This window comes from Drosophila grimshawi, unplaced genomic scaffold (assembly GCF_018153295.1).
Source record: "Drosophila grimshawi isolate 15287-2541.00 unplaced genomic scaffold, ASM1815329v1 contig_44, whole genome shotgun sequence".
NCBI classification, from domain to species: Eukaryota; Metazoa; Arthropoda; class Insecta; order Diptera; family Drosophilidae; genus Drosophila; species Drosophila grimshawi.
In genome coordinates this window covers 18,181,038-18,451,141 of record NW_025063240.1, presented here as the reverse complement: position 1 = coordinate 18,451,141, position 270,104 = coordinate 18,181,038, and the positions used below count along the sequence as shown (strand labels likewise).

Below are 270,104 nucleotides of genomic sequence, written 5' to 3'. Positions count from 1 at the left end.
CAAGCTTACATGAATTATAAACATATAAAGTATAAAGTACGTCTTGTATACTGCCTAAATGTCCTGCAGCTATATTTATTGCTTAGCTGTAAACTATTATTACTTATTCGGACTTGGCTTATTTAATTACCAATTACCATTGTCTTTGGCATTAAATAAATGGGCCAGGACATAAATCACGCCCACAAAATTTGCAGACAATAGCAATGTATTTATTAGCTTTTTAACTAAATGTCACTAATTACCACAAGTGGCTTTAACCGGCCGACTTTTGGCCAAGTATTGCCTACATTTTTATATGGTTCATAAAATATTTATGACCGGCCAAGCTAATAAGGCACACTTGCCCAAACACCGAAACAGTCGCCCAAAACTCGTAAAACCTCAATCCCAATGTCCACTGGGTGTTTGAGAGGGTGGGCGTGGTCAATCATGGTTTCTAATTGTTGTTGCTGTGGCTACCGTTGCTGTTGTTACTTTGTATGCGACACGTTGTCGCCGTTTTGTTTACAATAAATGTTTAAATTCAACATAACTTCTTAATAATTAAGCAAGGCTCATAAATCAGGCAAGCAGGGACAACCACAACCGAAAGAGCACCAGGGCAGCGGCATTTCCATTAATTAAATCACAGCATTATTTAATATAATCAAGGCTCTTTTGGTTATTATAATACATTTCGGTACATTTGTTAACTTATTTATGGGTACGCCTACTCTGAAGTGCTTATCAAAATGGTTTGCGGTAGCCATAATCTGCACATACATCATATATATATATATATATATAGTATATATGTAAATTTGTTTCATTAATAGGTGCCAACAGCTGTGAGCGTGGTTCAGACACCACATTGTCCTTGCCACACTTTCAGATTTGAATATTCCGATTGGCATGTGCGAGGGATCCTTTGACAAGCCGCCAAAACCGCCAGAATGTTTGTCTTACACGTCCCCACTTCGTGTTAAACAGAACAGAAACACAAACACAACAAATTGTTTAAATAAAGCCTCAAGTTCAGCTGCAATAGCAATAAGCACAACTCACCAATGAGCAACATAAACAACAACAAGTAAACAAGCAGCATGAACATGTTTTAAATGTTCCCTTCGTTCTTTCACCTTGCAAAAGGCCCTCAGTCCTTGCCAGCCACGTTCAAAAGTGCTTGTGGCTTGTTGTTTTGTCAGCTGACGAATGAGTTTCTTAACCCTTTCAACTGTACTTATTTATGCTGGCATGCAGAAATGCCCGTAATTTTTCGATTATGTAGCATACTGTTAAGCGCAGGATAGACAGAACTGTGGTTCCAACACAATTTAAATGTTTCTAAGAAAAATATTAAATTTCTGTTTCCTAATTAATAATCGCTATTGCTATTTGTCAGAGCTTTAACGATTCGTTTCAGTTTATTCTTACACTCATAACTCTAAAGTTTTCAACCTGCCTTCATACGGATATTTACATAAAATCGCTCGTTTCTCTTGAGATATTCACACGTATTTATATGCATATTAGTAGCTTATTAGAATTTTTCTGTTTCCTTGCTCTTAAAGTTCGATGCTTGAACCCAAGATCCTTGAACCTTTGGCGCAAAATAAAATCCCAGACACACACCCACGTTCTCAGAAGTTCGACAATTTGTCGAGCATGCAGACGAAATTGATTTTAATATAATATATAGTATGCACAAATAGTACCATGGCCTTCTTTGCTTTCTATCCATTTCCTTTATATTGTTCAACTTTTCCCAGGATGTGTGCTTTTTGTCTGTTGTTGTTTAGCTTGTCAGATTGTGTACAAATAAAGGAGCGTCAATTGCAATAAATGTTCACTATTTACTCACGCACACACACACACCCACACAAGCACATTAAGTATGCCCTGGAAATCGCTGGCTCTAATGGATGCCCAGGGGCAGAAACCTCCGCCTTTGCTGTCCGAAAAGTATTTTATTAGTGTGTTTATTTTCTTGATACAGCAGCGTATTTTGATTTAACACCTTTGCAGGTGATTTGGCCAGTCCCATCATATTAACATCAACCTTCCTAAGCTGGAAATGTCGAGAGGGAGCCTTGTTCAGCTATCTTGATTTCTAATTTTAATGATGTTTGGGACACGTAAAGAGAGGTCCTTAACCTCTAATGAAGCAACCAAACAAAGCACTGAAAGATAATATGCGAGAAGACCTCCATTGAATTCACTTAGTACGGAATCCTGTTGGTGCTGACAAGTGACAGTTTGTGGTTCCGTTGTGAGCTAAAGATAGAACATCCATAAGTATCATAAGCTAAGCCAAGCAAAGCTTAAGCTTGTCAAAATGATGATGGATTCTATCGAACATTTTTTACCGAGAATATTTGTAATTGAGACAAACGGTACACATACTTGATATATGTGTAATTTTGTTTGGTTTAGTCTTGGCTGTGGAAGTGGAAATGATTCAAAAGCACACTTGAATTTATTTATCTGTTCGATTTATTTTGAAAACATCATTAATTTTTTCTTTTCATGGCCATCTTCTTTGATATCAGTTTGTTCAGAGACGGCAAAGAGAAATTTAAGTGGTTCTCAATTGATTTATTTGCTCTTCTGTTACACGACTTTGCCAGTGGGCCTTTTTAAATCATTTGCTTTAAGTCTCGACGCACAAGAAGTTTATCAGAGCAGAGTCATCTGCCACATTCAAACGACAAACTTATTTATTGATTCGATAGGCTTAGAGGTAAAGCTTCTGTTCGACTTACACTGCAAAATGAAAAAAACATGCTTATTGCAAACCCGTTGAGGGTTCTTTGTCCAAGCGAAATTTTACAACTATTGTCTTACAAAAGCCGCTTACGACAGCAGATTCGCTACTTGTGCCGTCAACGAGCACATCTAACACATGTCCTTCTTTGACTCTTGATTCGACACTTGCGCTCATCTGGGCTCACCTGGGCAAAAGGCAACTGAAGTCCACTTCTGAATGGGTGTGGATTTTGATAGCTTAGGCATGGGAGTCAAACAGGTGGATATTCAAACTGGTTGTTGTATGTGTTGCCTTTTGATTCCATTTCAAAGAAACAAGTTTTAAGCGCATTAAAATCAACTCCTGGCAGTACTTGTGTGGGTATTTTAGTAAAATATGGTTTAGATGGGTTTGATATAATCAGTATTAGTGGTCTGATTTATATTAAATCGCAATGCTAACTGACAAACTGACTGACTGATTGGAGATTCATGAGAAAAGTCAGACCTAATCGCTTGTAGGCATGCATGCCATAACTTTGGCAAAAATAAACCTATTAAAAAAAAAACAAAGGCTTTTTATTATATTTTTACCACGTTGAAAGTTTAAAACGATTTGCTAACTCGACTTACATGCTAAATTTTACCGTCAAAACTGAGCAGATTACTCTATATTTAAAGTTTGAATTCCGATTTAAAATACACTTCATATTTCCTCCACTAAACTATCTTCTAATTTTAAAACTAATCCCATTTTCACAATTTTGCTTAACGATTAATACTCCATGTACATTTTATTAACACTACTTACTATAATAACTAATAAGTGTTTTCTATGAATATTTTATATTAATTGTTGCGCTCAGCTATGTAAATTTAAATGGCCTGGAGGAAACCTGAGCTCTTCTTAGTCATTGCGTAAATGTGTGAATATGTCCTGCACTTTATATTAGTTGCTGTCTATATACCGATCAAATTTTATAAGCACTTGGCTGGCGTTGCCATTCTCTTAATTTTATGCCAGTTCCCCTTTCGTCAGCTGTTGCTTTTGTTTGGCTCGGCGCCAAAAATCCCGATGGTCGCTTTGGCACACAATTTTCGCCACATTGGGCAGCACGTGATCCGTGCAGGAGCATAGAGAAAGATGCCATGGTAAGCCAGGAACAAAAGCCATATAAAAGGTCGCAAAGTGCCAGGCATATGCACGTTGCCACCTAACGACGCGTAAGTTGGCCAAAATGGTTGCGTTGCTTGGCCGAATACTAAAAGAAAACAGAAAGAACACTGGCATGATAGAAGAAAGGCGCCATTTGAGCAGAAAATCAATAAGCTGCGAGCCAGTGTTGGCCGATAAAGATGCACAGATAGCTACTCAATAATTGAGCATTGAAATGTCCCAGCACCAGACAACAGACAGCAGGCTGAAACAACGGCAACACCTAGCCTGGCTAAGTTGTGGGGTCATGCGCTTTTGCTGTCACAGCTAATTCTTTATTCATTTGGCCTTTCATTGAATTTTGCCTACAAGGGCGTACTGTTAGCCACAACAGAGAAAGAGAGAGGATGAGCAAGTGGCCATTTTGTGAGCTCGTGTTTGGCTTTCATGCTTAGTTCAAGCGCTCAGATTTGTGTAACTATGGCACGCATTCAATTATGTATGACACCCAGCACACTCCACCTGTGTGCCACAATAGAAATGAGGAGAGTAATATGAGCAGGGCACACACCCAGCCTACAAAATACGAGAGCACATGCCAGCCAAGCATGTGCCACGAAGTGGCAGCTCCTTCACGCTTAGCCTTAATTAATACACATGGCTTTGGGTGGAGGTGGGTCTATTAATGCTCTCTAATTGCTTGTCCAGCTGGAAAGGGGAAGGGTATTTTGTTGGTGCCACAAAGAGACACGGCCATCATTATAGCGCGTGATATAATTGTTATTTATTATTAAGCCATAAACTGATTAAGTTTGTTGCGCCATTAAGTGTCAAAAGGGTTTCCACGCTTGACTGACAAGTGGCCAATTATTATAACAAGTAATCCATTTTATTTGTTTTGTTGTGGTTCTGTTCGTGCAAGGGCTTTTGATTGACGTCTTTACCTGGCTGCTGTTGTCGCCTTAACACGCCGCTGCAGTTCCTGGAAAACTGATATGCAAACATACAAGTACTTAATAGCAAAAAATGCTCAATACAATTTTTCTGAGAAGGCACTTTACTATTGTTGCCAAGTTTGTTCGCTGTTGGCATGACTTCAAGTGCTTTGTATTGACGGGAAATATATCCCAGAAATGTCGAAACAAACGAAAACAAGCGAAAAAACACAAAGCACGCCAAAAAGAAAAATCGAAACACATGTCTGAAACTTAGCTGTTGTTCAGTTATCGGCGTGCTTCGAGTTTCTCCTGTTATTGGCAGGTAAACAGGCTTTTATCAATGCCTCAGGTAGGTGGGGGTGGTATTGGGCGTGTGTCTAATGCACGCAGAGTTACGCATTTCATGCTAAATATTTGCTTTCGATTCAGTATAAGGCAGCTTGATCGCATTTTAAACACAAGGCGTATGATTAATGTGATGTATTGTAGAAATGAATGATGACAATGAATGATGACAATCCTTATGGCGCCATTGTTTGGCGCTGTCAAGGCAATGTGTTAATTTACAACCATGTATATTCGTTAGTTATAATTAATTTGCAGGACTCGCTGCAGGATTCGAAGTATTACGAAATTGACAAATTGATCCACTTTCCATCAAGGTAACATGCTTGAAAATCAATTTTGACAACTTTGGTGTGACAGTAAGTGAAATACATATCTTGATTGTTGTTGTTTTCTGTGAAGAACCCTTTTGTTCTGAGGCGACATTTTCGAAAAAGGTCAACAACGCGAAGCAAGGCTCAGACTGCAAATAAGAATACGAATTGTCAATTTAGTCGACATGATGTCGCATTAGCTAGACTACTAACTGATTTGGGTAAGTCTGACACATTAATGGGGTTGATTGGCCAACTCGCCGAAAGCCATAGAAATAAAAGGTATTCTATATAGTATTACCATTCCATTGTGGCAGAATTGTGGCAGAAACTCATTTACTCTAGCATTTCCATTTAATATGTGTGAGTGACAGAAAATTTTTATTAGCTAACGTTTGTGACGGTTTTTTTATAGCACTTTAATTAGCCCATTTCAAGTTATTTTGGGCATGTTTTTATGAGCATGCATTTCTTTTTGTAGAATATCGAGTAAGTGTTCAAATCAAATTAAATTAAATTCAAGCCAAAATACCTAAGGCAGAACAATAACAAAGAAATAAGGTTAAGCTGAGAACAGGATCTATCTTTGGCGAACACTTTCTGGCAGAGCATGTTTTCAGTTGTGTGAAAGAGTCGTCGGCGGTTGAAGTCCTTTCATTTAATTATACGTATTGCATTGTGTTATTAAAAGTTTAATTACATTGTAAAAACGCGGTAAGGTGACAATCAAGCATTTCGCCTCTGTAATTTATATATATTTATATAAATATGTATAACTAAATTAACCAAGATTCACCTAAAAGCGAAGGATGCTGATAAGTCAGCATATAAAAATTAATCTTCATCAATTAACTAAAATACTTTGTCAAACGAGACAACTTGACCTCGTCTGGACATAAACTGCGTTTTGTAATTGGGAGTCTGCTTAATGTGGCCTTAATTGCATTCCATTTTTTAAATTGAAGTCTTCATCACTAACAACACATGAAGGTCAACGTACTAAAAATCTGTCTACTTCTTGTGGTGTTTACTTGAATATTTTCGTCTTATGTTATAACCAAATTTTAAACACAAAACTAGTGAAAACTTAAATACACATATCCCAAAAATGTCTGAACATCAAAACAAACCAAATTGTTTAAAAATGATTAAATTTCTATTTAAGTTAATACATACGGAATACGTGACCTTTATACGGGCAATAGTGCCAATTTATTGGACAGATAGCTGACATACGTAGACTGAACAGCACGATGAGTTCTCCTTTTGGACCTTGAAAGCTCCCAGTTGTTTTAGTCGTTTAAATAAAGTAGTTTGAAGGACAGAAGTAAAATATATATAGAACAGGGCCGAGCCAATAAAAACAAAGTAAACCCACGCCTGGGTAATGTAAAAATATGTTCAAATACTTATGAAAATGAGCATCGTCCAGGGTAGGAATGTCTGACGGCTGGGGGGAAGGGAGACAGTTCAAACGGAAGGCAAAACCCACAATGAAAAAAAAAAATTAAAATCATTGCGAACTCTGTGTGCCTTCAGAACCAGCGATACGGATGGTTACAGCCTAACTAACTTACGGCCGGACGTACAACATTCAGCACGATGAAATCAATTTGTCGGGGTACAAAATTGTGTTTGGTGTTTTGAGGTGGGTTTGAGTTTTTCGGTTTTTATAACGTGTGCCAATTTAGATTTGGGTTACTTGCCTCATGATCTGTATTATTTATAAGTACCAAGTTAGTCGGAAGCAGCACGTGGCAATAGCGTTATGGGAATAATTTCTGTGGGTCAGAAGTGGTCATAAGTAATCAGCAAAACTTGGGCATTAATATTTTAAATCTGATAGCGGACAAAAACCACCACTCACTGCTCGGCATTGGACCATTTTTGTCATCATATATGTGCATGCATAAATATATGTACACACATAAATCTATTTTGCATGAACACTCAATAGATTACGCAGCACTGACAACTTTTTTTTGCCATACATCCCATTTACCATGCGGCTGTTTTCCCTGCCGGCATAAAGCAATAATCCGAGGGCAAGTCTAAGTCAAGAGCTGTGTCAACTTTGTCAGAAAAAGAAATAAATCACCCGAAAAATTGGATGCTGCCTAGGCGCAGGAGTTTTTACAGTCACCCAATCCCGTGCCACAATTTTATATTCCAAATTATGCATTTGTCCACGACACAGATATATACACACATGACAAACACACACAGATTTTTGGGCCGCTGCTTTAAACTGAAACTTAGAAAATGGCATGCGGATGTGGGTGTGGATGCGAATCCACATCCGGGATAAGGCCGATGTACGGAAACTAAAGGGAACGCGAGCCAGTGTTCATATATTTTCACATTTTCATGCAAATTAAATTTCACATAGACCACAGAATAGTTTCGGTTACGGTAACGTGGGGCAACGGGAATGCCGTCATGAAAGCACAGGGATCTTAGAAGACAAGACATACAAAGGATTAGTGGGGCACCTTCCGACGAAGGCTGTCAGCTCACTATCAAAATAGCACGGCTGTGCCTGACACAGCTCTGCCCAAATAGCAACAGCTTTCAACGATAATGATGCCGGTGGCTCACACAAATGTCCAAGCATTTTGCTTTCACCTTCCCACTCTCCCAGTTCACCCAGTTCTCCCATCATTTGTCAACTTCTCTTGTCACATGGAAACAAATTTACTGTTACGAACAGGAAACTATAGAAGTGGACATCTGGCAGGTGTAGGAATTAGAGTACTGTAACATAACGAAAAGTAAATATCTGACATTGGAATCTTAATAGGAAAATAATTTTCATCGTTGTTAAGAATGCATTGCTCTTTGTGATAAATCTATTAAGTTAATAATTCTGAGAACTATAAATTAATAATTTTTATCTTTAATGACTTTAGCTGACAAATTATAATCAAAAAGTAGGTTTAGCTTCAGCTTCAGAAATTCTTAAAATAGGAATAATGGTGAAAGAAGTCAATCTTATTCAAGTGGCACGTGCCGAACTCTCTCGATGAGTTTTCCATCAGCAGGTGAAATGAAAATATTGAAACTTGTTTAAACTTTACAGAATTACGCCTGTGGTTGTTATGGCAGAATGTGATTTAGTTAATTAATTTGGATTCGCGTTCGCATGGTAAACAGAAAATTGTCTGCACGACGCTTTAATTAGCTAACGAGAATATGGTCGACCAAAAAAGCAAACACGTCGCTTGGCAAATACTCGTTAAACAGTGAAATAGTTTGTTTGCTATTGACAGCCGCTTGCTGCTTAAGTCTTGTATGATATACATAAAGGGAGGCATTGTCACCTACCACGTACTGGTGCTTATAGACAGTTTGAAATGGAGGGCCACGTACTATAATTTTTGTCTCGCAGGAAGTTCGTTATTGATACTGAGGGCTTACGTTGCGTATGAGTTATGTCTATCGAGCATTGCCCTTCGGCAGCAAAGATTTTGTGTTCGCGCCAAAACAACGAAGCAGACTTCAAACATGTTGCGTGTCAGATGCGTTGCTCCTGCTGCTGTAGCTGAGATTTTATGAATGAAACTGTTTGCGACTTGTACGAATGCAAGCAAGTTCGAATGTCAAACGAGTCTCGCTCGAAGTGCGAACAGTTCGCCGCGAACAACTGAAGTGAACGGAACAAAACGTCAGTCGGTTGCCAGTACTCAATGGGACATAGCGGTTGCCGGTTGTTGGCTCAGTGATATGCAGCAGTAAGCAGCGCGACGAGTTCATGCCACTCAAATTTGGCAACAGAAACGAGCAAAGTGATAAGATAAGATTTAATACAGTGCCAATAAAGAAGCAGTGAAGGTCATCAATAAGAAAGTTGTGCGCGAAGGAGTTCTCTTTTCGATTCTTAAGTGTGGCAATTGTTCCACGAAACAGTTGTTGAATATTAAAAGTTAGTTTATAACTCTTAAAGACTTATAATAATCCTCCCGATATTGTAAAAGTTTTGTGATTACATAAAGTGAAATATGAAATTAATTGGAAAAGGATAATCCGTTTTCCGTTCGAGTTTGATGAATATTAAAAGTGCATTAACTCAATTAGTTAAAACCGTAAATATCACAATATTCAGTTTAGAGTGACCTGAAGAAATATATTTAAAGGCAAGTTGCTTAAAAGTTTTACTATATTCCATAGTTGAAATACAAAACAGTTGTGTGTGTCTGTGTTAAGCGTGTGTGCTTTGCGGTTGCAATTGTTTGCAGTAATTGGCAAATTCTGAAAGAATTAAATGCTCAAAATGGATTCGCATTTGAAACGCAAAACGAAATTTGCCAAAACAAATTGTGCAAATATTTCAAAAACACAGAGAACTGAACAATGTTGATACTCATAGAACAAAAATTCTACAACGGATAAATGCTCACTGTCAAAAGATAAATATATTGTGACATGCTAATATTTAAATTGAAAACACACGTTGTTTATGGCTTCCAACTTGATCTAACATCGGTAATATTTTCAAACTCGTGTATATGGTCTCTGTATGTGTGTAGTATTTGTGTAAGTGTGTGAGCGATTCTTTTTGTTTGGAAAGTGTGTGCGAAGCGGGACAACTGTGTAAATATCCCAAAGCTCTGACTTAGTTAGACAAAGTCAAAATGCGATGTACAACAGAACTTATCATCCAAGAGCTACAGCAAATAAATGGACAGCTTTTGTGTTCAAAATGAAAATGAAAAGAAGAAGAAATTGAGTCTTTCATAATTTTTTTTAGTGTGTCTATTCGTTGGAGTTTGAATAGCGGAACAAAAACAAGTCATCAGTTTTGCCTGTCCTAGATGCTTTGAACTTTTACGAACTCTTGTTCCAATTAGAAAAGGAACCCCACTAACATTAAGAACAAAGACTATTACAAATTAATTCAATCTCAGTTAATGCGAAAAGTTTTTTTTTCCCACCTAAATAAGAACAGTTCAGAAAATCCTAGGCGAAGCGTTGTGGACTGTACTCACAAGTACATTCGTATATATAAATGTATGTAGATACATAAATATATATGTGCATATAATGTATATCATGTATATCATATATATATATATATATAATTATTATATATGTACTCCCTGGTCACTGTCGCCTCTGTCTGCTGAATCAATTAATTATCTAATTAATCCTATATATATTAATTTTCTTTCGCTTTGATATATATATATATATATAAACTGAATATATCTGCAGCCGATTTTTTTTATAATTAACAGCGTTGTTATGGAACAGAGTGAACAAAGATTCTTCAAATTTATAGATAATCACAACTATAGTGTATATAATATAATATAAGTGTATCTAATATAATAATAGTTGCTTACTCTGCGATACAAAATAGTTAACTCGGCAAATTTACTTTAATTTTGTTGCCTTCCGATGCAATCTTCATCTGTCAGTTATCTACAATAGTTTCCCAACTTTTGCGTTATACTGGCGAAAATAAATTAGCTGACAATGCTGGAAATATTTCTGTTTGAAACAAAACTTTGGTGAAGCTTTGATTAAAGGACAAACAGTGTTAGAATGGACCGCAAGTATCATTTCAAATGTCCTGAGGCTCAACCATTACCATTGGCAATGACAATTTCAACAGGCAACGGCGCAATCTGCAAAAACTTTCACAATTGGCCTCTTTCACATTGAAGTGGTTTAGTCTTGGCTCGTGCAAGCAACAAAGCAAACCCTCGCTTTAATTATAACCAAACCATTGGACATCAATAAGTTGCGCATACGCACTGTGTGTCAGCGTCATTCCAAAGGACTTGCTGACTCACGTGACTTTTTTGTGACAACTGATGTGCTTTCTTCCTAATTAATGATGCTTGTGACATCCTTGACTATGTGGATAAAGGGTATACAAACAATGCCTCAAGGTATATACATTTCTGTTCAGCATCTTTCTCTAGCTAGGTACGTTGAAACAGCTAACAGGGTATCTATAAGTCGATTTTTCTTTTTATTTCTTTTAATGATTTAAGTTCTTTTAGTGTTCAGTACCCTGGCAATAAATCGGCTTACAGACTCAAACGCGTTCAAGGCGAAGAATGCCAGTCTAGACTGGAAACATAAGAATAAGTTTCTCAACAGTTTCTGTTATGCACGCTTTAAATTATTGACACGATATATGGAAATCAATCCACAGCAGGCATTTTGTTGACGCTTTATTCTGTGATGCATATGGGACTCAACCTTTTATAAGATGCCCCTTGGCACGCAAGACTGTTTCATTTTGGAAGTGGTCACATGTTGCCCCAACTGTTTCCATCAATCAAATATGCATTTGTATATTAATCATGATGATTAAGCACCCACAAGGAATTTGAAACTTTTCCCATACGGAAACGTGCTCACAGTGATAATCAAGGCAATGTTTTGCATAATGTGTGTGTGTGTGTGTGTGTGTGTGTGTGTGTGTGTGTGTGTGTGTTAGCATATAGTTATCAAAATGTATGTAAGATAGTTAGCGTCAACTGCGATTAAATGTCAATTAAGCAATTCAGCAATGCATCAATACAACCATTATTATCTTGTAATTAACGGTTAACCGAGTTCAACCAATTACAAAGAAATAACAGATTAAGAACGTTAGCAAAAATATCATAAGCTGATCAAATTGACTTGAGTTGATTTAACTTTGATTACATTTCAACGATAAAATTGCTCAATGCACTTTGGGTGCACAGGTGACGTATATTTTATTCTTCAAACAGACAAATGAAAATTTAAGTAATTGAGTATTGACTTTGCTGCTATTTTGTGTGTCGGCGTGTTTTCTTTTTCGTTGGCAGGCCACTGTTGAAACAACAAGCTTGGCCAAGCATTCGAATTAATTTATGTTCATAAATTAATTTGGAAAATGAAATGTTACGGAAATTTACTTTGAACTTGCACTGCAAATCGACTCGTCGCAAATGAGCGCAAAGTTGCAAAGCTGTCCAGTGTCTTCTCTGTCGCCGTCGCTGCTGTTGTATGTATAATCTATAAAAGCTAATTTGTGCGCTTTACGTTGTATTTCCCGGTGGCTGTCAGTTAATCACTACTGGCCAGCATTTGGCAGTGGCTGTAACTTGCCAGCACTTTTACTAAATTAACAGCTTTGTAATTAAGCTTGTGTAATTGTGTGATAAAGGTCAATGTCGAAAGCATCGATGCTGCAATACTGCATACTTATATTCAATGCATTGGCATTAAATTGCTTGGAAAGTGGGCCTGTATTATAATGTGCAAATTGATGCTATGATCATGGTGTGGGGCATAATTTGCATTTACCTTTGAAGTATTAAAGGCGGGCAGCTTTTATGCCAGTTATTCGACAAGCTGATGGAAAACCGTTGTACATTTAATTTATTTGAAAAAAAAGAATAAGTAAAATGAGAAAACAGGTTCTCTTAATGCAGATAAATGAACTGATGAATGCAATATGAAAATCATCACATCTACTCATTTCACACAATATTTAAGCCATTGCACTAACACACAAAAGTGAAATACCTAAATTCAAATTAAAATCAAATGAAATTCCTTGAATTCTAATGAAAGGCTTATTTGAGAGTGCAAATTTAAATACATTGCATTCTGAGTAGTGGTAAAAACCCTTGGTTTTATTTTGGGCAAATACCATTTCCGTTTTTGTGTTAAGTGTACTAAAATATTTACAGATGTAGTAACCATTTCATTTGCAATTATAATTGAAACATTCAGTAAACTAAAACTTTTGAATTTACAGTGCAAAGCGGATTTGTTGGCAACAAAAACTAAAATGGCTACTCAGTAACACAACTGCAATAAACTCTAATTACCATAGCTCGAAACTACTCGAATTAAGATATTAAAAACGGAACCAACATGCAAACTGGTTAACGTGGATACCAGAGCCATTTCTCCTAAGCCAATCAAAATATTCTATAGAAAACACAAATTTGTTTAAAACAGACAATGGAAGACTTTGAGGATACTGCACATGGCCGGTTTCCTGTTGGCAACGCTTCTGTTTTGCTAGACAACGCCAGCAATGACACGGAAACCAACTGGTCAACAATGGCAAATTTTACCCGGCTCTTTGTCGCAGCTGCTGCGGAAGTGGCCCCCAACATTGCCAACTATACGCTCAACATACTGGATGCAGGTTTTGCAATGGCCACAGAAGCCACCAACACGAACACAGTGTCTACACCCAGAGGTCATGAGGCAGCCTATGCCATTATGACAGACTCACGCCTGAATAGCTCAACGCTTGGTCACATCAACACCCTGCATGATTCATCGCCAGTGGCCGAACAAGTGCCCGAGCATGTCATGGACCATGCACCTCAGTTGTCCCGCTCTGGATTGCTGAAGGTTTATGTGCTTGCTGTGATGGCGCTGTTCTCGTTGCTGGGTAATCTGCTGACCATCTGGAATATATACAAGACACGTATTACGCGACGCAATTCCCGACACACCTGGAGCGCCATTTACTCTCTGATGTTTCACTTGTCTATCGCCGATGTTCTGGTTACCGGCTTCTGCCTAATTGGCGAGGCTGCCTGGTGCTATACGGTCCAGTGGCTCGCTAATGAGCTCACTTGCAAGCTGGTGAAGCTCTTCCAAATGTTCAGCCTCTATCTATCTACTTACGTGCTGGTTCTTATCGGCGTCGACCGTTGGATTGCAGTCAAATATCCTATGAAGTCGCTCAATATGGCCAAGAGGTGCCATCGATTGCTTGGTGGCACCTACATACTCTCGCTGGTGCTCAGCCTGCCCCAGGTAAGTTACGCCCATTTTGGCATTTGGCTTTGGTAGCTCGTCCCTGAGTGCCAAGTTTAAATCCGCATCCCAATCAATTCAAATTGAATTTGTATACATTGTGCATACACTCAGCAAAAATGTAACATTACAATGTTATCGATTGCATATCAAAGTTATGGAAGATTTGTAGTGATGCAAAAGTATCAGAAAAATACACAAAGTTGAAATATAACTCATAACCGTTACTGTTCCTGCCAATGTACAAAATGTAAACTTGGGGCAATTTTTATTATTGTATTCAATAATTTTGCTGAGTGTGTTTTATTTTGCTGTTCAGGCCACCGCTTCCAATATTATTATGCAGCAATTTGTCGCCCCGCCATTAAGTCAAGCGCAAGAAAACAGCAGGTCTCTCAGCCCGTAGGCTGAAGCTTTTGCTGTTGCGTGCCACAGTTGAAGTAATATGGTATGTTTGCTTTATGGCACTCATACGCCCTCGAGCCCACGCGTAAATAGTCTTAAAGAAGGCGTCATTGCGTGCGCTGGCATTAAAAGTGATTGCCTGCTGCATAAAGAGTTCGCTAAACGTTGCGCTGGGTATCCTTTCTCCTACTGCTGCCGTGGCACACTCAGCACACACGTGTGCACAGTCCACATGCTGAGAGCTTAACTGCACGGCTTTTCTGATCATGTGTGTCGGCTTTAAGGGTTGAGAAAAGTAATGTCCGGGATCTGACTGGAAAGCTGTAAAGGACAAAAATGAAATATTTATTTTACTGACAGCCTTCAGACAGCGAAAACGTTCTCTGGCTGCTTATCCACGTGAATCCCTTTGCCTTCCCTCATCCTTAATGACATAAACACAGGAAAAGAACAAGCTAAACAAATACAATCGAATTTTTTTTTACATTTTTTGTAGGGTTTGTTTTTGCAATCCTTTATTTTCACACTTTTATTGCATTATTTATGTGGCATGCCTTTGTGTCGCTCGATGGCATATCTAATTGAGTTGCCCATCTGATTTATGACACAACTGGCATTTTAATAGTCTTTGATTCTGCAAAATTTATTGCGATCCACGGATTAGTTAGTATTCATTTGAGCCATGCAAGTTGTTTGTTTAGTATATACATATATACCATAATGAATTCCGAATAATAAATTAGGAAAAGCACAATCTAATATGAAATTCATAGGCTCATTGGCTATCTGATGTTCATTGTTAATATTTCATGAATACATTTACCTAATGGATAAGGAAACTAAAAATATTCAATTGAAACGCTATCAGCGTTCTTCCTCCCTCGATCACACCCATCCCCAATGGAAATAAAAGAAAATTAAATCGTTCAAATTGTGTTGCATTTTAACGAACTCGTTACCTGATTACAGATAGTTCTTCTATGTTCTTCTATGTCCTCTGTGTCATATATTGGGAAATATTCCATTGAATGTCATTTCGCGAATTACTCAAAAAGATGGACCTGTTTGCACATTGATAGTTCATGCTGTTTACTTAAGCAATTAGCATATCCATGATAAATCGCATGAAGCAAAGTTCAACACAGCTGCAGCGCTGAAAAATATGCTATTATTTTTTTTGTATACATTAACAAATTTAATTATCTTGTCTGAAATTTGTCGAGGTGCACACACTATATTATTCTGTGTATATATTATATCGCCGAGAGTAGCCGGATAATGTTTGCATATAATTAGACACTGTTTGTAGACGTAAATTATTAAATGTGACAAGGAACATTAGGAATAATTAAATTTTGTATATTTCTGGCTCACAGATTATGTTGATGCTAGCTGACTATACACGCCTTTATACGTATATACATAATAATATATTTAACAGAAGTGAGACCGTTTTTAAAAGGTGGCAACAGCAACTTAAGTACTGTGGTACTTAATACTGTAACACTAACATACCTTAATTACCACTCGCACTCACTCAACACACACACACCCAATTAAACGCACTCAGCAATTATGACAGTTTTTTTAATGACACTTTTACTTGGTGTTAGTCAGCGCAATGTTGCTAGCAATTTAATGTTAGCTGTTTGGGTGGCCACAAGAGGATACTTTTTTCATTTCGGTCTTATCGAATATGACACATAAAACTCATGCGGCATTATAACGTGACACTTGACACTGCGTCTCTCTGCATAACTTGAACAGTTCATGCCACAATGTTTGCCAGCACCACATACGGATTCACTACCACGTTTGCCCCGTTACTGAAAAGAGAACTCACGTCAGTAATCAATAGGCATCATATCAAATTCAATATGTGGATACTTCTCCATTTTCACGCGTCTCAAATAATAAAACAAAATGAAAATTTACTTCGGCAGGCAATAAACAACAAATGTTGATCCCCGCCCTGCAGACAGCTGTGCAATAATAAGTCTGCATGTGTGTGCTACTTTTTCACTTTATTGTTCATGGGTATTTCGTCTTTTATTACACTATGCAGCAGTATTTCTTCTTCGTTCTTCCTTTGGAGTTGAGGCTTTTTCTTTTGTTTGAATCTTAAAGAGACACTCTACAGTATTTTATTTTATACCGGCAATATATATTTATACATTCCTTTGTATTTGAGCGGATATTTGTAAAGCGCGTGAAGTTCTTTTACCTCAATGGTTTGGAGAAAAGACACAAACAAAAATTCCTAAACAGACCAAAAAAAAAAAGAAGACTTTTAGCCGCTTACAGTTAATATATACTTATACAATTCAAGAAACCAATCGATATGGCTGTACACTGTAGTTTATTTTGTTAGATAGGATAGTATTTTATGTGTCTTGTTCCTGTCAACATTATTCTTATTTGAGAAAAATCGTGTCGTTCAATTGTTTGGAAGTTATTAATGTGTGAAATTAATAAAAATCAGCCTTAATACCGATTTCCACCCATGGTCGGCTTAGTGTTTTAGTTTTACTACTTTGGCAGTTTAGGCGACCTTCCCACTCGCGACAGCTGTCGAAATGGCCATCAGTTCAGGGCAAGTCAAGCTCTCGGAAACCATAAAATGTGCAAATGAAAAGACTCTTAATGCATTAGTTATAATCACAAATGTTTCCGGGAGGGAGCCTGGCAGCCTTGTAGCCTTGTCGCCTTGGCCGGAACTTCAGCTAGATTTATCGACGCATTGGGAATTTTATTACGTCTGAGATTGAAATTAACCTAGTGTAGCTTGAGACGTTGACAACAAGCACTGCTTGAACACAAATTTTGTACATAAAGAGGAGTGTCAAGCTGCAACGCTGCGATAAGCTCAGTTTCCATATTAAAAAAATACATTTATGATATTAAATTGGAAATTAAAATTTAAAAAAAATATTTATATATAAAATAAAATAAAGAAATAAGTAATAAAAAAATAACAAATATTAAACGTCCATTAGAATTCTCAGAATCAATAAACCTCTCTCCCGATTAAATCATCATATAATACGTATATGGCAAATGCTTCCAGTTACGTTTAGAAGGTGAATGAATAATTGCCGACAGGCTACAAAATGATGATCCATCAAAACTGTGGTCAACAACATGCGAAATTGTAGAAGGCCTAGAAGGAGCCCAAATTGAAGGATGCTTAAATTTCTTGCTCGCATCAATTTTAGGCGAAAAGAACATCTTACAGACAGCAATCACACAGCAAACACACATTTAACACCCCACACAGCAAACACCCCATTATGTCCCTCATTTTATGGCGCATTCAGAGATGCTGATAAAAGTATTCAATCAAAATCTTTCATGGATGTTTGTACTTTTGGACGAGCGTATTTTAATCAAACGCTTGTGTCATCTTTTTCACGATTTCTTTCACTGCCTTCCGCGTGGATGTCAAATGGAAATCGAAAAATGGCAACCCGCAGTTCTTCATTTTCCATGTGGCACGCGGTCCCTTTGTCGAGGAGTTCTATCAGTGTGTGACTCACGGATTCTATACGGCTGACTGGCAGGAGCAGATGTATGCCACATTTACACTCGTCTTTACCTTTTTGCTGCCGCTATGTATTCTATTCGGTAAATATATATTTGCATACATTAATTAACAGTGTCCATCTAGATGCTAATGTCACGTAACAAATTTAAATATTTTCCAGGCACCTACATGTCAACATTCCGAACAATTTCAAGTAAGTGGATGTCCACAATTGGACACACATGAGCCTTGCTCATAAGTATCGAGATAACTATGTTAAATTTGCTTGGTATTTTCTTATTTTTTTTTTTTATGTTCTTTATCTTTGTCCTTCTTTGCAGGCAGTGAAAAAATGTTTCAGGGTTCAAAATTAGCCAACTACTCGACGAAGCATCTACCAACACAGACGAACCGTCAACGTTTAATACACAAGGCCAAAATGAAATCATTGCGCATATCAGTTGTGATCATTATCGCCTTCCTCATTTGCTGGACACCATACTATGTAATGATGATTATCTTCATGTTCTGGAATCCAGATAAAAGGGCAAGTATGCGCATCTGTGGAATGGGTTTGCTGGGTCACTCCTCTGGAACAATGTTGACCATTTGAAAGGATTGTTATTCTTGTAGCTTTTTGGCAGTGCTTCCTGTTCCGTCTGTTTTTGTAAAGCAAAAAGAAAAGCAAAACCAAAAACTCTTATGCAAAATCAACATAAAGTATAAGCAGAAAAATGTAATTTGCTAAATTAATGAATTCTGTGGTATGGCATTTGGCATTCTTCGAATAATTTGTAGTTAGTAAGTATACCTTATTTCCACATATATTATGTACAGCTAATGCGAGATGTACCCTGCACAAATTATTTGTCTATAACAAATGGTGTTGAAGCAATTCAGTCATTTGGAAGGGCCATCAATCAGCAGTCGATTTCTCAGAGGCGTGGGGAAGGAGCGAAAGAGTTGAAGGGATCTTTTTGTGCTTTCGTTTGACATGTTTTATATTACAGCTTGTGGCAGCTGAAAGCAAAATGAGCATTTACTGCAGAATACACAAAAAAAAGGGACTGATGCCTCAGAATTGATTCACTCGACAGCTGTTCCTTAAAATCTCTTTTATTGCACACTGTTTTTTACACACTTTTTCGTGTGACCCGTTTTGTGTGTGGCAGAATTATTTTTTATGGCCAACTTTTAATTAATGGCCAGCCGGATTGTTGACTTGGTTATGTTAGCCCGGAAATGCGTGTTGCGTCTTGGATTACGACTGTGACTAAATAATGAAAGTCAAAAAAGGTGGACAAGCAACCGCATGCTTCAACACTCTACGGACTACGGTTGAAATATATTGAAACGCCGGAAATTAATTTGAGCCTAACTGTTTTTTGCTTGCAGCTGGGCGATGACTTACAGGATGCCATCTTTTTCTTTGGAATGTCTAACAGCTTGGTTAATCCGCTCATCTACGGCGCTTTTCATCTTTGTCCTGGTAAGGGCAACAAATCGGGAACCGGTGGTGGCAACAACAACGCATACAGCCTGAACAGGTAAGTAGTAGCGTTGCTACTTCCTTTACCCGTTATCCCTTATCCATTATTTCTGGCTACCCACAGAGGTGATTCACAGCGGACACCTTCGATGTTGACGGCCGTTACGCAAGTGGATGCAGCTGGTGGCAATTCTCGGCAAATGCGCACTTTCCGCCAGCAGAGCTACTATCGCAGCTCGAGCAATGGTGCTGCCGGGGGACCCTTCAAGGAGCAGGTGGGCTTGCTGCAGGCGGGCAACTCCGTAAGCACCGCTCCCACCCCGCATTTAATACGGAAGAGCTCCTCGGTGCGCAGTCCACATCCCAATCACAATTCGGTAGTATCTGTTCGGCAGCCAGGCTGCCTGCGGGAGCAGGAGGAGCAGCTGCTGCTGCAGTCGACGCCATCGACCCTGGTGCTCAACTACGATAGCCAGCGGGGCGTGGCCAATGGGCATAAGCTAATGAAGGGCGTGGCCCTGCTGGCTGACAACAATGATCGGGTGTCGAGTGTGTGAGCAGAGCTGGCGGCGATGGTGACGGTCGAGGCAGAGGTGGGTGAAACAATGCGTGCGGCGGAGGAGGAAGATGCTTGCTCTTGCTGCCGTTGCCTAAGCCAGGAGCTGGTGCGGCGCCAACAGGGACTCCTAGAGTCACCCTAAAGAAACACCCTAATTGAAAGTTAAACTCAAAGTTACTGTGCAACAGTCCAACTCTTCCAGTAATCGTTACGTTGTTCACAGAGGGGTGGAGCTGGGACGGGGCGGGTCGTGGGGCGCTGCCGATGATCAGATCATTGAGATGGCGCTTGCATCGGATTTGTGCAACTAATTGAGAATTAAGTCTTTGAACACTGTTCGTGTGCTAAGTTTGTAATTGTAGGCTTTATTTTGAAGTATGCGTATGGCTAAGTATGTTAGCCAAGTATCTACACTTGGCATAAGATTACGTTGACAATTAATTGGCAAAAGCTGCTCATAACTATACATGTAAACTATATTTAAGTAAACATAATGATATTTCATTTGCCACAAAAACTAGAGTTCGTTTAGGATGCGGGAAAAAGAAACACTTTTAATGCGATGGCTTATGAGTAATTTATAATTACTCAACGACATCGTGCAGTAGAGTAAATACTAAGCTGGAGCTGGACATCGAAGAATACTTCAACGTACTCAATGTAATTAGCTTGGAAACACGTACAGGATAGTTAGATGCAATGTTATTGCGAATCTCTGCTACAAGGATTATGAGAAAGAAAAAAACTGTAATCTACACAGGTTAATTGCCAACGAGCAAATCCCCTATAATACTTAAGAAACTTGTACTTAACTTTGCTCTATATATATATATATATATATTACTGTGTGTGTGTATACAAACAGAAATGTGTATATGTACTGTCGAGCTTATGGATAAAATTGGAGGGCAGCAAGTACAACAACAGCGACAACAACGACAACAACAACAACAACTATAACGTTTGGAACATAAAAATAAGCCTCGGGGGATTTTTGTATATTCGACGGCAGCTTCCAGAATATGTACATAAGTAATGCTCATATAACATATGTGTATAGTTCTAAGTGTATATATATATGTACGAATCATACATTTCAATGTGTGTATTTGTACATGTAAGATAATCTCTGTAAAATTTGTATATTCCATTTTTTAATAAAATCCAAATGAGTGAATTGCAAAACAAAAAATAAAATATAAAAAGTTTACGAGCCAAGTTTAACGTCGTACGCACAACTCAACACGTTGATGAACTAGCGTTCGGAATCTGGCCAAAATGCCTATGCCTATAACATAGCGTTGCCTCGTAAATCCGGTTAAAGCTCACACCCATCAGTGCATCCCATCAGGCATATTAAACTTTTTTTTGTACAGCACAGCTTGCTTTTTGTTGGACAAGGTAGGGCAGGGTAGATCTACCCCTCGTTGGTGACTGAAAGCGACATCTTCCCCTAAAGTGCTCCTGCTCCTGGACGCATATTTTTTATAACTTCAAAGTTCGTGTTCGAATGCAAAACAAAATGCTGGAAAAACGGCACTAGGAATCAACTTCAATGCGTTAAAATATGTGCTACGAATTTTTTGTTGAGCTGCTTGTGAAAAAAAAGAATAATAAAAAAATAGGAACCAATTTATCAAAATAATGGAAAACGTGGACGTTTAGCGGGTTTGGAGGGTCGTGGGGTTTTTATTGGTTGACCAAAGTTTGTTTTTATTCGCACTCTTCAGGAGGTCGACTGGGCGCACAATTATGCACAGGCTGACGACGACCAGGCTGACCAAGCAAAACTGAGTGACACGTCCATCATTTGATGGCACAATATTTCAGCAAGTAATTCCCAAAATAGGCATCGCTTGGTATTTATGTAAATACAGCGCTGACAATTCACTGCTCGTGAATTTAAATTCGAATGTCATAAAGCGCTGCATGAATTGTGCACACAAAAAAAAAAACGAAATCCATTTCGCACTTAACGACCACTGCCCTTCGCACAGACAGTACTTGGACAATGGCTATCAGAAATTAAACGCATGTTGATTACTCAACCTGTTTTAACGAGGGGTCAAAAACATAATAAGCCACACTTCAGAAGGGCTTTGTCCTTGTGGTCGATACTCATGCCAACAAAATTGACATCAAGATGAGGCATGATGTGGAACGCATCGAATTATTTGCTTGCTCATGTTACGTTATTTGTTATATGTTATATGACTGAGTTAGATCCTTTTTCACGTCGACTATGCGCGCCTAAAAGTATACCGCAATTTCTTAGCTTAATTTTAGTTTAGCCAATACCGCAACCCAGTGTAGGTAAATGGTGTGTGTACATGCCATCCCAAACAGCAACCTGCAACGAAAAATAGGTACCATATTCCCCACCTAGAAAAAAGGTACACTTAAACGTTTTTGGTACACGATGTATGTGTTTATTTGTGACTATTCAAGTATATCGAAAACAAACAATAAATTCTGCCCCCTCACCAAGTCCTTGTTAGAGACAACCTTTGACTTTGACCTAAAAAGCATTTCGCTGTCCTCTCCCTCTTCAGTTGAGCTTTTGTAATCCAATCCGCAGCGATTAATGTCATTCATGCGTAGACCAATAATGATTTCGTAGCTCATCAAAACAAAACCATAAAACATACGCATAAATGTAAGGCGAACCCCAAGTGACTCATCAAAAATTTATGAGCCGTATATAAACTAGGAGGATTGCATATGTATAACAATGACAGATGTGCTAAAGGACCATTCGTTGAAAGCCTACTGAATCAGAATAAACATTTAAACTTCGTATTTTCAATCAAATTTGTTTGGCTTTAACAGAATTTCACTTAGATATAGGTCAAAAAGTGAGGAGTTTCGTACAAGTGGGAATTCAGCTTATAAATAGAATGTGTAGCAGATACTGCGACACCTATCTCGTGCTCACCACAGCCTCCTTGCGTGCCGCATCCTGCAGCAGCTGTGTGTCCACCTCATCCCCGGGCAATTGCACATAGCGCACAACGGAGCCGCGGATGAAGCAGTTTTTCACGCTCAGCATGTGCGGATATTTGTCCGGGTCTGTCACGCTGATGTCTGTCAGCTTGATGTTGAGATACTGATCCACGGAGTGCAAAGTGCCGCAAATGCTACAAGAATTTTCCTTGATTTTAGTTAATATTTCTTGTATTTTATATTAACACGCGCCAAAAAAAAGGCAACCGGTTCTCACCTCAGGTCATTTTTCAACTCGACCACGACTTCTTTGCCCACCAGCGATTTGAAGAACGAATAGAAGAGCTGTAAGTAGAATGAATGTACTTGTTTATTATTATTATTGATGTTTATTTCACGCCTACCATCGCAAATTTAATTGTTTTATATTGTTTATCAACGCTACTGGCTCTTCTTCTTGCCCAGTTGTTTTGGCGAGTTTATCAACACTGATTGATACAGCTGTGGGCACCCAAAATCCATTAACTTCGATAAAATGTTATTTACAGTGCGCAGAAATTGTAATTGCAATGCCATGTTTTTGTGCAACATAAATCGGCATAAGATTAAAAAAAATATTACGACGACTTATCCATCAAGTTACTGTGCACATCACTTATCGACCGACCACCACAATGTAGTGCAGAACATTGATGCGCCATCTATTGGCAGCTAGACTTGGCTGAGAGTAACTAAAAAACTACGCTCGGCAAGAGATGGCGCCAGTGAATTGGGATTTAAATTGAGCGCGACAATTCAAACAATAATGGATTTTGTGGAAATTAATAAATTCCCCATTTTTTAGAAGTTGCCGGTTGACGAAATTATAAATGTATGAAGTCTCTGATAGCTCTGTAGGATTCCTTGGTATATATTAATAACAAGAAGGTTTAATTGCACTTGCTAATACATAATTTATTGACGTTTTAATTTAAATTACATTTTTATAACAATTTTTGGTACTAAGACTATTTACAAACATAGGCTCACATTGATTTCATCTTTTGGCTTCTACTACTTATGTACTTATCTTCGAACTAACAATAATTTATGCATTACGTCTCGTTTATATCGCTGTAATGCAATTTGTTCTTAAAACTTCGTTTAGCTTAAAAATCACAATTGATAACTTTTCATTTTTTATTACTTTTTATTTTTGGTTTTCCTTAAAATCTCAACTTTGCCAAAAAGCCGATTGGCTGGTAATGGTAATTACTTAGTTGCAAAGCCCAAGGAGTTACAGTGCCTAGCAGCAGTTGCGCTCCCAACTAAAGCCAGCAACTCTAACGCTAATAAATTCGTATGACTACGACTCTCTCTCCCTCTCTCACTCCCAACTTCTCTCTCTCTCTTTCTCTCTCTAGTGATCGGAGCTGAAGTAGGAGTTCTGCATGAGATACAGCTTGTCGATGGGATTGATAAGGCTCGTATTCAGATTGGCCAGCATATCGTGCGGATTCGAGTGCTGATTGTGATGTCCCGACGAACTGGTCGACTGCAGCTCCAGATTATTCAGCGACAGGGAATCGGCATCGTCATCCAGCTGATCGAAATTACTGCCATCCAGCGAGAGATCGGAACTGCAGAAACTGTCATTCGAATTGGCCGGATAATCTGCTGGGCGAAAAAAATTGAGATTGGTTGGATTGAATAAGAATGTAAGTAAAGTGGTCGTTCAGAGTTGATTTCAAGCGATCACTGTTACAGAATAATTTTATTGGGATATACGCACCATCCGGAGAAAAGGGCAAGTTTGGATTAAGTGGCTGACTGGCAAAGGCGCTATCCATGCCACTCAGGAAGTTCACATTGTCGACGCCATGCTCCTGTTTGACGCACTTCTCCTCTTTCTCACTCGAGTCCTTGTCATCGGAGGCGTTTGCATTGCTGTTGCCACGCCCATTGCCAGTTCCACCCGTACCGCCTCCATTCTGTTTCGCCTTGCGCTGTATCTTCTTCATCTTGGCCCGTTGGTTCTGGAACCAAACTTGCACCACACGCACCGACAGCCCAGTGTCCTTGGCCAGTGCCTCGCGCACCTTGCGACACGGTTTGGGTGACTGGTCAAAGGAGGCCTTGAACTGCTTGCGCTGCTGCGAGGTGAGAATTGTGCGTGGTCGTTTGGGTCCACGTCTGCCATCCCTTGGCCGCAGCAGATCCTCCTCATCGAGGCCAACAAATCCGCAATGCTGGGCAGCAGCCGCCGCCAGAAACATCTCCTTTTCCAAATCATGGCGATAGCAGAAGAGTTGTCCGTCGCGCAGCATAAACTGCTCCCCCTTCTGGAGGGGCAGCCGGCAGGCATAGCAAACGAAGCAGGGCAGATGGAATACATAGTTGGATATGGGACGCATCACCAGCTCCTGCGGCAGGATCGCATGACAGCAGGCGGCGCACTTGACACCAAAGAGGCGATCGTAGTCCTGCTTACAGTAGAGCTTCGAGTTGCGCACATAGCAGGTGTGATGCAACTGCAATCCACAGTAGCAGCAGGCCAAACACTGCTCGTGCCAATTGGCATCGCCCACATTCATCAGATAACGATCGTGGATTTTCTGGCCGCATCCTTCGCACAGCTCGTAGTTCTTCTCGCACTTGATGTGACCGACTTCTGCAAGCAGTCAAAATAGCAATGACAAAAATTAACCATCAAATCGACTTAAAATCCCACTGTAAACAAAAAAAAAAATAAAAAATACAGAAGGAATACGAGAAGAAAAAAAACTGATCCCCTTACGTGCTGGCAGCTGGCATATGTTGCTAGAGGACATCAGGCATGGGGCAGGAGAAGGAGCAGTTGCACACGCAGGACACGCAGACGAGTACGTTGTCAAATCGTGTGAAAATGTTTCTTGCAACCTCCCCCCCTCGCCATCCCCACACTGTGTTTTTTTTTGTGCTTATGCTCATTGTTTCGCACTTCTGGCAGTCAAAAGTGTTTCGAAACAAAGGCAAAAAAAATTATCTGTCTCCGTCGGCGGCTGTAACAGCTTGTATTGATAGCTCCTTGATGCGTAATTGAAACGTAAAGTTGGCTACACTGTTTCCCACTCGGATATTGATGAGCCAAAATACGGCAATCGATGCACACTTTCAATCCAAAATATCCACTGAGAGCCCCTCTTCCACATCTCCCAAGATATAAGTAGTTGAATAAACCATGATAATAAATACAGTCTGCATTTGTTAAGATAATTAAAGCTTCGAGTAAATGAAGCACATTTCAAGTGTAGGATTAAGTACAGATATCCTTAACTTTTCTTTAAATACACGCATAGAGAACTAGTGAAATATATACATTTTTTGAATTTGAGTGACTCGACTAATCTGTTCCCATGCACGCACACACTTCAAACCGTAAACCAGTCATAAAAAGTGGTACCTAAAAAAGAAACACAGCAGAAAAAGCTGAAAAAACACAACGAAAGCTGCAGTAAACATAAAAAATATATACGTGTATGACGAGCGCCATGAGAATTGGTTGGAAGCTAAACTGAAAAATGAACGGAAGGACGAGGCAACTCTCATATTATATGACTCACTGGCAGAAAAATGTGCATGATTTATGGTTGGCACAATGGCAGAGCACCCTGCTCCACCCGCCCACCCACCTTCCCAGCTCTTGATCTATGTAGATGTATGTGTATTTATGTGCGGGAGCTAAGTGAGCAGCGAACACAGCATAAACCCCATGCAGAAATGTGGCAGTGTTGGACTTACCCCCAAGGATTGGGGGCTGCTCCATGTTTTGTGCGCTAAGCCAGCGTACTGTAAAGTTGACAACAGGAGCTGGAAAGCAGATATAGCAATGACGATGGATGAGAGAAATTGCTGTTCACATTTCGTTTGCTACAAGCGAGCAGGGGCCCCAAAAAGTATGCTACAAAAACAGCTGCAATGCAAGCTGCCTGCCTGTGTACGTGTGTATGTGTGTGTGTGTGTCTGTGTGTGTGTGCGTGTGTGTCTCTCTCTGTGTGTGTGTGCATATCCAATCACATTCGTGATAACGCGAAAAATATTGCTTTGTGGCAGTTTTAGGCAGGTTTGGGGTTTGGCAAAAGGATCATTTGATAAGTCCTGCTTTGAATTGGCAACACTCCGCTATTTCAGTGTGCACAGTGTGAATGCGATATTGTGGTAGCTTTCTTTTCTTTCTTTATGTTTTTTTTTGTGCGCCTGCTATCCATTGACATTGGGCTTTGTGTAATCTAATCGAAATTTATGGCCTTTTGTTGCAGTTTTATGAAGAAATGTTCAGAGTTTTTTTTCTGCTCTGCTGCAGCTAAAGGATATTTTGACGCATTAGCGAAATGTGATAGACAAATGTATTTGATACATTTGATATGTGTTATGTAGTTGCGTTGTTCGCATTCAATTGGAAGCGCAACAGAAGCCTGGCGGTTGGCTGCTGATTGATTACGAGTCGCCTTGATCAGAAAACTTGTCGGAAAGCGAACAGCAAAAAATACAAACACAAACATAGCTAAAACAAGTGCGGCACACTCATGTCAAATTGTGGCGATTAAACAGCAGATAATTCCAAAATCAACAACGTTGATAAACGCACATAGTACTATAAAAATAAAATACAAACAGTTAATAGACAACAGCACCCAATGTGCGTTATCGTTATCAGCGCTTATCGGCACACGGCGTCTCTGATTAGGGGCAGCTCTAACCCAACCCAACCCATTCCAATCCAACCCCCATCCCACGCTTTATGGCGCACTTATTGACACATTGACAGGCAAGCGCAGGTCTATGATGATAAATTGACAGGCAGCCAAAAGTTGTGGCATTTATTTTGGGCTCAAGTCTCATACAAATAAACTTAGTCCGCGTGGCACGGAGATTTTTTTGCGCCAGACAGCCTGTGTGACAGCTCCTTGATACGATGGCTTTAATTACTCTGGCGAACGCAATTTAAAGCACTCAGCCACCCACTGAAGCGAGAGTGACAAATGCTATGCAAGTGTCACATATGTACAGGATACGTATGTGTATGTGTGCACATAGTTTTAGCTGTCACTGTCACTGTACACAGTGTTCGCTGGCAAACGAGGACCGAATTTACCAAAAGTGGAAATCTCTTTATCAAGTTGAAGAATTGTTTCCGATCTATATTTAACCTTAAATCATCTACCACAAGGACCTTTATATGACCTTCATATTGATGCCGTTTGGTTTTCCTTTTCGATCGATGTATAAGATCGTCTACACAAAATTCTATTGAAATTAAGCTTTTAGAGGTGAATTTTATTTATATAGAACTAACAAACAACGAGGTATTCTACCACAAACCCCTCTAAGCTCATCATTCTCATTTAAGAGTAATCACTGTACTAGCTAAACATTTTCTACTACTCCTCCTACTGCAGAAGGAGAGCAAACCGTAGGTACCACAAAAACCAGATATGCTGACACACGGCGCATATCTGACACGGAGTCTGTGTGGGATTAGGGGGATGAGGGGCTTTAAGAGCTATTGGGGTGTTGAGTGTGTTCATTTCCGAGGTCGGGTCGCCAAACTGCAGGTCTGTGTGCTGAGCCAGCCACAAATGCCTTGAAATTCCTCTTCCCAATTGCAGCTGCTGTTGCAGTTGGTTTTGGCTTTTGAGTTTTGGGTTTTGGGTTTTTGGTTTTGGTTGTTGGCGTCAAATTCAAATTCAAATCCATAGATGAGCAATGCTCTCAAGTCTGCTGGCAGTAAAGTGATTGGAAAACGGAAACTATTTGCTGCCATTTTAGCAATGGCAATGGCTGCAGCCCAAGAATTAATAGACATTTCATATGTAAATAAGAGCATAAAGCACAAATGTTGGGTTCTCTCCAATGTGTGTGTGTGTGTTTCGAAATATTTGCGTGCTTGAGAGAGTTTCGCCCAGTTTGGGGTCCGGGTTCGCATATGCATCACACACATTGTTTGCACACTTTGCATTTTGCCCAGAATTTCGTAAAGTTTGCCAGCAACACTTTCGTTGTTGCAAGCTGCTAAAAAGTGCTGCCTACTTTCGGGCGGGCATGTGGGTGTGTGTGCGTGTGTGTGTGTTGTGCGTGAGAGTCTGTTGCATGCCTTAATCGCCTTTTATTGGTTGCACATATATACATACATTGAGCTTCAGTCAGCTTCATTGTCAAAATTATTTTGTGGTCAACTTGTGTTCATTCTTTTGGCAATACTTCTGCCGTCGGACAGCCCCCTGAAAATTAAATTTTCATTGCTCTATGATTTATTATACGACTATTCGCTTTGCATATCAATTAAATGCTATTATTCCATTTTCTGGCACCAAGTTTGACTTGTGCAATCGCTTCGATGCGAATTTAATTGTTGATGCATGTACATTAACTTATTAACCTACAAATTATTATCTACACGAACAAATATCCGAACAAATATTGGTTTAACAACTTAAATAAAGAATATTATATAAGGCACAGTTGATGCTTAGAATGTGGCTCAGATATTTTCAGACACATAGCTTCTACTCTCTGACGACTCGCATAAGTCTTTCGATTTAGTATCCATAAATAAGATCATTTTTTTTGTTGCTTTCTTACAAATAAAAGAAAATAATATGGATTCACATTTTAAATAAAATAGTACATATAAGTGTCCTTTAGTTAAATAATTATATTAATTGGAAACCCCATTTGCGAGCCACACTTTTAATAAGACTGATAAAAAGGTTGTATTTTTTATATTTGTAATTTTTGAATATTCTTGAAAAACATGAACTTCTATAAAAAATACCACTTTTAAGAGATTAATCAAATATAACAGAACGTTACAAAAAGTCCAATCAATCCAAAATCAGAAATCATTTGATGAACTTAACAGTCGCTTCGAAAATGAATTAAAGCTACAAGCTGCTTGCCACATCAGCGGCAGCAAATGTAAAGACCGGCCCCAAAACCTAGAATATCACACGCAAATTGCGAAAATAATTTGGGCCAACTTTGAGGGGGCAATGGCAACAGCAGCGATGCAAACTAGCCGTCAGTAAAACACGGACGCATATCAGCCCCCTCCGCCCCACACACCAATCTCCACCCAACCAGCGAAGTGCTGGCAGAGAGACCCACACGCCAGACGCACACACAACTATGCCAAAAACGAAAAACGGGGAAGCCCCCAGGAAAACGGAAGCGGAACGAGCCCGGTAAATGCCTCAACTGCCGGTGCAAAATACTTTTGGAACATACCTGTGCGTCCACTGCAATCAGCAGACAATTTCGATGCTGATGCCAGCGTCAACGTCGACGCCGTCACTGCCGCTGCCGTGGCTGCTGCTGTTGCTGCTGCTGCTGCTGATGCTGCTGCTGCTGCTGATGTTGTTGTTGTGCCGGCTCCAGTTGCTGTTGTTGCGGTAGCAGCAGCAGAAGCAGCTGTTAATGTGTTGCAGGCGGAGTTTTGGCTCTTGTTATTATTATTGTTGTTGTTGTTGTTGCTGTTGTTGTTGCTGCTGCTGCTGTTGCTGCTGCTGGGACTGTGACCTGTGGGCGTTGGGCAGCTGTTAATTGGTGTTGGAGAGACAGCGTGTTGGTGTTGCTGTTGTTGTTGTTGATGCTGAGAGGAAATTACGGTTGCCGTTAATGAAGCTGTTGCTGTTGAATGCTGGCTGCTGCTGCTGCTGCCGGAAATGCTTGCTGCCAAATTGTTGTTGCTGTTGTTATGTACATTATTGTTGTTGCTGTTGCTGGTGTTGTTGTTGTTGTTGTTGGCCAAACAGGCAGTTGTCATGTTGCTGTTTACACTCGGACTGTCCAGGAATCGTGCACCGCCATGATTCTGCTGCAGCGAATACAAACTGCCACCGACCTGATTCAGATTCGTGGGCATTGGATAAAACTCCAACATTGTATTGACACAAATAAAAAACGCGGGCACAGTTTTCCTTTTTGTTTTTCTTCTGTATTTGGTTCTTTTTTTTTAAATTGTTACCAATTGTCGTTTAAGTTTTGCTGCGTTCTTTAAAAACACACACGTATAAAACCAAAATGTTGTGAACTACGAAAACTTGCACGAGTTGTTGACTGAATGTTTCAAATGTTTTGTTATATTTTCGATTTGCCAAGCGCGCTGACAACCAGCTGAGTCCGCTGTCAGTTTGCGTGTGATCGAACAATCAGCGAAATCAAAGCATTTCACTTTGCCTGCTGCTCGTTGCCGACTGTCGCCTGCCCAAAAAGTCCCAAGATTAAATGTACCCACGCACACACACACACACACACACAGCGTTTGATTTGTGCGCAGTGCGCCTGCGCATGTTTACAAAAGCAACGGCAACAACAACTCGGAGAATTTCCCGTTGCAGGCAGCAGGCATAGCGTAGAGGGTTGCATGCAACAAAACGGCAACAGCCAATGTCCAACCCCCAAACCCTGTGTGCCCCTTTTGCTCGACGCTTAACGGCGCATGTCTCAAGTGATTATTAGCAGCGTAAAGGGAAATTTACTCATGCGCAAATTTCCCTCCGCTCACAGAGGCCACACCTCAGCGACGCTCTGATTGGTCGATCGCTTCCCCGGCAACCATTTTTTGCGTGATGCGCATGCCGCAAAAAGCCCTTTCGCAGGGGAATCGGACTTGACTTGAATTTTTCATTGTTTTCTGTTTATTTTTTTTTTAGTTAACGTCTTGGCATAAATTTGAAGCAAAGTTCGGGTGGTTTGGTGGTGCACACAAAGACATACTGAGTGTCGTGGCAAGTTTTTTGTATTTGTTGCATGGTGCAGTGGCCATTTCTTATGGGCTTTTTTTTGCGGTCGTTGCTGGCTTTGAGTGGACCAAAAATACATGCTGCTAACGGTGGCCTTGTCGTTTTTTGCATTTTGCTTACAACTATTTTTTTTATTCGGTAGCCGCACAAGTTGGACAACAGCAGCAGCTACAGCTGCCACAGGGTGTTGCACTTGCCGAAAAGGCCAGCCACAGCGCAGTGACATTGGGCAGTGACACCCTGTATATTGTAAAAATGCAACCAAGTCGAACCGTCAACCAGACCCGTACTGTCGCACTTGCTCACCCACTTAAACACACACAAACACAAAAACGCACACACACACACACACACACCTAAACATACAGCTTACGTGAGGCGTGCAACATAAAAGGGGAAGACGGAAGCTGGCAAGACAAACCAAACATGGCGCTGTGCATAAAAGTTTGGCGCTACTTCAGTTCCTTTTGCTGCTGCTGCTGCTGCCTCAGCTGCTGTTTCAGCTTCAGCTTCAGCATCTGCCTTTGCCTTTGCCTTGGCTTTGGCTTTGGCTTTCGCTGAATGCTGTTTCTGGCTTTCTTCTTTTGTCTTGTGCTTTTGGCAACTTCTAGTTGGCTATTGGCTTAATACTGGGGCTTAAGCTTCACGGCGATTTTGCACAAAACTTAACTTGTGTTGTTCTTGTCGCTGTTGTTGCTTTTGTCGCTGTTGCTGTTGTTGTTGTTGTTGTAACTGCTGTGTGTGTGCCAAGAAACTGTTGATGCCAATGATTCCGGCTGCCGTTTACGGCTAAACATGGTTTATATCAGTTATCCCATTGTGTAAGGAATTCGCACAGTTTGATGGCGTACTCGAAAAGACCGAGTGCTTGGCAAAGTTGTACAAGGGTTTTCCACATCATGAAAAACAGATTCATTTAATGTGGCTTGTTTTAAATCAAAGTAAGATATCTTAAAAATATAAACTTTTGTCCTTGAGCAAATACGCATCGGTCATTGGATTTGGATTTTTCGTACAGCTTTATTCGCCTCATATCTATTTATATATATATACACATAAGTCTTATATAGTCATTTGCTCAAAGTCCATCACAAAATGTGAAGTTTTATAGCCCATAATCACTACTATTTCGGGGGCGGGTGTATAATTAAGCCAACTCGAACCAAGTGGGACCCAGGGACTAAACCCACCAGTTTACCGTGGCCGTAACAAAAGCTGCAAATTATTATTTACGAGCCACCATAAAGATTAGGCGACTACAATTCATATGCATACATATAAATATATATATATATATGTATATATGTATACATTTTGATGTCCCATATCTGAAAGAGATACGAATCAGCGACAATTCAATTAGCCTTGGTAACAGTCGACTGATATCCAGGCTGAATACATTTGCTGACTCCCTACGTCAACCACTTATTAATAGGTAAAAAGTAATGACAACATCAACAGCAACAGCAACAGCAACAACAGCAACTGCGACAGAAGTAATGAAATCATGTTAACAATGCGCATAGAGTGGAAAATGTCACCGAACTGGACCGGAACAGGATTGCCTGTGCCTAAGCAAAATGTTTGTGTACTAGAAACAAATTTAATAAAATATCTAAAAACAAAAAACGGAAAGGGTAGCAGTGGCTTCACTGCACGCATTGTTTGTATTTATGTGTATGTCTGTGCGAAAGGTTGCATTGTGAGCTGAGTAATATTGAATAACCACAACAGCAACAACAACAGAGCAACCAGAGTAGTACGCTCGACAGCCCGAGGATAAATAGTTTTTGTGTGGCACTTCAATTATCATTTGAGCATGATAAGCGCTAAAGAGGCATAAAGAACAAGTAAACAGCCCAGCCAATCCAGAAGTTGGAAAGTGAAAAGTGGTAAAAAAATAAAATAAAACCAAAACCATTGGCAAGCCACACAAGACTGCTTCACAATGTCTCGAGTTTAAAGTATACACGCAGAGAAAATAAGTTGGATCAGAACAAATAAAATAAGATTAAAATGTGCCAACAATTTTCTTTTTTTTTTTAGATATTAGAAGGTCTCTTACTTATTTTAATAAATTCATCTTATGTGAATTTAGAAAACATTTAAAAAAACAACTATTTCTCTGAGTGTTAAAGGGACCACCTTGTGGCGTTTTGTGTGTGAAATCAAGCAGCACACACAGAGCAGAGCCATAGACTCATCGATAAAGGGATAGGGATAGGGATAGGGGTCATTAGGAGTGAGCAATGTACCAACGACCTGGGCAACAATTCATTCCCGTTTCACATTCGCATTTGCCCATTGATGAGCACTCAAGTAGAAGAAGAGAGCGTTGTGGCCTCGATGGTTTGGGTGGGTGTCATTTGCTTTGTTTGTTTTGCCAAGACGCATGACCCACTCCGCAGGCGTAGGCCAAGTTATTTTTATATTTATATATAGCCAGCCAGCGTCTTGGCAACAATAACAACAACCGCAACAACAACTACAACTACAACAGCTACAACAATGCAGCTGCAAAGAAGTAGAGATATATCGAGTGGGAGCAGGGGTGGAGGAGTACAACGCGTGCTGAGAGTTGGGCAGGCAAAAATGAGAAGATGAAAAAAAGGACACTGCCAGGCAATGTGAAGTGTGTAAACAACAAAGGCTGAGGCTGAGGAAATAAGGAGCTATTGCTGGAGTTGCACCCGCTATGAGCACGCTGCATGCCACAGCCTGAAGTGGGCTAATTTGACGAGCCCCTGCATGGCAACGTTGCAACAACCCCCAAGTCCAGCAGCCTCCGAACTGTAAAAACAAAAGTGTTAAAGGATTTATGCGCGTAATTTTGCAGATGTTTAGATTTCAGTTTCAGACTCTCTCACTCGACTTCGGCCAAATTAGTTCCTGCCCGGTGTGTGTGTGTGTGTGTGTGCGGACTTGTGTCAACAGCAGCAGCGAATACTGTTCCCTAAACCCAGTTCCCAATTGCAATTGATAGACACGCTGTCTGCTCGACAGACGACCAGCGGACTGAGCTCTTGTCTTTGTGCAGCATGGAGTGCCACAGCGTGTGCACAATTCAATATTGGGCATCATTCGTTCTTCTCTCTCATTGAATACGTTTTCAATAATATGTTCTGTTTGTTTAATGTCAACTTTGGTGCATCCTCTCACCCCCAAAACCTCTAACTCCTCAACCACACAGCCCCACTGCTCGATGATGATTGCTCATCTTGCAGATATTACAGTGGTCTCTCGGATATGAATTATTTATTTCATATTTTATATATATTTTGTATTTTAGTCTAGCTCTTGTTAATCTACAATTATGAAAGGATTCTAGAAAATATAGAATTGGATTTGTTTGACAAAAATGTTGATATTTTCATGTGGGAAAGTTGAGCTTCTAGTAATTAGAATTAAAAGCATTTTAATTAGCGAGCGACTACTGTAACTTTATTACCGTTCACAGCATTGTGTTGGCTTCGAGCTCCGAAGTGCTTTGTGTCCCAAAATGTTTTGGAGCAGTGCACGCTGAGCTGCATTGTCTTTGCTGTTGGCTGTTTATTATTGCTGCACTCGCGTATATGGTTTATTTGTCTTTCGGAATAACATTTAAGCTTTTGTTTATGATTAGCTTTCTGAAATGACTTGTCTGCCGGCCCGCCAAAATGTTTATACATCGCTGAGCAGCAAGAAATATAAACATTTTTAATGGTGTGAACTTTTTAGTCAACAGCGTTGTTATCCACTGCGTGTATCCCGATATCTCTAAATTGTATTGCTGGTACGAGTGTCAAATTGAAAACGATACTTTGAGTTTCGCTTTCTTGTTGGCAACGACGGCATCAAATACAAACACAAATGCGAAATACAAATATTGGCAATACGCTGGAGACCAAAATCAAATAGTTGGCGGCGAAATCCGCCCCGCTTTTTGGTTTGGTCCAATATTCATTTGGCGTGCGACGAAGCGGCAATAAATTGCTTGTGGGCGCCACAAAAACCCCGCTTACATTTTGTTGGGGGTCGTATGGCAGGGTCTGGGATATTTGGGATCGTTATTCATACGCGCGTTTTGGTCTTTGGGCTTGGGCTGGGCTTTGAGGCCCCACATAAACCATAAACGCATAAAAATTATTTTTCAAACGGTCGCCGGTATCGATGGACGCTCAAATTGTTTGTGCTGCTGCTGCTGCTTGACTATTTTTCATTTTACTAGCCATTTTGGGACCATCATCCGTCTCTGCACCGACTGCTCATATTTTCTTTTCGCTTGCCAGCACAATTTCCAATTTCATTTGCGCGCTTTGCGAACGCGGAATGTTCCGCTTTGGGAGCCGGGACGCATTCATCATTGACGGCGCCAAGCGTGGGCCATCTAGGCGGAGTCATCATCATCGTCATTGCCATTCCCATCATTTGGGGGAGGGGGGGAGGTAGGAGTGGGAACAGGCGTTTGGCCGTTTGAAAAAGCAACATTTCAGCCATATTTTTTCTTGCTTTCAATTTGGCGCTGCGAGCTTTGGTCATTTTTCATGGAGCTTTTGATGCGTAACCCGCCAATTCTCGTGGCAGATCCCGCCCCATCATACCACTACTTTTTTTTTGTCTCAAACGCATTGCCTTTGACCGATTTGAAGTCAAGTGTAAAAACCGTTTTTGGCTAACAAAAAAGCTATATGCGCCGCTTAGCCAAAAGCCAAGTGTTTTTAAGTTTAATTTGAAAAATATTTGAATTTTGCTCATTTCTTGGTTCACTGGACCTTCTACGACTCCAACTCCAACTCTAACTTCAACTCAGGCTTCCGTCCCCTGCCCAGCAATTGGTGCGAACTCAGCAATGACAGCCATCAATGGGAAAATCTATTTCAAGTCAACTCAGATACTATTTATTTGTGAAAACAACTAGCTGGATAGCCCACAAGTTGCAAGGGCAAACGACTCTCAGATCAGATCAGACAGATACGAAAGCAAACAACCCTCCCGCTCAGTTCCCAGCTCTCTCAGCTCCAATCAGCCACACAATCTTTGATTTTGTGATGCTGATGCCGATTTGTTTGCCCTGCCCCTGCCAAAAGTTTCAATATTTACACAAATTGCTCGTGGACCGAACACAAATCGCAATTTCGACCGTACTTCAATGGCACAATCTGCGACCCCCCCTAAAAATTGTCATTACGAAGCATTTGATGTGTGCTCAAGCCCTTGGGAACAATTTTGAGGTATGTTCAATGTGATTTCGGGGCAGGGTAGTTCAAGTTTGTTAATCGCGCTGTCAACTTGAGAAATTGCAACTAAGTACGGTTGTATCCTTAAATGTATTCAACATTACGATATTATAAATAGTGAGTATTTTAAATAAAGTTTTTATACTTAGTTTATCTATTTTATTCTAGGTTTAGTTTACCATACTGTGGAATTTAAATAATCTATTGGAGACAACTTCAATGAGATGTTTTATGTTGACCAAGCTATATAAATATGGTCTTATATATTCATATACATACACATGAATTATTGAGGACAGTCAATGGTCAGTGCGGCGCCATAAAAGCCAAAAACCCATCTAAAAACACAGCAGCATCTAAATACTGGCCAAGAGTGAATAAAAAAAAAAATAGAAAAAAAAAATACCAAAGCAAACACGTATTTTTTGGCAGTAGTTTTTGGTTGCGTATCTTTTATGTTTTTGTTGTACTCGCAGTTGTTTTTATTGCCTACTATAGCCTGGCGACAAAGCAACAAACACAGCAAATGCTCCAATATACAAACACACAGATGCACATATATCCACAGAGAGAGAAAGATATACAGAGATGAGGAGGAGAGAAAAGAGAGAGAGAGAGAGAGAGAGAGAGAGAGAGAGAGCGAGGTTATCTCATACATATTCCGTTTACGTAGCCCGTTCGTTTAACTGTTGTTTTTATGCGCTGCAGACAAATATTTGCTTTCCGACAATAGTCATAAATACCAAAAGCTACATGCTCGGCATACTTAGAAATACACACACTCACGTACACACTGGCGGTGCCAGCGACCAGCGCAAATAGAAATCGGGCAAAAGCAAATAGCGCACAGGATATGGTTTTTGGCAGCAGCAACAGCAGCAGCAACAGCAGCAACAGCAGCAGCAGCAGCATCAGCAGCAGAAGCCAAGGATAGCTGGGACAGTCAGAGGATAGTGCCAAAAAAAAAAGAAAAAAAAAACAGAGGGAAAGCGAGACAAAAGAAAGGCGAAGCCAGCGAAAAATGCGATTGCTACTGGCCCGTTCAATTGGGTCCCAGACCGGACCAGAGGGCCAACAAAATGGTTGCGCAAAAAGCGTCAGCAGTCGCCAAAAATATTAGAAAAAATGTTCCAGCTAGAAATGGTACCAATGCACACACACAAACATACACTGCTTAATATATATATATCGAGTAATGGTCGCAGGGACATGCCAAAACGTTTAACGAAATGGCGACCAACAATTGTGGCCAACAGCCACACACATACACACATCTACACTTGTTTCTGTGTGTGTGTGTGAAGTGAAGTAGCCAACGCGCTACTGGCAACAATGGCAACTTCAAAGCCTTGCAAAGTTTTGATTCGCGAGTTGGGAAAACCGCCCAGCGCGAAGTTGCCAAGTCGAAAAGCTTATCCATGTGAAAAATCTATGGCGCGTGTCCGCTGCATGCGCTGCTTCCCATTGAACCCCCTTAGTCCCTTAGTACCGTTGTCCCGTAGTTGCCCTTAACGCATTACACCTTCGTAGAGCAACGAGAACGAGCCAATAGGCAAACAAACAAATAAACAGTGCTCACGTGCCAGCATCGAGGATTATCCGCGCATCACAATCAAAACAACAGCAACAAACAAACTACCCGGCGTGTATGTGGCTCCGGTACGGCAACGGATGCTTGTCCGGTCCAACGACCTGTTTGATTTGCACCACACCCTGAGAAACCCGGCAATTGACGGCGTCGCTTTTTGCGATGCTAATCTACGCGAAATGTTACAAAATGTTTAACAATTAAGTAGCAACACGCGCTGCCACGCTTCGAGTGTGCATGTGTACATGTGTGTGTGTGTGTGTATCGTATGCAGTCCTCTGTCCTTTTTTTATTGACAGATATCGCTTACAGATACGCGCCACTTGAACACAATTGAACACTGAAAGGCTGGAAGAGGACCGACCACTTGATCACATCAATGATATATGTATGCTGTTGACAAGAAGCTAATTTCAGGCTCAAGTTATCCGAGGACAAGTGCTGTTGAGGATGTATGAATGTAAATGCAGCTCATTTAGAAGCGATCTTGGAATTGTATGTAGTCCATGATAAGTATGTGCTTAAGGACTCAACTACTTTGTATGCGGAAAGGAGAAGAGATTTTGAAAATATGCCAACATCACAAGATTCATTTAAAAGAAAATTCAATACAGACTACAATTTTGTTAGTCGATTTAAACTATTTTCAATTACTATTTATTAAAAATTTCAAGTTAATCAAAGACCAATATTTGAATATATTCTTTACGTATTTTCACGGATATAGTGAAATGATTTCTTGGGAGGATGTCGATCTTATACATTGATTCTACGCTGCACAGATGTATGTATTTGTGTTTAGTATTAAGTTTGTATTTGTACAATGCTGTCTTATAGTTTCAGTTTAAAGCGCATGGAGTATGTATGTATATTGTATGTGTAATATTCCAGCAACCGCACGGAAATGCTGGCATCGGAAACAAGAAAAATATCATGTCGCCGATGGGTAGAACAACATGGCGTATGCCGAATGTACGAGCCACTTATTAAAAATGGAAAGAAAAAAAAGTTGGCTGAAAACAAGCAAGCAAACTAGTACGAGTACAACAGCAGCAGATGCAGCAACAACTAACAAAGTGACTGCCAGAACCTGGCGACCAACAAATGGACAGGGATGGGAATAGTTTGGGCAGGCGGACAAGGAAGCGATGAAAAAAGCAAAACAGGCAATGGCAACGATAGAAACGACACAGCAACGACAAAGTGCGGGAAGTTTGCACAAGGACATTGCAGCATTCACCACATGCATGCACACAAGGATATGAAAGTACACACATTGCTACAGAGCCACATAGAAACATACAAACACACACACACTCAAACACGTATGCACTCAGGCAACCACACAGCACACAGCAGGCAGAACAACAAAAAAAGGAGTGAAACAAAGTGTTGCCGAGAAAAAAATCAACATGACAGCCAGTGCAAAACAGTTAAATGGGCTCTTACACACACATACACATATTTTAAAATATGTATGTATAAGTGTGTATGTGTGTGTGTTTGTGCCACAGTACGACCAATTGAAGTCCACATCTCCAAACCACTTGCCATTCACGCAGCAACATGCAAAAAAACATTGAACTGAAGCACTGAAGCCTGCGTGTGTCCAATGTCAATGAGCCTGGCCACTTTTTGGCGCCCCAACGCCTTGCCCCAGCTACCACATCAGGCAGTCACTGCACCACACCGCACTCCAGCCCCACACTCCTCACACTTTGAGTGTGCGCTTCACTGCATCCAATGACAAACCAAATATGTTTGGTGGTTTTTACGCAAAACCCGTACCCAGGCGGCATCCTTCTGGACAACGCCCATACACACATGTACATACATGCACTCGAAATCAATCAGCATCAGCAGCAGCAGCATCACTGTCCACAACTCCAGTAGACTGCTTCCGGGGAATCATTCAGTCAATGTAAATGTAAATTTGCGCCTCGTTGCATGCTTTTCGTCCTTTGGCTCGTTGAGTTTCTGTCAATTCTGTGTCTGTGTCTGTGTCTGTGTCGTGACTTTTGTAATGAAGTTGAAGTGCATGTTGCATGCATGTCATGTGTTCTTTTGATACCGTGTGTGAGACTTTTGTTGACGTATTACCGCTGCTGCAAGCAGACTGGAACACATTTACGAGATATTCCTCAAAGAGCCTCCTTCATGCATGCATGCAACTGCAGCGTGTAGCACCAACTGCTGTAAAGTCAATTATTAACTCGTATGCAGCTGCAGGGCGCCCAAATGTGACAACTTATGAGGCAATGTAATAACCAGCTTAAGTTTTGCTGCCGCCGACTTAAAGTCGAAGTTACCCATTAATAACATTTATAACAAAGTCTATTAAATTCGGTTTTAAAATCAATGAGATTGAATAAGATCCAAAAGTCGTCAGAGCCTTTAAGACAAGCGCAATATGAAATGTTATAAGGCTCATTAAAATTCATGAGAAGTCGCTTGTAGACGTGCACGGCAAAGGAAAACTCAGTCGACACAGACTTACTTTGTACGAATAAGCCAATTAATGCACAGCCGTTAGGCTGCTCGCTCAGTCCTTTGAGGCAGCCAGGAATGAGGAGACAACATAAACAAAGTAAATGTCTTGGCTCGACGCAAAATAAACATAAATAAAAGCCAACTGGCAAACACTGAGAAACTGTGTAGCTGCTACACAAGAACAAGCAACTGCAAAAGGTGCAAAAGGATGAAAAGCATTTTGGGATCAAAGGTTTGGTGCGCACACCACGACATCCTAATGATGATGTCATGAATAAATTAGTTGACTTTCGACTGTGACTCCGGCTGCCAGAAGAGCTGAAAACTATACGCGCCCAGAGCCAAAACTTAATGCCAATGCCAAAGCTGCTGCGTTGGTTTATGGGCGTTGTCATGAGGGGAGGCGTGGTGTGTTTTTTGTGGCAACGCCTACTTCCATGCTTCCGGAAGTTTTTAGCGGTGCGCTGCTTAATGACAAAAATGAAGTGAACCGCAAAATGTGGAAGTGCGGTTATTGAGCCAAAATCAAGAGCCACAAAGCTCAAAAAATGTCGCACACGTGTGCAACGATGAAATTATTTAAATTAACTTGCAAATTATGCAAATGGAAGAGAACTAGGCTCTGGTGTGGTAGCCTGGTGGCCTTGTGGCAGGCAACGCACGTGCGTCTGCCCGTTGCAGGTGGCCGGTCGGACAGCCACGCCCACTTCAACGCCCAGTTTGTCACAGACGTAATTTAATTAGTTGCGCCTATTTTTGCGATCAATCATTCAATTTTCTGCGCCATAAAATCAGTCAAGGATTGGAAAAAAAAAAGCAAAAAAGTGAAAAGGGAAACAAGGCGGACACTTGTTCTGCAACCTTGTTGCAGTAGCACGAACCGCCCCCTCGGCTTTTGAAACAGTGCCAAACAGGCTTGTCATTTATGTCCTGCTCGCTTTTGCTACGCTTTTTACCGACCACCCCTCAGTTGGCCAGAGGGGGTTGGGACAATCTGTCACACGTTCATGTACTCGTGTGTAAGATTATGTAGCGCTCCGGGTGCGGGTCAGGTTCGGGATCGGCGTCGGCATCGGTACTGGGGTTGGTTTTTGGGCTAAAGTTTTTTTGGCCGCAAATTGTTTTATATGAAATAATCTCAAATATTTGTGCCCGCAATGAAATTAGCCAAATTAACACCTTGGTCCGCAAAGGCTTAGCCAAAAATAATTGAAATATTTTTTGTTTTATTAAAAGGAACCAGACTTTGCTGTAGACTAAGGAAAGGCGAAGTCCAGCCAGAGGTCAGGCGGTAAATATAAATAAATATATATATATACAACAAAAAAAAAAAATAAAAAGCAGCTTGCATGGATTTTGGTCAGTGTCCTTTTTTGTTTCGTTTTGTGTTTCCCCAACTCACTCAATTAGGCTGACTTTTAGCCAGCCACGCAGACAGGCAGTCCATTTGGGCAAATGCTTTAAGCCATTTTAACAATTTCCATTAACAAATATGCACAAATTGCCTTTTGGCGGTTTTTGCAAATAAATGGTACAAAAAATATTTTGACAAAAATACTTACACAAACACGCAATACATATACAAATACGTATGAGCGAGAGTAATATAAAAAGTAGGCGAAACAAAATGCGTGCTTCAACCATTTTTTTGTTTTTGTTCGACCGAAAATGCATGAAATATTTTTGTAAATTATTTTTATGCACTTCATTAAATATTTAAACAATTTGGGAGCCCGGCAAACTGACCCGTTAGCCCCGCCCGGAGCCACAGAAACACAGCACACAGCGTACTTTAATCAACCGTAAAATGTTGACCTTTTTTTTGTTGAGGAGAGTGGGTCGAGATACGGAGTAGGGTTTTGTAGATTGCTTGCAACATACTGTTGAAGTTTCTCCAGAGTGTGGTGGGCCTAATGGGCCAAAGCCCAAAACCAAACTGTGTGCACAGTGTACACTATCCGGCTATACAGCTACCATTTCTGGTATTGGTATTGAGCTTAAGATTGAGCAGGAACAGAGAGGGGCGTTGGGTGGTTTGGTTTGCATTTACATAATTTATGCCGGTGGCTGGCGTCGGGATGAATGGACTGCTGTGGTATGCCACCATCACTTGGACTTGCAGCCAATTTCATTTGTGCTTTCCACATTTCATTTTATGACATCGTGTGACATTGTCGACTGCTGCTGTTCATAATTTCCACGTGGCAGGCAGGCGAGTGACATTGAGGTTTTTATGTCGTTGACGATGACGCTGGCAACAACTATAAGTATAAATGTATTTTAAATGAAAGCCATTACAAAAGCATACTTATATTGTTAAGCTATATATATACACTGAGAGATGCAATATTTTTTTAGTGAGTCAAAAAATATCCAACACAAAATCTAGCTTCACACTTGTCCCACTTTCAGCTTATAAGTTTTATATACATTATTAATTAAAATCATTTAATGATGGAATTGAAATTCAGTTGCTTTTTCATTTTCCCAGTGTATATTGTTGTATATATGAATTTATATGTATGCATTTAACATTTATTTATTATGCGCATACAAATGCATAAATTATTTCATATTCAATGTCCATTCACACACTCTTGCTTTATTTATGCATTTATGCACAACCAAATTCATACACACATTTGTTGTGCAAATTTCCACGAAGACCTTTCTCACGCCTCCTTGCCTGAACGCTTCTGACTTGCACTCCTCCACTCCTCCTCCCCAGCAGCAAGCACTGCTTTTGCACCCGCTGCTACCTTGTAGTTTCTGGCCATTGCCAATAAATTCACATCAAAGGTCTTTATTTGTGTTTGCTTAGCAGCGAAAGCCAAAAAGGATGCGCATAGCGTACACAGCGGCTGTCAATTGTCCCCATCCCCTAAACACACACACATACACACATACACACCCCCTTCTCCAGCTCTGTCACCGTCTGAATCTATGCCTCTGCCAGCGGCTAGGCCTGTGCAAATATCATTTTCATTTCAATTGAGCAGCTCGGGCTTTGAGCATTACTTGGTCCTGGGCGCTAACCTACGACACGCGTGTCATCAGCTAATCCCGATGCTGCCGCTAAATGATTTTCTAGTTGCCAAGGCAGCCCACACACAGCAAGGACACACAAAGTACTGGGCACGTGTCTGTTGTTTGGGCCCCCGAAGCGGATATGTGGTTGGGGTGGGATTGGGATTGTTGTCCGGCGTACGTCTTGCATTGCAATGAACTCAACACTTGAGCCGGTGACGGTGACTGACAAAGTAACTCCCTGGCATTAGCCAAGTGACCGCCAATGGATTTTTAAATACTCGGCACACGCTCCTCCATCCGAGCGAGCGAAGCTGCTCAAATTAAACGCCTCACCAGGCTGACTGGGCTGCTTCTTCTGCGCCATTGCCAAATAAATAACTCAATTGTTTTGTTGACATTTTATTTGACACGTGACTTCGGCTGGTTAAACACCAGGACTAAGACCAATCCTACCAACCCCCAACCCAACAATCCAAGTCCTGCTTTAATGCTTTGTTCTTTTTGCGGTTCATGTGGCGGCCAACGCTGCCAGCGCCGACGGCAATTAATCTGAAAGGTGTCCATTAAAGGCGGACACGCGCCTCGCAGCCCATAAAAGATATAGTTGTCGCTGAGGTGGGCGGGGAATGGGCGTCTGAATCCATGTAATAGTGTCAATTTCGTATTTATGGCCTGCCAAGCCAGTGATTTGTGCTGCTCCTAAAACGAGGCTTTTGCACTCGACTCCCTTAACTTATTTACACCTTATAAGTTTTACAAATTTATTCATGGAGCAGCATCCCTTCGCTTAGTCCCGTGAGCCCCAAGTGAATTGCTCGCGAGGCTCTAATGCAAATTTCCTCAGGAAACTTGTAAATGACAAGAGCGTGACACGAACAGGCAGCTTTTCACACGAATGCGAATTGTATTTGAGCACATTCGTGGATAAGTCTGTCTCTGTTTGTGCTAGATATGTGTGCTGCGCTTTGCCGGAAACGGATGTGTAAAGTATATACACTATACCATATAATAGACATATGATGACGATAAGCATATAAAATACCCTCCTTAGACCGCGCTAATTCTTATAAATTAATTTACATTTCATTCAAATTAGTAGGCGTAAATGATTGTCATGAAGAATGGAATTCTTGGATTCTACATTCGATAGACTTTGTTGTTGAACGTTAGAAGACTGATAAAACACTCAATAAATTAATGAAAAAGAAAACGAATATTATACTCAATGCAGAGAAAGTTACGATACTAATTATTGGACGAACTCATTTCTGTAGAGCTCTGAAGTTTAATATCTGGCGCTATTGACTGGAAATGAATTAAACAACTATTATGGGTTTATATCTTTATCCGTCTGCAATTCGTATGCATATACCCGTTGTGTGTGTGTGGCATCTAGGGAATTGAAATGTGCATGACTTGTTTAGTTTGAACAACTTTTGTCCCAACCGACCGAGCAGCGCCCGGTTGCCTATTTCAGAGCCACAGAGCCCACTGTTTGTTTGCCTGGTGTGGAAGACTTTTGACTTTCTTTTAAAACAATTTGGCTTTGTGTACCGGCTGCATATGTGTTAGTTAGTGTGTGTGTGCTCATGTGTGTGCGTACGTTCGTGTGGTTGCTGACACAAACCAAAATTTAAACAAAAGAAAAGCTCAAGCAGCTCAGTTCGAGTGCTCAGCATGAGACAAACCTACTAAGACTGTTGGCTAACGGAAACCGCACTCACACACTCCCACGCATACCAATACTAACCCACACACACACATATACATATACATATATATATATATACATGTATATATATGTACATATACGAGCTGCTAAGTGACTCTTGGCTTTTGTTATTCTGGCTCTGCCTGCCTTTGAAGCGGTGGCAGCAACGGCAGAAAAACTGAAGTATATTGTTAACAGGATATATAATACACAAAATAAAGTTTTCAGCCAAAGTTACACAAAAGTATTTCGCAAGTTGTGCGCCCCAACCCAACCCCATCCCCTCCTTTGCTCAACTGCCGCCTTGAATCCGCCCCATTTTGGCGTAACCTGCATCACCTTTCACTTGCTTTGTGTGTTTGATTTTAGGTATTGTTTTACTTTTATTGAAATAGAAATTAAATACAAAGGAAATGGCAGCCTGTGTATTTAGCTGTGTCGTTGAAAACATGTTCTCGCTTACTAAAATACCTTGAGACTGTGCTCTTAAAGCTTGAACAATTTTGTCTGATTTGAAAATATAGAAATCCGGTTTAGTTTAAAATTCAATCATCAATGAGCGAAAACAGTGACTAACATTTCTAAATTGCTTGCTTTTTTTATTATAGAAATGTACAGAGTTGGGAAAGAACGCAAGCCAATATCAGAATAAAATCGCAGTTTGAAAATGGGGCACTCGTACTGAATCCAATTGAGTGCAGTGTTGTCTGCTAATATATAGTGCCAGAAGCTTATTGTCGAATAAGTGAAGACTGAGACGCTGCCCTCATTTATCTTGAATGCTCCAACATCAAGACAATAACCAGCAATAGAAACCAAACTGCGGAGGCCCCAAGAAAAAAGTACTCGTAAACTGGCTCAAAGGAGCTGTCAGTGTGTGCGACGAATGTACGAGAAATGTAACCTTATATAGAAGGGCAAAAATAAATGTTTTCAAATGTTTGACGCGTACTGACAACAAATAAGCACACACACACACACACACAGTTGAGGATGCTTGACAAGCGTACAATACACTGAAAGATATGTGCATACACAGACACACACACACACACACGCTGACGCTCACGCATTTGTCTTGCTGTGTGTGCGTGCATTTAATGTCTGTAATTTACCGTTAAGTAGACAAGTATTAATGGTGAAATACCAACGGAATGCGTAGCGCTGCGCAACTTAACAAACATACAAAACGGCCACAGCCGGAGACAAGACAGAGACAAGACAGAGACGAGGCAGAAATACGCTCAAACAAAGGCGGCCAAAAGCAGCAGCCATGAAAAAAGAGGCAGGCTAAAAACAAAATGGCGACGACGACGACGACAACATCAGTTTGACTTGACGTTGAAGTTACATGTTAACTGTGGCAGTGCCACCCCCACGTACAAGCAACCACCCACACACTCACACACACACATACACACACACACACACCCACACCCGTAGACACAAATAAGCAATTGTCAATGTGGCGCGCGCATGTTGCCTCCCCAGCAGAGATGTCAAAAAACAACAAAAAAAAGAAATCGAGAAAAAAATATAAAAACGAAAAAAAGAAAACGCCAACAAATTCCAAAGAAAACTCAACTTTGGATTGTTGGCATTTTTGCTGTGTGCTTTGAATGCTGAAAGCGGAACAGAAGATGTGCGGAACGGGACGAAATTTCACCGGGGCTTACACAGAACGAGTAGAAAGCAAGTCAGCATTGACTAGTTGCAGTTGCCCCTCCAACAGATACCCTGGCAACAGAATTCTCTACATAAAGATCATATTCAGCAATTTAAAGTACATTTGTAGGTCTGAATAAGTTCACCAATTCATTTTTATAAATGTTGAGTATAGAAATTGTAGGGTGACAATTATCTAGAATTAATGCAAAAACCTTACGAACTTAATTCGCGTAACTATTTTCAGATAACTCTGTCCTTTATATACTTTTGCACAAGCGTGTTATACCCTTTTCTACGAATTTTATGGACTACGGGGTATAAAAAAATATTTGCGCGTTAAAATAGTAGATAAGGAGAAATGGTAAGAAAGCTGGAATGACAAAACAAACGCGCCATTTTCTTGACGTTCACCAATTTGACATTTTACGTGATTTTGGAGTAGCGGGGGTGGCATGGTCGTGACTCACAGACCAGGACAGCGACCCTCCGGTGGGGGCACCGCTGGCAATGTGACTGACTTGCCATTTGCTGAAAATTACAAACTGCCAAACTGTGTGTACGCTGCGCTTATGTAATTGAGTTCGAAAGCGGCCAGTCCAAAAGTCACCAGAGGCACCATTGCCACCAGAGCCACCAGAGCCACCGAACCACGTACCATCGACCCCAAAACGGGCTCAAGCACATTTTTCACAATTCATTTCATTTAGCAGCTCGCGCGTTTGCTGCAAGGCAACATTATTACAAAGAATATTCTACGAAATAGAAGAAATGAAAAAATGGCAGCATAACTTAAGGCGCTTTTCCCATGAGCACAACCCACACACAAAAGAAAAGAAGCAGAAAATTGGAAGCGCCTTAAACAAAAAGATGCGAACAAATGCTGCACAATAATTTGGTTTTTTTCTTTTTTTTTTTTGTTTACATTTCTGCTCTCTTCTGGGTAAAATTTCAATGTCCTAGTCGTTGGCAAGAAGCAGTCCTCGCTGACTAGACTAAGATGGATTAAGATTAAGACCAAGTAGCCCGCGAACAGCAGACAGTTGCTGCTACATTTTCCAGCTGCACTAAACAATTTTTCTTGATTTTGTTCACATTCTGGTTTGCGCTACTCTTGTGCAGTTTTCAACCATTTTGCCTGCTTAACTGCCGCTCGTCAGCTTTGTATGTCTGCGAGCATTAGAAAATAATATTTTATTCGCTTCACTTACAATTTTTCTTGTAGTCCTTGCGCTTGACTGCGCCACCCATCCCATACCCATTTCTCGTTGCAAGAGCAAAGGTTATAGAATTCTGTCTGTGTCTGTGGGTGTGTGTGTGTGGTATGGTATGGTGTGGAGTGGTGTAACGCCGCCATATTGTTGGAGTTGTTGATGTTGAAAAATGTTACATGCCAGAAATTGCTGGTTACCCACATGGAAATTACGTTGCATGTTTCATTCGAGGTCCCCGCCCGACTGAGCAATCGTCTTCGACTTCTGCTCTCTACCATTGGCTTTCCTGTCGGCAGTCTGACATGGCGAAACTCAAGTCATGGGATAAGTTGAACTAGCTGGAGAGCTTCGAAACGATTTATTTGCTTCAGCATTGTTTGTTATTATTCTATACGTAATAACCAAATTGAAAAAAAAATAAAGAAAAATCCACTAGACATGTATTTTCGCACAATAGACGTCGGTTTTTCGACCACGAAAAAGATTTAAATATAGCATTAAATATTAGTATTAAATATGGTATTGTTAAAATTATGGTAGTGCTAAAATTTTTCATCTATTCATAAAAGTAATTTATTATTGCAGAAATGGTTACATCTCTTCAAATTGTAATACTATATAAATCTAGATGTCTGAGCACTCTTAAAGAGGTATTGCTTTCGAAACCCGGTAAAGTTTTTGACGAAGTTATGACAGTGAAAAATTGAAAACTTAGGTGGCGTACTTGGGATACAATATTAAAATAAATTCCAACCTAAAATCCCACTTTAAAATTTAGTTGCAGCGTTAACAAATTTTATAATTTATACATGCTTCATACTTTAATCAACAAAACTATAGGAATTATATTCGGGATGTACTGGAATTTAGAACAGCACTTCACTTACCAGTGTGGATGCTACCACTGATGAGCATACTCATTTTTGGCATTTTTAAAAATCAGCCATGTTCAGTTGAAGTGTAATCAGACATGACTGTTCACTCTAAAGCCCTATTGATGAGTTAACTGGGCAAAAATCAATTTTATTTGAATTTTACAATTTAACCATAAAACCACAGAAAGCATTTTAAAAGCATTTTTAATAGACTCAAATATGTGTTTTATAAAAGGCGCATCTGCATCCGCATCCCAGCATCGTATCAAAGCCTACAGACCGCTGCCAGCCATGTTTGTCAGTCTGTATGTATTTATTGCCTGTACGCATGCATCAATGTATCAATATATATTTATATGTATATTGTTTGTTACAAAATTTGCGCATTTACAAAAGCCATTGAATGCAGCGGGCAAAAAACGCGCTAAAATTATCGTTGGCTTTTGCCAGGAAGCTCCGTTGTTGTTCTCTGGCATTTTATTTTGCCTGATGGAAAATTAGTTTTTGCATGTTCTATAGATTTATCTACCATGTGAATGTGTGTGTGGCTGTATCTGTGTTGGATGTTTGCAAATAGTCTACATACTTTCAGCGCTTATACAAAGTCGTGTGCCTTTTTTTTTTTTGGTTGTTGACTTACGTTGCTAGCAAATAGCAAATAACAAACATCAAATATTTGGAAAGCCGGCGAATAAATTGTTTACGAGCATAGGGAATTTACGCGAAACGATCAGGTTAAAATGTATACTTATAAGCACTGAAACCAGAAGCAAGAAGCAGATCCAAATTTGTTGCAACTTTCAAAATTACAGATCAACATGCTTTGCTTAAGGGCAGACATATGAAATTGTCTCATCCTCTGGTCGTGGAACGTGTCCCCGACATTGTCATCGAGCACACATGTCGCTGGCTCTGTCGACCGAAAACCATAACGGCAACTGACCATGAAATGGAAGTGCATAAAATACATCAATGGCGCTGTAGCTGTTGCCAATTGCACGTTGTGTGGTCAAATAGAAGAATGTTGTTAAAAGTGCCATTCGCACTGCTGTCGACGGACATCGATGTGGCCACTGTTCACCCCAAATACTCAAACAAGGCTTCGTTTGTTGGGTCGGTAGCCAGGACAACGCTGTATTGTTGGCCACATAGGGTTAGAGGAATGAGAGCATCGTCTCCATGGCTTGGAACCAACACACAGTCCATTTAATGGACACTACCTACTCACCTTGTGACACCAGCATCCCTTGTGTGTCTGGACAAGTATGTTCAAGGTCTCTGTAGCACGCAGGATCTAATTCCTTGAAAATAGCGTCGGCCCCTCTATTGAACATTTTCACGAGCTTTGACATTCTGCACATAAACTCTGGCAATTTAAGCTTATAACAACTGTTCCGACGCATATTCTTTTTTTCATTTTTTGACTTGCTCTTGCGCAACAGCTGCTGCCATGCCGGAGTTCGATGAAAACATATTGAAGGGACGCATCCGTAGTTCCTGCCTAGGTTGGGAGTATTGCCAGCACCCCACTGAAAATATTGTAACGAGCATTGGCTGCTTAGTTTTTATTTTCCTTTCCATTCAATTGTTTGAAACTTGGAGGTACTGGTTCTGGTTCTGTTGCCAGGCGGTGGAGTCTCTTCCTACTTTCAGAAAACATCCACCAGCAATATGTACAACAATAAGTATTTGTAAAATTTGAAATCCAAATCCAGTTCCAATAGAAAGGAAAGAAGAATAATTCATTCTTATATCTCTTATAAAACAATTTGACTAAAATTAGAAGCACAAATTGTCAAGAAATTAGTAAACTAAAAACATGAAAACACAAAATACAAAACATGAATCCAATTTGAATAAAATTTGTAAAGCAAGTACATACTTACTTATTTACTTAGACCAAAAAGCAAGTGCCCCCAAAAGCAATACCCAAAAATAATTACGAATAAAAAAACTAGAGTAAAACAAGGATTTATTACTTGGCCGCAATCCATAATATAGTATTCGAGATTAGATGTGAATTACGTGCAGAATAATCAAACGAATTGAATTGTTAAAGCCTTTCCTGCTTAAATGGCACCTTGTATAGCGAGCCTCAAGTGCGAGCAGCCTGTGTATGTGTACAAATATGTAATGTATGTATGTATGTGCATTTAGTCCTTGCAAATCCGTTTACAGGCACAATCTAGGTAAATGCTACTAGCTTACACACTGACACTTTGACTGGCGCCACCAACGGACATTTGCTCCATTTCCATTTCCATCACCCACTCTCCATTCACTGTTCACTGTTCATCGTTCACCGTTCTCCGTTCTCCATCGTCATTTCTATTTTCTACGTGCCCCGACCAACTGCTGGGATGCCAGCAGGTGCAGGTACTCGGCTTGCTTAGTTGTGTGTTCGTGTGCGTCCGTTTTCCTTGGCCAGTGCAAGGACCATGGCATAAGGACGCAGTTGAGATTGGGTCTCTGGACCTTACTGTGGCAAATTCAGAGTCGGAGGAGTCACGGCGACTGGCGTCACGTGGTCACAACATAAAAACGTGATGAAATTTCACAAAAATAAAACTGCTCACCCCAAAAGGCACAAGACCCTGAACCCCAATCGTCCTAGCCTGGCCTGGCACCCAGTGACAACGGCCGGCATTTGGTGTCGGTGTCGGTGTCGATGTCGATGTCGAACTGTGGGTGGATGGTTTTTGGGGGCGCGGTACTCTGTTCTGCTTTTACGATCACGGCCATGCGATTGCTTGACATGGCTAAATGTGCCTTAGCAGCGTAAATAAGTAGTAAAAAATTTATAGGATTTGCGCACAACAGTTGCAAAGGTTTTTGGTGTGAAACAAAAACGCGCACAATTAATAAAAAAATATATATATATTTATATATATATATACTCATAGGGGTTGATGGAGAGAGGTTGATGTGGTGGCGGGGATTGTATTCTGTTTAAAGCATGCACAATCCAGGCCGCGCAGCATGATAAACAATTACAAATGTCACATCTTTACCCAAGTCCAGCCGCTGACTATCATCTGAGCTAAACTGCAATAAAGTCGAGGCACCCATAAGCGCACAGCTCATAAAAGCAAAAAGGCAACAAACAGCAACAACAGCCAAATGGAGCCAAATGGAGCCAAATGAAGCTGCGGGCAGAGCGGGCAAAAAGAGTTCACCATCGTCTTGTTGCCTTTGCCTTTGGCTTTGCTTTTGCTTTTGGCTCTGCCTTGTTGCTGCTCTGGCTCGTCCATTTTTATAATCGCATTTTTATGATTAAGACGCATTTTATGGGATTTTAACTGCTATTATTTTCGCTTTTAACTGTCACAATAAAGTCAAAGTTAAAGACAGCAAAAGCTCCACAGCACAGCTCTCTTCTTTGTTTATATCGTCCAAAGCGTTTCATGTAGCCTAAATGGTCGTCCACAGACCGTTGGAAATATGTAGGAAAGTGAGGGATATGGCAGACCATTCATTCTTGATTGTGTAAAGTTTGCTATGCAGATTTCAAACAAATGATTTATCTTGTGAATATGCTATGGAATAATCGCAATCATTTTTTAAGACGAAGAAAAGGATTTTCAAAATGATTTCAGCTTTTCTTTATTTTACGAGTTCAGATCAACATTGACAGCTTGTTCATACGAAAGTTAATTAAATAATAATATTAGTATTATAGCAAAAAATAGTCATCGATTTAATCATAAGTTCAACTAACTGCCTGATGCCATTATCAGCAGCTTATCGCAACAATTTTAAGTTATCTCTCGTCAGGAGAGGATCAGACCCTAATCCTATCATTTGAGCTGGGTTTTATAGCCCTGTCCTTTGGCCATAAATCGATTAAGTTCGACCACATTTACGATTTAAGGGCAAAGTCAACGCCTGGCCATTACTGGGTTAAATTTAATACTCCCATTACAGCAATGGCTCAACTCAAATATACAAATAAATATTGTTGTAAAAATTGATAAGCCCATCAAATTGGAATGGCTGAATGGAACAAGGAACGGCATTAGCAGCGATTTTATTGAGCAGGCGGAGAGAGAGGGAGTGAGAGGACCGACAGAATAAAAGCAAAAATAAGTACAACAGTCAAACAGGCAACTCAGTCAAACTGTTCGGATATGAACTCTTTTTTAATGAGGTGCTAAAAATGCCGTTATTGTTATGACAGTCGGGCGGGCATTAACGGTTACTGGCGAATGCCTTCTCCTTCTCCATCTCCTTCGCCTCCGCACTGGCCCCTGTCTGTATCCTTGAGGGATACATCCACTAAATGCCGACACGCACAGCTTTGTGTGCTTTTCGGCAGGACATTAACGTTAAAGCCAAAGTTTTAATGCAGATGCGGTAACTTGGCTCAACGGACCGTTCAAGCGCCGTTTAAACATCGATTTGTAAATTGTTAAATGATTGCTGGCTAAATGCGCGTGGCTAATGCCCCGTTCCGCCCCGTTGGCAAGGGTTGCTCGCTGCCATCAGCTAACGGGACACAGGGTGCGGAATATGCTCAAAATTATCCCAAGGGTATAGGTTGTATGTACGTCTGGCTCGGCAGGACCCTCATACCTCATGCATGCAGGCATCGTCGAATTCTTCGCATACTCGAGCAATGCGCATACATTTTTTCCTTATATGCGTTGGCCCAGCAGCCGACGCAGGCAGCGACAGCAGCGAGGCAGTCAGCAGCCCTTACTTGATTTGAATACCCTGCAGTACAAATGCAGATTGTTTTGTTATGATTTTTTTATCAGAGTTTTATGGTAGACGAATTAGATATGACTTAAAAAATGAATAAGCCACAATTAAAAGAATTCATCTGGTATTTATAACCTTCATTGCGTTAGTTATAAGTACACGGGCTTAAAGTACAAATATAAAAGCTACCAAAATTCTGCACATCTTTTTAAATATTTCATATCGTTAAGTAACGTGACAACAATTTAAAATTGTAACTATTGAGGAGCTGCTGATTCTATGGCTGTCCCCCATCAACACTCTTCCTTATTAAAACACTTCACTTACCCATGAAGCGTTTTGACTGCTCCAAAGTGGGACTTGAGTCGAATTGCGGAAATAGCCATTGAATATTCAAGCAGCCAACACTTGTGTGTCGCTGTGGTTGGGGCAACACTGTAGTTGTGGCATTTTTCTTGGGGGACTGTTTCATTGGCGATTTTTATGAAACTTTGGCAGCCATTTAGAAAAATGTTGGCCTTTTTTGACACAAACATAACACTTTGGCAGCCGCGTCCGCCAGCAGTTGGCAAACAAATTTGAATTTATATTAATTTATTAGCATAGCAAAAGCGCAGCGCAGTCAAAACGGACACTGGGCTCGAACTGTAACTGTTAGCCAAAGAACAGGACGAAAGTGTTTTTTTTTTTGGGGCTTGTAGCGCTGGCAAATCTAATGAAAATGAAAAGTAATTCCACAATTTTGAGCAATGAAGTCGCTAATTTGAAATGTAAATTGCCGTGCTAAGCAGTCGCAAATAAAAAATACCAAATGACTGCTAGTGGGATATGCGGGGTGGTGCTGAGTGGTGGAGCTCATCTACATCCACACATTTATTAATACGGGCATTTTTCATGCCAGGACTGAAGCTGGCAACAGAAGTGACTTCATTTTGAGTTTTAAGTGTCGCCCTACAAAAAATATGCGACCGACTCAAAGTGGCTGCTGCTATGCAAAATTATGCTAATGCCACACCCACAGCCAGGGGAGCAGGTGGGCGTTGCAGGGCCACCTGCGTTTTATGCAACGAAATTTGCCAAATGTCAAAACCCCAGTTTGCGCTTAGGGTCTTGGGTGGGTTGAGTTCGGGGTCATCATAGTTGCTCTCTGTTGACTTTTGGGTCGCATGCAGCTGACAGGTCGACAGTTGGCAGTGCCAAAAAAGCCAAGAGGAAAACCAAACAAGTGCACAGCAACTTTAACAAGCGTTTTTGTGCACTTTAAAGTCAGCGTGGTCGTTCTGGCAGCAAACGACATCCAGGCGAGCTTAGCGTTTTACCTACACACTCATAAAATGCGCATTAAAGCATACAGCGCCTGGGCGGGTAAAATCCGAAAGGATTTAGTTGCGCCACAGGCGGTGGTTACTTCACGTCTATTGCGCCATCTTTGCATACACACACACACACACACACACACACACAGACCAGCATACACACATTGAGCGACAGGCAACCTCTGCGCCCCAGCTGGTAACATGAATGGCTTTTTCATCCATCAAACATGGCGTCAAACGTCACAAGGCACAAAAAGGCAAGCCAGAAAAGGACCCCAACCCCAAAGCTCTATTGTCGTCTAATACCACAGCACCCCAACTCCGTCCACCAACCAACCAACCAACCCTCCCACCTCCCCCGTAACCGACGTAACCCCCATTCAGAGGCCATGCATCACTTCCGTAGCCGCTGTGTTTGGTGGCTTGGTGGACTTTGCCACCGCCGTGGGCTACATAATCTTTCGAGCTTTATGTGCTGATGACTTGCTGAGCCTGAGCCAGAGCCAAGCGATGCCATTTCTCTTGTTATTGTTGTTGTTCTTGTTGTTGTCGTTGTTGTCGTTGCTGTGTGGGCTGATGTTGGGGTTTACTGCGTGTTTGGTTGTACCGAAATGTGCTGAGTCGGTTTTTGTGCTTGGTCGGATTTTCTACACTTTTGTTGGCAGCACCCAGTGCTGATGTTGTTGCCATTATTGTTGTTGTTGTTGTTGGCTCAGCATGTTGCTGGCTTCTAAATACATGGACACACACACACACACTCCAACACACACACTAACATAAGCATAGACATTCATATAATGCTTGTAATATTTGCGCTTAGCCTTTACAGCGTGGCAAGAGAGCGGAGGTGGAAGAAACAGGCGCTGCCCGTCAGGATAACAGCAGTCAGACGACAGGCGGCGCCCCAAGGACACTTGGGGCGTTCGCTTTCGCATTCGCAGTCGAGTTCAAAATGTTTATTTTGTTGTCCTTAGGTTAGTTGCTTGCTCATTTTGTGTTCCTAACGCTTGTTTGCTGAATCTTGCCTGAGTGTATGTGCATATATGTATATCTTCTTATATATGTATATACATATATATATATGTATACATATACATACATGTGTGTGCGTATGTTTGAGCATTGCTTTTTTACAGCGTTTTTGTGTGTTTTATTTGATTTGAACTGTTTGCATTCTGTGCTGTTTACTTATCTCAGGAGTATCTAGCCAGTGCCTCCGGTAAATATCCTTGATCCATTTGCAAACAGCATTGTTGCTTCTAAAGCTTTAAAATGCGGGACTTAAAAGTAAAAATAAATCAAACAGACTTTTTCAAAACTTACAATATTTTAAATTGCGTTTATTCACTTAAATAAATTTTGGTTAAAAACAGTTTCGCTTGTATAAAGATTGAAAAGATTCGGAAAAGCATTTATCCAACAAAACTGAACTACTATGCGAAAAAAAAACTTGTTAAAAGAAAAGAGTTTAAGCCGTAAAAGATAATGGAATGGATCGGTGCTGTGTTACGAGGATTATGTAAAATCTTTTAGGAGAGGATTTGGAATAATCACCATCGAGAATGGGGAGGATTTAAAGGACTATGTTGGCAGAATTCGCTGAGCTAAACAACAAATCGGCTTCAGACCAAATCCGTGCTGGCCTTAAAATCTTGTAAATTGAAGGCAGACGCAGATCCTCAGAAGTCACACGCTGAGCGACAGGCGAAGGAAGACATGAGGCGGTGCTGATATGTCTATTCGATTCCCGGTTTCCCACCCCGTCAAAATCTGCCCATAAAATGGGAACAGTGCCAAAAGGAAGTGTTGTATTTGTTGTGTAGTACAAAACTATTTGTTTTTGCCCGCTGTGCGAAGCTGTGCGCAAATTTTCGCAACTCCGTAATGGTTATTGGAAACGCAGCCAGCCAAATGGCAGCAAATATTTACGTTAGCTCTACTATATCCGAAATGGCAAATCCTTTAATAGCGTTAAACGTTCGCATACTGAGAGTTCCGCCCTCTGCTGTCCTATTGTTTTTCCAGACCACACGAGACTCCCACGCAGTGGCGGCCTCCTTATGCACATATATTGTCAACCATAAACTTTTATTACGCCTTAAGGTGAATGATTTTGTTTATTTTTTAAGGCCGAGCAATAACAACAAGGACGCTGCTAGCGTCCAGAGGACCAGGGTCCTTGCGCTGGTCAGCAGCGCATAATTTTGCGTTATTTTTTGTCGACACACCCGTGGCGCGCTTGAAATCCCTTTTGGGATGCGGATATGCGTGGATACGAAAAAAATCGCAACAATTTGTAATGCCAAGTATTTTATTTATTTGGCGATTTCAGTGCGTTTTTCTGTCAACACAAATAAATGAAATACATGCGAATAGAGCTTGAGTATTTATTTTGTTGATTTCTGGCCCGATTAGCTCAACAGGTTCCCGGCTGGCAAACTTGCTGTTGGTCGTTGCTGTTCGGCCCATAAATCAAATTACCATCACATATGCGCACACTTTTGGGGGCTAACTGTTGCATTTGCAGCTTCATAAATGCATCAGCGCTAACAATTGCAACTTAATAATGAACCGACGCGGCTGCGTAATTTGTCTATTATGTTTGGGGCATTGTTTAGCGGCCCCAACTCGCAGCTGCTGGAGCCTATTCACACTTGCGGGAGTGTGCCCCACAAGGGTGTATCCGGGGGTCACAGTTAGAGTTACAGTTGCAGTCGCAGTCGCTGCCACAGTTGCTGCACAAATGCATACAATGCCACACATGTCGCGCTTAATTAACCCCAAACAATTTCAGCTCTTCGGCTGCCTGACACCAACACCAACACCAACAACACCCACACACACTTGCACCTACACACACACACATACTGTACGACGCTTATGCAATGAAGTTCATGATTTACTCTTGAAAAAACTAATTCATGATATATGCAACTGTAAAATCTGTATCATATTCTAGATAATTTCTGTAGTCCGACACTCTTCAAATGTAAAAAGCACATACAAACAGACAAAATACTAAATTCTCAATATCTGATTAAAAGTTAGTAAATAATTTAAACTCAGCATACAATTTTGACCCACGTTTCAACGGTTTCAGTGACTAATGGAAGGTGATATGAGTATGCGTGCAAGCAGAGAGCACACTGACCCAAATTAATCTTAGTTATTAGCGGCAGCAAGTGTATGTCTGCTGAAGTCGCCTGACAGACACAACAGGCCCAGAAACCTTGACTTGTCTACGGGCATGCTATGCGCCGTCGAAAGTGGCATAAATTTAGTTGGCATATTGTGTAGGAGAGGGAGCAGACTGATGACAGCCACTGTCGTCGTCTCTTCACAATGCGAGGCGTGAAAAATTAAACGAAATTCTGTTCACTTTGACAAACGATGTGTACACAAACAACTTCATAATTTTTGGGTAAAATACAAATAATAAACCACTAAAAATACACGTGAAAGATGGAAGAAGTCATCATCTATATTGGGAATATCCATACCTGAATAGCAGAAGATGCCCATTCAAGCCTCTCTGTATTTGGAGATTAAAAAAGAAAAAACCAATATTTTCTACAGTTTATAATACTATAAGTAATGAATTAAAGCAGCTCTTTTAAAAAATAATCCTATATTTTTGTTAATCAATTTATCAATTTATGTACAGCAAAAAACCACAGGTTTTTTGATTTGTTGCTTAAAATTAATTCTCCACATCTGTGAACTTGAAGCGGAACTTAATGGCTGGCTCCATAAGGAATGTCGTCTTAAAAGGCTTGGATGCGTCGTGATTGAACTCCACATGGAAATTGCGTATGATTTTTGCCAGCGAGGTTTCTATTTCCAGATCCACAATACGCTTTCCAATGCACTGGCGTGGCCCAAATCCGAAAGGCAGAAAAGTGAAAGGAGTGATCTGCATCTTCTTGTTCGTCTCGGCATCACGCAGCCAACGCTCGGGCAGGAACTTATCGGCTTGTGGATAGTATTCATTGTCCGTCATCAGTGCATTAGAAGCCACCAAAATATCTGTTCCTTGGGGTATATTGTAGCCCGAAAGGGTAACGTCCTGTTTGCACTTGCGCGTGGTGCCAAGTCCATTGGGATAATAGCGCAATGCCTCCTTGATAACTGCTCGCAAATATGGCATGTCCTTCATTGACGCCTCATTGAGTAGTGACTCCTTTGTTGGCATCACTCGCATCAATTCTTCGCGCAGTTTGTGCTGCTTGTCCTGATTCTTGCTGAGGCACAAAAGCAACGCAGACAATAACATCAGAGTTCCATCGACACCGGCAAAAAGGATATCCCATCCCATGATTACCGCTATTTTGGGATCAATGTCCAACATTCGATCCATCATGCTGCTGTTGGCGGTCTGCTCTCCGGCCGCACGGCGCCGCTCCAGATCCAAGCGAGCCTCCTCGACTAAACGCTGAGAAACATTTAGACTCTCGTTTTGGATGCGCATCATTTTGCGATAGGTCGGTGTGGATATATACTTCCAAATTGAGGGCTGTACATCCAGCAGATAGATCAACCGAAATATATCTCGACTTGATTTGAATAGCGTCAGAGCATCGGGATTGTTACGATGCTTGCGTATGAGGCCCATTTCGCAATTGAAGGCAATCAAAGAAATTGACTCGAAAATCATGCGTGCCATTTCCTCCTCAAAGTCACCGGGAACCTCCAGGGTCTTCGGATCACGTATTTCTTTGATGCTATTTGAGAGAGAAATATCAATTTAATTGCCAATTTTTAAATTTTCTTCGATTGAAATGAACCATCATTTTGGGAAACATACCGCTCAATAAACTCATTGTTGATATTCGACAATGGTTTATAGTACATCTTCAGGCCTTTGGGTTGCATAAAAACAGGATTCAAAGCCGAACGAAGTTTGCCCCACTCCTCGCCTTGCCTACAAATATTACTCCATATAGATGTTATATTATTTAATGTGAACTGATAACTACTCACGTGGCTACCAGTCCCTTCGTCGATTCAAACACTTCGGGCCTGATGTGCTCGCGAAAATAAGCCACTGATTCGAATAGACCTCGGTCTGGCCAAATTCCCTCATTGCGAAATACCATCTCGATATCCTTGGTACTGAATGTGACTACCAAATCCGTGCGTCCAAAAAAACCTGGTATTACAAAGACATCGCCATACCGCTTCCTCAAGGTCAACGCAAAATCCGTTATGGAAAGATTACGAAACTCCCCACCCGGCAGAAAAGCGCGCAAGAATTGCAGTTTTCCTGGTCGGGGCACTTCGCTAAATGCACGGGCCCGTGCATTACTTACATTCTCAGTCGGCTATCATTAGATTCATATCAGCAATTCATTCAACAAATATTATCAGTTACAGCTTACATTCAACGCAGCTGAAACGTGTGTTGATCTGGCGCCAATCAGCGCAAGTTGTCGCGCTGCTAGTGGTACTTTTGTTGTGGCCATTATTGTAGTGGTGATTAGCTATCAACCGATCGACTGTTCTCAACCAGTACGTAGCTCAAACTGAATTATTTTGTGAGCTCTCCACTCGTTTATATACAGTCAACTGAGCTATGATAGTGGACGTTCGGAACAAAATGAAAACAAACCGATTCTAACACGAGCTGTTATCTATTGACTGAAGAGGAATGAATGAATTTGCCGACAATTAAATGGTCTTGCTAAATATGCCAGGTTTCAATTAATATATTTCTCACAAATACAAAATAATTTGTAGAATTAAACTATATAAACTCGGCTTAATTTCCCGATCAGTTTGATCATATATATACTGAAACGGCGCAGTCTCCATCAACGATCAAAAAATATAATACCCTCGACAAGAGTATACTAAAAGAATAACAAGTTTTAATGGATATGTAAATATAATATCTACCTCCTTATCTTTCCTACCTTAGGCAAATATGCATATTAATAAATAATTGTAAGCGCATTAACGCGTCGACTAATTCTAATGTAAAAGCAAACACAATTATATCAAATCATTTTTCAAATACGCAAGTCACAATGAGATACCTAACAAAATGCTTTGTGAATGTGAGTCAGCTCAATTCTTAGCTATGTTTGAATATATTTCTCTCCCACAAACTTGCAAGTGATAATGAAAGCTTACTGCACTGAAAATATTCTTAAGAAACATTTATTTTTTATTTTAAATTTGAAAATCCAAGTATTTTAAAGGTACCTAAATATATATAGAAATATAAAATAATATTGACTAGAGTCATAAAAGTTATTTTCCGCCTTGCAGCCACCCGAGTAGCAAAAGATCTAAAGTTTGTAAATTTTTTTTATTAGGTTCCTTAGTTAGTACCTAAGTAAGAAACCAGCAAACCACACTAATGAGCAGGGAATAAACTGAGCTGCCAAACATCATATGCCGCGCCAATGATAATGAATCATAAAAAAGTAGCCAACACATAATTATGGTGATTATCCACCCGGAAGGCAGCCAGAGGGGGCAAACGCGACTAAGAATCTGGTTCGCGACTAAGTGGCTCCGAGCACGCCTGCACTAATTGTGAGTAACACGTTCACGTTTATAACTTTAAGAGAATTTCCCCTTGGAAAACAAGGGCACGGCATACAGGCAGTCAAGCAGTCAAGCAGTCAACTCAGGCAGGCATCCAGTCGACTGGCTAGACCCAGCCAGACGAGACAGCCATTTCAGCTTAGACATTAAAGTTTGGCCAGCCAGCCAGTCCACCAGCCATCCAGCCAAGCTCGTTTAATAGACCAAATTCATCTGGCCAAAGTTTAAAGTGTCGGCAGCGTGCCCCGACATTTATCAGTCATTAACACGGCCAACTACACCAAATTGCCAACAAGGATGTTGGCGTTCGTCAGGCGTACAATTAAAGCTGAGACTTTAATTTGCTCTCTGGCATTAAAAATCAATAAATTTAAAACATTGTATGACAATAGAAAGAAGAAAAAAAAAACATAAAAAAGGAAAGAACTCATGGCCCTCGCCATAGATTCTCGATGGCTAGAGAAAATTCTCTTTGGGGATGTTGTTCGTGTGGTTGTTGTTTGCAGCACAGAATCGCCGAGCCAAACATCCTTTGTCAATACAAAAATACGTACAACAAATCAAATAAAAGCACACGACAACAACAACAACAATAAGAACACAACACAGAGAATGGCAACAAAGACAAAAGTCAAAAGTGCAAAAACAAAAGCAAAAAACATAACAGGCGCCCCCCCCCCCCCCCCCTTAAAACTGCAAGCCAAGAACGAAGAACGAGGACGAGGACGAGGACGAGGACGATAACGAGTAGGATGAGAGCGAGAATGAATCCTGGATCAGCGCATGCGCCTAAACTGGCGAATCTCACGAAGCGGGGAAGCTCTGCCTGAGCATATAAATGGTTTTGGAGTTGGGTTTAAATGGGCGCAAAGGAAATGTTCTGACAAGTGCCGGATAAAATGGCGTTGTCTCGATTTGGGGGCGCACCCGCACACACACACACACAAACACGCACTTTCACAGACACGACACGGTCACTTCTCCTCCATTTTGAGAAAATTTCCTAGCCTCAGCAGCGGTTGAATGCCATGTCTGGCCGAACTGAGCAAATGATTTTTAACAAATTTCATTAACATCAGAGGTCCGTAATCATTCAAGCATCGCGTTTCGTAACTGGCCTCACGACAAATCTTTCACGCTGGCCACTCAATTCCAATTCAAACTGTCGACTGTCGTTGCATATTTGCACCTGCAACAATTACCTATCGCGTCTTTAAGAAATAATCCCGTGTGAATAGTGTCGACAAATATTCACTTAAAATCGTGTTACTTCCATAAGTTTGTAATTTAAATAGCAATTTTAAGTTGGATCGTTGCTGGACCTGCTGACTTTTTGTGCATGTGAATGTATTGCAATTGCAACTAATCCCTAAAATGATCGACGAACACCATCCAATGCAAATTGGTCTGTGTAAGTATTTGGTGTTTACTCTGTGTTTCGGAATTGTTAGGGATTGTGCGAAAAGCCGTCGGACTTTTTTTCTTCCAAACATTCCACTTTGCCGACGGTATTTTTTAAAGTGCTTAATATCATCCTTAATTTGTTAGCCTGCTTTTTTTTAAGAGTTTAATTTAAGTAGTAGTACAATTCGATAGAGAGCGAGACTTTCATTTGATAAACCTAAAATATTTGTTAAACCATTAGAAACTATGTATATTTAACTAATGCAGAATAATCTTCACTAGAATTTATTTATATTTTAATTGATATGAATTAAACATATTTGAATGTGCGAAATAAATTTGTATTCAAATTAATATAGTTTATTCATTTCTGAGAAGTCTTGAATTCAATTTTATAGGTTCTCCAAAATGTAGTATAGTATATCATACGGTAAGTTGACAAAGTTCATTAAGGTTATTGTATTTTCCCATCCACTCACCACGAAATACAAAAGAAATTTTAAGGATATTTGTTTTAGGATTAAATTGTGTATATCTGTGGTAATTTATTAATATATAAACAAACCTTCACTAATCCGACATTCCATACGTATTCAAAGAATTACAATCCAGGAAAATTAAAGTTCAATCATAAAAAGAAAACATTTACCCTCACAAATACCTATATTTAGAACATATTTATAAATATATCAGAATTCTTGGAAAAGTCTATACATGCATATAACTTATTTGCCAAAATAATTGTTGTTGTCTGAGTACAAACTGACAGATACACTAAGAACCACTTGCAGCCCTTGGCACTTGAGGGAAGTGTGCTTAAGTCAAACTGGCAGAGAGCCAACACAAAATCTGGACACATTTTATAGTGGGCAAAACAAATGCTGACTTCTGTCAAAGATTAGGCAAAAACAAAGCATTTATGTTATGTGTATTGCTAGCAAAACACAGCAACAACAACAGAACGGGATGCCATAATTTCTTTGTCTGCCCAAATCCGATTAAATTAAACGCCAGTCGACGGCAACAACTCTCTGGAGCGACTGACAAACAGCAGCAACGGCGGCAGCGGCTGCACACAGCATCCTGGCAAGGGTTTCCTGCCGACTGCCGAAGACTGCCAACATATGCCGCCAGCAGCCGTAACCGACGTAATGAATCCCCTGCCTCAACTCCCACCACCCCAGGCGCTAAGCTAGCGCATATTTTAAGCACGAGCTATGCAAGGGGTGAGAAATGAATGAGGGTAGGGGTTGAAGCCCCTTTTGGTTTTTGATTCATTCAAATATGCCCCGGTTTGGCGTGCACACGCACTACTCGTAAATTCTATTATAATTTAGTTATAAGCAGCGCAAAAGTCGCGTTCGAGGGTGGTTCTGATTCCTCCCCCCTGATTTTGCTGCTGCACATTAGAATGTAATTAGTGCGGCGAAAGCGCAGCAGCATCTCGCTATCAATGTCGGGATTTGCACTTGTCCTCACAAATCCGCAGCTCCTAAGCGCTGACATGTCCAGCCAGCATGTTGGCATCCTTTCGGCCAACTCAAAGACGGAAAAAGTGTAACAGGTGCGCCAGCTGAGCGGATTAGTAAGTTGCTGGCATTGTTGTCGAGGTGTCCAAAGTTAAATGTATCAGCCAGCGAGTAGCGATGATATGATAAGCATATGGCATATGATAGAATGCAGCAGCAGTTGCTCTTGACAATTAATGCGATCAGTCACCCAAAATAAGTAGCATATAGTTATAAATAAATCTGTTCACTACATACAATAAGAGCTCAAATGCTTGGTTATAGTTATGGGTGATATCTCAGCACATAGGCCAGACTGGCTCTGACAGTTGTATAACTAAGTCAGATTGATTGTTATTCTAGAAGGCTTGGAGCGTCTTCCCTCTCAGTCTATATACGAAGCCCAATTAAAGACTACAATCTCAGAACGAGATGAGATAGTCATAAATAAAATAATCTGAGTTACGCACAACATATTATCGCAATAATCAATTAAAGGCACTTCTCAATAAAATACCGAATATTTGCTAATATTTTATATAAAATATATAAAAAGTAAATACTCAACAATATGATAAAAGTTACAAGGTGCAAAATTATTTAGATTGTAATGGAAATTGTCATTTCTGTGTCGGCTTTTCAATCTGCACACAACTGGCAAATGGCATTTCTTACACGTAAAACCACAAAACTAATTGTTAACGTAAATTACTTTAAAATGCTGCACATATTTCCGGCATAAATTTTGCATTCCAAAGAAAATTTTTGTGAAAATTAAATGAAATTACGCACATGTTAAATCATTTAAATACAAAATGACAAACGCAGAATGTGAAGTACTACACACACACACACACACACGCATAAGTCAGGGAGTATGTATGAAAAAGAGAAAACCTGCGGATAAGGGCAAAACAAAAACCAACTGAAAAAGCGCGTAGCGAAACAAGATAAACGACACACACACACACACACACACAACAAATTACCGTACAATTTCAACAATTTGCCATAAATTGAGACAACAAGCAACAAAAAGGCGGGCAGGCATCCAGCCAACAGCAACAACAAATGCCGCAAATGTACAGTCATTTTTTGCCACCAACAACTCGAACAACCGCATTCGCACAAAATACAACACACAATACGTATACGCAGCGTTTGCCCATACAAAAAGCAAGTGCGTGGAATTTCCACTACACACAGCAAAGAAAGGGAGAGAAATAGTGAGAAAGAGAGAGAGAGAGCGAGAGAGAGGAAGGGATTGGCATACGGTCACGCACATATTTCGCAACAAAAGTCATTTCAATAATTGCAAAACCACAAATTTACTACAACTCGAAATGGTTGGTTTGCCAAATGGTCACACTCCCAGCTACAGTTACAGTTTCAGTTACTGTCAGAGTTACAGTTACATATACAATATACAGTTACAGTTACAGTATGGGGTCAGCAGCAGCTAAAAATGCAGATAGGTTTAACCGCAAATGCAAAATCCCGTTTGGGACATAGTTTTTGCCCAGTTGTAAATTGTGAGGTGGCCGCAATTTGCATGCCAAAAGTGAAAATAAAAATAACTGAAATGTTTCGTCCATGTTTTCCATGTTCTTGGTACCACGACACAACCGCAAAATCCAAAATAGTTCCAATGGACATCAAATGTCAACAGCAGCATCAGCATCAGCATCAGCCCCATCACCAGCAACATCAGCAGCAACAGCAACAGCAGCATGTATCTGGCACAGGAGCCGGACATACAGGACCCATTGCAATGGGGCACAATCAACTGATGTTGCACGGAAATGAGCGCATGTTAACAACACCAACAACAGCAGCAACAAACACTACGAGTTGTCAACCGACCGCCAGCAAGACAGCAGCAGGAGCTGGAGTTGGAGTAGGCGGTGCTGGCGCAGGGGCAAGCACAGGAGCCAGCTCCCACAATGACAAAATGGCGTCAGCAAGCCGAAATGTCAACGGAAGTTGTATCAACCACAGCAACACCAACAGCAGCAGCAGCAGCAACAACAGCAGCAGCATGGTCAATGCACAACAGCAACAACAGCAACAGCAGCAACAACAAACGTTGACAATGACAATGACAAGAACGGGAGAAGGAGTGGGTGTGGGTTCAGGTCCTGGCCCTGGTCCACCAATGCAGCTGAACAGCCACCGCGTCACCTTAGGCGAATGCAGTCTCAATGAGCTGGATGGCTTTCCATCGTCAGCAGTAGCACCACCACCGCCATCAGCACCAACGCACACACCACAAGCGCCTCAAATGCTGCAGCAGCACAATCTAATGGGCATAGGAGGAATGGGCGACACAATGGCTTTAAGTATGAGCAATCATTGTGCCTATTGCTGCCAGCCAATTTGTGATCGTTATATTATGCGAGTTGTGGACAGCTCGTTTCACGAGGGCTGCTTGAAGTGTACTGCATGTGCCCAGCATTTGGTGCACTCTTGTTATGCGCGAGATGGGAAACTCTATTGTCGCTTGGACTACGAGAGGTAGGTGGATGGGTTATGGGCTGTAACTATCTACCCAGAGTCACAGAACAGGTAGTAAAGTATTTCCTAATCAACAGACTCTACTTGCGTAATCGTTGCCTTGGCTGTGGACACAAAATTGCTGGCGATGAGCTCGTGATGCGCTCCCAGGAAAATATCTTCCATCTCAAGTGCTTTGCCTGCGTTGTCTGTGGAGCCCTGCTAAAGAAGGGCGAGCAGTATGTGGTCAAGCAGGGACAGCTCTTCTGTCGCTTCGACTATGAAAAAGAGGTCGAAATGCTGCAGGGCTATGGTGAGTTAAGAGTCAAAACTATGTATATATCCCTTATTTAAGTCTGATATGCATTTTTGTAGACTTTTATGGTGATGACCTGTTTCCACCTAAAATGGATGGTCGTCGTGGACCGAAGCGACCACGCACCATTCTCAACACCCAGCAACGGCGTGCCTTCAAAGCATCCTTTGAGGTCTCACCCAAGCCCTGTCGCAAAGTGAGAGAAAATCTAGCAAAGGATACGGGACTGAGTCTAAGGATTGTACAAGTATAAATAATTTACTGAATATATCTAATTTATATTAAACTGTTATCGATCTCTCCTCTAGGTCTGGTTTCAAAACCAACGCGCCAAAGTCAAGAAAATACAGAAGAAAGCCAAACAGGAGCCACCCGCCAAAAGTGTTAGCGACACACACTCTCAAGATTCGCAGGAGTCCCAGGATAGCAGCTTGACGACCAAAATCAAGGACGAAGCGCAGAGTGACAGCGAATCGCAACAGGAATCGCCATTCTCTGCAACCTCCGACGGACTGACAAGATTGCGCTGCAACATCAAGGATGAACAGGAACAGGGCACTTTAAGCTGCATGGAAACCAACAAGGGTAAGAAGATAAAAATAGAAAAAATAATCGTACAAAATATCTGTAAATAAATTGCACACCCTAGAAAACTGCAACAAGAACAGCGAGCCCATTCTGAACACCATACTGGGTTTGAGCTATGCGACCTTTCAGCAGCTAATGGGTCCCTTCACGCAGACACCAATGATCAATCCGATCGATCGGCTCTACAGCATGCAGAGCTCCTACTTCCGGCCCGAGGAGCTGGGCGCCTATGGCGAATGTGGCGGCAAGGAGTCCATGGATCACTAGTTCCCGCCAGCAGCTAAACACAATTTTAAGCCAAAATCAAAATTAGAACTTGTAAAATAAACAAAAAATGTTAATGTGCTAGAAACTCGATTAACGTAGTGGTGCAGCAGCACGTGCAGAAAGTACGCAACCGCCACCCAATCCCAAGTGCAACCACCCAGCGCAAGGTTGCGAGACTTTTGGTTGTGTCCTGCAGGTGCAGCGCCCAAATTCGTTCCACTCGGTTGACAAGAACAAAGCGTTTAACACAGCAGCAGAAGCAGCAGCATCAGGAGCAGCAGCAGCAGTAGCCACAACCAACCCCGAAATGGGCAGATTTCCCAAAATGGGCGTAAAATACCGATTCGTCATGCATTGTTCGTTCAATGTGTGCTCTTCGGAGCGACCCTGTTGACAGCCCCGAGCTGTCATTGTGGCGCAAGTCGAGCGACCCCATTTCAGCTTAAATCGGTGACGACTGAGATATCTGAGGCATGCAGGGGCCGCACATAGCATTGGCATGCTTGCAGCGCTTTTGGGGGCGGGGCTTGAACTACTACATAGAACTGAACTCTTCTTGAAAGATTATTCACTCTAGAAAAATATTTTATTCATGTTTTATATTTAGAAAATTTCTTATGCGCATCGTTTTTAGATAATCTTGAAGTTGATTTTCAATTTATCCTACCAAATGAAATAGTTATATATTTTTATATGATTTTAAAGCTCTAATATAATTAAATTGATGCAATTTCTTAAAAAAAAAAAACAGAAATTAACTTAAATTAATAACTTAAGATAACATATTAATGAATAAAAATAACTTGGAAGCAGAACGGATCTTTTATACCAAAACAACTGTTGTAAGTAACATTTAATGGAGTTTATTGTAAAATTTGTATTTGTTTGTGTAAATACATATCCATATATACATGAAATAGTACTTTCCTTCTGGGTAACCAAGTTAGAAAACAGAAAATTAACTGCACTGTTTGTTTATTCGTTATATGTTTTGAATAGGATACTGTTGGTATAGGTTAGATACATGTAAGGATATATATAGAGATATAGGGATAGACTTGTTGAAAGATTTCAATTCCTGCATAGCTAATAGGCCTGCTTGGATTGAAAGAAACCTGCTACCCTTTATTGAATTTGGAAGAGAGCACTGCACGTGCTTGCTTCCTGAGCCTTCCTCCAACCCTCGCTCAGCAGCCTCATGCAATTTGTCACAATATGTGTCACATTAGCCACAGCAATTGTGCTTAAATGTTGTCGTCGTCGTCGTTTCCCTCAGCGCTCGTCATCATCATTTGTGCCGCTAACCAGATTATACCCCAATTGCGACACCCAAAGCTGAGTAGTAAAAGTAGTTAAACAAAGGGACATGCCACACAACCACCACTCACAGTTCATGGACCAAGGATTAACCACTGTTGAATCTTCCGAGCTGGACATATAAGTGTTTTCTTTTACACACTTTTAAAATGCGCATCAGCGGGAACTGAAACTCGAATCGTTCCGGAGGCCAACATCATTAATCAAATGCTGGAAAGACCATAAAACAAGTGCATGGCAAAGAGCCCAATGCAAATGGCTGGCAAAAGTGTCTTGACTTACAGTCCTTTTACCATATTTCTCACTACTTCTACTGCATTCGTGTTTTTACTGGACACTCGCTTGTGGTATAATCGAGTGGCATTTTCGCATGCTGCGACGGAGTCACATTTGCGAGTCGCGCTTTTAAATGGACAAATTACGTAATTAATTGTCGCATTATCGGAGAGCAATGAATGCATTTTAATGGGCATTAAAACCTTCGGTCTGGCAAACTGATGGCAAACGTTAATGTGTCTGCACTATATGCAAAAAATAAGTAAATAATAAGTTTACATTAAAAGATCTCTTATTTGGACATAATTTTATCACAATTAAACCGATTTTCTTCTAGATGAATACTATACTTAAAGTTGGCATCGCAATTCTGGATCAAAATTCAGTTTCTTTAGTGTTTTCATGTACACATCAGTTTGCTTTTAAAAACGATTGATTACGAGATCCAAAATAGCACTGTTTTCCAATTGAACAGGCTCGGTTTTTTCCATAAGCAGCAATGAACCATTTGCTCAGTCGGTTATCGGAACATTATGCAAATTTAACGGCCATTTAGTATCCTCAAAATCTACTGCAGATTGCCGTTTGAGTTTTATGAACAAGTCAACAAAGTAGAGGCGCTCAAAAGCCAATCAGCATTGTGAATGGTTAACAAAAATTCATTTTTCAATACTTTTTCACAGTCGTAATATCTTTGTTCGATTCAGTCACACGCCGTTATGGCAACAATAAAAATCAAAAGTCAATTGAATTTTCCCAATAAATACAGCTCAGTAAAAGCAATGCACATAAAAGTGAGGGGAAAATGTGTATTTGCAGTAAAAACAAAGCAGAGCAACGTCTGTCAATATTTTATTATTTTATCACGGTCTGAAAGATGACAATACTTGTGACTGTGTGCAATAATATTGTTTTAATTATATTGGATGCTGGGAAATATGCTGAAGCGAAATGAATATGCGTTGATGTAGGACTTAAGTGGTCTTATCTATATAAATGCATATGTATTGTATGCTAGATAAAATATTTTTATTTGACGAATGATTGGCATGTAGATCCCAAGATAAAAAATCCGCATCCAGAGGCTTTTTAAAGATCTCTATTAAAATTAATTTGTACAAAAATAGAAAATTAAAAGAATAGGCCCGAGCAAAGCCGAAAATTTACCTCCAACCAAGTGTTCAACAGTATTTATTTACATACTTGCCTCTCTCTATGTGTATATATGTATGTACAAACGCGATGTTGATTTTAGTTCAATACGATAACAGAGCACCATCAAGTTACCAGCGCCGAGAACTCTGTGCCGACGATCAGTTGCCTATCTGCACTCAAAGCGATTGCACGCAGCAGCACACAAAGAGAGTGGGACGCCAAAGAGATTTGAGAATCAACAGAGAACTAAACCTACAAAACGTGATCTCAATTAACATCAGCAAAATGGCGAGAATTCAAACTGGTGAGTTAGAACCGGCCACTGAACTGATATTGATAGAGAGATAGACAGAGAACGAGATACAGAGAGAGAGAGAAAGAGAATGAGTAGAAAGTGCCGCATATCTCGCTTTCATTCAATATATATGTAAATAAAAATTTGCCTTACAAAATCCAAACAATCGACTAAGCCAATCTTCTACAGTTCTTGGAAGCATTACGCCCAATCTGCTGGGCCGTACTCTCACCCACGAGCATGTGGCTATGGACTTTGAGCACTTTTACAAGCCGCCACCGGCAGATTTTCAGAGTGAACTGGAGCAAAAGATTAGCATGGCAACGCTCGGCTATGTGCGTCTATATCCATATTCGAGTAAGGAGAACGTGCGCTTCTACGATGAGGAAGCACTGGAAGCATCCAGAAAGGATGTGCTGCTCTATAAGAAACATGGTGGAGGTGCCATTGTGGAGAACAGTAGCTATGGCCTCAAACGCAATTTGGAATTCATTGTGGATCTGGCGAAGACAACCGGTGTGCACTTCATAGCAGGCACAGGACATTATATACATGCCACACAGGATGCCTCGCACAAGAATCTCACTGTCGAACAGATGACGGATCTCTACTCAAAGGACATCCTCACAGGCATCGAAGTCAATGGTCGCATGGTGAAGAGTGGTTTCATTGGTGAGGTGGCCAGCGTTTATCCCGTTCAAGGTGAGCACAAGATAATAATACATGTTTTTTCTCTAAGTGTATCTCTTGATCTTGTAGAGTTCGAAAGACATTCACTACTTGCCGCTGGTGAAATTCAGGAGGTACTCGGCTGTGGCGTCTCGCTGCATCCACATCGTGTGTCCAAGGCGCCATTTGAAATCCTGCGTCTCTATCTGGAGGCCGGTGGGCGGGCCAACAAGTGTGTCATGTCGCATTTAGATCGTAAGCAATCTATCATTGCCAAATTGAACTTCTGGTAGAGTAGAGTATTCCTGTTGCAGGCACTTTATTTGACATGGATGAGCTACTCGAGTTTGCCAAGATGGGTTGCTATCTGCAATACGATCTCTTTGGCACGGAGTGCTCCTACTATCAACTCAATTCAGCTGTGGACATGATCTCCGATGGCCAGCGCATTGATAATATCATCAAGCTGATCAATGAAGGACTCGTGGACAGGCTGCTTATGTCGCACGACATACACACAAAACATCGATTGGTATTTCTTAATTTGTATATTGTTGTGAATTTAGGTAAATTTGAATTTTTTATACAGACATCCTATGGTGGACATGGTTATCATCACATCCATATGAATATACTGCCAAGAATGTTCCAGCGCGGTGTAACTCTTGACCAGGTCGAGCAAATGACGGTCACCAATCCGGCCAACTGGCTCAGCTTTAGTGCCTAATGAGAAATCGGTTATCGCAGTTGGATTAAAGTGCTCTACTTTATAATTATTATGATTATTTGTTTACATCATGTTTAGTGCGTTGTTGTGTTCATCTGATGATTAGATAAGCTAATCGTAATTGCCAATTATAAAAATTATTGGGTGCATCTTATTTTTATATGGTTATTTGGACAACAGTTCTTATCTTCGAAAGTTTGCTGCAGAATTTTTCGAGATAAAATGCATAAATAAATGTTTAACAAAGAAAAAGAGAGAGAGAGGGAATTTTAAATTTGTTGTTAAATTAGTTGACCTGTTCCATGACGGCGAAACATGTTGCATGATCTGCTGCTTGTGTCAAAGTTACCTCAATGACAAAGTTGAACCTTAACGCTCATAATTATGTTAGGCTCAGGCCCATTACATGAACTCCGTCCGGTTGTTTAGGCTTACAACTTGTCAGGCAACAATCATAAGGCACAGATGTCACTCACTGTCGTGGACATCGGACAGGTCTCAGGCAACACTAAGTTTTGCTGTCGCAATCTAAATGCAAATGGGTTGGCCCAAAAAGAGCCACAAAACCCATAACCAAGAATCTTGCGCATAATGCAGCCAACAGTTGGGGCGGTAAATGAGTGGGCCCAACTCATTTGACGTGTAGATATAGAAGTAGAAGTAGATGTAGTGTGTGTGTGTGTGTGTGTGTGTGTGTTAAAGTGTACTCGCTTTTGTATTTGTGGTGCTATATAAGTAAGTACAAAGGAGCATTGAGCTCGGCGACGTCTGTTTCAGTTACATTTCGGCATTTGGCACAAAATTCATAAATGCTAATTTCAACACATTGTGCATACGTTACAAATATGAATATTTACCATAACTAGGCACGCACACAAATAGCTACTCACATATATATAAATATATATATACAGGCCTGCACACACTTCGATTGTGTGTGAGCTGACAGCTGCCTCGATGCTGGTAACAGCCGCAGTGGCAGCCACAAACGCAGCCGTTACGAGAAGACCCCCCCAACCCTGGTACGCCCTTCTGGACGGTGCACGAAGAGAATGACTTTGAATCAAATATTCGAAATTCTAGTAAGCTATACTTGATCTAAGCACGAATCGAAAATCTTAAAATAAGTAATAGTGGAATTTTAGAATTGCTAAATACTTTAAAAGATTTGAAGTCGCGTTTTCAAGTCTAACGCTTGAAATAAATCTTGTTATCGTATTCTGACTCACTTGAAGTATTTAGTAATTTTAATGGCATATACGATTAGTTTTGAGTACGTTAATTTGTGAGATTTTTCTCTCTGTGTAGTCATCTTTATCGGCAAAAGGTTTTGCTATGGCTTTAGCTTTTAGCTGGTGCTGGGGCTTGACTTTGTTTCTGGTTTAATAAAAGTCGTTTTGCAAAATGAAGCAATTGTGTGTGCGTGTGTGTGAATATATATGTGTGTGTGTGTGTGTGTATGTGTGTGCGTGTTTTCTAGTTTTGAAAGCACAGCCTGCCTCAAAGCCTCAAAACGTATCTCGCAGTTACATTCGTAGCCCAGACGAGTCGATCTGTGTGCCCATTTGTATGTATGCCTGTGTATGTTTGGCAAATATGCGTCAAATCACACAGACGCACAGTTTTTGAATACCAAATGGAGACTAGAACTCCAGACACACACACACACGCACACTCACAAACACACTCGAAAGTGTAGTCAATGCATAGCTAGGCATATAGTCCATATTTGTCTACTTGATGCCATAGATTGAGATTGGTTTTGCCGCCTGGTCGTCGTAATTGGTTGCATGCTCGCCACTTGGCTACCAAACATGAATTGAAATTTTTCAATTGAGTATGAGGCCTTAGAGCCACATTATTAGTTTAAAGTTGTTCGTAAGAGAAGCCAACTAATGAGTTTCCAATAGGCCTAAAAGTGGCCAGTAAGTGGCGCCACCCTCGAAACGTAATGAGAAAAACGGATTGTAAGCAGCGCCAGATGCTGCAACACCCCTCAACTAGTTACAATTTGCCAGCTGCTGACCTCAAACCCCACAACCCAGCCATACCCCGCCCGCTCCCCAGCGACTGCAGGTAATTTGAATTGCAAAATCTTTTCCAAATCTAACTTACACTTATGGTTCAAAGCGTATCCTTTGCGTATCGAAACCAGTTAAACATGACAGGACATCAAAGGGGCGTAGTTCACGAAAATGAAAGTATCCCCGATTGACTTTTGTGGCCGGCAACAAAACTTGAAATGTAAATATGCAAATGAGCAACATGATGTTTTATGCAAATTGCGTTTATAAATATTTAAAGCGCATTTCGCAACGGACCAAATTCTGGAGCATGCACGAAATGCATTACATATTTCTAACTATACATATACATATATATATATGGAATGTTTTTCATTAAAGCAACAACAATAACAAGAGCAGAAAAGAACGCTTACATCAAATGGATAACAGCTGTATATATATTTGCAAGTGAATTCAAAGTCGTGTGCATGTATTAAAAAATATCTTGTAGATACTTTTGAACCAAGAGCAACTGGCCTCCCCACGCCTCCCCTCTCATCGACTAGAACTTGGTACTAGAAGTGGTCTTTAGTATGACGACGGCATAAAAAATAAGACGTTGGCTATCCAACTGCCAACGTTGTCGTCCTTGTAGCCGTTGCTGCTGCTGCTGCTGCTTGGCAAAAAATGTTTTTATTACATTTCGCGCTCGCGTATTTTGCGCTACTCACGAAATACTTGATGCCAACACAGCCGCAACAACAAAGGCACCAAGCACTGTAAGCCAACTCAGAATAAATATCAAACGGGGCAAAAAAGAAGCGAGCCAGCTCAGCCATCTTCCCCTACCTATCCCCACTCCCCGCATCTTACACCCCTGGCAGTTACACTCGCACTCAAAGCCGCGCGCATCAAAGCGTATTCACAAGTGGTCCTTTGCGCTTTACTGATTTCGCAAAGGCTAAAGGATATTTAGCAAGAAGTCCTTCTGCGATTTTTTCTGCGTCCTTTCTGCAGAAGGCACTCTGATGATACTGCGCCACTAAAGGAGTTGTCTTGGAAACTTTTCTGCGAGCTACTCAAGTCGCTGCTCAAGTTATTGTTGTGCCCAGGCAGGGTGCTCTGCCAAAAAAAAAAGTGAGAAAAGAACACCATCAAAAAACGCTACGCGGAAAAATTAAAAAAAAAAAGTAAGAAATGAAAATTGGAAAAAGGGAGGTTGTATTTAAGGAAATCAGATACTTGGCAATGCTTGGTTATCTTGAGTAGTTGATTATAATAAAACCGATTTACAAAACCCAAAAAAAAAAAAAACAGAAATGACGAGTTAGCAAATGCGTGCTAATTTAAAGAAGTAATATTTTGTAGGCCGATAAATATGCTTATCAATGAAGTCTTAGTAGTCAAGATGTGATAACAATTCAAATTTAGATAAAGTGGGTGTTTAGGGTGTTATCAGTCATGGCAAGTTTGCCAATGCAATCTTTTATATTTGTTGAGATTGAAGCACTGAGTTGGATAAATGAATTACGCACTATCGTTATAGTTATCATTATCCATAATTTCAATAAAAGATTTTTTATTATACACTTGAATTTCACTTTAAATGCTTTCTTCACTGAAGATCATTTCAGTTGAATTTTCTGTTATCAGCATGGAAAATGCTCGAAACTTTTCCGATTACTCAATGCACTCTTATCACCTTATCATATCATCCAAAAAAGTTGTTAGGAGATTGCAATTTGAGACTCAAGTGGAAAGGAAAAGTCGCTGTGCATTTTACACAATCTCTCAAAAACAAATCCCGTCAGCATTTAATAAAAATGTTCCCCAACCCTTGTGCCGGCTCCTGATACCTTGATACGACTTGTTGGCGGCCTCAGTATGACTTTCTGTGTTTTTTATGCATGCAGATTATGTTTTCATTAAATTATGGTAGCTATGGTTACTTTTATACAATCCAAAGCTACTTCAAACGCGAAAGCGTGCGACCAGCTCCGACCCCCGACCCCCGACAGCCCTCAGCCCTCAGCCCCAACCCAAATCCTATGGGGACCCACACCATAAAACATCGCCGAGCAGAAGAGAGAACAAAATCGCAAAGGAAAAGAATGCGCATAATAGAAAGTAATGTGTAGCTGGCTTCTGAGATGCGGATGGGGATGGGGATGGGGACGCGGATTGAGGAATGCGTGGGTGGTTTGTCTGCATTACAATTGCAAGAAGTAGTCGTAGAAAATTGTAGTTTATTTTTATTGCATTTATTGCTCCGCTCATCCCGCCCACCCCAATTTGACATACATGCGTGCATTTGCATGCAGTGTGGCATGTGCGAGCCAGTGACTAAAAGCGGAAACGGAAACGCCATCTTTTTCGACTCTAAATTTACACGTATGCGTTAGTGTGAGTTCGTGTGTAGTTTCCACTGATGCTGCTGCTGTTTTTGTTGTGTGCTTTCAGTGCGGCACGTACATTTATTACTTTTTACACATACACACACATATTGAGGAGATGTCGGCACATGCATGCAAAACGGTTTTCATTTTTTATTGCGAGAATGTAACGTGCCGCATGCGAATTACTTGCTACGCGTCCCCTCCCCAGCTCCCTACCGAAGCCATGGCCCTGCCACTGGCTGTGCCACCAATTCTGCTTCAGATGCTGGCTTTTCGGCCTTTCGCCACGTTTAATGTTAACTTTTTTTTTTTGTGCCGCTGCTGCGCAGAAAATATGAAAAATATTCGTAATAGAGTTGTTTGAAATGTACAATAAGCTTTTCAAGTGGCTTCGGCAACTACCCAAGCTGGCAGCGTGGGGCTCCATTTACAAAGCACATATAGAGAAATGGGTACGAAAGCAGCATAAAGTGCTGCTTAACTGCTGGCAACCTTATTGTTAACGATCTGTGCCAACAGCAATGGGCAATATTTGAAAGATGGCCACTAAAAATCAATGCTACTCAATGCATAAGTCGAGCAATATGATATGGTTTAACAATATATATAATATCTTTGCACCTAAGAGGGCATAAAATAAAACAATTATTATGAAAATCAGGAAGTGTACAAAGCAGTGTATTAAATATTTTAATTTCAACTATATGAAATATATATTTGATGTAATTTAACTCGCTCTTAGTCGTGTTAAGTCAAAGACACCCACTTTCTTTCTTCGTGTTGTGAATTTTTATAGCAAGTAATCAAGTACTAAATATATATGAAATTAATCTTGAATCTTGAATCTTTTATTCACTTCGAGTCGAGTCGTGCTTTTTGTTCCACAGTTAACGTGTTAGTCAGTCAGTCAGCCTGCCATAATGCACATCCTTATCCTTATCCATAGTCTTGCCCTACGCGCAGCTATATATGAAGAATTTTCGCTATTTATACATATATATATATATATATATGCATTACATGCAGGGGAGAGCAGCGAAACGAATGGAAAATTTTAATAATTTCTGCATCTTTCAACACTTTGAATAAAAATTGTTGCTTTGATGGTGGCAAGCAGCAGCAGCAGCAGCAGAACAGAACAGAACGTAACTAACAATAAAACTTTTTAGTGGGAAGCGCCAAAAGAGACGACAAAAAATATGGACACATATGAAGTCATAAAGTCATATTAACACGTACGAGTGCGCACAGGATATTAATGTGCAACACTCACACACACACACACAGATAGACACACACATCCCTCAAAGGATGTAGGGGCATAGTTTTTATGCGCCAAGTTGCATGACTTCAATGTTAATATAATTTCAAATATTGTGGTTAATTTTTTTGGTACGTGCAACGCAGAACGGAAATGAGTTCCACATTTTTTGGCCAGTTTTGCCACATTTATTTTTATATATGCGAGTTGCATTTGCAAATACAAAAACTAATTTCAGTCGCGGTTCCATTCCCCAAAACCCACTATTAAAAGTAGGCACAAACTTTACGAATTTCGCCAGTGGCAACGGAAAACTGAAAGCTGGCAGCTGACCACAACGCTGAAATTGCAATAAACAAAACGGATGCGAAATTGTTGTTCGCTTTTTATTTTTATTTTTTTTTTGTTTTTATTTATTTTATATTATTTTTTTTCTGTGTTTGCAGAGACAAGCGCAGACACATTGGCCAATACACAAGAGCCCACTTGACCAATCCCCCGAATGCAGCCAGCCAGTAGTCAGTGGTGCTGGCAGCCCTTCAATGATTTTTGGTCAATTGGATGACACTGCGAGCGGGGCAGCTGACAAAAGTCAGGAGTCCAGTCCCGGCAAAAGTAGGGTGTACATGTGTGTGCTGCTCTCATAACCACAATCGAGCTCATTCGCGAGGCCACTTATTGGTAGGCAGTGAGGGGTTGTCCTTACCGATGCCCGAAGCCAAAATCGCCATGGCAATAAATTGCTGTACTGCGTCCGGAGCACCGCCTGCCAGCGGCATTCAACTCGAGTTGAAATTGGTCAAAAGTTTAACATATTTGCGTGTGTGCGGTGAGGGCTTTTCGGCTGCAACTGGAGAGTGAAGGATTTTTGGGGGTCACATCCTACTCCTACTGCTCTTACACCCACTGCTGCTGTTGGCCATTTTGGCGCATTTTTGGGTAAATAACCGAACTGCTGCCACCACTGCATAGTCGAGTGCTGCCCGCGGGCACGTCATGGCCATCATGGCTTGGCACTCTTGTGACGGTGACGCTGACCGTTTATGAGTTTCGTCTGTCCATTTGTCCCATTTGAAATTAGATTTGTTAATGGCAAATACATGCATAACGCAATCAAAAAGCAAGTCGTGTTTTAAATGATAAGAAAATAATAGATTTCAATATTAACAAAAATTTGACAGCATTTAAAAGTAGTTTAACAAGCGTAAAATAATAAATAATCAAATAAATTCATAGCTATAACAATTAACAACTGCATTTGCTCAACATTTTGTTCGCACAATACTTTCAAATATATATATATATATATATATATATATATATATATATATATATATATATGGTATATGTATATTTATGTTTGTATATATATATGTGTATATATACTGTTATTTTACATTCAAGTTTTGACTTCATTTGCACTAAGTTATTAACTATTAGATTCAACTAATTTAAACACTATAAGATTTCATTTCTGTCTTGACTGCGCCTCTAATTCGTAAGGAACGTTTAATTATTTAAGGCCTCAAGGCAAAAAGGCAGCGCCTAACATTTAAACCTATTCGAGCTTTGGTATTTGTTGTTGTATTTGACATCAGCTAAGAGATTAACTAACAGACTAACTAGCTAACTACATACATGCTACAAAGGCCACACACAACCGTGTTAAAGCATTTGGGACTTGAGAAACTTTGCAAGCCGCTGCTTTGGTATATTGTTCAACATGACTAACTTTTCATAGAGACAGTGTTGTACCCATCAATGGTGACTGATAGATTTCAATATACATATATATATATATAGATTAGAATTAGTTTTAGGCTAGACAGCTACGCGTAGCTCGCGTTTTTACTATAACTACAGTTGTGGATATTATCCATTGCACTGCACATGTTTGGTTTTTACTGTATGGCACACACAGCGGAGGCGCCAGTATATTGATTATTTAGACGACGTCGCATGCCCTCCAAGTAAATGTCTCGACTGAATAAGCCAGCGGCAAGGGGTATGCTACAAAATGAAGAGTTGTTTAAAATGGCATTGCTCTGCTCCTCCATTTAAGATTCACTTACGCATCGCTGCCCGCTCTTATTAGTGTGCGAAACAGTGCCCAGACTGGCTTGTGATCGGACGTCGTTATGGATGGCACTGAATCATAGAGTAGGCACTGTATATATGGCTGTGTGGGCGTCGATATGCCCGGCACAGTGCTCTGTCGTCGGATGACCAGACCCTGCACCTGGCGATATTTATAGAGGATGCGATCCGTATACGCCGGCGCACGCTGCTTAGAGGACGTATCAAAGTTTTGACTGCCGGGATCGTACTGGAAATAAGTGATAAAAATTAATTTATAATATATAAAATAATATATAATATATAATTATACTTTGTAAGTGGGAGGAAACGTTATGTTTGCCTCCATGAAGCCACGAAAGGCGGCGCCATCGGCCAGCACCGAGGAGAGCTGATCCGTGTGCATGTAACCATGTGGCAAATGCGAGGGTAGCGGAAATTTTGTATTCTGTATCCAATCGAGCAGTTTCTCGCGCGGCTCACCCAGCCGGAAATTGAGATCACCACACCAAAAGACATTGTCGAAATTCTGCGTAACATCCTTATTCTTGTGCCGCAAGTTGGGCAGATTCTTGGGCAAATCCAGAGCATTGATGATGCGTTTGACGTCCGAGACGCGTTCCTTGACCTTCTGCTGATGCGCTGTCAAGTGGGAAGTCACAAACAGCATGGATGTGCCAAAGAGACAAAACGATATAGCCACAGCGCCCTTGGTGCGAAAGGCGGAACCCGTGCGCACAGACATCGAAGCATCCTCGGGCGCCGAACAATACCAAATGAGATCACGACGCATGTAGACGGCCAGATGAAGGGTTCCCAGTGTTGTCGAGTGGAAAAGCACATGCGACGGTCCCAGCGTCTCCTGCAGCGTCACCTCCCAGTCGAAACGATCCGGACTGGACTCCTGGGTGCCCATGACAACCAAGTCGGGCACATGTTCCACATTCGGTGGCAACACAAAATCATTCATTTGTCTATGGAAAGAAATCAAATGAAGTGAGCTAGCTTTTATTGGTAAGAAGACGTTACTCACTTGGGCGGACTGTGACCGTTCATGTTCCAGGTGCCCACGAAGATGGTGACCTCTTTCTGGGGCAGCACGCGACTCAGCTCACTCGGCCCCAGCAGCGAAGAGGAACCCAGACGCCCGTCTAGATAGCTCCGCTCGCGAGCCTTGTCCGCAGGTATGAGGTTCAAAGCCTGTGCAGCCATCAAGGCCTGTCGGGCCAAATTGGAACCGGAACCCTGACGATGCAGCGTCATGTTCTCGTGCGACATGAAACGCATTCCGGGCAGCTCTGGGATACCCGCATCTAATTGATCCGGTAGCATGGCAATGTTTGGCGAAGACATATGCTGTGGCGTTGTGGCACGCTTTAAATTATCCGCACTCTCATCCGCTGTCAGCGGCGGCTGCTCTTGTCCCGGCGGAAACAGTTTGAGGCGCAGTCGCGATCGGCAAGCGGAGACAGCAATCGGTCGGATTGGTGCCCGCTGCAGCGTTTCGCTACGGTTGGACGAATTCGAGGGAGAGTAGTGCGACTGGTGAATGGAGGCACCAGAGGCACTGGCGCCGCACTGCGCGAAAAACGTTTTGTTAGCCACTGGAGATTCGGGTGCACTGGCGCATTCGCTGGACGGACGCGGACGCTGTGGCTCCGGCAATTGATTGGATGCGGCGCCCTCGCTTGAGTGCGAGTGCAGCGAACCCGAATTGTCCATCATGCTCATGCTGAGCGAGAGATTATCGCGTCGCAACACATTCCCAGCTTCAATCACGGCATCTGGTATTGAATTGTAGCGCACAGAAATTGGTGGCGTCAGCGGTTTCTTCTCGGCCTTGCAGCACAGACTGAACTGATGGCTAAGTCGATTGTGGTTTGGCGAACGTTTCTTCGGTGACTTCCGGCGCATTATCACATCCGCACCGCCATCACTCTGCGATCCGGCATCGCTGCTATGACGATGTGTATGCCCTTTGCTCTTCGAAGTGGGATTGCCACGTCTGTGAAAGCTGATTAGGCCACTATGCGACTTATCCAGCTGCTGAGTGGGCGCATTGGAATTGTTGGGCAACGTTTGACTTTTGTGTGTGCTCGCTTCCGCCGAGCATTTGGCGAAACTGACATCGTATTGGCCGCATGCCGATGTGGGTCGTCGCTGCTGCACCACTGGCGATTCGGGAGTCACCGGATGCGGCTCCACTTTGCTTGGCCGTTTGCTGAGCAGCCCGAAGAGCGTTGTGCCCGATTTTTGTGTGGAACGCGGACTGTTTGTGATGCGCTCCTCGCTGCCCGCACTCCGTTGCATGTTGGAGAGTTTAATTAACTAGATATAATTAATCTATATATTTGTTTTATAGTTATCCAGGATTTGTTTGAGCAGTTTCAATACATTTGCAGTCGCTCAATGAAATACTTAGTTATTATCACATGTTTCTCCATTTGTGCTTCTGTTTTGTGGACTTTGATGAGCATTTTAGCTTCTTGTGGGACTTCTCTTTACCTCTTTAAAGAAAACTTTAAAGAAATCGATTTTTGTATGTTTCGTTTTGAATTAGATTCATGATTCGTTCCATTTTGCGAGTGTTTACTGTAGTTGCAGCAATTCTGAATGGTTAAAATTACTGTCGAAATGTTTGTCTGATGACGTTACACATATCTATGTATATATATGTGATATATATGTATGAAATCCTTCCACTGATATGCTCAGCCCATGATGAGCTTTTAACAGTTATTTGCTGTTTGGTGCTGCAAAGGTAAAATACTTTAATCAAATGGGGCTTTTAATGGGCACTAAACTCATTTCACTCACCTGCTGCCGCTTCTTGTGCGTGGGTTTAACTAAAATGTCCAGGAATCAGCGAGCGCTGGAAAAAAAATCAATATGAATCGTAATAAAAAAATAAAAAAAAATGAGGCAGCAGCAGTAACTTTGAAATCAACCCTCCCCCGCACGTTGCCCTGAGCAATTGTGGGACGCCAACAGCAGGAATAATAAAAAGAAATAAAGAGAGAAATAAAAGAAACGGCAACAACAACAACGAAGACGTAACGACATTGGCATCTAGCTGCCGATGCGGCGGCTGTGACGTCCGCCCACGCACAAAAAAAAAAATTAAAAAAAAAATAAATAGAAATAAATAAGAGGCAAAGCAATCGTTGGCGACATCAGTTGATTTGTGCGCCGGTGCGCTTCTATGCTGGGATTTATAATTAGCAGCCCATTGTTGCCGCCAAACGTTAGTGTTTTTCTTTATTCTCTGGTTGCCTTGAGTGTCTGTGAGACATCTGGCGAAGTCTCGAGCACACTGAAACACCAACAATTGCAACAATGACAGCAGCAGCAGCATGCCACGCACAAACTAAATTCAAGTTCAGGTTCAGGCACAGTGCAACAAAAACAATATTTACACTTTTTTAGCGACCTCGTACCTCGATCTAGCATATTTTATGCTTCCTCGCGTGTGTCATGGCCCGCGAACACAAACTGAATATTGTTTATTTGGCCAAGTTAATCGATACACAACTCGATTGAGCGATAATTCGTCGTGCTATTCGTGCTATCGTACATATCATAGAGCATTCGGCAACAGACTCACAATTGCGTTAACGTATGCTGTTAATTAGTGAGCTTATGTTACAAAAATCAGAAAAGCTAAACACTTTGAATTTATTGTCAGTGATTAACAGCTAAGAAGCGTGCTTTATTATTGATATTTCACACAATCATACGACAAGCAGCTTGCACATTTTTATTGATGTTTTCAACCTTTAAATCGAATGCTTACAACAGCTGACTGCAGTGTGACCGTAAGTTATTTGCATACACTGTTAACCGCCCGTTTCGATAGAAAATACACACTGTGACGATAAAATCATATCGAATTGTAGTAAATACCTGCATTCGTATTTTGCACATTCGGCGGGCTGAACGCAGACATGGCTGCCCAGACAATACTCTTCGATTTCACACTGGATGCTGGCAAAACGGCAACGGCGATGCAACGCCAGGAAGTCGCTAGGATTGCCCGCAACGAGCTGGAGCATGTGTTCTCCCAATTGGAACTCGCCTACTCGCTGGAGTCCATGGACAATGGCTATTTTTCGGTGCTGCACGAGAATAAGGAGACGATAATCACCTGCCGCATATTTCCGCAGGGTTTGCTAACCATCAATGTGGAATATTATTTGGCTGCCGGCAAGGAGCCTATCATGTCATTTGATGTATGTATGTATAAAGCTCACATTACACATTTCTCTTCATTTTTTTTTATATTTTTTGTTTTACAAATACACACATATATATTCTATGGTACCCATACACGTGCCACACACAGACAGTCAGTCGGCTTGATGGTGTGTGTGGGAGCCCCCACAAAAAGGGTTTTGATTTCCATTGTAGCCGCAAACGTCACGGCGAAATTGATTTTTCGCCCGCCCTCTGTACGTGTGTGTGGGTGTGGGAGTGTGTATATGCCCTTGGCCCTCCTGCGCGTGTGTGTGTGCCAACATACAGTTTACCATTAATTTTTTTTTATTCCATTAGCGTTGCTTGCATTGTTTTTGCATTTTATTGAAAGCGTGTTGCCTACTTAATCAAGCATCACGAGCTGGCCAAGACCCTAAGAACTGTTATCTGTGTGTGTGTGTGTCTATTATATCATAGTGCGGCTGTTTTACACACTATCCGAAAAGTCTTACTGTTTGTTCAGCATAAAAACTTACTATGTTATTAGGCTCAACTTTATTACCAGCCGATAAAAACTTTGCACAAATGAAAATCTTTAAAAATCTCAAATTTTAGAGCGACCCACTTGCAATACTCTTGCACTGATTTATGGGAAAGGGTATGCGTAGTTTCACACGTCGGCGTAACACGCTCCTCGCTCTCTCTCTTTTTGTCTCGCTCGTGGTGGATGGAAAGCACGTGGGTGCAATTTTCGAGCATTTGTTGTATTGATTCCTAGAATAATTGCTGCATTCGCTCGCATCTCTCTTCTCTCTGAAACAGCTGCGCTTCTCAGTAAAGTTTTGCCTTTGTTTATGTTTTTTCTAAAATAAATAAATACATTTGTGTATTTATTTGCACCGGCAACTTTCGCTTGTTGATTAAATGTTTGTTTTTTTTAACCGCTGCTTTAGCTAGAATTTATACCGCATCCGATTAGAAGCTGAAACAGAAGCAGACGACACTTGTGAAATACTTTCAATTTTCGTTCGAATCTACAATCGCAAACTATAAATAGTTGTATGGCGGGGTCTGGCTATATTTGTTGTCAGAAAAACATGAGAATAGTTTGAATAGTTTACGCTTGTGGACATTTTTTTGTTTGAGACTTTGAATTTATTTTGCTTTATTTTGCATTTATTTTCTTTTATCACACAACAGCATTTGCAATTTCATTAGGATAACAATAAAATACTTAGGTTAAATTGCCTAAGCAATCTTGTATAAACTAGCAAATTACAATTGCAGACAATGCGAACAATGGAGCTTATACTACGACAAAAATTAGATTCCGATCGATCCAAGTATTTACCGCCGATAAAACGTGGTGGATATATAGACATATACATGACTAGCTCAGGTTGGTCAAAATACCTATTAATTTACACAACAAAATCAAAAACAAAAAATCCAAAATAAGTTTAGTTTTTTTTGCTAGTTTTTCGTGTATGCAACATACAAATGCAGTATATATCAAGAGTTATGCAATCCTTATATTCGTACTATATATCTTCCTATGCCGAACTCTCTCTCTCTTTATATATATTCTAAAACTATTGCCAAAACTTGTACCTCAAGCTGTGCAACAAAAAAAAAATGAATCATTCACAAACTATAATTATCGATTTGGCATATTTTCATATATTCATTAACTATTTGGTTGCACGGGCCGTTAGCCAACCTATATATGGCTCTATAAATTTGCAAAGCGGCTTCTTACAAAAATACAAATAAAAATAAAAATAAACCACCAAAGAGCATTCCTTTCAATGGCATTCTTTAATACCATCGTAGTCTTTCACATATCCCATTGTACTATATAAACTCGGTTTACCCTATAGAAATTGCCTTCATAATTGCGGCAGTTGTTGCATGCTTGTTTCGTCGTGCTAGATTCGCTTTAATTAGCGCATTATTTTGTTTTACTTTTAAGAATTTCTTATGATTTTTAATTTATGTTCAAAAACTATCTTTTATTTTTTATTTATTTTTTCTTATTTTCATATCACCATGAATACACAAACCGAAAAAAAACAAACCCACACGATGTCTATGGTCGTCTGTCTATCATCATTATCGTCATTGTGATCATCGCCATCAAACAACAACATGAACAAAATTTCCTCAAAAAAACCAACAAATATATATGTAAACCAAATTAAATTGTACGTACACCCTACTATGCACATGTCTCACCGTCATCCGCGACCCCCGCTCGTTCGCTCTATCTCTGTCTCCCTCTGTCATGATACCAACAACAATGTACAACATCGACAACAACAACAACAACTATAACAACCACCACAGACTGGCAGACGTATGGAAAATGCCATAGCCAAAAATTTGAATGCCCTTTCGGGCCAAAAGATACCAACATTGAAGCGGGGCGATGTCGCTAGGTATTATCCATCCGCAGGTAACGTAATCAATAATCAATAATCATAACTTAAACTATATCATAATATTCATATAAGTAGCTGAGCAACTTGAAGCACTACGTCCAATTTGATATACATAATGAGAGCACAGAGCATGTTTGCATACATTACTTGTCATTCAAAAAATTCGATATATTTTTACTTCAGTTTGAATATCTTTATTAATTTACTTGGAATATGTATATATATATATATATACATATATAATTCTCTGCATGCATGTAGGTTTATATATATATAATAGCCTCTCAAAGTAGTCAGTCTGTAAATAGCGACGCTCACATTTCAAATATTAAAAGTAATTGTAGTAATTTCTCGCCATATTGTTTCACAGATGAGCGCATTATTGAATATGATATTGATACTCTGGTGTATGAGACACGTTCGCCGTTTCAGAAGATACAAATCATGCACTCCAAGACCTTGGGCAATATGCTAATTTTAGACGAGTTGCAGAGTAAGTAAATGCGACCAGCACACGTGAATTTGCAACCCTTAATGAAGGCGCTTGTAAGGAGTAAATTAAGGTCAAGGCCGATAGTCCAAAAACAGACGAGGGTTGCACATCACGTTTCGAAATAAATCAATTGTAAACGAAACTAACTCTTTACTTTTATCCAGATATTGCCGAATCCGATTTGATCTACACAGAGACCCTTATGGGTCGTGGCATTGAAAACTACGAGGGCAAAGAGATCTGTATACTCGGCGGAGGTGATGGAGCTCTACTCTACGAGCTGCTCAAGGAGAATCCGAAGCATGTCGTCATGCTGGAGATCGATGAGCTTGTGATGCAGGCCTGCAACAAGTACTTGAACACCATTTGTGGCGATGTTCTCGAGAAGCGCAAGACCGAACAGTATGAGATAATTGTGGGTGATTGTGTGGACTACATGAAGAAGTTCATTGCCGAGGGGCGCAAATTTGATTATGTGTTTGGCGATCTAACTGATATACCCATATCGGAGAAACCAATTGGTGAATGCTGGGATTTCATACGCACCATATTCGAGCATTCGTTCCAATTGCTCAAGCCAGATGGCAAATACTTGACCCATGGCAATGGCACCAGTTGCGTGGAATCGCTGCAGTTGTTCGAGGATCAGTTGCGTTTGCTCAAACCCAAAGTGAAGTTCACCACAACGAAGGCATTTGTGCCATCCTTCATGGAAGAATGGCTCTTCTATCAAGTGACTTTCGCTTGACCAGCTCAAGTGGACACAGATGCGCGACGACTACAAGCACCACACTTAAACTTAGCGAGTAGTACGAACTTAATAACAACAACAACAACAACATCAACAGCAACATTAACAATCCCCTCGTGTATAACCAGCACACAAAATGTTCTTACACCCGCAACACAAGACGACACCAAGGAGCCGCTGATACTGCTGCACAGCTACACAGTGATATTGCATGCTGCTAAACAAGAGCAGAAGCCACAGAATCTACAGAGCCTTAAGCCACGGCGCCAGAAGCGTTCCCAGAAACGTGTGCATTATCATCATGCTCTGGTTTCCTAGTGGAGGCTAATATTTTAATCATAATTGTGACCAAATTAGACAGTGGAACTACATTGCATCACCACCAACAACAACACAACACAGCAAAACATCCAAAAAATGAACACACACACTTCCAAGGGCTGTAACTAGCATCTGATAACCAAACCAAATATTTAAAAGTCCAATTGATATAATTTAAGTTAGGATATTTAGTTGTGTTTTACGTTCATTGATTTTAGAAAAGAAAATGAAAAACCAAAAACAAAAAGCAAAACTAAAACTAAGTCTGGATCGAGCAAAATGCAAATGTTATGTACTTATTCGTGCTTATTTAAATTATATTTAACGTTTAGTATATGCATATACACATACATTATGTACTAACGTACTCATATTCTTATATAAAATATATACACTTAGAACTCATTATTTAATTTTCAATTAGTCGCTCGACAAACGGAGAAAGAGAGAGCGTGTGTATGCGAAATTGAGAGTGTTAGGAGTGTAACTTATAGCTGATGTCACTTGAAATGTTTGAAAATTATTAATAAAATGTCGTACGCAGAACAAACAATTGCTATAAATGCATTTTTCAATCGCTGAAGGATAAACAATCGCATTTAATCCATCCATTTACATGCTCAAGTGAATAAAAAAAACAATAATTTTTGAAATTCAATTTGAATTTGCCGCTCAAAACAAGTCGATGTTTTGCGGCAAACAAAAATCGAAATCGATAAAAACAGACTGTAGTCGTATATCGATACACCGATTGGCGATTTACAACCGAATTAATAGAAAGCTAAAATTTCATTCGCGAAACGAGTGCCGGAGGCAGCGGAAGAAGAAAAGTAGTGAAAGAAAAATGGATCGAAAATTGCACAGTGGCATACATCACCCAACGCTGCGTCTGCTGCAGGAATCAGGCTGTGAAATACTGCCCCACAATCTGATGTACCCGGTGTTCATCATCAGCAACGACGACGATGAGCAGCCAATTGCGAGCATGCCGGGAATCTCACGTTACGGCGTGAATCGATTACGCGAGCACTTAGAGCCACTGGTGGCGAAGGGACTGGCATCTGTGCTGCTCTTCGGTGTCGTGGACTGTGGATTGAAGGATGAGTTTGCCACTCATGCGGACTCCAAACAGAATCCTGTCGTCCTGGCGTTGCCCAAGCTGCGCGAATGGTTTCCGACCCTGCTCATCGCATGCGATGTGTGCATCTGTCCCTATGCCTCTCACGGGCATTGCGGCCTGCTTGGTGATGCGGGTCTGGAGAATGCAGCGAGCATCGAGCGCATTGCGGGCATAGCAGTGGCATATGGCAGAGCTGGTGCCCACGTGGTCGCCCCCTCGGACATGATGGACAACCGGGTGCGGGCGATCAAACAGGCGCTGATCGATGCCAAGCTGAACAATGTTTCGCTCCTGGCCTACTCAGCAAAGTTTGCCTCAAATTTCTATGGTCCCTTCCGGGATGCAGCTCAATCGGCGCCTGCCTTCGGCGATCGTCGGTGCTATCAGCTGCCCAGCGGTTCCCGGAATCTGGCCATGCGTGCGGTGCAGCGGGATGTGAGCGAGGGAGCCGACATGCTGATGGTGAAGCCCGGCATGCCGTATCTGGACATATTGCGTCAGACCAAGGACACCTATCCGTATCACACGCTGTACGTTTATCAGGTGTCCGGGGAATACGCCATGTTGTATCACGCCGCCAAGGCGGGCGCCTTTCCACTCCGCGAGGCAGTCCTCGAATCGATGAAGGGCTTCAAACGCGCCGGTGCCGATTGCATTATCACCTATTTTACTCCCTATCTACTGGACATAATCCACAAATCGGCGTAATCGGACTTCAAACAGTACCTCAGAGTTGCCCTTCTTCTCTGCTTGTGTTCAAAGTGTACTTAACAGAAAAAACGTATCTAGTTCGTAAGTCCAAAAACGCGTGCAAATATTATAAGTAGACCAATTTCCAAATGTAAATTTGATATATGTGTAGAAATTTGTCTGTAATTATTTTAGCAAATCATCGAAAAAGCATTTATCTATATACGTTCATAGTCGGATTTGTATTTGTCTGTAGTTGTCATTCAATATGCTTATCTGTTCAATCGTATTTGGAAGTCAAATGCTTACCCTTCCACAACCCACCAACCCCTCCACCAACCTCCACGGCAACAACAACACGAATCCCTCGCGAATGTTGCGTCATAAAACGTTTCGTCAATTAACCGAAAGCAAAGCGCACAATCAGCATGACAATTTGCAGAGGTACAATTTTGAAATATATATATAATGTTATATATATACATATATATAGATATATAAATGGGGGTCAGTAGAAAATAAGAAGTTTGGATTTTTTTGAAGCAACATTTTTTGAATATAGAGTTAAAATTGTGAGAACCTTTGAAGCAACTATAATTATGTCCAAATTTGAAGCATTCTTATTTATATATATACATATATACATGACTGTTTATATATATGTATGTAAATACATAGGAAATAAGAACTTCCGTTTGCGAGAACTTTCTATAAGGTTTCTTACGAAACTTTTTTATCTGCTGAATACAAACTTGAAATTGCGAAAACCTTTCAAGCAATTATAATAATGTTAAAAGTTGTAGCATTCATATTTAAATATATATATGTACTATATATGTGTATACCTGACAATATATACCTGTTCCAACCGGACGCTCCGCTTTGCGTGAAAGCATATTAAATTATTGCTTAGCAGTTGAATGTTTGCACTTTAATTAAATATACAAATTGTTTGTTGTTTTTTTGGTTTGCAATATGGTGAGAATGGAATTGGCCTCAATCTTAAATGCTAAAACCTAAGTGGTATATTTTTGATGTGGTGTGGTGCAATATTAAGTCTTGGAATGTGTTTGTAAACTCACAAAATAAAGTGCATTTAAGTACTTAGATACTCAGTTTAAGTACAACGAATGCGAAAGCACAATTTTCTTTTGTTTTTCTTCTACTTGTGGATACAATTTGAATATTTTTTGATTCTTAAATGCAGAGACTTGGACCACAAAAGCCGTGTTTTGTGTGAGACTTAAGAAACTAATCGATTATATGGGCAGTTGCCAGAACTAAACAGAGCTAAATACTTGCAACCAATTACAATTACTCCGACTAACTATAAAAGTAATTGCATAATTAGCCAAGTAATTGCAAATGAAAACACTACAATTAAAGAAACTACAACTACAACTACATTTCTATAAATATAATTATAACATCTAGTTAGGAAATACTGTGATCGATTGTGGAAATCCTTGAGTGCTATTTTAGTTGCTCTCGCTGGTGTTGATTTTGCTGTGCTCGAGTATGTCTGTATTCTGCATCGGCTCCAGATCCGTCTCGGATATAATTTCAGCCAGCCACTGTTCGATTTGCACCGGATGGAAGGCATCCTCGTCGCCGCTGTTTGCCTCGAGGATGATCTTCAGGTTCTCAAAGTTCTTCAGCACCAAACGCTTGCCCGGTTGCAGTTGCGAGGACGAGGAGATCGCCGACTCGCTGCTGGTGACATGGACCGGCCTGTCGCCAGCATCGCAGCTGGAATCGGCATCCACTTGCACCTGCACAGCCGCATCGCTGCTGGTCACAGTTGCAGTTGTGGTCGTAGTTGTGGTTGCTTCTACTCCTGCTGTGGCAACTCCAGTTGAGGGCTTTTGCTTGAGGCTCTTTTTTATCTCGTTCAAGAGGCGATTGTAAAAGTCACAGGTGGCTTCGTGGTTGTCCGTTGTGGGTGTCGATTCAATGCTCTTTGCCTTGGCCTTCGTCTCCTTGTGCTTCTTCGACTGAGAGCGGGAGCTGGCATTGCTGGAATAGTTGGAGCTGCTGGGTGTGCAGCTGGAGGGATCGGTGGTGGTGGTGCTGGAATCGGCGGATTGAGTTGCAGCAGCAGCAGCAGCAGATGCTGTAGCTGGAGCTTCAGCTAGAGGTAGTTCAGCGCTGACTGCCTCCTCGCTGGCACAGTTGATGGTCAGGCTGGCAATGTTGCGCAGATTAATCGTTCCATTGCAATTGTTAATGGTGATCTTTGGTTTGAAGCGTGGCTTGCGCTGCTTTGGCTTTGGTTTGCCACCGGCCTGTTCGGGACAGACGGAGCTGCGACCAAGACTGGAGACAGCATCGGCTATGGACGATTCCAGCTCGTCGTCCAGCTCCTCCAGATTCAAGGGCGGCACAAAAGTCTCCCGTTTGACTTTTGCCCGACGTATCAAATCCTTGGCTTCCTGCAGCGTTATGTTGATAATCGAACGCTTGGCATTGTCCTCCAGCAGCGCCTTGTTGCGTGAGAAGTCGACGACAATCGCCTCCGGCTGCACTTCATCATTGAGATCGTAGTAGGCTACACTTGACGCCCGATCCTCCAGACATTTGTACATCGTTTCGTGATCATCCACGGGTTCAATGTAATCCTCATTGCGCAGTCCCGCATTGCGATTGTCCTGCGCTCGATGCAGCGCCAGTTGCATATTGCTGTCCAGCTGGAACTGGCCAAAACTCCTTATAGCCAATAGCAGTTTTTCCTCCTCGTTTTTGTCGCCAGTCACGAATCGAATTGCGCACTTCTCGCACTTCTCCTGCTCCTTGTGCGACTCGTAGTCGATGTAAACGGGCGCCGACTGTTGTTGGTGGGTGTTGGCAATTACCTCCAGTTGCCGTAGCAACAACTTTTCACGCATATGCAACGCAGCGCGCACTTCATTAAATTTCTGTTGCACATTTGTTTTTACCTAAAAACCACAGACAAAGGATTATTGAAAATGTTGAGAAATTGCAATTTCCTCGTATAACATTCTTACCTCCTCCAGAAGCAGCTCCATGTTGGCTGTTTAAATAGTTTTTCTTTAATTTTGGTATTAAATAGGCAACATTTTCATCAGAAAGAAAAATATGCAAATTGTGTTTGTTGTTTGATCGAATTTATGTAGCAGACATCCACGGCGAATTGCAAACATATGATTTGCGGCGAAACCCCAAACGATAAGATATCGATAACAAAGGAGAAGAAATTACTTTGCTGATCTGTAAGTAATATTAAGCCCATCATACTGCTCAACATTTAAAAATGCCACAAAAAGTCACTTTTAATAATTGTCATTTATTTAAATTAATTGTTGAATTGTTTACAGAAACATCGATACAGCAACAACACATAACAATAATCTCACCGTTCGATAGCCGCTTCGGCTCTCACATCTCTAATGTGATTTTGACATTTCCTGGAATCTGCTCGCTGTTAATAACAGTCAGTCTGCTACATTTGGCCGTCGTGATTTCTGAGGCGCGGATAAATTTTCGTTTTGATCACACAATTTGCGCTTAATTTCGAAAACAAGATTTCAATAATATTTACGACATTTCCGAAACAACCGACGTCCCCGACACCGACAATAAACAAAACAAAAAAAACAGTAACATAAAAAATATAAATTCTAATAAACAAGCAAACAACAACAAATTAAGTAGCCGCCGCTAATTGTAATTGTTCTGTTCATATTTGAAATGCATGTGTTTTGGCTAAGTTATTTCTTAGCATTGTTCATTTGTTTATATAAAGGCAATTTACTCGCATTGCGTTAGGCAGTGAATCATAGCCAGACAGTTGTTGTTGTTGTCGCTTGCCTCGCACAACTAATCTAAAATAGTGTCAGTGTGTGTGTGTGTCTTGTCTGTGTGTGTTTGTGTTGTGTCTCTTGTTTGTGTTTGCCAACGTGTTTTTGTTTTTCTTTTCTTATTTTTTAGTATTTAATTTCTCTCTGCTTTCTGACAAACAATAAACTCTGTTAAAAATTGATTGCAGACGTGAATTGTAGAAAAGTGCAGCAAGAGCAAATGCGACAACAACAACAACAACAGAAACAATACAAAACATAACAGCAGCCAGGCAACGTGGAGTGCAAAGGCAAAGGCATAAAAAAAACAAAAGCAAAAATCAAAAACATTAAGAATGAGAGAGAGAGCGAAAGAGCGAGAGAGCGCGAACTGTGTCAATGCGGCAGCAGCGATGACGCCAAAAAATTAACAAACACATTATTTGCAACTGTCCAAATGCCACAGCCATGAAGCTGTTATGTTTAAATTAATTGCCTTTAACTAATTTTAATTAGATTTGTGCGACAATTGACGTAGCGTCTCCTCTCCTCCCCTCCCCCTAACCGTTCGGCGCGTAACGTCGACGTCAACGTCAACTCTTTTTTTTGTGTCGTTCGCTGTGACTGCGTTTTTATTGTTGTCTGTTGTCTTTTCGTATTTGTTTCTTTTTTCATTCCATTTCTTTTGGTTTTGCCTTTGCACGATGGTGCGAGCGAGAGGGGCTGTGTTATTAATTGAGCTTTTGTTTTACGGCTGTTTTCTATTTAATATTTATAATATGAATGCTAATAAGTTGTTACAACAAAACACATTTGCTAGTTATCTATTCCGGTTTCAGTTTCTAAACTTAGCATTACATATAACAAATAAAACTAAAAAAAAACCTGTTTGTCCCCGACTAACAAGCATTTGTTAGTTGTCTGTGCGTTTTAAATAAAAATTACCTCATTTCACACACATTTGGTGGCTTTTCACTTGATGCACATTGTAGTTAACAACTATCCTCATTATAGAGATTAGTATTCCAGGGAAACGTGTGCAAAACGGCGATAATAATCAAAGTGTAATAATCAACAACAACAAAAAAGTGTCGAGCAAGTCGAAATGAATTAACGTATTAATTGATCACCCACAAAAACCAGTTACACGCATATATATTAATCAATTTCAAATTTTAATATTCGCCGCATCGAAAAAACCGCAATAAAATTGTTACGGGGTCAATGCTGTTGTTATTTGTTTGAAAAACCATACATTTTTGGTAAGTTTTGCCTTGTTATTACTATTTTAAGTTGCGATTCGCACAATGACGATAGCGATCGTCGAGAAATTATTTTATTCGTTATCTTTCACTAAGCTCAAAAGTAAAAAAAAAAAACATCTTAAAAACAGCTGATATAAGCAGAATAAGCAGAACTCCTAGGGCTGCATAAGCAAAATGCACCAAAATGATCGTTTAATATATGCAACCCTGTAATTTGTTATATTTATTATCTTTGTAATTTAATAATTATATTATATATTGAATTAAACGCATAAATTATTGAAAATACTTTCCACAAATTGCAAATTCCATTGCCATTGAGAGTGACAGATTGCAAAGTAATAAAAAAAATATGATTTACTCACTTCAATGGCAAATTTGATAATCCTGTCTTTGACATTAATTAGCACATAATAATGGGCTTAATTGACGATGCTCTTTTTTTGCTGATTCGTTTGAGACTGTGACAGAATTGATTAATTTAGTTTAATTGCAGTGCAATTAAACAGAAACGAATGCAATTGAAATTTAAACCGCTGTAAACAACATTTGATTTTATACGTTCTTTTGTTTGTGGGTGTTGTTGGTTAAAGAAAAAAAATCAATTTGTTTACATACATATAAATTATTCAAATTTAATTAGTATTCGCAATGAAAGCAATCAGAATTTTAGCATTTATTCAAGTAGTAGTAATAGTGCATTGTGTGTAATAATAATAATCAGAACGCTTGTGTGCAATGAAATAAAATTGGATTTTATTTCAGTTTGAATTTCAGTTTTGTTTTGATTTTTCGTGTGAATAAGGAAATTGCTTGGAGCGCAAACAAAATAAATTCGAATAAAAGCGCCTGCAAAAATTGGAAACTGTAACTACAAATGGTAAACGAAACTCTAAACACACAATAAAAATGGATATATATATATATATATATATATATATATATATATATATATATATATATATATATATATATATATTGTGCACATGCACTGACTATATATTTCGTATATTTTTGCAATAACTTTTGTGCACTCTGTCGTTTAATATTGTGCTTTTGCAAAGTGGCTTTCAAAATGTTTGCAAATTGCCTGAATTTTGAACTCCTGACATGTGAGTTCTGTCTCCCAAAAACACCCTCTCACCTGGTCTCGTAATAAATTTGCATAGCAAAGCCGCTTATTTTAGTATTATTCATGATTCACAGAATGTTGCATAGCAGCAGCACAAAAAAATTGATAAAAGATATTTTCTGTTCGATTGATGTATTCAAGGCTAAAATACTGAATACAATTTTTTTTATTTATTTACATGTGCATATGAGAGTTTAGTATGTGTAAATATATGTAATTTATTTTGAATCAGGTTTATTTAGCAGCTCACTGAACTCAAGTTCTAAAATAAACTCATGCAAAGCAAGGCAATGTAATTTATTTATGATAAATTACACATTTTTTTGAGGTAACCTGTTCTCTTTAGCCGCTGCTAAACAGTATTTAAACCATCTGTAGATTTTCATTAATTTTACAGATTTACCTAATCATTGCCAATATTTGCAAACGTTTCCGCCACATGCACAGTATTTTAGCACTTGTTTCTCCTTCATTTGTTTTTCGTGTGAGTAGCACGAAGTCATCTGCTGTTTATTATTCAACTTGTGCTGAAAATAACAACTACATGACTCGCAGAAAAGCCAAATTATTGTACATGTTGGGTGGTTGGGGCTAGTTAGGAGTATCTGTTGGTCGTACAGCATTTTGATTTTTATTTTTTTTGTTGCTTGTTATCTGTTGCAATTAAATTTAATCACTTGCTCCAATTAGCATTGCAACTGCGATAATTTTGTGTGTTTGCGCCTAACGCAATTATGCGGCTTTGTCAGGGCCATGTTATTCACATTCCCCTCCCCACACTCAACTACACACGCTCGTTCTTCTTCTCTCTTCCTCGTCCAGTTCACCCTCGCTGCGCATAAACATCAAATCAAATTACATTGCTAATACGCCACGTTGTGCGCGAATTTGTACACAAGCAGAATCAGAAGCTTGGCAACGCATTTATTGTGCAAGTTGCTTGCATTTATTTACCACTTTATGTTTGTCCCCATAAATGGTCAAGCTCCGAGCTCTCCCAGCTCTGAGGGGCTAATGAGTGGCTCCGATTACGTATCCCGACTGCGACGTCTGCACTCAGCGAAAACACAAATTATTTTCTACTTTTCGTACGTTTTTATTAGGGACTTGTCCATATACAATTCTGCAGAGTGTATTTGGACCCATTTCAGTGCTCAGCTAGGCAAAACCCAAAGCCGAACCCTTCTCATTCGTATTTGTCTTGGTTGGTGCTGGTGTTATATGTTTTTAAAGCTTTGCACAATTTTTATGCTGTTGTCCTTTTTGTTTGGCTGCCATTTGAGTCGCGTGTTCTCCGAGCTGTGCCGCCTGCCAGTCAGCACCAGCTCGGTGACTCATGGACAAATCCCTGCCCCCTTCCCGCCCCCTATTTCGACTCAGCTGCTGTTCCACTGTTTTAGTGCTGCTTGTGCATTATGAATTTTTTATAATTTCTTGCATTTTTATTGGTCGTTTTTTTTTTGCGTTGGGTTGTGTTTTGGGTCCGCCGCTTAGTGCGTGTGTTGCGAGAGCTCCTTTTTGTTTGTTCGTTTTTTTTCTCTCTTTTTTATGTCCTGTCGCCGGTCGAGCGCGCTTGTAAACAGTTTAGGGCAAATATCATTGCAAATGTTTTTACTGCACTGCTGGGACAATGTTGTTATGTGTCAGAAGTGATCTGAACTCTTTAAATTTCATCTTTTTTTGTGGTCCCCATGGCACAATAACGATCCACATAAAAATTATGAAATTAAAAAAAAATCACAGCTTTGTTAGTAGCAGTATGGAGGGATATATAAATAAATATATGTATTATCACGTCACCGATTACATAATTTAAGTGCCGGACTTCAATTTATATTTCAATAAGCGAAAAGGAATGAATAATACATAAATGTAAGCAGGAGATTTATTTTGTGATTTAATACATGTTTTTTAAAAATTAAAAATACAACAAAATAACTTTATATTTGAGAGTTACTGTGACTTAAGGTATTTGCTATATTTTGTTTAGAATATTATTAAATTAAAGAAGATAAATAATGAAGAAAAGCAATCAGTTTTTAACTTCTAGCATTATTTCTATACAGACATAAATGGAATAGAAATGAAAGATACAATAATTTATGCAATAGGTTTGTCATGTGATTTAATAATTTTTATTATTAATATAAAATATTATGTTTCATTTCCAATGCACCAAGACAAATTACTTGAGAATTTTTGGGGACAAAATTATTTACGATATTTTGTTGCGAATAAAAAAAAAAAACATTCAAAACAAGCAATAAATTGGTAGTTTCTGAATGTATTTTTATGCACACAAATCATAGCGAAAAACGAATAAATATTCAGATATAAATAAAGAGAGAATCACTTTAACACTAACAAAATAAATCATTTTTGCAAGAACTCAATTTGAATTTATTTATCCAGTAAATAAATCGCTTTTAATGCATTCATAATCTTGCGAACAAATTTGCACTTTTGCACTTTAATTACCCTCAACATCAATTATCAAACTCAAATCTCTCTCTGAAAGCACTACGATAATATATTAACTCCTTTTTATAGCAAGTTATGTTTTTTAATATCATTTTTGGCGTGTCGGCTTATTGACTTTTGAGCAATTGGCTTTAGTTGAAAAACCATTTATAATAACACAGTTATGACAAGGTGCTAATGGAACTCGGCTTCCACTATGCGTCTACAGAGCAGACCGTATAAATGCGCCATGATTTATTAATAGAGAGCACAGGGCACACAGAAATACACACAGCCACAAATACACACACACAAACACACACAGATACAAACAACACTCATCTCAATGGGGGTCAGTGCAAAAGTAACCTAACGAATGGGGGCACAACCGAGTAATCTCCTTAAAATGCAATTTGTTTTGTTGCAATCAACGATTTTTGATGATGACGACGCTCGACAAGGACGACAAGCCTGGCCAACAGCAGTAGCAGCGGCAGCAGCAGCCGCAGCATGATGATGACGATGATGAAGTTGATCGAATGCGAGCTGAGCAAGAATTTGCAGTATGGCCAAATAAATTGGTTGTTATTTCAACCCTCTTCCAAAAAAAAAAAATAAAACGGAGTAACGGAAGGAAAATAAAATTTGTAGTGTGCTTTACGGGGTTTTATTTTTTACGTGCGCACCACTTGACTCAAATTGGTTGGCTGCCACTCGTGATGCATGGCCATGCCAATGCGGTTTGAGAGCTGCGACAGCCCTGACAGACAGACAGACAGACGGACTGATGGACAGATGGACAGATAGACGGAACGAATGACCAACGGCTAGTGCAATGAATGAATGAATCACAAGCAATTGGCAGGCCGTTGCAAGAGGTATGAGGCAGGCGATGCGGGGCAGCAACAACAATGCCGACGCACAAAAAGCGCAACGCTTGCAGTTACAAGTACACTCAGCAAAACTTGGCACTGGAATTTTGGAAGCTGCCACAACTTTAACTAAATAGAATAGTTTATTTTTTGACTTCAGTCAGTTACAAAAATTGGTTTTATTTTTCGAAATACAAAAGAATTTTTTTTGGTCAGTGTGGTAGGGGGAATCCAGGTGTGGGGGCAGGGTGGTTGGCGCTGATGGGTAGGGGTCAGTTTGATCGAATCCGTTGCATAGCGTTGCTTTGGCTTTGGCTTTTGCTTTGCTTTGCTCTGCTTTTCTGCATACTTTATGGCGTGCTGGGCGCGTGTTTGCCAGTAACAGATTTGTTTGCCTGTCTTTTGTTTGGCTTGGCAAGCTCCCTACCCTTCTAACCCCTTCCCCCACCCATACACACACACACACACGCAGCACGCCTGCATTTTATTTGCTTGCACGTATCCGAGCCGTGTTTCAATTTGCACATACACCAAAGAGAAACAAAAAAAAAAAAGAAAGGGGAAAAACACAACGCACATGTCGATTTCTGCTCCGTCGTTCTGTGTGATTGTCAGATTGATTTCTAGATTGTCAGTCTGTCCGCCTGCCAGTCTGACTAACTGTCTCGCGTCGTCGTCGTCATGCAGCTCGTGACTGACTGACTGTCTGCCTGGCACTTTGGCTGTGCAGTGTTGCGCTTGTTGCCAATTCGCTTGCATATTTTTGCATAACTATCACACGGCGCCATCAAGCGCGTTTATTTGCATTTAGATACGCTGTAGAGGGAGTAAAAAGGGTATATATGTGAGTGGGGATACGGTGTGTGTTCGACTTTTTGCATACATTTCACCGCTCGAAACTAAGCAAACATTTCGAGTGCATCTCTTGCTCTTTGGTACTTGTAGACATTTCAGTTAATGTATTGAAAAATCAGTGAAAAGAGTTTGGTTTAATGTTTCTTTAATGCTCAAGTGCTTACGGGATATTATATAGTCTTGCACACCCGCTTCGAGCACTCTTAGTTTGTTAGAACAAACATTTTGATGCCTGCTGGCAACTGACATATATCTATTTGCCATTTGTCAATTGATTAAAGCTGCTAACGTATGTAAATTAGCCCGCCTAGAAGCCCGCCAAAGATTAGCCGAGTGTCCACTATCCAGTGCCCCTTCATATATATCTGGTGATTTTTCATTGCTTTTTGTATGTTAAGCTGTTGGCCAGCGAATACTCAGGTATACCATGTATAAATCTATACCTTTATCTGTGCATGTACGCAACTTATCAGTAAAACAAGCCAACGAGCTTCCATACAAACGTCAGAGTCATGATATTCTCAGCGTTTTGTGTTTTGTTATTTTGTTGTTGTTATCAAACATTGCCCGATAATTACCCCACCCGCCACCGAGCGCCTGTCTTTTTACTGGCGCTCCACTCTCGTAATCGGAGTCTCTGTTGTTGCAGTTATTTAAACAATTTACTGATTAGATTTTCAGCTTCTCCTTCTCAGTACCTCCCTCTCGGGCTCTCTCTCTCTCTCTCTCGCCCACTTATTATGCACAGTATCGATGGGAAAAAGTTGTTTTAGCCTCGACTTGTTTATTTTGTATTATTTTCATTAAAATACTTTTTAAACATTGTTTTTTATTTTTATTTTTTTGGTTTTTAATTAAATGCATTCTTGTTGTTGCCTTACACTGTTGCATATCGTGTTCAAGCAGTTTTTGCTACTCAATTTGTTGGTTCTACTTGCGCTGTTTAACTGTGGCCCATCAAGGAGCTTGTCCACATTTCATTTGTATCTAGTATCTGTAATTGCTGCTTACTCATTTATATAGATTTGTTAATTCTTTTCGATACTCTCTAGCCAAACTCAGCTGACTTTTTTCCATGACTTTGCACTTAAATATCGCGTCTGTATAAATTCATTTGTAAAACTAAATTCGCATGTAGCGATTACTCAACTCCCTAGCCTAATATTAGCTGAGAAGCGATCATATCGACAACTTCAAGTACAAAAATGCTACAAGAATTCATCATCACTTTGCACGTCAACATTTTGTGATTTTTATCGTTAAATTTATGCTGTAAATCGCGTATAAATTTCTTTGCACCCTTATTTTGAAGTGGTTCAAATTGGAATTTCATGACTCCTTAAGCAAATTATCGAAGTACCTTCGCATGACATTTTATTATTATAGCCTCGTAGGGGATGTTATAATTTTGCGATGAAGTTTGTTACGCATTGAAGTTTGATGTCTGCGACTCATTACAGTATATATTTGCTTAATCAGCGTAAGTTGACGAGTTGACATATCTTGATGAAATTGTGCATATATTAAATATTTTCATCAGTATGTTTTTTTAAATTTATAGATGTATTTAGATTATACGCTCTTCAAGGGTATGTAATCTTTGGTGTTCCTAAGATAGCTGTTTAATCTTGTTTTATTATCAAGCCGGTACAGAAGGCGTTACAGCCTTGTACATTATCCGGCTATAAGCCAAAAACACATGTGTTACCTCGACTTCTATCTATTGGCTGCCATTAAAGGGCTCATTTTGCATTTGCCCCATAACTTATGCAAAAATTAGTCGAGTGATGACGAGCTCTGTGGGAATACATGTCGTGCTTATCTTATCATTCATATGCCAAATAAGATGACTGATTACGTTGCCACATGCATAAGAGTCTCTCTTGGTGTGTGTTTGTGTGGGTGTGTGCTTATGCTGATAAGCATGACATATGTATGTGTGTTGTGTGGAAATCTATAAAGCTGTATGCCTAATAACGACATGCACATGTCCTATAAAACATGCTATGCCCAAAATGAGAAATGTTGCAAAGTCAGCTTGGGTGGTGTTGGGGTGGACAGGAAAAGGACTCCGAATCCTCGTTGCGTATACGTGGCAATATTTTTGCTAGCTTAGTCGAAGCCAAAGATTGACGGCCGTTGAAGTTGTTGTTGCTGCCACTGCTTCTCTGCTTGATTCAATTTATTTTATAACATTTTCTAATGCATATTTTTGGCGCGCGTGCCTGAAATGCTTTCCATTCCCAGCGTTGACTCTCTCACAGCACAGTTTGCTTTGCTGACATTTTTTTTTTTTTGGCCCGTTTCACCTCAACTTTCGCATTTTGGGTTGTTGAAAAGTTTCTACCAACTATTTATCTAGTGCTGTGCATTTTCGCAGGACCTGTGCAATTTTCCCTGCTTTTTTTTTTTTTGCTCTAAGCCAGCAAATTTTTTTGGCCACAGCAAACTTGGGCTGACAAACATTTTGGTTGCAATTCAGCATGCAAACTGCACTTAGCAAAAAAAAAGGATGCCAAATAGTTTAGAAAACGTAGTGCTTCACTTTCTAAAAACTGACAGAAAAAAATATAGGTTTTTGGTCAACTCTTGAGATGTTTATATTTCTAAATAAAGCGTTACGTAAATGTCGTATTTGCCTTCCTTTTTTTTCTTTTCTTTTTTTGAATATGTGCTGAGATTTTTGTACCTTTAAGTTTTCGGCCAAACTCAAGGTTCACACTTGAAAACTTGTAAGTTTTTGTAGACATTTTTTGTACGAATTGAATCATCAGAGGTCAAACGTTTGATTTTTAGTTTCCTTTACTGGTTTCCTCTCGTTGCGTTTTCGCTTTCAATTTGCCACGACGCCAATTGCCCATGGGCCACTGGACAGATTGGAGGACAGCTGTCTCAGCTATGCTTAGTCACATATGTGTGTATGTTTGTATTTACATATATATATATATGTGTGTGTGTGTGTGTGTGTGCCATTATGTGGCCATTTCCCAAGCTGCCATAAAGCCCGCTGCTGGCCACGCTTTTGTGCTGTTGCGGCAGTTGGGGGCTTTATGCCTTTTTAATATGGTCTTCCACCTCGACTACCTCGTCGTCGTTTTCGTCGTTGTCGTCTGCATTGTCCGACTCTTTTGTTCGCCGCAGTGGCTGACCACATTTAGTCGGTGGGGTTGGGCGTTTTGGTTGTCATTGTCTAACTGCGGCTTGGAGATCACATTCTCTAGAGAGAGAGTGAGTTCATAAGGTTCTTCCGCCGTCCATTGTTCACTAATTTTGTCACGTTTGCAGCTTTTTGTTGCCGCACATTTACTCTTACTTTCCCCTCTTCTACTTGCATGTTGTTTGCTTTCTTTTTTTATATTGTATTCTGAGATTTGTTCATGCCTCAATTTGTGCGCCTAATCCTTGGCTAGTTGCTCGCTTTCACTTCGTTGCGTTTGATTGATTATCACAGAAGGGCTGTGTCATATTTGCTGCTAGAAATCATAAGCAAATACCAGCCCAAAAACCACATCCTGGCAAACAACAAAAAAACAACTTTTGACTGCCCTACGGGTCACTTTCTAAAACAAAAACCCGGCCGCGAGGTGACCACACGTGACTCGCAGCTTCTGCCTGCCCCACTAAGTGTGCTGCATATTTTAGCGTTCAACTTTGGCCCTAACAGTTCTTCGCTGCTTTTTTTTCACTCTTGTGTCATGTGCTGCAAAATACTTTTAAGCGCATGTTTTGAATATTCCCGCAATATTTCGCAGTCTTGCAGGTCACACGTTGTGTTTCATATACCCTGCAGCCACAAAACGTTGCATATATGGGGTGTTTTAAAGTAGCGTAGGTCGAATTCTACAGTGAAATAAAGAATTATGAATTGAATACAGAAGCTTAATAAATATAGCAATGTTATTTACTGCATAGTATCCCGGATAACTAGTACTATAATATTTATTGCATATCGTTAATGAAAGTAGAAGTCTTTACAGATTACAATGCTGTAAATGCTGTATTTTAAAGTTGTTTTGTTGTATTTGCCATGAATTTTGATCAGCCCGAGTTCAACATCAAAATAAAGGATTTTCTATACTAGATGTATCTTAATATTATTCACGCATATGAGTAGTCTACAGGGTATCTCCCCGGTCAAACTTTCACTCTGGACAATCTTATGGTTTTTTTTTTTTTGGTTGTATTTCGAACAAGTTGACGCGGCTTATCTACATTCTTCCCACTGTCAGGTTGGTCCGCACGACAGCTGTAGTATATATAAGTATATATGTATATATATATATAAATATATATATAGTATCTATGTATATGTTATGCAAATACATATATGCTCAGGTTTGTGTGTGCAAGTGTTTTTACACAGTTTTCCGCTGCTTTGCATTTTGTAAGCACTTAACAATGGGTATTAGAACTTTGTCACATTGTTTGAAGTAAATGAAATGTGGAAATCTGCATAATACAAGCTGTTTTTTTTAATATACATTGTAAAGTGTAAAGAACTTTGCTGCTTGCCATATATAATTTTTATGAGAAATTGTTTAGAACCTTTTTTTAGAAATCCTTTATTACTTGACAAAATCACACAAACCCTGCTTACGCTAAAGCTTTACAAAATATGTGTCTTTAAAATAAGCATATCCTATCTTGAATATTACACATAGATTAACAGAATTTGTAAGAGGGTATAAAAGCTAGGCCGCCAAAAAAAAAGTGTCTTACTTCTTGTATGTGTTTTGTTGGTTTATTTTTTTCGTTTTCGCTGTCGCGTTGCTTTACATCTTTTTAATGTTGAAAAGCTTTACTTGCTTCCGCTGGCAACGGCGGCAGGAAGCGGAAGTTTAACTTTTGTGAACATTTTAGTGATTCGTGCGCAGACACTCGCTGCTCCTGCTGCTGCTGTTGGCAACTAGGCTTGGTAAATGGAATTGGCCGAGATTTGAGACCACAGCGAAGTGGGCAGGACAAGGCAATGCCCACATAGAATATATATATATATATATAAATGTATATAGATATATATATATATTTAATAATGAAGTTGATTTTTAACATAAACTTGTTAACGACCCTCGCGAATCGAAGGGGACTTGCTCGAAAATCACTTTTCTTTTAATGCACTACTGACAGGATGTTGATATTCGGTTCAAGCAAAAGGGGCCATGGGCTTTAATAGTTTTTCGAGGCAATAACATTTCGTAATCCTCACCTGCACCTGCTGAGCTGCTTATAACTTTGTGCAACGTGCTTGCTGGTCTGGTTTGGTTGTGGAGAAGCAAGTGAGTAGACAGGTACTGCGGTATCCCCAATAGGATTGCCTTGCACTCGGTGGCAAAAGTTACACAAAGTCTCGAACCAAACGGGCCAAACAAGCAAACTTTCAAAGTAGCAAACTGCCGGAGCCTCGTTATTACTATTACTATTATTATTATTTCTTGCTTATTTAATGCGAAATTTTATATAGCACGCTTTTGGGCGCGCCTCTCAACTTTTCAACTTTCCGCTTCAACTTTTAAACAAAAGTAGTGTCCGATTCAGATTTCAACTCGGCACTTATTGCGTGCAGCACGTCCATGGCTTTTAACAGTTGCATGTTTGCAATGGTCACGCCCACACACGACAAGTACCAACACACACACACACACATGTGTGTGTGTGTGGCGGAAATGCATTTTCAGTGGCCGTCAAGAAAGCAAGAGAAAGCAATTTCATTTTCGAGTTTTATGAGCATTTGCTGTTGTCTGCTCCGCGACTGGCCGTTACATTTACCAGCCATAGTTGTTTCAATTTGTACACAGTTAAGGGCAGCATCAATTGTACCTCCAATTCCTCCCCCCACCCATTACACTATCCACAGTCAGTCAACTAAATGTGCAACTTTATCGTCGGATCTCTGACATCAGGATACTGTAGCGCCGTAAAAGCGTTATGGCAAATTGTTTTAAGCTGTGCGAAAATGCCATCAAAATCAGTTGACTATGCAAAGCAGCCAAGGGAGTGGTGCAGGGGTGTGTGGTAAAAGTGTGGAAGGGGAAGAGGGTTGAATGTGGGTGTGTGGTGAGCATTTGTTGCTGTTGGCAATGCATTTTATGGCTTGTGCTTGTCAGCCATTATTGGGAGCATCTCCTAAGCGATTCCTTGGCTCCGACTTTTGACTTGAACTTTTGTGGCTCCCGAGGGGTAAATGTCGCCACCACTCGTTCGACCGTTACTGGTCGAGAACTGGTCAGTATTATGCTATTCTAAGTCAGCCCCTAAGCATACTGTAAACACTGCTCGCAGTCATTTTTCTGCAATATGCTGACGGTTTGCTACTGTTGACTGCTACGGCAGCATGTGCTGCCAAAAAAAGGGATTGCTGCTTGGCAACGTGCAACGTGCAACAAGCAAGGAACCCGAACCCAAAGTAGAATACTGAATAGTTATAAATGACATGCCGTTATCTAAAATGGAGTCATCATCTAGAGCGAATTGACAAACTATTTACTGACGTAGCAGCTGTCACGGGACAAATTTTGATGTAGCTGTCAATAAGTTGGGTTGTAAGCCAAGTAGTTTGTAATAAAGATGGGGGCTAGAAACTGACTATTCAAGTTTATGAGAAATATCTCAGCATCAATTTACATCAAATAGTTTACGAGAAATAAGAAAATGTATATCAAATGAAATTTGGCTTTTAAATATAGTCTCATTTAAAATTGACATTTACTTTTTATAGCTGCCATTTTTCAAGAAATTTATCTTGCAGTAAATATTAAGACTACGTCTAGAAACTGGCTATGCAAGTTTTTCAGAAATGCTTCAGTGTTAACTATAATATAAGCAATTTATATCAAATTAAGGCGGCTCTTAAATAGACTCCCACAGCCACAACATCAACATTCAAAATTGAACATCACAATTTAAAGCTTTACAATTTGTATTTAATTTAAAGATGAGTCGACTCAAAGCTGAGCTTTTCTCAGTCACATGGAAAATGATAAATGCTGTATCAACCTTGACATGAAACAGTCACAGTCGTCATCATTGTAAGTGTGGTGTGAAGTTCCCTCGCTTTCTCTTCGGCAGCACTTTAATTTAAATTGTACAAATTCTGCTACCAAAAAAAGAAAAAAAAAACCAAGAAAAAAAACCGGCTGTGTAAAGCCAACTTTGCATGTGGCAGCTGTTGAAATACCCTAGAGGCGGGCCCTTTGCCTTCAGCTCAGTTCGGCTCAGCTCAGCTCTGGGTACCTTTTCACGCGATCCGCTCTTTGTTTGCGCTTTGTTTGCGGCCCGCTGCACGCCCCTTTCTGCGCCGCCTTCTGTGTACGACAGTGTTGGCTACCGGCGTGTGAATTCACGCGGCTGCTGACACTTTGTAATATACTCTATATACAAACTGTAAACAGGTGCAGTAAATGAGGTGGTTTATTAGCTACAGTCCAAATAAATAAACATATTTAAAGTGGAGTATTTTAATTTAACTAATGGGTTGCTGGTAAATACATAGACCAATGCAAACATATCAATATTCTAACAAAATGTAGGTTTAAGTGTGTGTTAAATGTTTATTAGGTCAATTTAAAATAAAATATTTAATAAATAATTTAAATTGGCTAATGAACTATTTATAGAACTTGTGGCTTTTAACTAAATCAATCTATTAACTGCACTTACACATTGTTTACAGGGCATTCGTTAGTCATTCCACTTTTCAGCTCTCGAACTGTTTTTTCTTCTTGGTTTTTGACGCTTCGCCGCCTGCCAAACGTCGCATGCATAATTTAATGCAAATAATGCACTTGTTTCGTTTCGTTTCGTTTCGTCTCGTCTCGTTTCATTTCACTTCACGTGTTGCCTTAAACACACGCATTTAAGGGATCAGGAGCGGGAGGGTGGGAGAAGGGAGGACTGCAAGTCGAGGGTGCATAAAGTGCACAACTCCATTTAGCATTAACTTGGCCGCCTTAGTTGCTGCTGCCGCCTTTTGCTCTTGCTGTTGCTGCTGCCATTTTATTTAGCATATTTCTCTCGCTTGTATTGCATTTCCGCCGCTGCCCCGCAAATGGAGGCGACGCAACGCGTTGGCATAAACTTAATTTCCGGTTTTTTTTTCTGGCACCCGGGCGCCCCAACGCTCGACTGCTCCATTTATAATTCCGGCTCTTTTGGCTTCTGCCTTGGCTTGCTTCGGCACGGCTCTGTATGACGGCCTTTACAACTTGTAGCGCGTTTTGTTTTCGCTTTCAATTTAATTTCCCCAGTCCAGCGAGAGCGACTCACGTACTTAGCGGCTGGCATTTACCATTTGTGCGGTTACACAACACTGGCAATGCAATTCTCATCATCTGTTGAGTTGCCTTATTTTTTTCTCTTTCCGCTTCTTTTTCAGTGGCTCAAATTACGCTGTCAACAAATTCTTTGCGATGCGGCGCGGTGGATGTGGGGGCTGCCGACACTTTTCTTTTAGTTGTTGATGACTTGGTGAAAATTGTTTTATGCCACTTATATTTTTTTGTTGCCTAGGAGTACTCTTCATACGGCAGCAGCAGCAGCAGCAGCAGCCAATTTCACTCTTTGAGTGTTTTGTTGTTGTTTACCACAGAGCGCTCGAGAGTTTTATTTGTGAATAATTTATAGTCTTCATTTTGTGACACATGGCGTATGCGCAATGTTAATGATCAACGGCACTCATCATGTATACGCCATGTGCGACGGCAAAGCAATTAAAACCGAGTCAAACGATTACCTGCTCTGGCACTTGCTCGCACACAGTCGAGTTAATTAAACCGCAATATTTGCATATTTCGCATGTGGCACCCTCTCTGGGTGCCACGCAAATGTGTTGCAAGCTTTATTGCTCAATTTCCCCCAACCCAAAGAAAAAAGTTTGCCGCCACGTATAGCACTGGTGGTTGGTGGTTTTGGGCAACCGAGAGTTAACATGCAACTTTAAGATACTTTCGCAAACTTCTGCCAACGCAGAGAACACATAAGACGCTGATTTGCCCATGGAGCGCCATAAACCCAGATAAACCGAGACAATGTTTAAACATTATCCGCAGACAGCAAACGTCAGGAAAGGGGGTGGGGTGGGTCTGTGGGGCTGTCGGAGCGGAGGACTGAATTTGATGTGCTTGTGATTTTTATTAACGCATTTTACGTTCCACAATTTTTGGGGCTAATAATAAAGTTATTTGTTTTTGCGATCCAACGAGGCGGCTATATGGGTTTTCGCTGCTGCCATAATAATTTATAAATTTAATATTGCTGCAGCGGATTCGCCGCTGCCTCGGCGCCCTCACCTTTATTGTGGTTCCCGCTGTTGTGTTGCTGCTGCAATGTCCACTGTGATTTACAACAGCTATGCCTGCATTGCACTCCATGCCAGCAAGTGGGCGCCTCGTAACGAGAGCCAAAAAACTTGCGCCTGTTGTCGACCTCTGCGAGGACCGCAGCAAGGACATTTATATTTGCTTGGTACATATGTGTACCTCGTCTGCCATTTTCAGCAAGGGGTGGCATGTGCGAGCGTAAAAAGTTGATTGCATTTCTGATAACTAAGATGTCAAAGGTTCGACATTTTTATTTATTTAACAATATTTTTTCCCTCCTTTTAAAGCATTGCAAAGTGATGAACTGAATATGATATTGACCAAATAACCATTTGCTAATTAGAATTCATCAAGTTGTTTAATATTCTACTTATTTTGTAACTTTCTTAAATGGAATATCTATTAAGGATATCTTTAGTTCAAGTATACCCAGACTGATTGTTTACAGTATCCTGCTGAGCAAAAGATGTTTTTGTAGCTGTTGTCAGTGTTTTTCGAAGGCCACAATTACAAGGGTGTATAATGCTATGGCCTGCAATGTTTTAAGCAGCTTTGGCTTGCTTCCTGGCTAGAAACAGAAGCTTGTGTCGGTTGTCTAAAAAGGACCAAGAAAATTATTTTGTTATTTATTGTTTCCTACATTGAGTTGTTGTGCGAGTCTTTTTCCAGCTGCTGCTGCTGCTTCTGCTGCTTGGCACTTTTCACCCATTTATTTATTTATTTTCGACTTATTTATGAGACACAAGGCCATTGGCAATGACCCGTCGGCTTTGCTCCTATTATAATCCCGGTATGCTGTGTGCGTGCTCTAGCTACTAATACGGAAATTATTGAGCTGGGCTTATTTCAGAAGTAACCAAAAACTAATCGTGATTGCCCACTTGAAATGCAAACCCAAAAAAATAAAGTCCTTGTGGCAATAAATTTTTTGTGAGCACATTGCTTGCCAATTTCAATAGCCAACAAATATCCTAAGCCAATTTGCCAAATGTCGAGTGTAATTTTGTGCCGCTCCAGGCTAATAACGAATGCCTCTGTAGGTGTCCAATTACTCCAACTTCTTTATTTCTATTTGGGCAACAGCAACAAGAAAATGAAATATCACACGAACTGGTAATTCTACTTACCTATTGCCACTCAGGCCGCTCCTCCTCTTCAAGTCTCTGTTGCGGTCTTAACACAATTCTTCTTTATCTGCTGCACTTGCTGCTGCCATTTTGCTGTTGTTCTACTTGCAGTTTAATTTGTGCATCGATATATTTCCTTGGTAGTCAGGCTGCGCGGCTAAACTAAAGACACATACATCTATGCATATACATATACATTTGTAATTGCTGTGCGCTGCAATAAATTCCATTTTATTTCTTGCCTTGCGTTTGTCGGGCTGAAATATGGTTAAACTGTGTTTCTGGCATGCAAAGCCATGCAGTAGAGTTTTGTAGATTGTTGCCTGGCTTTCATTGCGTATACGTAATGTACATAGTAGTTTTAGTTTTATGATAATGAGAGTCTAAACAAGCTGCCAGACACAACTTTCACTCTGATGTTCATGATTTTCACTGTCTTTGATCATCAATCAGCTGGCCAAGCAAGCAACCTAAATTTGCTGCCAATAGTTGAGAAAATCGCTCTCTCCTCCATCGTCTCCTTTTGTGTGCTATGCCAACAATAAAACTTTTGAATCAATTCAAGTTGTCCAAAGTTAAGTCCGCGCTTCGCAAGCGCTGGAGCTTTGCACTCAATTAAGTGTGTTGTGGGTAGCAGCGGGGGTGGCAAGGCGGCGGGGAAGGGGCGGTTGCAGTGCGTGCATCTCGCGGAAAAACAATTTTGTTGCTATAACGTTGGGGAAAAAATGAAGCAAGCAAATCCACTTGAATGGCAAGTTAGTGCCAATACAGTTGCAGCCAGCTGCTACGTCAGAAGTTGCCTTTTTTTTTTCGTTGCAACTGCCACGCCAATCTACTACCCTCTACCACCGCCCTTCACAACTAGCTACGTGAGCTGGCAAAGTTTTTGGACCCTTGCCGGCTTTTACTCGTTTCTAGTTGCTCTTCGACTTCCGCCTGATTGACTTGCATTGAGTTGACTTAGCACAGCTTCCTTTGGTTGCTTGAAGGATGCATCGTACCCTGGCAGCCTCTCGGCATGTCATCCTAGCATCCTGGCTGGCAAGCGACACTTGGCAATGCTTGCGTAAACTAATTTTCCATGTCGTCACTCGATTGTTTTAAAAGCCAAGTTTGCAACGGTTGACAGACTAGACACACACACACACACAGCGCACACATTTGCCTCTAATCACATACCCAGTTTGGGCTAATAAGATATTGATGGGGGTTTCTTTTTTATTGGCTCTCTGCTTTCAGACACATTCCACTCCATTGTTGCCATTTAATGCAGTTCTTATGTTAAGTCTAAAGACTACTACTATTGACCTAACCCCTATTCTCTTTGCTTGTAAACAAATTTGCTATTGCCATTTGTAGATCCCCTTTGCACTGTGGATAAGCGCAGGCTCTTTTTTAAACTAGAACTTGAACATTCAGTAAGAAGGATATATGATTCAGATAAATATATAATTGGCTTGCTATTATATCTATTTATTATTATTGTGAGCTTCATTCACTGCGACTTATTGATTTATTGTCTCTCATTCTAAGGGTATTGCTCTTGTATGAACCCTGTTTCTTGCATATTTTATCGGATTAAGGTATTCTATCTCTGCCAGTGTTAAGACACGATTCCCCAGGATATTGCGTAGTTTACTGGCTAAGGCAACAAAATCTGCTATGATGTGCTTTAAGGATTCGTTCTCGTTGTCACAAAATTGGCAGAATCCGTTTCTGACTTTACCTAACTAGATGAGCTCTTAATATAAAGTGTCCTAATAAGAGACCCCTGAGTATTCTATGTCTGTTCTTTCCCTTGGATATTATTTGCTTGAATCGTTTTTGATTATAGCTGCTTAAAAGACAATTGACTTGTGCTAATCCTGGCGTCTTAAATAATTGGCTTTAACTTGTATCCTTTGCAAAGAAAATAATCAATAAAAAAGAAAAAGACAAAAATAAAGCATAAATCTGTACACATAAACTGATTGTGTAAGCAAAAATGTAATGTACGCATAAGCATATTAAATTGAACATGATATTTATAACGATTATTTTGTATTGTTGATTAAATCATAAAATAATAAAAAAAAAACCTTTGTGAGCATTTACTCTGTGAACTAACACAATTGCAAATTGCTGTTGTGTGCGTATCTGCGTGTGTAAGCATTTGCTTATCAGTGTGTGTGTGCTTTGAGTGTGTGTGTCTTTTTGTTTGAGTTTATATGTATGTGTGTGTGTGTGTGCCACAGACATTTCCGCAATGTATTTTGACTTGGGGGCTTCTATAAAATGATGGATAATGGCATTTAATGTAAGTCAAAGCAGAATTTGGAATTGAATTCCCAATATACGCCGCATTGTAAGACACACGTCTGTGGGTTCGTGAGATGTGTCTCAAAATTGTTACATCAATTAATATACAGCAGCCATTGTCAGTTGCCAGTTGCCGGTTGCCAGTTGTCGTGTGCATTACAAATGATTTGTGTGCGTGAGCAAGTGAGTGGGTCTCTATTAGAGCTGTCACAGACCCTGGAGGCGTCTCTGTGGTATGGCCTTATGGGTCAAATTTGTGCGACCTCATTTGCGGTGGAATTCCCCTTCCTGCTCATCTAATGCATTTTGATTGAGTGTACAGGATTGTAGTGGTGGTTGGGATGGGCGCACACTTCAGACTATGTACTTGTATTTGCAGTGGTTGGATTTCATTGCATTTGACGTGTGACTGCCACTCCCGCAAAACTGTGGTGTGGTGGGCTTAAATATGTATAGGGCAAAAGTTAAAGTGAGCCACACATTTACAGTAGGCATAAGCACAGCAATAGCTAAAGCCTGAGCAGCAGCGAGAGCGAGAGAAAAGTCACTTGCAACGCTTTTATCAATTATCAATTAACCTAAATTTTAGCATCTACGTTTTTGGCACCGACAGCAGCGACTACGACAGCTGTAGCGGTGGAGGCAGTTGCAGTGGCAACTGCATCAGCAGAAGCAGCGACAGCGCCGTGTGCCAGTTGAAGCAGAAATGTCGGAAGAAGACAAAGTATCGTTCAAATGAGAGCCGACAGGCTCTGCACTTATAAAAATAAATTTGGAAAAAGGACTTTGCCGAAAAATACCCTTCACATTTAAAATAAAACACAAATTGTCATTCTAAAGTTTTGAGAAAATCTTACCTCATAAAAAAAGATCAAGTATTCACTTTCTGAAGAAAAAAGGCTTTTACGTTTTGGGCCACTTCTTTTTCTGAGTGTGACTGCCGCTCCGGTTAGAAAATTCCATCTGGCAACGACAATGTGCGTCATTAGTGTGAAAGGACTCCAAATTTTTAATTCGTGTTCCTAACGAATATCGGAATCTTGGTTTTACACTTACCGAAAACGTTTATCGGTGGCCAGCTGCACATTTGGCCTTTGCCCAGAATGTGTTGCTTGTTTGTTTGCCTGTTGGCGACCCTTGACAATAATCATTTTCATTACTTCGCACTGTCAACAGTGTCAGCCAGCTGCAAACAGCGACACAAGGCCCTGTTCGTCCTGTCAGTGTGACGACGCTGCAGGATGTGTAGTTTCAATTTGATGATGCTGCTGCAACGCGCCACCCCCCCTTAAAATTTGAGAAACAAACAAAACTGCAGCGAGCATTTTCAAGGCGACAACTCAGCAACCGTTCGCCGCCCACTGGGACAACATTTTGCAGCTACTTTTATGTGACTGTGTGAGTGGTTGTGCCGTGGTGGGTGGTGGAGTGGTATGTTGCTTGTCCTTAAGACGTGCACTTGCTCAAGTGGAAATGAATTGAACTCAGGCAGCGCCGCCAGAATCCAATCTCATTCTCTTGTCAACTTAACCCCGGCTGAGACGTCAAAGACGCAACGTTGCGCCAATTGTTGTCTGTATTTGTGTATTTGTGCATTTGTGAGCTGATTCTTTACCATAGAGTTGCCAGCTAGCTGTTTGCAGCAAGCATTGTCATCAAAGCATCGGAGGCAGCAGCAGCCATTTGGCGTCGAGTCTGCACAGTGGGCAGAAATTGATTGTTCGATAAGCACACGTCATTTATTTTGCTTGATTTCTGGTTATTTTAATCTACAATGTGATGTGCATATATGTAAGCCAGACAAAACATAAAATATATTACAGCTGAATCTCAATTTAACTGTCGACTAAACTTTTGTGTGGGAACAGTTAACGAATAAGCTGGATAAATCATATTGAACTCGATATTAATCTCAAGTTTTCTGCCACTGTGCTGCGGGCATTGTTTGTGCATAAGTTCGTCCGTTTGGTTGCTGCTGCTACTTCAGCTGCTGCTGCTTCTGCTTGATTTTTACTTTAAACAATGGCTTGAGCATTTCTGATTGTCAAATGTTTGCAAAGATAACATTTACTATAGTGGATTTGCACTGAGGCGAACGACAGAAATGGCATTTTGACGATGGTGACGACGGCGTTGCAAGTGCCGTAAGCGCTGCTCAGCCACGCCGCCCACTTCCGTTCTCACGCCCCTTAGCTGCAAGACTGTGTCTTTGGATGCAACACAATTGCCATCACAACTGTCGTCTTCAGGCGTCGAGCTGCTCGGCAGGAAGCATCAATTTGCAATGATCCTAGAAGTGCTTGGCGCTCGTATTGTCCTTGTGAATTCCGTCTCCTGTGCGGCTTATGGGCAAATGTTTTTTTAATTGTTTCGAGTAGTCAATGAAATGGCAATTAGCTAGCTTATTGCTGTTTACTTTTGGGCTTATAACAATTAACATTAAACGAGAAGCAAGTAATTAGCACGGCACACATAAATTATGAAATGCTTGAAGTGGGAGGAGATGTGGCTGTCTCTTCTTTATCTCTATCTTTCTCTTTCTCTCTCTATCTCTCTCTCTCTCTCTCTCTCTCTCTCTCTCTTACATTAAGCTACTAACGTTTAATAATATTTAATCTGATTAGGTTTTTTTTTTGGGTTTCCCAAAATCACAGCAAAAAATGCGGGTCCATTTTACATTTTAATACCCGCAGATTTATATTGTGCAAAATATATATTTTTTAATTTTAAATTTTAATTTTACTATTCAATTTAGTCCACACTAAATAAATAACTAATTTTATTGCATTAATTCTGTGTTATTTTAAATGCTTTAAGTTAAAAGCAAATTGTTGTCGTATTTTCAACAAAGTCTTAATTAAGTTGCCAGCTCTTTTCAATAGAAAGGGATACGGATTTTTATCCATTTCCGGTATCAAAGCAATCTCATTCAACGGTCTTCATTACAGGTAATTCCTTCCAATATCCATTAAGTCCACACAAATTAGTCAATGTATTCATGTCCCACTTTTGTCGTTCCCGTTTAAATTTTCTGTGCATTTTACGCTAATTGAAATCGCAATCGAATTACATGACTGGCTGGGCGTTTTCCGTCTCCGTTCTGTCCGTGTAAAAGCCAATGAAAATATAATCACATTTATGCAGTTTTTATGCCTGCAGTGTGTAAATATTTTGGTTGTACACACACGCTACCCCGGAACAGGGTTGGGGAGCGTGGCGGGACACATGTCCGTTGACGCCGGCCAACAAGAAACAGCAGCAGCAGGAGCTAAAGCTTTCATAACAAGGGCGCAAGGACATTGGGAGCAGGACTGTGCGCTGTTGCCGCAGCCATTGCGCATTCACTGTATACTGCAGTCAGTCATTCAGTCACTCAGTCAGTCATTCGGTTCTTTTGGCGAGTTTCTGATTCCATTTCGAGTTCATTGAATTTGCGCTGATTTCTCCTCTTTTTGGTTGCTTTTCATACGTATGAAAATTGAATTGCAACAAAACTGGTGGCAAACAATTTATGCTACTTGCCCAAAGTCACAATTACATTAGTGTGAGTAGAATGCGCATAAATGTATGAATTTAAAATAGATTTAATTGGATTTTTAGCAGTCAACTGACAGCTTTGCCCATTTTTACCCCACGCGTCGTATACGCAATGTAATAACTTTTCAATTGCTGCATAATTGGTTTTAGTTAATATTGACAGGCAGCCTCTGTACTGTGTAGGCCAGGCTGTTGCATTATTAATGGCCAGAAAATGCGGCGTATCCGGTTATGGCCAGTAAATTAATAGCCAACAATTCAAACGGAAATACGCGTAAAGTTCTGTTGACAATTTTTACTTTGATAAATGATGGCGCCATATGTGTGTTACTATTAGTAGTGTGTGTGAGTGCGTAAGTGTCACGTTCTGACTATTAATAACGTAATTTTTCCTTGTCTCTATTTGCAGTTCAGCGAGCAAGCGCCAAAACTACAAAAGGTAAATACACAACCCAATCAATCCTGTCCAAACTCTACACTTAGACAAAATATATATGTACTCAAATAAAGGTGCAAATTGTATTGCAAGTGACATTTCGAACGTATTTCTTGGTATTCCGATATTAATAAGATTAATAAGATAAGTAAACATGTCCTGATAACGGTAACGATAACGATTTATCTTGAAATTAACTAAATACAGCATAATCAAGAAGTTAAGTTATTAACTTAATAACTCAAACTTGTTTTAGGTACAAAAATTACCTATTCAATCTTTGTTGGTCCCAGTTCGATTTCGAAACCATAAATTATTAATATGTGTCAGAATGTAACCAGCCAACAATTGGATTTCTATTCAGTTTCTATGTTTTCTCCAAGCGTACTCATCTCCCGCACATTTTATGGCCAGAGCGTGTTGAGTTTGACAAGCTTAACATGTGAGCCAGCAAAAATCTATGGACCAGCATGTCTGATTAGCCAAGCCATAAAGTTGCCTCAGATTTCTGACCAGACCATAAGCCACTAGCCCAAAAAAGGAAAACAAAAACAAAAAAAGGAAAAAATGTGGAACTTTTAACGAAAACTGACAACCGCAATGACCAAAAGTGTCATAAATCCATAACCGAGCGTCAACAACATCAACAAACACATTTTGTTTGACCTACGACATGTGATGTGAAGAAGTGACGCGTCTCGCTACGCTTTGGCGGCCAATAACCCCCAATAGCCACCCGAGCCGGTCTAAACGTTAGACGGATAGGCAGACACACAGACGGACATACAGACAGACAGCTTGCTTTCTCATGTCAACCGCAGGCCGACGGATCGGACAGAGTGGGACAGCGACATAAGAGGAGGCGGTGGAGGAGGAGGAGGCGTTCGTTGAATGGCTATGAAAGATTGACTGGCCCAGTACTGTGACAACCACTCAGCTCCACTCAACTCAACTCAACTGAACTCAACTCATCCACCCACTCGCGATGTCGCCACGCGATGCCTGTCAGATAAAATGAAGTATTTGGTTAGTGTGTCTGTGTATGTCTGTGGATGTGTTGTGTTCTGTGTGTGTGTGTTTGCGAGAGACATGCGGAAAAACAAAATTTCTTTTCAAACAGCAGCTGCAGCCGCGGCAGCTGTAATAACAACAAAAAATCAAACGCCAACAACAACAATATTGTTTGTGTCTGCGTTGGATATTTATCGATAACTCGTCGTCGCGGTTGTCGCGAGTGCAAAAAAACAATGGCGCATAAATTCATGAGCTTCAACCCCCAGCGGGGGAGGCCAGCCATAATAATCATATATTAAATTATATATATATTAATACACTGGCAACGGGTATTTGCATTTGATGATATCTTTGAGTCTATAAAATATATATATTTTTTGAAAGAAGACAGAATCAGTAGGATTTTTCATATACCAACTTGCCTCTTAGCTTGTGGACTTTAGATTCGTATTCTTGCCGCTCGATTTACACGACGTGAACTACTATACTGCATATCTAGAGGAGAATTAGGAACAATTCGTCTTTAATATATTTCAAAATCAGACCAGAGAAATGTGCGGTTCAACTAAGTATAAGAACCGGAATATATTCTGACAAGGGTATTTAATCTTTTGTGACTTAAACAAACCTTGTTTCTGTCATGTTTTATTCACACATATGCGTGTACATATATTCCCAATGTTCCACAGAAGATCGCCATGAATTTTAACATTTTTTGCCGCCGCATAACAACGGCATTGACAGTTAAATGAATGACTTTGGTCAGGGGGCAGAGTCGTGGTTGGGGTTAGTTATAGCCTGTGTGTATCCTGAACTTGCGACTTGGATTCGAACATATTTTGTTTATTTTCTGGAAAATTTATGCAAATCGCTTAAAGTAGTGCCGTCATCGGAAAAGTTGATGCCGTAGTCTTTGACTAGTTTTTGTGTTTGCCTTGTTGTTTTTAATACAATAAATATAATAAGATCCCGGAGATTCACTCATACCACTAAGCAGACAATAGTTATGTTGTTGTTGTTGTCACTGTCGTTGTTGTTGCTGTTCCTGATGCTGTTGACATGAAAACCGTTGGCGTCGCTCTAAGGGCAGTTTTGCAATGTTTTTTTTTCTTCTTTTTTTGTGTGCTGGTGTCTTCTGCTGAAGCTTTTTGTGGTAGTTTTGTTGAATAGCTTCATATTTATGCAAAGTTATGCGGCTTAACAGATAAGTCGAAAGTTTGTTCTCTGAAAACGGTGCTGACAGGCAAAGACGGAGTCGGATACGGAGACAGAGGCAGAGGCAGAGGCAGCAAAAGCAAACGGTGTTTTACATATATCTATGCAAGCAAAACATTATCGATACATTGTTCTATGTGGATGTAGATGTGTTGGACTTGAGCTGAAGTTGTTTAGTATTTTGCACTACAGAAGCAGCAGCAACAGCAGCTGTAGCTCAAAATGGCTTAGGAAATTCAGATTTAAAGCTAGTTATAACGAGATGCGGCAAAGGAATTTTCTCGGTTCATTCTGCTTTTCAACATGTAGACGAGTGCCCACTTTTAATTCCATATAACAAACTCTATGTGTGCAGTATTTAGGCCAAACTTTTAACTTTTACCACATACACCCACATACATTGCGTATACGCAACAGAGTTTAAAGCAGTATCAGCGCTTGGTATATAGATAAAGGCAACTAATTCCGACCTCAACAACTAACATCTCCGGCCACCACTTTAGTTAATTCCAAATTATATTAAAAACTTTTGTTGGTGCTCCTTTGGCGCACTCGCATTTTCATTCTCTGGCCCAACAAAGGCAAAAATATGAAAAATAGCTTCATGCAAGAGTTAGTTGCTGCACATGCAACTGCAGCAAGAACAACTTGCCCCCTCCAAAGGGTACATATTTGCATTGTGCGCTCGCTGCCTGTCGCTTGTTGCTGCAAACTAGCTGCTATCCTTTGTAGTTTCTTTTTTTGTTACTGCTGGTGGCTTGTAGTTGGCTGGCTCAGCAATCTACAGCATTAGTTACTCTGAACTTCATTTGCCACATCGCGCAGCCCAGCGCAACTTGGCCAAGACTCGAAGTCCTGTTGTGGCTCGGTGTCAGCAACAAAAACAAGTAGACTCCAAAATTAGCAACTGGGTCATACTCTGTAGAACACAATCGATTACCTTTTTAAATGAGTTGATTTCAATCTTGGGCAAGAGTTTTGAGTAAGTGAAATATTCTTAAACTGTTTAAAATTAAAAATAAACTCATATTATAACAAGTATCTCAAGCTTTTTTCAACTTTATGAAAAGCTTAACGGTATTTGAATATTTTTATAAATTGTTTAATTCTGGCTCCACTAACGACTAAAAATAGTAGTTCTTAATGACTCTAAGATCAAATAGGCGGGATATGTTTCCTTCAGCTTGTGACATACCTTGAGATACCCTATTAACCACCCATTCTGGGTGGGGTATCAAATCTGTTAGGTGACACTTGTGCGCTTATTTAACGTGGCCAAGCAGCCAGCCAGTCAGCCAGCAGATTGGATAAATAAACAAAAGGAGTGACAGCAACAGAGGACTGCTAGCCACAGGCTAAGCACCGGGCAGCAGGTGGTAAAGCCACCCATCATTGATTTGCCCAGGCAGAGATACTTGAGCCCAGTCACCACCCCGTCATCCTTTTCACTCGCACACTTCGCTGACCTCCTAAAATCGCTGAATGTTTAGTTAGGTCGCATCGCATCTCGTCGGGGTTTTTTGGGTGCAGCTCACCCCGGTCGCAGATGCTATCTGCACCACCGCTTCTGCTCCTGTATTAATGGAGAAAAGTGAAGTGTACTAAATTACAAATTATTTTTTTGTTATTTCGCTGTCTACGCGGAACGGCGCACTTTTAATGAGTTTCGGTCCTGCCGCTCACAAATGAAGTGCGCTCAAAATATAATTATGCGACTTTGTTGTCGGTCCTTAAAGTCTACATCAATATGGCCATAGACATTTATTTAATAAACTCACAAATTCTTAGCCCTTACAGAATTGTTAATAAATGGGCGACTGCTGTCAAAGAAATATTTTAGCCGCATGTTTCATAAACATTGATTAAATTGTTAAGGGAAAGATTTTCCCTTCTGAAATTTGATATAAAAAATTGATGCAATTAAAATGAGTAAGAGGATAGCTCAAGATAAATTTTGCAACAATATTGTTTTCTTTAATGAACGAAATTTAGATGCAAAGTTTATTTAATTTACTTGGCTTGGCCAAAGAACAATTTCGTTTACTGTTCGCAGTCTTAAAGACCTTGTTATGAACTTTGAATTAATGATTTTTTAATTGTTGTAATATTAATAATGAAGGGTCAAAGCTTTCTATATAACTTTCTATAACTTTGCAAGATTTTAATTATGATTTGACCTCTAAATTAAAGCTGTATTAAAAGTTTGAAACGCATTTTCTGTCTCGCAATTCATCCCAAAATTATAACACCAAAAAGTGCAATAAAAAGATTATGCTTTAAATAAGTATTTATCTAGAAAACAAAACATATCTAAGAATGTATTCCTGATGAAAAACACAAAACTAATAAATTCATTATACGCAAGTTTATTTTCCATTAGTCGAAATTGCTGCCGAAAAAACATGAGTAATTTAATTGAATTTTTTTTTTTTTTTATCAAAAATGCAATTAAAAGATGTGAAGCATTAAAGCCATAAAATGATAAATGTGAACGGTCTATTCAAAAGTATGCAGTAAGCAGGCGGGGAGGCAGGAAGGCAGGCAGGCCTGGAAATGAGAGTAAGAGTGTATGACAGCACTGCTGGCGTCGCTGCCACTGCAATGGGCGCTATGGCGTGACCTAATAAAAAAGTTATGCCAAACGAAAGCGAAAAACCGAACTGTTAACGGTAAATCGCACAAGGAACAAACAGGGATGGGGGAGGATACTCTGTTAATTTTACAATTGGCAGCGGTTAGCGGAAATGTGAGTGAAACCGAATGGGGTCTGAGTGTGTGTGAGGGAGGGGATTGGAAAAGGGTTGCATTCACATTCAATATGCACACTCAGCACTTATGAGATATTAAGTTGAAAACTTTACCACAAACTCGAGTTAAATTGAGCAAAATAATGCGGTCGATTTATAACGTATGCACGAAGTGGGTGCGGGGGGCTTGACATCGAATACGAGGCCTCGACCGGTGCATATTCAATATGCTCACAATGACCGAAATGCACATACATACAGATATATTACATATATATATATATATATATATACATATATACGTATATAAATATGCATATCGTGTGCACAAGTATGCGTCGAAGGATATGAGAGCGCCATTATTCCAGCACTTGCCGCAACGATGGCCAGTGTCAGGCGGCAGCTAAAACAAAAGGAAGTGGCCGGGCTGCTACTTTGTCAGTTTTCCTCCTACTTCTTGCAAGCAGGGGTCGTAGCAGGACCAGAGGAGTGAGGGCGGAGCGGAGGAGTGCATGGCACATTCGGCTGGTCGACTGCGGATGTGCGGGCGTCCATTCTTCCGTCTGTCTGTCTGTGTGCTGGTGTCATTTGGGCGTCTCTCTCTGGTCGCACGCAAGTTTGCCAAACTATCGCAACGAGGGCTGGCCACCCAATTTATCAGGTTAATATTATAATGGAGGAGAGGCCTCTTGAACGGGCAACGTTCGCATTCGGCTCTACGTGCCTCGGCTGGCAGGACGAGGCAGCCATTTGAAAGTGCAAGTGGCATGCTTGCTGCTATTGGCAAATGACCCAATTTATGAGCCGTATTCCGGTCAGCAAGGACACGACATGAACAAGATTTATATATATTTTTTTTCGGTAGCTTTCGCTTTTAATGAGCCGATGGTGACATTGTTCAAAATGAAGGTGGATAAATTGTAGCTTAAGGGATTTTCCGTGTAATCTGCATGAGGCGGGAAATGCGTTAATGACAGGGAGATGAATTTCGGTCTTATATGATCGCATAATTACAGGAGCAATTCCAACCATTTAAATTGCTTGACAACTTAATCTCATGCTGTAGTGTTTTGCAGAGATTTAAGTCATGTTTTGGCCAAAAGCTTACGTAGCATATTTACCAGGGAAAAAGATGTCTGCCTGTTTGGCGCCAAGAGTCATTTTGCGATCTACTCCATAAAACACAACCCTTCTGGTTATCTTGATCTTATTTATATTCTTTTGCATTTGATTACGTTTACCAAAGTTAAACTTGCTGAGCACGTTATGCAGCTCAAATTAATTTCGCATGAAATTGCAATTAATTGGTTTAAGAAGTTCGCAAAGTTTATTTTAAAGTTTCTGCAGCCTGTTAGCCAAAAGTACGCAAAGAGCTTAAGCACTTGGATAAACAAAAACTCACATTCTAAAAGACGGGGTGAAGGTAGAGGAGTAAGGGGTAACAAGGGGTACAAGAAGCTGGAAACTATAGAAGGGAGTGACGGCAAGTAAACAGAGAAAACACCACTGAAATCTTGCGAAAGCAAAAACATCAACAACCAGCCAGGAACAAAAAGTGAAGAGCAAGTGAGAAGAAGAGTTGGAGGGAGGGAGGGAGATAGAGAGTAGACAGGGCTAAAAACAATGGCGCAAGCAGCGGCAATAAAAATGGCGCACAAGTTCAACAACGTGGCACGTGGCACGTGAGTCCGAAGACCAGAAAATGTTTATTTGGGTCTCGTTTTCGTATGTGAACGAAAGTTTGCGTATAAATGTATGTGTGTATGTTTGTGTGTCTCTATTTTTTGTCAGTGTATGTGTATGTGTGTATGTTGTAGGCCATGCTGCACAACAACAGGACAGCACAGCGCAGCACAAAACACCAACTCGAGGGAGGACTGTCACAGTAACCTAGATAGATGCACAAATTTCAACCCAAAATGTGCCACTTTCGCTTTGACCCAGAGCCGTGGCACTGCGCTTGCATATCTGAGGGTCAATGTGGCGGGCAAGTCGGTGGGTCGATGGGTCGATGGTCGGTAGGTGGCAGACGGTAGGCGGCAGGCAGTAGGCAGTAGGCGACACCAGCCTGAGAACCATATAAGAAATCATGCTTGAAATATTATACTCTTCTACATTGCGGTTAAAGTGCGCAGCTCGAGCAGATTGGCCAGCAAACTAAATTGCAGCTATGCGTCACACACACATACACACACACATTGTCCTTTGCCTCTCTATGACTACGTGTGTGTGTCTGTATGTGTTTGCTGTGTATGTTTGTGTTTGTGTAATACATGCAACGTTGTCAAGTCTGTCGCTGGCTAACAAATGGTTTGATTTTCAGCGTAAGCCAACCAAGCGAACGTTTCTGTTGCCACAAAACTTGAACATGCCACCTTTGGCACATTTTTGAAATGACACCTATTTATTTTGATGTATGTGTGCATGAATATGTTGTCTAGTGACGACTATTTGGGATTGCAGCATCGCCTCCAATGTCCAAATATTTCATTTTGACCGCAGTCGCGTTTCTGTTGACATTCATGTTGGATGCCCAAAATACCATTCATATCAAAGGCGCGTGCTGACGCATAAATAACTTTCACTTATGCCTTTGAACGTCGAACTTGGTATTTGTGTTTTGGCCACCACATTAACCTGAATACCAAAAGGCCAAACAAATAGCCGGCAGCTTTAAGCGCCTCAAACTTAGTTTATCGATTGTGTTGAAATTGCGCTTAAGGATCTGTTATATAATTGCTTGTTACTTGGTGACGTTTTCTTATGATTTAATTATGTCTTTAGCTTTTTATTTGTATACTCTAATCGACTTCCAGTCAACTGTGACAATTTTAGATCTATTACATGGATTCAATCTAAATTTACAAGATATTCCTCTCAGTTCCATAAAGATTTTGCCTCACTGCTTTGCCACTACATGTCTGAGGGCTGTGGTTCCTTATTAAAACGAAGAAATCCGAAATTAATTATGCAAAGTGTGACCTAATCCAACAGCAAGAATGACCTGTGAAATGAAAGGACTTTAGGGTGGGTGCAAAGCCTCTTGCTGTGTCCTCGCTGACTTAACCTTTTTTGATGGCCATATAAATGTGCTAAAAATAAACAATTTCCGTCGCATTTTCGGACCCATTGTTGTTCTTGGACTTTTTTTTCGCCATTTGCGTGTATTTTGTACATTTAGGCAGAACCTTGTGACACTTGACGTGTAAATATTTCATGTAATTTATTCCTAGGGGAAGGGTCTTCTGATTTGGGTTCGCAATTAGCGAAGGCTTTCGACTTTTGGTCCTTTTTCTTAGCATCCCTTTTTTTTGGGTCTGTGTGCATTTACTGATTAAGCCCACTGCTCAACTGACGGTTTATTAATATGTATTCAATGATTATGGCACGTCCTAAGCGAAATCTCCCGAAAATCCTGTTGATTCAAAGGCTTAAGCGGAAGCCATCCGCTAAGCTCTGCGATATCAACAAAAACCACGAACAAGAGTATTTTAATGGGTTTTCTTGTCTATGGGATATTAAAAGCCATTCTGTGGTCGGAAATAGACATTCTAAATCTTAATTTTAACACATTAGAAAGGCTGTTGTAAAGACAGCTGTAAAGCTAGATATAAAAAGCACATTACCAAAACAATGAAAGCAAGCAAATAATGCATAAATCCGAAATGTAAACTTCTGCTTATTCTTCTTTTCCAACTGGCTTATCTGAAATGCTTATAAGCCAAAAAGGCATTTTGACAATCCAACAAAATGGCTATTACACAATCATTTGATATGCATGACTCTACCTGCCCAAAAATGTAGTCGCCGTTAGCCAAGGTGAGCGCTAAAGGTCAACCCTATTAGCTCACCTCGGGCGATATCTGGTCAGCTGACACAGTCTGGGAAGCAGAGTCCAATTTGTAACCTTTAAGCCAACTTTGCCTAAGCCAGAGCCAAAATGTCACATTACAACTCCCATAAAAGTGGCTCGGGCCACTTTTGAACTGTACAAATGGCTCATGTAACCGACTGCACATCGCACAGGTCGTGTCACTCCCACTTCACACACCGAGTGAGTGGTTCGCTTAAAGAGCTTTTTTCCACCCGCATCGGTTAGTTTTCTTCTTTTTTCTTCTCGGCCAGACCCGCTTTCTGGCCGCGCCAGCACACTCAAATGAGTCAACAGTTTGTGGCCACAAACATTTGCCGTGTGCCTGGCGGCCAAGCTTTTGAACTGGCTCTTCCCATTTGGGTTTTTTTTTTTTATCCTTTTCGTCGAACGTTAGTGTGGGTGGGGATGGTGTTGGGTGCAAAAGACTGCCCGATTGGCTTCCAGTGCGGAAGCGCGATGTGGACGCGACTGCTTGGCTAGACTCCAATGGCAACAATGCCACTAACTGTGTCTGGTTTGGCAATAAGGACTCGGGCAACTCGCTCAACAATCCTTCAGTCGAGCTGAATTTATAGTGTTTGTTGTACGGAATTAAATAAAAATTGAATTATGTTTATATCCGCCAGTTTATATTATTGTTTGGCACCATAATAACGCGCAATGCAATCTCTATCTCCTCCTCTCTCTGTCACTCTATCTCTATCTCTCTGAATCTCTGTCTCTCTCTCTCTATCTTTCTTTTTCTTTCTGCACTGTCACTGTCCGTCCCGATGTGACTCCTTGTCGCTGTGGCTGTGGCTGTGACTGCGGCTCCGTTTCGAATGTTTTTTCATTTTGCATAATAAATTGCATTTTCCGTGCCAGTGACTCGAAACTCCCACCCCGCCTCCTTTGGAGTGTTTGGGAAATGCAAAAGGAAATGCGATGCCCAACATTTAGTTTTCTTTATATATAAATATAAATTTGCCACGTGCTTTGTGCTTTGCTCTTTTTATGGCATCTGTGCGCGTTGTTTTGCATTAATATCATTTCATTGCCCCCATCCTGCCTCGCTGCCACCCATAACCCCTTAAGGCGTCGTGATTTGAAGCTGTAAATCAGTGAACGAAGCCACACAAGTCTCCTGTACAAACGCACCCCCCTTCTTCTGCCACAGATGTTTCCACTTGCACGCGCTAAATCAATTTGCTCTTTAACCTCTGCCACTGCCAAAGTCGCCCAACCTTTTTGCAGAGCGCACCTTGAAGGCAGCAAATTTCCATCTGGTCCTCACTCAGTTTTCGCATGCATAGCGCGCTATGCTAAATGATTTTCACGAACATAACGAAGTGGTTGCTGGTTGCTGCCAGTAAACGCTGCCACCACCTATTAAGTCTTGAACAACAACTGCAGCCGCAATCAAAAACAAGACAGACGGCGTCAATCGAGAGAAAACGACTTCGAAATACCCTTTACCATTTTTCAAATTATTGTTATTGTAAATGTGTTTATTTAGTCTTCATTTGGAGTGCATTTTTGGGTTCTTTTTAATATTTTAATTTCAATATAGTCAATATATTAATTACTATTTGGATTCTTTAATGTTTATTTGTGGTACAGTGTGCCTACGTTGGCCAATTTATCCTTCTGCCGTACAGATACCAAGGAAAGGGCATATTTTCTTATTCATGTCGCTAGATTTTGATGATGTCCTTTGAAGCTTATAGCAGAGCAGCAAAGCCCACATGTTCAGCGCAGTGTGCAAAAAGTTGAGTTTGTCCCTAGCTGCCTTTGCCCATCCTTTTCGTGGAAACAATAGATTTTTGAGTGTTGCCACTTTGTTTTACAATTTTATTGCGCAAATTTTCACAGCAACAGCGCGTCGACAAAAAGCAGAATCCCAACAACAGCAGGAACAAACAGCGAGAAGGCTATTAAAAGTGAGTAGCTGCTTCAAAGAGTTACCCTTTTTGCGCTGTGTGTTGGTTTGTTGTGTTGTGTGTTGTGTGTTGGGTGTTGTGCTTGGTTTGTTGCGCACATTTAAGCAATTTTTTGTTGTTGCTCTTTTTGTTCGTGTTGTGCGTGGTTTGAAAACTGCGGCGCGTGCCAAAATTGGCTAAACGTGAGCAGCATTTGCGTTTAGGCAAATGGCGTTGCGAGTTTTGGGTGTTTTCTGATGTGAAGAACGCCATCAGGCAAGGCGCAACTTTTGAAGTTTTGTTTAATCAGCCGATAAGCATTTTGGTCGCTGATGATTAACTGCTGCTGTTGCTGTTGTTGTTGATTTTGGCTGGCTCTGTTTGTTGCCTTGTTAGAAACTCAAATTGCTGAAAACTTGCAGTTGCACTCAAAACTCAAACAATGCCTGTCAACAGCAACAACAACAGCTACAACATGTATGAGAACAAAAGAGCAGCGGCTCTATTGTTCAGCATCTGAGGACAATCAGGCTACTAACTAATACTGCCACTACTACAACAACTACAACTACTAACATAACTAGCAAGCTGGCAAGCAAACAAGCTAAAACAGACAAACAAGCGCACAAAATCTGTATGAAAGGCAGTTGACAAATGGTGCTGCTTTTGGTCATAATGCCGTCACAGCTGGTGGCGCAGCATAGTAGTCATATCCAGACATATGTTTCTGTCAGTTCTCTCACTCTCTCTCTCTCACTCACTCACACAGTCTCTTTCATTCACTGGCTGTGCATCAGCAGCAGAAGCGATGCTCATAAAACTAAATTTCTAAACAATCTGCGTTTGGCAATCTTAGTCGCAGTCGCAGTCGCTGTTTGCTGCTTGCGTCGCAGTCGCTGATGGCGTCGCTGCTGCGCAACTTTATTGAAATGTTTGGCAGTTTTTCGTGTCGTGCTCAATTTGTGTCACACTCACACTAATACGTACTCACACTCACACACACAAATGATATAGCTTTGCAATTTTGATTTTTGCAATTTTGCCATTGCATACTTTTTGGGGCCGCTGCAGCTGCAGCGCATGTAAAACAAAGTTTTTGATTATGGCACACAAAGTGTGCCATATGCGGCAAAACACGCACACACTGACACTCTATATTTATACTATGTGTGTGTGTTTGTGTGAAATTGGCAATTCATTGATTTTTGATTGAATTTTAATTGAATCATAATTCAAATTTGAAATACGTTATATATCCTCAAGCAGCATCAGCCGCAGCTCTGTCTGTGTGAAATTGAAAGTGAGGCATTCAAGCGGAAAAGGAAAATAGCCATTGGCCATTCTCGGGCAATAACACTACGATTCGCAGCAGATGCGATGCCAAATCGATGATAAATAAAAGCTTGTTATTAAGCAATAATCCAAAGCATAGCAGCCAAACAAGTCGTTTGTAAAAATCTCTCAAGACGCCTGAACGATGCCAAAGGATGATTGTACTGTGGGAGGTGGGGGAGGAGATGGACTGGACTGTAAGTAGAGAGGCGTGGCAGCAGCAGAGAATTGGGCGCGTGCAAGATAAGCAAACAGCCGGAAGCTGAATACTCATTTGCACATAATAGATATTGAGCTATGGCAATATTGTATTTGTGGTGGGTTAGGGCTTTTTTTTTATTGTATTACAAGTAAATCGAAAGTATTTTTGAAGGGCGTTTGCACTCGATTGAAGTAAATGGGCCACAACACGCAGCATAATATTTAACATATCCAAATATGATAGCATCGAATGGAACCCGAAACTAACTTTTTGGGTTTTGGGTCAGCAATAAACTTGTTTTCTTTGTATCTATGTCAATACAAAGAACTCGGCTTAATATGTAAACTTGTTTTTATTTATATAACATTTTATTTATTCAAAATTGCTGATCCCGATATCAGTATTTATAGGTATGCCTCTATTTTCGTTTGAACATGCACACTTGACACGCACAGTTTATTTATGTTAGAATATATTATTTATTGAGAGCTGAATATCAAACGGTTTGGCAATCAGAATTAATTTCCAAAAATTATTTATCTCTCAAGGATATCGTTGATTGGAGATTAAACGCTGACTGTCAGTGCAATATTAAATGCCCGCAAGGATATAAAATCGGACAACAATTATGCAAACTTTGCAAAAGGCAAAAACAAACGCCAATTAATCTCATGCGCCTCAGTGGACAATTGAGGAAGTGGGGAAGAAAGAGGGGAAATAATATCCGCAAATAGAAATAAAGCGGGCACCGAATGCCAAACAGTTCATCAGCAGAAATAGTTGAATAGTTTCTAGCACACAAACTGTAACTGGAACAGAAAACGATGGGAAAGTTTGCCTTCTGCCAAATGGACAGGAATATCGAAATTAAAGGAAAACAATGACCAAAGATTAACAACAGATACTAACATACAAACACACACACATACACACACAACTATTCTCAAACACAAACGCGACACAAACTACATATAAAATTCGCCATTTTACGATAATAGTAGCTAGTAGTTAGTTTGTTTCTTTTCCATCTACCCTGTATGAATGCAGTACTTAAGGTATCAAGTCTGAATTATTTCTGTAGTAAATAACAGAGATAGTTTCTTAGCACTTAAGACTTAAGTAAGTATTCAGTTTTGTTAAGATATTAATATCTTAACAGTAGAATGCAGTATTTATTTTGTGTTTATTATTACTTTTTTTTGTTGTCAGCTTACAGCGTTTCTTAAATTATTAAAGGGTAACTTTTAGACAAGCACTTTTGCCACGTACCAGGCTGTTCTGCCTGTTTTGTCTTTGTTTGTTTGTTTCCATGTGAAAGGCAGTGAAATAAAATGTGCGACTAAACGTGGTCCAAACGCTGATGGCAAGCGATGGCGATGGCGATGACGATGACCATGGCAATGCCGAGGAAATTGTAGGCGGCGACGTCGGCGGCGTCAGCAACAATGAAAGCGCCAGCAAAAGCAACAAAAGCAATCTAAGGATGTGTGTGAGTGTGTTTGTGTGTGTGTGAGTGTGTTTGTGTGTGTGACGTTTTGTTGCATTAACGGAATTGAACGTTATGTCGGATGCGAGGAAATGTTTGTGTTGTTTCAGCGGAATTGTTCTAAATATGTTTTCATATTTAAGCATTTCTCTGATTTCGGCTTGCCTCTGCACTCTCTCTCTCTCTCTCATTCTGTGTGTGTCTGTGTGTGCTTCATGGTGTGCAACATCCACACGTGCCACATAAACATGCAGACATTATGTCAGAGGCAGTAACGTTGGACTCCACCTGAAAGCGAATGTAAACTCATTTATTTGATATAATTAAAACTTTAGTTTTATAAGTTTGACTAAATTGATTGCAGAAATATATTTTTGCTTGGCGTACGTATAAATATTTTGAATTTAAACGTTGTATAAATTTCTGGAACTATGCAATTTTGATAAAAGTTTAAACAATCAGCCTGTTTAGACATTTGCCGCACATGTGAAAGAAATTTACGAAATCGCTAATAAACAAATTTGATAAACAAAAATTGTTTTCGTTATTTACATAAATTTACATAAATAAGTGGGTTATTCCAAATAAGTAGCTAACTAAATGTTAAATTAACTATTTATTCGACGATCATAATAATAGACATTAAATGCGTGCCCATCTGATTGCGTATTCTGAGCCACAAGGCGCATGGGTATGAATACGAGTACTCATGCTAGATTATACGCTGGAAGTGGGTGTTGGGGGTATCATTATCTGAAACGTGGTTACAGCTGTTGTGTTGATTGTGAAACTACTGGGCAATTGTTTATCACCAATGGTGGAAGTTAAACTGGGGATGAGACGACGCAGCGGGGGGAACGCTTGCAACACTTGCGCCAGCGACAACAACTTGAACTGCCGCGCACACTTACCCCGCCACACTCACACACTCACCACTCATTCACAACTCACTCACTATTCATTTGCAGGCCAGGCCAGGCCAGGCCAAAGCATTAAAACACACACACACACTCATTTACTATTGTGTCTGTCTGTTTGACTGCCTTTGTATGTGTGTGTGTGTGTGTTTTGTGTGTGTAATAAGTGGGGGGCGTGCAAATGGGCTTTTAGGCGTGTTTTGCGTAAATGAATAAGCCCAGTCGAGCATAAGCTGAGTCTCGCCCAGAGTCAGAGTTGGACGACGTGCGGTGAGTGCACTTGCCTACTATAAGTGTGAGGTGTGAGTGAGAGTGAATGCCGCCACAATGTTGAGTGTACTCGCCATGCATGCGTATGAGTAACGGTTACCGTTACGTATGAGTGTATGTGTGTGTGAGTGAATGAGTGTGTGTATCAGTGAGTGAGTGTGCGTGAGTATGCGGGTAACTTCAAGTGCTGCTCTGTGGTGTTCAAGTATTTGATGTATTACAAAATATATACAACGAATACACTGAGAAAACTATTTACTAGTATTAAAACTGGACACCATTAATAGTGATCATATTTTATGAGCTTAACTCATCAGCAACAATCTGTCAAAAGATGAGTTCTTGTATGAAAAGCTTTTTGTTTACCAAGTTATCCTAGTCAAACTCTTCAGTTGTGCGTGTTACCAAGTTATTATAATAGACATCAAACTTCTACATCATATTATTAATTAATTAATACAATTTATGCGTGCCTAAGATAGCCGCTTATTCTTATTCCTTGTGAACTGAAGCAAACAGTTTTTATATCAAATTGCGTAGCCGTAATTGAAGTACAACGTTTTTCTCACAGTGTATACGTAAGCATAGCTGCAATTACAATGCCAAGTGCTGTTGCGGAAGAGAGTGAGTGAAACTAATGCGTGTTTCTCTCTCTATCTCTGTCTCTCTTGCTCTCTCTCTCTCTCCCTTTCTCTCTCTCAAACACACTCACTCTCGCTCTCTCTCTAATTGTATTTGAGTCCCTACCAAACTGTGACTCTTTTGTTGACGTTTGTTTGTTGTTATTTAATAATGCAAACATGTGCGCGACCCGCTGTTGTCTTTTGTTTTATTACATTAATAAACATAAAATTGGCATATTGTTTGCATATGTGTGGCGCGTATACAAAACACACACACATACACACACACACGTACGCACACATATACGTAGTCAAAGTCTGTGCTGCTCCCCTTGAATTGAATTGCCGTAAGTGGCCATTTATTTACATATTTGCGTTGAGCGGGCGCCGCGTTTGCCAAGTGCTCTTCAAACATTGCTGTTGCTGCTCTTCTTGTTATTGTAATTTTATTGTTATTAGTTTGCCACACTTTGTGTTGTTGTTGTAGCTTTTATTGTTACTGGCACTTTTGCGTCATTTTGTGCAATTTATGAGTTTATCGATAGCACCATTGGAGAGTAGTGCAAAATCCCGCATAGAACTGCGTTTGTTATTGGCTGCTGCTGCTGCCTCTAATTGGCACTTCTGGTTGAAGATTGTGTATTTAATGCAAAAGCAACTGTTTATCTAACTATACCCAATGCCAGTAAGTACGAGGCAGCTATTGCCGTTGCTTTAATTGCAGCTCAATTTGCATAAACTTGGCGGCGCCACGAATCTCGCTGCTCTCGATACAGCTGCTGTGGCTCTTTTAATGGACAACGTGCGCCTAATTAACGTAAAACACTCCTCCTGTCTCGCCCTATCTTTGTCCCCCTACAATTTGCTACTTTCTCATTATACACTTCCAAATTGTACCATAATTTTGCTATGCAATCTGTAAACTTTATGTATATAATAAATTCTGGGATGCAAAAGTTAATTGTATTTTCCAAGATATCAATTACGGGTGCTGTGGCTCTCTATTTTCAATAGGTATACATCTCTTTTTTATACGCATCTTTATTGTTTTTCCAGATTTCTGGAAATAATTTTGGATCTGACCACCCCCATAATACTACCCCTAGTAGGCAAGGGTGTATAATATTCGGCATAGCGAACAAAAGCAGTTCCTTCCCATTCTATTTGTTGTGTTGTTTGCATGTGTGCTAGTTTATAGCATGCGCTGTGTCTGCTTCTGTTTGCCTTAAGATAACATTTGGCAGGGTGGGAGCTAATGAGGGGAGGGGAGTTGGCAAATTCGTAGCTGTACAACGGTGCGTATGCTTAACTTTATTAGTGCAATTTATCTGTGACAGCCGAAAATACGCGCATGCAGCGTATAAGCGCATTATAGTCGTGACATGAATGAGCATGAGTGTGTGTGTGTGTGTGTGTGTGTGTGTGTGTGTGTGTGTGTGTTTGCTGTGTGTTGTGTGTGCTTCTGTTGTCATCTTAATTCGCTTAATTTATAGACTGTTTATTTTCGAAGCGACAGACTTGGGTTTGTCTCAATTACGAAATGGTTGCCATACTCCAACCATCTCCATTTGATAATTTATTCTGTATCACTCACAGATTGCCATGTGCAACTAATAGATAAATTGAGTAACTCACTTAAATGCATTTTGTTCATTCATTCGTCATGAAAACCAACAAGAAGAAACATTAAAAAATCATTTGCAACGAAATCTTTGTCTTGCTTTCAACTGCTTCCTTTTCTTTAGGTTTGCACGTTGAATTCCTTTTGGCACTTTTGCCCAAAAGTTCGCTTAATCAAAATAACTTAATGATGATATTTGTACAGTTTTCTAATTCCGTGCACGCTTTGCTCCTTTCTTTTCAGGAAACACGAACTACTCTTTGGAGGCGCTGCAGCAAACGCGCAGCGGATAATTGAATCATAAAAGGACACAGTGAGCCAGACAGACAGACAGTCAGACAAATCGGAGCCAAGTTCTCGACAGCGGGCAATGTTAACAAAGCCAAGCGAATAATTGGTGCAGGACGAGGACGAGGACCGACCGCAGGGGGGCAGCAGCAGCACAGAGCGGGTTGTGAGGCAAGGAGGCTAAGAAATGACAGCCGCGCTGCTTTAATTAAAGTTTGCACGCGCGGAGGAGGCGCGTGGAGGCTGTGCCTACAGAGAGAGCGAGAGCGAGTGCGAGTGCGAGTGCGAGTGCGAGAGAGAGACAGAGAGCAAGCGGCGGGTGTGCGAGCGAGAGAGAGTGAGAGGAAATTGGAAACGCAATGTGGCTGATGCCGCGCACTGTGCACAACAGAACAAAGTGGACGAAATTGCTTTTGGAACTGAACGAGCTGCGTTTACCGGATATAACGCATATATAGACAGAGGAGAGGGAGCGAACAGCGCGAAGCCGACATTTCATTTTGATTACATTTACCTTTTACACAAAGCGGCATTGAAATATTAGCCAAAAAAAAACAAAAAAAAATAAATAAATAAAATTACATATATTGAGAAACAAGAAGAACAACAACAACAACAAGTAAGCAAGGACCAACCAAGCAGTAGCCAAATATCAAGGAGCAGCGGTACCAGCACAAAGTTTTAAGCTGTTGAATTTAACGCCTGAAATAGCCGCAAACAAAGCAGTCACATTTGCATGCCTCAAGGATTTGAAAGGAGTCACCCATCAACAGTTACACATGAACACGCCGCTGTGACGAACACGACGACGACGACGAAGGAGTACGTGGCGAGAAGAGAGAGGAGCACGCGCAACACTCAACACTTGGCGCCACGGCACCACATTTAAGCCAACTTTAGCGAAGCGTCAGCGGACGCAACGTGGCAGACCCGCAACGAATTGGCTTCGAAGCATCATCAACCCCACCCCCCCAAACCCACCATCGCCAACACCATCACCACCAGCCCTTGCTCAAAACCAAACCAAATCAAAAACACCATCATCATCAGGAAGACGCAAACGAAACCGCAGCCGAAGCAAGCAACTTGTCATAGTCAGCCAGCAATTGTCATTGCAACTGCAACTGAAGCATAAACAGCACACATACACAATCCCCCCTATACCCATTATCCATTACCAGCAGTGGCAGCAGTAGCAGCAGCAACAACAATCCGATGAATCTTCTATGCTGTTGTTGTTGCAGTAACATGGCACCAAACCAGCGCGTCACACGCAAATGGGAACTGTTTGCCGGACGCAATAAATTCTACTGCGATGGATTGCTAATGTCCGCACCGCACACGGGTGTCTTCTACTTGACGTGCATCCTGATTACCGGCACCAGTGCCCTCTTCTTTGCCTTCGAGTGAGTATTCCATACACGTCGCAAAATAATTAGATATGAAGTGCAAGCATTGTCAATATCTGATCCTTGACCGCAGACCATACACGTTGCAAAATAATTAGATACAAGCGTTGTCAATATCTGGTCCTTGACCAGAGAACGAAATTCGCATTTCAAAAATGGTTTTTCTTTTTAAATCTTTACACTCCTAAATGTAGGATATTCAATCAAAACACATTCAAATAATTCCTAAATCGAAATGTATTTCTTTCACTCAAATTCTGTAGAACTGAATTTTTCTCGCAGTGATTTTTTGCACATTTGCCAGAGTTTCTGTTTTCCCTCTCAATGGCGCTCACTGCGGTTGCATTGTTTGCAAAATGAATACGTTGCTAATTAAGCATCGCCAATCCCACAGTCTTTCCCTGACCTCAGTCCTGAGCCGGTTCTCTTCCTTTTGGTTTTACTTGGTTTCCAATTACGCCCACATTAATGGTCACTGAATCTGTTGGTCTGTCACACTAACTCTGACTGTCCGGACGTACTGCACCGTACGTATCCAATGCCATTTAATTATTGCTGTGCAACGTAGCGTATGCGTTATGCTTGGCCGGATGGCAAAGGATGTTCTTGCCTCAACGAAAGCAGGGATTAAGCTTTGCATATTTGCCAGCAACCTTTACGTCCATTGGCTGTCCACACAGACTGGAAAATACTTTCTGGTTCGCTTTTCGGATTTGTCAATTTGTTGCATAGCAAATGCACTGCACACAAATGTTGTTAGTGATCAAATCTCTAAGGTACCAAAGTTGTTAGAGCAAATTACCCTAGATTAGAGTTAAACGGACTCAATTATTTAGCTGTTGGTTGCTTCTAATTGAGCATTAAGGTTTTTCATGTTAAGGTTTTTCCTTAAAATGTTTATTGGCTTAAAAGGAAAAATGCATTGACTTTTATTAATAATATTATTATATCGACAAGTTGCACAGATATAAATTTGGTAATTTGATGTGTTGCCTAAATTTGAATTTCCAATTGCTGTTGCACTTAAAACTACAGCAGCTAGAATTGGTAAATAAATATATGTTACTAAATAAATATTAGTTGCTAAATGGATTGTCATTTCTATTGGACGAGTTCCATGCATAAGTTTAGTTTATATTTAGTTGAAAGCGTCGTATGTGCATTGCGCTAACCGGGCAAATAACGTATACCTCACGTAGCACAAATACAAATAGAAACACGATGGGAGGGTAGCCACATGGAGATGTAGCAGCATGCAGTTATTTTCTATTCACATGTGCATACATCCTGATGGCGTGCGTGGGTTGAAAGGATAATGATGCGATTTCCAACAGCGCGCGATTAGAAAAAATTATGCTCAACATTTTCTGCACGAGTTCGTTTCAACAGCGCCAAGAAAACTGCATGTGTATAAAAAAAAAATGAATAAAAAAAATTGGAATTCTCGGTTTGCTGCTGCTATTGTTGTTGTTGTTGTTGTTGTGGCTGTTGTTGCCGCCTTAAACTCACTATCCAAATTTATGCGCTCCCGAAAAAGCTCCAAGAACAACAATAACGACGGCAACTGCAACGTTATAGCGCCGACGGCACGGCTCTGTTTTTGTATACTCTTTGCTTAGAGTATTACGATTGTCTCACCAACTATGTAAGCCAGTGAAGAAGACATCTTTGAGTCTATACCCGCGTTGCATTTCATATATCCATCAATCAAAAGATTACTTCTTAATGAAAAAGTTTCATGTTGGCCAAAAATAGCTAAACAAAATTTTGGTCTATCAGAGTATTTAAGCTTTGGCTTGCCAAATCTCATTTCTTTTGTATAAAAAAATTTTTTTTATGTGCGGCAACGCGAAATTTATTTTCATTGCTTGCCTTTTATATTAGCGCACAGTCGAGCAGGTAACAACAACAATGATGATGGTAGCAACCTATAAGAAGTAGAATATATCCTATGCTTTTAAGTGCTTCAGCATCTGTTGTTGCATCTACAGCTGCACCTGCATCTGTCGCCTGTGGGCTATGGCCAAATTGTATTCTGCTCAACGCGCTCCGCAATGCAAATCGCTAAAAGGTAGCACACAAAAGCAATGGTTGGCTTCCTTTTTATGTTGCCATTGTCAGCGATTTGCCAGCTGAATGCAAGCAAAAACCTCTTCTGAATGCTTTACCGTGTGTGAATCGATGGGGATGTGACAGGATACGGGAGGAAGGATGCTGCTGTTAGCCATTGTCATGACAAATGTATTTAACTGGTTAGTTTTACTGTCGCTCGCACATTCGGCTGGCCCCAAAATGCAGCAGCTGCAATTCAAAACTCCGAGCACTGGGGCTTGTCACACATTACTTTCATTATGCTCGGGTCCTCTGGGCAACTGTCAGCAGAAGTGTGTGTGTGTGCGTATGTGGGCGTGTGTGCTATTGCTATTCACAAATCGGTGGCACGCATGGGCGGCATAATGTAACAATGCTGGGCAACAACAACAGCAGCAGCCGCATCATTATTGTCGCAATTCCCTCACTGGCTTCTGCAACATGCTTCGTGCCACAGTTTTTGCTTATTTTCGGCGCCTGGACGACGCTCAACGAAAGTCCCTTGTTGCATATTTGTGCGGGCTCACGACATTTGGGACATTTGCCAAAACCCTCTAGAGACAATTTGCATGAATCTTTGAACAAAAGAGGGCCACATCACCCTCAAGCGGAAAATGACACTTTAAGACCAGTCTTTAGTCGAGTCTTTAGTTGGATAATCCATCATATAGTTGAGTCTTATTGAATTAGTTTTAATAAAATACACAAATATTGATTAAATAGTTTTTATATTTTTTGTCTACATTTCAGACTAGTATTGAGAACAACTTAACTAGATATTCCCCTATCGCTTACTCCTGCCCTTAACCATTTTTGCCCATTGACAGCATTTTGTAAAGATCAATTAGTTAAGCTTGTCCTTAATTATTAGCCCTTTTACTAATTATCTCTTTATCCTCCCCTGCTCCGTCTTTATCTTTTCAATAGCTGCCCGTTTCTGGCGACGCGCATTAATCCAGTTATACCAATTGTGGGAGCCGTTTTATACTTCTTCACGATGAGCTCGCTGCTGCGCACAACCTTCACGGATCCTGGCGTCATACCTCGTGCCTCCAATGATGAGGCTGCCTATATTGAAAAGCAAATTGGTAAGTCCTCCATTCTCCCCTTTTGCTTTGCCTAGGTGCTTCGGTCCACTCAAAAAATGAATGTGGACAAGGTCGTTTTTGCCTGTTGATTTGCTCAGGACTTGTCACGCCCACAAAACACAAACACACACAGCCAGACACACACACACATATGCATTTATTCATTTGTATATATTTGTTTTCACTTCATTAAGTTGGTGAGTGTGTTTGCGTTTGTGTATGTGCCTGTGCCTCTGCCTGTGAAGGCTCACATAAAAAGTAATGAGCGTGTCCTGGCATAGAAATGCTGCAAAAATATGTATAAAAATCATCAAAGCGAATGCTGCTGCCACAACGCCGCTGCCTTTACTCTAATGAGTTTTTGTTGCTGCCTGGAAAATATTTAAAATGAGAAAACTTTTGCCCTCTATCTATCTCTCATTCTTGCTCTCTCTCTCTCTCTCTCTCACTCTCTCTTTTACTTGCATGTCAACAACAACAACAACAACAACGACAACTTTTGTCGCTGTTGCTGATGCTGCATTTCCGTTGGCATCGCAACGCGCGCGCATTTTCCGTTTCCCGTTGACTACAGAAGTGCCAAACTCGCTGAACAGCCCCACATACCGACCGCCGCCTCGCACCAAGGAGGTGCTCGTCAAGGGGCAGACGGTCAAGCTGAAGTACTGTTTCACCTGCAAGATCTTCAGGCCACCACGCGCCTCGCACTGCAGCCTGTGCGATAATTGCGTGGATCGCTTCGATCACCACTGTCCCTGGGTAAGTACATAGCTGCTAATCTTGCCGCAAATATGTGGCACACACACAAACACACACACACCCACATCCACACACACACACAAACAAAAACAACTTTCGCTCTTTGCCCAGCAGCGGCAGCGCTGACTTTAACCCAATTTCGGCGCCAACTGCTGTGCAAAATGATTTCAACATGCAAAAGGACTACCCGACCACAGCAAGCTCTCCCAGCAGCAAGCCATCCCCGCCAACTACTATCCACCTATCCAAATTTGAATTTTTTTTCACTGTCGCGAGTTTCCCGCAAGCGCCTAAAAAATGCAACAAGATGTGGCGGGTGGCTGTCCAAACAAACAAACCGCTGCACACAAGGCACATAGACACAACCACACACACACACACACACAAATATACTTGCATACTTGTACTTGAGTAGGCGCACAGTAGCCATTGCAGTGTGTGAGTGTGTGTGTAAGGGGTATGTTGCAATTAAGTGTAACGCGCTTTTTCAGGCAACATTGTCGTCGTTGCCTTTATACCCTCTCTTATTAATTATACGATAAATATCTTTGGATCTCCTTGAGCATATTATTTGCTCGTTTTATTTTATCGGTAATCAACTTATCTACTTGAATTTTGTTATTATTGCACAATTAACTATCAAATCAAGTGAAAAGGTATACATTTTTTTGTCTTTATTATATTTATGAGCCCCTTGTCAAAATGTTGACAGCTAGATTTGGTACTGAAAGGGATAGCATAGGAAAGACAGGATTAAAGTTTGACATTTATTTTTATATTATGCCACAAAAGTTATGGAAATGATTAATAAGAGTTTCATTTTATTTTGACATATTTTATATCCGTAACTAGATTTTGCTGTAAAGCTAAATGCAGGGTATCTCAGAGCCTAAACAGCTGAAGAGGGGCTCGCTCATTTTTTCGCCAGGTTCGCTGGCGCCAACCCGCATTAAAAAGTGGGGTTTTTTTTTCATTCGCTCGGACGACCCGAGTCCAAACCCAAACCCAGCCCCAGCCCCAGCCTCAACCCCAATCGCAAGCCTCCCGACGGCTTGATTATGAGCTGGTGGAACTGCTACTCAGCGCTGAAGGTCGCCTCGTGTTCGCGGCTCGTGTGTCTTTTGGGCCTTAAAGCAGCGGGCGGCGATGGCTGGAAAATTGAGGCATTTCCCTCTCTCTCTATCTCTCTCTCTCCCTCTCTCTCTCCTCCTCTCTCTCGCAGTGATGCAAGACGCGTAATTTCATTTTGTCGCCAATTATGGATGCGATACCACCCATTAAGTGGGTGGGTTGCATGTACGGGTGTGGGTCATGAAAGGGCAATTAACCTTATTGTGTGTGATGATGCCTTGGCATAATGAGCATTATGTAGATTTTTAGAAAAGAGAACGTTCGCTTTTTCTTGTTGTTTTTAATTTGGTTCATTGAAATTAACAATTTTCGTCTCGTTGTCTCTTTGCAGGTGGGCAATTGCGTGGGCAAGCGAAATTATCGGTTCTTTTATTTGTTTCTAGTCTCGCTGGCATTTTTAGCCGTATTTATATTCTCGTGCTCTGTGACGCATTTAGTTTTATGTGAGTATATACGATATATATTCCGAAAATAATATATATTAACATGCATATGTGTGTAGTGATGAAAACGGAACAGGAGGTCTTCGAAGTAATAAAGAAGGCGCCCTTCACTGTGATTGTTGTGTTCATTTGTTTCTTCTCCATTTGGTCGGTTATCGGACTGGCTGGATTTCACACATATCTGACCACCAGCGATCAGACAACGAATGAGGATGTAAGTGTGCTTCTTGAATCTAAATTGCATCTGCATTTGGAAATAAATTCTCCCCTGGCTTGACTTAACTTGACTTACCTGTTTCCATCACATAGCTCAAGGGTTCGTTTTCATCGAAGGGCGGTCCGCGCACACAGAATCCCTATTCGCGTGGCAACATTTGCCTCAACTGCTGCCACATCCTGTGCGGACCCATGACGCCCTCGCTGATCGACAGGTAAACCAATGATTTTCAGACTTTGCATTACTTGCAACATTTGCTAACACCCAAAAACAAAAAAAAAAAACATTTCACAGGCGCGGCATTGCCACCGATGAGTATATACAACAGATGCATCATTCCAGTCCGCGGCATGCATTAAGCGATGTCATCAGCGCCTCACAATTGGTCACCACAGCGCAGCCAATGCTGGGTGGCATGTCGGGCATTGGTGGTGCCGGCGGTGGTGTCAGCATTGGCGGTGGTGCCGGCGCTGAGCTCAAGCCGCGCTTCTACGATGAGGTAAGCGAACAGACCAAATGGACTTTTAATCAATTCGAGCACCTACTCCAACTAAATCTCAATCTGAATGTCTCGGCACCAGTGCTTGCTTATCTCAAATCTCTCTTTCTCTCTCTCTCTCTCTCTCTATCTCTCTGTATAACTCTCTCAATCTCTCTATCTCTCTCTCTCATTCTGTCTCTATCTAACTCGATGAACTTATGTGCACCACATTTTAACGCTGTATTTCTGTCTCTTCTTTTTTGTTCGTCTTTTGGTTTTTGCTCAATAATCATTTTGGTAACAACTCGTTATATATCTATATATATATATATATATACAAATATGAACACTCAACTACAATCGCCAAAACAACAACAATCAACCACATTATTGCATCAAAACACAACAACAACAACAAAACTCAGTCGAATCCCTCATCCTCAACCATGGAGAGCAACGGACTAGCAGCTGCTGCTGCTGCAGCTGGAGGAGCTGTTAACGGTCATGGGCATGGCCATAATGGGACTCATGGCTTCGATCGTCCGCCCAGCTATGATATGCTGCAGAACGGTAAGTCCAAGTCACGTCGCCAGCAGCATCAACGCTGCTCCCTGCAAACATTGCTGCCCGCCAGTGCACAGCAACAGTTCAAAGCCAACAAACACAAACAACTCAAACACCAAACACACCAACAACAACAACAACCGCAACAAAAGCAACAACTTTTGGCCGCCGAACTGCAGCTACATCTGCAGCAGGAGGCACTTGCCTCCGGCCTAGTGACGCCACCATCTGTGCAACGCTCGCCGGCCACCTCCTCCTCATACCGTCTAAATCTGAAGCGTTCGCTGCATCTGCCCTTGACACCCTCGTATGATGCGAGGAACTCACCGCTGCCCCTACTCCATCATCATGTGCATGCACAGCAAACCACTGCCATTGGCAGCGTCTCAGCAACGGGTGGTGGAGCAACTGGAGTCGGATGCGGCTCATCATCGTCGACGACAACAACGAGTGGGCCGGTATCCACATCGTTGGCGCCGACGCTGGCACCACGTCGTCCCTCAACGCTGCAGCTGATGGGCTCCGCTTCCAATGTGAGCATACAAACAACCGCACCACAGCCGCCGGCGCCAAGCGATTTTAAATACTATTCCCCGCAACGCACCACCAACTATCCATTCCCGAAGCAGGCACGCACCATGCGACGCCAATCCACGCAGTCCGTGGACTCGCAAAAGGTCAACATCGCCGGCTATCATCCGCTGCCGATGCGAAAGCCCTACAAGCATCAGGAGGTCATGTTTGAGCTGAAATCACCGACGAATCGACTGACAATTCGCGAATGCGACTTTGGCGGTGGCGGCGAACCCTGTGACGACGATCAGTCGATCAAGGATAGCCAGATCTTTCGTGTTAGTAAACGAAATCTTTATATGAATCATCGATCGCCATGGAAGGAGCGCGATCGTTACTCAAATCTCTACGAGTACTCGTTCAACATCGATCTTAACTCGATTATCGAGGATGCCGCGGGCAGCGATTCGTCCTAGTACGCAGCTAATCACAGCTACTACTACTACTACTATCAAGCAAACACTGCCGCCTCTAACTGTGACTACATTGATTGGTTGTTTAAAGCTGTACCCTCTTCTATTAAGGGATCGCCCACGCTCACGCTCATGCTCACGCTCACGCTCCACGCTGCTGGCGTCCTGGCAGCATGCCTCCGATTCCTACTGCTGCCAGGCTTCACGGGCTAGTTACATATATATATATATGCTGTGCAGGCAATAGTTAGGTCGTAACGCACGGATTGTCCTATATACAGTCGAACTTTTCTATAACTCGAACATCTTCCAAAATAATAATACCAAACCATATTTGACTAATCGAAAAATGTTTCTAAATCAAAATCAATCACATCAATTTAAAACAAAAAGTTGAAAATTTGGAAAACTTCAAAAATGTGTGGACAAATTGCATCAAATCGCAAATTTAACAATACTCAAAGTGAATTATGAAGATCGATTTATGAAAATTGCATTAAATTTTGATATGTTCTGCATAAGAAAATTCGACTTATAAAAGTTTTAGAGAAGTTCGATTGTATTTGAAGTTCGTAAAAATTTGCTAGAGTCTGATGACATTTACATATACGTATATATTCCTTGGTTATTACCCAACACTGGCTGAATAAATTGGCTTTCGTGTCGCGCGCTTTTTAGGATAGTTGAATGTTTGGTAGCGTTAGTTGAAACCTTTTTATGATTTTGCACGCGTAGTTTTGCAGCCAAGATATCGCGAATTTTTCACTTATGATTTTCTTGGAAAATTTTTGGACACCCTGCAATACACCAAGCCCCAAACCCCCTGTACCCCTGTACTGTACTCGTAGTACCCTCGACCTATCCCCAAACTGAAATACAACTTGGTTCATACAAACTTTTGCGTTTATGTAGCACTTATATATCATAGGCAGTGTCACGCTGACGCATCGCTGTTGCAGCGGAGCACCAGTGTGACCAGAGATACCTTCCTTTTTTTTTTGAGTTCTTGCAGCAATTAAACACACTTAACACACTATATATAATGTATAAAGTCCATATCCCGACGCCGCCACCTCCAAAATAGTAAATAACTTAAACCAAATTATAACGAAAACTAATAACTAAACTGAAAAGCAATGCATTTTGAAGACACCTGCATGTTTGAAACTCAGTTCGTAGTCGATTGAGATTTTAATTTGTTTAAAATATATATATATATATATATAAACATATATATATATCTATATATATATGTATAGATAGAGAGAGAGCCCTCGAATTGTGGCAGTCACTTGTGCAATTTAGTTGAAATATAATTTGTAAGGTTTCAATTCAATGAAGTCGAAAAGTAAACTTAGCAAGCAATTATTCAAAATAGCCAAACAACTGCCATTTATCGAAAACAATGACACATTTTGTTGTTAGTATATTAATTTGTTTTTTACAACAATGAAAATAAAAACCAGTTTCGAAATTCAATAAGAATTTGATATGTGTAGTGTTGTATAACAATTTTAAACGATCTGTAATTTATACTAAAAATTATGAGAAAATAAAAAACAAACTAGTCAAACCAAATAATGCATTAATGCGAATGCGAATGCAATGCAATGGAATATTGGATATTTATTAGGGTTAACAAATTGCCAAGTGACTGCAAATATGTCATAAAACAAACATATATGTTAAAAACTGAGAGACAAATATTTATACATAACATAAGTAGTTTGTAAATGTTACAGAAAGCTCATCCCTTTGGCAAAACCAAAATGAAAATAGAAACTTTGTATGTTTGTGGGGCCAGAGGGAAGCTTGGATTTTAAGCGAAAATTCAATATAGAACAATAAGTCAGCTTACTGTAAAACGGCGCATTAGCAGCTCGTGCCCCAGTCTTAAAGGCTATTAATGTTACGCATTAACAATACACATATATATTATATATATACATAAATGAGTTCCTTTAGCAATGGAAGAGTTATACAAATTGTATTCATGCATTATGTTGAATACGATCAGAATGACTCATGTTAAATAATATATATATATAATATATATACATATTATATATACTTACGTATGTGCTTATGTATGTAATAATAAAATGATGATATACATATACACACACACACACACACACACACATATAATTATACTTAAATGTTGGGCAATAAAATGTACTCTAGCGTATTTATGAAATTGAAATGTTAATGAATTACGGAACAAACAGAAACAAACACAAATAATTATTATGTATGTATGTAAACAACAAAGCAGTGATTTCTGCAAACATTTTCCTTATCTTCTTCAGTAGAAAAGGTGCTTGACGATATATAAAATCGAACAGTTTACATTGACTTTGATTTTTTAACTATCTTCGTTTGTGTGTACAACATTGCTATTCAGCCAAAAATGTGTATTATGATTTCCATTAATATATATCTGCCAGGCAAAGTGCTTGTCTCTCACCAAAAAGACTGCCAAAAATAAGGTGACAGGTTTCTGATAGAAGATAAAAAAAAGATGTTTGCAAGAATAAAACAGTAAAAAACTGCTGACTTGAAGATCAAGACTAGACACACACACACACAAACACACACACACATATATACACACAGACAGTGGCAACTGTGTACGGTTACCATTACAATGTGGCAGCCATTCTGTTAAGCTTACGCGCTTCTTCTTCTTCTTCTTGTTCTTCGTACAACGCTGCAAAAATCGCCGCCATATTTGAGTTTCCATTTAGCGTGATATAATTTCGCATGAATTCACTTCAAGGTACAGGCGCGCCCATACAAAAGCAGACGCACCACCCCAATTCTACCCAATTTTACCCGAATGAACTCACAGAAAACAAAAACAACAAATAAAATACCAAGCAATACTAGTTTGCAAATACATGATTGATTTTTCTCTTGGTTATTGCACATACACACAGTCATACACTAATGTCAAACTCTTTTTTATATCTTTCAATACAACTTGTGACTATGGAACAAAAAAAAAAAAAATCTAACAAACAACAACAATAAAACCATAAACATTTTGTGTCTTAATAATTATATAAAACAAAAAAAAATTGCAATCCAATCAAAATTGCAACTAAAAACTAAATGCAATTGAGTGAAAGCTTTCGAGGGCCGCTTAATACATAGAGTAAAACATAAATGCCTCAATTGGGTGAGTTTGCCTTCCACAAAACACAAAAAAAAAGTAAATTAATTGAAAAATACATTTTTGTTGTTGTACTTTATAATGGTAAATCAAATTCAAGTATTTTAACAACGCTTCCGACATTTATTTTCCAAGCTAAAGCTATATATACGTACAATATATTAATCCGACATATGCCGTACTTTTTTTTATCTTTTTAAAATAGCGCAATTAGCTAAAATGAAATCGTGTAAACCAAAAGCGTTCGAATACCCTGTACAATACTATAATTTTTCAAAGCTGCCTTTCGTTGCTTAGTCTTGTTTTACATCTACACATACCCAGTTCACAAGAATTATTTATGATTTGCTTTCAAACAAAGAACAAAAACCAACCCAACATTAAACCACACACACGCAAATCTCTACACAGACTTCGAAATCACCAAACGATTTTTCATTATACATTAATAGCAATGTTTATTTTTAAATTCATCTGTATGTATTTTGAAATATTGGCTAACTGAACTTTCTATAACTATACACAAAATTATTGAAGCATGCATTGAATTGTTGCATTTATTTGAATTGGTACTGCATAGAAAATTCATTTGGTTTTCCCAAAACAAAAATAATCAAACAAACAGAACATAAATCATAACTCATAAATGTATATTTTATTAGAGCTATTGTCGACACATTGATTTATGTGATTGTCAAATTATATTATGTATTTTTAATTATGTTAATACCCATCTGATCCAAACGGACGTCTGGTCAACCTCAATAATTTACCATACACATATTTGTTTGAGTTGTTTTGTGCATTGGACATATGAACACACATATATATATTAGTTTATCATTTGCCACCTTTTCAGAACTTACAATTGTTTGCATATTTAAATAGCAGCTACCCCCCCACCCCAAAAAAAAAAGAAAAAATAAATAAAACCACCAGCCACGACCACAGAGAACACACTAGCGAAAAAAAAAATACACCCAAAATTCAAATACGAATTTTTAATTAGTTGTCAAATTTGTTGTAATGAGAGTTTTTAACCATTTTTATAAATGTGTCACATTAATTATGTATGCAATTCGAGAAACCACAATAGTAAACCACCAATAATTATTATGAACTAACCTGTTGCACTTCTCTTCTGTACAGGTAATTCCAATAGTCTAGCTCAGCTCGTCGACAACGAGATTCCGTTGGCCCAAATGGACATGCCGGCGTATACGCAACAAACGGCCACACAGACACGTCAGTTCCGGCACCACAAGCAGCGTCAGCTTTCGAATGGTGGCTCTGCGATTGCAGATTTGGCATATGAAAACCAATTGGCAGCCGCCGCCAGCAGCGAGGATGAGCTGGACACTGCTGATGTCGTTGTGGTCGCCGGCACCGAAGTAGTTGCTGCCGTCTCCGCCATCGCTGCGTCAAGCAGGGCGCGTGAGATGCGCAACCGCAACCGCAGCGGCAGTTACAGCAATCTCTTCGATGTGGACTTTGATGCAGCACTGGTGAATGCCCCAATGGCGGGTGAAACCCAGCATAAACCCTCTGCGGGTGCCGCTCTGCTCGCAGCTGCCATCAACGGTGAACAGCAGACGCTGATTAAGTCCGTGTCGCAGCCAGAGAATATGTACAGCAATGTGCCGCAAGTGGCAGCCACAGATGCTGCCCTGCATGTCTACTCGAACATCATCGATGAACAACAGGCTCATCAGCAACAGCAGCAACAGCTACGGCAGCAGCAGCACAGTGAACAACAGGCTGTGCTCTCATCGACGCTGCTCAGTGACGATCTCGATCTGGACGATCCCGTCAGCGCCTCCTTCCATCACCGCAAATCGGTGGGTGATGGAGCCGAACAAGCAAAATCGGCGGATCGACTGAGGATGCTCCATGATACGACAATGATTGATACCGCGCTCGATCTCGATAGCTTGGACGGCTCCAGTATGGGCAACAACTCACAGTCGTGCTTAGTGAAGACACCAAAAGCGACAACAACCAACTCCACTTGTGCGCCAATTGTCTGAGCTTAGTCGGGTATACCCTGTAAATAGCCAAGTATTTACCATTGTGCATCAGCTTTTAAATTAGACTTAAACAAGGCCAATCCCAGCAGATTAAAGTATTATTCCCCTAAATACTTAAACTGTCCACGTTTTAGCTTTTTGATTAAAAATTTTATGATTTAATGTGCGGACACTTTAAAAATCAACCTATCAAGAGATGCAACTAAAATATTACCTTAAGGCGTTACGCATTCATAAATATATAAATAAATCTATATACATATACAGATTATAAAAGATAAACAATTAAAGCATACAAGTACATATACATATACAAAACGTGGTGAACAATGTTAACAATTCAAATGCATTAAAAATGAATGAATAAATCCATACTATATTATTAACTGAAACTGTTTATACAAATACACGCATTCATGTAAAGCAAACATATATATATATATATATATACTATACAGACATAAAGATATACATAGATCCGTTGTATATGGTTAGTTATAGCATATAATTTTTGTATATTTAAGTTTTTACAAAAGGTAAACAAGACGAGCGTGTTCTCCGTTTTTTTCAGAGTTTATTACGAAGAATAAATTGAAAGCGGAAAATTCCATGCAATATATTTATGTGTAAGTCATGTTATAAATATAAATAATAAACAATGAAGTACACCACAAAAAAATAACAGCATAAGAGATAAAATAAATAATAATAAAAACAGTGTAACGTATGTTTATTTACATATTATACTTTACCATGTAATTCAAATTTAAGTGTATGTGCGTGGTGTACAATGTTATCTGAACATATTAAATTTGACAACATGTTAAGAGAGTATGTTATGCGAAACTAACGAACTACAATTATACAAAGAATACAATTTATAAATAGAAAAATGAGATAAATTGAGTTTACTTTATCGAGCGGGAAACATTGTCATTCAATGAAATCGTTTTCCTTTCTGGTTCCTGTTTAAGACACCGCGCGCACACACCAGTTCCAAACATGTGGTTGATGTATTGGATAAATTTCCCTCAAGAAAAGCGTGGCATACTTTTAGGGGATCCTAAAGACAAATGACTCGTCTGAATTTGCAGATATGGTCGAAATATACCCAACTTTTAATTTCGTTGCTTAAAGGACTTTCCCGTTTACAAAAGTGCCTCTATCTCGGCCTAATAATTACGAATTTTCAAAGGTCGCAATTCCCTACCCAATCGATGATTATTGGGCCATCTAAGAACCCAACGACTTGAAAGAAAATAATTTTTAGATTTTATTATTAAAAAATTAGGCGACATATTAAATTCATATTATTGATCATTCAATACATTAAGATATGTGCCTTATAAGGGTATACCGTGTGCATATCAGCATGAAGACATTTGCAAGTAGTACATATTATTATTATTTGTAAATTTGCTGTCTTTTAATTACATTACTGTATTGTGTTTATGCAGCGTTGAATTATAAATTTCTAAATTTATATTTATATTTATTACCAGTCAATTCTTGAAAGAATTTTGAACTTTAATTCCATGTACAATTGGTATTTTTGGTGAACAACAAAAGCTCATTGGACAAATTTCTGTAAATGTTTACATAAATATTAACATATACAATATTAGCTGCCGTTGTGGTTCGGAATATTGAGCATTTACGTGCGAATTCGTCCAATTTTGACAATAATGAATAGCAAACCAATAAATTTAAATCGTTATCGTTATCGCTAATAAAATACATGTATGGAGCATGAGCAATTTAGCAAGGATTAGCATGAGATTAGAGTTAAGCGCTTGCATTCCCGTCGGCTGTAGAATTAAAGTGATATATTATTACAATTAATTAAAAAAGGCAAAACTTTCGCTTAAGTTTAACTCGCCACCTCGCATCCCTCTCTCACATCCATATCTATAACTGTGTCACGTATGTGCGTGTACATGACAACAGTGGCAGTTATTTATCGCCGATAGCGGCCCAAATACGCCTTGCAGTTGGGGCACGTGTGGTGCACGTCCATGCAGTCATCAATGCAGCAAGGTATTAAGCAGCAGCCCAGCCAGCAACTGCAATGAGCAACAACGTGTCAGACAGAAGTACATATATAGGTAAATGACAGTATCGCTCACCCAAGCAATGCAATTACAAATCCGGACAGATAGGCAATCATTCCTGGCTCCGTACGTGTCGTAGACTCAATCTCTGCGTGGCATGAGGGGCATAGCATGTGTGTCGATGTGCGTCCAATTGGCACCACTGTGGTCAATATGTTTGTGCCAACGGTGGCTGGGGCAGCAAGTGGCGTATATGGTCCCACTGGCTTCACCCCGCCCATAGCCTCCAGATAGGATGGAGGCGCCGATGGCGGCGGAACGTATGTGAACGGTGGCGCATTGCCCGTTGATTTGCTCATGTTTGCCTTTATAATTTATGTAAATGCACGTGCCCGATAGAGACCTGCAAAAAGAAAAACATAAATCAATAACCATTCTACAATCAACAATTACCAGAGCAACGAATATCACCAGCATAAGCAGACATAAGTTATAAATAGCAAACACCACTATCGATGACTCATAGTCCACGAGAATTAAAAAAGTATTTCAAAATACACAAACATCAACAGAGAGCAAGGCCAATATAGTTTATACTCACAGCGGATGAAACTAAGGCCCGAGTCTGTTGGTACAGTGGATGAAGAGTAAACAAAATGCGACCCACCCTTGGTAAACTGGAAAACCTAATTAATAATCAAGTTTCCGTATTATTGAGAAGGCTGTACACTTGAAACAAAAGTTTTGGATGTATCGTAAACCATACAGTTTAAAATCTCTTTGAGAAAAACAGCATTTCATAATGTCGAGTGCCCACTGTAGATTCTTATTAATTCACCAACGGTTCATGTGACAAATTCAATTGAAATTGGTGTTCATATTTATATTCATATTCATATATTGTATACATGTATAATTAAATGCCTATATTTGTTTGATTGTTGTGCTGTCTGACGGATTCATCAGCTAGCCGCCACGTCGAGATAAGAACTACGTGTGCACAGTGAAATTTTAATATTAAAATATGTACTTCATATTGATAATTGGAATCATACGTTTGAGCAGCTGCGAGTAGTAAACAGCAAGGTCAAAATCTAATGGCAGTGATAACAAGACAAAACAAGCCGTGCCATTGCAATTGCTGGGACTGTACAAAATTGCAACTTTCTCGAACCAAAAAAACTCGAGCCACAAAACAAGTGAGCAGAGAGAGTACGAGAAACATGGTAACAAGCGTAACCGGAAGTCTATGCCAAATGACAATGACAGCAAAATCTATTGGTGGGTGTTGCATGCAGTAAGTTGCCTAGGAAAAGGAAAAACGAGCCCACAGCTAAATTGAGTCAATTCATAAAATGTGCTAATGCTATTAGCAGCGAGGCGGCAAAAGTTCAATTAAATCACGAGGCAATTTGATTACATTTTTTGGTTGTTCCGTTGCAAATTAAGTCATTATAATTTAGAACAAAGGCCAACTTTTATTTTATCACATATTCATCAAATAGAAGTTAGCATTCGCATTTTGGTCTAATTTCTCATTCATGATGTCATTGGGTCAAAAAGATATTTATACAAGCACACACAAAAAAAGGTTATTGCAATAGTTTGTAGCTATCTGTTTAGGCCAGCTCAACAATCCACAGTGTATTATGAAATGCTAATAAGTCAATTAAATACATGTGCACAGATGTATTTCATTAGAATGACTATTTATGCAAGATCACCAGTTATAAATGAAGCCATGTTAACACGTTGCCAAACGGTTAGCAAAGCTATTTAATATTCGCAGTTTTAATTGAATTAACAACAAAAAAATTATTGTGATTTTAACTACATTTAAACAGATGTTGCGAGAATCGCCTCGACGATGACGTCGTCATGCTAAATTTGGAGAGAGATTGCTGAGAGCTGAGAGCCGAGAGCAGGCACAAAAGTAGTAGTAATTTAGGTGTGCTAATGCTGGTGTTGTTGTTGTGTTTATTTGTTGTGCAGCAAACATATTTTTAGCCATATCTATATGCATAGATAAACAGGTGTACACATTTGAATAAATATTGAGCGCACACATCTGCACACTTGTTCATAAATCATCAAATTTGATGTACATAGGAATAATTTAAATTCATCTGAAATTAATTTCACTTTTAGATAAATTTTCATCGAGTATTTTTAATGGGAGGCACTCACATATACACATATACATATATGTACACATGTAGAAGCTAAGCGAGTGTGTTAGCAACGCTGACACTTTGATTACGCGACAAAAAATAAATAAAACCCAGACAATAATAAATAGTCGAACGATTCCCTGAACAAGTCGGATCCGAAATAGAAGTGGAAACACACATTCTACGTAATTTATTGCAGAAAATGCGGCCTTCTAAATCAAAATAAATATGTATATTTATATATACATATATAAAAATTGATATATGCACATGTGCAATACATATGCATGCAAATATTTGTGTGCATGCATGTATCTGACGTATTTACGCATTTTACGTAAATCCTATTTAACACTCACGACCTTCATATCTTGCCCTCATATACAAACAAAAGTATATACATATTTGATTCTAAGTAAATTGTTGTTCAAATTACCTCTAATATTCAAACCGAGCAAACTTTTGCACAACAACACGAGAACGGCAACACGCTAACTAGTGATGCAAAATATGCAAGTATTCTGCAAAAACAAAATCGAGTATCGATAAGTTCAGTTTTATATTGTTTGCTTAGTGCTGGCACGACTAATATTCGCAGCTCGATATCAGTAATGATGACTAGAGCTATCGATACTATTCAAATTTTAAATTTAGCGACGTTGGCAACTCTGCAAGTTGTTTCTGTTATTGCAGATTTTCGAGGGATTGCAGTAATTGTATTTATTGTGTCCATGTCATGTAAACGCACGCCTGACATCACCGAGTTGCTGCCAGTGCGAGAGTACCGCTGCGAGCACTGCAGCGATCAGGTATTCGGGAACCAGAGCCACTATCAACTGCATCTGCGACGACGCCACAATTTGGTGCCCATCAACAGCGAGGTGGACATTACTGAGTACCATTGTCCAGTGGCCAACTGTATTTACCATGTCGAGCGAGCAAACAGCCGCAGTTTCATGAACATTCGGTTCCTGCGTCAACACTACCAGAAGACTCACATGGTCAAGGATTTCAAGTGCAATGAATGCAACGGAACATTTCTGCTCGCACGTCATCTGGAGAAGCATCTGTGCTGCACAGTCTTCCCATGCCACGTCTGCGGGCTCACCTATTCCAGCAAGGCGAGCCTTGCCACTCACATGCGACGCAAGAATCATCTGGAACACAATGAGGTGCCATCAACGAAAGTTGCGATTCCCTCTTTAGAGTCATGGAGAAACCATCAGAATTCTACAAAAAATTATGCTAGAAACAAAGCGGAGCCAGTTGGTGATTTAGATGGTCCCAGCGAGAAACAGATAGCCCTAGTGCATTCGCCATACGGCAAGGAGCAAAAGACTGCGTCAAATTCAACAATTGATGCCACAATCAAATCGGAGCCAGTAAGCCATTTAGATACACCCATTCGGAAACAGAAACCAGTTGCTGTTGTAGATGACCCTATTGAGGAACAGATAGCCCCAGTGGATTCGCCTATACAACCATCATTCTATTGCCTGCCAGATATTGAAGTTCCCTTTGTGTTGCAGACTGCGACACAAACGGACGATAGCATCGACATGGATGATGCCGTACAACAAGCACTGAACGTTGCCCTGGCGGAGCGTGCGAGGCAGGAGAGCGAACTTGCCTTGTCCAACTTCACTGTCGAGGAAGTGGAGAGACTGTTACGCGACATGGAAACTCAAACGGATGACGTTGATTTCAATGAAATTGTGATGAACAATGCGGACGAGCTGGCTCCACTGCTGCGTGACACACAGACCCAAACGCTTGACAATCGGCTCGACCAGGGCACAATGACGGATCTCGATCTGGAGACGGACAGCGTCGTCTATGGGGCATATCAAGCGGCAGAGCCAATGTTTGGCCCACAGACCTCGGCACACATGCACACCCAGACTTGCGACGAGCTGTTCGAGGAGCTTGGCCTATCCCACATCCAGACACAGACGCACTGGCCCGACGAAGACGACGATGGACTTTACAATACGCAGCATACGCAGACCTGCGACGAGATGCTCGACGAGTTGCTGGAAAACTTTCAGTCGACTTGTACGCAAACTGGCGGTTGGATTAAGTGGCAGGAGACCGAAGGAGCTGCCAACTGATAACTGTATATATTATTTGAATCTGAATAGACTTTTACCGATTTATGGAGGCTTCCGAACTTATTTAATATATAAATACAACTGTTGCCATCTATGCAGTCTTGAGTATTTTTATTGTATCTCGAACAGGAGTCATCGACTAGGTCATTGACAACATCCGTAGACTAGCCATGTGTTTAAGCAGTCTATCTATATACATTATTTACTTATATTTATAATAATCAGTTGGCTTTAGTCTTTTTCTTGTTGATCTTGATTAGCAGCAGCTCGGAGCATTGAAAGAAACAATAGCTGCAAAAGGATAGCGCCAAATAGTTGCCCACTCCGCTCAGGTAGGCTCCACGCATCAGAAAGCTGCCAATATCCTGGCCGGCAATGAAGTAGACGTTGGAGAAGGCGGCTGGTATAAAGAGCTGTGTGGCAAGCAGCGCATGGAAACGTTGAGCGCCGGCGGCACCGAACATCTTCAGCGACCATCTCTGATAGGCTGGTCGCGCGACCAAGGTCTTGAAGATCTTCTCCGCCGCCAGGCACACAAAGTTCAGCACACTCCAGATGAGCACATACGTGTAGCAGCCATGCCAAATGAAGACAAAGACAAAAGTCAAGGCAGTCGCGCAGAGCTTGGCAGCTGGAGAGGATTTCTTGCCGCACAATTCCGCGTAGATGTGCCGGAAGAGGAACTCGTACAGACCCTCATCAAAGTACTTCCACATATCCGAGTAGAAGTGAATGCGTCCGATGCAACGTGGCCTCCTCGGTGCCGCAATCCCATCGTGCTCGGCAAACGCAATCCCCAAGCCATAGGTAACCACATAGTAGACGAAAAAGAATTGACCCATAAAGTAGCCGGCCGCATGTTGCCAGAACACAGACTCCATCATCGCCACAGTGCGCACATCGCGCTCCATGTAATGGATAAAGAAGTAATGCAGCGACCACATCATCATCAGCCACCAGAATCCCACACGCAGCAGGGCCACAGCGAATCTCCGCCATTGTAGTGGGCGAGTGGATTTCTCTTGCTGCTTAAAGCGCTCATAGCTGATAAGCGGTCCGTAGGTGAGACAGGGAAAGTACATGGTGTATGCCAGGTAATCAATCACATTATCCTCGTTGCCACCTCCACTTAGGGAGTAACTGCAGCCGCGCAATAAACTCCAGGAGGCGGTGATTATCATCATTGCATACTCCGCATAACCAACTTCATCCAGCCACCACGTGCTCTCCTTGGCCACATTGATGATTACAATCCAGACGCCAGTCAGCAGCCAAGTCAAACGTTTTGACCGTCTCCTGGCAGTCCAAAAATAACTCACCAACAGCATGACGAACATGATCAGTGATGTCCAGTGCAGATGTAAGCCCAGCGATAGTGCGCAGATGGCAATGTGTCCATAACGACGCAGATGAGTCCATTTCCAGCTGCAGACGCACGTCACAATGCCATGCAACAGGTAATAGGGCCATAATTTGGCAATAAAATCAGCGAAATTCTCCAATTCGTCATTGCTGTCATCGCGCAAACGCACAACGCCATCGCCTTGGAGCAGGCGCCAGCCTTCGACGAACCGGAAATTCGCTGTGTTCTCAATGCGATCGCGTAGTGCATAGATTTTATACAGCCCTATAACTATATAGACAATATAAACCGAAAAGTATATCAAGATTTCGAATTTATTTAACAAGCCGGCAGACATTGCAGTATCGATAACACTGCCAGAGTATCGACAGAGATGCGCGCGTGTCGTGTTTGAAATCATACTAATTCGTACTAATTTTCCCACCAGATAGCTTGTTGAAAGCCATTCTATAAGTTTAGTGTAACAACTTGATATATTCGTAATTTTGCTGTAGACACTATATAAGACAAAGTGAACCGCATAGGACCCTTAAATCATATAGCTGCCAGAGGAATTATTGGCAATCTCTTGTTTTCCAAACTCTCTTAACCTAACTCATCCGTTCCAAATAATATAAAATTGTTGAAAAGGTTCACAAAGGAACAATCGGTGGTAAGATGTATTATAAATTCGGCAAGAATATCAAAATGCTTGTTAGCTGGTCATTTTCATATAATCTATGATTAAGATTAATATGTAAGCATTTTTAATGACATATTTGCCATAATGACATAGCTTAAAGTTAAATTATCTCTACAAGGGTTGCAAGATGAAAACTATGTTAAAGTGTTAAAATGTACATGAATGTGTGTGTACGAATGTATGGATGTTTTGTATGTATGTTTAGTTAAGCCCATCCTCCTCGTCGTCCTCCTCCTGCTCCTCCTTGACTTTTCGCTCAGCTTCGGTGACGCGTCGCTGTAAATGTCGCCAAAGTGTGCTCTTGGGTATTTCGAAGAGATTCGCGGCATGGTTCTGTGACATGCCACCGCTGATGCAGGCATGTAATGCCTTTGCCAGCTTGTCGCGCAGCTCATCCTTGGGCGTGCTGTCTCGCCGCCGACAGGCGACGGAGTCAGGCAGTCGTCCTTGGGCCGCCAGGCGTACCTTGTGCCTGTGCAGCGTTGACATCGGTATGTGCAGATCCTGGCTGATGCTCTTCAGAGAGTCGCCGTTCTTCAGACGTTCGTAGGCCTCCGATAGCGATGGCTTCTCTCGCTTGATTCGCATGTACGCCGGATTGGAGCGCACCCGTCGCCATAATACGGTTTTGGATATGTCAAAACGATCGGCAGCCTTCTGCAGACTCAGTCCCTCGTGGAGGACAGCGTCTGCGGCCAGATCAAGGGCATCATTGATATCTTCCTTGAGCTCCCTTTTCAGTGCCACATGCTCTTGATGCTGTTTCGTTATCGCTTTTTTGGACGCAGCTTTTGTGGGCGTGGCGCGCTGGCGTACCTTTGTTTTTAACATTTTTATGTCTAGGTGGGATTTGCGTGGCTTCACATCCAGCAGTTCTTCATCGTCTTCCTCCTCGTCGCCGGCACCCACTTCATGCATTACATCCTCGGTCATATCAGCATCGGCATCTGCATCTGCACTGATCTCTATCAAAGGATCCGCGGATGCCCCGTACTCTTCCTCGATTAACTGGGATTCGGATTCGTCGTGATCATCGGTGACATCCGCCTCGACTTCATCGTCAACCAGTTCACCGCTGTGCGTCGCTGTATCCATTACGGGATTAACTGTATCGCCCAATTTATTTACGGAAGATGCCGATTGTGTAATGGTGAAGGTGCCCGTGTTCTCCGTTAATATATACTGATTGCCATTGCTAGTGCCGCCCATATGCTCAATGGAATACGTTATTTTCGGCTGATCACTGTACACATCAAGAAACTCTAACGTTCGTCCCTGCTGCTGATCGTGATGCTGTTGCTGCTGGGGATTAGCGAGCACTGTGTTATCCATCTGAAGTTTGCCAACCACCGCGCCAGCATCCTCTTCCTCCTCCTCCTCGACAAGCGATGCATTTGCAATTTGCAATCCACTAATTGACTTTGCTGCCTCGATGGCCATAGCGCCGCTGATCACATCTGTGCTGGTCATGGCTATTGGATTCGTTTCAAAACTAATGGCAGACTTGATGCCCAGCAGATTGATGGCTTCGAGGAATTCGGAGAGCAGGGCAGAGGGCAAACTCGTTTCACCCATATAAATGAAAGACAACATGCTCTCCAGGAGCTCGCCGCGTATGTCGGGCAGGATGACTGTTGCCTCCTGGCCAGTCGGTAAATCGACGAGGAGATTGCGCATCAGATCGCTGCACGTGCTTAGCACGAACAGATGGGCGCGCACACTGATGCCATCTTTGGCCACCAGCAGGACCTCGCAGCTTTGATTGTTGCTTTGCTGATGGAGCAGAACGCGCTGGATATCCATTATTGTGGACGAGTGGCCCATCCATCTGAGGTGATTCTGTGGAAAGATTAGCACAGCTCAGATGTAAACAAACCCGTGTCAATGTTTGTTTTTACATTTGTTCCAAAAACCATTACCATTTTCGTTTGTTGTGTTTTATTTTCCAAAAATCTGTTTCTATTCTATTCCAGCGCACGAAGCGAAACGCGACGAAAATGAAGAGCGTCAGGGTTGTCAACTGTGTTCCGATTATTGCTGCTGTTGCGATTAAAAATATATTCAATCATAAATTTGCAATTCAATTAATAAAATATATTATATATTATATTATCATATTATATATTTAGATTTATATCCAAATTAACTTGCACTATCTAATTTATGGAATATGGAATTATTACAAAGCTGATGACAACACTAACGCGTCAAATTTGCGCTTGCTGATTCAATAAATGAGCTGAACCTGTTCATTATTTTGTTTTGTTTTGTTCGGACTTAGCAGTAATGTTAATGTTTTCTAATTTTGGAGCTAATAATTGTTCTATGGTATGTTATTAAAAAAAACTTCTTTATAATTGTAACAGTAAAATTCATAAAAAATATTTTATAAGCTAGTGCTCCTCTGAGTCTACTTCTGAAATTTGCTTCATAGTTAGTTTCCTGACCTTTCAGCTGGAGTTGAAATATACACAGATTGCAGACCTCCAGGCATTTAAATATCATTGAATATTAAACATTTTGGAATCAAATTTGAAAGTATCACGCAAATCGTTCTTTCAACAATGAACTAGTTCACAAAATAAATCGAGCTTGGCCAACACTGGCACCTTGACGTTTTGTTGTTACATAAACTGTCAAATATTGTGCAGAATATTAGATTTGTACGCAAATATTTAACTTCAAACGAGCGTATGGCCGCCTTAATTAGAAGTCTGGGTGCCAGAATTGCTTCCGCCGCCTTGACGGCCAAGCATGGTAACTAACCAAAGCCTGCACAGCATTATAATTAATAATACCAAATCTATAACATATTCTTTACGTATATATAGTGGTGCCCGCTGGAACAGCTGCTCTGCGCTTGTCCAGCACTGCTGCCGTCGATGCCAAAGCCCCCGAGAAACGTAAGTAGTCCGTAAGAAGCGCAATGGATTTTTATATAATTCTAACTGTTTTGACAGCCACTATACGCAAACCGGACGCCGCTGCTCGGACATCGCTCTCCGATTTTGGTCGCTATGTTGCCGAGTGCATGCCGAAGTACGTGCAAAAGGTGCAATTGACCTCAGGCGATGAGCTGGAGATACTCATTGCGCCCGAGGGCATTGTGCCTGTGCTTCAGTTTTTGAAGGATCACCATCAGGCACAATTTACTAATTTAGTTGACATTGCTGGTATGGATGTGCCGTGCCGCCAGCATCGCTTTGAGGTTATTTATAATTTGCTGTCGCTGCGCTTTAACGCTCGCATTCGGGTCAAGACCTACACTGATGAGCTGACCCCGTTAGACTCGGCCTGTGAGGTGCACAAGGCGGCAAATTGGTATGAGCGTGAGATTTGGGATATGTATGGTGTTTTCTTTGCCAATCATCCCGATTTGCGACGCATTCTCACTGACTACGGCTTCGAGGGACATCCACAGCGTCGCGACTTTCCGTTGTCCGGCTATGTTGAGCTGCGCTATGACGACGAGAAGAAACGCGTCGTCTGCGAACCCTTGGAGCTGGCACAGGAATTTAGAAAGTTTGATCTGTCGGCACCGTGGGAGCAGTTCCCCAATTTCCGCAATGCAAACCCACCAGCCGAGGTGGTGGAGCCAGCCAAGAAGTAAGCGAACCGCATCACAAGTATTTTGCAGTTTGTTTGTTTAATGGTAATTACTAGATGAATACATCAATAAAAACGATATGTAGAAATTGTAAATTTAAAAACAATGATTTATTGATAGAGGCCACAAAGTTAAATCCTTCATTCAGGCTTCGAGAGTCCGGTTCTAATAGTAAGAAAATAGACAATGTCAAGTTTTATAAAATATGTTTTTTTGTAACTTAGAAACTTTTGACAATTTCACAATTTTTTTCCTTTTTTTTTTTTTTTTTGATTCATGCTTTGAGTTTTACATGATATTCTTAAATTCTCATGAGCTGATTAAAAAGTATACACATATATATATTTATATATCGAATTACAACATCAATATTTGAAATCGCATAAATTTCCATCTAGAATTGAATTCATTTAAATGTTATTCGCTTGGTTTAGTTGGCATTACGTTTCTGTTTGACATATTTGCAAACCTCACTTTGTACTCTTCATATTTAATAACCAAGCTTAACATTAAACAGCAGAGAAAATGTTGAGAATTGTATTTGATTTTTTGATTCTCGTTTTTAAAAATACCTATTAACATTTAAGTTTACACAGATGTGCTTGGATTAATGCATATATGACCACGATACATGCATATGCATGGGGATTTCTTCTTTTTTTCTTTCTTTTTTTTAATTGTTTTGTTATTGTTATTGTTACGCTTACAAAACAGTTATTAACACAAAAATTCAGTTTACCAGGTTATCATATTGAAAAATCGTGCGCCTGCGCAGCGGTGCCTGGCTTCTCCTGCAATCCTAGTTGTTTGGCGGGACGTTAATAAGTATGTAGTACTACAAATACAGTGATCGCTCGAAAATAAAATATTCCAGAAATTTGAATTGTGATTTCTTAATTTTGAAATCATTTTCTTCACAATTATTCATTATTCATTACACCTATAAATCCGAAGCTTTCTATTTGCCTAGCGACCACTCTGTGTACAAATATAGTATACAAGTTGAATTTTTGTTGCTGTATATATGTGTATGTATATATATATATATAACTTTTGATTCGAGCTTGATTAGTTGCACATACTATTTAGCTGCACCGCTGATGCTTTATTTCTTTGATTCTTTTTTTTTTGTATTTTTACTTCTGCAATTTGTACAAGAATATACATACATATGTACGTAACAATTACTTTACATTTACATAGCTTGGTTACGATTAATTTAAAATGTGTCAAAACATACATATGCGTATGTATTTATGCATGTACATATGTACTTTACATCACTGCGACCACAAATTTGGCGCAGAGGTACAAAACAAATTTAGCTGCGCTTAGAGCGCGCTTGAACAGTCCTTGTGCTGGCGGCATTATATCCGTCCAAGACAGTGGAACTGCGACAAATGAAAAATTTTCGATGCAGGATGAAAAGTGCGCTAATGCTGGCCGTGCTTAATGCTTCAGCAACCGGTAGCGGCACTTCCTGGCGACAAACAACAAATTTGACAGACGCCCATTTTGATCCGTCGTGCCACAAAATACAAATGTGTGTGTGTAAAGCCAAAGCACTCGATTCCACGGTGCGGCTTATATCGATTCGGTTTTCGTGTAAAGCCGAGCAGCTGGACCGCCACCACCACCACCACCAGCAGCTGCCGCATAGGTAGAGGTGCCTTTGCTGCTGCTGGTGTTGGCGTGACTCTCGCTGCTGCTGCTGCTTGTGGCGGCGGCGGCTGCCTCATTGTTAAGCCGCTCGTGGTACTCCTGGAAACAGGGTACGATGCATAAATTCGTTTGACACTCGGGACAATGGTATTTCGTTTTGCGGCGCAAAATGCGTCCATGTCCATCGATGGTATTCCAACAGAAATTGCAGCCCAGCGCTGGACCTGGTCGTATGACCGGACAATGACTAGAACGTGGATTCTCCAAGGTAATGATTTCACGTTGGGTCTGCAAGCAATTCAATTAATAAAAATCTTCAAAGGATTATGTTTTATTTACATACCTGTGGTGAAGACACTGAACGCTGCAGTTCCTCGTTCTTCACGCGCAGCGTGGGCAAATGCTCAAATGAACTGCTCGTCGTCGTCTGGCTGGGATGCAGGTGAATGTTGCTGCTGCTGCTGCCAGTTGACTTTGAGCTGCGCAGCTTGTTGACAACTCCACCACCAACGCCACCACCATTCGCTGTTTCGACCTTTGCACTGCTGCGCTCCACAATGTGTGTGAGCGGAGAGTGCGGCGAGCGACGTTCCGGAATGGGAGACGGCTCCGTACTGCCGCCGTATGTGGGCGAGAAAGGCTGGCGACTGCTGCCTGCAGGTGGCGATGTGACCACTGAAACTGGCGTGCCACCTGAGTTTGTTGGCGTCGCCGCTGCCTCACTCGACGTGCTGACGACGCGCGTGGGGACCAGGTACTGCGAGGAGCCGGCTGGCGGCGGCGAGCTGGAGGCATAAATTGCCTCGGGCAGCGAGATATGATGTGGATGATGCAGCGGAGCTGGCGGCACATATCCAGCATTAGTTCCCGATAGCGGATGCGAGTATTGCCGGTGTAATGGCGCAAATGGATTTGTGCCCGTAATGCTGCCGGTGGAGTGCAGCGAGTGCTGGCGCGGCAACAGCGGATCCGAGTGCTGCTTAATCAGATATGGCGTGCTGGACGGCACACTCAGCAGATGCGGGGTCGGAGGAGATGCGAGACTGGGCGCAGGCTCAGATGCGTGCCGCTCAATTCGAGGTGGTACTGTCAACAGATGCGGATGATGCGGACTATGATGATGATGGTGCTGCTGCTGCTGAGCCTGATGATGATGATGTGTCGAGTAGTCCCTGGCTATGGCAGTTGTCGTGCCCGCGGCATTGAACGGATCAAAGTCGAGCGTTGTTGCAGCCGTATCCGGTGAAATCTGATTGGTCGACGAGAGGCTGTCGCTGTCCCGTTTCACCCTTGGCTGTCGCGTAAGCACACGATTCCTCTTCGAACCCATCACGCCCGGCGACTGCGTTGTCTGCAGATCTGTGGCCGTCTCCGTTTCGCTTGGTGTGCGCTCAAAGCTACCACTGCTGCTGCTGGTGCCCTGGCTGTGCATAATGGCCAGCGTCGGATGATGCTGAGTCACATGCGCCGGACTGGGCTCTGTAATGAAAAGCGGTACAAAAAAAAAACACATTAAATCATCGTGATTAAACAAATCAAATAAAATTATACAATTAATCGAAAGTAAAGCTATGAATTGGATTTATACATGAATGACAAGTTTTTTTTTTTAAATTTTATTCGTTTCTTGCACATTGAAGAAGCCTAAAATCTAAAAGGTTCGTTTCGTTAGTTACATTATATCGTACATAAATTTTCCGTAACTTATTTTACAGTCGTTTCTTTTTTATTTACTACCGATGACTAATAGTACAGTAATTGTAAATAATTAAATATATATATAACTGTATATGTTAAACACGCAATTGTAGGAAACAGAGTTAGTCATAATTATTGTTTATGCTATTTTTTCGTTTGCGTTGTTTTTGATGAATTAGTATTCGTTTTATTGGCGTGTGTAAGATCTATGCATCTAGATGTAGGAATTAAAATGCATTACCAAAGTTTTACGTTTATAATTACAATACAAATGACTTCTAACAAATCACGCTTGGTTTTTAGTTTGCCTTCCGACAGACAATATAAAAAGTTCTCTATTTTATTACATACATATTTATAAGTATTTGATTTTATTGTATATATATATATATTTATATATATATGTATTGTATTAAAAACACACTATTCTTATTCGATTTTTCCATTACTTTCTGCAGTCTCCATTTAGGATTTTGGGTGGTTACGAGTTATCTTAGTTTTGTATATTGCGTATATGGCTTGCCCATTTAGTCCTATTTGTTATCGTATGCGTATGGCTCTCCATAAGTACATATGTATATATATAGTAAAACATATATAATGTATATGGAATATGTACAATAAATTAATTCCAAAATTATAAAACCAAGAATCCCTTTAAGATATGTTTAGTGTATGTGTTTAATTGCACTCCAAAAATAATAACAAATTGTACAAACATACATATATACAATATGTATATTTAAGTTTGAGTAGAATTTATAAAATTTTCAACAGAAACTCTTAGTGGAATGGTGTAAACATTTTATTGGGCCAATATTGAACTGTTTAAATACAGTCTCTGTATAAATTGTGGCTTCCATGATTCAGAAAATTCAGAACAAAAAACCATCCCAAAATCGAAAATACAAAATGAATGCGTACATTTACAAATATATATATTGGTACGTACATATATATCATACATTATTGAGTTGGCTTAATTAATTATTTAATTACGGTTTATTTTATACGGATTATAACACTATCCGTCTAACGACTGATCCTTTTTCCCCCAAATTAGATACAAACATCCATTTCAACTAAAACTGTTTGACCTTTATCTGTACAAAAAATATATATTCACGATATATATATATATATACATATATATATATATATTTAATTATGCGAGTTAGAATGTATACGTAATAAGGGTTTGCTTTTGTAACACGAGTGCCGGGATTTAAAGGGAGAACGGGGGAACTTCTTTTACATTGATGAAAATAATTAGGCCGTTTTTGATGTAGTTTATATTTAAAAGTTGTATATACATACTAGCTAAGTCGATATATCATAAATCATTTGCTTTTCGATGATTTAACACTAATAAAAATGTATATAACTTTATGTACAAATACAAATTGGGTTTGCATATACAATTACTGTAATACCGATTCCTTAGCTCAACAACGGTAAAAATAATGTTCGGCTTGAAACATGTTGTTTAAGGAATTAAGTTCTATGAATTATTACATACATATGTGTGTGTGTGTGTATTATCGGCACATTTGCTTATTTTTAGGGACACACTATATCCTAGTGGGTGTACATGTTTTTCCATTGCCTGACATCACGCTATATCCATATACCCCCTGCTGTTCCGATTCGCAATGCCTTATATATTGACTGTAGTTCACACTAGTAGCTGCCGTTGCCCTAATACCTGTATCGAGAGACGGCTGTGCGCCTGGATTGAGGGAGTCGAGGTTCTTCTTAGGATTTGTCTAAGTATTGCAGGCCAGTGTTAACCAGCGGCGCAAACGTACTGGCAACCAATGGTGGTGGCTGCGACGGCGACGGATGTGTTGGCGCCGCCACAGTTACAAAATTATTGAAAAGAAAAGCGGTAGCCGCTGCGCTATGCGCAGTTCCCATTGCTGAGACCGATACGGGCACGGCTGATATGCTCATTGGTTCTGGGTCGTTGGCAGCCATCACAGCGGCCGCCTGCAGCAACTGGGCTGGCCCTGGCCCGTGCGCAGACTCGCCACCGCCGCCGCCGCTGCCTATGCTCAGTTGGTCAACCTGCAAAGGCATTACACCTGCCGCTGCGGCGGCGGCGGCGGCAACAACGCCCATGTGATTGGAAATCGTATTCTATATTGAGTTGAAGTTAATACTCTGTAGATTCATTGCAGCGGCCGGATTAACATTGATTGTGCCCGCTCCCGACGCTGCAGCAGCTGCACCGGCGCCCGTCGCATCGATATACCTCTGCCGGGACATGGTGTGCACGCTGGCCGGTGAGTCCATGTAGCGGGCATCGAAGAGGCTCATCACGCCGATGGTCGGATGCGTGTTGGCCCCACCGGCTGAGGTGGCCGCTCCTGCGCTCGCATGATGCGGCGCGCACATCAGCGATGGCGTCGGCGTCTCCGTCTGCGGCGGTATCTGCATGTTGAGCGCAGCTGTTTGTGCTGCGGCAACGGCTGCAGCGGTTAGATGATCATATGTTTCGTTGGTCGTATCGTCGCCGGGATTTGTGGATGGTGTGGGCGATGGCGATAGATTCGGCTCCTGTTTGACGACGCGCGCCTTTATGCTCGGTCTCGACACCGGATAACCGCGTTTCTTGTACTCCAGCCAAAGCGTGCGATTGTTCACGCCGTAGAGGCGAGCAGCCTTGCAGAATCCGATGCCGCCGGTGCGCACCGCTTCCAATGCCCTGATGAAATTCTCATCGCCCTGGGGATTTACGGATCGCTTGCGTTTGGTCACTTGACTGCTGCTGCCGCCACCGCCACTGCTGCTATTGCCACCACCGCCGCCGCCAGCACTGCCCGCACTTCCACCCGCACTGCTGCCGCCGCCGCCGCCCACGCCGGAGTGGACAGGCGACTGTGTGGGTGTCGGACCCTGACTGTAGACGGACTGCACCATATTGGACTCGTTGGGCGATGTGGGCGACAGATTTTGAGCGGCCGTTGCATACCCGCTGACCAGATTATTTACGGTTATGATTTGTGACGAGTACGCCTGACCAGCTGTGGCGCCCTGTTGCTGCTGTTGTTGTTGCTGCTGCTGCTGCTGATAGTGCAGCTGCTGCAGATGCTGTTGTTGCTGCTGCTGCGTCGCCTGCTGCTGAGCTTCGTGCTGCTGCTGTTGCTGTTGACGCTGGTCGGCGGTGGTGCCGGCGGTACCGACGCCGGCATTGCTATTCGCGGCGCTGTTTTGATTGCCGTTGCCGTTGCCATTGCCAATCAAATTGGACTGGCAGGCGGGCATCGAAAAGCGCGAATAGTTTGAATCAACAACTGTCCACTGCAGACCTGGGAAGGGGAGAGAGAGAGAGAGAGACAGGCGTAAGATTTGGTTTTGTCTTTAGTACGGGTTTGAAATCGAAACAAAATTACTCTCTATAAAATTTACTCTCAATTATCGTTTTGTTTAGGGACGGGGCTCTTCAATTGGCCAAGATCTGAGTTTTGGAAATATAAGGGCAAACCATTGGACAACAGGCATAGAGTATAGTAAGTGGTTTACAGAGTAGATAGAATGGTATTTGGTATTCGGTATCGAGTAGTAGAAAGATTGCTAATGCTAAATCATTATCATTCGAAAACCGCTCTTTAAAATGCTTTCCCCAAGAAAAAACAAAAAAAAAAGATCAAAAAATTAAAAAGAAAACAAAAACAGAAATTGCCAAACAAAAGAGTTTAGTAATCAAATCGACAATAACAAAAAAATTAGAAATATTCAAATCAGTAAAATACAGTTATTTAGTTTTTGGACTCTGTGCTAGCTCTCTCCCATTCCCAAGTTCAGGTAGGATTTCGTTTTTGAATAGAATACACAATAGTAGTTAATTATATACACATGTACATACAAATGCATTAATTTGATGTAACATAATTAATTTAATCGCACTTAATCGGTATAACGGTAGTCTTTATGCTTTATGTTTTTTTTTTGTATTTTTTTTTTTCATATTTAGCTTTAGCATTCATTTCTCCAAGCGCTTTGAATCGCACTTAAATTGTTTGAACGTAATTGTAGTTGTATGTGGAGTATGTGTGTCTGTGTATGTATGTATGTATGTGTGTGTGTATGTGTGTACGTATATGGAATGAGTGACATGTGAATGAGCGATAGCAGAGTAACAACAGGAGTAGCTACATTCGAGCAAAATCTTAAGAATGAAATAATGATTAATGATGGCAAAATCAACAAGAAATAAACAAAAAACGTAGGGACCAAAATTGGAGCACCTCAACTCGACTCCCGCATTGGCAGCCTGATATAGGCAATATAGAAAGTACAACCCCTTAATGAAGCATGATCGATCTTGGCGTATGATTTTTTATGTAAGTGTTTTTTTTTTTTCAGCGCATCAATTTCTTGTAACTCATTCAGTGCATAGGCACATTAAAAATGAATCGCACAGTTTACAAATATTTAACTTAATGTGTCATTTAAAGAGATCATCAATAATAATTCAATTCAAAATAAAATATACTTTCTTTGTAACAGTAAATATACAATTTTGTTTTTTGCTCAGTGCTTTTAGCTGTCAAGAATTTTGATTATAGCTAAACACTTAGAATTAAGTTTCTTTGAATTTTCTTAACCCTTACCAACATTTCTTAAAAGTGCCAATATCATTTACAAAATGTATTTTATTTTTTTAAATTTAATTTCTATTGCCTTAAAAATCAGTTGAGTTTCTGTTGTGCGATTCATTTTTAGCAAGTACGCTGTACAAATATTTTAGGACTTACCAGAGTGCGACGATTGTGAATTGGGCGCGTCGTGTTCCGATGGTGTTGTGGTGCCAGAAATATCCAGGGGCATCGTTTGATTCACACTGCCGATGTCCACCTCCGGCTTCTGCACGGCCAGCAATAAATGGGATGAGAGAGATGAAGTTCAGTAAAATGCTTCAAAATTGATATAGGATTAACGTGACCAATTTCATTACAATTTGCATATGTATGTGTCCGTGGGCATCGTCCAGATCCGAATCCTGCGGCTGTTGCTCTAGCTCAGTGTTTGCTGACTCCTTAAGCAGCTTGGAGGCATGCATCGAGTGTCCCGCGAGGTTACCAAGTGATGCAGTCGAATTATTACCCGCTCCACCGCCAAACGACATTTGACTCATCTGTGCCAGACTCAGCCCAGCAGCGCTGCCAGCGGCGCCAGTTGCATCCAGTGAGCTGCTGTGCTGCTCCTCCGAGTTGTTGCGATCACCAGAACCTGTTCAATGCCCAATAACAAATTAAATGATTAACATCTGGACTACTAATTTACATTATTCGATGTACGATGCTTTACCCAAGTCACACTCACCGTTATTCGAGGATTTACGCAAGCGCTTGCGCCGCGTGGCCGGGGAGGTGCCAGCACTTAGCGGCGATGGCGTTCGCCTCAGCTGATGGTGATGCGTCTGCGAACCCTGCGCTTGGCTGCCCCCTTGCTGCTGTTGTTGTTGCTGTTGTGCTTGGTGATGATGATGGTGATGATGATGCTGTTGTTGCTGCTGCTGCTGTTGTTGTTGCTGCTGCTGCTGTTGTTGTTGTTGCGCCTGCTGCTGCTGCTGTTGTTGTTGCTGTTGCGCCTGTTGTTGCTGCTGTTGTGCCTGCTGCTGTTGCTGCTGCAGTTGTTGCTGCAGCTGTTGCTGATGATGCTGCTGAAATTGCTGCGCCTCACTGCTGCTCCAAAGCGAATCGCCTGCACTGCTGCTGCCGCTGGCTGCTCCTAGACTAGACGCTGCAGCACCAGCACCAGTGCCGGCCACATTGGCACCAGCCTGACCGAGCAACTCGGTCGCCTCACTGGACGATTTGCTGTCGGACTTGGTGAGGTTGGCCGGATCAGTGGGCATTTCGGCCAGGCCCTTGATCTTGAGCATTTCCGCCGTTTTCAGAATGTGCGGCAGTTGTTCCTGTGACACATTCACCTCGCCGTAGTACATGAAATCCACCATCGTCTTGAGATCATCGTACTGCACGTCTTTCAGTATGACAATCGGATGCTGGCACGGATTCGTTGTAAAGAGCGCCTGTACGAAAGATACAGTTTTAAATTTATATATTCAGTTGGTATTTGATGTTCGACTCACCTGAAAGTAAGAACTGCACGCGGAGAGCACAATTTTGTGAGCCTGCAGCTGGCGGCCCTCCGCAGCGAGCGTGACATCGACTAGCGTCCCATTGTGCAGCAGGGATGAGCAGACCGATATGAAGTTGGGCTGGTGATTGTTCCAGCGCAGGCAGAACTGCTGCACAGACATTGTCAGCGTCAACGTCGTCTCCAGCAACAAAGCGCGATGCCGTTGCCGCTGCCGCGTACTTTGTCTCGCGGCAGCAACAACAATATGTCGCAAATACTAACGAAGCACAGAAACCCAATTCCAGTTCCAATTCCAAAACGTAATGACGAAAACACGCTGATAACAACACTTTCTTTATCACCTATTGATTTCTGCGTTTTTTTCCTCGTTGATATTACCTTTTTTTTTTGGGTTCTTTTGTTTTGCTTTAATTAAAATGTATGTGCAATATTATTTTCGGGGACTCTTCAAGTGATGTTTTGTTGCTGTTCTTCTGGTCGTTGTCTGTTGGTATGTATTGCATCTACTGACACACATATATATGTAGGTATGAACTTTTGGCGTTTGGCGGCGGTTTCTATGCCGCACCGTTGTACATATACACATACACATATGCACGCAACATCTTATGTGGTGCTGAAATGTGGAGTATTTAATATAAGTATACACTTCTATATACTAATATATGTAGACATATTTATTTGATAAGAGCAATATTAAAATTTGTTTGGTTAAACTATTTCGAGTTCTTCTTCTTGTTTTCCGCCGTTTTCTGTGTGTGAAGTTATCTCTTCTCTACTTGTCTACGCGCGCATTCTTTCGCTCTCTCTCTCTCTCCCACTCTCTTTCTCTATGCGCTCACTCACGTTGCTGCTTACAACAAAAACAGCAGTGCCAACAGCAACAACAAAATACGTACGTCAATTTATATGTGTGTAATTATACAGTCGCGAATAACATACACACACACATACATGCATATACATACACGGGGACAGATGCTCGGATATTTAACAGAAAGTCTGTGTACTGTTTTTTTTTGTTGGTTTAGTTTGCCCTAAGTTTTATTTTTAATGAAAACGTAACGAAATCTAATACATAGGCTTCATATCTGTGATGTGCGCTATGGAGACCTTGAATTTTCTTTGATTGTTATGACGTAATTAGCGCGTCTGACCCTCTGCCTCTGCCCCTGTCTCTGCCAACAGGCACGACCACGACCGACGTCGTCGTATTAATCGCTGCTTCGTTTATTCATCGTATTGACATTTTCAGCAGCCTTTATTTAGGTATGTACACACGTATGTGCATGTGTCGCGCGTTTTTACTATATAATTGCTTTTCAGGTATACATTTACATTTTTATTAGTCGAGCAATTGGCAATGTTTTCGATTCTTTTTTTCGGTGGTAATGGGGGGGAGGTTTTATTATTTTGCACAAAAGAAAACACGGCGAGAAGTAGAAAGTCCAAAAACAAAATGGCGCGCTTGTAAGAAAAATTATTGGTTTGCAAAAGCTATCAAAAGGCATATTAAACACATTCTATTTCAAACAGTATTTATGCATTATTCATTTTCACTTTTAATTGTTCACATTGTGCGTAAATTCGCTTTATTTAGCTTGCGTTTAAATTAATTATGGAAGTAATGCAATTCTTACGTTTTACTTCTTTATTCTTTTATTGCGATATTAGGCCTGATAATCAGGGTTGCTTAGCAGATCTGGAAAGCATTGAATATAGCTATCGATAGCTCCGAATAAATTTTTAAATCGATATATTACTATGCGATAGTTCTTGTACTGTGCTCTGTACATTTTAAGACCGTGCTGCAACGAAATACAGCACATTTGGTATAACATTTTTTAATGATTTTATTTTGATAATTGTAATCCCCAAGCTGAAATAAAAATGTGTGTTTAGCATTGAAATATGATAGCTGAATACCCTTATTACTTCTCAATATGATAGTAATAACATATATTGTGACTATCGAATACAGACATCAGAGAGTTACAAGCCATTCTTGTGCGATATTAGTGTTGTTAAATGAGGCGAGTGCAGCATTTCAATGACGATAGCAGTAGAGTTGCTCTTTGCGGGAATGCCAAATTTTGTTTTACTTCAAATTCTAGCGATAACGTTTTCAACCGTATTTGTTGGTTTGTTTATGAACAAATTCTTTTTTTTTATCAACACATAAACAAAAATAACTGGAAATTAGCAAGAGATTTTCAATAAATGTACAATTTTTCTCGGGCATTGCTATATGTATTGGATATAAAATGATGATTCATATGGGGTAGATCATACAAATCAGCTGTTTATTACTTATTATTTATTTATTGTTTAAATTGCTTATGCTATGTTGTAAAAGAATATTAATACATTTCACAATAATTGCCATCTATTTGTTTATCCGTTTTGGTCTTCCAAATGCTAATTTATATTTTAATTCGATAAGATGATCATGGGAATGGCGACTGATAAAAGTCAGTATATAGGCAATAAAACGTATCTTATATTTATATTATATCTGATAGTTATCATATGAGATATATAGACCGAAATCAATAGGTATTGTTATTAAGTGTTGTTATTTTGCTCTGAAAGATAAGCTCATGCATTCACCAAAGAGTTATGACCTTTATAAACTGGAATTAGTATACATCTTTTTTTTTTTGCGTAATACTAAAGCATTCGGTGCTGAAGTAAAGCTCAATTAAGACGGTTTTACCACAAATAGCATATTTGTGAATGCAGTGTAAAACGCGGTCAGATTCATATTTTAGATACGTAAATTAATAATTCCGTAAATTAATAATCTTTTAATATGAATATTTACTAAGTTAAAGCCGTTGCGGTGTTGTAGGTGTAGGTCAAATTTTCCAGCTAAGTCTGTTATAAAAGTCATGTATTTTCTGATTTGGACATCAGTATCATCTGCAATATCAATCCGTGCAATACGAATTTAGTTAAAGTCACAAGAAATATGAACAAAATTGTAAGTGAAATATATATAATATATATTTTCTTGAGAATACGACATCTTAACCGAAACTATATTATCTTCCTTTAGAGTCTTATCTTTGGAGTAATATGCCTAATTTCAGGCTGCATTGCAGGCGATGAGTCGGGTGCGGTTATTACCAAGTATACAAGTCATATCAGCCAGGATGGCAGCTATGGCTACGAATTTGGCACATCGAACAATATTCAGGCAGCGGAAACAGGAGTGGGCAGTTCGTATGCCGAAGGATCTGTTCAGTACATAGCACCCGATGGACAACCCATTCACCTGGAGTATACAGCCGATGTCAATGGCTATCAACCTAAAGGCGATCATCTGCCAACACCTCCACCAATTCCAGATTACATTCTGCGGGGACTGGCTTACATTGAGTCACATCCGTTTCAAGTAATTCAGGTCAAGAAATAAGATTGTATAACAAACTAATGATAATGTTAAGATTAAGATAGTAAATTTTAATTAATTTTTTAATTTTGTGTTTATTTGTACTTTTACGAAGAAAGGCGGGTGCGCCCAACTGGGCCATACTCTGCATACCCTTATTTTGAAGATAGCTGAGGGAGATTAACTATAAAAAAAACCTTGAGCTACACTGGCAACGTCCATCCAATATGGGTCGTTTGGCTTCTACATTAAGTGAGATATGATTAAATTCATAGACATTGCGTCGGCAACAATTAAAACACTAAAGATTACAGAGATTGGAGTTGCCAGTATTAGCAACAGAAGTCACCAACTGATACACCTCGTATGTTGGCCAAATGTCGTTCGGCCGTTACCTGTTTTGATGTTAATGAAATGCAAAAGCAAGCGTTATACTTAGTCAACTTGGACGCTGACAATAGACTTGAAGGTGGTAAATATTTGTGTGTCGAGTCAGTTTTATAACGAGCTACCGATTATAACGCAAATTGATGGCTGACAGGGCTAACGTGTTTTTAATTGCTTTAAATTACAGTTGAGTACTTTTGCTGAACTGTTCTCGTCTGCTTCGCTTGAGCAGACGAATGGCAGAAACAAAAATCTCCAATATAAATGGGTTTAGTTTTGATAAAGTTGTGGCAGTTCGAAGTCCTTTAGGAATATTATCCAGTGGATTGGTTTGAATAAGGATTAGAAGCCAAAAAAAAAGTCAGTTGGAAAATAAAAATACATTTCCTCATAACTACTTCTTTTGTAAAAATGCAGGCAAACAACTCTTTCAGTCATGTTATGTATGTATGTATGTGTAGAAAAATAACTTACTATATGTGTTTGCTTTAATATAACTCTTGTATTCTTCTACCAAATTGTTTGAATTTTTCAATAGTCCATAGCATACTTTCAGGGATTTTCTGTGTTTTAAGATATATCGAACGGGCAAATTATTGATTCAATAGTATAATATAGAATACATAAAATGCGTTTCTTATTGTGCTGATCAAAAAATGATAAATACACATTGCAATTTCAGTATATACTCCACATTACATATGTTTATTTCAAATAATACATATCAACAAGGCTTTCAGAAAATCGAGAGACTCTTTAACTCCTAACCGACAAGTTTGCGCTGGTTGGAGAACCGCCTGGAGTCTGGACGCTGTTGGTACTGACGGGGCTGTTGGAACTGTTGGACGTTACGGGACTGGTGGGCCGCCTCGTCGTATTGTGGGTGAGTGCGAATGTACTCCAAGGATTTCAGGATAGCCGCTGGAATTGGTGGTGGTGTGGGCAGATGGGCACCTGATGGCTGGAAACCGTTCTCATCGGCAACATAGGAGACCTGGATGAGTTGTCCTTCCGGAGAGTAGTAAGAGTATCCACCACTTGCAGAGTAGCCACCAACTCCTTGCTCCTGAGCAGCTATGCCATTGGAAGTTTCATAATTGTTGCTGTAGCTGCCATCTGGACGGATATCGCTAGCGCTCTTGGCAGTGGCATAGGCATCGTTGCTTAAGGATGCACCATAGGCGCATGCAATGAATGCAGAGGCTACAAGGAGCTAGAAGAGGTAGATGCTCAGTTAGAATTTGTAGCTTTTGCGTTGCGAACGAAATACTTACGAAGCGGAACATCTTTCAAATGATTTGTGTATCTTCGACTGATAGACAAGCTGGATTGCTGACTTAGTTGTGAATTGCAAGCGAATTTATACTAAAAATCACAATTCTCAAAAAACCTGATCGATTCAACCATTTGTACGTCGGATGCTTGTTAAATTAATCTAAAAAACTATAACAATAAAAAAGCAGTCCAATAACCCGAATTGACCAAAACCGGAGAATCTGTGTACGCATAAAAGCAGCAACAGCAGCCCCAAACCGTTTCGACGTCAACCTTTTGAGTGGGCTAAAAGTTAAGCGAAAGAAACTAAAAGCATCGCCGCATGCAGCAGTGTCAATGTCGAGCTACTCCCTCCTTGTACTTCCCCGCCGTGATGGGCGGAACAACCGGCACACCCAAAACTCAATTTGACTAAATTAAGTGTACATATATATCGCTATAAATATTTAGCATAATTTATTGTCTCACTTGGCTCCATGCTTGCTTTAGTTTTTTTTTTTCCTTTAAGTTTTCATTTCGATTTCATTGTCCGGTTTTTTTTTTTTGTTTGGGCAGACATGTTAATTCACTTTTTTGAATGGAAGTGCTAAATGTATGCGCTTAATAAATTGGACATTGGAGATAATTTAATGGCCACAAATAAAATATTAGAAAACAGGATTTAGTCTCGTGTCCAAGTATTAAATTCATCTAGATTTGTCGTTAGCTCGTATTCTAGTCGGTGTGGGTTTGTATTTATTGAAGTGTTGTATCTTTTGCATATTCAGATTAGATAATTTGATTTGTGGACAAACTGTTGTTTTTATTGCATACTCCATTTCATTCTTATTATAATTAAAAAAGATTATGTCAGAAAATGTCAATATATGAACGCCTCAGCAGTAATATAAATATTTATATTTAGTATTGACCCACAAAAGCGTTCATTGGTCATCTATAATAATACTAATCGGCTAATTTAAAATGCATAACGAACTATAAGTATATTAAAATTAGTTACTGTCAATCAGTTATGAAAGTTCCAAACATAGCAGCCGCCAACTGCTTAACATTTGAAAATGATCCATAAGCTCGCAAACTAGTTTATGAATGATAAAGTGACTTTATTTCTTTGACTGAATTTTAAGAGCCAGTTTAGTGTCGCTTTTTAAAATGCATGGCTGTCAGAGTTCACACCGATTAGGAGTTTGATTCTGAATTGACGGTCGAATATTTTGTTAGCTGTCCACATAAAACAATAATAAGCAGGTTAGATAATATGAATTTTGATAACACTAACCAACACACTTAAGATTTTTATTCCACATTATAAAATGCGAGAATCAAACGAAATATATTAAATTTAATCCTTTGTAATTTATGTAGATTAATGCATTAATATTGCTATTTTAATAAACGCGGAATGCGTATAGGATTATTATAGTATTATAGAACTGGACTTTAGAAATTTATAGTCCACTTTATAGCAAGTCTTAAGCACTATTCAAAATATGCACTGTATTGAATACCAGAAGCACAATAACTGTATGTGAATAACTATTTATACATATAGTTTGAGTTTTGAACTTTAGAATTTATAAATATGGCTTTTAGCGGGAGATTGACAAAGCTGGTTTCGCTTCCGGGATAGGTTGCAATAAACATTTACCTCATCCATTTTATTGATGCGCTAACTAAATACCAATAAAAGTATCCCATACATAACTGCCATGTTAATTTAACCACTTTATGATTATGCTCGTCTGTTTAATTGGACATCTACCAATAGAACTCCTAAAATTCAAAACGTCGAAATACCATTTATAATTTTGGTGAATTTTGAATAAACTAAAATGTTTCATTAAAATTTAAGCTAAGATCAAATTTAATTTTAAAATCATGCTATTTGTGAACTTACAAATAACTGCCAGTTATTAAAAAATTATCAAGAACATATACAGTTTGATGGATGAAGTTCTTTATTTCCAAGAAGCTACAAAAATAGCTTGTACGACGTTTTATTATTATTCGTTTGGTAGCTTGAAGCTTCCAGAATGTGTAAGTTAATGTTTTAAAAATAAAAATGCAAACAACTATGACTGGTTTTTGCAAGGTATAACAACTTAGAAGAAGCGATTTCCCTGACGCTGCTCCTGCTGCGGATGGGTGCGAATGTACTCCAAGGATCTGAGGATAGCTGCTGGAATTGGTGGCGGTGTGGGCAGATGAGCGCCCTGTGGATGGTAACCAGTCTCATCGGCCGTGTAGGTCAGCTGGATCAGCTGACCATCAGGACTGTAGTAGGCGGATGAGCCGCTCGCATAGTGTCCTCCGACGCCCTGCTCCTGTTGTGCAATGCCATTGGATGTCTGATACTGATAGGAATAGCTGCCGTCTTCCTGCAGATCACTCTTAAATTCACGCGTCTCGGCGTTGGCATCAAAGGAGTCGGGGCGTGCCTGGGCAACGGCCAGAAGTGCAACGGTCAGGATGAACTATTAGAGTTGATTAGAAATTGGCTATTTAGATTGTGCTTCTTCCGATTGGCTTGTAAACTTACGAATTTCATGGTGCTTCTTGGTTTGCAGTCGATGCGAGAATGAATACTGCCGAAATGGAGTACCAGTCCATTTATAGTCAGCTTTTTACAAACTACCAGGCAGCGACAACTTTTTATGGTGTTCAGCATTGAACCTGAAACTACACTCAAAAGATATACAAGACAGTCATTGCAGGCCCTGCTGCGACTCTCACACATACACAGACATGCCCATAAATTGTTTAAATTTTATGCTCATGCGGTTTTTGTTTTAGTTTTGCCGGTTTTTAACCAAGTTCTGCCTTTGATCCGCACATCAAATCAAATTTTTATGAATGCTTTGCTTAATGATTCATTAGCACCTTGCCCAAAATTTTGTGTCGTCTGAATGGGAAATTGTTAATGAAATATCTTCACATGCATGTAGTTGAAGATGACTCCTTCGCTTAAATACATATATACAGATGTTCTATTAATGTTACTGCAATCAAATATTCGTTAAAAAATCTATAATAAATCTTATGCAACATTGTTGTTGTGCAAAAGTCGATTAAAACTGAGCGCATTCATTTATTACAAAATCACTGAGAATTGCCACATAGGAGCCAAAATTCCAGCCATGTCAGAGCTTCAGCGCTTAGGCCATGACCTTGCCACAGCAACATGTGTCGACTTCTGGTTTGGCTAAAAATTTTGCGCATATGACAGGGATGGTCGGATGGAGGTTTGGTGCTGTTGCAGCTCAAGCACTGTATAAGGTAACTTCCAGTCACGACTATTTGATGCCTAACAATTATCGGTTAACCAAATTATAACTTGGCTGTGCTAATTAAAAAATTAGGCGTTCAACTAGTTTAAATATGAATTTGGGCATTAATTGCAATAAAATATAATTAAAAACGTTTGATTTCCGCAATAGGGAATCAGTAACAAAGTCGGAAAGTTTGTTGATGATTATTAAAAATTATTAAGTATTATTAATATTATCTTTATAAATTGGAAAATTGGGTCATGTGTTGATAATATGCATAAATATATACTGGTAAAATATGTACATATATGTCGGGTAAACAAGTAATAAAAAAAAACATGTACATTTTTCTCAGGTATCTACACCACTGTAGGTCAAATCCTGTACAATATGCCAATTTGACGTGATTTAGTGGTGCATCACTATTGCGAATAAGTGGCTAAAGGGAAAGCAACGAAATAAGCTACAGCTACATGCTGTTCCATTTATAAGATTTGTGAACGCTTTTTATGAATACTCGTATTCGCATATGGGCGAGTGCTGGTCGGAGAGTCAAGACCGGCCGACGCTTCAGCCAGAGTTGGGCTTGCCTGCAACATAATCTTCTTTTGCTTTTTGTTTTTTCGTATTTTCTGTGTTTTTTTTTGTTGTTGTCGGAACCGGCTGTTCGGAGCCAATTGGTCGGGTGGCGTCTGCCGCTTGGCTGAGCTTAAATGAAAGAAGAAAAACTTGTTACGATTCTCAGGCACTTCCTTGCCTCGAAGCCTCGATGCCTGCTGCCTAAGTGGCTTCCGCTGGAGTCTTTATTTCAATCTTGTTTGGGGGGCGCATTAAAGTCATATAAAAAGGAGCACTTGCTCCACGTTCAGTTGTTGCCAGCCAAAATCAAAAAAAAAAAAATAATAATAAAATTGACCTAAATATTGTGGTTGCGACAAGTCTCAAGGTCATGGATACAAAAAAGCAATATCAATTTTGTATTTCATTTAATGTGAACTCATGCTCGCACTTCCAATTCTCGTTCGTCGGATGATCATCATAAAAGTCTAATAAGACCTGGCATTTGAATATTTTTTATACTCTAATTTACATTTGGTCTGCCGATGCATGCATTAAGACCAAATTTATGGCCATTCATTAACTATAAATCCCATTGTTGTTTTCGGCATGCAGCTGCCAATAGATACAAAATTGTTGAATATGGGTTGTTGATAACTTTATCCAGCCTCTATTACTGATGACTTTCACACGGGCTTTAGATTAGGTTGGCTTATAAGTGCCACAATGTCAACTACTTTCAAAAACATCATACATTCTAACGCTGACCTTCGTATGAAAGACAAACCTTAAAATTTGGCACTAATTGGTGTCTATTATTTACAAAATTACAAAGTCGCACCTTCGCGATTGTCTTTTGTCTTGAAAAATCTGATTTTTTGGCGTGTACACATATGAGTTTGTGTATCATTTGTCAATGGGAATTAATACTTTATAGCTGTGAATGATTGTGAAAACATGAGATACATTTCGGTGTTTTTAATTAATAGTGAATCGATAGCCCATATATTCGATTTAACATAAACTTGACCTGATACAAATGAACATTGTTTTGATAACAAATACATTACAATCTTTCACATTTTTGTTATTATAAATATTTGAAGGGGCCAAGTGACGCCTAACTCTGGATTGCTTTGAACCGCTCATGTTTTAAAGCAAGCCATCAAACCAAAAACAAAATAAGCCTCACAGATAGCGTTTATTGTTTTTCTTTTACATAAATTACCAAAATGGTGTTTATAATATTAATTAAATTGTATCATGCTAGCTAACGCCCACTCAAATTGCAGTTGCATTAAATATTTGGGAGATGGATGTAAATAACTAAAACAACATACAGAGTATGATTTGCATTTCATTTAAAAAGTTTATAAGGCTTAATAAAGTTTTACCAGCATATTTGTCTAAATAATCGCAGTACAAATGTATATATCACTTAGCCCACATATTATGCATACTTCCATTGTACATATGTATATATGAATGTGAATATACAAACTGTGGAACGAATACTAATTTCAGACAAGCACCCAAATATAGATTTAATCAAATAGAGCAGCTCATCCAACACGTAAACCGTCAAATGGACGCGGAGTAACAAATTAGGAAACAGATACATTTAGTGAGCATCGTTGGGAAGGGAAGGGAAGGGAACTGCTTTCATTTCTAAGTGAATACATATATGTAGCAACTGTAATTAATGAATTAACACCAACACTTAATTACTTTAATAGCCGCAACGAAGCGCAGACCGCGTACCTTGCGGAGTTTCTTGAACCCCGGGCTCCCCACATCACAAAAAAAGTGTGCTGCCAGCCAGATTGTTGTTGGTTTTGTTTAAGGTTTCGATTTCTGTCTGGGTTTCAGTTTCAGTTGGCAGAGTGAGAAAGCATTAGTGTTGAAAATGAAAATGATTGTTGATTAGGGTTTAAGCTTAAGCTTTAAAGCCATATCGACACGCAGCTGTCATAATTGGGAATGCAACCGTTTGGATTTGGCCTCTAGCCTCCAATCATCATTATCATTGGTTAATGGATGCACACACACTCACCTTTCCAACTTTCATAGATATTCCATTTTTGGGGGTATATAAAACTGAGGTCGACCCAAAGTCAAACATCAAACATAGTTTAGCTCTTAGGCTTTTAACAGCTAACAAAAATCTACAAATCTCCAAAACATACCCCAAGCCAGGCAATAATGTTCAAATACGTAAGTTGTAACAGGAGGAAATTTCGAGTCGTGGATATTGACTAGTTCCTTTCCATTTGCAGCAACTCGTCGTGCTTGCTGCCGTTGTTTTCCTGGGCACCTCGCATTCAGCACCATCAGATTCCGCGGATGCGCACGCCGAGATTCGCAGCTATGTGAATGAAATCAAGCAGGATGATAATAGCTACAAGTACCAGTTCGAGACAAGCAATGGCATTGCACAGCAGGAGCAGGGAGTGGGCGGTTACTATGCAAGCGGCTCATCGCAGTATTACACGCCGGAAGGCCAGCTCATTCAATTGACATACACGGCCGATGAGAACGGATTCCAACCGCAGGGTGAGCATCTGCCAACACCACATCCAATTCCTGAGGCGATTCTCAAGTCATTGGAATGGAACCAAGCCCATCCCGAGGAAGAGGTCGAGGAGCATCATCATGGACATGGTGGCGGCGGCCACTCCTTTGGCGACCAGGGCCATCAATTCCCAGCATCGGGTCTTCCCTACGAGAAGAAATTTTAAATTGATGCACTCTGCCCTTAACATGTTCATCTTGTAGTTTAAGTCCGCCTCGCTCTATCTCTCTTTCTTGGCCTTCATGTGTTCGAGTGTGTGTGTGTGTGTGTGTGTCGTGCTGTGTGTTGTGATATGCTGTGTCTTTGCATATGCTTATTGCGTGGCCGAGGCAACAAACATGAGCAAACAATCAGAGCGACTTTGACAACTTTGACTCTGGACCTGAAGCAGCTGCTGGAGCTGGTGAGCTGAGGGATGCCCACGCACATGTCGGGACATGCACTCTCACTCACACATACGCACACACGCACATAGGCACATACAAACACTTACATTCGCTTTGTACATACATATATAAAAAAAAACACACCCACATACAAACATATTTAGTCGTCCGCTCCTGGGCGCAGTGTGTCCTTTGTCGGCTCTCGTTGACGTTGACATTTATTGCCAGAGATAATAATAATGTAATAAAAGAAAAAATACAATTTAATATTGTTGTTTATACTATGTACGAATGGCATTGCTCTTGCCTACCGACACCATATGGCCAACAAACAAATCCACCCAACAACCCACAACACGACCAGCTGCCTCATAATTCGCACGTTTACAGGGTTCTTCCCCGCACAATAACTTACATACATATATATCAGCATATATTTAAGAGTATGTTCATCTGAATTTCGTGTAAATTAAATTATAAATTCGTTTACTATTGTTGTTGCCGCTTGCCTTAGTATTAATTTGCATTCGAGTTTTGTTTGACTGGATTGACTCGTTTAATGTTGCAACATCGAGTTTGCTGCTCTTCATTGCGTCGCGACTCGATTCAATTAACATGCCAGCGTTGATTGTCTCTTGAGTGATTTTCAGTGTCTGGAGTCACATTTGATTTTGGGTCATCGGCAATTTGTCTCTTTTGGGTAGAGTAGCTATGGTACTTAAGCTACTATGATATGAGTTTTGTAGACTACCAAATATTTAAAAGATGGACAGATTGAGAGATATATCGTTGTATATATCATTGGTAAGCGTAGTTAAATCTCGCAGCGCCATTTGATAAGTCACAAGTTAATCTTTTGTTGATAAGTATGTCATTTATCTAGGTCGCTCATCAAGTTTGATTTACATATTGAGTGTTTATTGCTGATATCGAGGTTTTGTATTTGGAATAGTATAAATACTGGAGATAACGAGCAAAGAGTTCATATTAAAACTTACAGACTAAAGCTAGCATCATGTACAAAATTGTAATTTGCCTTGCTATTTCATTTAATAATCCTGATTTATATTGATTGATACATATTTTATTGACAGTTTCTGCTCGCTGCACTCTTGGCTTGTGCCGCCGCCGCTCCCAGGACAGAAGCTGACGCTAGTATTCAAGTTACAAGATTAGAATCAAATGCTGATCCGGATGGAAACTACTCCTACAATATTGAGAAAACCGATGGCAGTGCTGTCAGCGAGACAGGACAAGCCGGCCACTCTGCTGTCGGAAGTTTCAGCTACACTTCACCTGAAGGAGTTCCAGTCCATGTGAGCTATGTGGCTGATGAAAATGGCTTCCAGCCGCAATCTGACTTGCTGCCCGTTGCACCACCAATCCCATTTGAAATACAGCGTGCACTTGAATACATTGAAAAGAATCCCACGCCCGAGGAACAAGAGGATAGACTTCGGCGTCAACAGCAGTATTAAGCGAGTCATCAAATAACAATAGATCTAAGCTGGGTATTAATTTTTCCCATTTTTTATTCAACATCCATTGAATTTGTACAAATAAACTACGGCACATAATCGTATAGTTTGCCGATTAAACGCTGCTAATTGAACTGATTTCCTGTCAATTCATTATCAATTGCGCAAAAACTTAATTTGTGTCTTAATGACAGTCGAGAAACCACCAAATTGCCAACAGCTATATGTATATACCATAAGCAAAGGCCTTGTGCGCCTTAACGATGAGTGCTACACCGTGCAAGCAGCGCACAGTGGGACCAAATAACTCTAAATGTCTAACTGACATAACTTCGTCAAAATTGAATGGATTTTGAAATCTAATACCTCTAGGATCGTAGTTTGAGCAGTGGATAAATGCTACATACAAAGCTCGAAATTTATGCTGAAGTTATACACTTAACAAGTGTTTATAGAGTTTGTTCATATAATGAAAAACTTCAATAATTTTGAATTTGATTTTAGTGCTTCGTTTTTGGAATATATTTGCACCACCAACAGTAATATATGATTTCACAGCCGACAGTTCATGCAGCTCCTTTGTTTAAATGGGATTTCATTAAGAATCTAACAGGAGTATTAGCGCACTAACATCCAATCGCACACACGGATAATCACACACACAAGCACAAGCAGCGCACGCAACGAACTGTGGCAAATGGGGGGAATCGCAAAACCAGGCAAATAGTCTCCCCATATCAATTAGACATGCTCGGTGGCGGATATGAGTAGTTAATTAAAAAGATTAAGGCACATGTGGAAATTAAATATATTTGTGCAAACACACATATCTGTGTGGATATATTCTCTATCTGCTATAGGCGTTATATAATAAGTGGGTGTCCGTTACAATTGGGTTAGTATAAACTTGTGCAAATAAACACCCAAGCAAGTATATATAAACATATTAGCATATCTGATAGATTCAAGCATTTGGCTGATTTTTGCATAAATATTTTTAACGTTTGTTAACACTTGTGTAAATTCACGTTCAGAGGCCCATTCACAGGAAACGAAAGGTAAACACAATCGCTCTTTATATGTTTCGGTCGTTCGCGTCCCTATTCTCTCCGTCCTACCACAGGTGGGTCGTGCTCGACTGCTGATGCTGCTTGTCGTTCGACTTCCTGCAAAAACAATGCCTGCCTGCTGTGTAATCAAAAACTTCTATTTAACATTTTATTTTCAACTTGATGATAAATGCTTTGTGGAAATGTGGGCCCTATCTGGGCAACAAAAGCGTTCCAAATTTTATATGCTGGGCTTGACAAAAGTGTGTGTGTATGGGTGTGTGCGTGTGTGTTAATATCTGATAGCAGTCCTTTAGCACATGATGTTTATACATTTCAAAATAGATGCGTTATTATCATTTGTTTTGTTTTTCATATTTGTATGTGTACTTATACATTCATACATATTATTAAATAATACACAACTGTTCAAACAATATATATTTTCTCTAAACTTGATTTGCTTGTTTGCTTAAATACTGTTGGAAAACCTTCCTGGGAGCAACAGTTACAATGTTAATTGAGAAGATAAATATGTGATTTTTATTATCAACTATACCAATTGTTACTTTTTGTTATTCTTTGCCCACGCATAAAATTCCACCTTTCAACAGCTATGATAACAGGATCGCATATAGACAAAGGAGCAGAGGGATTGAATTAGAAATAGAGAAAATATTGTTAGGGGCAGCCCACTTGTGCCTGTTAATATGCAAACAGGTCTCTCTGTCTCTCCGAAATGGCTACCATTTGTATTTACCTACATAGTAGTGGTAGTATACAGGGCCCCAAATGTTCATATTTAACCAAAGAGAAAAAAAGAGAAAAATAGCTTTGTTTGTCACTCCTAGCTGGATTCTGTTTTTGGGGTGCGCCTCAAGGGGGGGATATGGTTTTTGTAACGGCATGTGTCACGTAGCCGGAAAAATATGCGAGCGAATGACCGAAAATGATACGGCCCAAAAGCACTACTCGGAAGTAGCTATTGCAAGAAATGGGTAGGCAAAAACAAGCATTTCAATTAAGCTAAAAGTGGATAAAGCAGCATTGAGAAGGGCAAGGGTTTTTGGAACTTTTATTGTGTACTTGGTTGCACGACCGTAATCTTTAGCATTTCATTTAAGCTGAAATTTTTTTAAACACCCATTAAAACATATTTCGGAAAACATGGGATTTGGCAATATAATACATTTACTTTCAGTTTGTGACGCTGGTCTACTTCACTTTTCATTTGGACTGCAATATTTCCAGTTGTACAGCAATGCGTTGAGCTATATTAATAACAATAGTTGACTGCTGGAGGCGATGACAGGGCGACCAAATGAAAAATAATCTCAAGCAATAATTGCTATAGAAAACTTTTTGGCTAGTCGAGGCGCAATACAATGAACGATGCCAGGAGCTGTCGACAGCAAAATAGCAGTGCAGACAAACGAAACCAATTTATTTTTAAGTAAAAATCAATAGCCAAGAACCAACACACACAGTCAGTAATGGACGCACATCCGACACTAACGTCGTCATCGTTGCTCCATTAAAAAGTTGAACTGTGAACTGTGGTGTAGTGCCCTTTTGGTCAGCCCCAAAAATGTAATCCAGAAAAAAACGCCAAAAACCATCAACGTGTTACCTGCAGTAAAGATGCCGCCCAATTGACACGTTCCACATTTCGTGAGAGTCATCGCGCTTATGTTTTTTTATTTAACAACTCAACAATGTGTAGAAAAACTTGATGATAAAACATGCATTTGACAGGCGGTGAAATTCAATAACGCTTCATAACAGCTCTTTCGGCTAAACGGTTTCTCCTCCCTTTTTAGCAGCTGCCCTGAGCGATCATAAATTATTGCAATTTAACTTAAATCAATGGACACAAAGTGCTAAATTAAATATTAATCAGGTACTTTTAGCATAATTACTTCTATATAACATTAAGAGCCACCAAGAGGAGTGCAATTAAGATTACCTGCACTCTGTTTCATTGTGTTGTTGCCGGCGAATTTTCCACCTATTAATGCACAATGGAGGATTAACGAGCATTTTCACACACAACCTCGTTTGCATGCAACAAACAACAGTGGCATAACAGCGGCCTGTTAAGCTTAACAGCGCACAGGAAACGCGCCATTTAAATGGACAACATGGCGCTCCTCGGGCTTTCAGTTCCCTTCCGTTGACTACTCGTGGCTGTAGTGCGACGCCTCGTCGCTAGTTTAAAAACGAGAAAGAAAAAAAATACGTCGTTCTTTTGTGTGCTAATGGAGTACGTAAATATTCATGCTTGATAAGCTACTCTATGCGTCCTGCTTGGGATATCTTTCGTTTTTCTGCGTATTGCTGTTGTGCTTGGTTTGTGTGTGTGTGAGCGCAAAACTACATTAAAAAGTTCACAAACAAATTGCATTATTTCAGTGCTACAATATATTGGCGCGCGTTTTTTTAAAGCTCCTGCCACAAAGAACATAAAGTATGCACATGCACGAAAGTTATATATGTATTAAGGGTATGCATACATTTTTTACTTACACCAAATAAATTAAAGTCCTTATCCGTTGTGGTTGTTGTTGTACATTCGAGGATTCGCCAGCATGTGCATATAAGTGTACATATGTGGTATCGTTTATTAAAAAATTTCCATTAAAATTCTTGAAATGATTGCGGTTGCGATTTACGATTTACGGTCCGATTCGTAAGGCCACTTAAAGTCGATTGTTTGGATTTTACTTTTGGGATCCTTAACACCTGGCTTGGCTTGGTTTGGTTGGGCTTAAGGCGTTGAGACGACGTTGCAAATTAGTTAAAAGCACTGCTGACTTACAGTAAGTTTAGGCGCATTAAGGCATTACCCGCAAGGCAAGAGGGTGGGCATTGGGGTCACATCCTGATGCTAATGCTGATGCCGCAGTCAAAGTTGGGTCGTTCGTTGGCATATTGGTAATGTGATTTTCAGAGCACTTTTGTTCACGCCCGGCGACACATGTTGTGGTTCACACACACACTCAAACACACACACACACATACACTAGCACACAAACTTGAAGCAGTGTGTATGGCCCGAGGGCGGTATTTCCATATCTCCGCTCGATTCCCTCCTTTGTGGCTGACCAAGTTTCTGCTGCAACTTTCGTGTCAAGTAATATACATAATTCTATATATAGATATATAGATGCCATATAATATGGCAATACAGACAGTGTTAAAATGCTCCTTCACTGCCCTAGCTAATAATGCCCTTAAATTGTATTGCTGGTCAGCTAACTTTTCCTAAGGCCACTCAGCCAATTTAATCGATATATGGTAGCAGCAGCAACAGCAGCAGAAGCCAACAGTTGGGAGCTTGCCACATACGTGTACTTATATGTAAATATTTGATGTCCATTTTTGGGACAGTTAGCCGTGACTTGGCTGCCATTCAGGACACGCTTGATTTGAAGCACACAGCCTGCCGCATTTTGACTGTAAGCGGGCCATTTAGTAAATGGTGATGGGACACGAACAGCATCCGACGCCAGTCAGCATTAAATCTGAGTTCTTCCAATCCATCTGAATCAGCAGCGGCAAAAGTGAAAGTGTGCTCTGGTCAAGCACCGTTGCGGCGACAACTAATTAAATCTAATTGCGTCTGGCTAATGTCCTAGTCCTCACCTACACTCAGCTAAAAGATGTTGGGGAAAAGCAAATAAAATAATGGTATGTAGAAGCTTAAAATATATTCAAGCAATTTGCACAAATCTTTATAGTACTATTAAAATTAACTGAAATTAAGGTGCATAATAAGTCTGTCTATTTTCTATAATCTGTGTTACATTTTATCTAAGTGTACTAACTTTCTGACTGAATACCTGACTAATTGACGGACTTGAAGTTGCGGTTGCAAGTGTTTCTTGCAATAAATTGTTATTTAATTAGTTTTCATTGCTCGTCAAGCTACCCACGCATAGCCAGAGTTAATAAAGTAGGCGACTGTTTACCTGCCGTGTTGGGGATTTTCTCAACACCCCATCGATCCGACGACGCTTCAGGTCTCCACTCTCTTGATAATATTCACATTTATTGGCTTTTAATTAATGAGAAATTGTTGGGGATTATGAATACTTGTGAGCAGCTATAGCGAGGCAATTAATTTGATTATAAAAACGTTTTAAATTCTCTGCCTACTAATGAGATCTTCTTGCTAATAGAGCCTTGACTGAAATGGAATGATAGCCATCGCCCTGTGATTCGTGTTAGTTATAAGAGAGCGACAGACATGCTGTCAGTATGTCATTCCTTGGAGAGATTTAACATGTTAAGCGTTACATTAGCCCCATGCGTTTTCTGTTTTCATTTCAATTGTCAAGTGATGCTATAGTCAGGTTTGTTGCCTCCCTTTTATCATGTTTGTTCTGTGTGTGTGTGTTGATTTTGCTCGCTATTGGTTTGTGTGCAGGACTATTGCAGTTACATATAATATATATATATATATATCTGTTGCTATACAATATACAACGCTTTCATAGCAAACAGTTGCATTCATCATGGCCGGGTGCCGTTCATTGACTGACTTTGTATTATTATCCTCCACCCTTTTGTATCCTCGAACAATGCACATCATGTCATTGATATCTGTGTTTATGTTTGTGTATTCTTACACGCCTGCAGACAACACACGCAAACGAAGAATGTTGGCCCTCATCACTCATTGCCATTGATGGCTGTTCGACTGGTTATTGCTTATTGATATAAAATCTGATTATCTATTCTGCTTTCTCTGCTCTCATGCAAAATTCCGATATCTTCTTTGCACGTGCATTCAAGTGTACCGGCTTAAAGTAGCCACTCCCACTCCATACTTGAGCCAACCATTTTCTGCACGGTGCAATATAAACGTTGTCTTCCACTTAAACGTTTGCTTGAGTGCTAAATGGCCTTTGAACTTATGCTCAAGTGAGTATAAATAGTGCATAAAAATACAAGCTATATGTGTTCTCAGAGAGTACTTCAATTCAATTCATTGGAAAATCCTTAAGCAAAAAAGGTGTTGGTTTTTTATTGCATTTTTAGAGAAAATCATTATTAACTTGTGAAAATCTGGTTTCCAAATTGAACTGTATTATTATTTTTAAAGTCAGAGCCTTATCAGTAAGCCATTGCAATTCAGATGAAATTCGAAATATCATCGCGATTCTAATTTGAAATGAATATTGTCAAACTTATATCTATGGAAAGTCCTAACCCATGCCTGGGAGCACATGATTCTTAACTGATGGCTTACTTAATGACAAGTAACCCTTTTAGGCTTTAATCAAGGTATATCAGTGGGGTAGTCTCACAGTTGGTTACTTATATTAATATTAACACCGTAGTCTGGGATTTGCGGCAATTGAGTGAAACCATAGTGCCACCAAATTGCCAAAGAAACCGCAGACCACAGGAGGCAGTCAACGGCTGCCAGGACATTTAAACTAAACCAAGGAGAATACGAGCATTAGCAGTTAGACCCGACGTAGGCGCTGTATTTTCTTAATTGTTAACGTCTTAGCATTTCATTAAATTGCCCTCTTGGGATCTTTAAGCTTGTCAGCGTGGAAGAGTAACAAATTGAGCTTCATGGCAGCAACAAATAATTTGATAATCATACAAAATGATTTCAAAATCAACAGAAATTCAAAATGTCTCGACTCAGGCGCCAGAAAAAACACATTTCTAAATTATGTGTACACACGAGAGTGGGTGTGCTTGAGTGTTTGTCTATTTCTAGAATGTGTGTGTGCGTTTGTCACATTTTTATGACTTTAAGTTGAAAGAAGCGAACAAGTCGCTTGTTGATTTCACAACTTTTTCGTTATATGTTTGTGAGCTTGAAGGAAAATCAGCTTGACATTTGTTTTGTTTGTTTAACTTCATGTCAAAGCTAGACACACACACACACGCAAAGACACTTTATGTACACACTTACTTACTCACACAGCACAGCAAATGTGTCAAGCAACTCGAACTTCAACCCGAACTCGAACTTGTCCTTGTTCTCTTAATGTTGTTTCCGCTCCTAAGTCCTTAACAGTCGCTCTCGCTGTTAAGTTGTGCGCCTGCGCGAAATCCTCGTCAATTGAATTTCATAGTTATTTCCTTGCGATGGCTGCAATACGTTTCAGATAAGGACGCGTCGGGCTACTGGTTAGAACACTCCAACGCCCATTTACGGCAATTTAAATCTCAAGCGACGGCACACTTAAAGAATATTACGTATTGCGGGAAAGCAAAACAAGCTCATTCAACCGGCCCACAGGACAACGACTCCTCGTGCGTTAAATGCTGTTTACGGGTTTTTCGCCCAAATGTTGATGGCTTGCAAATATGAGTGTATAAAAATGTAAGTGTGTGTGTGTGACTGTGTGTGTGTGTTCTTTTTGTGTGTGCATTAGTGATGTATAAAGTGTCAGCAATAGAAGAAACACATTATAATTGCGCAGGACAAGCAATTTGGTTGATGTCCACCATCCAGGTGAGCAGCAATTTGTGTGCTTCACATAATGGAATACATTGTTATCGACAGATAGGCGCCATTATTCCATTCGCCAGTTCCTAATGCAATTTGGGACTATTTTATTTTATTTATTATTTGATTTGTTGGTCGCCTCTGGCACAGGTCAGCCCCTACCACACCCATTTTATCTATGTACCAGCATTGGACATGACCAAATATTTATTTTTTTTGTTTTTGTTTTTTTTTTTGTTTTTCTCGTGTTGAATGTCGTGACCAGCTCTCGTCCACTTGGCCTATAAAAAGCTCGAAAGCATTGGGTTACCCCACTTAAACACTCAATTTTTTTAACGGCCCAACTCTTGAGTGCAGAACGCTGTGGCTTTTGTCTCTTACATTTATACACTTTTATAGTTGAGCTTTAATCGAAGCACTTGGAGTTTAAGCACCGAGCACCTCCCACTCAGGTCCTTAAACAAAGCTGTAGGCCCTACCGCCAAAGGAAGCAAGTTTGTCAAGCGTAAAAAAATTTAACTGATTAAGTTGCTACATAACGAAAAAAAGAGCATGCATTGCAAAATCTGGCTACAAAGCAAACAGAGTACGACTAAAAGTGAAACTCGCACAGTATTTTGTTTGTGCTCTCTCGTATGTAAATATGTGCTCGAGTATTAGGAGCGTCCTGTGCCCTGCTTGCACACTTCGCTTATCTAAATTGTTTTATGGCACACAGCTCCCACTTGTTGGGGGCCCAGCCCATTAAGCACCAGCCGCCCACACATATCATGGACAATTTTTCAATGTCATTTGAAGGCAGCAAAAATTTTGACATTAGCCATTAATAAATTAGCTAACATTTTACATGTCTCTCGACTAATTGAATATATGGGAGAGAGTTGAGCGTGAGTGCTTTGAAGTAGAAATGAAAACCCTCTGATTTTGTAGCACCACAAATCAAAATCACAGCCCCCTGAAATCTGAATTAAAAAGACTGCCGAAATATCAACGACAGCAGCTGTGCATTCGCGCGAAGTAATTTTATACGTAGCTTAAACTTTAACACCAGAGCAATCCTTTTGTTTCCACCAACGCGATTGGGACGCCTTTTCGCCGCTTTTCACACATCCTTTAGCGATTTTGGTTGAGTTTCGGTTGAGAAGACAGTGGAAAATGGAAAGTAAAGACTGGGGGACCCTTATATAGAAAAGTACGCCTCTGCTGTATGGGGGCGTGTGTTGCCATTTTTGGAAAGTCTTTTCAACAATTCTCAAAATGTTTGGTAAATGATTTTAGGGTTCGTTGTGGTGGATGCTTGGCAGCTGTCGTTATTTAAATACCCTGTCCTTGAGAACTCAATGGAAGGTTGGCGTCTTTGGTGAAATACTACGCAAGATAATAAATAATTTATGTCTCAACACCTTACAGATTAGCATCAAGTTCTCTCACTCTGTTTCATTTGTTAAGATTAAGCTATTATCTTAAGTATAAAAGACATGAACAAAGAACAATAGGAGAGTTTATATGATTCCCACAGCACAGGGTGACTAACAGTCGATCATTGATGCTTATCCAATTATTTTTCTGTCTGTTTTGATTTCTTAACATGTGTTGCCGCCGTAAACCATTTGATTTTTGGGCAAGCACACACCCACACCCACGCACACACACACACACATAAACCCATCACACACACCCTCAATCACACACACACAAATACAACTACAGTTGCAAGTTTGTTGGGTGAGAAGTGTATTATGTCTGTTTGTACATTGTTATGAATTTTCGTGGCAATTCCAATGATTACATATTGCGTTACATATTTGTAGGCTTAACCCAAAAGGTAAAGCTTTAAAATGCCAGTCGCCTACAATAAAAGCCTCTGCGACTTGTAGACTATAAAGTGGCTTTTGTGATACGGTTACATGTCCCTATCGCTATTTAAGATGAAGAAACAAAGGTTTCTCTTGGCGAGATTGTTGTTTTTCATCACTCTTGAGGCAGGTGGCAAGCTGGCAAACGGCTGATCTGATTTTTAAGCAGAAACTGAGCTTAAATTTTAAAAACATTTTTAGCTTGAGCTGAAAGACACATGTCACATTTTGGCAGTTAGAGAGAAGTTTTTAGTATACAAAACTGAAAAGTTTGTGATGATAATGAGAAATAAATTAAATAAATAAACAAAGATAAGCCCATTTGAAAAGAATGATAGAAAACTAGATGGAGACTAAGATTGGGGCGGATTTATATATTTTGAATGTGCACTCGACATACAAATATAGTCCACTGAAAGCAGGAAAATTATCGTCAGCTATTTTGTTTTTTTAAGCTGTTAATGGTAACTATGGAAGCTTTATTCATTCATTAGTTTATAAGGCTAAAAGTAAAAACAATGAAGATTAACAAAACATTTGCATAGTCAGCGTTGCTTACTCTACAATCTAATTTTTTAGTTCTTAGAATATGCCAGCGTTTTTCCAACTTCAGCCACGAAAGTGGGCGACTGCACAGAGATGGCAGCCAGTAAATTATCACATTATATTTATGCTTGCCTTGTCGTTGACTCGGCAAGCAATTAGTGTAATTACCAAATGAATTTTTGTAGTTGTGACACAAGCAGAAGCACGACAGAAAAGCGCAATTCTGCTGTACTCGGCCGTGTTTTTATGCGGCTGACTCAAATTGATATTAAATTGTTTTTAATTTGTAAGCAGCTTACGGACTCTCTTTCTGTGGTTAACCGCGAGGGTAGACAAGATAGAATGTAGGTTAAGTTTTGTCAGCGACATTATAATAACATCCATCATTCAGGACTAGTAGTAGGATACTATATAAATGGATGATAGGAAACAAATGTTAAGACTGTTCTTTGCTGTGTAAACACGGCCCACTTTTGGTTGCCGAATAATACTATGGTCTGCTGTTGTTTTTATTGGGGTGATTTGATGGTGCGCTTTTAGGGTCCACATAAAACTGGCCTTTGAGGGCCATTTGGCGAGCTGATTTTACCACGCGAACCCATATCTAAATGTAAGCATGTATATATGGACCAATAATAAGCCATTTCGTGCACATAATTGGCAGGGGCAGACGGCCATGTAAATAGCCATAATTAATGTATACTCCTACAATATAAACATAAATGTGACCTGACCAAAATACAAAAAAGTGGCCAAAGCTCACAAAATAGACCAAAAATAAAAATAAAAGAAGAAAGAGAAAAGAAAAACACAGTAACAACGGAAGCTTCAAGGCGGCAGCTACGGAAATTGTTTGTCATCGTATTTCTGGGTGCGAGTGTATCTGTTTGTGTGTGTACAACGTGAGAAAGTATTTGTATGGGTGTGTGTGTGTGTGCTGAGTGCGTAATACTCACTCGGGCAAGTATGCAATAAAGGCTATTTCTTCATTGATACGCAAACAAGCAAGCGATTTGTAACGATATGGATTTTCTCTTGATATATATTCATTATACTGAAATTGCGTATATACTGTATACTGTATCTGTGTATTTTGTAAACGATGTCTGAGCATCGAAGGCATCGAAAATTGCTCGAAAAGAGAAAATTTGTGCTTTTTTTGTGGGACCTCAGCGTCATTCGCTGATTGCGTTGTCTTAATCGCATTGACAGCCAACGCATCCTGCGGATATTTGCAGGCGCTCGCTGATGGCAGCCCACGAATGGAGCGAAAAACATTCCTACTCGAATATAACGAAGAGAATCGTCTGCACGTATCCTTGCAATAAGTGAAATTCAAAAATGCTTAAACGAAAGTGCCTTACCACTTAGTTACAATTCGATGAAAGCTCGATCACAATATAACCATTGAAGACTAATTACATTTGCATTTAGTACCATTTTGTAGTAAAAGCTACTTGGAATATTCTCACAATCATAAAATTCTCAAAACAAAGCATAGCCCATTTGGCTCTTCCTTTTTATGTAGACTTGCAGACTGAGCGTTTAAATTAAATTTGATTAAAATTTAGCTCCTGAGCCTCTTATATATATATATATATATATATATATATTTTTTTTTTTTTTGCATATTGCTAATTTATTCCTTGTGACTGGGTATCGTTAAGGTTTTTGCATAATTTTGAGACACATTGAGCCGCTGGCCAAAGGCATTCCCCGAAACTTCAATCAAGCGCAAAGCCTTTTTATATTTGATAATAGCGAAATTAAATGAATGCAAAATGTTGTGAAATTTGGTTGGCGCTGCACAAAAGATGTCTCGAATTTATGCGCTCCACTCTCTCGAGGGTGCCATTGTCATTGCCAAGTGGTGACAGCTGCTCCATTCAGTGCCCATTGTAGTTGTTGCTGTTGTTGCTCTTGTTGCTGCTGTTGTTGTTAACTTGGTTGTTCTGCTTCTGCTTGTGCTGTCTGAGAGTCTTTTGTGTTCGACGCTGCGACGCTGTGACGTTTTTATTACAAAGGCTCATGAATTTTATTTAGCACGAAAATAGCAGCAGAGGGGTGGGGGATTTCGTGGGGGTGGAGGGGTGACACTGTTGCCAATTTGATGGGCATTTTTGCCGGATCTTTGCCTTGGCCTTGGCTGCACCATGAAGAAGGCAAATGCCGTGACAGAAAGCCAACAAGCGGGTAGCAGTCAAGAAGCCCACACAGCAGGAGGAGCTCGAAGAGCCTCCTGCTCCAAAGAAGGCAACCAAACTATGCGCCCAAGATTACAAAAATTGTTTACACAATGCGCTGCCCACCACAACTCTAATTAAAAAAGTTTCACGTTTAACCACTTGAGTTGGCAGCACACACACACACACACATGTATGTGTGGCATGTGTGGTATGTGTGTGCTCTGGTCGGATATGTGTGTATTAGTGCGTGGCTAGACAATCAAAACTTTTGCTCAAGATATGTAACAACTTCAAAGCTAAACCCAAGCCAACAACTCAGAACAACCGCGAAGCGCACGCTGCTAAACCTCAGATTTCACGGCTCCATCCCTTTCAGAATCCCTCTCTCTCTCTCTCTCTCTCTATCTGTATCTATTTGGAGCAGCTTCCGCAGCGACTATAAAATTAATGAAGCGCCTCAGCTATGAACATACAGCTTCAGGCCACAACAGAGACATTAAAGTCCTCTTTGCTACCAGTTGACATGGCTGAGTTGTTGTCGTGCTGCTGTCTCATTGCCGATGCGTATTTAAATATGCGCATAAAAGCTACGGACGCTAGTCAGGATTTATGCCCAGCGGGGTTCCCTTTTTTGGGGAGCGTCTTGCCCCATTTTGTGGCTAATCTCTGATGTACACTTAATTAAGTGGCACGCTTGCTGATTGCCGACGATCTACGACAGCCACTGGGTGGTCAACCCTTTTCATACCCTAAGAAGCAAATAGGGTATATGCGCTTTCAATTAAAATGTATATTAGTATATCATAGATTTAGACAGGTTTTTGTCATATCATCATAGTAACAGTTGAAGGGAAATACAGATTGATTTTGACCTTACGAAAGGATATACATTTTGAACCTTAAGTAACCATCGAACTTTAGCAGCCATGTGCCCGGCCAATCCAACTAATAAGTATCTTGCGTTTCTAACACACCATTGCCAACTATAATTGGCTCGGATATTGTCGAGATAGAGCAATTTTTCTCAGTTGCGGTGGGCCCCTGGGGGTATGCCTCAATTTTTTTTACTTGACAGCAATTTAGCCAATGCAGCAACCTAATTAGAATATAATGATTAATATAAATATTACTACTAGATTGTTTTGAAAAGAGACTGACAACCGGAAAATCTGGGTAAGTTCTTGAAGAGCAGCATTATTAAATTGTCAAATGTATAATTTAAAAATTGTTCTTCGTAGTGTGAACTTCGGAATGTAAACAGGTATTTATTTTGGCGATTTCAAATATGTAATGTACTGCAAGTTGACAATCGAATTGCTTAATACAGATAACAGATAATGATCTGAATTCAAATACGTCCATAGGTTAATGCTGAGTGCAAGTTGTTGAGCACTTCACTACGGAAAAATGTCAGATGTTTTTGCATCTTAATGACTTTGCCTGATACCCTTTTGCCTCTTTGTGTGCACCGAATTCCATGTAAATTTCATATAGTAAATCCAGTTAGTGTGCCAGGCAAATGTATTATGTATTTTTTTTACAATTTCATTGCCCGCATTTTTATCCCCCTCGTACATGCGGCAAACAAATTGCCAAAAAGCAAACGCTAAAAATGCATGAGCAAGGAGGCGGAATCACCAAAAGGGGGCCAAAGGAGCTCTGTTGCTGGCGAGTGTACACAAAATGCTGTAAAATTCAGTAAAAGTTCACAGCAGCTGCAACTTTGCAATGCATGTAAAAAAAGTGAGCTCGAAATTGAGCGCAGCTCGCAAAAAGAAACGCAAAAAATACTTTCAGTAACTTGGCCAGTTTCCACTCATTTTACACCAACGCTACGATGGCTGCCATGAAGCAATCAATTTGAGCGGCGTGCGTGCTTTCCCTAACGTCAATCTGTGGGATTTGCAGTCGACCAACACCTTTGACAAGGACCTCTCAAAAAAAAAAAACCCGGACAGTTTAGACCATGTTCGTAATTGCTTTTAAACGAAATTCCTTGTCCTTGGCCGGCAGGGAATGACCATTCATCAATCAAGCAATACTCAAATTTATCTAAAAACCAAAAAAAAAAAAAAGAAATAATAAAAGGAAAAAAACAAACAACTTTTGATAAACATCTGCAATTAGTTAATTCGTTAGTATTCAATAAACGTGGAATGCGAACAAGGAGCGTGCAGACAAAAACCATCACCATCATTAGTACTCCGAACTTGCGCATTTCATTGAATCAAGTAATATACACTTGTCATGCAATTGAATGATTACGATTACGGCAATCAAAACAGATGAACGCGAACAGCGCATTTTATGTAAATTGCATGCGAAAAACCACAGTAAAGGTTACGTGTCAATAAACTTGTGGAGATAAGGTCACGCTTGAATTGATAACAGTTGAAATGTGGAAAATATCTCCATTGGATATTAATATAACGCATTTGCCCTGTGGTCTCATAAATAATGCTCTCACAGGAATTGGCAAAGCCACTGAACTTATATAAATAACATAATGGTAACCGAAGACGTTTAACATTATTAGATTTCGAAATAAATACAATAGAATCATTTGAGTTAAACCTCGGAGCGATGCTTCTTATCGATTCAGAAAGATGTCTAGATTATTTCATTAATTACAATTTCCCTTGAATGATTGAAGGTATATTGACACTTGAAGGAATGTTAGCTATTGCGAATGGTCACATCAAAAACTTCGACTACAGTCAAAATTTCAAAATCTATTTAATGATTTACCAATTAAATCAAAGCGAATCGTATAGAAGTTGTGCTGTCCAAGTACGTGGTATATATGTATGTTTAAAAAGTTACTTTTAAACTTTGGGCTTGGGGCTGTATTTGTTGTTGGGTGGCGCCTCAATGTTTTAAGTGCTGCTTAAACTTTTAATTATTACTCACTTGCGACGTTGAATTTGTGCGAGATGTTGCAAGATTAAAAAGTTTGTAGAGTTCAATTATGTATGAGTCACAACTGTTTTTGCGCTAATTTTCGGCGTAAAATGGTTCCCTAGTGTAAACTTTGGGCAAGATCTAATCGATTTATCTCAGCTAGCTTTTCTTTTAGTTTCGACGTCAAAACAAATATACGTCTTTTAAATTTCGGTTGCAATGTTTAAGACGCGCTTCAATTTCAGCTCACTCCATCTTGAGAGGGCTGAAGACAGACGTCGTTTCACATATCGTACCTTTATCCAGTTTATAATCTTTCAGCTGCTGGCCTTAATGCAATGGTTGATATTAGTTCTGGTCCAGCCGGGGTAATCTAAAATCTACCTATGCTCTCTGTGCACAAATCTCGTGATACTACATTTACAGATCCAAGACTGAGGAACTGGTTCAGCGGCATGAGCCAACTCTGATATTGTTGTTCTTCGTGAGCATGCTGCTATTGTTGATATTTGCTTTAAGCAACGAAATACGCTTATTGTCCTGCATAAGTTTGTTTATTACCGTGTTTGTAATCGAGAGTCTGGTGTTGGCCATGGGCTTACTGGCTGCGAAGACTAATTGCGTTCGTCTCTTGATCAGCTTTGTATGCGTTTCGATACTCATGATTTTAGCTACGATACTGGCCCTATTTTGGAGTGTAAGTAGTCATATATATATATATATATATAAACAACATTCAAGTGACGAATCCTTGTTTTGCAGTATGACATCACAAAGCATGCATCAGTGTTGTTTCTGTGGGAATTCTGTGTGTTTATGTTAAGCATCTATGTTGTCGCCTTTTACATAATCCTCAAGCTAAGTTGGGTATATTTTGTCTACACAGCAGTCATTGTCATCATGGTGTTGCCCGTAAGGCTTGCTTGCTTATTTTTACACTTCCCTCTAATGACAATTGTTTTTTATTTTTACTTATGACCACCCAACACACAACAATACAACAATAAACCGCAACTAACATGCCACGACCACAATTGCACTCGCCACATTTGCCACTTGCAGATTCTTGTGTATCATGTGCAGACGATTGTTGGTAATGGTGAAGTGCGGGCCAGTTTGCAGGATGACAAGTTTGCTGCGTTGTTATTGTTCCACGATTTTCTGGGATTGTTTATGCTAACCTTTTACTGGTAACCCACCCGCGGCAACAATCAATAAAAGCCATGTTTCACACACGCTGTTTGAGGGCACATTCATCTCTCTCTCACTCTTTGTCTCTATTGAATCTCTTTCACTTGCAGACATTTGGACATTCGCCATAGGTTTGTAGCCGGCATTGGTTTCTCCATGCAGCCCGTGGGTCCCAATTGGTGCAGCATTATGTGATCCCGACACCGTATCAGTCCGTCCCCATCACAATCCCTCGCAAAGGACGCTAGATATGCACGCACAGTATCCGTCGCACAATTCGGTTCTGAGACGCAGCTTTCATAATCTGGAATGGTGTTGAGTAGGATAAGTAGTGGTCAAGCGAAGCCAGTTAAGTGCACTCAGTGGCAGTTTGTCAATGAGTCATATTACCAATCCCATCCACTCTCCCCATTGCATCCTGCCAATATGGCCGGTAAATGCGATAGATGCTGCACGGATGTCCATTGCACTTTGCCGGATTATTGGCTGTCGCTGTCGCTGCAATGCACTCCAGACAATTCTCGCTGAGTGGCGGTGTTCCCAGTGCAGCTAAAATGAACGATTGGGTCGTTATATGCCTATCGAACAAGTTTGAAGAGTTAAGTCACAAGAGAATTACATATAAAATTGTGTTTGTAAAATCATATGAAGTATTACTGTTGAAGCTAATCTGTTATTAAAAATGTATTGTTTTTCCAAATGGGATCAGCTTCGTCAAAGTGAACACAGTACAACATTTTAATCGCTGTTAACATTTTTAAGTCCCTATTTGTAACATAACTTACCCACGGCAGGTGCGCTGACCACTTCAAAAGGAACTGTCACCTCATTGACATCGTGCTCCTCCGTCTCCGCCTCCGTCAGATCGATATACAGACGCCCGAGATGATGATTTTGTTTTAAGTGCATGTAAATGGCAACCACAATTAGCACAAGTGCAACAATAATGCCAGCTGTGCTCAGCAACTTCCGAAGGCTACACTTTCCGTATGATGCCTCATTGTGTTGCTGCTGCTGCTGCCGCTGGTTAGTCGTAGATAGTTCCACCTCAACGTAAGAGGCAGTACTATTTAACGGAGTCGTTGACATTTTGGCGCACTGCTATGCTCGGGGAGCCAATAAAATTGGCGTTCTAATTCTACGCTTGTCAGCGCGCAACTGAATTGACGGTCCATTTGTGACTCAACAAATGCACACACAGTCGAAAAATATCATGGAAACATTTTCAAAGTCGAGCGGTTTCATGATAAGTAAGTCAGATATTTAATTCTTATTTTACGAACTTAAATCCATGTATAAAATAAAGTCAGCTTGAATACGGTAACGAATAACTATAACATTTATTATACATTAAGATACATTAGGATGAAATTGCTACAAATCATTTTCGGTTATACTTGTATTAAGAACGTTATTCCCTGAGTGTAATAATACTCGTACTAGATTGATACTAGCCGATAACCCCTGAAAATGCTCTCAAATACTTGAATATTTTGCTTTACTCACATCGATTTATAATCTCTCTTGAGTTCGGTAATTGATGCTGGCTGCTTGTCTGCGGTCTCAGAGCGTGCTTTCTCACTATCTCGCCAGCTCGGAGCTTATCTGTTGAGTTTTAATCAGCACATGTGTTATTTTGAAGTATTTCTTGGACATAAGTTTTCATATGATTGTCAAGCTGGGTCGGACATAGTTTTTGCACGCTCACGATGACTATGTCGTCATGGAGTCGCCCGTAAGGCTACTTGGCTTATTTCTACACTTTGTTCTAATGACAATGGTCTATTTTCACTTGTCACCAACAAGACAACAACGAACAAGAACTGACATGCCTCAACCACAGTTGCACTTGCCCTTTGCCACTTGCAGACTGTGATGCACATGATAGCAGAGGATTCGTGGATATTGGACATTGTTCCACGGATTTTCTGGTATTGCTTGTGCTAACTTTTACTAGCTACTCACCCGCGGCTACAATCACTAAAAGTTATGTTTCCCATAAACTGCTGAGCAGCGTATCTATCTATCTTTGGACAGTGACTGGTGGAAGTTTTACGCCAGTGATGGTTGTCAGTCTTTCGCTGCCAAAAAGAGCATAATTACATGATCGTTACACCTTATCTCATCGAGACCAATACATTGCAAAGGAAGCATTTTACCCTGATGCTAAAATGAGATTTTTCTGGGGACGCAATAAGTTTCTGCTTGTAATTGAACTTACGACGTCTACCACTCACTAGACCCCACCAGGTTATTAGGAGACTCCTAAGAACAAAAGCAGCTTTGCACACCACAGAGCACGTCACATGTTCCACATCAATATGGGTATCATCTCTATTTATCGTTGACATATTGGTACTCTACCCTGCCCGGATACTGAATGAAATTGGCGTTCTAATTCTGCGCTTGCCAACGCTCAACTAAATTGGCGGTCCATTTGTGGCCCAACAAATGCAGAGGTACCAGTTAGGACTCACAGAAAAAAAACAGACAGGAAATGTTGTACTCAAGGTACTAGTTAGTAAAAAACAGAAAATTGCATCGGAAATGTTTGACTCAATGTCGAAAAAGAATTATGTAAGACTCTTTCAGAATAAGTAAAACAGAAATTTAGTATTTCTTTTATAAATTAAAATCTATTGTGATACAAATTGAATATCAACTAAAAATCATCTTGAATGCAGACTAGTAAATAATAGATCTAAAAGAGTGATGTATTCATATTTAGATATGTTGATTCGGTATTGAATATACTTAAAATCTTAAGATGAAATGCTTAGAAATTTAATTTCAGCTGTACTTTAATGAATGAGTAAAATTGCAAGGCTGATACTGGCCAATAACGCCGGAAAATGTGCTCAAATACTCAACGATCGATTATCTCTCTTGAGTTTAGCACTCTCGCCTTAGCTTTTGGTAAAGCAATAATTGACGCTGTCTGCGTGTTTGCGGTCTCAGAGCGTGAATTCTCTGTCTCAGCAGCTCGGGGCTTATCTGTTGAGCTTTAAACCGCAAACATGTTGTTTTCAAATATATTTGGCTATCTTTGCTGGCTCTCACCTCACTCAAAATGTCTGTACTCTTCTCGCCATGCTCGAGACACATAAAACGCAGATGTGCGGGCCAGATTAGGTGTCGATTGCATTTGCTATAGCTCGACATCTTGTGGCAAGTTTATATCGGAGTCGTGGTTTGCCACTCAATCTACTTGCTGGGTGGGGCTGGCTGGCTGGCTGGAACACCTTGCGCATTTATATGCACGTACTGTAAACGAATATGAGAAATTGTTCAGCACATTTTCGAGCATGTGGCATGTGGCATGAGGCATGAGGCATGACCATGGACGTCGGCCGCAATTGAAGGGGAGCTACGATACTAAGTGCCATTGGGAACTTTGAATAATTTGTGTGCACACACAGAAGACATCAATCGTTATTTGGGATTCGCAACTTGACTAATGCATTGGGTTTATGCTCACATGTATTTATATATGTACACATACTATATATTTCCAAGGGTCTTCCTATCTGCATTTAATTTAAGCTTTCGATATATGTATGTGAGATGATACTAGAATCCTCTTACAAGCTTCTGACAAGGTGCAAAGCTAAATGTGCACTATCATTCAGTTGATTGTTTTTGTATGCCCTGTGAAAGAAAAAAAAAACACTTTTTGAAATGTATGTTTGCAAATGTGAAATCAAATGTTATTGAAAACTTGAGTAGATAAAGTCCAGACCACAAACAGCAAGAGAAACATGTGTACCTAAATTTAAAATTAATTGAAAATAGATCTTTAGCTGTAATGAAACTGAAAGAAAAATAATATGATCAAACAACTATTATTAGCTTTAAACTATTCATTTTTGGCTTTGCACGAAATATCCAATGCATATCCAATGATTCTTTTCCGACCAAGGTTATTTTTTTTTTTGGCATTTTCACCCGCCCATTCATCAACAGTTGTTTGTGTGTTCTTCGCACATTTGCTGTGTTTCTTGGCTTTTGTGCGAGTTTGCCTTCAAATATCATCATTGTCTCGGGGCGTTTCCGTTCCTGTTAGTCAAAGTAATTTGCGTGTTTTCTTACAAAACACATGAGAATGGCTCCGAGCCGGGCCAAAAAACTGAAATTCAATTATGATACGATTTCAAATAGTGCTTCTCTAAATGGCTTTTTGTTCTCAACGCTAACGGCTGCCTGGCTGCCCGACTGGCAACAATGGGGTGTGGGTGGTTGTGTGGGAGGAAAGGGTTGTTGTCGGCAAGGTCGTTGGGGCGACCGAGTTAGTGTGCATTACAACCAAACCAAACCAACTTAGTTATTATGTAGCGAATTTGTGGTTTCTTGCATATTTTCCAAACGAATTAATCTCAACAGCGTTGCTGGCATTTAACATTGCTCGAGTGGCGAAATTCTAGCTGAGCACTTGCTGCACTCGATTACGGGCCGGAACAAAGCGGTTTGATACCGTTCACTGCCTGCATTTTGAAGTGGCATCAAAATGTGGGACGAGACAGGGTGTTGCTACTTGTATTGTACCCCGAACACGTAGCGAGCTGAAACAAAGTTAATTAGATTTGGTGCAAGATGGTCATTATGTAAGCCAAATGGTCCTTAGTTGAGAGCCATTTTAATGGACGACAGCACAGTGCAGTCAATTTGAAATTTGTATGCGCCATTTTTATGTGGCTTACTCGCCCGGAATGGTCATTTTCCATGCAACGACCCTGACACTGGCACCTATCTTCCTATAGTCCCAATGTAAGTCAGCTCAACTCTTGGCTGTTCTTTATGCACTTCGCGTAACGTTTTTATATCCTGCAGCCATTAATGAATGGCTGAAAAGGGTATCGTAAAGTTGGTCAAATAGCCTAATACATTGGATCAGAAGGACACATTTCCGGGTCTCTAAAGTTTGTTTATTTCAGTGACTATCAAAGCAAGACATGAATTAAATTTACATCTGCCCTCTATAGAAAAGTATATATTTTGACTGTTTGCAGAGTGTGTCACCATCGAGCACACTCAACGGAAGCACTCTTACTTTGTTATATTCACGAGTTGTCGAGTAAAATGTATGCATATTCTATCTTGCAGATAAACAAGGATAAAGTAGGATAACAGCAGGAGTGGCCAAAGCAGCTTCAGGCTGGCAGCAAAAGTTCTATTATTGAAAGGTTCTATAATCTAGATGTATATATAAATGCAAATGACGACAAGCTGCGACAACCATAAAGTTGACAGATTGCAAATGCAGATCGCATATAGAAACTGACTGAGAGGAGCGCAACAGGAGAGAAGCGGAAGCTGAAACGAAATTTGTGGCTGCAAAACAAGTAATCAAGTGCAGGGTGGACACGGTGGAAGCAGAACGACAAACTGACCCCATTGTATACACTGCGTATGCTTAATAAGAGGGTGCGTTTGCGTGTGCGTGTGCGTGTGGAGAGTGTGGGACAGGAAGTTGACCATTAAAGTGGCGGAAATGACAGAGACAAAATGTATCGTTGCAAAAATTGGTTTTGTGCCCGCAGCAACAACAACAACTACGTTGATGTTGCACTAAACGAGTCCGGACTAACGTCAACGCCACCGATACCCCCACCGCCCAACAACACCAGCAATAGCAACAGTAATAGCATCAATAGAGCACGAAACAAGGCCAATAGCAATCAGCAGCCAAACGCAAGCCGATCAACGCCCACCGATGAACCACCACAGGCAGCTCATGTGGTTACCTTCCTGGATGATACGCCAAGTGGCAGCCACAATGGTGGCGTAACCAGTAGCCGTATTGTGACCACTGCTGAGCTGCATCAAGCACACATGCTGGAGCACCACTCTAATCTGGATGCCATCGAGCAGGCCGATGATTTTATCTACGGTCCGGGGGCAGGACTCTCACTATGCGATGATAGCCTGCCCTCGGCGAAGAATTGCTATAGACTTGTAATGCTCGGGTAAATAACAGAGAAACCAAAAAAAAAGAAGAACATTAGTGTTAAGGAATTTTTGAATTTAATTAAAAACGTACTGTTTTATTGGAATTTGTATAATTTGTTTTATAACCGTAACAATTACTGATTCTAATCAAAACTGCTACTCTGCTGACTTTGTCCTCTTTTGTACAGTTCATCACGTGCCGGAAAATCATCGATTGTGGCACGTTTCTTGGGCAATCGGTTTGAGGAGGCATATACGCCAACTATTGAGGAGTTCCATCGTAAATTGTATCGCATACGAAATGAGGTCTTTCAATTGGATATTTTGGATACTTCTGGCTATCATCCGTTTCCCGCAATGCGTCGTTTGTCATTTCTAACGGGTAAGTCGCAAGTCATAAGTGTGTGTGTTTGTGTGTGTGTGTGTGTGTGTGTGTGTGTGTGTGAGTGTGTGTGTGTGTATGTCAATCGCCGCAATCATATCAAATGCACGTTTCATCACTTAAGCTGCCGAGTGTCTGGCGCTATTTAATGTGCTATAAATTATCATAAGAATCAGCCACAGCTGCACAGTCTGCCGTAGTCAGTTATTGCTACACACACACACACACATACATACACTTGCACAGCGGGATTTCGATAGTCCCCATGTGTGTGGGAAAAGGACCCAATAACAAGGCAATAAATTTACATTAAGTTAATCAAGTATTGTTAAATATTTCATTCGCTATCTTCGACTTACATTGCAGGCGATCTGTTTATATTGGTATTTAGCATGGATTCGCGCGAATCCTTTGAGGAGGTGGTGCGTCTGCGAGAGAATATACTGGAGACCAAGTGGGCGGCGCTCAATCCTGGCTCAGGTTTCAAAAAGAAGAGCTTACCGAAAATACCAATGATCTTAGCCGGAAATAAATGTGATCGTGAATTCAAGTGAGTTACATTTTAATATTTGTTGCATTGTATTATCAGAATCGTCTTTAATAAATGGATATTTTTGAACAGAACCGTGCAGCTGGATGAGGTTATGGGTTATATAGCTGGTCAGGATAATTGCTGCACTTTCGTGGAATGCTCGGCAAGGCAGAATTATCGTATCGATGATCTCTTCCATGCACTGTTCACCGTATCCAATCTTCCGCTGGAGATGACACCCAATCAGCATCGACGTCTCGTGTCTGTCTTTGGGGCACCCTCGCCACTGCCACCGCATGGTTCTGTCGGCTCCGGTGGCGCCAAAAAGAATGCGCTGTCCATCAAGCGTCGCTTCAGCGATGCCTGCGGCGTTGTCACTCCGAATGCGAGACGTCCTAGCATCCGTACCGATCTCAACCTGATGCGCTCCAAGACGATGGCATTGAATGAGGGTGGCGAGGGGGTGAGAAATACATCCCGCTGGAATCGCTGCGTCCTTATGTGAAACGCTTTCCGGACAGACTCTTGGCGTCCATGTGATAGTAGTGAGAAGGCCAGGAGAGAGATAGAGAGAGAGAGAGAGAAAGAAATAGAAAGAGAGATCTTAATTTTAAACGCAGCGTTTGTGTGATTTCGTTATGTAATGTAAATACTTGAGCACATACTTATACATTAATAGGTAGGGGTACATGTATGTGGCTTAGGCAAGCAAATTATATTATACATATATGCATTTTGCATTTTTCGCATTGTTATTAAACTATTGGCAAGGCAAACAAGTTAAGTATAGAATACATATTATGCACAATTAATCACAGTTTCCACCCAGTTTCCAGGCCTACTAAATACTACTCTAAACAGACCAAAAGCTAATTTACTATTCTGCAAACAAAAACTCTTTAAATTTGTATATTTTTTTGAAGGTCACATATTTATTTAATTGACGCACCTAAACCAAATATGCAGGCGACAATAATGTTAGAAAGTACTTGGAATTGGTATTTGTTATTCGACTCGGTTTATATATATTTAGAACAAATGGAGAAGATGTGAATAGCTCATAGCTAATTTAATTGTTATTGTTGATTGTTGTTGATGTTATCACATTCTGTTCAGGCGCACACTTAACACACTTTCCACACCGAAAATATCCAACTTCCAACTTGCATATCAGCAGAAAATCACCGATACCGAAAAACTACAACTCTGGTCCAATAAAAAACACTATTGTAAAACTTGTACACCGACAAACCGAACCTTAGGCAAATGAGAAATAGTTCAAGCTAATCTATTCTAAAAACTAAACATATACAAAGATAACATATGAGTATATATATTATATACTAGAAACACATACATCATTTATACATACATATAGTGTTAAACCGAATTTATGTGTAGTAAATTCGAGTTTCAATTTAACCTAAGCAACAGCAACAATTTTCGCGAGTTTAACTTAAATATTTAACTAAAGTATTATGGGTAAAGGAATTAAACAATTTGCATATGAACCAAAGACCAAATTAACATTACTAAATATATACAAAACATATACCAATACTTATATGCCTAATATATATACTAATATTTAAACTGATCAAAAGGCGTTAACATAAAGTTATTTAAAATTTCGACGCGATTATCGCATTATTCCAAGAAGTGCAAATATTTACAATTTTCATGAATGGGACTTACGAATCGATTTGGGGTTAATTTTTTATTAAAAAATAACAAACTTTAACAATTAATGGGCAACCGGCTCGAAACATATTTGAATTTGTTAAGTATAAAATTTACATTTTAATGCTTTGGATTTGCATTGTTTATTATGATCAAATAAAATTTCTGAAATTACAAGAATATTTCAGGTTCAAATGGGCGTTGAAAGCTTTATTCACATTTAAAGCTTTTATGGAAGGAAACTTAACTAAAGCTTTCAATTTTGTTGCTGAGGGATGTTGTTATAGATGCCCTTCAAAAGCTCGCTAAAGCGTATCGAAGCTTTTAAACTTTTCAAAAACCGGAAATAGTAATACAAGCTTAACTGAAGCTTCGTTTTTTTTTGGTTTGGAAACCGAGTGTTTAAAAATGTTACAATTTTTTAACAGCTTCTTATAATATTAAATTATGGAAAATACATATGAACTTTTACATATTTTTGCAACAATATCATATCATATTCAGTTAACAATTCACTTGCTGCATCCATATAAATAAATTTATAACTAAGTCGCTTAAGTCGCTGCTCAGCTCTGCCAAAAGCTTCCATATATTAGAGGCATAACAATGCTGGCCAGAAGCGGCAACGCGGCCAAAACTAATTGTGATGCCCAGGGAGATGGCAAATCGCTGTGGCCAAAAGAGGGTCTGGCCGTGCTGCGCAGCAACACCAACAACATTGCATTTACGCCCAATTGAACAATGAGTGGCTTTCCAGCAGAGAGGAGGCGAGTGGCTACATACTGAACTGTTGAAAGTGCCGTCAATTTTAATTGTTTGTCTGATCGCAGACGGGGGCTATTAATAGGCTTATGGCTTATATGATATACTGAAGCTGGAGCCGTGTGGCTTTCGGCATTAGCTGGTGTCGCTAGTCCGCTACTGATTGGGTTGGCTTTTGTTGTTTTTGCTGACTGCGTTATTGTCGACACTCGATAATCAGTGCGGTTGGCGCTTCGTGAGAGGTGCAATTTGCATGTGTGGCGTTATCACTGCTGTTGTTGTTGTTATCGGTCGAACATTGAGCATATTTGGCATATGGTTGTGTGCATTAAGCGAATGCCAATTACGCCTCCCTCAAAATAGATTTAGTCAACGACAGCCAAATCATAATTTAAATTATGCAGCTGCTGCTGTTGAATATTTTGTTTGCCTGGCTTATGGACAACCCATTTCAGCTAATGACTGATAGTTAAGAGCTTTACAGTTTTGATTTGATACGCGCTGCTCTAAAATAAAATAACTTTTGTATATCTTATCTGATTGATATTTGGATTGCAATCATGAATAGAATTTGACATCTGATAACATTTTTTTTTAAATTGGTTGCGGGTTATCTCTCAACTTTTGATAAAAATTAAACAGAAAAGGTTGAACCGATACCAAAAAATTCATTTGATATAATAATCATAACAGACTTTTTCAGTTTATTGATTTGCACTATTAAATTGTGGTAGTTCTGTTTGGAGTGCGTTTTGAAATTAAATTGGTATTGCTGCTTAGTTAACCAGCAGGTAAATATTTGTATAGGAAGTCTTAGCAACAAAATAGAAAACTTCTTCGCACGTTTCGTTAGCAGCCTTTTCTTACTTACCACAGCATGTTTCTGAGCTGACAGTGCCGACTATAACTATTCGCCTAAGTCAACGCCAACCCACGCGCATCAAAACGAAAAAAAAAAAAACAAAACTTTCTGTGTAAACAGAAACAGCGGCGTCTCTAAGTCTGCAACACCTGTGCAGGTGAGGAGTCGCTTACAGTTGTTCGCACGTTCCTTGTGCTGCTGCTGGTGCGGCTGTAGCTGCTGCTTTTGATACTATAACTTGTTGTTGTCGCTATCGTCAGCGTATTTGCTTATTGTGTTTGTAAACATTGCTAACAACTTGAGTAATGTCGGCGACAACGCGCCTCATGCCCCTCTGCCCCCAAAAAGCAGTAGCTCTCCATTAATGTTACTCTTACAATTGCTAATAGAGGAGGCAGCAATGAGTGTGCGTGTGTGTGTGTGTGTGTGGGTGTGTAGGTGTAGTATGTAGCGCGGAAATACAATATATATTTCGCTAGCTGTGAACCTTTACTGCGTTCACGACCTGCCTCCCCCAGCCAACCCCCAACCCTGACTTATTCCCGCTGCCGGCAAGTTGTAAGTGCTCAAGTTTTTCAATTAAAAGTTGCTACCTTTTTGTGTTACTGCGGCGGCATAACATAAATACGCATGTGAGTGGCGCCATGATGCATGTTTGGTTGTGTGTGTGTGTGTGTGTACAGCTAGGACTTTCCGTTAAAATAGCAATAAACCGCATGGTAAATAGCCGAGTTCAATTCAACTTAACTCAGCTCAACACATGGAAACGGAAGCGGGCAACGTTCGCATTCGCATTCGCTTTTGCATTGTGAGCCAACAGTTGAAAGCGACGACAAGAACATAAAACGTGGCAAACAAACAAAATGGTAATACCAAAGGCAGGTGTTGAAGTCCAAAGCATTATAAATTCATACGAAAATACCAAAACGTCAAACAAATTGCAAGTTTTCAGTTGCATTTCCGCAAAACGCAAGTGAAATAATACGTTACTGTTGCCCCTCGGCTGTTCCCCTTGCAAAAGTATGCAACAAAAAGCATGATATCGAATGCCCGCTGAAGCCCGACAAATTGAAGGTAGGCCAGCGGTAACGTCTTCGCCGTTGCCACCATGTGTGGCATGCACTCCAGGTTATATCAGTATATGTGTGTGCGGATTTGTGTCTGTGTGTGTGTGTGTGTGTGTGTGTGTTGTGTGTAAGTGAATGTGTTTGCTCGCATGACATGTTGAAATGTTGACGGCTCACTGACACTGTGCATGTATTGTTTGTAAGCTTGAATGCATGTGTGTGTCTGTGTGTGTGTCTGGTAGAGCGGATAGCTGCGTTTTTACCCCTTACTACTGATGGGTGTATAAGATAAGATATAAAATGTGTATACTCAGAAATACTGGATCTGTAATGCCACTAGTTTTGTATTGTTATTATTAATACTACTATTGTTCCTACTACTACAATAACTATTCAATACTTAAAACATTAAATTATTTCTACATTTTACAGTGTATTGAAAATTCGCTACTCATTTGCCAATGTTTGCTTTGTGCATGCTTCAATGATTTTGTGGCATTGTGTTGTTGAAAAATCATACAAAGTTATGCAAATTCTGATGTGGCTGTCGTTGTTGACGTCGCCGATGACGGTACCGTTGCCACTACCTATGCAACTAACGTTGCTGCCACTGCTTCCATTGCCGCCGGTGCATCGGTTTCTGTGGTTTGGCATGCATAATTGTTGGGTTTTAGTTACACGTTCAGGTCAGGTAGCACAGGTCGCACAAGTCGCAAAACTCGGTTATTAGAGTGAGGCATAGTCGGCGTCCTTTTGTGTTCGCCAGCCAAAGGCATTTCAATATTTGACTTTGAGTACGTGCAGCATATTCGCATATGAGTACAAAACGAGTACGTAGAACAATGCAATGTATTTTAATCCAAATCACAGTCCACTCCAACCACTGCTAAAAATAACAATAATCATTTCTTGGGCATTTCTTACGCTATTTACATTTGTGCTGCTTCTGCTTTCGCTAGTCCCCAAACAGCCCTTCCGGCTGTCCGTCCAACTGTCCATCTATGTCTGCCTGTATGGCTGTGGGCCTGCGGCTATCATCAAAAAACAATTCTGCGCATAGCGTCCGCAAAATAATGGACGTTAGGCCTCGCTTGATAAGCTAAATGATAAATTGTTTTTATTCGTGACATATGCATGCACATGTGTGTGTGTGTGTTTGTGATTGTGGTTGTGTGTTTGTGTGTGTGTGCCCGCACATACGAAACGTGCCCACATCCACAGCAACACACACTAGAAGCTACTTCTTTAGGGATGCCAAATGCGTAAGTTGTGTGGTTTCACAAGCAGCAAGTTGTGCTAGAGAGTCCCTCAAAAAAAGAAGAGAAAAGAAAATAAAACAAAAGGAGAAACAACAAAGAATAAAGTAAAAACGACTAAAACAAGCAGTGAAACTTGTAAACGCGCCTGGGTACAAAAGTGGAATCTAATAAGCTCACGGCTAAACGTGTTATGATGAATGACATTGTCAGGCGCACAGTTGGAATTTAAAAGTTGCCCAAGTGCCAACTCTTATAATTGAAAAGTGAAAATGCAATTGTCTACAAGAGATACAATGCCATGATTTTTTAATAAGTTCTCAACTTAGAGTGCTCATTTTGATTCAACCTGAGCAAAGTCAACCCTGCCGGGTTGGGTTCCGTTTGGGGCCAGCGTCGAAAGGAGCAATGGCCGCTTTGCTCTTCCGATTTCCTTCACAGCTAATCAACTAATCAAAAATATTCGTATTCATTCATTAAATTAAAATTTCATTCTGCTCATCTGGTTTGATTGCTCTGCGCCTAAGTGGCTAAAGCGGACTGGAAGCCGCAGTTTGAATCCCCCAATCTCAGTCCCAATACGAGACCCAATCGCAATCGTAATCGCAATTGTTGGCTTTCCTTTGGTTGTGTGTGTGTGTCTGTGTCGGCTTGTTTATTTGTTTGCTGTCGATTGTAAGCCTCCTTTTGGCTACCTTACAGCCGCTTTGTATCTTTATCTTTATATCTATATCTGTATCAGTAACTGTATCTCCATCTGGGTCTGTTTCTGTATCGCTTTCAATATCAGTATCACTGCCGACCACATCGTATCCGCCGCAGTTGAAACTATGTTGCTTGCCATTGAAATTCATAAAGCATCAATGCCCTCGGAATTGAACTAAGGGATGGGGTGTATGGGTGGTGGGGGGTTGGGGGTTGGTGTTGGTTTTGGCTGAGTTGGGGGTTTTGCTGCGGTATTTTATGGAGCTCTTCTGTTTGAAATCATTTGCTTTAATTCAAGTGAAAAATTATTTAAATTGGTAATCAAACGTGCAGGGCTGGAGAAGAACGAAGATAATTTCCTTTGTTTTTAGTGATTGTTTGCTAGTTCGGAATTTACAATGGAAATAAATATTGATTTCAATTTGGTTGAAGAATATAAATGAAAACCAATTTCTTGGTATAGAAAATAACTTGCAGGTGCTTTTTGTTGCAGAAACCTACACGACTTTAAAATGTAACACTTACTGTTTGCTGAGACATTTAATTCTATTAGTTTTAAGTCCAGGAATCGATATTATACTAGACGAAATAAGAATAGATTGTTGTTGGCTTCGATAATTTAATTTTTATTTTATTTATCATAGGTAAATGTATTATAATTATTTTATATGCACTTTTTATATGCATAGAAGTGTTGAGCTTACGACTAGAGGGCTTTTAAGTATTTATTTTGATTTCACTAAATGTAGTTATTTGCACCATGCACAAAAACATTTCAATTTCAATGTATATTATACTCAGTGACTTCTTGGGAGTGATTTTAACCCAATTTGCATTTCCGTTTACTCGTGTGTGTGTTTTCTTTTGTTCTGATATCATTAAAAATAATAAGCTTACACGTTCTTACAATTATAATTAATTACATTACAGAGTTGTAGCTGGAAATGCATTAGTTAAATGCAAATTAAATTATATAACTAACTATACTGATACAAGTTATTTTACGGTTTCTTGTTATAGTATTCGTTCTAGAATTACAATAAATAACATTACAGTTATGTACGTGCATTTATTTATTACATTTGTATTACTGCAATTAATGCTATAATTCCGTTATTCTATTGTGTTCTCATATAAAAAAGGAGCTTACTTTTTTGTTTTACATCATTTTTTATAGTAACGAGTATTTCAATGTAGAAAATCTGACTACATTAAGAGTAGAGTATAATAGAAAACGGGATTGGCATAAAACATAATGCACATTTCGAGTTAATGCATGCGGTATAGTTAAAAACGTTGGTTTGTGGCTTAAAATTTGTTTTCTTTTCTGATTTTCTTTCGTACCTTAAACGTTTACACACTTAGAAGTCTTTGACAAAATACATTTATACACGTATACAGCCATGTGAAATGTATCTTCCTGTTTGCTGTACGATCCAGGCAGGAGATAGGAGACTAATTTGGCCAGTAGGTATTTGCTTTTGCTGTCAAGAACGTTGCACTTAATCTCAAATGTTGATACTGTTCTTGATGTGGATTAGCTCACGTCGGTGTCTCCTGGGACAAGGACTAACCTAGACGGCAGTGCATACAAGCAACATGCATCTTGCCTTCGCTGTGACTTAATTACAAAAATTATCTTAGTCTTTTTAGTCTACAATTACGAATACATAGCTCGCTTGTATAAAAAAATGCTTGTTGCCTTGTCAAACATAAGATATGACAAATTATTGTAGTAAATATATGCATATGTATATGTATATACCTACCAATGTATGTAAGTAGTACATAATTTAATTTATGTGTATTCATATTTACTATGCAATTGTTAATCCGTCTGCTTACTTGAGTATTTTTTGGTTTCAGTTTGGAATTCGCTGATTATATGCATGGCCATGATTTACGTTTACATTTAATGTGTGTGTGTCTCTGTGTCTGTGTATCTGTGTGTGTGTGTCTGTGTGTGTGTTTGTTTGTTTGTGTGTGTAAGTGTGTGTTTATGAGAATGGCATTGGTAATGGTGAATGGTGTTCACATTTGTATTGTATTGTTTCCTATCGGTATTTATATTATTCTCGTTACAGTTACAGTTACAGTTACCATTTTCCTTCCCAATCCCCTTTGCTGCTCATGCTTCATAGTAGGTGGGGGAGGGGGTAGATGGTGGCATCTTACAGCCGTAAATTTTCTAAATGCTCGGCATATTCCTCGGCCGTTTGGAACTCCAGCTCGCTGTCACTGCGACCGTGACTGTAACTACTGCTGCGACTGCGACTGTAATGAGCAAAGTTCGAGCTTGGTTGCCATAAAAATGTTAATGTCAAATCAATACTACACGTGTAAGAATTTCATTGCCAAATCCAAACCCCCCCCTTATCGCTAGTCTCCTCAGGGCTCACTTACCTGCTGCTGATGTCACGTTTTTTCCGCCGATCCTGGGAGAGTGCCTCCACACAGAGCACGATCAACTTGCCATCGCAGGGCTGGCGTTCCTGATCGAGCACCTTGTTGCCCAGCAGATTGCTGGCGTAGCCAAACTTCTCATGTGAGCTCGAGTGCCAGGCATCGCAGTAGGTGTCCATGGAGCGCTCTCCATTCGGCAGCGAACCATGCCAGACCAGCTTGAGTGGCCTGCCAAGATAGTTGTTAGTTGATTACTTAGAGTAACATATACAATTTTCATTTTATGCATTAAAAATAAACAAATTCTTAAATAAATAAAGAATTTGAGCTCTTAAGAGACGCTTAACACTCATTTTAAGTAGCAAAATGCTTGTTATGAGTGTTTTGTACTTGATTCAAGTATTTTTGTTCCGTTTCTTTTCTAATCAAAAACAATGCATACTTGTTACACTTACAAGAATTAACTTTGTATGATTTTAGGACTTACCATAATGGATCCGTGAGGACATTCTTGCCGTTAAAGCTATAAATTCGCGGTGCCTGCGAGAAGAAGCCACCTTGGCCATTAAATACGCCCTTCCAGGAATTAAAAAGCACATCGCCTCGGGTATTTACAACTGGCAGCTCCCAGTCAGCCGAACGCACTATAGAGTCTAGATTCTGTACCCTATAAGCGACAGAAAAAACCACAAACAACAACATTAAAAAAGAAATAACAAAAGAGAAAAGCATTCAATATAAGCATGAATGTTGAGTGCCCCGACAAATTAAAAGCGAGTAAGCAAACAACCATCTAAGAGGGATTTTGAGTGTAGTGCCACCCCTAAGCAGACAGCAGGTATTTATATATATATATCACATATATGTGTATGTATATGCCTTTATTTATTTATGTTTTTCTTTCTGGCCGTCCTAACAATAATTTGTGGCATCCATTCAGCGCTGTGTGCGTTTGGCGCTGTGTAAATAAATTGCACGAGATTGTTTTCCAGCGGCTTTTGTTTTCATATTTTCTTCGCTTCTTTTGCTTTCGCTTCAAATATCAAGATTAAATTCCTGTTAATGAGTTCCCGAAAAAATGGCACCGGGCGGTGCTGGTGGTTTTGGCGGTGGACTCAACACTGCGTATGAGCAATGCCATCTCGAAATCGAACCGAGTCAGGTCAGGTCAAGTGCCGCGCTGTGACAAACTAAACATAAAAAACATGCCTAATACGCGTAAAAATCAAAGGACAGATAAGACACACCCCGCCTGCCACACACACTTAACGCTGGATCTGGATCTGGAGCTTACCTGGACGTGAGGAAGGCCTTAAATGTGCCCAGAAGGCCAGCTCGTCGGCCCTGGCGATAGCAGGCAAAGTCCGCGCCTCGAATGCCCTGCAAGTCACCCACATAGGGCTCATTGAGAGCCGCCAGGCGAAGCTATATTGTGTGAGAATGGTGCGGTAGGAGATATGGCACAAAAATTAATTTGAAATTTATGTCAAGCATTTTGAAATCTAATTAATATAGAATTTAATGGTTGCGAATTGTTTGCTTAGCCAACTTGAAGATGAAGCAAAATTGTTGGCAAAACTTGTTATGGGGATGTTAAAATGATAAGAGCGTGTAATAGATAGGTAAACATTTTATGGATATTTCAATTAAAACAGTAAATTGGACAAACAAAAAATACCTACAAAGGTTGTAAGCTAAAATAAATATAGGGTGTTCACTGGGGCCTTGTAATATGTTTATATTTGTACTGAACAGACACTCACCATACGTGGATACCACTGAGAATATAGTACGATTCAAATATTTCAAATCATTTGACATTGGGCATCATATAGTTGACGTTCCCAATAATTTTGTTTGACGACGCAAGCGTGAGTGAATAGTACAAAAAGTTGTAGATTCAAAAAATGTATACTATATTGAAAAGTTTACACGAAACACAAAAAAACAAAAGAAAAAAACTCTCAACTCTGTTGATATAGTCTTAATATGTTTATTCAGTTGGAGTTGAGATGCAATTCTTAAAACATTAACTACAAATACATAGTAATACAAACTTAATGAAAAAAGCGTTTAACTGACATGAATTTACAGATATATATACTAAATAAATAATTGAAAATTTCAATGGAAATTCAGCAGGAATAACAGAAACTACACAAATTGTTCGGTACAGGTTACAGAACAGAACTCAAAATGCAATTTGCGCTAATTAGAAACGTTTCCATTGACCAAACCAAACCAGACCAAAATCAGATTATTTATTTTTATGTGTGTGTGTGTGCGTGTGTGTGATGGTGTGTGTGTGTAAGTATGTATGTATCAGAGTGAGTGTGCAAGAGATGCGTTAATTCGTTTTAGTAAAATTGTATTTTTATTTTTTAATTGTCTCGCACTCTTTTTGTGTTTGCATTCAGTGTGTGATATTTAATTTAATTACCGTTTCGTATTCGGGCGCGGTTGTAAACTGCATTTAATAACAATTAATAATAAATGGTTTTAGTAGTGTTTATTAACTGAATTGCTTAAATTTTCGTTAAATATTAAATGTGAAATGTTTATACATATATAGTTAATTTGAAGCTATTCGAGTGAAAGTTTTTGCTGTATTTGTCGTGTTATTCAAGTTATTCAAGTGCCTTCGAGGCTCTTGTGAAACATGATAACGGCACTTGTTTAACTAGAATTGCTACTTGAATACCAAGAATTAGTTACAACATTTGTTATGAATTAAATTCTGAGAATTTCTTTAAATTTCGTTCACAATTCTAGTCGCATAAAAACCGTACTCAAAATGTGACAGAGATGTAAAGCAGAGAAATTTTAGTATGTGAATGGAATATGACAACAGTTTTCGAGCACTTACCGTCGGAGTGTTGAGCAACGGAGGTGGACTGTTCACCAAGTTTTTCGATTGTAAATTAAAGCGCAAAGATGGCGCCACTGTGGTGGGCGGTGCTGGGGTTGCAATCGGTACCAAAGTGCCCAGCTGTCAAACAGGAAGGGTTATGAGAATTTAGCAAAAGTTCTGATTAAAAGTGATAGCAGCAAGCCAACATTTCTAACCATTTCCCGACTGGGCTCAATCAATAATTCATAACCTTCGCTCAAATCTGCTTGCAGGCAGCCTTCTTACCTCCCCTCATACCACCCTAACATCTGATCGGCTATAAATACTATAAGTATTTAATATTTGAGCAGTTGACTGGAACTAAGTAGCAAGCACTTTGATTAACTATCTATTTATAATATAATTTATATATTATTTAGATAAGATTTACTATTTTGACAATTTTATGCAGGAAAATATCACGACTTGAATGCCTTCAATCATGACAGTCATTCAATGGTATTTCCTAACAATGTCAAAACATAACAAGCCAAATTTATTTACATTTACATACATTCAAAACACAAATTCCAAATAAGTTTCTGTACCAATGTCAATTTTAGAAATTCTAATTTAATTTTTAATGAACTGCTCTTAAGCGCGTGACACTGTGCGACGCTGCCTGACAAAAGTTTTAATTACTATTTTGAACTTTAAGTAGTCGACTCGTGTACTGAAATCTAATTAGAAGGAGAATGTCACCATTGATGCTGCAAGTGGCTTAGACAGCCCAGATGCCAGCTCCTGGCAAAGGCTACACTGACTTCACTGCTGCCAATGAGCTTTTGCTTGATTTACCCCCATTATTCAGAGGGATGGCGGGAGTCTCTGAGCACGTTTTGTTGCCAAAAGTATTTAAATGTTGCCGTCAAAGGCATGAGATTTGAGCTTCATATCTGCTCTCCCTTGTATATTCGAATACATTTCCATTTCCCTTACACTTTTTGTGGACATGCACAGGACATGTCAGGCACAGTTAGCAGTTGAACTGTGGTGGGTGGTGGGTCACACCCACAGCGCTGCTGATATGCTGCTGTGCTGGCTCTGTGCTTGCAACTACGGAAGCGGAAATCGAATCTTGAACAGTTTTGGGAATATATATTGTACACTTTTAGCGTAATCAGGGGCAACAGACCCGTTCCAAGAAAACATCCCATATTGTGGCCAATCTAAAGCTTTCTCAAAATGTTTAAATTTTGTGTGTAATTTGCGGACGCTTCAAGTTTCACTTTTTTGCTGCACAAGTGCTGACCAGGGCAAAGTGCCAGCTTTGAGTCGACAGGCAAGATTAATTGGTAGTGTTGAGTAATGCACCGTTTTTCAAATTGATGCTGAAGAGAGCTAAAGTCAGCTACGGACAAAATCAAATATTCCATTTCCGTTCAGTAATATTTTTAATCTCCTGTTCCGTTTTATTGCCCAGCCAAACATTTATATGTGATAAAGGGATATGTGATGCGGGGGGATCGTATATGCATGTTTTATTCTGTGTCAATAAAAGTTTCTCTTTCAGCAACGTAACTGTGAGATTGCCTGACTGACTGACTGACTTGCTGACTTGCTGACTGGTTGAGTAAATGTCTTCTAGCAAGTAGGTTGACTCGAATTGCCTTCTGGCTGAAAACGGCTGAGGCCTGTCCATCAGAGTCCCCCGCCAATATGACGAGTTTAAGGCACACACACATTCTTCTTCCGGTTTTAGGACGGTAGGCGGGTATTCTTGTTGTATCGTTAACTCGCTTGACTGAAAAACAAGGCGCGAGTCAATATAATTGAATAACGCGACACACACACACACACACAGCTTTTGTGGGACATCATGCTTCGATCCATTTGGCAATCAGTCAGAACGTCTGCAACATTTAATGTGCAAATAAAAAACCCTAAAGGAGCCAGCCACCCAAGACAAGGACAATGCCAAACAAAACCCCATTTTATGGCCAAAAACAAGAGACTAAAATAAACAAACATATGTACGTCACTTGAGCCTCAAACGTTCGCCGTCTTTCTGCCTCCACTCTGCCTTCTATTTATATTGCATTTTATTTTGTTTCGCGTTGCTGTGTTTTCTTCTTTTTTTTTTTTTTGCTAGAGCCATATTTTCATAATATATAGAAAAACAGTCGAATGGTTGGGCGGTTCCATAAAATAATGGCGTCCGCCAGCGACTTTTTGTTTGCCGTATTTGGCATTTGGGAACGCACGCACAGAACGCGGCACTTGTTTGCTTTGAGCCCCGAGCCCAGCCCCATTGTCGAATCGATCGCAGATCCCAAAAGCAATCCTAGACCCTGAGCTCCACTTACCGCTATATACTGCCAGCCTTTGTTGACGCGCACGAGCAGTGCCTCCTCCTCGGTAATGTACGCCAGGGTGCCGGGTGGGCTAAGCGCCGATTTCTGTGTGGAACACCCAAAAGACACCAAATTTAAATGTGTTTAAAAGAATATATAATATATGTGCTGCTAAATTTATATGCTCGCAAGTACGTGTGTGCGAGTGTGTGCGAGTATGAGTATGTGTGTGTGAGTATGTGTGTGTGTGTCTGTGTGTGTGTGTGTGGAAGAGGGCAACGCACCTTTGTCATTTCGTCTATGTTCTGGAAGGTGACTGCACCTGGCACGATTCTCATGTTCATGTTGGATGATGATGCGGAAAGATATGGCAGCTCCTCGCCATCTCCCAATCCCATGCCCAATTCAACACCCAACGGGGACTCCTCATGCTTGTGCGAGTGCGCCGTTTGGCGAGGTGGCTCTGCAAATGATGATTCCGAGACGTGCGTGTTAAACATCGATTTAGCATTTATGTATCTAAATATTTGCATCCGCATTTGTTTCTGTGCAAGTTGATAAGTCAAACTAATAATAACTGCAACTGTACTCAATATGAAAACTAATTTCTCTTTACTTCAACACAAAAAAATCTGTTTAATAATAATAATATTAATGCATAATTTACAAATGCGTTAATAAGTATGCTGAAACTTAGCTAAAATATGCATAATTTCAGATTTTAGGTGGCTTTAAGGTATCTTGTAAGATAATTAAGAAATAAATGTAATCTAAACATTCCTTAAGGGAATCTAAACTTACTGGATATTTGTTGGTCAAGCATACCTTATTAGAGGCACTTACAAAAATACAAGCTCTACATCTCATTTTGGATCATTCACTTATGATTCATGAGTTGGAGTGTTTGTTATTTTTTCTGGTTTTTTTGTTTTTTCTGTTTCGTTTTTTTGGTAAGTGAAAGCATGACGGTGTAAAAATGTTAAGCAAAATGTTTACATGTACTTCATTAACGGGCCAAATGAGATGATGATGATATGCAAATAATGAACCCAATTTCCCAACAACACTTCAATATCCTTGTTGTTCATGCAGGCCGAGGTGATTGGACTTGAAATGACTACGTGTATACATACATATATCCACTATGTATGAAAATATGTTTAAGGAATAGTTTTTGGCATGCAACATCGAAAGATAATAGTTTGACTACAGCAAAGAAATGTGTGGATTGATTTGATTTGATTTGATTTTGATGGTTTACCAGCTGTGCCATCTGTGGGTCTATCACGCAGATCTTGCAGCTCTCGCAGTGCTTTAAGTTCGTCTAAAGATGAGCGCGCACCTTGGATTACGAGTACAATACAGTATGATTTGGAATTGATACGGGTTGGTTTTTTGGTTTTTTTATATGCTAGTGTTATTTCTGTGTGTATACATACATATATGTACAGTTATGATTTATGGTACGGGCACCTAACTATACATATAGGAGTACGTTTTGTATATACAACTTGGATTGTGACACATACTTGTGCGAATGTCCTTATTCTCACCTGGTCGGCCGTAGTAGGAGGCATCACCAAAGAAGCTGCTGCGCGAGTCCATTCCTGGCTCTCCTTTTTGTCCGCTGAGCGTTAGTCCTGGCATGCCAGGTGGACCGGGTGGTCCTGGTGGTCCTGGCATTGGTATATATTGTATGCTACTACTTTCGCTATCACCGCCACCAGTGGCTGGTAGACCCGGAGGTCCTGGCAACCCATCACGTCCATCACCGCCTCTATCACCTTTCTCCCCTTTGATCTAAGATAATAATTATAATAGTCATCGATGTGTTTTAATAGTTGAGACTCCAAATGTTTGTTTTAGGACTTACTCCGTCACGTCCACCCGCATCTCCTTTAGCACCTTTAGCACCAGAATCACCCTTAGGTCCGAGCATGCCAGGCCGTCCCTAGAAAATTCCAGAAACGTATAAGTGGAGGCCACTTGCATGATTTGATTTGGTTAAATATGCTGCCTAAGCACACTTTTCTCTCAAATAACAACAGAATACTAACGGCTGCCAGCAATCGTTACTAACAGGCGGAGTAACTCTGAAATAAAACCAAGTTGAACAATCGCCAAAAACCGTAAAACTTTTGCAGTTTAGAGTGCAAGCATTTTTTTGTTTTTAGTATCAACGGATAAAAGTAGTTCTGTTTCATGATTTTGCTGTTTGGAGCTGCTCGTGTGCCAGAAATTGAGTGAAACTTTCGTTTTGGCTTCATTTCGGTGCGGCAATTCATGTAAATACGTTGCTTGACTTTGATTTTGAGAGGCGGTAAGCGATGCCAGTTTTTGGCAAAAGCGCGCAGACAGCTAAAAGCAAACTTTTCCTTTTGTACAGAGACTACAATTGGGATAGCTTCAGTTGTTGTTGCTATATCTGCTGCTTTTATTGCAGTATAAAGGCTGGAGACTGAAATTCTAGGGTAACTACTGCAATTGGAATCGTGCGCTGCCTCCGCGTCCTAAATAACCATGATGAAAATGCACTTAAAATACTTTTACATTTGAGTTTATTTCCCAGCCAAGTTGCGCATTCTTCTATTTCTTCTTCCTCCTCATGTTATGCGCCGATTTAAATGCGGATTTGGTATTGGATTTTGTCGAGCTGGCGGATTTTGGCCAGAAATTGTCTGGCTCTAAGTGAAGTTTGTGCGCTCAACAACAACAAAAGCGAAAGCTGTTCGAACTCGCCATGAATATGGATGCCAAAGTTACGAGTGCCTTACCGAGTGTCCGATATCACCCGTGGGTCCTGGTTTGCCTGGCGGTCCAATTGGTCCTGTACTGCCAGTGCCTCCGCGCCGGCCACGCATACCCTTCTCCCCCTTTTCGCCTCGTTCGCCTTTGGTGCCATTGCCATCGCCCGGTTGGCCAGCCAATCCAGGCAGGCCGGGTGCTCCGGGCTCACCTTTGGGTCCAGCCGGTCCGTGTGCACCTTTGTGGCCCTGTTCAATAAAAAGGGCATGAGAGAGAGAGAGAGGGAGAGTGAGAGAGAGAGAGAGAAAGATAGAGTGTGTGTAAAATGATTTACGGTATTAAATATACGTTACATGCCCCGTGGGGACGCACTCACGCCTAATTTGGCCGTAAAACTCAATTTCAAACGTTTTGTCGTCGGCAAAAATTCAATTCAAACTCATTTTGAAATCAAATCAATTCTAAAATCCACAATCCCCACAATCAAACCAACTCACACACCCACACACGCACGCACACACAATAACACATTCACACACACACACACACACACATGAACCGTATATAAATTTATGCGCCTGAATGTATGCAGTGCTAGTGACAAGCTCGAAAACACAAAACCATTGGCAAAAGACCCCAGAGTTGGTTCGTGTACCCGAACCAAAACCAGATACCAAGCGATACACAATATTACGCTTTTTGCTACCTACGCCTATTTTCTTCACATGAAAAATGAAAGCGTGTCAACACTTGATACTCAATTGAACAAATTGAAAATGTCTGACAATAAGTCGACAAATGTATATCGAATGTTTTCTGGCTCAAACAATGCCGCAATAATTTTGAAAGCTAGCCTACCTTAAAAAGAAATGCTCATTTTCTCCAACAATAAGCAAACTAAATCGAAAGTTGGATTAGAACTTAAAATGGATTTTAGGAAGTTTGTGTTGTGTTTGAAAAACAAAATTAAAGAACCATCAAACGGAAAAAGTAGTAACAATAATGAATTCATATACAGAGAATTAGGTATCTATTTGCAATATTTGCGAACTATTTTTTGACTATGGACCAAACTTATAATTTCAGTATTCATCTTTCAGCACGGGTATCTTTTAGTCGAGTCATGGCCAGGCAGTCAACCAGGTATCTTGTTGCTTATATGTGTTTCTCCCATTTTGGGACTTTACTTTGTCGAAGTTTGCTAAACGGCTGGTGGTCCACACTTGCCACCCAACATCAATGCCTGCCACCGTCTAAGCAAGTTCTCCACACCGTCTCATCCCCAGTGTCGTCTTCCACATCATCAGCGCCTTAAATGGTTTGCCATAAATTTGCGCGCGCCTACTCGCTGCCGTATACGTGGTTTGGGTCGGGGTTTTGGGGTCTGGGGCTTTGAATATGGGCTTGGGGATTTGGGATGAGCGCCCATAGTCTTGTGTGTGCGACTGGTTTAAATTGAGCTGACCCCGTATGTGCTCATTGCTGCAGGCCTTGCTCCATATCGGCAGCTTGATGCTAACTAATGAATAATTAATAAGCTACACACATACGCCACGAAACACAACCACACCCACTCATACACACAGCCACACACACACACATACACACTCATACGGGCACACAACACATCACATTACAAAGTACGAGCGACTGCTTCGCTGGCGCTCTTGAATGGAGGCCTAATACGTGGAAAGGGGGGTTTGAGCAGGGAGAATGGGAGTTGTCTTTTGAGTTTAATGAAATGTACCTAATTGTGCGTGTATTTATACGTTTAAAATGCTAATTTCCATATTAGTTTCCAAATTGCAAATGCAATAATAAATTTTTTGGGGGGTGCTCTGCATATGAGAGTGAGTGTATGTATTCGTAAATTGGGCGTAAATTCGTCAGAAAATCTAAATCGATTTTTTTTTTTTTGTGTAGCTGTGGCAAGAAGCTTACAGCTTTCTGCATAATTTCTTTTTATTTCACGCTCGATTTAATATGGTTCACCATCGGTTCTTGAACGGCGGAGACAGCGAGAGGTGTGTGTCGCAAGAAAGGCAGTCAACTACACAGATTGACCCAACAAAAAACTTTGCCATGGGCCACCTAAAGAGACCTACAAATATACTTACTTATGTTTATGTATATACACTGAGAAAAAGAATGCATAGAAAATAGGACTATAATCAGAAATGAATTTCTGAAATGTAGCAACGATTGCCAGTAATCAATAATAAGCAATCTATCTTATTTAATAAAACAAAAGATGCCAAATATGATGTCAATAGTAAATATTGCAAGTTCTAGGCTATATTTTTGTTTCAGTGTACCTGCTAATATATCAAAGGTCAAATAAATCTTAACACTCACACACACACACCAGAAAGGGAGGTGTAAGAGCAGCATAAGTAAGTGAAGCAGCATTCACCGTAAGTTGGCTGACAATCCGTGAAACGCCCCCTGCCAAGTTTCTAGTTTCAAGCTCCCAGTCCGCCTCCATGTCCAGCCAAGTACGACACTCCCCCGATCCAGAGAAATGGCAAACAAACTAGAGACATATTATAAATGTGCGAGGATGTGTTGGCAGCTTAAAGTTTTGAGGTTACACATAAAAGAAATATGTACGCCACTTTTTCCAGCTCGCCGACCCTCGCTAACGAGAGGTCCAGTAGTTGCAACAACACACACACACACACACTCCCCCACACACACACACACACACAAAACCTGAGTGGGCCCAGTGGCCCATTGGGAGATAGGGATTCTAAGCTGCTAAATAGCATGAAGCGTAATGGCTAGGAAGTAAGCACCCTCTAAGCAGGATGAGCAGAAATGGCCAAAACTTATTATAAAAATAATACAGAATACAAGTAGAAGTAGAACTGGATGAAGACGAAGAACTAGACAAACACTGACTGAATGACAGAATATTTGGGGTCATCCTGTTACTTACTTATATATATGTATGTATATATATATATATATATATAGAACGTCCCCCTATTCTGTGCTTGAATGTGGGTAAACGATTTCTAATAAACTGGAGAGCACCTCAATCATATCAACTGGCAACCAAATGAGCTATAAGCGTTCACAAATTGCCCCACACACATCAAATGTGGCGACACACTCTCGTAAGGGTGGTTTCCAGTGGAGGACTGATAGAAATTTATGCGCCAAATTATGGACTTCCGGCTACGCAAATGAATGCACTGTCATAAATCTGCGAAATTGTACCTAAATGATGGCAATTTCATGGGATTGAAGCACATATATGACGAGTGAGAAAAAGACAACGAATATATCTCACATATTTGACAATAAAAGAAAGCATATGCGATTATGTGATTGGGCAAGTAACAAATCGTTTCATTCATTCGACGTTTCACAAATAGAATAGTTGCTACAACAACAAAGTCAATGTGTTGCCAAAATTAAAAGAATTATTAAATAAAGTTCAAACCACATGCAAAACGATGTAGATTTTCAAGATTAGTTCAGTTTTTACAAAGTAAATATAAAAGATTTGTTTCGCATAAAATTTGACTATGAATTTTGAAAAGAAATCATTCATTCAAAATAAAAATGTTGTGTTAATCCAGAAATCGATGCCGTTTTGATAAAGTTATGTCTGTGGAAAATTTTAGGCCATGTAATTTTGGGAATGCGTAGTAAGTCAAATTTTTCGATTGTTATGACATCGATTGCCCGTTAACGGTTCCAGCAGTAAGTGCCCCAAAATCAATTGAGTAATCAATAGAGCAGAAGTTATGGTTTGATACAACAATGTTGTGGACACACTTTATAATGCATACAGAGCAAGCACACACACACACACAGGCACACATACATTAAACACTCGAATACACATATCCAATATGTGCCGGATAAGCGGCGGTATTGAACTTTGACTCACCTTTTCACCGCGATCTCCTGGACGTCCGGATTCACCCTTATCGCCGGTCGCTCCCTTTGGTCCTGCCTGCGTTGATGTGGAGCTGCGTAGGTTGGTCATTGAGTTGCCCATTAAGGATTCCTGTGCGATTGTTTATGTTGTGGAAAGGTAAGGCATAGTAATTTGTTAAATATTTGCTTGTTGTACAATTTCTTTTTTCAATACATGTATTTTTGGGGCAGCATTTTTTAAGCAGCAGGCGACCTTTGATGGCACCACTCGCGATGGCCCACAACAATGATACACGTAGTTACATATACATACATATCTGCTAAGGAAATTTGATTAATGATCTGAAGCGCCCCTTTTTTTTTTGGAAGAGTATGTATTGCTTGTGCGTTAGGCGCCCCTAATGTTTTGGGACTAATGATGCCGACGGGGTTCTAGTCCATTAGGTTTTGCGGCCATTGCTTACCCAAAGTAAACTTGTGCTTTCATGTTGTTTTTGTTTAGAGCTATTCTTTTTTTATTGTTGTTGTAGTATTTTGTTTTTTTTTTTTTTTTTTGGTTTAGTAGTAGGAACATAAAATGAAATTGTTAAATGTTTATACCTTGAAAGTCCTGGTAGGATTCCAATTTATCTGTTATTTATGTGTTGATGGTTACAAGAATACATATTTTGTGGTACGATTTGGATTTTATTATAATAATATAGAACAATGGGCGTGAAATTAAAGCGTATTATTATATGATTTCAATTTGATATGGCGTACAAAAGTTCATAATGTTTGGCATTTCAAATTGCAACTTTTACAAAAAACATAATCGCATTTCCCTTGGAATGACACACATGTACAGTCACATGTAAATACAAATGCCACCTCGTCCGTAAGCGTTTTGAAAAAGTTGGCGCCGTGTCAACAATCAAAAGTCATTTCAATAAACTTAAAAGCTTTCTGTCCTACGCCGACAAGGTCAACATGTTTGACAACAACAAGAGCAACATAGCAATTGAAAACGCCCCCTTCCCCATCCGACACTTACCCCTTGTACCTACCCCTAGCCGCTCCACAAACGTCATGCTGAGATAATGATAATAAACCCCCGACGAGCGCATAAAACAATAGGGAGGCTGACTGAGCGAGCATCTGATTTAACTGGCGCGTTAGCCATAAGTAGCTTGACACTCTCATAACCGTAACAGCGCGATAATGATTACGACCACAACCGCACACACACACACACACACACAACCACATGCGCGAAAGATACGCCCAAGCAGGCAACATACGGCGTTGAAATGCGTTGATAAAGCCGGGCCAAAAAATAAAAATAAAAGCTTCGCTTGCACAGAAAGGGTTCAAAGCCGGCAAGACAAATGTGTGTGAGTGTGTGAGAGTCGGATGGTGTGTGTATGTGTGTGTGTGTGTGTGTGTGTGTGTGTGTGAATTCCAGTATCTGTATGCGTGTTAGCGCGTTTAACCGCGTGAACTGCTCGCCATGCGCTGATAACAGTAATTGCCACAAGCTGGCATGCCAGCACTCCAACAGACCTGAATCACAAAACCCGCAGGCAACGCCAGCTGCAACTCCTCCCTCCCCAAACCGTCTTTCCCCGCCAACCACTCTTCGGTGTAGGCAAGCGGTGCTTCCGGGTGGTGTGGGGGTCTGGGCTTGTTTCGGTTTGCGTGCTCAGGACACTTACGTTTCGGCATTTCTGGGAGATGTTCATGTTGTTCGAGACATTTTTGTTGCCGTTGTCGTTGTTGTTTGTGGTTTTAAGATTATTAGCGTAGATAACCCATTTGCGACAACCAACATGCTGGTGGCGCCCACCTGCCTGACATGCCCAAAAATCTGTCCGGCAATTTTTCACAGTGCAGGTGCAGTCATTCGTTTGGGGAAAAGGAAATTGGTTTAGGCAAATTGTGTGGCTAGCAAAACATGACCGATGTTTACCGCAGAGTGCGCCTTCATTAAAAAGAAAATATTGATAAAAGGTGCGTGATTGAAAGCTTCCGACGGATATATAGATAAGCGGACCGGCGACTTTTGCCCTTTAAGGTATGTCGTAAAAGTTGCAATTTTGTTGCTCAAATTCAAAGCATCTGATAGAAAAAGAAACTTAAACTTGTATCGTCGGTTAACCGAAGAATTAATACTCTGCTTCTGCTGATTGAGCTCCAGGCCCAAATCCTTGGGATAATTATTCACTCACTCAATCAGAATGCAAAAGTATAGTTGTAAAAGTTAGTAATAATTGTTATATTATTGTGCAAGTCGGGAGTGCTCGACTCAGAGATACCCTTTACCGAGATTTTAACTTAGTCTATTAAAATAGATACTTAATTTAATATTAAGGCAATTTTTTACTAATATAGTTTCTGTGATGATTAAATGAGCAGACAAATAGACAAGCCGAAATATAAATAGGAGATTCAAATAGTCCTCATCAACTATATATCACCTTTGGTAAAGGGTATTAAAATCGTAACTAAACCAGTTTCGATCTTAGAACTAACTAATAATGTATTTTAAAAGTGATGAATGATCGAATAAATATGAAATAAATTACTTTAGTATGAGAACATCAAATGAAAATTGATAAGGATTATAAGAAAGTGCGATGCATAATATATCTGTACAAATTAACATATTGTTATGGATACGTATAAAATGTAAAATCTTAATGAACCGAACTTAAATGTGAATTTACGTCAATATATATATATATATATTGATGATATTCTTATAATTTGTTTGTAAATCGAATTAAAGGTGTACTTACATCGTAGCTCTCTGGCAAGCCAGGCGGGCCCGCAGGTCCTGGTGGACCCATGACGCCGGGCATGCCGTCAACGCCTGGCTCGCCCTTCTCCCCCTGGATACCTTCCGGGCCGCGAGCGCCCGTAACGCCAGTGGCACCCTGTATATGCAAAAGAGACGAAGAAAAACGACGCCGCCGGCGACCAACAAATAAATCACATTAGTGGGCGTTTATATTGAATATACGACTACATCTACATCTATGTCTGCGTCTAATTCTGTGTCTACTATAGCTGGAATATACATATATAGTCTAGAGAGTGTGCTAAACTATTTGGGGGGTCTGTTGGCTGTGTTCGGTTCTAACTGGCTGTGGCCGATTTACATAATCGCTACGTTTTAGACCGAGCTCATTAATCTACACGGCCCCAGCTGCCCAGACCGAGGAGGCTTGTGGTTTGAGTTTGAGTCAGATCCGGTTTGGTAGGCTGCTTTTTGTATATTGTTGGTGTTGGTTGGTGTAACACACAAAAAATGTGTCTTCCAATGTCCTTAATCTTATGCAAAATGGTCACGCTGTGCGCCATTTGCGTGTTGTGTTCGCCTTTGGATTGTTCGTGTTTCTGTTGTCCTTTGTACATTGCTATTTCTCAGTAGTTGTTGTTGCTGTTGTTGATGTTGTTCTTGTTTCTGTTGTTATAATGTTCTGTTGCTTATCGTCGTCTTTTAAATTAATTGCGATTAGTTAAGGGATTAGCAGTAGAGCAGCAAAATTGTCGCAGGAATTTCCGGTATGCGCACCAGTTCGCCATATTTTACTCAAGCATTTTGTATAAGTTGGATTGGGAGCTGGTTGGGGGTTTGGGTCTGAAAATAGCTGTGTGCAATGACTGTGATATAGGGGTCAGTACACAGCCTACTACACATCGCAGCTGGATATTTTTGGGGCCTTTCTACAATTTGGGGCAGGCATATTTTCATAGCTGTTTTGCTGCTAGCCGCAGAATGTTTTACTTTATTTTTCTTCTTTACTTCCGCCGTACCGCTTTTCTTTTGATATATTGCAATGTTCTGGAGAGGCTGCGTTCCACAGGTTGCTAAGCACATTGTCAATGAGTAAGAGTTTTTCGAGATACTAAACTGAATCTTTCTGTGTGTGTGTGTGTGTCTGTGTGTGTGTTGACACAAAATGAAATGCATTTGCTAGATAGTGCTACAGCTTAAGTACATTTGCCTGCAGGTTTTATATTTTTGGCTAGCCCCATGAAAGTTACCGAGTAGTCTTTGCCTTTGCAACGTGACAGGCACTTTTGAGTCGAGTGGATGTTGAGGCCAACATCTCGTTGTAGCATTGTGGATTTAGCCTTTGACCCAGACACACAGATACACACGCACACACACAAGCACATTGAATGAACGGCTACCTAATACAGATAGTGAGAGAGAGAGAGAGAGAGAGAGCGAGAGAGAGAGTCGTCTCTTTGTGCCGTACATACAACTCTTATGGCTTGTGAAAGACGGTGCCGGTTGATGAGATAATATAACGAGTGCCAGTAGCACCCCAAAGTGGATAAGTGTTTAAGCCTGAGTTGCCAGCTTTATAAAGAAATTTTCGTTTCCTCTTTGCACGTTAACGTTTTTCCTCGTTTCCGGTTACACGCACACCAACATAACACGCGCACACACATACACACTGCAAATTATGATGTTTGACATGGGATAACAGAGCAGCGTGTATTCAAGAATATGTGTATATGTATATGTGTGTGTGTGTGTGTGTGTTTATGTGAGTATATATGTGTAGCCGACAGGCGATAACCATCGCACTCCTATTACAGTTCGTCCTATCTCTCCTTTCTCTCTTTTTGTTCGTTCTTGTAGATTAGACGATGTGTGTAATGAAATTGAAAATGCATTAGATCCATGTCAAATATTGCCTTTTTGCCAACAGTTTCTGCCAACTCGCTTTGTCCCCCCCTTTGCATAAGATGAGTATAGTGTAGTGGCATGTACTTACGGTAAGTCCAGGGGCGCCGGTTTTGCCATCCCTGCCCTGCGCACCGGGCGGACCTCGCAACGTTACACGAATCGTTTCATTGTCCTTGAAGGCCTCCAGGATATCAGACGCATTACATGTACATTCGCCAGTGTATTTCTGCAATTGAAATACAATCACGATTTGCTTTTACTACTTATGTCCAAAATTGCTTATTTTGTCCGAATTTTTGTAAATTATGCAAACCAAAATGTGTTTGAAAAATTAACTTTGAACTATTGAGTTCTGGGTAACATTTTTTTTTTGAGTGCTTAGATTCGTATTTGTATTTGCCAATAAGTCGGAAATAAAGTTACAGCTTTGACTAAAGTTCCAGCTGCATTTGCATTGGGGTTAACAATGTTTGCACAGTTGCAAAGTCTGGAAATGAATGCTGGGTCTATTTTAATACTTACAGCCCCCGCACTTGGTGTCTCGATGAAAGGCGGATATGCTGGCGTTTCACCTTTGGGGCCCGGCGGACCTGGTGGTCCGGGCGGGCCACGTATACTATCGCCCTTGGGTCCCCGATCGCCCTTCTCGCCCTTGACGCCGCGTAATGCTGCCGGAGGAAAGTGGATTTTGGGTAAAGCAAAAGTCATTTCATTAGGCAAACTGGCTAATTAGAAATCCGGACAGCAATCTTGCTCGGAGCTTCAGATGTACTTACGTCTTTCGTGCGTAAACGGCGTCTGTCCGGGGGTCTGTAATCCACTGTCGTCGAAATTGTCACTTGCCTGTGGGCGAAAGGTAAAGATATATACGTACATTAGTGTCGTTGGCTTATTAAAAACTCATTAAGCGGAAAGTGCAAAGTGCAAAGTGCAAAGTGCTGTTGTTGACATGTTTATTAATTCTGCACAACCTGCGGCTGCAATTGCACAATCAACTCTGTTAAGAGCTGAATGATTACCGGGTTATTGTTTAACTTATTCGATATTGCGATTTTTAATTTTTAAAAGTAGCTTATTTGATTTATTCGCCCAAAGAAAAAAAAAACAAACCTGCAACCACCAATTGTCATTGGTAATATCATTTTGATCAATATCTGATTCATCGGGTGGGGAATTCTGAACACAATAAAAATAAATTATAAATAAAAAACCACAAAATTAAATTGGATCAAACATAAATTGGAAAATAAAAATTTATAAGCAAATTATGAAAATATACCTCTTCTGTATCTGCAAACATTTCACTGGTTGATTCGGTAGCCGTCTCATCATCCAATTCCTTCAATTTAGCGGTACAAAATCAATAACACAATTATAATTGGTTCCAAGCAAAAACAAAATAAATGGCAAACCAATATTTAAAATTCAATATTCAAATCAAAACTTGTCACAGGCGAATTATCTTACTTATATACAACTAATTTTATGATGATTTTTGTTCAATATTTTAATATTATGTATTTATGAGCTTAAAATAATAATTAATTTATTCATCGTAGCTGCTCCATAATTAAGATTTAATTGCGACCATTTGAATGATATGGAACTTGCAACTGTTGAACTTACCGTTGACACTGCTGCCGTTGGCTTTGGCTGTGACATGCATTGAATTATTATAGCCTCCGGGTTGGTATAAACATAGATTTTTTCTAAATATCCCTGTGTACATGAAATACACACGTTTGGTATAAAAGCTTGACCACATATCGAAATTCATATTAATAATGCGTTTATAATAATTATTGTAGCATTTATCGGCGAGCAGCACACATGAAACACGCCCATGTTAGGCGCCTGCAATCCCGCATATCCCAGAGCAACTAATGCATCAATAAATATTTATAATAAATCAATCAATTTGTGAATCATTTGAATAAATGCACCCATAAATCTGTTTGTAAATGCAGCCCAGAGCTGTCTCTCAGCTCCATACCAATTGTAATTGCTGCAAATCGAAATTAATTATTGATGTTAATTTCGAACAGCACTTGCCACTTGCCACTTGCCGCATATTTGCCACCCACGCAAACTAATGTGCACTCCCCTTTCTTTCCAATCTCTCACTCACATCAAAAAAGGAAGTCCGTGTGACAATGGGGTGGAAAAGGGTTCAGCCATTACACACAAGTACATAATGCGCACACACACTCACACACGCACACACACACACTTTACCTGCAAGGGGAGAAATGGAAATGGGTGGTGCACTTATCAGTGTAGTCTGTAGAACTGCTAACCGCAGACATTAAAGGACCTACCTCTAGGAGACAATGGACCAGGGACAATGCAATGCTGTTGCATTGACACAGAGACAACGGTTCAGAAAGAGACCGATATCGAACGAGAGAGCGAGATAGAGGAACAACTGAATGCACATCAGCCATAAACCCAGTTCCGAGTTCTTTCAAATAAAACTCGCAGCAAACACTCACAGAGCTAGACCACCAGAGTACCAGGCCCAGGCCCAGGCACAATGCAGCAGCAGTCAACCAGCTATTATTATTGTTGTTGTTGTTGTCGCTGTTGTTGGCTTGGCATAGACTGTAACTGATAGTAATGGCCACGGTGCCTTTATGCATCCCATGTTAAAAGTTTTGTCTGAGACGCCGAGTCGTTGAGTTTTGGGTTAAAAGCGTGCAAGCGGCATTCAGAATGGCTTAATATGCCCAACAGTCGCTGGCTCTGTTGGAACCGAGGAACGAAGGAACAGCAGCAGGAGCAAGAACAGGACAACTGAGGCTACATCACCGAATCACACACGAACAGTGCATTAAATGGCTGCCAATAAACATAGAAATGAGCGTTCTTTGCTCTTTCAGTCCACTTTATTCCCTTTTGAGCTTCTGCTTTGGCTTGCGGTTGTTGTTAGCCATTGTGGAGTCTGCTGAATGGGGCCATTAAAGATTTCGCTTTTCGCTTTAGAGGTATACTATTGTTTCCCACATATCTTTGATCAGCATTACAGCCATATTTCATCTTCGAAAACATGACGATCTCAAGCACATTGTTCAACATATATTCAGAATGAGAACTTGATTCATCTCCAGGAATGTGATCCAAATGAAAATGTATATAATTGATTATTTATATGTTATATGTTGTAGATCAGTTGTGTAGAGCATATCTCCAAGTTGCACACTCTCGATTAAATTTGAATTCTTTCTTATGCTCTGCATTATTTGGGCTTAAAGTACTTGCCATTTGCCGGGTCAACAAAATCAGAAAGCACGAAACATTCATATATATCCGTATATAGTATAGACAAGACTCTGTGTTTGCTGGCCCTGTTTTGTTTTTAAGCATATTCCATTATTTCTATCTGTGAGTGCTTTTGCAACAAAATAAGCCACAAAGAAACTCACTAGAAACGGAAATTAAGTGGCTAAAGGGGTATTTTTAGGGCGTGAGAAGTCGCTCCTTGTTCCGGCTGTCTGTGAACTAATCTGATGATTGCTGGCGTTCATTATGATTTGCGTATTAAGTCAGTGTATTAATTCCAAGATAATCATCCCGAGCAAATAGCTTTAAATTATATGGATTATGTCGCTCAGATAGACATGAGATAATATTAAGCCCTCATATGTTCGATAAACTTCTATTATACATAAATACTAAGAAAAAATGACAAGATCCGATACCAAATACTTCGCTGAAAGAGGCACAGTCGTTAAACGAATAATTTGCCAGTATTTCAGTATCTCAGCTGTCGCCTCGGAATGCGATTCAAAGTCAATAACAAGGCATAAGAGTGCCATGCGACTGCCAAGAGCCAAGGAACACTAACAACGGGGTCGCAAGTACTCGCAATTTGAACCCTTTTGAAGAGGGTTGGCTGTGTAGTGTACAGCAAAACACGAGTACACGAGTACATGATTCAGAAGAGCGATGAACTGCTGATTGGGGAACATCAAAGCAACCTCTTTAGAAGATTGGGTCCGACAACGGCGCAACGAGGCATACAAAGATGTGGGACCATGGTCACCAACGAAAAGGCGTGGGCAAATAAATAAGCAAGCAATACTGAAAAGATAGCAATCCAGAGAAGGAGAGAGAGAGGGTCAAGCACAGACAATGGTCGCTGAGTCTCTTTAAATAATGAAAAGTGGACCCAGAGAGGCGACCAGAAATAAAGTCTTTTCTGTCTGTCCACCCCATTATGTCGTAGGTGAGGCTGTTTGAAGCTGCCAGTCGACTAAACTGCAGCAGCAGCTCGGTCAAGTGGCGCCATGAGCAATTAACTGGGGCTAGGACTTAGGCCGAGAGCGAAAGCCTCTGTTCTCTGGGCGTGCGAGTGGCGTGTGCATTTGATTTTGTCTTGGGCCGCAGCACACATAATTAAGGGCAGAAGTGTGAGTGGAAGTGCTAAAGCGGAGCAAGGACAAACCAAGAGAGCAGTGAGACATGCACGTCGGCATTGCGGGGGTGAAGTGGGTTGCACTTGACAAGGGTTCGCACTGAGAGTAAAACAAACAAATAAAACTCATAGCGTTGACCTCCTTCGCCAGGACGAAAGGTATGCTCAACCTTTTGTCAGTAGTTCGTTTCGTTTCGCTTCATTCTAGGATGCCAATCACGTTTTTGATATAAAAACAAAAAAAAAAACAAAAAAGGACATTGACCGCAAACGGAATCCATGCAGGCTGGCAATTTGTCAAAAATGTGTCAATAATGTAGATCGATTGAAGACGATTGCGGACCCCTTAAAAATTAAGCGAAAAGGGTTCAAATTGATTATAAGTATCCCTCGTACGCCCAAATGGTTCACTTAGGTGGGCATCTCACGTATTTACTTGTTTGTCGCACAAACTCAAGCAAAATATCGAGAAATTTACCAAAAATCTGATAGGCAAAAATCTAAATTTAAATAGTGATTCTCAGAAATGGGTTCGCCTTACGATATGTCCAAAATACGAATTTTTTTATTGTTTTTGTGATGCTCAACGATCAAATCCTTTGACCTAGCAAACTTTTAAATCACTTTTCTTCGCAGGTTGGAAAAGTTAAGAAGTTATAAGAAAGCAGCTTTCGTTAACTTAAGTTATTTGTCTAAGTCTTTAAGCATACTTCTTTGCTTTAAAAACCCAAATAGATTTTCATACAATAACTCAATTTTTCAGCAATAAAATTGAAATACATCTTGAAAGCGTACATATTAAGCTGGTAATGTCTTGTTGAAGGTTTAAGTAGCCAATGTTATTTATATTTTGATTATTATGAGCGTATCAACAATAATAATAATACTCTTTCTTTTAAACAGGCATAAGTGATATGCTGAAAGCCCAAACTCGACCTCACTTTGTCAGCTGTCAGTTGAATGTTGCCAGTTGCAGGCAGGTAGGCAGGTAGGCAGACAGGCAGGTGTGTTATGTAGTTAAAATGAATTTTTAATTAAGCACAAATATTTAATAAGCATAATTTACGGCGTGCAGCAGCAGCAGCAGAAAGCAGCAAGAACAAAGAACTGCTTTAAAACGTAAACTGGCAACTGAAAATGGCGTCGCATTAAGATTAGCATAACTTGTTTTTATAACCGCCCTGCTGCTGCACCTCTTCCCCTCCCCCGCCCCTTCTCCGCACTTCGCATGTTATTGTTTATTGTCTGTGCGCTGTGCTTTGGACTTACATAAGAACAGTGAAAGAGACAACGATAGCGAAAGCGACAATGACACAACAGACGGAAACGGATACACACATACATTTTTGTCTTGTTTGCCTGTCTCACTCTGTGTATGTGTGTGTGTGTGTGTGTGTTGCTGTATTTATATCTGATAGCCTGGCATTATGAGTAAGTGGCAACAGCAGGCAGCAGGCAGCAGGCACCTAGCCCCCCTGTTGCCTTAAAAATCCATCCGTTTGTACAAAAGTTATGCGCAGGTTAATAGATAATTAACCATGCAAATTGCCACGCAACAGTTTACAAATATTCTCAGCGTCATCGTCGCGCTTTTGTGGCACAAAAATGCCGGGTGCCAACTGGCGGGTGTGAGTGAAGGGGCGTGGGGAGTGGAAAGGGGGCGGGAGAGCGACAGGTACACGACACGCGTTCAAGTACAAAGGAATTAAGTCTAATTACTTTGTAATGCTGATTAAGCCAGTTAGGGCGTATTAAATATGTAAACGGAATTCTGACGTTTTTAGCATATTCACGCAAGGATCTCTGGAACACTTAATACCGATGAGTGAGTGTGCGAATTATTTAGCTCTGGGGTGCCTTATGAAACTGAAAGGATGCACGTGCAACCGAATTTTAGTAGTTACATTTCTTTTAATATTTCATAATGGCATTGCTTTTTAAACGTTTATTTACAAGTCAAGAGCAGTGGTAGTAGTACTTCAATTTCAATTTCAATTTCAATTGCAAATTTCAATGGCACAAATGAAAGTGAGACGGGGCGAAAAGTCCAAATTTAAATTCACCTTTATGGCTGCCAACGACTTGGCAAACAAATGCCACTTCCTCAGCCCCTTCCATCTCCTCCACCGATACCAGGACAGGTAACTGTGGCAGCATTGGCATAGTTTCTAAATCACTTACTGTCAGGAGCTGCAGCCGGAGCAATGGCAGTGGCAAGGATAACAATCGCTACGTCAAAAAGTTGCCCACTTTTTGTAATTTTATTTTATTTCCGTTTAAGTGCGTGAGCTAAGGTGCCGCCCCCCATTTTAGTGTGGGTGTGTGTGTGTGTGTATTGCGATTTAAAGCTAAATTATAGCAACATAAAATTTAACGGCCAAGTTGTGGAAGAAGAAGCGCCATTAAGCAGCTTCCGGCAGGTGCAGAGCTTAATTTTGTGCACTCGACTTTGGACACTTGACGGCCGTTTAAAAAGGGCTTCATCTTCGTTTCATTTGAAGTTCTCTTTTTACTTGCCATGTGTTTTTTGCATATAATCTGAATAAATTACTTTACACATTTTGCGGCGCATAAATAATTTAAGATACCCCTCACAAAACCAAAAACTCAACTCACATCACACGTTTGTGAGTCTATTCGGGAATGCTTTGTATGTGTGTGTGTGTGTGGGGCTACGTGTGTATGTGTATGTGTATATACACGTAATTGTGGCAGCAGACGTAAAGGCAGAACAATGAAACGGCAAATGCCAACCTCACAAAAGTGACAGATATTTTTAATTTTGCTAAAACCTACGACTAATTCTCAAACGAGCTGACACAAATCTCGAAAGTTGTTACGCCAACATATTTGCTTGCAGCACCCCCCCTCCTCCCCTTCCCTTACACCGGCCCCCTCCACACTCTTCCACCACAAACAGCTGCTGCAGCCCTGCCCCACTGAGGCTCGACTGGCCCGACAGGCTGACAGAACTGTCACCAACTGCTCTGCCTCTCTACATCTCTGTCTGTGCATCTGTGCTCATCCCGACAAGCTGCAGGTTTTCCCTTTTTCTTTTTGTTTTTTTTTCTTTTTTTTTGTGGCTGAAACACAAACAATGCACACACAGACACACACACATACACTTTATAGAAGACTCGGTAGGAGGATTATGCTAGTCAACAAAAAAAAATAGTAACAGAAACGGAACTGCAACAATGGCGTCGAGCATTTGGTAAAAGCGTCAGCAACAATTAGTTTAAAGCAAGCAAAGCACACACACACACACACACATATATACACATATACACATACATAAACACAAAGCGCACACTTTACATTGCATTTTGCATAAACCAACACGTTATCCACGCATTAGAGGCCTGTGCGTGTGTTGAATTCAAATATACTCGTGCAATGCTGCGTATACACAATCATCCAGCTGAACGAATATTTTGGATTGTTTTCTTTTCAAGTTACCCATGAGCCAAAAGTCAAACTCTGATATTCTGAGTTCGAACAACAATTAATTTCAGTTCTATCGACTCGTCTGACTGAAGCTGAAGGAATATTTTGGATTGTTTTTTTCTTTTGCCAAAAGTAAAACTCTGATATTTCAAAGTCGAACAACAATTTACTTCAAATCTATCGACTCGTCTGACTAGATTACAATTTTATATAAATTGGAATATTACATTTTGTGTTTGGCTTATCATGTCTGCGACTAACAACCAAAGTGACCAGACCGAGGAGAGCGTTACGAAGCAAGTCCCGTTCCACGTTAATACCGAGCTGCACAGCGACATCGAGAAGCTAATGAAGCCACGTATTGAAATGCTGCAGAAAATAGTCACGACACGCATGAGTTCCGAAGCCCCGACAGCGAATGGCATTGAGACCGAGGGATATTGGTGGCCAGAATGCCGGATCTATTCACCAATACATTACATGTCTGAAATGAATGTGAGTTGTACCTGTTTACTGATTCATTCTGTTAAATAATATTGGATGCTTTTACTTCGCAGGATTTCATGAGCCTCACACGGAATGCTCTCATTTGCTTGACCGAGGAGCTGCAAGTAATACAGGCCAAGTTCCAGGACTTAAACGAATCGGAACCATCGGAAAAATTAGGCCCTTTAGTTTCGTATGCCGAGAAATGCTATTCTTACTGCAAAATGCAGTTCTACCCACGCAATCGTTTACATCACAAAATTATAAAAACCAAGAACATCGAGGATCACACAATCCTAAAGATAATCGATGAGATCATCTTCACAACACTACAAATGCGCATGACTCGTTTGAAGAGTATGATTGAGGACTTTTGCGCTTTAGTCGAAGTCAAATGGGATTTAAATGAGAAGGATGCTGCGGCTGCTGCTGGCGCCACGTCACCTAACGAAACATCCGTTTAGAAAAAAGCCATCAAAAAATAGTTCCTTTGTTATTTACATTTTACACGACTAACACAAACCAACACATACAAGCTGGCACATTTCACTGGGCTGTAATAAAAAGTCCAACCCGTTGGTGTATTGGGAATATCCAGAAAAGCTTTTTATACTTCAAACTCAATATAGTGTGTGCCATGTACAGAGCACAGTTTTAAAACGTTAAGTACAACATGGCTAGGGCTGTGCCGCCCGCCTCGATGACACACTTCTGACATATATTCTGCTCAACACTCTTCGTTTTTGCTAGGCAGCCAGTTGCTTCGAGCACCAGCGCCAGTCAGGCGGAAATGCAGCTCTGAAACGGTAGCGGCAGAGGAGCCAAAGAGCCACAGGCGAAAACCTCCACGTGAAGTGTGTCATCAGTTTAAGGTTTTTGTGGACAGTACCAAAGCACACATCTAGCACAGCCGCCGCTTCCTACACTCAGCCAAAAAATATGTTTGCTTTTCAAATGTATTTAACTGCAGAATGAAAAGTCGTAAGTTTTAGATATTTACATGCTTGGCCAAGAAAAAAAACCTCCTTTGAATTTGTAAATGAAGAATCATATTTTTTTTAAAGTGTATCCCCCTATCTGTCTGTATTTTCATAATAAACAAATGGGTTCTATGGTTGGGTGAGCTTAACTTTTGGGGTTGCCAGCAAGTCGCACTTGCAGTCATTCTCCGAAATAAACACAAGTCGCTTATAGTAGGAAAATTGCTCGCAGTTGGTGACAAGTCCCGTTCGCATTTGTGAGAGCAAATCAGTGCTATTTATGTTGTGGCCAGCTTCAGTTGGGGTTGCTGCTTGCTACTGCTTCGGGCTCAATCCAATTTGCAAAAATAACCAATGAACTCAGCAGCACAAAAGTTCAGTTGCAACCTTCTGTGTCTTATCTGTGACATGCAGCTCACTGTGTGTGGCAAATCGACAACGCAACTTGCGCTCAAAGTTGGGCAGTCAATGCAACAAGTTTCGTTCAAATAACTGACAAGAACTTTGTTTGTGCCTATCACTATCAAAGGCCACAGAAGTCAGCGCATCTTCTTGTGCGAAAGTTGTTCTATCTACGACATCAAGTGGGGCTTCAATGGGGCGGCTGGCAACCGCTGTGACCGCAAGGCATATCAGCCAAGGGTTGGTAGAGATAGAAGTAGGGGTAGAGGGTGCAGATAGGGGCTGGCACGTCAAGTTGGTTCGCTCGTATCACAATAAATATATAATGGATGAATGGTTGGCAGGGCGTGTCGACTTGGTTCAGATAGTAGGTAGGTGTATGCTGAAGGGTGTAACTTATTCACTCCCAAAGTGCCATTGCCAATGCCATTGCCATTGCCATTGCTTTAATAAAATATTATCATAAGCGTAACGTAAGATAGTTTTTCATATGCTTAGTCACAAATATGTGTGGGCACGAGTTGGAATATTGAAGATTGGTGCCAGCTACTTGCTACTTGCTACTTTCTGCTTGCAACTTGCTACTTACAACATGCCAAAGTTACTTTGTGGCTTCTGTTTACTTCTGGGGCCAACTCTTTACTTTGGCCATCCTCCTTGCTGGCCTTGTTGTTTTGATACTTTGATTATTTATTGCCAGCTGCGGGAGTAGTCGGCGAGTTGCGACTTCCACATACAGACATTCATAAATATATGACTAGCGAATTCCGTTTGCAAATCTAAATGGAATGTGTTTTCTTGAGTTTTTTATTGCTCAGCCGAGAGCTGAGAGCCGAGCGCCGAGAGTTTCCATATAACTGTCTGTGTGTCAGTTATATAATAGAGCGAGCGTGGATCAGGGAGCAGGTAGCGGATAGCAGGGAGATTGCGTAACATACTAATACTTTGTTACAATCCCCACAGCAGAGGATGCTACTTATCACGATGACGTTACTTTTTATTTACCCCCTCCGCCTTTCAATTTGTAAAAATACAATTTTCTGCTAACAAACACCGCATATCGATAGGGTATCGAAATATATCAGTCTTAAGAACGTGCTGAAAAAAATATTTCATTGTAAAATCAACAACAAATATAGCAGTCGAAGTATAAATAAACTGTAGTAAAAATAAGTATGACCTACTTATGCGTGCTCGGCTTTGAGGTACTCTGCGGCAAAGCGCAAAAATTATTCAATAGCTTTGATAATAAATTCTTTATTTATAGCCAAAAATATAGCTTAACAAAATTGATTAGCAAAAATATCAAAAACTCTATCAAAATTTATAAATATAAAAACAAGAAAAGATTTATTATTATTAGATTTCAAATTAAAAATGCAATTTAATTATATCACTTTGGACGTTGAAATCAACGTGTTTGTTTTAATTTGATTATGATTTTATAGTTGCAGCCATATCCGCTTGCATTTGTGCATGGTTTATGGCCATGTTCCTGACCTAAACTGATTGAGGCACATTCAGGAGTTGCGTGACAGTGTCCACTTTATGAAACACGCACCTCATTGGATATGGGCATAACAAAACAGGGGATTTGACCGTACAGCTTTGTTTTACTCACATGCGTAAGAATTGTGGCATGCTCCCAAGAGCAATTAGATTCAATAATCAACGGAATGGCCCATGTCCTACAAAATGTGCAACACCTGCATCCGCTCACAGGCAAATAACGGTCAATAGGTGTTGTACATGAGTTGAAGTGCTTACATCAGGCGCCCCAACTCTAATTCAATGGGCCAAGTTAAATGCATTTAAAAATAATTGGCTTTCGGATAAAATTCGCTTTTAGTTAATTGGGCACTAATTAATACGCAACGGCAATGTTCATGTTTTTGTTGTTTTACTGTAACAGTCACAGCGTAACCGTGTGTAACGTGTAATAGTAGTTAGATAAACCACAGACCATATAACACACAAGCACCAACACACACCAACACACACTAGCACACACCAACACACACTAGCACACACCAACACACACTAGCACACATATTAACACACGTTTCAACATTTACACTCAGTGAATAGAGTCAGTTGAGGCGTCCAAATAACCGCCTCAATATAATACAATAACAAATTGCCTGTCAATCTACGTGTAACTTTTATAAATTACCGGTAGGAGACGCAGTACGTTAGCAACCACCTCCCATTTTCATCCCCGATCCTGGCACGCTGTCTGCCATCCCCTAGTTTCCAGTTTGCCGTGCAGACGCCTCGCGGCGCTTTCGCCTCGAGTTTCACTCATAATTAACAGCGGCTGTGTGCGAAAAACTAAGGGCAACAAGAACAATAACAACAGCAACTACATGCTGAAGCTTTTGTAATGTTAGCTGCTGCTAATGAACTTGCTGTTAGCGTGCCAATTGGGGGCAGGCTGTTGGGGGGGCGGGGAGGGGTCAAGGGGCACAAGAGGCGCAAGGGGCACGGCCAGGCGACAGCATGCAGAAATGACTTTATTAGCAGCCGCGCCGTGTCGCTGGCAGTACTCCGACTTTTATTTAGATTTTTATTGCTAAACTTTGTTTCGTTTTCCTACGTTGCTTTTTTATATTTTGCTTAACTTGGCTAAAACCGGATCGAGTCGTCAGCATGGGCAAAAAGGTAGCTTTATCGAAGTCAGCCCGTTTACGGCTACGATTTGGATGTCCTTTCTCATGCGACACTTTGAATGTTTTAAATGGTTTTTTATTGCCACCTGGCTGTTGTTGCTGGTATTGTTGTTGTTCTTGTTGTTGTTGACGCTGTTGTGGTTTGTAGCTGCATTAAATTAGTTTAATCACTATGCAGACGACGTTGCTGGCAGCTGAAGGCGAGCCAAGCAAATAAATAAGCGTAAACAATGTCAAAGCACTGCACACACACAAACTCAGCCAGTTGTAGTTTACTGTAACTACCTAAATGAACGGTCTGTGGCAACCGCACCCGCTTCCATTTTGGGTGTCAATAGAAACATTAACGGGGCGTGATGGCCGAGAATTAGCACAACAATTATGCAGGTATTAGCAGACGACGCGACGGCGTTGATTCTACTCCTTGTTACCTGTCACAAATGGTGTCGACAATGGGAGGCGTCCATACCAGAGTAGAGCATAGTATTAAGTATTCGTATGCAAATAAGAATTATGTATGGCAAACAATATTTCTTAACTGGCATATCTCAACTCTTATGCTTTAATATTAAACTAAATACTGATTGAAAGAGATATGCTTTGGGGCTATTGAAGTCACAGAAATATCAGGTTTACTTCTCTGACTTTTATGCATATAATTTTCAATTTTAATTGCACCCTTGCGATGCAAAATCTGCTGCAGTATCAAATTTCGTATATGGTTGGCTTAAATTTGGTCTACACACACACAAACATAGTCATACACACATATATACACACACACGTACACTCACATTCCGCACCGATGCGAGGCCATTAAAATACCACTTGAGTGAGCTTTTGTATGTAACTTTAGCCCACCTGTTAATCCGCACACAGTCCACACTCCACACATAAAAGGAGACACAGATACTAATCAGATTCCGCAAAACAGTTGAAAGGTCATATTACGCATTCGCCCCGTGTACAAAACTTAACCCGAACACATTTACAAGTCGACCATGCTCTGTTCCCAAAGGCCTAATGAGTATTTTTGGTTAACTGGGATTCTTTTGAACACTATTAAACCTAACGAGTTTCTATATTTTTATGCATTGTGTTTTATAGCTATGGTATGCTTAGAAAATCCATTTCACTTGCTATTTAAAAGCTAAAGTCAGCAAACGTATTTTTCGGATAAAAAGTTTCTAAAATTCCATTTAGATTTATTAAGTTTCAATTAAAATAAAATATATTACAAAGATAAATTGCGCATTTGAAAAAGAAACAATTTAAGTTTTATTGTTTTATTTTCCAAGCTGCGTAAAAGAAAAATCATTTTCAGCGTAGTATAAAACAATTAGCTAACAATATTTATAGCCCATTATGCAAGTTTTATGAGCATTTTTTTGGGACAGTGTACCTTGCAGTTGGCACTGTGAATTCCAAGGTTTTTTTTTTGTGCTGAACCGTTGTCAGTTTTGGTCAATTTATCTTGTGTCACAGGGCAGAGAGCGATAAGCGCTTCTAATGTTTTCTGATAATTACAATGGTTGTTTTTTAATTTATACATTTTACTCACACACACACACACTGACATGGCATTAACTCACCTGTTCAAGCCAAACCACGTACCCTAAAACATACACACACACATATGACACATGAGGACAGCAGGAAAATGGTTGGCTGTCATGAAACATTTGTCACAATAAACTTTATTTGCTTTCGTGTAGTGTAGGAATTCATTGTATTTTATTTTGTATTTGCTGAGCGCTTTGGCTGCGTATTCATTTAAAAAGCAAGTCTTAACAGGACAACTCTCCTGCCTCTCTCTCTCTATAACTCTTGTGTGTGTGTGAACTTGTGTGTGCGTGTTGGTGTCGCATAAGCCGCGAACCACACCTCCAGCCCCTCTATATTTTTTGTTCGCATTTAAAGTGGTAGGTAGCAGGGAATAAAGCATGTACATTACAAATTACAAATTATACATTACATATTACAAATTACACAGTTTAGCAGCTAAACCTAGACTATGGCTATGAATTAGAGGTAGAACTAGAAAAACCTCATAAAGTAGTTGCAGCCGCACATGTTTTGTTTCGAGATACTCGTAATTATAATTTATTAACAAGTATTAAAACAAAAAAAAAAAACAAAATAAAATAAAAGTGGATCCAGCTGAGACAAAACTTGTTGCATGGGTTTTGGGTGTAGTAGTTTAGTTACCTGTATCCTGGCTGCCACACGCTCGCCGTTGAAACGATTGGGGTTGAACCAACCCTTGGTCGAGCCCGTCACAAGCACGATGCCGAGCAGGAAGAAGAGTATTAGCGCGGTTATCACGAGTTTCGCGCGCGTTGAAATGACCATTGCCATGTTTTTAATTTTTCACACACACACAGCGCCAAAACACTTTTCACACTATATAAGCACAAGTAATCAACTCTGGGAACACACACATACACACATACAAATTTGCCTGGAATAAAAAGATGTATGAATTGGCATATTAATTGGATGTGGCTGTTAGGCTTGAGGACCAACGCACACACAAATGGTTTGAATGATTTTGCTTGTGGCTTGAATGTATTTGACCCCTGGGCTATTGCTGCTTTGGCTGCTGCGTATGATGTTGCTGCTGCGTTTCCCTGTGGCGCCAGTGAAGGCTGCCTAATGGCTTTTGTGGCACGTATTAACCTTGCCAAGCGTTTTGTGTGCCACACGCGCCTCTCAAAATGCCCATATCGGCCTCAACTCAGGCTACAAACGTAACACGTTTTATTTAATTTTGTTCGCTTCTCTCTTTTGGCCAGCTTTGCTGTCAGCATTTTCTCACCGATTTGTGCCACAAAAAAAGGGGCGTTTCAAAAATAAAAGCAAACACAACAGAAGAAAAGAAAGGAAAAAAAAAGAAGACGAAAATGAAAATGAAAAAGGAAAAACTTTATGAAAAGTTAAGCTGCCAACAAGTTTATTTGCGAAAATATTGAATTATAGCCACGTCATGGCAATGGCGTAAGAGTATAAACGGAAAATGCGTTGCCTAGATTTTGGCCACTTGCTAGAGATGTCTTGGGCTCTTTTATTTAGAGCGTATAAAGGCATAAGCCGCATGCCTGCGGTGGGTGGTGGTGGCGTTGGTTGGTTGGTGACTGGGTGGGTGGCTGTAAGGCTGTTGCTTGCTGCGTGTCCTTGAGCAAGCACGCCCAAAAATGAAATAAAAAACGAGCGCCAACTTTTCAACCTACATAATTGCGGTAAAAGTTGCCGCACAACACACAAACACACAAACACACACACAGCCATACACAAAAGTATCCTTTAACACACACACACATAAACACAAACACAAACGCATCCAGCGAGCAGTTAAGCGAGAGGCGGCTCTGCGCTCACAAAAGTATGCTACATTCAGCGCATAATTACGATAATCGTGTCTGTCTACCAGCAGACCAACCAAACAGTCGCGCTCACCTGACACCCGACAGCAACACACACAGCCACCCACACCTGCACACCTGCACACACAAACACACACAGCAACACAAACAGCACTCTGAAATGGCAGCCAGTTATTGAGTCAGTGGTGTAAAACAAACTTTTTTGTGTGCCCTAAAAAATAAAAAGAGTAAAGCCAAAAGGAAACTTTTTTATGCGCCCAGGACTCGAACTGCCTTTGGTGTTGCCACTGCCTTTGCCTTTGCCGCCTTGGCGCTCTCTTCACGCAGCATTAAAATTCTATGGTTGCAAGCAAGGAACGGGAGCAGGAACTGCCGCAGCAGTTTAAGCTTAAAGTTTGACACAGCTCAAGTTTCCTAATGAAATTACCTACTTGGACTGCGTTTTTTTTGTTTTTTTTTTTTTGGTTGCCTTAAGAAAAAAGGGGCAAACTTGTGCTACAACCAAAAAAAAAAAAAGTCGAGCGAAAAAAAAATACGATTGGCCGCGGGGCCAATGTAGGCGATAAGAAATTTGGTATCTTCTTGCAAATTAAGTACGCCGAAATGAGTAATGACTTTTGAAGTTGTCATGGTAACCAAAATGAATGCTAAATGTAACCAAAAATAATAATAATAATAATAATACTGCACAGTGGCATCTAAGTGGCAGAGGACCCTTTTTGTTTTGGTTCGTTGCCCAAAACGTTAGCGCCTAATGAAGATAATGGGGCGACATGTTTAAAAAGGCTAACCTAACTCACTCACACACACACACACACACACACACACACACGAGTGTGTATATTTTATGTCTACTCATCCGCTGTGCGGTTTTTTCTTTTCTACATTTTGACATGTTATTTTTAATAAGCAGCTCTCACACATATACACATACACACACACACACACTGGCACACGCAAAATGCCGTTTTAGATAATTTCATTTGGCATGCCTTTGTGTGTCAGATTTAGATTCAAACAGCACAAGTAACAATGACTAACTGATGTGTTCTAGCTCAGCAGAGGGTTAAGGGGATGGGGTCAAAGCATGTGTCACACATGCATCCCTAATAAGAAGCAAGCACAATAAAATGTCACCAGAAGGAATGTCTAAAGACCCTCGCCCCCTCCCCCTGTCAACCCCTCATATCAACTCTCACTGAGAGTTGCCCAAGTTTGATCGATAGCAGCTCCTTTGGCTCCTGTCTGACAATTGGCCTCAAACCCCAATCTACATATGACTGAATGCGACAATCTCTCTGTGCACATGTGTGTGTGTGTGTGTGTGTGTGTGTGCGTGTGTGTATGGTCGTTCCAGCGGGCACATAAAGAGCTGGTTAAATTAATAAGAAGCCAACTAGTCGAGCGCAGTACCCTGGCTATATAACAAGTGGGCGTTTTGGGGCGTTACCCGCTTCACTGGTGGTATAATTAAAGTCCAACGCTTGCATAATTTATCTTTATTGGTGGCTGGCTTCGGGCTGCTAGTTCCCTTGCTTAAAGGCCCCAATCGACTCAGCTATAAAATCATAAAATAGTTTCTTGACTGACTTTTGGATTGGGTTGAATACATTTTTTTTTTTTTGCTTCTGCTTTCATTTTTTCAGCAATGTACTTTTTTGGCATAGCTCACAAAACACACAGCTGCTCATAAAACCCGAATCGTATTTAAATTTAACGAGCTGCATCCTTATCAGCAATAAAAGATACATTAATGCATATCAAATTTCCGTATAAATATCTTCATCATGCTCGCCTATATATAGAACGAAAGCAGAAAAAATGTATTTAAAAAACTATATATTTCACTTTATAAACTTTGATTAGGAATAAGTCGCAACAAAGCAATAATTAGTTATATATATATATATATATATAAGAGCTGAACGAGCTATTTTAATTAAAAAATTAATAATAAATAATATAAAACTTTTCTTTATATTCTCCATCTAAAGTTTAAGGATTTGATGGTAGAAATATAACCATGGCAATAAATCACACGAGAAAATGTAAACCGTAAGTAGCCTGACTAAATATTAAGAACTTGCTGAAGTCATTTGGAAAATTGCAATCAACACAAATCATACTTGCATTGAATTGAAGATGACAACTATTTCGATTTACATATTACTAATAAATCAGTAAAATTGCATATATTTAAGTAGTATTTATAATAGACAATGGCTTAGTTAAATCTAATTCCATTACACAATCGTGGCAAACACAGAAAACAACTCATTTGGGGGGGGGGGGGTGATGGCTGATAACAATTTGGCTGGGATATGTAAATAAACATTTTAAATTGAATTTTAAATTGTGTCAACATAATGGGTCAAAATATTGTATTATGATGATAAATTGATAAATTTGCGAATCAAAATTACATATTACGGCAAAATAAAGCTCATTTTGTGGGCAGTCATGTAAGCCAACGTTGTTAACAACAGCAACAACAGCAGCAACAACAAAATACACAATCAAATTGTGATATTTGAATGTACGTCACACACACACACACATATATATATATATATATATATATATTTATAAATATGCATATGCAAACACACAGAGTTGGTGCCACGCAATATTCAACTACGAAATTCATGACTATTCATGCTTGCTGCCTGTCTTTAACACAAACTGGCGTAATATGCCACCCTCACCCACCTCAAAAAATATGTATTTCAACTATTTAAGTTTTGAGGTTGTTGTTTGTGTTATTGTTATTGTTATTTATATTGTCTGTCGTATACGTAATATCATTTAATTAAATGCACGCACTGACTGCGCACCAAAAGCTGAACATTTTCCAAAAATTGACACGAGTGGAAAATTGAAGGCCGCGTCACTGGCATAAGTAGTTGTGTTTGGTCGAGAAATTACTCAGTCATGTCCTTAATGCATAACCAGCGCTAGAGGGACGTGATGTCATCAATAGCTTGACTCGCGCCTTTGTGCGTCTTTTAACCGTATACACGTAAATGTGCACATACGTATATCTGATGCCAGAGGTCAGAGTATGTGTAGGTTCTTTTGTTTCAGTGCAGACATTTAAAAGGCCTTTTATTTAATAAATAAAGCGCACATATATTCGTTTGCCCAGAGGCCAAAACGGTTAAGACAAAAGCGTTGCGAGCGAGCACAAAAAAATGCTACGTATACACAATATTACACATACGCACACATAAATAGCACAGAGCTACTTTAATATGCATATGCGTGGATTGGAGTGTGTGTGTGATAGATGTCTGTAAGTGTGTGTGTGTGTGTGTGCATGTGTGCGTGTGTTATTCGTTCATGGTTGTTGTTGCTGCAGCATTGCGTTGCCATAATGAGTTTGCCTTTGATTTGGGCCAACGCGAATAAGGCTCAAGCCATCCAGGAAGCCGCTGCCTCCACATATCCTTCTGCCTCTCCCTCTCCCTTTCCCTCTCCCTACCGCCCCCCTCTTCCCATCCACTAGGCTTGTCATAATTTATGCGCAGCCAATGCTCAATTTGATAGGCAACAGCCTGCGACATTCAAACCATTTGTGTGTACGGCCAGCATATTGTACTGGTAATGCCAGCTGAGCTGAGCTAACTATATACCACATATAGCATATAGCAAATACATATATTCTATATGTGTATATGCATATGTATTTACCTTAAAGTTGAGTCTGACACGATATGAACGTCGAATAAATATGTATGTTGATAATATTGAATATGTTGACAAAATCACAGATAATTTAATTACAAATTGTTATTGTGTTTTTTTTTATTTTTATTATTTTTTTGTTTATTTTTATTTTTGTTTATTAAATGCTCGCATCGTTGAAGTAATGCACTTGTTCGAACCAATTTGTAATTACAAATGACAGCGTATTTTATTTGTTTTTAATCGAAGAGAGGCAGCCAAAAAAAAAAAAGAAAAAAAACCAACAAACCGTATTCGTATCTGTGTTCAACAGTTGCGGCAACTAGCAATTGTTAAGGGTTGGCTCCCGCTGAGCGCAATTAATTTTCGCGTTCACACCACATGCATTTTGTGGCGCGTTGTGCAATTGATTGATTTTCATTTGAACAAAACTCACTATAGATTTTCGCTGGCTAGTTGGCAGTTGGCAGTGCGATTTAAATTTCTCATCTTCAACTTGAACTATTTCCTTCTTTTTTTTCTTTTTTGGTTCCTACTTTTGGTCCACACGAAAGTTTTTGCACAAAACCCGGCGACGACGACGACGACGACGATGGCAGTTCAAATTTGATACTTTTGATATGACAGACGCGAACTGGACACACGTAGGACAATGAGCACCGCAACAACAACATCTACTATATATATAACAATAATAACAACAACAACGACGACGACGACGACGACGATGGCAACGAACAACGGCAACAAACTGGACGACAGCTGCGAGCCTGCCAAACTAATTGCAAATATTTGCTCAGCGTGCAAACACAAATTTGTTTTCCTATTTCCTTGTTTTTTTGTCCACTGTTTGGTTTTTTACGCGACGTTCTCCTTCTTTTTTTTTTGTTGTAGTAGTAACCCGGGCCTGGTGGAGGCGTGTTGGTTGGGGATTTGTTTGCAATTTGCTTGGCTATGGGTAATACTCGACAATTACGCTTATTAATTTTTGCACAAAATCTGTTTAGTTAACTGCACGCGATATGCAACAAGAACAACAATGTGGAACAAGAACAACAATCACCGGCACGAATATTGCTCATTGATATGCTGTGATATGTTCAGCTTTGATATGGTTGTAGGTGGTTGCTGTTTGCTGGTGGTTGCTGGTCGCTGGTTGCTGGACAACTACCAATATCAAATTATTGGTAGCTAAGTGTGTGGTCGCAATTTCAAACGTTTGCGCCATCTTGCCTTCATCTTTGAGCGCATAATTGAATTTTAATTGACTCGACTTTGTTTTGGGTTTGGGTTGTTTGGGTTGTTTGTGTTTCACGTAGACATATTACGCAAACAAATACATACTTCATTTAGGCATAAATCACTTTCGTTTCTTTTCTGCGGCTAAACTCGCACAATGGCTTCATTTACGCCTGACTTTGGCTCACACACACACACCAACACACGCACACGGAACGGCAACGAACTACTGCAGCCGAGGATGAGGACGAGGTACGAGAGACAGGACTCGGACCGAGCGAACCGAGCTTGGGGCGCGATTTCAGCGTGGCTCTGACTGTGGTTCTGTCTGTGGCCGTGTGTAAAAAATGCAACAGCTTCGACTCAGCCGTACGCACATGTTAACTGTTTGCGGCACCGAACGCGACTGAAAAGGTAAACGCACTCGTCTCGGCCAGGCCCAAAACGTAAGCCAAAATCACAGCAGCAACATGGAGCACACCAAAGGACGACATACACACACACACACAGAAGTCGTGTGCCTCAGACAATACAAAAGCACTTCGTCCTCAACGAGCGCTGAATAAAGCACACACAGAGTGAGAGAGAGAAAAAGAGAGAGAGAGAGAGCCTTGAGTGAAATCTGCGTATGAGTTCTTTCCAGTTGAGCGAAACAGCGAACACTGAGTGAAACGAAATGTAAGCTGCCAAATATGTCCGCTTCGTGTTAAAGTGGCGCCGTGTTGAAATTACCTAGGTGTGTTGAAAAGCTCTTGCTGAAAGCTATTTCAACACAGGTTCAAGCAGGCACTTGCTGAGTACTTTTACGAGTACTTTTACATTTACAGCATTGCACAAGAATTCAAGTACAAATTTAAGTGCAGCAGATGGTTTTTGTTTTGCTTCTGATGTGCCGCCTTTTTAAAAATACCCCAAAATAAATTGACTAACAGTAATAGGTAGACATGTGTGCTGCCCTTTTGCATCTGCTACAATAATTATTATGAAACAAATGAAAGAAAAGTGCGTCAAATTGGGCGCCGTTTGAACTCACCTCAAAATGGCCACCGATTATAGAGCCAGCCTGGCCAATGTACAAAGTGGATGCGGACTCAAAGGCGAGTACAAAGGGATCTCGAACCACAGCCGTCGTGTTGCGCACCTTGCAGTCGTAGTAGAAGACCACCTTGTCGTTGTACACCTGGAATGCAATCGAGTTCCATTTGTCCGTCACATGGTCAACCGCAAAGCTGGCCAGCTTGCGTCCCGGACTGTGATCGGGCAGTGCGTAGACCAGTGTCACATTGTAACTGTTCTTCACCACCGGCGACAGATGGACGCCCAGCTGCACGACAGTGTCCAGTGGATTCACCACGCTGAATAGATAGCCACCCTTGAGGGAGCCCTGGCGATAAGTGATTAATATGGCAAACTCGTACAGTTTCTCGGGCAGCAACATTTGATACGGCGATTTCACATCGGCTGTGGACAGAAACTTGAAGGCCGGAAAACCATCCTCGCCGTCCGCAAACTCAATGCCTGTGTTCGCATCGGTCATTATGTCCGTCAGCATATATTCACCCAGTGCATCTGTGAGGAATGTGAAATATTGAACAAAAAAAGATTGAATTAGAGAAAGTAAATATCTACCCCCATTTACATTAGTGCGATTATATTATTCACAACCCTAAAGGTATGCTCTACTAAAACTCGGCCCGAGTATTATTAATACCAGCCTAAAAGCATGCAACGATTTTACTCAACTTTCTTGTGCTTGATACTCACCTTTAATGCCTTGGCCCACAAATTCAAGGGCACCCAGAACCGGAGCTAAATACGGCAAAACCAGCCAAACGATGAGCAGAATGCAACGCATTTTGGACTAGAATACTGCAAAAGGAAAAAAAGAATTATATCGATTACAACATTTATTTTTGACTTATGTGAGCAATTATGTTATATAATAAATATTACAAAATCAATATGATTTTTCACAAGGGACAGTTTAAGTCTATTGTAGGCATCCCAAAAACCATACCGTGTCTAATTTACCTGCCTACCACTGAGGTAAGTTTAAGCAACCGCAGACACTTTATCTATCACCGGCAATCATTGGTAATACGAGACCCCGTTAACCCGCGGGGAAGCGGCCCAAACAAGTCACGTGCTGAGCGGACGGTCTGCAAATCTGCAGACTGCACATGCAATTACAAATTGTGGGTGGGCGTTGCAGGGTGGTGCCTCATTGTCAACCACACCTGTGGCACAGCCCATCGACATGCACCACAATCACCCCCCGTTGACAAAAGGAGGACTCAAGCTGGAAGCCACACAATTTTGTGGTCGTTTACAAAATTGTGTGAGGCGAACAATAAAACAAGAACAAAACATCAACTTCCATACATATATCTAGATGTATATATGAGTGGCACTCAAGCCTATGCCGAGAGTAATCACTATTCGATGTACTGCTGATGGATGGCCGGATTCGTCAGATTTTATTTATACCTTGTGCTAAGATAAGCAAACAAGTTGTTAGGACCCGCCCAGAGTGAAGAGTTCATGAAAATAAAAATGAAAAATAATCAAAATGTCAGAAGATCAAGCAACAAATTGCCCATAAACTGAATTTGTCAACATTGTGTCGAAATAAAAGTGTACTTGTGCACCAAACTTAATAAATCATTTTATTGGGCTGGGCACATTTTGGTAATTACATATTCCAGCTGCTGATATTCAAATTGAAATTGTCAACACACTCCAAGCATGCTTTTGCTACTTACTTAATTCAGGCCCATTATCGAATCGAATTAATGTACATCATTTCACACACACACACACACACACACACACACACACACACACACACACAATAAAACTCTTTAAGCATACATAAGCTTGTTGCTGACCTCAAATTGTCTCTGGATTCAGGCAAACAATTAATATTTATCAAGTTTACATGACGAGAACAAGAGCAATACATAAGCACTATTCACTTATACGCATGAATACCCACTCACCAAATGAATACTATGCTGAACACGCATGAATAACTGACAACGGGTTGTGTTCAATGGATTGGGGGAGGTGATGGAGGGGCTGGGTGGAGAGGCGAATTCACTTTCACACATATTGCGTTTGTCTATGCAAATGACTTTCAATTGTGAGGAGCATGAAGTAAAAGTGTTTTATTCTATTAATTAAGCACACATTTATTTGATAACATTCAGCTGATGCCAATTTCGTGAGTGTTCGCCCAAATTCAGATGTGTTGACAGTGAATAATGATCAAATTGACTTGTATTCCAAAAATTGTCAAATGTGTTTAATTGACAACTCAAACAAAAAGTCAAAATAAAATAAAATGACAAGCAACATCGTAATCTGAAGCCGTTCAAGTAAATACGTTAATTATTAGTACCGACCTACATTCAGTTATTGAATTGCGTATACGTATTTATTAAGGTTTTTTATTAACATCTTAATATCTTAAACTACATAAATATGTAAAGCATACCAAGTTTGTTCATTTAAAACATAGAATGTAATTAAATAGCAGAGTTCTAAACTTTCGACTTAATTGCTATGTTTTCATCTTTGGACAAACATAATATGACAATAAATGTATATCTAAAATAGATCAAGTCGAAGGAGCGCGAAACAAATGATAGAAGCTCGTAAATTCGACACTTGCCAGCCAAACAGTCTATGAATTTTAAGCGGCTTTTGTGCGAGTCTGTTGTAAGCAGGCACCACCAACTCTTAAAGAGTTCTAAACTTGGATTAGTCACAGATAATGAGGCAACTTTTATGCAATGCACAGTCAAATACCGCCCAGGCATGCATATGTCTTTTGGCACCCAAAATTGCCAACAACAGCAGCGCTGTCGAACAGCTCAGATGCGAGGCAGGGCAAATGTTTTAGGATGGATCGCACGTAACTCCGATTAGTAGGGCCTAACCCACAAATGGCGGCAGCAGCGACAGCAGCCCAAGCAGCTGATAAGGCGTGGCCAATAATACTTGCTAGTTTCGTTGCCAACGGAAAACACAATCAAAATATTACTCTCGTAAATTTATGAATCATTATGATTTTCCGCCGTGTGTGTGTTCTTTTGATATATTGTATCTGATTTATGGCGTCTACCATACGCAATACGTCAACCAAATTTGAACGAAAATCAAAAGTACAACTGCTGGATTTGAAAATCAAAATAGATGATTTCCAATATCGGAAACTGAAAGTCGTAAAAATCGACGCACTTTCACATCAAATCCGAAAGTCGTCAGAGCGTTGCATGCTTGAGGAAGACCTAAGAATGGTAAGCAGACGAGAGGCGAGAAAAGAAAATCGAATAAAAATTTATTTTGAGTAGTAAATCGGCTCAATATGACTGCGGGCCAACTGAAAGGGCGTTTGTCTCTCTCTGTGTGTGTGTGTGTTTGTGGAGGGGGAGGTGGGAGGAGGGAGGTGGGGCTGGGCAAATGTGTGCCAGTATGTCAAACCAAGCAGCAGCAGCAGCAGCAACCCCTTGCCCTTTCTTTCGACTGCTGCTGTGAGTTGTTGCCCCTTAAGTGAACTATTAGCTCTGTTGATTTTATATTTTCCAATTTGTTGTGCTACGCTCAGCAACAGCTGTTCGATGGTGGGGGTTTGGGGATGGCTCGTGGTGTGGTGGGGGCTAAGCCCAACGACAAGGGTGCAAAAAAAATAAAAATAAAAATAAATAAAATAAAAAATAAACACGCCGTCATTTTATTCGTCGCTTTGTTAACGTTTATTGCTCTTATTTGGCCACCCCAGTCGCAATTCGTTTTGTTTGATTTAAAGGATTTGCATGCCAAATTTGACTTTATTTGTTTTCGCTTTCATTTTGCAGGGGGGCCTACACATGGCCTGCCTGGCCAGACATCAACAAGTTTGACACTTGGCACATGCTTCTCTGACTGTTTTGCATGTTAACAATTTAAGTGCCTCCATTCAAGGTGGAAATGTTTTCCAAAGAGCTTTGCATAAATAAGGCGGCCTTAAGCCGGTCAATAGCCGGCAGTGGAGCGACGAGTGCAGCGAAACGAGTTAGTTGCGACATCCCAATCAGATCATCAACCCGCATACAAAGGGCATACCCAGGTCCCCGAACCAGGTCCATGCTGGGATCCAACTGTTGCACGCAATCATAAACTTGCACTATGTCAATCTGAATAACGATAACAGCAAAAATAATAATAACAACAACAGAAAAACAATGTGTAACTTGATATATGCACAAATGTGTACACGTTAAGAGCGTTTTAAAATCAAAATAAAAGCTGGACAACGAAAATGTTAATATATAATTAATGCCTTGCTGTAATACGCTCATAATCGTTAACATAAATTGAAGAAGTCTACGGTCAAACTGAAAACAGATGTTCAACAAAGAAACCTATTCGAAAGGCTGCTAAAAATTGCTAAAATGTATTTGATTTGATTCGTTTATTATGTGATATATTTTACAATGTGTATTTTACTTGCGCCGGTTCAATACAATTTAATTCTCAAATATATATTGCCTCAAGTACAACGCAGCTGCTCGAAATAAATAATCGCAGATCAAAAGCTATAGCATAATCACACCCACGCATGCCAATGGCATAATCGTTTTACTTTAGTGCAAGTCAGATTTATTGTGGGTTCTTCACTTGTGCAATTTATTATTTTTTATTATTTCGCCATACCGCCTAAGTTTAATTCTGTATACTGATTCAATGACTCAATTCACACACACCTCGTGTGTATAATTATGTAGCACACTGTATGCTTATATATATATATATATATTTATATATATTTCGATAGATTTATTTACGTCAAATAAAGTTTCTCGTATTTGCCTCTGCATTTTTAATAAGCGCATATTGCCATTTTTATTGCAAGTGTGTTAATTAATTTTGGGAATGATGACCTATATTTGTTGCAGCAACATAAAAACAAAATAAGACGTCCGTTTATTTAGCTAACAATATAAATCACTGGAAATGAGATAGAATCCCACAATGCAAAGCTGGCGCACAAAATTAAGTTATAAACACAGCGCCGAAAATGGCACGCTCTCGACACTATATCCAGAGACCAGTCTAGAGATTTGTGGCTGCATTTTGGTAATTAGCCGCATACCAAACTACACTTGCAGCAGCAGCAGCAGCAGCAGCAGCAGCAGCAACAGCAGCAGTAGCCATGTATATGCATGTTTTCCCCTTTTCAGCTTTCCCTTGCTGTGTAAACGCAACAGCTGCCACCAGCAACAGGCAACCCAGTCCAAACTCTGTCGTCATCGTCATCGCTGTCTGCAGCCTGTTGCCCGATGGCGATTTAAATAATCTTCAAGCGTCGAGTACTTCTCATATTGCACTTAGTGCTGTGGGTCGTCGTCGTCGTCCCGGCCACCAGTGGCAGCAGCCATGTGCAACACGTTGTCGCAACCAAAAACAGCTCTGAAGATCTTCATTGAGTTCGTTGCGGTGCGGCCCAATAGGAAAAGGGTAAGAGAAAGAGAAAGGATTGGTTATGAGGGGCATATTGGATGGATGAGTATCCAGGCACAGTGGCTCTCATCGATGATGATGAATGGGGTGTGTGCCGAGTCATCATCATGTTCTTTATTGCTGTCATTATAATGTGCTGTTGTTGTTGTTGTTGTTGTTGCTGCTGCTGTTATTTATAGTCTTTGTTGCGTTGCCAATTGCATGTTGCCTTTTGGATTATATTTTGGGTTTTATTTCTGTTTTTCCTGTTTTTTTTTTGTAATGTTTGGAATCGGCATATATCAGAATTTTGGGTAACTGAACTCTCACTCTTTTCGTTTAAGTCGGAGAGTGCGTTGACTTGGCCCAACACAAGTTCTTACTGCAATTCAAGGTTAGCTCGAGGTTTGGCTCTTATATGTGAGGTGTTGCAAGAACAGGTCTGGAGCTGAACCCAGACATGCGTAGTCAGCCAGTAGTCTGGCAGTCAGCCAAGCGAATTGTGACTTGAAATGGGGCAAAAGTTCATTAAATGCTGCCGACCAATTTCACTTTGCTAGCTTTATAATGTCCAAATATATTCATGTATTCATCGCCTCCTCAAATTCCATACAAAATTATGGAAACCAAATGAACGCGCCTCATAGTTTCTTATAAATAGAATCAAATTCATATCAACTGTTGTATTTAATTAATCGGCGACAAAGTTGATTTAACCTTGTTTTCAAAGCGTCATTTCATTCTTATCTGATAACGACATTCTTTAATCTGTTTTGTCCTGGCTTAAAAGTTCATTTTTGGCATAAGCAATATATCTCTATCATTATCATTATCATTATCATTGAACCGGTTTGAAAAGAGAGCTACTTGAAATGGGTTAAGCATGTCTATAATTTAAGCCATATTTAAATTCATCCAACTAATATTTTGACCAACAAATAGTTTTTTGAATGAGTTGTGACTCGATTGTAAAGTAAATAAATTATGACAATACAGTTATATAAACACAGTAGCTGACTTCCGCAGCTACTTCCAGAACCAGTTAAGCTAAAATAAAGTAATTATTTTAATAATTTAGAGATTCTTTTTGCTAATTTATAGCTATATACAACACGATTCTCACTCTAGGAGCATGTGGGTATTTACACGCCTCGGCTTCTGGTGAGTGGGCGAATGCATAAGGGTGGCTGATATCCAGTTGCCGCAGACTATATATGTAGAAATATATATATGTTTGTATGAATGACTAGCAATATTACGTATATTTATGAACTGGCTGCGGTTTTAGGCCGTTATCAGTGCGGTTGCAGCTGCTTGCAAATCTGCGGGGCATATTGTATACTGCTGAATTGAAGATGCCTCGTGTTGCATGAAACAAATCCGAATAAAACAAATTCAATAGAAGGGAAACTCATTTGACTGGAGTTGATTGCCAATCAATGTCTGTCATCGAAAGCACAAAAATTCTATTAGCCACTGGCCGACGGTACTACGGAAGTTAATACTCATTTGGCTGATGATTCTGATTGCCAACGCAGAATGAGCAAAATAATATGGAGCCCCAAGCACATTACCAGAAGTGGAAGGCGGGGCGGGAGGGGATGGTCTGCCAGTCCTGCTTCAAGGGTCAAGCACCTAGTTGACGAGTGGCACTTGACTGCCAGCAGGACCCATTCATGTGCGATACATTTTGTCGCTGGAGAGAGAGAGAGAGAGAGAGAGAGAGAGAGAGAGAGAGAGAGAGAGAGAGAGAGACAGTGGTGAGGAGTGGAACCAGAGGCTGGGCGAGCAGGAAACGGAAGTTATTTCACGATGGGTGACGATAAGTCACATACACCATTCGAGTGGTGAACACATTATGCCATCCAAGCATTAATTTAGTCAAGGGTTTTTCGTCCGAAAAGCTTAATTGAAATCGAAGCACGAATATTACTGCCTCCAGGCAGAGAGGCCGACAACAAGTGGCAAAAGAGATAATGATCGTATCAAGCAATAATGTACGTGAAAAATGTCGAATACTCAATGTGTTTGTATTTAGTTCATTGTCACAGACAAAGTCACAGTCTATTTACATATATTGCATGCCACACACAATTATAAACAATTACATCATGGAAAAGGCCTAGATTACAATACAAAATGATTTACTGCCTATTATTGTATTTCGCTGTTTTTTTTCAACTCCAAGATTATTTTTATATACATAATACGATTTGATACACATGTGCAAGTTATACGCATCTTTAGTTATTTTTGTGATAAGCAGAAAACTGATGGCGAGCACTTAAGAGCACCCGAGAAGCAAATTGTTTGCAGAAGCCGCCTGTCGCCTGCCGCCTGCAGCCAAGCGTATAAATGTATCTATATTTATATATGATATAGCAGAGGAAAGTATTATGTAAGAATTCACATTAAACGGGAATTTATGACTAACACAAATTAAACAGAATCATTTTACCCTATCCAAAATTCGCCGACGCTCTAATTTTATGAATATTTCAGCTCAAAAAAATATATTTGAATTGTGAAATTATGGTAACATTCACATTGACATACACATGACACCAGCAGTCCGGCATATATGAAATAATTAGAAGTAGCCAATTCAAATGAATAATTCATTCACAGTAAGAGGTATCACTTAAGACTCACATTCCAATGGACTTAAAGAAATAAAGATATGGAAGCAGTAAAACTTAGAAAAATCAGTCAAAGCATTTATACGAGCAACTCTTTTGCCAAACTAACCAATTACACAACATTCATTTACATACAGTGAACAATGGCAAACAACATCATTTTGTCAGTCCCTCACAAAGTAATTCATTACCCATTTTATGACTTTGATAACTGGACTTTAATGACAGTGCTGACAATGTCAATACAGTCCCTCCACAGATAAACAAGTTTATATGTTTACACTAAAATATATGTATGCCAGACTAATTCCCATTACGTCAAATTGATGTCCGAGTTTACATAACTCGCATAAATTGCACAGCCTGCTGCATAGCTGCATAGCTGAATAGCTGGTTAGCTGCTTAGGTGGTTAGGTGGAGATATATAGTTAGTAAACCAAACAGCTGGAGGACAACCACAATCGCCAGCAGCTCAATGCCCGTAAGTTGCATACTGCACGCTGCATGCCGCATGTTTTCAATGGACAAACTCACTGGTTGCAACATTTAAAACTTATGCAAAGATTTATGACAATTCACACACAAATGTGACTAGTCTACAAGTATTTGTGCATAAATTTCGCTCGCATCTGAGAAACGAGCACCTGATTTCGCATGCAGCTACTGACTTTACAAAACGCGCTTATCAATCGCGATATATCGATTGTTGATCTGTGTGCCAAGTTGGAATGCCGCCAAATCAGAAGGCGCCAGACAACAAAACAAAATTAAAACATACAAGCAAACACACAGCCAAACACAGACACACACATGATGCATGACAATTAATTTGGTTTTGGCACGGGTGCTTGACTGTGAGTGTATTCAGAGCCGGTTCAAATAGCTGCCAACTCATTTAGCTAATTGTCTTGCGATTGAACCGATAAACGGCCGAATATTTAACTGGTCTCCAAGACCAGTGTTGATCAGATTGACTATGCGCTTTGAGCTAAAAGCAGTTTGCCGTCATTCGACCAGCGTATTTATATATAAATATACAAATATATATAAACTGGATGAAATTACTTCATCGTACTTTATATGGGCGGGTTGGTCAGAGGCGCCTGGCCAGGTGACGACGCTAAATGTTATGAATACATTAATAATCTGTTATTAAGTGAAGCCAATTAAATGAAACTCAAGCGACAGCTGTCAGCTCCCAGTAATGGGATAATAGAATAACAAATTTAAAAGCAACTCAAAATATAATTGCAAATATTAAACGCAATATGCGAATTAAGTTAATGATTGCCAACGCAAAACATTATTATTCGCCGTATTGTTTTGATTTTACTTTTGTTTTACTGCTTACAGTCATCATCATCATCATCCTTAAACAATGCCCATTGTTTGGCAGGAAGAACAAAGGGGTATAAAAAGTGCGTAGGCCGAAGGGGGCAATGCCAAGTAAAACATAAACAACATCCAAATGCATTCGATTTATGTGCAACAGTGCAGTTCGCCTTGCAAAATTGGGATGCGGACGCACACACACTCACTTACTATCATCTGTATCATTTAAAGATGCTTGGGACTAGGGAACGAATGGAGAATGAATACATAAGCATTCACTTCCTGAAGGTCAGCCCGTGATGGAATGCCATATCGAAATTTAAGTTGATTCATATTGAGTAACATTGCGCATGCCTTGCTTATTTCTGTTAATTTGCACATACATATGTTGAGCATAAAAATATACAAATGACGTGAAGACAAATTTGTAATAATCAAGTGGCATTTGAAGCGGAAATATAAAATTAAACCCTTAAGAAGTGCCATAACTTTGCCTAATTGATGGGATCTTAAGGAGACGGCGTACTTTAATCATAGCTTGACCTCTAGATTAATACTGCATTCAAAGTTCGAAACGCGATAATCGCTCCAAATTCACCATTAAATTGTACGCTTCAAAAGTGCTTGTAAAGATGTGTGTAAACTTTATATAGCCATAATTTTGTCAAAACTGATCGCTATTTGGAGGGGTGAAAATTTCTTATACCCATAACTTTGTCAAAACTGATCCGATTTTAAAAAACCAGGGCTTTTAGAACACGATTTGAACTCTAAATTAATACTACATTCAAAGTTTGAAACGCGATAATCGCTCGAAATTCATGTTAAAAAGTGCAGAGATGGGCTCAGATTTTCCATTACTTTGTGATCATAGTTTGACCTCTCTCATTTCAACTCCAAATTCATGTTAAAATATTGTCAATGTTGGTGAACAACATTTATAAGTTACATGATTTTCTGTTTTCGTAGATCGTCGTTTGATCGTCGGCCAACTAATCGTGGGAATGGAAAATGATGTAAATTATGATAGGGCCTAGAGGTGAAGCTAATCAAGGTCCTCATACGCCCCCAAGGAAATAACTCACGCTTGGCTTTTGCATAATTCCGATACAAATAAACTGAAATCTTTCTCAACAATTATGCACATTGGACAATTTATTTAAATATTTGTGTGTGTGTCTGTGTGTTTGAGTGTGTAAATAATGTCTGCAGTGGACGATTGAATGGTTCAGTGAGGAGTGAGTATCGATTCACCAAACCAAACCTGTTATACACCACTGCACTTGAGCTCATAATATTTGCTATTTTTGGTATATTGCCACTTTAACGCTGAGCCTACAGTTTCTTTTTTTTTTTGCCACATGCCACTCCCTGTCTAAATCGGCCCGCTGACTGAAGTGTGGAAGTTATGTTTGTGCATATTGATTCCATTAACAGAGCGGGGAGAGGGGATAGTTTATTTTGGACCATTGAGTGCGACTTGTGTGAAGTCAATTCAAATTGTGAATGCGTCAAGCAACAAGTTGTCCAATTTGCTTTTGCCTGCCAGTGGGCATGTTCCTCATTTGAATATTACGCAGTTCCCCGTCACCCGTTGCCCGTTTACCGCTGCAGAAGTGACCCAATTGGTAGCTTGTTTGTTGAGTTCTAGGCATGTCCATTACAACATTTGTATGTTGTCGTCACTTTTCAGCTGAGTCAGCCCGCAGCTCCCCCCGCGGCATGGCTGCATTTAGCCAAGTGTCGTCGAAGCAAATCGCATGCACAAATGGAGAGCGCGCTAATTTGAATGTAGATTTTAATTGTATATTTTCGCTTTCATTGAAATTCAGATTGTCTGACTGATAGTGGTATTGAGTTCTAAATGTAGTTATTACGGGCATCAACTCAATTATTTCCCTCTTATCTGCTTGATTCATATTTTTATGAATCATAGGCCTCAGCGACTTTTAAGCACGTAGGCCTCACTCACCCAGGGGACTCGGGTCACTCGGCAACACCCTTTCCGAATTGGCACACAGTTTGTTTGTGTAGCAGTTCCGCTTCAATATGCCATGGCGACTCCTGACACATCCAACTAATTCAGTCGTCGCTGTTTGCCTTTTGTGTGTATCGCAAATGTACAGATGTTTCATGTGTTTCATGTGTGTTACATCAAAGTACATTTGTTTTACAAATGCTGCTGGCTGTCAGCAAATTAGACACAACAACAACAGCAGCCGCAACAGCTACAGCTACAGCTACAGCCACAGCTACAACAATGCCCCAAATTGTTATCCATGTCAAAGATACACACAACAATATGCAGGAGTCACAAATATTGTACTCACATTTTTTAAAAGTTGACCTGGTTTGGTCAGCCCCTGCTACCCACAGAGCCTAGAAGTATTGGCTCTTAATTAAAGGGCCCAGGAAAAAAGCTTTTGCTTACCTACTATTAGAAAAGGAAAGTAATTACTAAAAACTAAAAGCTGTAAGAAGGAAAAGCTTTTGGAAAATAGAAGAAAATCATTTACAAATATAAACATAAATCAATTTACATACATAGACGCAATTTAAGTGAAAGATAAATTACGACAAATAACATCATGTCTATGAGTATACTCGAAAGGAGAACTTTGCGAGTAGATTATCTTCTTATCAAGCAATCAACAGTCGAACATGTTTTGGTTGATATCCGCCAATTAACATGCATTTGCTGTTGAACAAATAAGCCGTAAACCAGACAGGCGTGAAACCAAAACAGATTTAAGCAATTAGATTGGATCAATAATAATGTAGTGCATGGTACTTAAGCCGTGTCAGCTAATAACGGGTTGCAGACTGCCTATTAACTGCATTTGGTAACACAAATAAATCAATCAGACTGATGCCTCAAGCCAAAACACTGCAAGTTGTACAATTAAATGCAACCGCAGAAGCAACTCAAAAATTCGACATCGTTATTCAGTTGGCAAACAGCGAACATTAGATGTAAAGTGTAAATGTAAATGTTCACGAACATGTATGTATATATTTATATATATTTATGTAAATAAATATGAGTATGGTAAATCGATTTAGATTTCGTAAAATCACAGTTACGAGCATCCGTCGGGCTTGCATCCGATACGCTTACTCCCTTATACCCTATATATGAAGGAATGCGAAACAAGGGGTATATATACATATATGTACATATATTCGTACAATGTACAAATATTCGTGTGACTGCACACTTGTTATTGACATAGTTATCAATCAGTGAGAGACGGTGATTGTTTTCTATTATTATATGAATGCATCATGAATTATATATTGTATATGAGATATTGTCCCGAGATACTTAATAATAAGGGTGTTCCCATTATATATATTAAAATAAATTAGCAAAAATACAAATTTTACGACACAATTAAAATTTTGAAAGTCAAGTTGTGCATCGTATTTTAAATTTAATTATTTATCCAGACATATTTTTATGACTTTTCTATATAATTATTATATAAAAAGCTTTTAAAAACACAAAATATTTAATAAATGTTTGGCAAAAATAGATTTTTATTTGGTGTACGAAATGCCAAAATTCAACAGACGACGATAAACTTATTTATTACATGCACTTAATTATATTACTATAGTCGGTTATATATATATTAAACTATAAATGATTTGCAATGCTCAATTAACCACACCAAATTAGCTAATTAGCGTTGTAAGACTTCTACAGGGTATACAAGTACGTGTTGTATCGGGAATTGTTGTTGACAAATGCAAATTTGTACTTTTAAATAAGCCGCGCAAATATGCATAATTTATTTTCAGCTCTTTGTCGCCGTTTACCCGTGGCGCTCTTAGCAAATATTATATTTTGTTTGTCTTTGCCTCTTTTCTGTTTTCTGTTTTCTGAATGAATCAATGAATTGGTGGCAGCGTGCGAAATCAGCCAAAGATGCTGCAGCTTCTTCTACTTTGTGTATCTACAGATAAATACACGTAGATAGAACTAAACAAAAAAAGAAGGAGACTTAAATTTTGCAAAATCTGCATAATTAAAGAGAATAAACTCAGCGCGCAGCGTTTAGTAGGCAAATATCAATTATCAGTTGGAACACAAATGTCTTTTGCTTCAAGTGCTTTTATCCATTTCCGAGGCTAAATGTATTACGTGACCGAAAATTGTTTTCAAATGAATTAAAAAACAAGATAAATAGTTGTCGGATCTGTTTGCTTACCTCAGCCCTGAATTATGTGTGTGTCTAGAAGCCAGTTGTGGATATCTGTCAGCCAGTCAGCCAGTCAGCCAGTCAGTCAGTCTCTGCTGGCCTCGTTCTAATCGTGCATAGTTTTGGGCAGCAGCTTCCGAATCCGATTCCGTACCGCTGTCGGGCGCCTCGAAGAAGACACGGATACGGATGCAGATGACGTTCACGTTGCCTTTGATAATGTCTGAATAAACGCTTTTCTTTTTTCTGTTTATTTTTTTTAATCAATTTTAGGCATAAATGTATTTATGTATGTATTTTCACTTTTCACATGGCAGACGCTGCTGCAAAATACACGAATATTATCAATGCATGGAAAATGGTTAGCAAATGGCCTTGGGATATTTCACACGGAAGGAACGCGACACCGCACTTCAGTTGGACAGGCACACATACAAATACACACACACACACACACATGCACACATATATATCTACACACATTGCGGTCAGTGCTGCTTATTGGCATTGGCATTGTGGCGATGAATAAATGTATATAAATTTTGCAGCTTTATAGCTAAACTGAAGACAAAAGATACACTGGACAAGTGCTGCTGTCAGGCGGGCATTTAAATTATAACAAAGATGAGACAATTGAAGGCGGATGCAATACGAAGAAATGCACGAAGCTTAAAAGCAAAAGCAAATCAAAACACAATGTGGATCAGCGCAGCAGAAGAACGGACAAGTGCACATAATCAGCAACAGCCGGCAGCAACAACAACAACACACACACACTCACTCACTCACACACACACACAGTGCAACTATTCAAATGCAATCGAAAATGAAACATTGAGCTTATAGTTTTTTTGCAACGCAAGGGGGAGGGAGTTGGGGGACAACAGCAACAAAGTAAAAGACAAACACAAAAAAGACGAACGCACGCGTGAAGTTGCTTGCTGAACACGAAATATTCGCGTCTACTTTGTGCTCTGTGTCCGCCTACGAAGCGACTAACTTAACGTCACACAACAGACTGAAACTGAAGCGCCAGCCTCGACCAAGCGCTGGGCCTGGAGCAGCAGTGAACGTTGGCGCTGACGTTGACGCCGGCGTCGGCGCTGACGTTGACGTTGGCGTTAGCGGCTTTTTATGCGACCGATTTGTATTGTGAAACGAATGAGGCGAATATCATTATATAGAAATATATATAAAATAAAAAGTATACTCAACAAATTTTTGATAATTAACAAAAGCTATTTTGACAACATATGTGCTAAATTTCGATCACAACTTGAGCAACTTCCGTTTGAGATAAAGCAGCATACATAACTTATGCAAATAGAGATGATAAAAAGACTCTCGCTCTCTGTTGTGGGCGGGGGGCAACTATTAAGAAACTAATGCCCTTTTGCCGGATCCCACAGGTGCCTCGCATGCGCTCTGATTTTAAATATTTATACAAACTGAAGCAGGTAAGCAATAAAAGTGAGCATAATTTACAAAGGCGCAACTACAACTATCCACGTAGATATGGGCATTAAGTGCGGCATCTGTGCCTCATTTCAAATTCTATAAATAATTTGAAAAGCAGTTGATTCGAATTGCACATGGTGTGTGAAGGGTGTTAGCACTCAGCTAAGGGTAGCATAGGCCTGCCGCCAAAGAGGGGCTA

The 270,104-nt window shown here is 40.3% G+C and overlaps 28 protein-coding genes across 39 annotated transcripts; 14 read left to right on the top strand and 14 right to left on the bottom strand.

The window, feature by feature from the left end:
* The first annotated feature begins 13,227 nt into the window (after positions 1-13,227).
* LOC6556887 (gonadotropin-releasing hormone receptor) lies at positions 13,228-21,430 on the top strand. The gene is made up of 6 exons (XM_001983722.2): positions 13,228-14,249; positions 18,128-18,278; positions 18,359-18,391; positions 18,519-18,724; positions 19,573-19,724; positions 19,791-21,430. Exons 1-6 carry the CDS (start codon positions 13,437-13,439, stop codon positions 20,221-20,223), a joined length of 1,788 nt encoding a protein of 595 aa, XP_001983758.1. The 5' UTR covers positions 13,228-13,436; the 3' UTR covers positions 20,224-21,430.
* Positions 21,431-23,018: 1,588 nt separating this feature from the next.
* On the bottom strand, positions 23,019-23,619 carry LOC6557390 (U6 snRNA-associated Sm-like protein LSm2). Its single transcript, XM_032740448.1, has 3 exons — positions 23,573-23,619; positions 23,446-23,513; positions 23,019-23,362 (listed from the first exon to the last, which is right to left on the bottom strand). Exons 1-3 carry the CDS (start codon positions 23,573-23,575, stop codon positions 23,146-23,148), a joined length of 288 nt encoding a protein of 95 aa, XP_032596339.1. The 5' UTR covers positions 23,576-23,619; the 3' UTR covers positions 23,019-23,145.
* Positions 23,620-24,137: 518 nt separating this feature from the next.
* LOC6557451 (LIM homeobox transcription factor 1-beta) lies at positions 24,138-31,264 on the bottom strand. Its single transcript, XM_032740451.2, has 3 exons — positions 30,414-31,264; positions 24,940-25,818; positions 24,138-24,824 (listed from the first exon to the last, which is right to left on the bottom strand). The coding sequence occupies exons 1-3, from the start codon at positions 31,066-31,068 to the stop codon at positions 24,568-24,570; spliced, it is 1,791 nt and encodes a 596-aa protein (XP_032596342.1). The 5' UTR covers positions 31,069-31,264; the 3' UTR covers positions 24,138-24,567.
* A 28,034-nt stretch (positions 31,265-59,298) lies between these two features.
* On the bottom strand, positions 59,299-61,303 carry LOC6556926 (probable cytochrome P450 12d1 distal, mitochondrial). Its single transcript, XM_001983725.3, has 4 exons — positions 61,115-61,303; positions 60,717-61,057; positions 60,541-60,657; positions 59,299-60,457 (listed from the first exon to the last, which is right to left on the bottom strand). The coding sequence occupies exons 1-4, from the start codon at positions 61,196-61,198 to the stop codon at positions 59,437-59,439; spliced, it is 1,563 nt and encodes a 520-aa protein (XP_001983761.1). The 5' UTR covers positions 61,199-61,303; the 3' UTR covers positions 59,299-59,436.
* A 2,344-nt stretch (positions 61,304-63,647) lies between these two features.
* LOC6557023 (LIM homeobox transcription factor 1-beta) lies at positions 63,648-68,988 on the top strand. 2 transcript variants are annotated; one of them, XM_032739969.1, is made up of 6 exons: positions 63,648-63,699; positions 66,844-67,714; positions 67,792-68,006; positions 68,069-68,256; positions 68,318-68,594; positions 68,659-68,988. In XM_032739969.1, the coding sequence occupies exons 1-6, from the start codon at positions 63,663-63,665 to the stop codon at positions 68,862-68,864; spliced, it is 1,794 nt and encodes a 597-aa protein (XP_032595860.1). In that variant the 5' UTR covers positions 63,648-63,662; the 3' UTR covers positions 68,865-68,988. The 2 variants fall into 2 exon arrangements, with proteins under 2 accessions (XP_032595860.1, XP_001983762.2); XM_001983726.2 differs by lacking the exon at positions 63,648-63,699 and having other exon boundaries at positions 66,658-67,714; positions 68,659-68,986.
* A 2,819-nt stretch (positions 68,989-71,807) lies between these two features.
* LOC6557407 (phosphotriesterase-related protein) lies at positions 71,808-73,355 on the top strand. Its single transcript, XM_001983727.3, has 5 exons — positions 71,808-71,916; positions 72,097-72,609; positions 72,667-72,831; positions 72,891-73,108; positions 73,166-73,355. The coding sequence occupies exons 1-5, from the start codon at positions 71,898-71,900 to the stop codon at positions 73,301-73,303; spliced, it is 1,053 nt and encodes a 350-aa protein (XP_001983763.1). The 5' UTR covers positions 71,808-71,897; the 3' UTR covers positions 73,304-73,355.
* A 6,961-nt stretch (positions 73,356-80,316) lies between these two features.
* On the bottom strand, positions 80,317-84,529 carry LOC116806469 (inositol polyphosphate 5-phosphatase E). The gene is made up of 6 exons (XM_032742877.2): positions 84,480-84,529; positions 83,860-83,914; positions 82,076-83,795; positions 81,356-82,016; positions 81,039-81,292; positions 80,317-80,976 (listed from the first exon to the last, which is right to left on the bottom strand). Exons 3-6 carry the CDS (start codon positions 83,350-83,352, stop codon positions 80,868-80,870), a joined length of 2,301 nt encoding a protein of 766 aa, XP_032598768.1. The 5' UTR covers positions 83,353-83,795; positions 83,860-83,914; positions 84,480-84,529; the 3' UTR covers positions 80,317-80,867.
* A 175-nt stretch (positions 84,530-84,704) lies between these two features.
* LOC6556730 (spermine synthase) lies at positions 84,705-89,795 on the top strand. 2 transcript variants are annotated; one of them, XM_032740464.1, is made up of 5 exons: positions 84,705-84,857; positions 84,939-85,271; positions 87,583-87,691; positions 88,048-88,170; positions 88,335-89,795. In XM_032740464.1, exons 2-5 carry the CDS (start codon positions 84,987-84,989, stop codon positions 88,916-88,918), a joined length of 1,101 nt encoding a protein of 366 aa, XP_032596355.1. In that variant the 5' UTR covers positions 84,705-84,857; positions 84,939-84,986; the 3' UTR covers positions 88,919-89,795. The 2 variants fall into 2 exon arrangements, with proteins under 2 accessions (XP_032596355.1, XP_001983764.1); XM_001983728.2 differs by lacking the exons at positions 84,705-84,857; positions 87,583-87,691 and adding an exon at positions 86,524-86,635.
* A 243-nt stretch (positions 89,796-90,038) lies between these two features.
* Positions 90,039-92,196, top strand: LOC6557436 (delta-aminolevulinic acid dehydratase). The gene has a single exon (XM_001983729.2). The coding sequence runs from the start codon at positions 90,087-90,089 to the stop codon at positions 91,068-91,070; it is 984 nt and encodes a 327-aa protein (XP_001983765.1). The 5' UTR covers positions 90,039-90,086; the 3' UTR covers positions 91,071-92,196.
* LOC6556656 lies at positions 92,149-95,815 on the bottom strand. The gene is made up of 3 exons (XM_001983730.3): positions 95,795-95,815; positions 94,058-94,083; positions 92,149-93,988 (listed from the first exon to the last, which is right to left on the bottom strand). The coding sequence occupies exons 2-3, from the start codon at positions 94,076-94,078 to the stop codon at positions 92,531-92,533; spliced, it is 1,479 nt and encodes a 492-aa protein (XP_001983766.1). The 5' UTR covers positions 94,079-94,083; positions 95,795-95,815; the 3' UTR covers positions 92,149-92,530.
* Positions 94,507-150,889, top strand: LOC6557106 (palmitoyltransferase app). Of its 4 annotated transcripts, XM_032743421.2 has the most exons (12): positions 94,549-94,669; positions 95,864-96,111; positions 118,119-118,148; positions 135,588-137,038; positions 140,060-140,220; positions 140,795-140,979; positions 142,442-142,553; positions 142,613-142,767; positions 142,863-142,984; positions 143,065-143,269; positions 143,677-143,821; positions 149,126-150,889. In XM_032743421.2, exons 4-12 carry the CDS (start codon positions 136,848-136,850, stop codon positions 150,001-150,003), a joined length of 2,154 nt encoding a protein of 717 aa, XP_032599312.1. In that variant the 5' UTR covers positions 94,549-94,669; positions 95,864-96,111; positions 118,119-118,148; positions 135,588-136,847; the 3' UTR covers positions 150,004-150,889. The 4 variants fall into 4 exon arrangements, with proteins under 4 accessions (XP_032599311.1, XP_001983767.2, XP_032599313.1 ...); XM_032743420.2 differs by lacking the exon at positions 149,126-150,889 and having other exon boundaries at positions 94,507-94,669; positions 95,871-96,111; positions 143,677-145,180; XM_001983731.3 differs by lacking the exon at positions 149,126-150,889 and having other exon boundaries at positions 94,515-94,669; positions 143,677-145,180.
* A 599-nt stretch (positions 150,890-151,488) lies between these two features.
* LOC6557387 (cell death-inducing p53-target protein 1) lies at positions 151,489-154,766 on the bottom strand. Of its 3 annotated transcripts, XR_004365675.2 has the most exons (4): positions 154,662-154,739; positions 152,130-152,457; positions 151,886-152,066; positions 151,489-151,811 (listed from the first exon to the last, which is right to left on the bottom strand). XR_004365675.2 is itself a non-coding variant. In XM_032743424.2 (3 exons), exons 2-3 carry the CDS (start codon positions 152,411-152,413, stop codon positions 151,961-151,963), a joined length of 390 nt encoding a protein of 129 aa, XP_032599315.1. In that variant the 5' UTR covers positions 152,414-152,457; positions 154,662-154,766; the 3' UTR covers positions 151,489-151,960. The 3 variants fall into 3 exon arrangements, 2 of the variants coding, with proteins under 2 accessions (XP_032599315.1, XP_032599316.1); XM_032743424.2 differs by having other exon boundaries at positions 151,489-152,066; positions 154,662-154,766; XM_032743425.2 differs by lacking the exon at positions 154,662-154,739 and adding an exon at positions 154,242-154,382 and having other exon boundaries at positions 151,489-152,066.
* Positions 154,767-154,916: 150 nt separating this feature from the next.
* On the top strand, positions 154,917-156,430 carry LOC6557357. The gene has a single exon (XM_001983734.2). The coding sequence runs from the start codon at positions 154,957-154,959 to the stop codon at positions 156,334-156,336; it is 1,380 nt and encodes a 459-aa protein (XP_001983770.1). The 5' UTR covers positions 154,917-154,956; the 3' UTR covers positions 156,337-156,430.
* Positions 156,429-158,036, bottom strand: LOC6557364 (protein-cysteine N-palmitoyltransferase Rasp). Its single transcript, XM_001983735.2, has one exon. It carries the CDS (start codon positions 158,034-158,036, stop codon positions 156,558-156,560), a length of 1,479 nt encoding a protein of 492 aa, XP_001983771.1. The 3' UTR covers positions 156,429-156,557.
* Positions 158,037-158,422: 386 nt separating this feature from the next.
* LOC6556609 (protein tramtrack, beta isoform) lies at positions 158,423-160,394 on the bottom strand. The gene is made up of 2 exons (XM_001983736.2): positions 160,301-160,394; positions 158,423-160,220 (listed from the first exon to the last, which is right to left on the bottom strand). Exons 1-2 carry the CDS (start codon positions 160,301-160,303, stop codon positions 158,583-158,585), a joined length of 1,641 nt encoding a protein of 546 aa, XP_001983772.2. The 5' UTR covers positions 160,304-160,394; the 3' UTR covers positions 158,423-158,582.
* A 472-nt stretch (positions 160,395-160,866) lies between these two features.
* Positions 160,867-162,083, top strand: LOC6557055 (NADH dehydrogenase [ubiquinone] iron-sulfur protein 3, mitochondrial). Its single transcript, XM_001983737.3, has 3 exons — positions 160,867-161,138; positions 161,213-161,284; positions 161,342-162,083. The coding sequence occupies exons 1-3, from the start codon at positions 161,075-161,077 to the stop codon at positions 161,989-161,991; spliced, it is 786 nt and encodes a 261-aa protein (XP_001983773.1). The 5' UTR covers positions 160,867-161,074; the 3' UTR covers positions 161,992-162,083.
* A 4,031-nt stretch (positions 162,084-166,114) lies between these two features.
* Positions 166,115-167,469, bottom strand: LOC6557058. The gene has a single exon (XM_043215676.1). It carries the CDS (start codon positions 167,467-167,469, stop codon positions 167,104-167,106), a length of 366 nt encoding a protein of 121 aa, XP_043071611.1. The 3' UTR covers positions 166,115-167,103.
* Positions 167,470-167,487: 18 nt separating this feature from the next.
* On the bottom strand, positions 167,488-172,075 carry LOC6557440 (broad-complex core protein isoforms 1/2/3/4/5). 2 transcript variants are annotated; one of them, XM_032743423.2, is made up of 5 exons: positions 171,449-172,075; positions 170,662-171,388; positions 170,309-170,583; positions 170,109-170,217; positions 167,488-168,659 (listed from the first exon to the last, which is right to left on the bottom strand). In XM_032743423.2, the coding sequence occupies exons 1-5, from the start codon at positions 171,617-171,619 to the stop codon at positions 167,488-167,490; spliced, it is 2,454 nt and encodes an 817-aa protein (XP_032599314.1). In that variant the 5' UTR covers positions 171,620-172,075. The 2 variants fall into 2 exon arrangements, with proteins under 2 accessions (XP_032599314.1, XP_001983775.1); XM_001983739.3 differs by having other exon boundaries at positions 170,677-171,388.
* Positions 172,076-174,430: 2,355 nt separating this feature from the next.
* LOC6557426 (pupal cuticle protein Edg-78E) lies at positions 174,431-174,877 on the top strand. The gene is made up of 2 exons (XM_001983740.1): positions 174,431-174,442; positions 174,518-174,877. The coding sequence occupies exons 1-2, from the start codon at positions 174,431-174,433 to the stop codon at positions 174,875-174,877; spliced, it is 372 nt and encodes a 123-aa protein (XP_001983776.1).
* Positions 174,878-175,916: 1,039 nt separating this feature from the next.
* LOC6557374 (pupal cuticle protein Edg-78E) lies at positions 175,917-176,935 on the bottom strand. The gene is made up of 2 exons (XM_001983741.2): positions 176,515-176,935; positions 175,917-176,453 (listed from the first exon to the last, which is right to left on the bottom strand). The coding sequence occupies exons 1-2, from the start codon at positions 176,524-176,526 to the stop codon at positions 176,004-176,006; spliced, it is 462 nt and encodes a 153-aa protein (XP_001983777.1). The 5' UTR covers positions 176,527-176,935; the 3' UTR covers positions 175,917-176,003.
* A 1,532-nt stretch (positions 176,936-178,467) lies between these two features.
* On the bottom strand, positions 178,468-179,146 carry LOC6557421 (pupal cuticle protein Edg-78E). The gene is made up of 2 exons (XM_001983742.2): positions 179,055-179,146; positions 178,468-178,989 (listed from the first exon to the last, which is right to left on the bottom strand). Exons 1-2 carry the CDS (start codon positions 179,061-179,063, stop codon positions 178,618-178,620), a joined length of 381 nt encoding a protein of 126 aa, XP_001983778.1. The 5' UTR covers positions 179,064-179,146; the 3' UTR covers positions 178,468-178,617.
* A 3,398-nt stretch (positions 179,147-182,544) lies between these two features.
* On the top strand, positions 182,545-183,080 carry LOC6557445 (pupal cuticle protein Edg-78E). Its single transcript, XM_001983743.1, has 2 exons — positions 182,545-182,556; positions 182,619-183,080. The coding sequence occupies exons 1-2, from the start codon at positions 182,545-182,547 to the stop codon at positions 183,078-183,080; spliced, it is 474 nt and encodes a 157-aa protein (XP_001983779.1).
* Positions 183,081-184,315: 1,235 nt separating this feature from the next.
* On the top strand, positions 184,316-184,778 carry LOC6557420 (larval cuticle protein 3). Its single transcript, XM_001983744.1, has 2 exons — positions 184,316-184,327; positions 184,395-184,778. Exons 1-2 carry the CDS (start codon positions 184,316-184,318, stop codon positions 184,776-184,778), a joined length of 396 nt encoding a protein of 131 aa, XP_001983780.1.
* A 3,266-nt stretch (positions 184,779-188,044) lies between these two features.
* Positions 188,045-209,597, top strand: LOC6557035 (GTP-binding protein Rhes). 3 transcript variants are annotated; one of them, XM_032742872.2, is made up of 5 exons: positions 188,045-188,090; positions 206,086-206,948; positions 207,120-207,313; positions 207,680-207,863; positions 207,936-209,597. In XM_032742872.2, exons 2-5 carry the CDS (start codon positions 206,488-206,490, stop codon positions 208,348-208,350), a joined length of 1,254 nt encoding a protein of 417 aa, XP_032598763.1. In that variant the 5' UTR covers positions 188,045-188,090; positions 206,086-206,487; the 3' UTR covers positions 208,351-209,597. The 3 variants fall into 3 exon arrangements, with proteins under 3 accessions (XP_032598763.1, XP_032598764.1, XP_001983782.1); XM_032742873.1 differs by lacking the exon at positions 188,045-188,090 and adding an exon at positions 192,010-192,179; XM_001983746.2 differs by lacking the exon at positions 188,045-188,090 and adding an exon at positions 192,010-192,311.
* Positions 199,980-200,988, top strand: LOC116806468. Its single transcript, XM_032742874.2, has 4 exons — positions 199,980-200,162; positions 200,221-200,491; positions 200,557-200,706; positions 200,857-200,988. Exons 1-4 carry the CDS (start codon positions 200,014-200,016, stop codon positions 200,986-200,988), a joined length of 702 nt encoding a protein of 233 aa, XP_032598765.1. The 5' UTR covers positions 199,980-200,013.
* Positions 201,028-202,426, bottom strand: LOC6557404. Its single transcript, XM_001983745.2, has 3 exons — positions 201,771-202,426; positions 201,376-201,534; positions 201,028-201,289 (listed from the first exon to the last, which is right to left on the bottom strand). The coding sequence occupies exons 1-3, from the start codon at positions 202,072-202,074 to the stop codon at positions 201,072-201,074; spliced, it is 681 nt and encodes a 226-aa protein (XP_001983781.1). The 5' UTR covers positions 202,075-202,426; the 3' UTR covers positions 201,028-201,071.
* Positions 209,598-214,788: 5,191 nt separating the features above from the next.
* On the bottom strand, positions 214,789-268,738 carry LOC6557418 (collagen alpha-1(XVIII) chain). Of its 2 annotated transcripts, XM_032736358.1 has the most exons (25): positions 268,457-268,738; positions 255,553-255,657; positions 254,822-255,357; positions 234,711-234,803; positions 234,364-234,423; positions 234,195-234,260; positions 233,861-233,927; positions 233,607-233,752; positions 233,173-233,310; positions 232,199-232,252; positions 231,178-231,315; positions 228,411-228,530; positions 224,539-224,757; positions 223,638-223,715; positions 223,318-223,564; positions 223,026-223,106; positions 222,049-222,227; positions 221,777-221,869; positions 219,447-219,569; positions 219,021-219,047; positions 218,344-218,358; positions 217,875-218,005; positions 217,068-217,247; positions 216,581-216,808; positions 214,789-216,451 (listed from the first exon to the last, which is right to left on the bottom strand). In XM_032736358.1, exons 2-25 carry the CDS (start codon positions 255,641-255,643, stop codon positions 216,349-216,351), a joined length of 3,213 nt encoding a protein of 1,070 aa, XP_032592249.1. In that variant the 5' UTR covers positions 255,644-255,657; positions 268,457-268,738; the 3' UTR covers positions 214,789-216,348. The 2 variants fall into 2 exon arrangements, with proteins under 2 accessions (XP_032592249.1, XP_032592254.1); XM_032736363.1 differs by lacking the exons at positions 218,344-218,358; positions 219,021-219,047; positions 223,026-223,106; positions 232,199-232,252 and having other exon boundaries at positions 214,789-216,472; positions 268,457-268,737.
* LOC6557437 lies at positions 241,072-242,033 on the top strand. The gene is made up of 2 exons (XM_001983748.3): positions 241,072-241,440; positions 241,503-242,033. Exons 1-2 carry the CDS (start codon positions 241,192-241,194, stop codon positions 241,893-241,895), a joined length of 642 nt encoding a protein of 213 aa, XP_001983784.1. The 5' UTR covers positions 241,072-241,191; the 3' UTR covers positions 241,896-242,033.
* Positions 268,739-270,104: the final 1,366 nt, after the last annotated feature.

Coding starts and splice junctions, on each gene's coding strand:
- LOC6557436 (XM_001983729.2), top strand. CDS start 90,087: ATGGATCGAAAATTGCACAGTGGCATACATCACCCAACGCTGCGTCTG.
- LOC6556887 (XM_001983722.2), top strand. CDS start 13,437: ATGGAAGACTTTGAGGATACTGCACATGGCCGGTTTCCTGTTGGCAAC. Junction 18,725..19,572: donor TCTGGAATCCAGATAAAAGG/GCAAGTATGCGC, acceptor TTTTGCTTGCAG/CTGGGCGATGACTTACAGGA. Junction 19,725..19,790: donor AACGCATACAGCCTGAACAG/GTAAGTAGTAGC, acceptor GGCTACCCACAG/AGGTGATTCACAGCGGACAC.
- LOC6557437 (XM_001983748.3), top strand. CDS start 241,192: ATGTCTGCGACTAACAACCAAAGTGACCAGACCGAGGAGAGCGTTACG. Junction 241,441..241,502: donor ATTACATGTCTGAAATGAAT/GTGAGTTGTACC, acceptor TTTACTTCGCAG/GATTTCATGAGCCTCACACG.
- LOC6557418 (XM_032736358.1), bottom strand. CDS start 255,643: ATGCGTTGCATTCTGCTCATCGTTTGGCTGGTTTTGCCGTATTTAGCT. Junction 228,531..231,177: donor GCTTGCCAGAGAGCTACGAT/GTAAGTACACCT, acceptor ACAATCGCACAG/GAATCCTTAATGGGCAACTC. Junction 223,107..223,317: donor CTCCTACTACGGCCGACCAG/GTGAGAATAAGG, acceptor TCGTAATCCAAG/GTGCGCGCTCATCTTTAGAC.
- LOC6557407 (XM_001983727.3), top strand. Junction 72,610..72,666: donor CAGCGTTTATCCCGTTCAAG/GTGAGCACAAGA, acceptor TTGATCTTGTAG/AGTTCGAAAGACATTCACTA. Junction 72,832..72,890: donor TGTCATGTCGCATTTAGATC/GTAAGCAATCTA, acceptor TTCCTGTTGCAG/GCACTTTATTTGACATGGAT.
- LOC6557404 (XM_001983745.2), bottom strand. CDS start 202,074: ATGTCAACGACTCCGTTAAATAGTACTGCCTCTTACGTTGAGGTGGAA. Junction 201,535..201,770: donor GGTCAGCGCACCTGCCGTGG/GTAAGTTATGTT, acceptor CGTTCATTTTAG/CTGCACTGGGAACACCGCCA. Junction 201,290..201,375: donor GGGGAGAGTGGATGGGATTG/GTAATATGACTC, acceptor ACACCATTCCAG/ATTATGAAAGCTGCGTCTCA.
- LOC6557357 (XM_001983734.2), top strand. CDS start 154,957: ATGTCATGTAAACGCACGCCTGACATCACCGAGTTGCTGCCAGTGCGA.
- LOC6557023 (XM_001983726.2), top strand. CDS start 66,666: ATGCAGATAGGTTTAACCGCAAATGCAAAATCCCGTTTGGGACATAGT. Junction 67,715..67,791: donor TGTCGCTTGGACTACGAGAG/GTAGGTGGATGG, acceptor CCTAATCAACAG/ACTCTACTTGCGTAATCGTT. Junction 68,595..68,658: donor CTGCATGGAAACCAACAAGG/GTAAGAAGATAA, acceptor TGCACACCCTAG/AAAACTGCAACAAGAACAGC.
- LOC116806468 (XM_032742874.2), top strand. CDS start 200,014: ATGTTTAAGACGCGCTTCAATTTCAGCTCACTCCATCTTGAGAGGGCT. Junction 200,163..200,220: donor TTAGTTCTGGTCCAGCCGGG/GTAATCTAAAAT, acceptor CTACATTTACAG/ATCCAAGACTGAGGAACTGG. Junction 200,492..200,556: donor TACTGGCCCTATTTTGGAGT/GTAAGTAGTCAT, acceptor CTTGTTTTGCAG/TATGACATCACAAAGCATGC.
- LOC6557451 (XM_032740451.2), bottom strand. CDS start 31,068: ATGTTGGAGTTTTATCCAATGCCCACGAATCTGAATCAGGTCGGTGGC. Junction 25,819..30,413: donor TGATTGCAGTGGACGCACAG/GTATGTTCCAAA, acceptor GACTGCTTGCAG/AAGTCGGTCACATCAAGTGC. Junction 24,825..24,939: donor CTTGCCCTTTTCTCCGGATG/GTGCGTATATCC, acceptor TTTTTCGCCCAG/CAGATTATCCGGCCAATTCG.
- LOC6557440 (XM_032743423.2), bottom strand. CDS start 171,619: ATGTCTGTGCAGCAGTTCTGCCTGCGCTGGAACAATCACCAGCCCAAC. Junction 171,389..171,448: donor CGTGCAGTTCTTACTTTCAG/GTGAGTCGAACA, acceptor TCTTTCGTACAG/GCGCTCTTTACAACGAATCC. Junction 170,218..170,308: donor GACACATACATATGCAAATT/GTAATGAAATTG, acceptor CTGGCCGTGCAG/AAGCCGGAGGTGGACATCGG.
- LOC116806469 (XM_032742877.2), bottom strand. CDS start 83,352: ATGCAACGGAGTGCGGGCAGCGAGGAGCGCATCACAAACAGTCCGCGT. Junction 82,017..82,075: donor AACGGTCACAGTCCGCCCAA/GTGAGTAACGTC, acceptor TTCTTTCCATAG/ACAAATGAATGATTTTGTGT. Junction 81,293..81,355: donor CGTTTCCTCCCACTTACAAA/GTATAATTATAT, acceptor ACTTATTTCCAG/TACGATCCCGGCAGTCAAAA.
- LOC6557387 (XM_032743424.2), bottom strand. CDS start 152,413: ATGAGCAAATCAACGGGCAATGCGCCACCGTTCACATACGTTCCGCCG. Junction 152,067..152,129: donor TTTGTAATTGCATTGCTTGG/GTGAGCGATACT, acceptor TGCTCATTGCAG/TTGCTGGCTGGGCTGCTGCT.
- LOC6557364 (XM_001983735.2), bottom strand. CDS start 158,036: ATGTCTGCCGGCTTGTTAAATAAATTCGAAATCTTGATATACTTTTCG.
- LOC6557058 (XM_043215676.1), bottom strand. CDS start 167,469: ATGGGCGTTGTTGCCGCCGCCGCCGCCGCAGCGGCAGGTGTAATGCCT.
- LOC6557106 (XM_032743420.2), top strand. CDS start 136,848: ATGAATCTTCTATGCTGTTGTTGTTGCAGTAACATGGCACCAAACCAG. Junction 140,221..140,794: donor CTATATTGAAAAGCAAATTG/GTAAGTCCTCCA, acceptor CGTTGACTACAG/AAGTGCCAAACTCGCTGAAC. Junction 142,985..143,064: donor ACGCCCTCGCTGATCGACAG/GTAAACCAATGA, acceptor AACATTTCACAG/GCGCGGCATTGCCACCGATG.
- LOC6556656 (XM_001983730.3), bottom strand. CDS start 94,078: ATGGAGCTGCTTCTGGAGGAG. Junction 93,989..94,057: donor TGGAGCTGCTTCTGGAGGAG/GTAAGAATGTTA, acceptor TGTGGTTTTTAG/GTAAAAACAAATGTGCAACA.
- LOC6556730 (XM_001983728.2), top strand. CDS start 84,987: ATGGCTGCCCAGACAATACTCTTCGATTTCACACTGGATGCTGGCAAA. Junction 85,272..86,523: donor AGCCTATCATGTCATTTGAT/GTATGTATGTAT, acceptor TTACAATTGCAG/ACAATGCGAACAATGGAGCT. Junction 88,171..88,334: donor AATTTTAGACGAGTTGCAGA/GTAAGTAAATGC, acceptor ACTTTTATCCAG/ATATTGCCGAATCCGATTTG.
- LOC6557390 (XM_032740448.1), bottom strand. Junction 23,363..23,445: donor GAGTTGAAAAATGACCTGAG/GTGAGAACCGGT, acceptor AAATTCTTGTAG/CATTTGCGGCACTTTGCACT.
- LOC6557035 (XM_032742872.2), top strand. CDS start 206,488: ATGTATCGTTGCAAAAATTGGTTTTGTGCCCGCAGCAACAACAACAAC. Junction 206,949..207,119: donor TATAGACTTGTAATGCTCGG/GTAAATAACAGA, acceptor TCTTTTGTACAG/TTCATCACGTGCCGGAAAAT. Junction 207,314..207,679: donor TCGTTTGTCATTTCTAACGG/GTAAGTCGCAAG, acceptor CTTACATTGCAG/GCGATCTGTTTATATTGGTA.
- LOC6556926 (XM_001983725.3), bottom strand. CDS start 61,198: ATGGCCACAACAAAAGTACCACTAGCAGCGCGACAACTTGCGCTGATT. Junction 61,058..61,114: donor ACGTTTCAGCTGCGTTGAAT/GTAAGCTGTAAC, acceptor ATCTAATGATAG/CCGACTGAGAATGTAAGTAA. Junction 60,458..60,540: donor AACAATGAGTTTATTGAGCG/GTATGTTTCCCA, acceptor TCTCTCAAATAG/CATCAAAGAAATACGTGATC.
- LOC6557055 (XM_001983737.3), top strand. CDS start 161,075: ATGGCCGCCTTAATTAGAAGTCTGGGTGCCAGAATTGCTTCCGCCGCC. Junction 161,139..161,212: donor CGCCTTGACGGCCAAGCATG/GTAACTAACCAA, acceptor ACGTATATATAG/TGGTGCCCGCTGGAACAGCT. Junction 161,285..161,341: donor TGCCAAAGCCCCCGAGAAAC/GTAAGTAGTCCG, acceptor CTGTTTTGACAG/CCACTATACGCAAACCGGAC.